At 41.2% G+C, this 288,358-nt stretch overlaps 9 protein-coding genes and 1 non-coding gene across 13 annotated transcripts; 2 read left to right on the top strand and 8 right to left on the bottom strand.

Annotated features, from left to right (window-relative positions):
• Positions 1–15,108: 15,108 nt before the first annotated feature.
• Positions 15,109–37,857, top strand: LOC146663236 (uncharacterized). The gene is made up of 3 exons (XM_085417362.1): positions 15,109–17,482; positions 37,352–37,394; positions 37,629–37,857. The coding sequence occupies exons 1-3, from the start codon at positions 15,109–15,111 to the stop codon at positions 37,855–37,857; spliced, it is 2,646 nt and encodes an 881-aa protein (XP_085273488.1).
• A 20,404-nt stretch (positions 37,858–58,261) lies between these two features.
• Positions 58,262–63,110, top strand: LOC146663235 (sterile alpha motif domain-containing protein 3-like). Its single transcript, XM_085417361.1, has 6 exons — positions 58,262–58,355; positions 58,702–58,720; positions 59,128–59,212; positions 59,303–59,467; positions 59,758–59,964; positions 60,197–63,110. Exons 1-6 carry the CDS (start codon positions 58,262–58,264, stop codon positions 60,497–60,499), a joined length of 873 nt encoding a protein of 290 aa, XP_085273487.1. The 3' UTR covers positions 60,500–63,110.
• Positions 63,111–92,130: 29,020 nt separating this feature from the next.
• snx29 (sorting nexin 29) lies at positions 92,131–240,010 on the bottom strand. The gene is made up of 21 exons (XM_085415884.1): positions 239,599–240,010; positions 238,514–238,578; positions 235,796–235,848; positions 234,177–234,301; positions 233,328–233,508; positions 233,151–233,221; positions 231,230–231,487; positions 229,329–229,725; positions 227,632–227,744; positions 227,162–227,261; positions 226,937–227,019; positions 222,037–222,100; positions 220,450–220,578; positions 208,600–208,685; positions 164,120–164,226; positions 143,311–143,427; positions 138,653–138,708; positions 138,292–138,373; positions 116,122–116,262; positions 102,539–102,678; positions 92,131–95,968 (listed from the first exon to the last, which is right to left on the bottom strand). The coding sequence occupies exons 1-21, from the start codon at positions 239,603–239,605 to the stop codon at positions 95,842–95,844; spliced, it is 2,502 nt and encodes an 833-aa protein (XP_085272010.1). The 5' UTR covers positions 239,606–240,010; the 3' UTR covers positions 92,131–95,841.
• Positions 240,011–245,053: 5,043 nt separating this feature from the next.
• On the bottom strand, positions 245,054–245,862 carry LOC146663233 (transmembrane protein 238-like). The gene has a single exon (XM_085415245.1). The coding sequence runs from the start codon at positions 245,684–245,686 to the stop codon at positions 245,192–245,194; it is 495 nt and encodes a 164-aa protein (XP_085271371.1). The 5' UTR covers positions 245,687–245,862; the 3' UTR covers positions 245,054–245,191.
• Positions 245,863–245,937: 75 nt separating this feature from the next.
• On the bottom strand, positions 245,938–246,443 carry LOC146663232 (phosphoinositide-interacting protein-like). The gene has a single exon (XM_085415246.1). It carries the CDS (start codon positions 246,259–246,261, stop codon positions 245,956–245,958), a length of 306 nt encoding a protein of 101 aa, XP_085271372.1. The 5' UTR covers positions 246,262–246,443; the 3' UTR covers positions 245,938–245,955.
• Positions 246,444–248,455: 2,012 nt separating this feature from the next.
• On the bottom strand, positions 248,456–254,518 carry rsl1d1 (ribosomal L1 domain containing 1). 3 transcript variants are annotated; one of them, XM_085415881.1, is made up of 10 exons: positions 254,500–254,518; positions 253,902–253,989; positions 253,529–253,668; positions 253,258–253,396; positions 252,720–252,868; positions 251,385–251,486; positions 250,955–251,048; positions 249,234–249,359; positions 248,961–249,134; positions 248,456–248,859 (listed from the first exon to the last, which is right to left on the bottom strand). In XM_085415881.1, the coding sequence occupies exons 2-10, from the start codon at positions 253,932–253,934 to the stop codon at positions 248,728–248,730; spliced, it is 1,089 nt and encodes a 362-aa protein (XP_085272007.1). In that variant the 5' UTR covers positions 253,935–253,989; positions 254,500–254,518; the 3' UTR covers positions 248,456–248,727. The 3 variants fall into 3 exon arrangements, with proteins under 3 accessions (XP_085272007.1, XP_085272009.1, XP_085272008.1); XM_085415883.1 differs by having other exon boundaries at positions 248,456–248,856; XM_085415882.1 differs by lacking the exon at positions 254,500–254,518 and having other exon boundaries at positions 253,902–254,008.
• Positions 251,168–251,295, bottom strand: LOC146663231 (small nucleolar RNA SNORA55). The gene has a single exon (XR_014913121.1). It is a non-coding gene; the product is annotated as a small nucleolar RNA SNORA55 (small nucleolar RNA).
• A 716-nt stretch (positions 254,519–255,234) lies between the features above and the next one.
• Positions 255,235–266,037, bottom strand: gspt1 (G1 to S phase transition 1). 2 transcript variants are annotated; one of them, XM_085415879.1, is made up of 14 exons: positions 265,622–266,036; positions 265,318–265,362; positions 263,727–263,999; positions 263,613–263,646; positions 263,329–263,406; positions 263,053–263,233; positions 262,780–262,934; positions 262,398–262,538; positions 259,547–259,640; positions 258,043–258,123; positions 257,724–257,897; positions 256,335–256,424; positions 256,071–256,239; positions 255,235–255,977 (listed from the first exon to the last, which is right to left on the bottom strand). In XM_085415879.1, exons 1-14 carry the CDS (start codon positions 265,815–265,817, stop codon positions 255,925–255,927), a joined length of 1,764 nt encoding a protein of 587 aa, XP_085272005.1. In that variant the 5' UTR covers positions 265,818–266,036; the 3' UTR covers positions 255,235–255,924. The 2 variants fall into 2 exon arrangements, with proteins under 2 accessions (XP_085272005.1, XP_085272006.1); XM_085415880.1 differs by lacking the exon at positions 265,318–265,362 and having other exon boundaries at positions 265,622–266,037.
• A 100-nt stretch (positions 266,038–266,137) lies between these two features.
• On the bottom strand, positions 266,138–271,506 carry dmc1 (DNA meiotic recombinase 1). Its single transcript, XM_085415244.1, has 13 exons — positions 270,901–271,506; positions 270,570–270,614; positions 270,330–270,476; positions 270,129–270,211; positions 268,521–268,573; positions 268,373–268,414; positions 268,224–268,296; positions 268,022–268,113; positions 267,875–267,948; positions 267,620–267,734; positions 266,824–266,884; positions 266,603–266,719; positions 266,138–266,429 (listed from the first exon to the last, which is right to left on the bottom strand). Exons 1-13 carry the CDS (start codon positions 270,955–270,957, stop codon positions 266,360–266,362), a joined length of 1,029 nt encoding a protein of 342 aa, XP_085271370.1. The 5' UTR covers positions 270,958–271,506; the 3' UTR covers positions 266,138–266,359.
• Positions 271,507–271,750: 244 nt separating this feature from the next.
• On the bottom strand, positions 271,751–274,049 carry tomm22 (translocase of outer mitochondrial membrane 22 homolog (yeast)). Its single transcript, XM_085415878.1, has 4 exons — positions 273,796–274,049; positions 273,354–273,472; positions 272,850–272,967; positions 271,751–272,742 (listed from the first exon to the last, which is right to left on the bottom strand). Exons 1-4 carry the CDS (start codon positions 273,883–273,885, stop codon positions 272,668–272,670), a joined length of 402 nt encoding a protein of 133 aa, XP_085272004.1. The 5' UTR covers positions 273,886–274,049; the 3' UTR covers positions 271,751–272,667.
• Between the last annotated feature and the right edge of the window lie 14,309 nt (positions 274,050–288,358).

Here is a 288,358-nt window from a genome sequence, read left to right as displayed (position 1 = left end):
TTTTTTTTTATCGGATTACGTCGTTGAAGTGAAATTTTTTAAGCCATGTTTCCGAAGTAAGAGCCGACGGATGGTCTGGATATACCAAATATAACGTCCCAGAACACTCCAGCTCACAGGTTAGTCTGCTCCAAGCATTCCCACAAAGGTCAGAGTTTTGTAGTAGTTAATATGTCATTTTTCATAACATAATTGGTGATATAGGTTACAAGCAAGTCTGGCGCTGAACAGAAATTGTCGCGCTATGCTCCTTTGTTTATTGTGCATAAATAGTGAATTGTCCTGACACAATATTGCGTTTCGCTTCTGTTATAACCATGGTACATTGACAAAAACATATACTTTTATTCACAGGATAAAACAGTTGTTTTGTATCACTAATTGTCCATTGCGATTACCAGTGTTGGGGAGTAACGGAATACATGTACCGCCGTTACGTATTTAGAATACAAAATATGAGTAACTGTATTCCGTTACAGTTACCGTTTAAAAAGGTGGTATTCAGAATACAGTTAATTTGTTGAAATAAATGGATTACACTGCGGTACTTTCCTGTTTCATATTGTCGCGGGTCAGGACTGTTTGGATTTTGTTTGACAGCTACGTTCTGTAGTTCCAGGCGGCAGCGTTACAGTTGCCATGGTTACAGCTCGCTCTCTCTCTCTTTCTGCGACTGTGTGTTTCCTGGGTGAGAGAGCGCCTTTTCGTTGTTGTTGTTGTGCTAAGCTAACAGGCAGAATGCTACAAGCATAGCTCTAAAGAATGTAGCATCATGGGCAGTGTAGTCCGTGTTGCAGGGAGAATGGACTGCCATACATAGGGTTGCCAACTCCCTGAAAAATAAATAAGGGACACCTCGTGGCCAGGGCCGGGCGACCCAGTTGTCTTCACCCTTCCCAGTGTGGTGAATTTTCTAGCTCTTTTTTTGTGTGTGAAATTATTTTTTTAACCATTTGACTTGAAGTTGATTTAAGTAGATGCATATTCTATTCTTTGTGATATGAACACATGTGAAACAAATGATCATTTAGCCATTTATTTTTAGCTCAAAATGACAACATTAACACAGTAAAACAGGTCTCTTTCTTAAACAGAAGCCTGTCATGCTTAACTTTTGAGAATATAAGTAAATCTTTCTTTAAAAGCACTCTGTCCTGCTTAACTTAAAATAATAGAAAACAATAGAAAGAAAAATATTCTTGTAACAGTGCACATTTAGTGCATTTAGTACAATTGGCTTCAGTTGAGGTATTATTTCAGCTTTTCTAATGCTAATCAGCTGCTCCTGTTTGTAAACCCGCTTGTTCCCATGATTACGCATCATAACTCATCATCATTATTCATCTATGTATTACTTTTATGTATTAGTCATCAATTTGTTGTAATCATCTATCCTTGCAGTTGTTTATTACACAAAATAAATTATATTATCACACTTCTGGCCACATAGCGCTGATATTCACTGCACATGCCCATATTAACTTTTTCCAGCCAGGTGTTTTCCTTTTTCCATTCTTCCCTTTCTCTGAGGGGAACAAACATTGCTGCTCTAATGCTGGGCTCACACTGTGCGATTTTTGGCCCATTTTGAGCCGATTTTTGAGTGATCGGACCGATTTTGGCCTTCATCGTGCGTCGTGTAGTATACGTGGGGTAACGAGAAGTGATTAACACCTCACGACCAGCTCCCGATCATCAATCGCTCGTGAGGGTGTCACCACAGGCGCTCACACTGCTCACGCGCAAACGTAAACGTTGGTGAAAAAGACGGCGCAGCACGGCAGTGCAGCGTGTGATCTGGACACAAGCGATGGAGGCACAACTTGTAGAACTTTGGAAAGCTCATCCGAGCCTTTTCGATGTGGCCTCACAAAATTATCACGACCACAACAACCGTGAAAACAGTTGGATTTACATGCTGCTCAATCACAGCTGCCTGATCAATGTTTTTCATTAGCAATTTAGCAAAGTTGATGGTAGTGGTGTGTCTGTGTGAGTGAAAGACAGAGAGAGCGAGCGACAGATTTTCTGTTATAACCTTCATGTTATGGAGGCACAGTGTGAGCACTCAGGTCGCATCAGAGCATCGGGCGGTATAGTGTGAGAGTACATCGTGACATACGAACTTCTAACCCCTGCGAGTCAATCGTGCAGTTTGAGCAGGAGCTGAATAACGTGACTGAAAAAAATCGCACAGTGTTTGCCCAGCTTTAGGTGTACTGTCATCCGAGACTTGCACCGCAGAGTCGGCGTTTGTTCCCCTGTTGGCCATGCTTCTTGTTGTGGTCATCTGTTGTCTTCTGGTATTTTCTCCGCAAGCGACCTTTCCTCGACCAATGAGATGAGCGGTAATCTGAATTGTCATACTCGAATTGTCATAAGTGTGCTGTCAGCTCATTGGTCACAAAGCAGGAGAGGGGCTGGGAATTATGTTTTCAAACAAAGCGTTAATTCCATAAACATTTATAGACTACTTTTGATTCTCACTGTATTACGGGACAAAGTGCGTCCCTTATTAGCTCAATACGGGACGTGTACTTTTGTTTCTAAATACGGGACGATTCCGTATTTTAAGGGACGGTTGGCAACCCTAGCCATACACGTTATGGGTCTGTGAGCGCCAGGAGGGAGAAAAAGGCGAGTGGAAAGGTACGAGCTGTCGTCGAGGAAAAACGGGAGCTGGAAGCATGTAAATATAATAATAACCACTTCAGCCAAGAAGAGTGCCTGACGAGCCCAGTTGTAAGTAAGCTATTAAGACTCGACTGTACACCGTGTTCGTGTTTTCCTCCGAAAACAATAAGTTCCGTTGGAGCAGCCTTTCAACGCCTCTCTCTGTCTCTCGCAAGAAAAACTGACCCACACAACAAAGTAAAGCTATTTTTCGGCTATGAGCCGACAGGGACCCCGCCGTATTAGTCAGAGGTCCCTTTACTACAGTTCGGAGTCGCGGACCTTCAGTAATAGTAATAAATCACACAGCAATAGTACATTCATGTTGTTGTAAAAAGCATGATAATATATTAAGTAATCCAAAGTATTCAGAATACGTTACTGTCATTGAGTAACGTAACGGAATACGTTACAGAATACATTTTGGGGCATGTATTCTGTATTCTGTAACGGAATACATTTTAAAAGTAACCTTCCCAACACTGGCGATTACAATATACAATATTATTGTCACTGCTACATTTCTGTAATGCTACTGTAACCGGTTTCTGCTTCATCCCGCTGCAACAGTTCGGCCCAAACAGACTCCTCGACTCTGCGTTGTGTAGTGTTTTTAAAAAGACGAGTCTCTGATCGATCGTTGCCACTTTATTTCCTGAATGGAAACAACGGTGTATTATCAGTGCACAGGCTCGCCATACACCACTCCGCACAGCACACTCTCGTATGGCTACGGCAGACTGGCAGCGATTACTGCAGCAATATTACAATTTCTAATATACAATAAAATAACAGCAACAACAAATGATGTACCTGAATGGAAACAACAGTGTATTATCAGTGCACAGGCTCGCCACACACCACTCCGCACAGCACACTACGGCAGAACATCTCATTAGCATTCCGCTTTAGCATACAGTTTCACACATTAATAAACAAATGAAAAGTACATAAAACTGGTGTTGGACATGTGTCCACTAAGCACTTATTACACTCGGTGCTCGTCAGCTAATCAAACATGTTTTATGTGTCTGTACTACTTAGCTATATTGTGTGCGGAACAATACAACTCACCTCTCGTATGGCAGACTGGCAGCGATTACTGCAGCCAGCCACACCGAGAGGGGGGCGCTGTTTCCCCATTACACTGATATTTGTGGCAAGTGGAATAATACCACATAAACACTGTTACACTACCAGAAATTATTTCCACTACTAATTAATTACCGTTGAGCTCAAAGGTTATATTAATAAACTGTTAATGAATGTGTATTTATGAAGACAATTTGTGAGACTGGTAAACTTATGATATGTACAATAGTCTTTCGTTCTACACGGTGCATTTCAAGGTCCTGCACCCATCCGTCGGTAAACTGTACCTGGGCTTGTTGCAGTGACCTGAAGTTACTAAACTTCATGAGTGTATGCACTCACTCCAAGAAGCGTATAATTATAAATCTGAGCGTGGTGAAAGTTGGGCAGCACGCTGACGTCTTTTGTCCACTCTTTCACTCCTTTGATTTTTTCCTCGTATCTTTTCTTTGTCTTTTCGTCGAGTCTGTCTTTGTACGGACCGGCATTGTTCTCCTTTTGTTTTGTACATTCCTTTTTTGTGCGGCAAAGAAAAAAAAAGAAGGTATTGGAACCGGAGAATGAACGTTTTGCGGTGCTGCAAATGTTTGCATTTGATGCGGTACTTGGATTGTTTTGCCACGAGTTCCCGGCATGCAATGCGCGAAAATCACGTGATTGTTGGGAGGGTGCATCCAGCCTCCTCGGCTGTAATTGGTCCAGCCCAGAGTCGATCATGACCAATTGGCCAATCCAACACCTTTCATTATATATACCCTTCCTAAAAAAAACAAAACAAAACAAAACAATAAAAACAAAAAATCGCCAGCGGCCCACCGGGCAAATGCCCGGTATGCCCGATGGCCAGTCCAGCTATGTAGTAATCTGATTACTTTGTTTTAAAGTAACGAGTAAAGATAGGGATTACTATTGCAAAAAAGTAATTCGATTACTGTTACTATCCCGTAAGCACGCTGCGTTACTGCGTTACTAAACTGTGATTTTGTTTGTGAAAGTGTCTCATGACACATGGGATATCCGTGGAAGCAACAGACGTGTGCAGATCAACAGTGGATAATATGGAGTGCGGGAAATTGCTTTGAGTTTGATTCCGTATAAAGTAACAAAAAATTAGCGTCCGCTGTTCACTCTGCGTGGGAAGAAAACTTCTTTCTACAGCGAAAAATTTAACTTCAAATCTGAGCAAGCACCTAGCAAGCCGCCACGGGAATGTGAGATTCACAGAGAAACCCCACCACTGCACCCCCGCCTGACATGACCGCTGCAGCACCGGGTAAACCTCCACCGGCCCCACTCCTGCTAAACAGGTGAAAATAGATTTAAGAGCGAGTAATCTGTAATTAGTAACTAATTACTTTTTTCAAGTAACTTGACCAACACTGGTAACACAAGCAAGAAAAACACAAGCATGCTGGTACGGGGCTCTAGACTGACTCAGTACCTGATGATCACACTGTGTGCTCCAACAAAAGCTAACTACCTTAGTAGGTCAACTGATGAGTTTACAGTGGGTGAAGATACATACACACACACACACAGTAGGGAGCAATGTATTACGCATCCCTATATCATCCTTCCAGAGTTTTTATCAATTGCGCTTTGGAAAGCAGAAAAAGAGCTCCATGGGAAGTCTTTGCACTTTCTGCCATGTTCACTTGTTGTGTGGGACCTAAATGAATTTGTTGGTTTTGGGAAAAGTAATATATGCCCGTCTTACAGCCCGTCTTAGGGACCCAGACATGACATGAAAAAAAGGCATCCACTTCTCCAAGTCCCAAGCAGCCATGGAAACAGTGTGTCTGTTATAGACCAATGCCACATTTATTATTCAGCAAAACGACAAACACAGGAGTATGAAATTCTCAGGGTGAGGATTAAGAGTAATGAGCCTGCAGGTTGAAAACTTCGAACTTAAACTTTATTTATCATTTTAATTTGTCACAGCATAAAAAGAGAAATAAGACCGGAGCAAAGGCAAGAACCATGAACGACCCAGCAGAAGTTATTTAGGGACAGAAACATTAATAAATGGAAAGAATAGAACAAAAATTAGTAAAATCTAGACTCATCAAAATAAACTGCATGTAAAGGATGGACATGGCTACCAATTCAATTCAATTCAATTTTATTTATATAGCGCCAAATCACAACATAAGTCGCCTCAAGGTGCTTCATAGATACAGAGAAAAACCCAACAATCATATGACCCCCTATGAGCAAGCACTTTGGCAACAGTGGGAAGGAAAAACTCCCTTTTAACAGGAAGAAACCTGTTAAAAGTCACACACTGACATCATTATGTTGGTTCTTTGGAGCCAGGAATGATCATATTTTTCACTTCTTAACCAGTGTTAACTTTAACTGCATCTAAAGAGTGTAGAAGTGCTTTGCACAGACAAATATAACAGCAAATGAGTACAAATGTGTAAAGTGGTTGGGTTCAGTGGTTCATATTAGCAGAAGGGAAGTCAATTAAAGCAACCGTTATCTTAATAAGGTTTAAAGTGTGACACAAACCCGAAATGGAGACAGTTGAGCTTCAAAGTAAAAGCTGCACCTTTTGAAACATGCTCACTACAGTTTCACTACAGGTCACGGACAGTTGGCAACTCAATATTTTACACCCAAGCACTGCAACCTGCTAGCAACTATAGTGAGATTTCTTTTGGTTTAGCATCCGCTTTGGTCAGGGAATGCATTTTTCCTCTACTGGTGGTTGCCGTAAGTTACTAAGGGGTTTGTAAGCCTGTGTGCCTGAGGCCGGAGAGATGCCAGCTATTCCAAAGATGGCAGTAATTGTCATTTTAATACTTACTTGTTTATTAATTGTTATATTTCAATAAAAATAGGCTAAAAGGGCTTGATTTGGCGAAAAAAAAAAGTTTAAACTGCTTGCTGGAGAGTGACTTTTTGAACACATTAGCTATATATTTCCCCTTATAATGCCTATATCATGGACTAACCAGGCAAAAACTCACTTGGTGTGTATAACATGCAGCCACTTTTGCCCTGCTGTAGCATTTATAAGTCTATAAGTAAACATATGTCCTTTTTCATGATATTGCTGTTTTCCTATTTTTTTTATTTTTAAGTTTATTTAATTAACTGTCATACAGATTTCTATAAACAGGACTGTTATGAACAGAATTGCCAGACGACCACCATTACCCCAGCCCTCCCAGCTCTTTTAAAATTAGCTTTAGAGCTATCACATTATGTGTTTTTGGTAGGTTCTCTGTTTGTGTGTCCAAATTGGAATAAAAAAACAAAATAGATGGCAACAACAGCCACGGCGGAATCATTCCCGACGATGAGATTACCGAAGGAGACGAGAACAAGCTGCCTCTGGAGGTCAAGTAGATTCCCAGGGGTAGAAGTGACTGGAACAGACAGATGTCCTTACGAGGATAGAGCTAACAGGAAAGAGACAGAGGGAGAAAGAGATAGTAATGCACCTGGACAACAGATGGTTCATCAGCAGGTCTCGCTTTGTCCTCACTGACAGGAAATGGATTGCTGAAGGCCAGACTGTTACCTAATTACTACAGGGCTACACGCACACAAACAGAAAACAAGCACTGAGAGACTTACAGTCACATAAACTCACACACATCTGCACACACACACACACACACACACACACACACACACACACACACACACACACACACACACACACACACACACACACAACTATATATGAGTCATACTATACACAAAGCAGCAAAAATACACACATGGCCACTCTCATGCTTTTATATGTGTTGTATATATTTGTTGTAATGGTTAATGTAGAATTTGATATGCAAGATTTAATTGTGCTAAAAAGTGAAAACACAGGAGAACAGATGGGAAAGAGACACACACAAAAAGAGGAAAGTGAAATTAAAGAGTAAGACTGTGCTTAAGATCAAGGGAAGAGAATAGAAGAGAAGATGCTCAACAAGCTGCCACACAGTTTCATCACTTATTAAAAAACACAAATAAACAGTAAACAGAAAACAAAAAACCCGACATGGAATCCATTATCCTTCATTTAGCGTTCAAATGAAACGTTCTCTGTTTGACCTTTCAAAGAACAAAAGAAAACCCACTAAAGTGGAGTTTAATGACACACAACAGGTATCCTTGGTTGAAAAGCTGTAGTAGTGACTTGACTCATTTTGCCCTTTCGGCAGTGAGTCTTTAAACCAAATCAGCCTTCATTTAGAGCGGAGGAAGGAGGTTCGATGACACACTGCTGCCTCCAGCTGAGTGTTTCGCTGTGTCGCTGCTTCCTTGGCCAGCAGTCTCTGTAATGTGGCAGCAGCTTTTCTCAGCTTACACTCCTGGATTGCATGGTGACGCAGCCCGTTATAGCGTGTCAGCAACATCTCTCACTGAGAAAGTCTAACACAGTTTTCCATCAAATACCAGAATGCACATGCAAAAACCACCAGTAAAAAGCTGCAGGCCTTTCAGCTTGCCCAGCTCCAGTCATTGTTAACTAGAGATGGAGACGCCCTCAAAATAGAGAGAGCTGCCGTCTCTTGTGAAATTAAAACAAGCGCTGCTTTAGGTGACAATAACCGACTGCGGCCACAAGATGAAAGTAATATAAAGGCTGGATGTGCACATCAAGTGACAGCAAGGAGCTTTATGACACTGAGGTGAAAGGAGAGATAGCTTTACTTATGTATGTTTTAATTTCTGTCTATTTTTAGATTTAATAAGGCAAGTACTGCTTGCGTATTACTTATCTTCTTTTAGGTTTTAAGATTTTGGTAAATGGACTTATTCTTATAATCACTTCTAAACCCTATTTGTGCTCTTATGGCACTTTACACAGCATGTCTCATACTACTTTTTATACAAGCACAGCTAAGTGCTTTCTATCTAACATTCACGAAATGTTGCATAAAGTGCAAAATATTCCTAAGCCTAACCTGCATGTCTCAGATTTTCCTCCAAGTATTGTGAGAATGGAGAATTTGTTTTTCCCGACGGGAGCAGGCAACATTCAAATGTACAAAAGCCTTAGCTATTTGGATAATGACAAATTTTGTACTTTTCCCTCTGTAGAGAATCACAGTATAATTAATTCAAGCTATTGAGCTCTGAATGAACTGCAGGTTGTCAACTTTAATTTAAGGGCTTAATGAAAGTTGTGCATTAAACATTTTTATACATATCCTTCCATTTTCACACGATGAAAAGTAATTGGAAAAATTACTGGCTAGCATTTTCATGATAAAGTGAGGACTTCAGTTCAATTCAATTTTATTTATACAGCACAAAGCTTTGAAGACCTAATTCAATTCAACTTGCATTTGATAGCTTTTTACTAAAATTGTCAATATGAGCAGTAAAGATATGCTGATGCAAGTGAAGGGGGCCATTATTAGGCTGATAAACTAAAATAAGCCCATTATTGAATCACTAATTTTGCACAGTCATAAAAAGAAGTAAAGTCTAGCTAAAGTAGACAATTCTTTTTTGGTTAGGAAAAAGTGCGTCCAGACCACGCTCAGGGAGGCAGACATCTCACTGTCAAAGTCAACAATGAAGACAAATGAAACTAACATGAGATTGTACCTGAATCGCGCGAAGATCGGAAGAAAAACAGAAATAGCTCATAATCTATAACAGTATGCCACATTATGGGTCAAACATGGCAGAGGTAGTGTTATGGTTTGGGCATGTATATGGCTGATAGCTGAATCAGGCCACTCGTGTTTACTGATTATGTAACAAGTGACAGAAGCAGCAAGATGAAATAGAAGCGACACTATACTACTATATATTATACGATGCTCAAATTCTGTCAAATGCTGCAAAACCGATCAGACAGTCCTTCACAGTGCAAATGAATAAGGACCCAAAGCAAGTCAAGAGTTTCTCAAATGAATAGAAATGGCACATTCTTCAATAGCCAAGGCAATCACGTGATCTTGATCAATAGAGCATGTTTTCCTATTACAAAATACAATGCAGAAAGACTGAAAAACAAGCTGCAACTGAAGATTCTGCAGTAAAGGCCTGGCAGATCATCAGGCAGATCATCAGTATTTAGTGATGTCCATGAGTTCTAGACTTCAGGCAGTTATTGACTGCAAAAGGATTTGTCCAATTAATTTGGAGCCTCTAAAATGTGGGGGGTTTTGTATAAAAATGTCTGTAATTCTTGAACAGTTAATGCAAAATGTTAGTGTCATTGTCTTTTATACCAAGAGATAGTGTTATAGAATTTAACTGTCAAATAAATCAAATAGTGTTTATTTGGTTTGCTGCTGATATACATACGAGAAGATGCAGTTAAACACAGAGTGCATACATATGATGAATAAATATAAAAGCCTGAAGCTTAAATATAAAAGATCACAGGAAGAGCACACCTGTCTGATAGTCATAGCTGTGACTGTGTGCATGTATTATATATATCATTTTTTTAAACAGACACAGACACAGACACACAGGCTACTTTTTATGCAATATTATTCATAGTTTTTAGTCATGGGGCTGGCACAGAGAACTGGAGAGTAAATACATCATTGGAACATACTGGGGACTTCACAGAACTGCAGCACAGGCCTGTCAATTTCCCATCTGTTTGCAAACTATGAATATTTAGACAAACACACACAAAAAGACTGAACTTCCTGCCATGGTTCAACCTCAGCAATGCTTTACATGCATTTTGTGAACAACCCCTCCCCTGAAAGTGCCACCAGGATGAAAGGTACAGCTAGGTTTATGTATTATGAGCTTAATTAATTCTGGTGTAGGAGAGGTGAGGTGTTAGCTAAATAGCTAATCCATTGATTGCTAGTTTTAGGGGGATCAGTTTAAATGATCAGGCACCAATAACATGAATTGCCCCTGAGAACAGAGAGGTGTATGGATTTGGGCATGATGGAATGTTATTACTACCCAGGAATGCATCTTCATTTTAAAGTAAGTGTAAAACGTTCCTTTTTGATAAAGCTAGTCGGAGGTTACCATGAACCATCTCTTAGTTATGCTCCTACATGCACAGACTGCTGTTGGACTTCCTGTGATACACTGTGCACTCCATCTCACCTCTTCACTCCTAACATGTAAAAACCAAATTCAAATTCAAATTCAAATTTTATTTGTCACGTACACAGTCATACACAGTACGATATGTAGTGAAATGCAGCACGTCATTATATTTTCATGTTCTCTCTTACTTACACTGTTTCGTGTCTCCCTATGCTCTCATTTGCTGCCCCCCCCCCAACTCTGCTTCTGCTGGAGGTTACTTCCTGTTAAACAGGTGTTTTTCCTTCCTACTGTTGTTTTCTCCAGAATACTGTAGGATCACCTACAGTTCACTCTATACTTTAAAGCACCTTGAGGCGACTGCACTGAACATACCTGGTAAACAAAAAACAAAAAACAAAAAACAACCTGGTAGCAGAAGAAAGCTGTGTTTCATCCTCTATGGCAGGTTTTACTGTAATAAGATGACACTTCATAAAAGCTTTGAATGAAACAGTCTAGTCACTGATCAATCAGTTAGGAATTTAAAACACTACTCTGCAGCACTAATGGAAGCCAAGAACTTGATAGGATGCATTACATTTGCTGAGATTAGTTCTAATGGCTGTTTTTAAAAAAAGAAAGAAATAAAAAGCTGAAGATAAAAAATTATTAGCACACAGCAGAAGTGATTATGGGATATTTGCACATGTAGAGGAGAAAAAAATTAAAGGGTAATTTTTAAAATATGCAGTGTTTTTGCACTTTTTCCCCTTAATGCATTTATCAGTGTTATGCTTTTTTTGCCGGATTAGTATAGTCAGACTAATAACCATAATACATTATTTTTAGTTAAAAAAAATAACAAAAAAATTATAATTGTAAATGAGTGCTTTTTCATAATGCCAGTTTGTCAAATGTGTGAGTGCCACTCAGCAGGTGTATTTTGCCTCCTTGGCATCCCTTTTACAGACGTACAACGGTCACATTAGGAGGCTGTGACATAGAAAGGTGAGGTCACTTGGACCTTTCCGTTTTACGCTTTTTCTCAGAGGTTGCTGGAGACATCTCGTTTTTCATTCTGACGGACAGAGTTGTTAGAAATTGTGTTGTGATGTCATTTTACTAGTCATTTTTTTATTTTAATGATAATGGTATGCGTGTAATGCCTTCCATCTTCAAAAACACACAATAACTAACAGAAAAGAGAATACATTTATAAGGAAAAGAGGAGAAAACAATGGTCGGTTTATAGTTGTGCGAAAACACTTCAAGCTGAGAAGTCATTCAAAGTCACTAAAAGTCTCCTACAGGGCAACTTTACAATCCTGCAAGCAAAGAGGAAATCCAGAAGTAGGAGCTCCTTCTGCATGAGGGAGCAGCTACACCTATGGCCCTGTGTAATGTGTAATTAAAAGAGACCCTAACCCTTATCTGGCCGACACTGCTGGCACTATTCTTAAAGGTATGGCATGCGATTTTTTTTTCTTTTAATGGTACAGCAGCTAAACCGTCATGTTATCTGTCATAATGCCACAGAAGTTTACATCCATTCTTCATGGGCATTAATGTCACTGTAATTTGGGACTTTAAATCGTTTCTTTGAACTGTTCTTTTTCCAAGTTGGAATGATTGCACAACAAAAGTCTTTAAGTGGAAATATTATCTGAATTTCAGGAGTGGGACCACACTTCATTCACGCCCCTTCTGGCCTCAGGATATATATGGTCCCTTCACCAATACCTGCTGTTCTCATTTTCACGCCCCACCCTTCTCCCTCCCCTTTTCCTTCTTTCTTCTCTTCTTCCTTTCCTTCACTTCTCGTTAGTACATGGGGATCTGCCCGGCCCGGGAGCCACTGCCAGTCCCCTTCCAGGCCTTCCCCAAACCGCAGCACCGGTACACGGTCCCTCATCCATCATTGCTCATCGTAACTGAGCCTGTGGTCCCAGCTGGTGAAAGACTTTAAAAAACACAAGTTTGAATTTATTTTGAGTTTTCTCTAATCCACACAGTCAACAAATATATATATGTTGGTCTCTTCCACAGTTTGCCTTTTTCCCCATCTCCATCCCCTCACCCCCAATCGGTCATTGCAGAGGGCTGCCACTCCCTGAGCCTGGTCGTGCAGGAGGTTTCTTCCTGTTAAAAGGGAGTTTTTCCTTTCCACTGTCACTATGTGCTTGCTCACATGGGTTTGCTGCATTTTGGCATTTTCTCTGTATTATTATAGCATCTTTACCTTACAGTATACAGCACCTTGAGGTGACTGTTGTTGTGGTGCTATATAAATATTATTGAATTGAACTGAATGTCAATAAATTCTGTATGATGAGGCATGCAGACCTTGAGCTGTGAAATCAGAGGCTTAAAAGTTGCAGAGAGAAGAGTAGTCAAATATCCAGCCAGAATTATGTCAGAAACTTGCCGATGGCTAACAAAAGAGTCTGGTTGCGCTGCAACAAGCTGAGGGCCATTTAAGCAAATATTAATGGGTGTGTGTGTGTGTGTATACTTTTGAAAGAAAATCCAAAGTAAATGCAAAGTTCTGCACCCAGTTCTTCGTTTTTAAAGTCATTAAAAATGTATGTTATATAATAATCCACTCTGGAAAAAGAACAACTCACAGAAATCTTTAAAAGCCCAAAATTACAAAGACATTTATCTCCATCATGAGTGTATGTACATTTTTGATCACAGCTGTATTTATGGACACAGGATTTTTCTATCAATATTGAAATAACTGTCAAAATACTCAGGTAAAGTGGTGAACAAGCTGGTGAATTGTCTTTAGGTGTTAGGTAATGGAGTAAATGTTTGGGGAAAATATGTTCCTTAATCAAATTTAACCCGGCACATTCAAAACTTATGAATTGTGAGTGAAAGACCCATCTCGCTATTGCTGTACCCAGCACTAAGACGCGTCTTAGACAAAACAAAGTTTAGAAAAATTGTGAAACTTTAAGTAGGCTGACATTTGAGCCCTTATACATCAGGTATTTAAATCATTTCTATAATTTGAGCTTATTTAAAGAGGATGTTGTTTTCTAACTTAGGAACAAAGCACATTACATATGCGAGTATACTTGTGATAAGTGAACTGGGCTGTGTAAAATCTTTCACATTTTTCATCATTGTACCCAGCCTGTCACAATAACAGTGAGGATAAGAACTAATCTGTCAAGATGATACCGAGAGACATCCTTTCAATAGTCCTGATATGAAGCAAAGACAACGGGGGAAAAAATCCATTGACACTCAGACAAAAGACTTGAAACAATTGTACACTGACACTCATAAACGTGATCAGCTGCCATTGCACTGATGCCAGATTTTGTCCTGGTAAATGTATAAAGTCCCATTGCCTGCCAGGCTGCCAAAACACAATCCCATTAGCATGACATCTCTAAAGTGCATTTTACTCATTGGCACAATACATCCTAAATGTCAAGTCTCCTGTTAGTGTTGTAATAAGCCTCTCAGTTGCCAACTGGCTGCTGCGCCTCGCAAGCGGCGCTCAGTTTCAGCACCAGCTGTGCAGCATTAGCATTTGCAGCAATATCTGTGTTCCACCAGCAGGAGTTTAGCAAGCAATTATGGGCCCATGAGGAGGAAGGTGACATGGAGCCACTTGTGTCATGGTCCTGGGCCATGTTGGCCCAGTGTTCTTAGTTTTCTTGTATGTTTGTATTTTGTTCCTTATTTAGGCCATGTTTTCTGAGTTGCCCTGTTGTGTTGTTCCCTAAGTGTTTTCCCTTCATGGCTTTTACCCCCTGTGTATCTGTGAGCCCTCGTCTCTCCTTATGTTTTATTCCATGTTTCCCCTGCCCATTATGTCCAAGTTCTCCCCGTGCTCTCTCTCCCCCCCCACTGTGTGCCCTGTGTATTTATGAGCCCTCGTCTCCCTTTGTGGTTGTTTCATGTTTCCCCAGCCCGTTATGTCTGTGTTTTCCCCGTGCTCTCTCTCCTCCTGTCTGAACCTCTGTGCACTTCCTGTTTACTTTGTGACTCTCACGCCCGTACATGTCATGTTCAGTTCACTCCGCCCTGTCTCGTTATGATTATCAGTGTCACCTGTGTTCCCCGTGTGTTCCCACTTTCCTCGTTAACCCTCTGTGTATTTCTGTCTGCGTCTCCCTCTGTTCGGCGTGACGTCGTCCCTCATGCTGTGTGTGGATCTCCCTGTGTCTCCCTGTGAGTTCTTAGTTTATGGTTTCCCAGTTTAGTCTAGTTTGTATGTTTGTTCTACCAGCAAATAAAGCTGTGTTTTGAGTTCACCTCCCCGAGTCTGTGAGTCCTGCATTTTGGGTCCAACTCCTGCCTGCCGCACAGCGATTTGTGACAGTACGACGTCACCACAACATGGACCCAGCAGACTTACCCGGGGAGAGCGATCTGATACGTGTCCAACGCCTAGTCGAGTGGATAACCCACACTTCCAATACAAGGGCAAAGATTGTGGGGATAAATGCTATCGAAGCAATCCTCAAAGGAAATTCTCATCTCCGCCAGGTCAGAGGATGTTTGGACTTATTGGCCAATTTGAATGAAGCCCGGGAGGCGGCGCGAACTCGGGAAATATCAGACTTGGCCCAGCAGCAACAGACAACAGCCACCCTGGAGCAGCCGCGTCAGTTTCACCGGCCGGATGTGGTTTTTCCCGGCCCTTTGGAGCCATCTGCGGGGAAGAAACGTCGATCACGCCGCGGGCGCGCCACCCCACAGCCGGACGTTCGGACTTTTACATCGCCGGCTGTGGTGAATAAGGACTCTTTTTCTGTGTCGAACCGTGGGACTATTCGTTCAGGGGTTGTGTTTTGTGCTACGGATGGTAATGTGAACAGTTTATTAGCTGCCCAGCCTCCTGAAGCTCTCTTAGCTGCCCAGCCTCCTGAAGCTCTCTTAGCTGCCCAGCCTCCTGAAGCTCTCTTAGCTGCCCAGCTACAAGCTGCGTCTCCTGTGTCCCCGCTAGCACAGTCATTAACTCCACCACAAGCTCCATTTTCACCTCTACCATCGCTTCAGTCATCAGTTCGGTCTGCCACTCAGTCGCCCTTAGCTCCATCATCCACACTACCACCTGTTTATCTTCCACCACAACCGTCACTACACCCAGCCATTCAGGCTGCTACTCAGTCAGTCATTCAACCCATAGCCCTGCCATTAAGGCACTCTGTAGCCGAGCCATTAGCCGCCCGACCCGCAGCCACTTCAGCCACTCCTCCACCCGTCACACCTCCACTACAACCATCACTGCAGTCTCTAGCGCAGTCTCCTGCAGCTCTGCTTTCCCCAGTGCAGTCTCCAGTGTCCCCAGTGCAGCCTCCTTTAGCACAGTCACCCACTCAACCACCAGCACCACAACCGTCACTACCTCTAGTTCATTCCCCTGTGAAGTCATTAACTCCACCACCTACTCCACTCTCACCACCACCGTTACTACAGACATCAGTTCAGTCCCCTGTGCAGTCGTTTACTTCTCCACCGTTAGCAGCTCAGGTCCCCGTGTGTCCAGCAGCTCAGGTCCCCGTGTGTCCAGCAGCTCAGGTCCCCGTGTGTCCAGCAGCTCAGGTCCCCGTGTGTCCAGCAGCTCAGCTCGCACCTGAACCTTTGGCCCAGTTCCCCGTAGCAGTGCAGTTTTCTAGCCAGCTTAACGTTGAGCCCGGGGTCCCAATTCTCTCTGGCTCTACATCGGCTCCTGCTGGAAGCTCGGATGAGCTCATCCAGCACTCCGCGGCTCCCGTGTCGCCATCTACCTCGTCCGCTGGGGGTTCCAGTGAGCCCAGCCAGCACCTCCTCGTCTCCGCTGGAGGGTCCGAGGGGCCCGTTCAGCCTCCTGTCTCCGCTGGAGGGTCCGAGGGGCCCGTTCAGCCGCCCGTCTCCGCTGGAGGGTCCGAGGGGCCCGTTCAGCCACCTGTCTCCGCTGGAGGGTCCGAGGGGCCCGTTCAGCCTCCCGTCTCCGCTGGAGGGTCCGAGGGGCCCGTTCAGCCGCCCGTCTCCGCTGGAGGGTCCGAGGGGCCCGTTCAGCCACCTGTCTCCGCTGGAGGGTCCGAGGGGCCCGTTCAGCCTCCTGTCTCCGCTGGAGGGTCCGAGGGGCCCGTCCAGCCTCACGCCTCGTCAGCTGGAGGGTCCGAGGGGCCCGTTCAGCCTCCTGTCTCCGCTGGAGGGTCCGAGGGGCCCGTTCAGCCTCCTGTCTCCGCTGGAGGGTCCGAGGGGCCCGTCCAGCCTCACGCCTCGTCAGCTGGAGGGTCCGAGGGGCCCGTTCAGCCTCCTGTCTCCGCTGGAGGGTCCGAGGGGCCCGTTCAGCCTCCTGTCTCCGCTGGAGGGTCCGAGGGGCCCGTTCAGCCTCACGCCGCATCAGCTGGAGGGCCCGAGGAGCCTGTCCAGCCGCCACCTGCGACCGCCTCGTCGTCGCCTGGTCCGGCTGCATCCGCCTGTGCTTTTGCTACGCCTGGTCCAGCCTCTGCCTGTGCTTCTGCTACGCCTGGGCCAGCCTCTGCCTGTGCTTCTGCTACGCCTGGGCCAGCCTCTGCCTGTGCTTCTGCTACGCCTGGTCCGGTCTCAGCCTCTGCTTCTGCTACGCCTGGTCCGGTCTCAGCCTCTGCTTCTGGTCCAGCTTTGGCTTCTGCTTCTGCTCCGCCTGGCCCAGCTTCGGCTTCAGCCTGTGCTCCCCCTGGTCCAGCCTCAGCCTCTGCAGCTCCGCCTGGTCCAGCCTCGGCCTCTGCAGCTCCGCCTGGTCCAGCCTCGGCCTCTGCAGCTCCGCCTGGTCCAGCCTCGGCCTCTGCAGCTCCGCCTGGTCCAGCCTCAGCCTCTGCAGCTCCGCCTGGTCCAGCCTCAGCCCCTGCAACCTCGTCTGGTCCGGCCTCCGAGTCTTCGTCCTCGTCTGGTCCAGCCTCCGAGTCTTCGTCCTCGTCTGGTCCAGCCTCAGCCTGTGCTTCGCCTGGTCCGGCCCCCGCATCGCCACCGTCTGGTCCTGCCTCGTCTGGTCCTGCCTCGTCTGGTCCTGCCTCGACTGGTCCTGTTTTCTGAGTTGCCCTGTTGTGTTGTTCCCTAAGTGTTTTCCCTTCATGGCTTTTACCCCCTGTGTGCCCCTCTGTGTATCTGTGAGCCCTCGTCTCTCCTTATGTTTTATTCCATGTTTCCCCTGCCCATTATGTCCAAGTTCTCCCCGTGCTCTCTCTCCCCCCCCTGTGTGCCCTGTGTATTTATGAGCCCTCGTCTCCCTTTGTGGTTGTTTCATGTTTCCCCAGCCCGTTATGTCTGTGTTTTCCCCGTGCTCTCTCTCCTCCTGTCTGAACCTCTGTGCACTTCCTGTTTACTTTGTGACTCTCACGCCCGTACATGTCATGTTCAGTTCACCCCGCCCTGTCTCGTTATGATTATCAGTGTCACCTGTGTTCCCCGTGTGTTCCCACTTTCCTCGTTAACCCTCTGTGTATTTCTGTCTGCGTCTCCCTCTGTTCGGCGTGACGTCGTCCCTCATGCTGTGTGTGGATCTCCCTGTGTCTCCCTGTGAGTTCTTAGTTTATGGTTTCCCAGTTTAGTCTAGTTTGTATGTTTGTTCTACCAGCAAATAAAGCTGTGTTTTGAGTTCACCTCCCCGAGTCTGTGAGTCCTGCATTTTGGGTCCAACTCCTGCCTGCCGCACAGCGATTCATGACAACTTGTCTCTCCAACATCGTGGTGGATTTTTATCCAAAAGTCAAACAAGTTCTTTGAGAGTCAGCCATCAGACCAAACAATTTCAGCCTCACTATTAATGTTAAACACTATCACAAGTAGTGTCCTACTTGTTTTAGTAAAAAAGTCTTTTAGTTTGTGTAACTTTTTTTAAACTATTACCAGGTTACCATGTTGCTAAAACTGCTTTAACATACCAAGGCATGAGCTCTGTAAGAACATCCCTTGTATTATCTGGCATCGACACACTAGCAACTGTAAGTTCTGTAAGCATTCCAGATCAGACTAGTTCCAGCACATGGCCCAAATAACTACTGACCCTGTCACTGATCAGTAATTTGTCTGTTCTTGGAGTACGGTAGGTGCTCACCAATTCTGACTGGGGGACTCTATAACCATTACTAAAATGGTGCAAAGTAGTCACGGCCAGGTCAGTGGGTCACTCAGATTGTTGCACATGCCTGTTTTTTTTCCACACTCAACATACTAACTTATATCTCTTACCATGTAATATACACTCACTTTTGTTAGGTGTATATCTGTCCATTAATCCAAGTATGTAATCTGACAGTCACGTAGGAGAAAGCTTTTAGGTGTGAACACATGGTCAAGACAATTTGGCCTGTCTGAGTACATCTGTAACTGCTGATCTACTTGGATTTTCCCATGCAACCATCTCTAGGGTTTACAGAGAATGGGCTGAAAAAGAGAAAATGCCCAGTGCCTCATCAATACTAGGGCCTAGACTGCTTTAAACTGTTAGGAAGGAAACAGTAATAAAACAACTACTTGTTATTTACAAGGTATGCAGAAGACCATCACTGAGCGTTGAACACTGAAGCTGATGGGCTACAACAGCAGAAGAGCACACTGTGTGCTTCTTCTGTCAGCCCAGAACAGAAAACTGAGGATACAGTTTTCACAGATTAACCAGAAATGGACAACAGAGGATTGAAAAACCATTGTCCAGTGTAATGAGTCTTAATTTCAGCTGCAGCATTTGTAAGATAGAATCAGAATTTGACACAATGCAAATGCATGGCTCTGTCTTGTATCAGCGCTGTGTAATGGTGTGGGGATATTATCTTGTCACACTTTGGTCCCTTGTTACCAGTTAAGGATCATTTAAACACCATAGCTTATATGAGTATAGTTTCCGACCATGTCCATCCCTTTATCTTCTGTTGGCTGCTTTCAGCACAAACTGGTTTCTTGAACATTACAGTGAGTTCACTGTACTCACATGGCCTTCACAGTCAGCAGATCTCAATCCAACAAAGCACCTTTGGGATTTGGTGGAATGTGAAAGTCGCAACCAAGCAATTCTGCAGCAACTGTGTGATACTATCATGTCAATATGGACCAAAATCTCTTAGTGGAAGCTGCAATCTGATGAATTTAAAAAGCTGTGAAGGTTAAATTTCATTTTGGAGAAGACGACAGACTTAACGAAGCAAAATCTGTGGAGCAGAGAGTCTGGTGAGCAAACATTACGTTTTTACTCCGCATGGAGTCTCATGACACACCACAGTTTAGGTCGCATGTGCCGAATGTTTTCTCTCAATTTGTTACAACCTGAGCCTGAATTCATTATTTACAATCCAAGACTGTTAAAAAGAAAGAATAGTAGCATCTTTCTAGTCATGCTCATCACCCCATTTGCTATTTTCAGTCCTCTACCAAAAACTGCTCTTACTGAAGGTCTTAGCTGGAGAGCCAGCATTTATTACAGGAGATGAAATGATATTAAAGCTAGGTCAGTTAGGTCAAACATCAGTTTCTGAAATGAAGAAGGCAATGAAGCTGGTGTTTGAGGTTCATGGTTAGATCACAGAGAGACAGGCCACCTGTCAAAACAGGACTTCCAAGAAGCCTTTAAATAAATACAAATAATTAAAATGCAACACAAAGTGTGGATTGGCTGTGCTTAAAGAAAGTATGGTTTTGATTTTTGTCAGCCATGATACCTCATATGTATCAAAAATGTAAAACAAAACTTTAAAGTTAACCCTTAACCCTTTAGTCTATTGAACCTTTTTAACATTTTTATTAAATTTGAATTTTTTTATAATTACTTAATAATTCAATTTTAGCTTTGAGTTTTAATTTGTATCATATTTGCTACATTTGTTTCCACATTTATTGCCTAAAAATGTATTTTGCCATTTTTTTTAGGGTCTTCAGGGCAGACTTTAAGATTTCTACATCAGCACAATAATGCAGAAGTCTCAAAAACTCACATAAACTGGTGTATCAAATATAATGCACTAGATATTAAGGGATTAATAACTTGTCACGGTGCTTTTGTTATTCCTTTAAGTTCCTGCAGTTTCTAAGAACATTTGTCTTCTACCGTTTTAGTTTGATGGAACAAACCTCGATGTTATCAAAGATGATAAAGGTCTTCTCTAATCATTACAGCCCAGTTAATGTTACATTTAAGGCTTTAAGTGCTGTAGCGAAGCAAAACACTGCAGCTTAACAACCACAAAAGCTCCGAGTTGGCCCTGATAAGCTGCATCAACATTTAAGCGATTTCCAACCGATGGATAGCCTCTTTCTGACCGTGGTCAGTACAAGCCGCCTGGAGTGGACCGGAAAGAGGTGCACTTCCAACAACAGCCTGGAGGAAAGCCAAGCGTTGCCACGGTGACAGAGCTGTGAAGAAAATCTCTTTGTATTGTTACCAAGGCAACAACTGTGGATAGGTGGGGAGGAAGAGAAGGATAGATGGTTGGCAAAAATAAAAAATCGTGGGGGGGAGTCAGGGAGGGAAGAGAGAGAAAGAAGGGAGGAAAGGGAGTCACTGGGCAGAAGAGGGAATGTAAAAATAACAGGAAGGAGGTGAAAGAAAAGGTGAAGCATGATGAGCTGTTGTCTGAGGGAAGAAGGCATGAGCTCACCCTTTATTGTTCCTCCATCTCTCCCTTGTTTGGGCAGGATGATTCTCGACTGCGTGGGAGAATTTACAGTTTGCTGTAACCTCATCCCAAACAAAGTTACTCAGCAGATTCTTTTGAGTCAGATGGATGCAGCAACGCTGCTTTGAGACGGAAGCTCAGATAGGACACAATGAGTCAATGGTTCCTTTACCTGGAGGCACATTTAGCACCTCTCCGCTATGGCTGCCTTTTCTCACTATTGCACGCCGCTTCTTCCTCCTTTCCATCTCCTCTTGCTCTCTTTGTCTCTCCGTTTTCCACACAGCAGAGAATTGAGTCCAAGATTTTTTACATTTCTTTTTGCTGCGACTTCAAAACATTTTATTGGAGTCATTTTGATAACTTTTGAACTGTGTTGCTCCAGGGTTTCACTAATTCCCACTGTGTTTGAATAGATTGCATAAATCTAGCAGGGGGGAAAATAACAGTGCTTCTTCTCAGCATTTCTCAATTCAGCATGCATGTGTGAATGGGTGTGAGGCACAAAATAAATTAATAAATGGAAAAAAAAAACAGTCTTTTAAGGGGCTCCATTGCAGCTTTAGCTGCACCATAATAAATATGATGAAGAATGTAATAATTTTACATTGTTGCGAGGCCAGAACAGTCCTCAGTCGACAGAAAGACTTGATAGGGAGAGGATGAATGACTTTATTCCGCTATGCTTCCAGATACATTTGAGTTATGTATGCAGATTTATGCAACCCTCCCTCTTTGAGGCTGCTCGTCACTCAAAGGTAACTGGAAATCGCCCCAATTCTGCACTTCGTATGCAGAGCCTCGCATTATAATGTGCATGAGGGAGCGATTAGAGGCAAATTGAATCAAATCAAACCCCCTGAAATTGCACAGAGATTGAAAAGATCCGAAAGGAAAGGTGTGCGTTATCCAAACAGCAACTTCTGCATCTCATCTTTACTGATGGACTGAATACAATCAGTGATTTGGCAGAATAGAGGACCTCTGCTTGTCGGCCCCTTTTATAAATCTGCTGGTACAAATTCAAACATCCATCGCTTTGTCCACACGAAACGTGTCCTTTTTCCCCCCCACAAAACAATCAGGCCACTGGAGTGACAGAAGCACAGCGGGAAAGCAGAGGAAAAGCTGCCTCGGCTCTATAATTGACATTCAAGGTAAGAAGTCGGAATATTCAAATGTGAGTAAGCTCTGTTATCTCACTTGGGAGTCGGCAGAGATTAGGGGATAGGTGAACGAGCGGCGCCCGGGAGGTATCACACTGCTTAAACTCCTCGTATGCAAACACACAAATTTGCACGAGTGCACTCATGCGTGCTCTATCACAAACATGCACACGCGCAACACCAGACTGGCAGTCCACCACACTCCTACAGAGACGTTTCTCTAACACACACACCTGCACTCAATCACAATAGAAACTTAAATGAACAGACACTTTATCTCTGTATTCTTATTACACATAGGCTGGTGAGTGAAGGCTATTAGCTCAGCAGAGTCTTTCCTGCTGTCTGTTTGGGCTCAACTACAAAAGAAGGATTGCTGTTTCAAATCGATACCGCTGTGGCTGGATGCTGGCTTTTATAAAGAGAAAAGTTTGTATTACCTCTCAGCTAATATCCCATTCTAACAGACTCTTCCTGCTCTCGCTCTTGTGTGTTGACTTACTTAAGTAAATACATAGTTATTATCCGCACAAATCAGACTCAAAGCTACTTTCAGCCGCTCCCTTCTTCCCAAGGGGTCGACACAGCGGGTAACCCCATGTGTTTGATTTGGTTACCGTATGTTTTTCCATCTTCATTTCCTCAAAAACAAGCATTCTTTTGCCAAAATGACCCTGCTGTGGAGAGCACAAACTGAAAGCGCCTCTCATCGCCCCTCTCAAACGCTCACGCACGTGCAGAGGCTGCTTGAGGCCCATCTTCTCTGCAGGCCATGAAACTGATCCGCAGGCCATCCCAGCTTTTGAGATGCTCACACAGTTCCACCGAGGCTTACTGGGAAGACAATGAAAGCACAAATAATCATGCAATCGTGCAACACACACACTCTCACACACTCACACACACACACACACACACACACACACACACACACACACACACACACACACACACACACACACACACAGTGTAAACACCTCAGACCTCCTACTACCAATGCACTACAGGAATATATGGTTTATTCCTTCACATTGTTTTTGCTTTTCAGCTGTTTGAATACAGGAAAAAATTTGCACAAATGAAAACACATATTATATATTAATGCAAAGGTGAGACAAGGAATGTAGCGCTACATGATGAAAGCATGCTAATTTGCATTCTGCTGGTTGTGTAGTTCTTCAGCGTATGCCAGGAGCCTTAATCGTGTGGTGCAGTATGTGTGCATAGCTGGTTTCTGCTTCAGCTTCTCCCCATAATATGCAAAAATAAGGCGTAAGGGAAAAGCTGTGTGAAGAAAATAAAGGTGTTATATAGTAAGTAATTTCAGCTTCTCAGTTAGGTTTACAAACACACACTGAAGGACTGATGAAAAGATTGGGTTCTCAAATTTTTATTAACTAAGTCCCAATTTGGGCCAGCAAATATAAAGTAAATGTGGTTTATCATTGTTTATAAAGTGTCTGTGCAGAGAATCATTATTTATTCTTTCATGAGTTCTGTGATGCTTGTCAGGGCCGGGGTAAGTTGGGTTACTCTTCGGTTTTGGTTTCTTTCAGTGAATCTAAGTTGCAGGTGGACGTGGATTCCTTATGGTCCTGTTCTTTTTGCACCTCCTGTGAATCAAAACGGGTAGCCGTCAGATCATCTTGACTTCTGTAGCAGTAACAGGGCTCATTGAGCTAGCAACCAATATTCCTGCTTCTTTGCTCCTTACCTTCTTTGTCCATCTGCCTTCCAGTTTTTACCTCTGTGTGCTTGGATTCCGTTCCGTCACCTGTTCGCTGCTCCCAGGTGATCTGCACTGCCTCAAAGGTTAATGGCTAAAGAGAAGAAATCACCTGGAAGACTTACCTGCACGACCACTCATTTAAAACCCGCTCTCCACCAGACATACCCCCTACTTTGCCTTTGCCTTCCTCGCTACCAAATAAACCGATCTGCTCCTTTCCATAAACACCATGTGATTCCACCTGGACTGCAGCAAATCCTCTCTCTCTCCTCCCTCTGCAGAGAACCTATTGTTGGTCCCATTACAGTGAACTCAAGCTCCTCTTTACAGTCGCCTTTGCACTATTATCTCCAACCATACCAAACATGACCCTCCTCTATTATAATATGACATTAACTGTGCACGATACTGAAGTGTTTTTGCAGGCAGTTTTTTTAAAACATGATGCCAATGTGTAAAACTTAAATGTTCAGTGTTGAAGTCTTGACAGTTTTCTTGTAGTCTGATTTCCTGCCCAAAAAAAGAACTTACACTGACACTAGGGGAAACAGCAGTTTGAGATGGTGGTGTGACCAAAATTATTGAAACAAATTTGCAATCTTGTTGTCTTTGAAATGGTTACATAGATGACAGAGACCAGATTTGCGATCACTCGCAGTGGTTGGTGTCTTCAAAGAGACTTTGGTGCATCAAGACAGCAATTACAGCAATCAGGTGGAGCTGGTTTGTGATATCACAGTGATTAACTGTGATAAACTGGTATAAAAGCAACTCTTTTGCCACCTAGATACAAGGAAATTCACACTGAACACAAACCCACATTACCTACTTACATTCAGGAACAACCAAAACCTGCAGGATGGCAATCAAACTGCAAAATTACAGAGGTGCTCGGCATGATTAAGCTTAATCATGTGTGTTGAGTGCCAAACCATAATCATAAAAACATAATATTCACATTTAATTTTAGTTTAGATGTGAATATTATGTATGAGCGAGTGGTGAGTTGTTGGTTTTTTTTTTAATGTTTTAATATACCCACCAAAATTGGATATGGTTAAATTATTTCTTATTCCAAGTTAAGCAACAGTTTAAGGAAGAAGTATTAACTTGGAGAGAGGTGCTACTGTAGTCTCTAAGCATCTGTCTTCAAGTACTTCTACTGAATTCAGTTGGGAGGCAAAATGAAGCAAACAAACCAAGCAACGAGGTATGAAGTGTCCGGAGTTTTGATTCTTGTTAAAAAGGTGAGAGGACTGAAGCACCCACGAGTTACCAATTAGAGTTTAAAAAAATTACTTCCTGCCACGACAGCAGTGACAACAACTTGTGCACCACAATAACAGGGAAAAAAGTAAAAACAGCAATAATAACATGAAACACACCGATGACATTCCACATCGAGTCTGACAGAAATATTTCTCAGGTCTGGCTCGCTGTGAAGAAGTCCGACTGTGACTTCATTGTTGGCCTGTTTTAATGAGGTTTGCTGGTATCGGGGTAGAAAATGCAGGTAGATCCAAAGATAATGAAGGCCCTGTAGTTAGCTTTAATTCAAATGAAACCTTAAATGAAAGGTCTGTGCTCGCGGTGCGGCGGGGAGGAGAGAAATTACAAATGACAAGAGTCACAACAAACAGGGTTAGATGACATTTTTGTGGAGCGGCTCATTTTGAAAACTGTGCTTCGAGCTATTTAACACAGTCTGCCTGCTTTTCATCACTGCCATCACAGCAAATTTTAATCTTGGAGCAAAGAATTCAAACAAATCCTCCTGAGTGTCTGGAGTTTAAAAGCACACCTTTCATCATTCTGCCCATGTTGCTATTGTGCGTTTGATTTGAGAGTGAAGGCCATTACACATTTTCCAGTTTTTCATATGCAAATACATTTGCCACAGTGTCTATCAGCTCTCTGAAATAGTGGTCAAAGTGAGCTTTGTGCAGACTGTAATCAGCTGACCTGTGCCGTTCCTGCTGCTGCTCTGAAGTTTACTGCTCTCTGTAGATTTAGAGTAGAGTAGAGCAGAGTTAGCATATCTCAGTTTGTTTTGCAGCACATTTCACAATATGAAAAAACATAACTCCACATCTTATGCAGAGCCAGTATCAGATATCAAATGTCACTGAGGAGTACCTACCGTCTCTTCTTTCTCTCCTTTCTTGTCTTTTTGTACATCTCTTTTTCCATCTCTGCGAAGAAGTTATCTCTCATTCCTTTCTCTCCCAGCTGGGCCTCCAGCTTGCAACAAACTGCACACAAATACTTTGTGCGTTTGCTGATATTTGTTGAGCTGATAGAAATGTTCCATTTGAAATAAGCTGCCGCTTAAAAAACGTTTTATGCTCGCCTCTCAACGTAGTGCGAGGTAAGTGCTGAAGTACCAACACAGACACGTGTAACACAGATCATTCTGGCTCACTTTTACCCCGGAGCGCACTGCTATAAATGATTTGTGTATTTTTGGGCCAAAGACCCAAAATACTGGGTCAACTCAAAATCTTCAGTTTATTTTGTATTCATGATTCTTTCCGTTGCATTATGAAGACATTTTAAGTTCAAATTTATACAGATTAGTTGGTTTAGTTCTTTTTATGTGTCTGAATTTATTTGGATTTCTGCTTCATGTCTTCTTGTCTTTGTCACATCTCTGCGTCTCCTCAGTCTGTCTCATTGCCATGTCTGTTTCTCCCCCGGACCCGGTGTCAAGCCCGTATGTCTTAGTCTGCATCTCAGTGTGTTTCCTGTTTTATTTTGACAGCCTCTCGTCCCTGTTCATTTTCACTTCCCCCACCTCATTATGTTTATTCATTCCAGCTGTGTTCCCAGGTGTTTCTACTTTCCCCAATCACCCTTGTGTATATTTATTCCCTCAGTTCCCCTTTATCAGGTTGTCTGTTCTTCTTGTCTCACGTCACAGGTGTTCATGTTCTATATCCATAGTGTTTGGTATTCAGTTTTCACTGTTTGGGTTCTACTTAGTTTAGTCTTAGTTTCCTTCTGCCTTTTATTTTTGTGCTCACTTCTGGGTCCTCACCACAAAATTAGATTAGATAGAACTTTATTAATCCCTCGGGTGGGTTCCTCTGGGAAATTCGATTTCCAAAAAAGCACAGCACCGACAGAAGTTACAGAGTTATACACACACACATATATATAAATACAGAGACAATATAAATAAAATATACGAAGGGGATAAATAGAATAAATAGGAATAAAAATAAAAATACAAGTGAAAAAATACACCACTACTATTCTGCAATGCACTTTGGTGTTATTACAGCATCTCGTGCACCTCCCAGTTTTTTGTAACTTGGATCATTTGCATGAGGATTCCGTTATTGTACAGAGAGTACTACATCACCTGGAAAAAACGAGGCGAAACATGATCACTTTGTTTCTGTTTGGACTTCGTCTATTCCCTTTCTAGTGCTGAAGAATTTATGAGTAGCCTGCAGCCAGTCAAGCACTCCGCACGCAGGATCACAAAAAGCCCAAAACAAAATGCCTCTGAATGAAACTGGATATCCTTACAGCAAACCAGATCAAGAAAACCTCTACTGTAGTTGTGAGTGATGACAAAATATCAGTATTGGTGTGTTCAATCTGCCCCACATTACATAAACAATTAAGATTTGTCTGAAACAGGCAAGCCTCATTAAATCCTTTTCAACATGGAGGGTGGCATCAGTGCATATGAAACACGAGCTCTCAGATTCATCTGATTCCAAGGCCGGAGGACGACTACAACATCCGAATATCTGCCTTCTGAAGCTTTAACAGCACATGTTTTAGGGAACAGTTTATTTAAACATTCAAGAGATACAGCACATCACAGGAGCTTTACTCCCCTTGCTCCCAGACTACACCAAGTTTCATGAAATTCTCTTCTTGGCAGAGGAACAATCAAAAATCCATGAAAATATACACGCCTCGGAAGAAGAACTAAGCTCAGCCAAAAGCTGATTTTTTATTTATTTTATTTTTTATCTTTTTTTGGATTTAATGAATTCCCATACAGCCAGGTTAAATATTTCAATGGAGCTAAGCATGACTGACCTCACTCTTTGCACTTAATGAGCGGTGTTCTTAACAAGCACCTTAACTCCAACCCGCTTAAATCTGCTTGTTATAAAAAAGCAGAACAATAATAATGGATTAAAATCATTAACATCTTGGTGCAAAGGCAGGATTAAAGTCAGCAAAGAGAGAACTAAGGAGATAGCTGGGAAGCGTGACTTGACAGACAGTGAGTGTCAACAGTTCATTACATAAACTGACACTAATTAGCAATGGGGAGCAGCTGTGTGGGCACAGCACAAAGTCAGGTGACAGGTGAGAGCAGCAAACCAATCAGTGGGGACTTGTGGACAGGTGGAGAAATTCCAGCGACAGGAGACAGGTAGAAAAAAATGACACACAGGAGTTGAGGGGGTGAGTATTAAACCATGACCACTGGGTCTGCATTTTATTCCACTCTGTTCTCGATAATCCAAAAAATGGAGATCCAATTTTTCCATAGAGCCTAAAAACTCGTCTTTTTTGCACTTATTTACTGCATATGTCTAGAATGCATTCCTATCTCTTCCCAACAAGCTTAAATTTGCAGGGAAGAGGCTGCTGTTTGGTGCAGGCTGAGCTCAAATAAGCGAATCCCAAACATGCTCTCGTTGACTCAACTCACTTATCTGCTTATGGATTTTATCAGCTATTAACTCGTTTTTATTCACTATGTCACAAAAACACACAGAGATAAACACAGACACACACACACACACACACACACTCGGGGTCCCTAACTGCTTGTCCGTCCTGTTCCGGGCACGGTGCCAGAGCTCGCAGATGGCATTAGTGGAAGATGAAGTGCCCGTCTCTGCAGCCAGTGAAATGTGAATGCCAGTTAGTACCCTAACTGCAATGTGATCAGCCTCACTGAGTGTCAAAGACTTGTTGACAGAAAACAAAAGGAGCTACAGGTATTCTGCAAATATTTCAACAGTGAATGTCAGACTTTGTATGGATTGTGCAGAGGACGTGAGGTGTGTCTCCTAGGTTTGTTGTTGTGACGATACTTTTTCAGCGGCGCTTTTTTTTTTTTTTTTTTTTTTTTTTTTTTTTACCCCTTTTCAGTTCACATGTAAATTTCTGGCAGGAGAGCCAGATACTTGCACAGGGTTTCAATGAATATTATTACACATACAGTTGAAATTAATTTGCCATATTTGCAAACATGTCTCGTTAAATCACTTCAGTGCTTCAAAAGGTTAAATTGCTGCATTTATTATCCATTTAATCCATTGCCTTACAGATACAGGACCAAAAGCATTTATATGGTACTCTCACTCCATACAACAGGTCACATATCACAACAGACCCTTTGACACCGGTCTAATCAATAACACTATTACTGCACACAGTTTAAGTCAGTCACAAGCAATGTTGGTCAAGTTACTTGAAAAAAGTAATTAGTTACTAATTATTGTTTACTTCTCCAAAAAGTTACTCCAAGTCCCGTTACTTTACTGATTGCTTATTTTCAAAAGTAATTAGTTACTTAATTACTTTTCAAAAACATGACACAACCTGAAAAAAGCAACAGACCTTTCAGCCCAGTTCTATCCGGTCGTTCAGTCTGACGTCACTAGCCGTGTCTGGGCCTAATCCCCGCTGCAGGTCCATATATCAAACGATCACTATGGCATTACTGAGAGTTGAAAAACTGTCTAAAGTCTTTCATCTTTAATAAAATGATCAGCGTTCTGCTCTACCAGGTGTAACAATTGAGTTTAACATCCAGGCATCCATGAAAACGGAATTTATGACATTTAACGGAGTTAGAAGTTAGCAGGAAGTTAGCTCGCTAGCTTCTATCTAAATACAATATAGCATGTCCTGACTGCAGGGTTTTGGAAACAAATTAAAATGTACAGCTCTGCTATCACTTCCAGCATAAATGAAGACAGAAAACTAAACAGCAGTGACGTTTGTAGGGTTACTGAAGTTTGGCTAGCTGGTATATAATGATGTGTTACGTGACCGCTAGCGACACAGCTATATTAGCATAATATAAACAAGCTAACTTTTTTTCCACTCGATAAAAGTTACCGTGAGTGTTCTCGGTGGTCAGGTACAAATGTAATCGCATGGCAGGATGCTGTAAAAGAACCAAACTTCAGCCAGGAGGACAACTGAGATAATCCATCCACAATACGAGGTTAGTCATTCATATACTGCTGCATGGGCTGGGCTGTAGTTACATCCTAAGGTTTTAAAAACTGAGCTTAAATAAATGATTAGCGGTAATAAAAGCCGAGGGAGGCCAACAGTGTTTTCGTGTTTACGCTCACTCTTTCAAATAGATGCAAGTAAAACACAGCAAAAAATAGATAAAATCAAAGATTAAGCGACACATAGTCCTGTCGCTCTTAAATCTATTGTCACCTGTTTAGCAGAAGTGGGGCAGGTGGAGGTTTGCCCGGTGCTGCAGTGGTCATGTCAGTGGAGGGATCCACTATGTTGGGGGTTCAGTGGCGGGGTTTCTCTGTGAATTGTGGCTTGTAAGTGGTTGCTCAGATTTGGAAAGTAACAGTAATCCAATTACTTTTTTGCAATAGTAATCCCTAACATTACTTGTTACTTAAAAAAAGTAATCAGATTCTCTGGTCATGAGAGAACATTAACTTTTAGGAATGGCTTTTAACCACCTTCATCGTGAGATGCAGTCAGCAGAAATCCTCCTCACTGTAATGAGTATTTATAATTTACTGAATTTCATGTCATTGACTGCACTGCAGTCATTTATCATCATGCATTACTTCACATCACTCGTGTGTGTGCGCGTGTGTGTATGAGTGCCATTACCTAGCCATCCATACGTCCGGTGTACTTTAAACTTGGGAGGTGCATCACAGGGGACCCAATTAAAAGGCACTGCTGAATTTGAGGTATTTCATATAAGGGCCTCATTATATGTCTGTGTGGGTTCTCAGTCATCCAGGTCACTGTAGATGAAAGCCACTGGACTTATTTTAGATTAGGTTAGTTTTAAAGATCTAAAAACAGATGGAGAGTTCCCGATATTTGATGTAGGTGTGAATGTTTTGTGTCTTACACGTGACCCTTTACTACTCACACTGAGTCAAAGACTATTAAGACACACTGGCGTTTTAGTGCTATGTTCCAAATATCTTGGATAACTTGGATATCACATCTGAGTTGGCATGATCCAGAGAAAGTGAGGAAAAACAGGATTTGTCTCTTGAACATTTGAGTTTTAAGCGCGGTAGAGCCATTCCGGTATCTGAGTCAAAATGGAGCAATCCCTGTTTTGGGTTTTTCTCATTGCTCTGTCCATGACGTCTTTAATGAGTCACAAATACACAACAGTACAGAGGCAGTACAGATTAAAGGTTTACACCGTGTCAGTAGTGTTTACGTTCAGTGCCGCCATTGTGGTTTGGTAACTCGGGCTCTTATAGTCCCTATAAACAGGTCTGACTCACAACAATAGTGTCTGCCTGCATCAGTAACACTGCACTAGCACATGACACGGAGCCAGAAAGTCCACAGAGGCAACAATTATTCAGTAATATCTGCACAGTAAGCAATCAATATGGCCATTATCTTTTCCTTCAATACAAATCCATTTGACCATTAAAACATGTTATCAGGCAGATGTGAGGCACCTATGTTTATCTTGCAGAAGTAACTATATCTTATCTTATTTACTGTTTCTAATGCCACAGGCTTATGCAGTGTCAGTGGTAAATTACTGAAGGGGGCTCGCAGAGATAAGAGTGCACCCAGCAAGAATAATGATGCTGCTCCAGCTAGCAAAGATGGCCTTCTCCAATTATTTTGAAGCTAATAATAACAACAGTGATAATAAGGCTGTGCATTAAAAAAAAAAAATCCAGACATAATAGTACACAGAAAATGCTTCCAATGAACTCTGGCACTGGGTGCACTGACAAAAATCATTAGTAGGATGTGTCTCTTATTTCATTTTTTTTTTTCAATGATATGCAATGGTCAAAACATTGGGTTGTCTGATACAGCACTTCATTTTTTTTTAAATTTCATTTCACTTTATGTGCTTGACGAATGCGAGGCCAGCATTAGGAACATGCACACTTGTGATTGTTGTACATTTTCACAGTCGTGTGAAAAGTGAGTCAAGGCAATTGGGAAATGACTGTGACTGCCAGGCACAACCACTAATCAGTGCAAGGCGGTCCTACTTGCAGATGAGAAGTGGGCTGTTTGTGGTTCTAGAGCAATGCGATTGGCTACTTCTCTTTTATTCCTTCTATCTCTGCTGGTTAATGCCTGATTATGCGTGACTGCGTGGGCGAATTTACAGTTTGCTGAAACCACGTCTCTCCCCCCCCCCAAAAAAAAGTTGCTCAGCAGAATAACGAATCGAAAACATAGACCAGCAGTGCATCTTTGAGGCAGAAGCTCAAAAAAATAAAAATACAGTCTGAGTGTGTGCTTTTCTCTCTCTCGCTCTGATTCAGCATATGTCTCCAGGTTGGCTGACAGATTATGTGAGATATTTATGATGAAGTGTACTTTTTTTTTTTCCCCCTCTGAGATGACTGTGTCTTCACACTGTCAGAGATCTTCTAATAAATCCACTCATTCTAGAAGGTCACTGATTGCTAATTACAATGGCCTCATACAAGAACTGATCCCTTCACATTACAGCAGAGCATGAGTCTTTTCCACTTCTGCTCCAAAACACACACACACACACATGTTGCTATGGCAACACACACTCACACCTGGATAGTTTCAGTTGTTCAGCAGCTTGGCAAAAACCTTCCGGATGGGAATGGAATAATACACTAATAAGGCAGGAAGGCCATGGAGCCATGTGGCCAACACACACAAATACACAGATTCCACTGGTCCAAACACCAGAAAAGCGAACTTCTGATTAGATTGGTGGTACCTATTTTTAACCTATTTCCCGATTCCTTCGTCTCAAAGTTGTAGGTGTTCAAGAGAAAAACCTGAACCTTGCGGATTTATTTAAAAAGAAATGTATAGTCTCTCTTTCTGTTCTCCTATATTTCTCTCCTATGTTGGAATTTTTATTGATCTCTCACAGCACTCTTAGGCTTTGAAGGTGATGGGTCACAAGAACGCTGGCAGATAAGACGGCTTTCACTTTTCGAGGAAATTGAGCTAAAATTACTTGTTTGAACTTTGTACCGAGTGCACTTCTTCTACTGCTCAGCTCTCCTGCCGACTCCACACAGTAATGGCTGAATACAGAGGTCACCCACCCAACATCAAATCTATCTGCCATAATGGTCTCTCAGGTAACCTCCTCACCACCTTCACATAAAGGACTTTGGTTAAACCAAAGAGCGGCAATCTATTTTCTAGAGCCTACTGGTTTAAAAGTACAGCAAGTAAATTTTTTAAGGTTATTTAACAGAAAAAAGGAATGTTATACTCATAAATATGCATTGATTAGTTTATATAACTTAGAATTAATCTATCAAGAATATACAAGAGCTGGCGCTGGTTTGCAGAAGCTAACATGTTGCCCTTAATCCAGAGGCATCGATGTTCCATCTAATCTCTAACACACAAAAGCATACATAAACATACTTCCCTATATTATCATAATCATCCACAGATTACAAGGTAGCAAAACAACAAGTTAATTGTTATAAGCTAACATTAAACCAGCTAATGTCAGACTGGAGTGTCCTAAAAATCACACTTTTGATAAACTGTTTGATTACATTGTCACAATGAATGACAGTTTATTCCCCAAGTGTTCAACAATGTAAGATCTATTTTAGAGAAAGTTTTACTAACATTGACAAACATCAGCTAACACGTTAACAGCAGCTAGCAAATTAACATTAGCTAACAGTGGCAAAAACAGCAGTGCTGCTTTCAAACAGAAAAACTCAAGATATCCTCAACAACTCCCATCAGCATTACTGTCATTGGACAGAAGTGAGCTTCACTGACTCATCAATGACTATCGGACTCCTTTTACAAAGTTATACATACTCCTCGACAGTAAATAGCTGTGCACACATATTGGCAGCTAGGTAAACAGTCGACTGACAGGCTAAACCTAGCCAACGATGTCTGTCCTACACCAGTGACCGTATCAAGTAGTGCTTTTGATATCGATCTGATACCAAGTAAATACAGTCATCAAATCAAGCCTGTCTTAAACCAGAGACAATGGTAAAGGCATGTCACCTGGGCTAAAAAAGAACCGGGTTGTTGCTCAGTGGTCCAAAGTCCACCTTTTAAATGAAGGTAGATTTTGCATTTCTGAAGGAAAACTGGAGAGGCACAGAATACAAGGTGTTTGAAGTCCAGTGTGAAGTTCCCACAGTCTGTGATTCTAGGTGCCACAGCCTCTGCTGGTGTTGGTGGTGGTGGTTGGGCCACTGTGTTTTATTACATCCAAAGTTGAAAAGGTTTTCAAGCACTTCGTGCTTTCTTCTGCTGGCAACCTTTATGGAGATGCAAATTTCCTTTACCAGCAGGATTTAGCACCACGGTGCTAATCCAAGTGAGAATCCATGGCTTATTGTCAAGAGGAAAATGTGAAACAACAAATACAGACAAGCTAAAAATCCAAGACCATTAAAGCAACCTGTGCTTCAATAACACATCAACAGTGCCAGAAGCTTATTATCTACATGCTACCCCACAGTGATGCTGTAATTTGTTGTAAACTTTTTAGAAGTCAGATATTGTAAATCATTTTTTCATTAGGAATTCTAGTAATTTGAAATGTGCACATGGCTGATTTTCATGAGCTGTAAGTCATAATCATCAGAATTAAAACAAAAACAGACTTGAAATATTTCACTTCAAACAGGATGAATACAAAATACATAAAAGATAAATGACCAGAATACAAAAGTTAACCTTCGTTATATTAAATTCCAAAACGGAAACTTTTTCACAATATTACAATCGTTTGAGATCCTCTGGTATAGTCCTTTTATAAACCTAACAAAAGCAAGCAGATATCAATGTATGAATTAATAATTTAACCCTAAAATAAACTTATTATCCACTCTGAAGCGTTAAGCGTAAATTCAGCTGTCCTGCACTGAAGAAGGGCACTGAAGTTTGGTGCATACTGCATTGCTTGGCAGATGGGAGCAGAGGGAACAGGATGGATGGCTGGATGACTCAACTCCCTGACGTCATCACTGCTTGGTAGATGTTCGATCGCTCGGCGGGTTCTCGGCGCATATATTCACATGCTGGAAGAATATCCCAAACTCTTACTAGACTAACTGGACTCACAATCGAAGCAGTTTTATGACTTTTCTTTAAGAACCAGTGGCAACATCTGGTTTAGAGGCTGGTTTTAAAATCTTTAACATGTACAAGCATCCAAGGTTTACATTCTGATTGGAAGCAATATTAAGACGTGTCCATGTGTAATCTAGTCCACTCGGAATGATGAATTTTTAATGGGATCTTGCTGTCAAAATAAAGGTAAAGCCAAAATATGCCTTTCTTTGTACAGGCAAAATTGTCAAGTCAGGTTAGTCGATTCTATTTTTGAAAAACTGGGTCTTCATAAGGGTTTCTATATTTTACACATATCTATCTGTTTTTAATTAAAGTTTTACTGGATTTCTCCTAGAGTGCATTCTGAAAAAAAGCAGGTAAACACCCTTGATGAGTCATTAGTCTGGCGCAAGGCCCACAGACAAACCAACACACTCATTCTTAGTGGTGATTAAATTTTTGACATTCACCTGAGTGCAGGGTTTGGGATATGCAGAGACTGATTAATGCAAGTACAGTGGAAGTTTCCAATAAAGCTTTGCTGTGTTTTTTGTTTCTTTTCATTCTTCAAATGCAGTTTAGTTTCACACGTATAGGCTAACCAAATCTGTCTACATGTGTTTGGATTCTCATGACTTCCCTCGTCAGCACAACTGCAACACAATCAACACTTAACACAGAATGCTATCAATATAACGGAGTCAGGCGCAGAATATTACTACACAAGCTTTCACACTTTTCATTCAAATGCCATAAGGACTGGATTTAGTGGAAGTAATTAGTGGCAATATTCCAGCGACGCACACACACACAAAAACATACAAACACGCACATGCACTGTCCTAGAAAAGTAAGTCTTTAAAAGCATTGTGTCTGTTCTTCAGTGACATATTAACTCTTTATTTTTCCAGAGGACGGATTTGTGAATTACAACCAATAATGCTTTGATCGATGGGAGAAAAAATAACGGCCCCATTTTCCATCCGACAGAAAAGCAGCAGCATATGTCAGTGTCATGGCATGTTTCGTAATTCCACGGCTCTGAAAATAGGGAGGAGAAAACATTTGTTTTGTGTTGTCTTAGAGGTGTGTGGAGTCACCGGTAGAAAATAAGTCTGGTGCAAGAAGTATCAATTTATTAAACAGGAATATGGAGCAAACCTTTGCTAGATATGCACACACACACACAATTTATTCGCACATTTCTGTAATATTGTATCTCCTCCAAGAGGTATTCTTTAATTATAATGTAACAGGATGCGTAAATATGAAAAAATAAAACCTTTTCATGTCTTATAAATCCTCTTGGCAAACGTATTCACTCACCCATCAGTTGTTTAATTTCATTGCTATTAAATATTCCACCATCAAATGTTAAACCAAAGCATTATAACAAAGTGGAAGTGATTGGGAATGACAGCAATTCAACCATGAAGTGATTGGCCGTGTAAAATTACAGAGCGGGGTCATACTCCCAACTTTGTAGGAACAGTTTGGGGATGGCCCCTTCCTGTTCCAGCATGACTGCACCAGTGCACAAAGCAAAGTCCATAAAGACATGGATGAGCAAGTTTGGTGTGGAAGTACCTGACTGGCCTGCACAGTGTCCTGACCTCAACTCAATAGTACACCTCTGGGATGAATTAGAGTGGAGACTGTGAGCCAGGCCTTTGGTCCAACAGCGGTGTCTGACCTCAAAAATGTGCAGTTTTCTAAACCGTGTGGAAAGCCTTCCCAAACAAGTTGAAGCTGTTATAGCTGCAAAGGATGTGCTGATGTGAAACTTTTTTCTTTTTCTTTTTTAACCTCTTAAGCCCCAACGCCCCCTGATACGGGGGGCAAAAGGCAGGAGATCAGGTAGGCTTGGGGCTTAAGAGGTTAATATATAATGTATGTATGCACCTATGACCTCAGCATCAACTGAAACTTTTGTTCCAGTAAATACAATACATAGATGGACAGTCAAAACATTTGCCTACTAGCTTTGTGGAGCGTTTCATCACATCTTCAACATGAGCTTGAATCTGCAAAGGGTCCATTCGTTGCCTGTGTCAAAGACATCTTGCCCCACTGTGGCCCTAAGGGCTGCAGACTCATGACACTGACATCACACATCATGAAGACCCTGGAGAAATACAACCAGGTCCATCTCATGGTCAAGCCACAGATGGACACCCTTGGAGCTGAGGACAACATTCGCTTCAGCACCATCAGACCAGCTGTCCTGGTTAATAAACTGAAAGCAATTAAGGTGGCTGTGTCACTAGTGACTTGGATAGTTAACTATCTGCCTAGCAGACGATACTGCGTGCGCCTGTAGCACTGCACATCGGATCAATATCACCACAGTCCTGCAAGGTGCCATCCTGTGTCCCCCTCTCCTTGCCCTGCACAGAGATCAGGCACCTTAAGGAGTTTTCTGATGACCCAGCTACACTGTTTGAGGAAGACCAGAACACCAGTGATCCCCCCCCCCCCCCCCCCCCCTTCGTTCCATCGATGCGGTCTGTATTAAAGTAGTGAATGACTACAAATACACTGACAACAATCTGCAATTCACTAAAAACAAAATGCCTTCAACAAGAGGTTAAAGCCATCTCTGTTATAGCTGCTGAGGTCTTTGAAAATATGCTCAGACATCAGCAGACTCAGGAAAAACAAAAACTACAAGGCCAATTGCATTGTGGGTGTGGAGCTTGACTCTCTTGAGTCTCTATCATGTGCTTGAGAGTTACAGCAGCACATTGAGTAATTCATTCCACCAACATGCACCATAGAAAACCACAGGAAATCACTCCTACTTGTGACACCTGGATTATTTTCACTGCCATTATCTTGTAGCTGTACATAATATTTGGGGTATTTATTTGAACATACTGCGATTTATGTTTTTCTATATTTCAGAATAAATACTCTGTAAAGAATGTAATTAGGATACTCTGTTTATGACTCTGATTCAAAGCAAAAACAATATTTATTTTATGACTTATTGCGATCAAAGGGCCAACTGTCTAATTTTGCTTCACCAGCAGCTGCTTCTCTTGCACTGGTTTTTAGAAAACAAGACCACCGTGGCCCCAAGTAAGGAACAGACAGTTAGCCTATTAGCTTGACTGCTCAGTAAGCCACAGTATGCTGGAGCACAGCTTCTGATATTGTAGCAAGGGCAGAGATGCCAGTGGAATATGAGGTGGCAGAAGATGAATATGGATGATACTCGAACAGCTGCACACAGTGGAAATGTTATTGGCATGTGCTGCTTAGTGTGCCAAAAAATGCTGTGAATAGAAACCACGATGTGGCTCATTGTGCCAGTTGGAACACTGACTGTGCGCAGGATGGAGATTTTTGTTGTTGTTGTTGTTGTTCTTAACCCTCCTTTTTAGTTAATATGTCTAATAAGACAGCTTCTCCTGACTGAGCCGACTGCGCTTGACTGACGTCTCCCTGAACCATATTCTAGTTTGCATATTACCAATCAAAATAGAACAAGTTGTACTTTTCAATATACTGAGCACCGTGACATCAAGTAATTTCGAGGGTACGATCGTGCACCTTCAACCGATGCAGAAGCTTAATTAGCCGGAATAACTGAAAACACTTGAGCGGGTGTGAAGGATCCACACAAGTGTTATTAAAGTTGGGAGCTCAACGGCGTGCGTACGAGAAGCTGTTTATGGAAACAAATGTTTTGGGGTCACAACTGAAGCTTCATGTATCCTCCCTCTGAAGTTCCTGACTTCTATCTGCAGGATTTTATTGGTCCGACATCATGATTGGCTGATTAAGTATTTTCATTAACATAGGCATGTGCACACATTTCTACATGCTAGTTTAAAAAGGACGATTGTTTAATCTTCTCTTAAATCAATTTGGAGATGTGTTGCATCTGGAAACATTATTCTTTTTACAGCTTAATTTATTTGCTGTCTAATATATATATATATATATATATTAGGGGTGCAACGATACACAAAATTCACGGTTCGGTTCGATACTTTGGTGTCACGGTTCGATATTTTTTCGATACAAGAAAATGTTCATGCATTTTTAATTTGTCATTTATTAAAATTATAAATATATATTTTAACTCAAAAGTACAGTTTTTAAATTTAACCCTAACCCTTGTGCGTGTTTTTTATTTTGACAGCAAATGCGCACCTGCGGACCACTTATGTGCAGCCCTGGTTATTTAGCTCATCATATCGCAGCCACAGAAATTCTTTTGTCCATGAAACCATAAAGCTGCACTTTCTTTTTGCCTTATAGTCTGATTTGTCATAACTTCTCCGTTTTGTGGTAAGCTTTTCTTTGGCTGTCACTTCTTCACCCTGACCTGTCTTATTTGGCTCAGCAGAACTGAAATGCTTTTACACACGCACTCACATAAGCTCAGCGATTCTCTGCGCGATCAACCTCTCACATGTTTAAGCTTGCTGCGGGAGATTTCACTTGTCATGTTTGCATAGTAAGCTAACGATTGATAAGACGATGTCAGAGGAATTGGTGCACAAATTATCATCACTCACAGATCAGTGCTGTCGCTCTCTATACACAGTTCGCACGATTGCAAAGTGAAAGCAAAAAACAAGCGCAAATTCAAACGCGACTTCAATATGTCACATATTGACAGTGGCTCACCGATGCCAATGACATAATTACCCAGCTACATTTCTGAAAGAATGCAAAAGCATTGACATATATTTTTCCTACAATAGCCCGACGGGCAGGGAAGAGATAGATTTTGGTAGCCCGACTGAAAAAATCGCTAGCCCCAGGACGTCAGGCTAGCGATATTGCAAGCCCTGTATCTGATTGAGGAATCACTCATCTTTGGAAAAGAGAGTTTATTACAGAGAAATGGCTCTTTCCAAAATAAAAGCTATACTATCCGCTTCTTCTGGGCTATATTCTCAGCAGCATAAGGGGAATCATGTGCTAACAGCTGTCTAAATGACTCGGCTAAAGTTAGTAGCATACTTGTTGTTTTTGTCTTTGCACTAGGATGATGTCGGCGTAAACGTGCAGTCATATTCGTTGTGTTCCCACTAGTGCTTTCAGGTTAATCTCGTTGAAATGACCTTAACGCCACAACACGGCAAATCTCCGTTAACGAGCTACCGCCGATCGCTCCGTGCATGGGGCTAGACGGCCAACACGTTAACGAGCTAACTGCGCTAACACACTAGTTCACACCAATGTAATTGAGCATTGCATGGCACATCCAACATACTGTTTTACTTTGGTCCATGACTCGCTTACCTTCAGGGTCATACGTCACATGAAAACCAAAATAATTCCAAACGCCAGATCTGAATGAGGTTCAATTTGCCTGTTGCAAGGAGAGCTTAACTTCTGTCTCGCTAGCTTGCCCTGCGCTCTTCCTTCTGACTATGCTGTCTGTGTTGAGCGCTCAGTGGATCTGCGCTGGACAGTGCAGCCTAGGCGGAGTAGTCGAACACAGATTCACTGAGCGCTCAACACAGACAGCATCGTCAGAAGGAAAATTGATAAAATAAATTACAAATGTTGTATTGTTCGATACATATGCGTACCGAACCGAAAGCACTGTATCGAACGGTTCAATATCGATACGAATATCGTTGCACCCCTAATATATATATATATATATATATATATATATATATATATATATAATTACTGTCTACTTATTAAAGTTTACTTTTTTGTTAATTCTTTTATCAGGACCTTGGCCCCTTGCGTATCCATGGTAGATCCGGTTACAGCGTTTGATGAAGTTTTCAAATAAATTTGAGCTCACATCAAAGAGATTCTGTAAATATTGGAAATTATTCCTTGACACCGAGCGCATGATTACTCCAACAAGTGGCTCTCATTCACTGTCACACACTATCAGAGGTGCTCCTGATCAGTTTTTCCACGTTGTAGCTCTTTGATGTGAAGTGAGAAAGGTGGTTTTCATAAACCAGTGCAGGGCGAACACACGGCTGAATGATGATGAGTCGCAATGTGACGAGGCTGACACGAGTGACTTCAAAGCCACCGGAGGGGAATCTACATTAACTTCCTTACAGCATTTCTGCATACGGCTGGCTGTGCACTGTGCAGGCGGGGCCGCGCAAGAATTGGCACGCGCACGGGCGACACATGCTCATACCCACGGAAAGCAAGAAACGGGCAAACAAACAGATACACAAGCGCACAAACACCCATCAATCTCCTTCCTTTCACCGCCGTGTCCCATCTCTCCAGCTTGGCTTTTCCCCGCTCCATTCTTGCTTTCACATACAAACACACAGCCACTCAGGTGAGGTAATTGAATGTGACAGCAAATCCTGAGAGGGTTGTTGGCAGGTTATCAGGTTAACCTGTGAAATATAACCCACCTGACACCAGCGGGATGGCTCTGACACCTACAGCAGAAATGGTTGAACCATTCCAGCAGAGACTCCAGGGTAAACACGGTGGGTTCCTTTTCTTCAGCAGATGTATTTTCACTTGGCCCGAGTTCACCGTAACCTCCGAGTAATAAAATTAACATAATCAAGTCCATCTTTGCCATAAAATGCTTAAAAATGGAATCCACACTAAGGCCAGCACACAGACCGGAGTACAGCACCAGGAAAATTACATTCAAGCTTTAAACAGAAAAACAGATATTTAGTTAAGACTTCAATAGCCAATAGTTCTGACACTGCATTCTGGCAAAAGCAGGCCCTTCTTCCTCTGCACCAACTGTTTACCTGCATGCAGCCAAAGCCTGCTCAAACATGACTGGTCAACAGAAGTCAGATTAGAAGCAAGATCCCAACAGATGCTAGAAAGCTTTGAGTACCATTAGTCTTGTGGCTTGCCTGGAGATACCTTTTGACACTCAGGCTCTCCATCAAAGGTCCACACTGTGTCACAACAGTTTCATAATCATCATCTCGTCAGGAGTAGGAGTGAATTAGGTTACTGGTATGCTCTGCGCCTGTTGCTCTATAGCTCTAATTAACAGGTCTTTAGTTGAGTACTCCCATGTCAAATGCTGCAGTCTATTAGAGGGCTTTGCCATGTAAGATAGGCTTACGTGGCAAAGTTGTATTCTCTCCACTCAAATCTTACACCAGATTAAAGGAAGCACATGCGTAGCCTGCTGGAGGTCATTTTGGAAGGCTCTGGCAGTCTTTTCCTGTTGCTCTTCACAAAAAGGAGCAGATACCGGTCCTGCTGCTGGGTTAATGCCCTTTCACGGCTCTGTCAGCTCTCCTTGTGCAATGGCCTGTCTCCCATGATCTCCTCCATGTTCTTGAGCCTGTGCTGGAAGACACAGTAAAACAAAGAGCATGTATTGGATGTGCCATCCTGGAAGAGCTGGACTACCCGTGCAACCAGAATGTTCTGCAAGTGCTGCTTCATGCTAATAACAGCAACTAGAATAGAAAAAATCTGAACTAGAGAAACATCAGTCACCTGGGATCAGGAGAGAACAATGGTGCGTGGCGACCACCTGCTAAACCGTTCCCTTTTTTAGGGGTTGTCTTGTTGTTGCCTCTCCAGTACATGTGCACATAAAAGATTTTCATACTAACCTCATTCAACAGGTGGATGCTTCTTTATGTTTTCCAGAGAAGTAAAAATTCAGCAAATTTATTTCTCCTTTTTTTTCCTGTGGTAAAATCTCTTGAGGAAGGCTTACGTCATTTATGTATCTTTCCAAGTTTGTTCCCGACATAATCAGAGACCCGTGAGTGGGAGCGATTCCAATCAATGATCAAGGCCGCATAATCAACTAGTTGCAGCAGAGCACATGTGTCTGGTGGCCACAAAATCAACCAAGATGTGGGAAAACATTAATCAAAATTCAGGAAGGAAGTGTAGGTCATGTGCGTGGAATAGCATGAGAAGTGTGAGAAGCGGCCTTGATTTTATTTGCATACACATATATCAAGGCCTTAGAGACTGAGGGTTCTGCACAGCATTCATGCTGTTCTATTACTGCATTCTTCTCAACAGATATTGCGTTGGGAATCTGCCGGAGCTCCTCTCCCACTTTGCTCCTTTAATCTCTTGCATGCTTTTAACTTCACCTTTCACATCTAAATGTGATTTTGAGTATGGTTCAATCACAAGTTATTAATAATCTCTGGCTCTCTTCCACAGCATGTTTTTTTTTGTCCCGTCTTCCTCCCCTCACTCCAAATAAGATGCGGCAGATGGCTGCTCCTCCCTGAGCCTGGTTCTGCCAGAGGTTTCTTCCTGTTAAAAAGGAGTTTTTCCTTCTCACTGTCGCCAAATCATCTGATTGTTGGGGTTTTCTCTGGTTTTTTTTTCTGTAATATTCTTGAGTCTTTTCTTGAAAATAATAAATCTCCTTGAGACTACTGTACATGTGATTTGATGCTACATAAATAAAACTGAATAGAATTGTTGTTTTTTTACTCTGAATTTTATCGGAATTTAGAATTTTGTCTAAATTTGTAATGTAAAGATTTGAAAATTTGATGGGATTTGATCTCACTGTAAAAAAAAATTTTTTAAATTTTATGTGTACTAGGTAATAAACTTGGTGTGTTTATTTATTTCTTTTCTTTTATTCTGAAACAGAAGAAATGCCGTTTCCTCCTCTAAGCACAATACTCCGGTCTCATGCATATTAAATCCTTTTTGTGATGTTCAGTGCACTTCGATAGTAAGCACATACAGATGTTGCAGACAATATTGCTCAACGTCAGCATTTAAATCCCTCTTGTATCTGCTGTATATCTCCTCCATTGGGGAGAGGATGTAGGTAGAAAGGGATTAGGGGCTTTATGCCTGAATTTACAGTGTCAGAAACATAAAGAAATGCTTTGTGAGAAGGGATGTGGTGAAATCTCAATTGTGATTCTTGCTTGGCAGCAGAACAATGTAACAGTTTACATAGAGTTGCAGTTGTCCTTAACTGATGCAGGAGTGTGGTGATGTCTCCTGCCATAGACAGCCATCGCGAGTCAGAGACCTGCCACAGTGTTATTGACAGCTCGAGATTCAAAAAACACCCATAACCAGTCAGTCAGCAATTGTCATTTCAACTTTTAAAATCTATGCGCAAGTCTGCTGCTGTTTAACTGATACCAACAAAGCTCACGCATGATGAAATGCAGCGCAATCGCCAGGAAGGTGGTGCGTTCTTGCTATCAGTCACTTCTTCGACACAATGAAAGCGTTTTAACTCTTAGGGCCACAAACATCAGTCAGTGGTCTTCAGTCGCTCACTGCGACTTTGATCTGCAACGATAAAGGTGACTTTGAGGCTATCTGCACGCAATCGTCGCTTGATAACACAACGATGACTGACAGTGTAATGACAGATGACGATCAGGAGAAGGAAAAGATGGAGGGTTGAAAGAGATAACTTTGCTGCTGATCAAAGCGCTACTCATGTGAGGGATAGAAAAGTAAGAAAACGGCCAACCCCCATAGCCCTACTTTTCTACCATTCAACCCACGTGCTGTTTTGTATTCACTGTTGGAGCCAAGTTTCCGTTCTGCCCCACATTCCCTTTGCCCGTATATCATGCAGGAGGATAAGTGAGTGTTTGATCGGGATTATATGATTATGCTGATGGTGCTCATTACAAAGACAGTGAATCCTGGACTCTGAGTTCAAGAGAGAAGTCTAAACATGTTCATTAAACCACACTAGGGATAGGGATATTGATCAGTCGCTTAGTCTGTACATTATTTCGGCCCTGACTGAAATATTTAAACAGAAACTGTATTCAGATTTTATTCATGTTCTCTACAAAGAGTCAATGTTAATCACATCTTAGTAAATGGCCTGCATTTGTATAGCGCTTTTCTAGTCCATAGGACCCCAAAGCACTTTACACTACATTCAGTCATTCACCCATTCACACACACATTCACACACTGGCAATGGCAAGCTACATTGTAGCCACAGCTGCCCTGGGGCGCACTGACAGAGGCGAGGCTGCCGGACACTGGCGCCACCAGGCCCTCTGACCACCACCAGTAGGCAAACATGGGGTTAGTATCTTGCCCAAGGATATTTGACATGCAGCCAGGATGCAGCCTGGGATCGAACCACCGACCTTCTGATTAGTGGCTGACCTGCTCTGCCACCTGAGCTACAGTCACACTAGAGTAAAGCTAGGACAGCAATCTCCCTACTACTAGGAAAAAGTAGTGGTTGACTGATAAATGTATAGAGCCATCCATCCATTTTCTTCGCCTTATCCGGGGCCAGGTCGCAGCGACAGCAGCCCAAGCAGAGAAGCCCAGACCTCCCTCTCCCCAGCTTATCCGGGGGAACACCAAGGCGTTCCCAGGCCAGCCAAGAGATATAATCTCTCCAGCGTGTCCTGGGTCTGCCCCGGGGCCTCCTCCCAGTGGGACATGCCTCACCCAGGAGGCACCCAGGGGACATCTTTGTCAGATGCCCGAACCACCTCATCTGGCTCCTTTCGATGTGGAGGAGCAGCGGCTCTACTCTGAGCCCCTCCCGAATGGCTGAACTTCTCACCCTATCTCTATGGGAGAGGCCAGCCACCCTTCGGAGGAAGCCAATTTCTGCCTCTTGTATTCGCGATCTCGTCTTTTGGTCACTACCCACAGCTCGTGACCATAGGTGAGGGTAGGGGCGTAGGTCGACCGGTAAATTGAGAGCTTCACTTTTACACTCAGCTCCCTCTTCACCACAACAGACCGGCACAGCGTCTGCATCACTGCTGCCACTGCACCAATCCGTCTGTCAATCTCCCGCTCCCTTCTCCCATCACTTGTGAACAAGACCCCGAGATACTTAAGCTCCTCCACTTGGGGCAGGGTCTCGTCCCTGACATGGAGTGGGCACTCCACCCTTTTCCAGCTGAGGACCATGGCCTCAGATTTGGAGGTGCTGACTCTCATTCCCACAGCTTCACACTAGGCTGCGAACCGTTCCAAGGCGAGTTGGAGGTCATCACCTGATGAAGCCAACAGAACCACATCATCTGCAAAAAGCAGAGATGAGATCCTGAGACCACCAAAGTGAAAGCCTTCTGCCACTTGGGTACGCCTAGAAATTCTGTCCATAAAATTTATGAACAGAATCGGCGACAAAGGGCAGCCCTGGCGGAGCCCATCACCCACCAGGAGCAAGCCAGACTTATTGCCGGCTATGCGGACCAAGCTCTTGCAACCGTTTAAGTTTAAGACTGAATGGCCCGTAGCAATGGGCCAGACACCCCATACTCCCAGAGCACTCCCTACAGGACCCCCCGAGGTACACGGTCGAATGCCTTCTCCAAGTCCACAAAACACATGTAGACTGGTTGGGCAAACTCCCATGCATATCCTCCTTGAGTATCCTCGAGAGGATAAAGAGCTGGTCCAGTGTTCCACGATCAGGACGAAAACTGTATAACCATATAAATGTATAGAATTTCTTTGAATTTGACAACTAATTGCAGTTAGTTGCAGACTAACTACCTGGTAGGTAGCAACCAATCACTCAGATTGATGAAGGTTTACAAACTGCTATCTAACTCATTAACGCAGACAGGTTGCCAACATATTGCAATCAGTACGAGTCAGTTGGTTGCCATATGGTTGTAGTGTTTATATTGCAGTTAAATCTCTGTCATGCAGCAACTACGTCACTATTTATGAGGAATTTATGGTTCATATCTATAAAGTTCTGGCAGGATTCAGAATACAAGAAGTTAATGTGAATTTCTGTGTACCGACATGGCAATAGATTAGCAGTTATGAAGATTTTCAACAGTTAATTGTCACTGTAGGAGCCTTAGATGCAGTTTGTGGAGTTTATATGATTAACATAATTTGGATTAATAATTCAAACTAAGTTATGGCTCACTTGCTTAGATATTGGAAGTAATACAGATTGACATATTAAGAATAATGGAATATGTTTGTAGCTTGATTTCTTATGCTTAAAACCTTTATTTTGATAGTCTGGTAGAGACAGGAAGTTAGGTGAGAGGAGAGTGGAGCCACAGTTCTTTAAGCTCTCAATCTCTCTGCATCCATTTGAACTGAACTTTGTAAGCCTTTGATAATTCTGGATTCAGTTACAAATGTGCAAAACAGGCATACTGTGAGTTAATATTTAAAAACTATATCAAGGACTCCTGTCAATTTTTGGATAAAGAAAAAAGGGGCTGGTGGAGCGACATTCACTGGAGAGCTACAGTCACAATGTCAAAACCAAATTTGGTTATTGTTCTTTAATCCTGCCCTGTCAGAGTTGTTGTGAGCTATGAGGTCATCATGGTGGTCCTGAACTTGGTACTGCAATATGAGCAAAGAAAGATACAATAGTACACAAAACACAACGGTTGTTGAATAAAACACAAGAGAATTAGGGGGGGAAAAGTCTCACGAAGCACATCTGAAGTGTTTTTTGGGAGATGTTAATATGACGGAAAAGCTGTGGAAGTGACATGTTAAGGATCACAATGCGATATACTTAAAAAAGCGGAGGATTTTTCCATGTTGTGAGGGAGGAAACAATGCAACGTATTGTATGTTGTGTGTGTGTGTGTGTGTGTGTGTGTGTGTGTGTGTGTGTGTGTGTGTGTGTGTGTGTGTGTGTGTATTAGAAACTGTGGAATCACCAAGGGAACGCACCATGAACACTAAGCAGTTTAAATCCATGAATATAGAGAAAATGATTGCACAATATGAGTCAGCTGAACCGGTTTATAGAACATGGCCAGATCAGCAGCTCAGTTTAAAGTTAAAGTAATTAATTTGTTTCTCTTCTGTTTTTTAGCATTGAATAAAGTATCTGGTGATCTATATGTTTTTTTATGCTTTGTTGATGCAAGCAGGTTATTTTTTATGTTATATATTCTAAGGCAAATACGCTCAAACGCCACCAAATTTGCACTTTGCCAACTTAACCCCATTCAATCGCAAACTAATTAACAGACAGACTCGGCCTTATTGCCATTATATTGACATATTGATGCACCAGGGTCACTTTGAAGATGGCAACTGACTGCGAGTGGTTGCACACCTGATCCCCCGTCTTCAAAGCAACCATTTCAAAGGCAAAAAGATAACAAGTTCATTGCACACAGTTGCAATTATTTTGCTCGTGTTGTAATCTGTTACCAAGTGTGACTGCAACATAGGTGATAGCGTACAGGCTGCCAGTCCTGCTTTTAACTTTGCACTAGTATTAGCATGATGTCAACCTTAGTAGACAGATTCAGCATTTGGTCACCACGTCAATACTCTCACCTAACAGTGGTTACACATAATATATTCTACATGTACCCCCCGTTATGGCCGCGATAGCCATGAGTTAGAGGAGTGGACCCAAAACAGATACAGGAGAGAAAACGAAGTATAACAAAAAGCGAGCCGTTTATTAAGGCTGATATCAACAAAAGAAAACAAGGCAAGGCAAACTGGGGAAAAACTGAACTAAAACCTAAACATGAAAACTATGATATGGACCGTTAGACTTGAAGTAGCACGACACAAGACAACACAAGCGACACGACACTGAACAGAGGGAGACAGAGTGGAAACACCTGGGGAAACACAGCAGACGCAAATGAACATGACAGGGGAAGCAAAAGTAAACACAGTGAACATGGAACACAAGACCTTCAAAATAAAACAGGAAACATGGAGAGACATACCCCGGGACGCACAAGCTTGACACAAGAAGGAGCAAGAGAGGGAGAGGGAAACTGAACGACAGGGGACATGAGAAAGAAGGAACGAGACATGACGGGCAGAGGAAACATACATGGATACACGCAGACATGAAATGCATGACAGATTGGGGAGACACGGAACACAAGGAGAGACACATGGGAACAGATAAGGGAAACTTACACAGAGAACAGACAAACACTCATGAGTAAAGAGACATGGATGATAGCATTGACTAGACTAAGCCCTAACTGAAAATAACACAAGAACTTAACTTTATTCCAATCTATCATAAGAAATCAAAAGTACAAAATAAACTCAAAATGCTGACACCCCCTTCCTAATGTAGTACCTTTGGGCATAAATTTAAGGCGCTGTATTGTGCCTTAAATTTATGTTTTTTAAATCAACTCAGGTGTACATTACTGCCTTGTATGTGTAGAATTTTGCTGTAATTTTTTCCAAAGAAGTCAGTTCAAGCATTTACAGTTTACTTAGTCTAATCTCTCAGCAAAATCAGTGGTGGGCAGGTATGCTTGAATAGGCAGCAATTTAAGTGTGTGTGTGCATGTGCGTGTGTGTGTTTGTTTGTTCCTTTGCAATTAATATTCTGGTTTCCAAATGCTGCTGTGAATCCTTTCATAATTGTGCATTTTTGTTAAATAAAAAGTGGTTATGACCTCTGAATTATAACCAAAAGCTCAGCTGGATCTGGTCTTGCTGATCAGGCTATACTTAAATCCCTCTTCACAAATGAATGTGAGCGTTGTGACACTATGATATTTCCTCCAGTTCCTCACAGGAGCTCGTGTCTGATAGTCATTGATGTGAGCTCCAAAGAACAGACTGCAAACTTTGTACTGGAATGAATTCTCTGAATTTATTTCGGGCTCCTTTTTCTGTGCATAAAGGAATTGGGTATTTGAGAGTGGATCACAGGTGTTTGAGAGATAGATATGGCTCTTTAACACAATTCCGTACTTCCGTACTTTGCGTACACATACATTAATGTGTAGCCAAGGGCAGCTGGCTCCATTCCTATTCAACAAGCTATTGGTGGCTTTGAAGAGCCATGTGGATTTTGCATATGCATATGTAAACATGCACTCACAATGCAATGCTGATTAAATTTTATCTGCATTAACAGTGGCTTACAGATACTGCGTGGAGCTCCAGAGTTTGTAGTTCTGTGTAAATATACTCACATCGCCTTCATTTATTTGAAACTGCAGGTCTATTGTTTGTCGTAGATACTGCAATTTGCCTAAAATCTGACAGACTTTGTTAGCTTTTGTGTTGTGTTTTTCTGCGCCCACATGGGATTTTGCATATCTGTGTCCTTTTTCTTTAGCACATTTGTGATTTTGGGATGTTTTGCTGTGAAGCTCCTTGCCTGCTAAGATGCACTGATTACATCTATATAATATAAGGCTACAATATACTATAAAATGGATCATTTTTATTATACTAAGTGTTATTTTATTCCTCTTTCAAGCAAGTAGTTTCATACAAAGCGTTCAGCTCCATAACTAATTATAAAGACATTATGTCGTCCTTCTACCCCTGGGGCTAGTGTACTGAATATGATCCTGATCAAAGTCCACCAAGTATCTTGTAGCTTGATTTTCCAGAAAAAAACAAGATTTCTGATAACATAGTATTCATGTGATTGTTGCAGAATTAGGTTTAGGTTTGAAAATTTCAACTTACTAACTCAAAATTTTGAGAAAATAAGTTAAAATTTTGAGTTAACGCTGCCAATCGCAAAGCTAAATGACACCATGTCTTTGTTATCCAGAAACAAATCGCACAGACACACTGAAAATCAGGTAGCAAAAGCAGCAGTGAGCTACCAATGTATAGTAAACATGAACAAACTGCATACAGTCGTTGTAAAATGAAAGTACATCCTCTTACATATCAGGACAGAATAAAACATTAGCTAGTCCATCCCATGTCTTAAAATTAAGTCAATACATTACAACCACAGATAAACAAATACATATTTATTAAATAAAAAATGAGCCCCACTGCAGAAGCATTGCTTCGGTTCATTGAGGTTTGCAAGTATTTATTCATGAACAGCTCTCCTAAAGTCTCTCTGGACTTTGACTCGGACATCTCAGCATCTGGATTCTTTTGTTTTTCAGCCACTCTGCTGTAGATCTCGTACTATGTTGAGATCACGGCCCTATTTTAATGACCCAGGTTTTAGCTGCCAGGCAGATACCCTCACAATTGACTCGAGAATAGTTTGGTACGCAGAGGAGTTCACAGTTGACTTGGTGACTGCAGGGTGCCTAAGTCTTGTGGCTGCAAAATAAGCCCAAATAATCACCCTTCCACCAACCAAATTGTTTTTCTTCTTGCGGTTTGCTCAGATGCAATGCTGCAAACCTAAGCTGTGCTGTTCTTATAAGAGTGAAGAAGCTTTCTCCTGGCAACGCTTCCAGACAAGCCATACAGGTCTGTTTCTAATTGTACGTTTAACATCCTAACTGAGGCCTGAGCTGGAGATCTGAATTCCAGGCATTTGTTTGCCTAAGTTAAAATTATTATTTAATTATGATTTATCATTTCCATATTGTTTCCCCCAACATTTTTTAAAATGTTTTTAAAATTTTGCTGAAGTTACATTACCATCGTTGTTCAACCAATTTTCCTAAAAGTTCAAGGTGGCAGTGTAATCGCTGCCTGAATTACTTTAATAAAACATTAAGCAACAGCTGGGATGTGCTGTGATAATAAAAAAGCACAGCTCTGCTTTGTATCCTATGCTAAAAATAGCTTAATGTATGTCAAATGTTGAATCTGCACACAAAGAAAAATGGCAGTCTATGTCAAAGTCTGAATTTCCACTTCCTAGCATACAACAAGATCAGAAAGAGTATAAAGCATAATACCAGAGTTCTGGCTGCATTTCAAAAAACTTCTATGAAGTGTTGGAACATGAAGCCTAAAGGCAGGGAGTTATCTCGTTGGGTGGAAATAAAGGAAGCACTTGTTCTGCTTTGCTCAGTGATGAGACCTGTCACAGTGATGTATTGCTCTATAAGGAGTGAATTGGTGATGCTGGAAAGGATAACTTTTGTGATGATGCATTGGATAAGGTTCAGGATAGAAAGCCAGAGCGTCTTAAATGATTCAAAGCGGCACTAAGCATAGCACTAGTCCAAGTCAGCTTTATCACAGTTATCATTAAAGTTAGGTGGGTGCTGTGTTGGTCTTCTAGGCGAGGCTGGACTAGGCCATTGGCTTTGAGGACCAAACTAGTTAATTTAAAGTGTGTTATAGACTTCTGCTGTTTCAGTAACACTGCCCCAAAAACCCGACTGTGCACAATAATATGCTACTTTAATAATAGAGTACCACTGTGCCTTTATATCGCATATAAAACGGTTGTTAAAGAAAGAAAGTTATTAAAGAAATACCAAACATTAAAAGAAAATTCAGTTTACAGCATTCAGGTTCCTTTTTGGCATTTTTCATCAAGAGTTTTGCGAGATGTGTAAGGCATGCTGAGAATTAATCCATATTATTTTGTTGAAAAGAGTTGGGAAATTCATCAGCAACCAAAGTCAAATTAATTATACAGACTAAGACTTTTGCAAAACAAAAAAGACGTATAACCTCTGAAAATATTCACTGGTAAATGAAACGGCAGCTGCTGTAATATGTAATCACACAGCGAAAACACACAAGGAGCTTCAAGTATAATCTAATTAGTATGGGCAGAAGATCTCAACACTTAATTAATCTGCGGTCAATTGCATATTGTATTACAAGTATTTGTTTTGATCAGCGTATAAATAATGAAAGGGACCAGATCATAAAGCCCCCAAACGTGTTGAAAATAATGTTCATTTTGTAGAGCCGCCAACGCTGATCTTTAAGGTATTGAAAAGCAATCACTTCACTGAAAGAGTGTGGAGATCTGTCATGCTTTATAAAGAAAAAAGGTATTATAACAGAAAAGTCATTATTCCAGTTTTTTTAATAGAAATTCAATTCAGTTCACTCATTTATATAGTGCCAAATCACAACAACAGCAGTCGCCTCAAGGCGCTTTACACTACAGACCCAACAATAATGCAGAGAGAGCCCCAACAATGGCATGTTCCCTGTGTGCAAGCACTGTAGGAAGAAAGAAACCTGCAAAACCAGGCTTGGGTTTGGATACAGAACAAGAAAGCTGTTAGAAAGTAGGATCAGATGACTGATAAGTTACCGAATGCTCAGGGAGATCGGGCATTTGCCTCTGCTACATTAAATGTATACCTATAAAAACTATATAAAAAAATAAAAAAAATCAGAGATTCTTTTGTGTTTGGCTCATTAAGCAAAGAGAAAGTGAAAAATTAGCATTATGAATAAGTTTATACATAATTCAATTTGCATTAGGACCTTCTGTGCACAGTGGATTGGAGCAGAGTCAATTTATTGCAGTCCTGCACCATCACTGATTATGCCATCATGGACCGAAACCTCTAACCAGCTATCATCTCCCAACAAGATACAGACACCCTCTGGATCCAAATTCTTATTCTGTTTGGGTGTTCCCTTGAGCAGTAGTCTAAAAAGGCCAGGAGTTATTTCCATTTTTATTGTGCTGCTTCAGTCCCCCGATGAATAAATCAAAGGCGTAGCTAATAGCCTTCTACAGATTCCTTATTAAATCTCTGCTTTAATGCGGATCATTAAGTACTCGCTTGCGTGCGAGGTGGCTCAAAATGCCACAAGTACTTTGTTTTCATTTGCTAAACAGTCATTTCAAACACCTTTCAAAGTCCTTCCTTTCTCTCTTTGACGTTTTTTGCCATGCCTTTACTTCATGGAGGCAGTCTTGGGGCCTTAATCGTGGTACTCTCCCTGATTAAAATCAGTGTACTAAGCCAATTAGCATGCCCACAGGTGGGCAATTAGGAAAGTGAATGTGCAGCACAGAGCTGAAGTGGGTCAGCCAAGGCTACAGGTTGGGGACACGTGCTCCTTTGATTGTGAACACTGCACCAACACCAGCCACAACGTCTGTGCAGCACTCATTAACAGCGGTGCTAAAAATGGCAATTGTTTTCTCTGCTACATGCTATCAAAGAAGCCTTACTTTTACGATTGTCCAGCCACTTTATCAGTCCCATCAGATTTGGCCGTTAACTTGACTACACGATGGCAACATCTGTATCACTGAAATGGATCCTAGCATTAAGTCCTTCACACACCACTGGGAGCACACAGACCTGGCTTGGAAACACTTCAGTTTAGTCCAGGAACAAAGGCCTGGATGGTTGGTCCGTTTGGCTGGCTGTAGAAGGCTGCTCTGATGTAGTACATCTCAAATGAGATGCTGGACTGTTGCATTGCGCAAACAGGAGAGAATAGGTCTGTGATTGGTGACAGAGATGGCAGTTGGAGGTCCTAAATTCTCTGTTTGAGTGTAATATGCTATCCTCTGCTTTGCTCCTCTTTACCCATTTGCTCTCCTTTCGTTCCACCCTGTCCTATCAGAATCATTTTCATTTTCAATCACACTAACACACACACAAACACACACCCTCTGTGCGTATGGGATGATTGTTATGGCACATCTGTTTGAGCAGTAGGGAGAGGACAGCAGTCAGGCTAATGCTTAATGCTATTCTATTGGTCCAGATACCCAGCTTGTGGCTTGGCTGAGAGAAAATAAACCCATCGCACAAACCCTTAACAGCCTCTTCCTCTTCTGCTGCTGCCGCCTTCTCCTCCAATACTGGAGGAGAAAAAAAAAGTTTGAATCCACAGCCTTAACTTCCCTTTTAAATAATTCAAGCACTGGACCACAAAAGTTTTTGGAGACAGAAGCTCCTGCCAAGATTTTCTCTTCAAAGTCTCCTGCCGGGAGTCGTTGCGCAGCCTCAGGTATGCACAAAGATGATTCTCAGGAGAAACAGGTTGGAGAAGGGAAGTAAAACTACAGCCACAAACAAGCATCTGCGCTATTCAAAGAAGTGCTCTCCAGAGGACATTAATGTAAACTTAAACTCACGTCCACGTGGTTCAGTATATTAACTTCAACCCGAATCGTCGCTTCTCAGGCGACCGCCAATTTGCTGCGTTTTGACGAGTGCTTCCTCTGATGTGTTCGGTATGATTTAATCAAGCAGAATCCAATTTCCATTCAGCTTCAAAGTGATTACTTTCTCTGCCAGTAAAGTTGGGAAAGAAAAGAAAAAGGTGATTTAAAAAAAATTTAGCTGTCGCATTAAGGGTGATTGTATCAGCATACCAAAGGAAACCGACGTTATCCTTTCACCAGCAACGCTTGGCACAGCAGACCTGACAGTGTTCATTTGTCTCTATAAAAATCACAGTAGCATGTTTAGATTAAGTCCTCACACATCACAGTTAATTTGAACAGCTGCCTCAGAGCCATATCAGCTCCATGACTGGACAAACAGCCCTCACTGCTGCAAATAACCGTCACCAGGATGACACTGGAAAATTGGCTGCGCTGTGGAACGGACCTCACACAGGCAGCCCACGGATGTTTGCACACAGTGGTGGTTCAAACCTCAGTGGGTTTTTAAATGCTCTCATAGAAAAAAAAAGAAATGACCCAAACTACAACAGATAACTGGCATATGTTCACCTTTTTTAAAGATGCAACAACATGCTCAAGCAGTGCTGCAATGCTTTAGTATCCCAATTTTTAATTTACACTGTTTGCTGTCCCATAAAGGCACAAATGGTAACCACCACAACCTACAATCTGTTCCCATAGAGAGACAGATGTAGGGAGTGGGTCAGATCTACCTCAGATCCATATTTTGCTCAGAAACTTACACATGACTGTGGCGACCATATTTTATATACAGTCATGTTAAAAAGACTGTTTTGCTGCAAAAAAACTCATGAATCCTTGGGTGTACTGTGCATAGAATCCTTTGCTTTGGTTTTCACCAGGCTGTAGAGTGGAGAAGCGGTCCCCAACCCCCGGGCCACGGACCAGTACACCAGTACCGTGAGTTGAGACTCGGGTGTGAAATTTATGGTTTTCGGGCCTTTAATCGTTAACTCTGTCTTTTCCTGTGTTGTAGTTGTGTGTCTTATTTTGAAAGAAATATTTTACGTGATACCATAGCGACCAGAGAGCATTAACGGGCAGAGAGGAGGATGTCACTCTCAATGTTGTTGACGCATTTCAGGAGGACGCTGCTAATAAAGTTACACAATTACAGAGTGAATTCGGGTTTATTATTATATTTACAAAATACCAGTTTTTGTCTTGGTCGTATCATTTATTTTGTTGTATTTATCCGCGACGCCTTAAAGGCCAGTCTGAGAAAATATTGTCGGACATTAAACTGGTCCGTGGGGCAGAAAAGGTTGGGGACCGCTGGGTTATGGGCTTGTTATTGCTTTATGAATTTAGTGTCTCGTGTCTGTTTGGTCTCTATGTTCATCTTTGATCTGTTTGGGTGTCTTTGTCTCAGTCTCAGTATTAGTTATGTTTCCTGTTTTATTGTTATAGCCTCTTGTCTCATGTGCATTATGTTGAGTTTGACTTCCCTTGTCTCATTAGTCATGATTTACTTCCTGTGTTTCCCATGTGTCTCATCTTCCCCCAATCACCCTCCTGTGTATATGTTGTCCCAGTCTTCCCTGTTGTTTTGGTCAGAGTGTACTCTTTAGTTCCCTGTCTTTGGTCTCTAGTGGTTCCTTCCCCAGGGTTAGTTTAGTGCCTATAGTGCAAATTTTTCATCAGCTGTAGAGTCTATATCTCTTCCAGTTTCTCCCAGATATTCAAACTGGATCAAAACCTTGAGTAAATCTATTGAAGGAGTGTGTCTCAAACTTAAAACACAGTGTTGTAAGTCACCCACCAGCATCCCACCTTTTTATTACTCCGCTTACTTCTCAGCAGTTTCCCTTTCAGACAAATATTTCATAGTTACAACTGGCTTTGGGAACTACTGACCAAGTTTTGACATTCATAAGAGGTGACCAGGGAGCAGGCATTTGGAGGAGCCTTAAATGAGATGACACCATTTTCAATCTAATCACAAATGCCCAACAGAGTATCTGCTTTCCGTGTCCACTAAGTACATCGCGGCTAATTCAATTCTGTCGATCATCACGGTTGACAGCCCCGTGCTTCTGCCTCGCACCACCACGGGTTGCACACAATCAATGAGGGGAAGGATGAAGGAGAAGCGGTCTTCACAGCCACCTGCTCAGAAGAGGATCCTCTATCATCATCTGTCTCCTACACTCTCAGAAATAGAGGTACGAGAGAAGAACATTTTTGTACCTATAGGTACATTTTTTTAAAATGTTCCCTTAAAAGTACAATACTGGTCTTTAAAAGTCCAGAAATGCCCCTTTAAAGGTTCAATTTGAAATAAAGTACAAATCTGTACCATTTTGACCTGTACTGCAGTGGCAGAATGTGGTAATGGGTCAGCATGGGAAAATCTGGATGGGCCTGGTTAATTGTAAAATTCATATGAGATGTGAGTGTGCTCATAAAAGCTACATGTTATAATCAAATCTGTTGGTCCTCTCCTCTGTACGTAAATTATCCTATGATGCAAAGAATATCTGTAACCTACCTTTGTGTAAGTTATGTTAAATTATATTTTAAAAAAAAACACACACACAATGACATGCAGGCACAACCAAATGATGTTAAAAAAAACTGGTCCATTTCCATTTTATTAAGTTCCAGTTATAATTTTTTAATGTTTTAAATCTTTCAAAAACGTGAAATCATTTTACTGTTATGTTTGGACTTTACTTTTTTGCTTTAACTACATCCTAGAATTGTTCATTAATTGTGAGGTTTTTATGGAATTTGCAACATCAAGTTAAACCGAGGTTCTTTGGAAGTTAAAATGTCAAGCAGATTTTTATGTTACGGTGACTACATTTTGTAAGTTACAAATATAGTTCGCCAAGACAGCATAACGGTTTCTAAACAACTGCGCATTAATACCACAATGTTGTATTTTCATGTGTCAAGTTCGCAACGCGCATTAATCCCAAAGGCCGAAAAGGCAGCAGTGATGAGTGCTCCGCCTCCGCGCTGATTAGCGTTGACACAGAAAATGACTCTCAGGGGGTTATCCACGGAGGAGCTCCTTAAAAGGTTGATGGAAGAAGGCATTGATGTGTCAGACGACGAGGCGCAAAGATTTAGAGGTAAGTCGGGTGTGATTTTGTGTTTTTATAAAAATTACAACGTGTAATTTTACAGTAGAGTTAGCAAAAGTCCGAAGAGCTAGATTTAACATGGGCGAAAGCTAGCAGTTAGCTAAGTTTTAAACAAAGAAAGGTACAAATGTGGACTATTTAGACTGTTGGTGGAATGTTCAACGTCTGTCTGCCCGCCGTATTCGAGTGTTTTATCAATAAATAGTGTCGAACCGTGTACAAAAATGTAAAAAAATCAATAATTTCTCAAAACATGCTAGTATGTAAATATAGCTATTAACAAAATCGTTTTCTAAGCAAAATTTATCCCATCTAACTTGTTTCCCGCTCAAAGGGATTTTAAACAATGGAAGGTACACATTTGTACCATTCCACCTACTTAGTGGGATTTTCGAATATGAGAGCTGTAAGCTCTGTGCAGGGAGTACACTTACTTACATTTTTATATTACCAGTTAATTTATATTAACAATTAATCAAGAGAATTAATTGTAACTTCCTTTTGGGGAATATAGACAGATTCACAATGATAGCTTATTGTTATTATTATGTTATTAAGTTTGGGAGAGATGTGGCTGTTTGTCCACGCCCATTTTTAAAAAATTAAAATCAACTTTAGCTACATTGATTTGACATTGGTCTACAACATACTATTTACGGTAATAACAATATGATTAGAAGAATTGAAGAACAGAAAAGCCCCCAGGAAAGGATAAGAGTAATCAGTGCACTGTGGGTTGTCTTTCTTATGTTTGAAACAGGTACCCAACCCACTCAGACTACATCCAGGTAATCAAAGCCCTGATTGTGAAGTATCCTTTAAGAGATGTACACGGAAATGGTTATGTGAGTACCTCTCCTTTTTTGTTTCTTTTATAGATTATATTAATATAAAGTAAGCATAATTAACTACTTATATACATTTGAAACAACTAGGACACCTGGCACAGCCAACTCAAGAGAAAGTTCAAAGCAGAACGGGCTCCCCTAATCAGCAACGAAGAAGTGAACCGGGTTAAAGAAAAGTTTGGACGCACGCAGAAACATCGGACCACAGAGGAATCCAGCAGCTCCTGTCTGAAGAGACTGAAGCCCTCTCTCGTAAGTCCTCACACCCTCAGCCTTTAAGAGCTAAGGTAACATATGTAGTCTTATTATGTTCACTGTAAAGCTAAAAGTAAACATTAATTGAAAGAAACATGTTAACAGATAACATTAACATAGAAAAAGGAACTTCACAGTTGATTTAACAAAAGTCAGCTCAACTTGCAATTCCTATTCAACATTTTTGCATTTTTTTCAAAGCATTTGGTGTACAAATTACCGCATTTCGAGTAACATTAACTTATCAGATTTTACTTATGATAATACTGATATCTGTTTTGACAAAGGATTCGTGCTTTGTGGGGGAAGATGCAGCCTCCGTTGATGCTCATATCAAGGTGCTAAATGATCAGCACAAGAAGCTACATCCTGACACAGCACTGGTGAAAGACCGCATGACAAAAACCTTTGCATGGAGACGTCGAGAGGTAGCTGAAGGAATGTGTACTGTGGACCTATTAAAGAGATATCCATTCCTGGGGACATCTGCAGGGGTAAGAATTGTTAAGATGATTGGGGAAACAGCTAATGATTTTTTGTCTCTAAATCTGATTATTATTTTCTGTACTAACTGATTAATCGATCTGTTCATTATCTTTAGAATTTTTGTTCACGGGTTAAAGCACTTTACATTTATCTCCAGTCTGTGTCTTTAAACATGTCAAAAATTTAAATCCTCAATGTAAAATGTCATTCTTTTGTCTATTCTGCTCTTTTCATTTCCAGTTGTGTTATGAGGTTGATTTAATGCATCCCTGCCAAGACAACATCTGTCGCCGCTTTAGCGAAAACTTCACTGCTGTTCTTCAAAATGTTCTTCAAATGACCAAGGATTTGCCACTGAAGAAGGTCTCGCTGGATGAGGCCTACATCTCAGCATTCTCCACCTTCTTCATGTTCAACATGACCTACCCTGCATACTTCAAGAAAACACTTGTCTTTCTTCAGAACTGCATTGTCAACATAGGAGACCAGGGAGACAAACCCCTGCCAGTAAGTGTCGCCAGGGTACTTAACCAACTCTATTAAATATGCCCCCACTCCACAAATGTTCAAAATGTTCAAAAAGGGCATTTACTCTGAGGAAGTTGATTATACATGTTGGGTTAGTACACGCACATGAGCCTCATTTCAGCATCACTTGTGGAATAAATGACTGCCAGGCAGCTTTTTCCAAGTATCACTCTTTTCGACGCCATGTGTATCGCAAACACAAACCCTCTGTTTTGAATAGCCTTGAGGTAGTTGAAGATGGATTTGAAAACCATGCACACAAAGAGGTTGAAGACCCACACACACACAGTTCAGACGAGACGCACACAGTTCAGCAGCCCACACCACCTAGTATGGACAGTTTGCTTGATAATTTAGGAGATCATTTATTTAGCTTTATTCTCAAATGTACTGAAAAAAATAACCTTCCACACTCTGTTCAGCAAGACATCGTTGATGATCTTAGTTTTCTTTTGTGTTTTTTTTAAAGAAAACTACGACTCGTTTATTCGTTATCATTTGGATAAACATGGTTTCCGCCTCAGTGATTGTCCAGAACTTGAGCAGGTTTTGTCTACTTCAGATTTTTTCCAGAAAGCATGTGATTCAATTCGTTCACCATTTATGATAAAAGAACACTGCAAATCAAAAATGAACATGACAGAACCTATCAGTTACACAGTAAGAGACCATTCTGGTGTGAAAATTGGTAGTTATTCGTATGTTCCAATCCTACAGGTATTAAACAAATACTGTCAGGTGGAGGATGTGTGGGAACAAATTGTTCTGGATAACCACAGAAATCAAGATGATGATGTTTTGACTGATTACAAAGATGGCATGTATTTTAAAGACCACTCATTTTTCAAAGACCATCCTCAAGCTCTAAGACTTCATTTTTATGAAGATGAATTTGAAATTGTGAACCCACTTGGTGCAAAACAAAATAAATACAAAATCTGTGCATTTTATTATACTATAGGAAACATAAGTGGAAAACATCGCTCAAAGTTGAGTCACATTCATTTAGCCTTACTGGTTCGCCATTCACATTTAAAAGAGTGTGGGCTTGAAACTATACTTCAGCCCTTGATAACTGACTTGAAGATGCTGTCCACAGAGGGTTTCACTATCTGTGTCGATGAAGTAGAGCACACAGTTCATGCTGCTCTTGCTACCATTTCATGCGACAACCTTTCTGCTCATATGATTGGGCGTTTCTCAATGTCTTTCAATACAGGCAGAATATGCCGATTTTGTATGGCCTCGCACTCGGAGATACAACAGCACTTTTGTGAGGACCATTTTGTTATTAGAACAACCAAAGTACATGAGTACCACATAAACTGTGTGGAAAACAACCCAGAGAGTGCTGCTTTGTACGGTGTGTATGGTAACTGTACATTTGATGCACTGCCTTATTTTGATGTGACCCAGTCTCTTCCCCCAGATGTAATGCACGACTTGCTGGAGGGGGTTATTCCTTTGGTAATGAACTTGGTTATTTGTAAAGCTCACAGGGAAAAGCACATCACCATATATGAAATCAATGATGAGCTGAAAAATGTGAAGTTTGGGAGGAATGACAAGCCGAACAGACCAGTGCCACTGACGGAAAAGATGCTTCGAAATTCTAACATAGTTGGATCAGCCAGTCAAAAATGGTGCCTTTTCAGGCTCTTGCCTTTTTTTAATGGCTCCCCATGTTCCACCTGGCACTCCATATTGGCATGTGTTCTTATTATGTTCAGAAATCGTAGATCGTGTAATGGCTACAAATGTGAGAAAAGATGAGCTTGCTCATTTAAACCTGCTTATTCAAGAATTTCTTGAAATGACTACAAAAGTCTTTGGAAATGTTTTAACACCCAAGTGTCACTACCTTATTCACTACCCAAGGCTGATTTTGATGTATGGTCCTCTTCGCCCTTTATGGTGTATGAGATATGAAAGCAAGCATCAATATTTCAAAAATATAGCGAGTAAATGCAAAAACTTTGTAAACATCACTGCAACTCTTAGCAATCGTCATCAAATGAAACAGTGCTGGGAGTTTTCTTCAGGTAGGTTGCTTGTTGACTTTGAACATTCACTCAGCACAAGTGTCAGTGTGCCATTTTCATCTCTGCCAGGTGACTTACAGAATGCTCTGGAAATGAACAAAAGTTTTACAGATGTGCATTTTCAGGATAAAGTGCTTCAGCGTGTGTCTGCTATATCTGTCAGCAGTGTCAAATATGAACTTGAGGATGTTTTTGTAGTTGGCCATGTACACACTGAAGCCATACCTATATTCTTTAAAATCAAGTATATTTTGAATGTTGATACTTGTTGGGTATTGTGTGGGAAACTGTTACTTCCTCGCACTTATGAATGTCATTTCCATGCTTACCAAGTGGCAGTTGACAATGACTGGATCCTGTTCAATCCAGGAAATGAATTAGATTTTCAAGCTCTAGACACCTATTTAGTTGATGATAGACTGTTTGTGTCCTTGAGGTATTCTGTGTGACGTGATTGCAAGAACATTTTCCACTTTGTCTATATATATGACATATATATATTCTGGCTTGATGAAGTAGAGCAAAACATTTGTGTGGACAGTTTTTTAAATACATGACATCTCTGTGATCCGTCAAAACATTGTGTTCAGGTGTTTAATGTCTTTATGTGATTGTTTACTTTTTTTTTAAATGATTTTTCTTAACATGTCCTATGGCAATGTATGAATGTAATCAAGGATGTATTCCTGTGGTTGTTTAAATGCTTTGATGTGATTCTATTATCGAAAATAAATAGTTAAATAACCAAATATTTTGGACTATTGGGGGTACATTTTTGTCTCTTTAGGTACGAAATAGGTTGTCGCTGGGGGGGTACCCTCATAGGTACCCTATTGTACCCTTTTCAAGGGAACATTTCTGTACTATAGTTTGAAGGTACATTTATGTCTTAGGAAAGTACATGATTGTACTTCAGATGGTACAACTTTATAAGGTACAAAAATGTACCAAGCCTAAAGGGTACAGAAATGTCCTTCAAAAAGGAACACCCCCAGCGACAAGCATTTGTACCCTTTTTGGTACACTTTGGTACCCCTATTTCTGAGAGTGTAGAAAATGTGTTTATACCACTAATTTGCTTTGGCAAATACATTAATGAGTAAACATTAGAGCTCCCTGCCTGAGGCACTGCTTTTCTCAAATTCTGGTAATATTCTTACACTCTGACACCAGAATAAGGCCACAGCAGGCAACTCTGATTACTCGTTGCTCGTAAACTCAGCGCAACATTAACATTCAATCAGAGTCCAAACTGGTTTACACTCCACCAAGACTTGATGGAAATACTTCATTAGATCTATTAAAGCCTTAGATATGTTTTTAGTTTGACAAAAAGAAAAAAACAGGTCATCTTTTGCTCCTTTATATTCTATATATAGCATATTTGTTACTGCCTTTCGGCATAGTAAACACTTTGTGTGAAATAATGCTAAAATTTCATCATAAACATACAAAGTACAGTTTAGCCTGGATGGTCCATTTAGTGACCGAATGCTTTCACAAGCAAGCAGCAGATAAAGTTAAATGTAAACTGTAAAGCAGAAACACTTAAAAAAATTCAAGTGGACCTGATTCAACATGAGCTTTTATCAACTTGTGCTGACTTCAGTCAGATTTCACTAAGATGGAGACACAAGTTCTGACAACTTGGATTTTTTGTTTAACCTTGTGAGGTCACAGGCGCTGTTGTGTTACAGAGTAGTGAAAGCATGCTAGTTGTTCACACAGCAAGTAAACTGGAAGTGCGTCTGGGGCGGTGTGTGGCTTGTGGCTCGGCTGCAGGGGAGGCTGAGACACACCGGAGCTCCATCGGCCAATTACGCCTCCCCGCTTGCCACGCGGACGGCCCCCTGATCCAACTCATTCCTGCCACTGGTCCATGGGCTGGGGACGCAGGTGGTCGTGGCCAATTTCCCCCTCCCCCCATGGGGGTGGGGGTGGAGGGGGGTTGGCTAGGTCAGACAGCTCCCCGACCTAGGTTGGGCGATGGGGTACGTGGTGGGGTGTGGCTCCATCAGCCAATTACGTCTCAAATAAAAACCAAATAAAAACATCAAGCGAACTGTGTGGTTGGTGCCATCATTCGTGTGTCACAACATAATAATATGGAGTTTTATTTTGTTTATTTTTGCTGTGATGCAGGTATGATCAAGGGATCAGGCCTGTCATAAAAAGGGTGCTCCCCTGGGATTTTGTTGTGTTTGTTATTTCTTTCTTCTAAAGAAATACGGCCCAATAATTGAGGTGTTAACATGTGTACTGAAAGCTAAAGTGTGTGTGTGTGTGCATATGCAAGTTAAAACTTGTGGACTGGTTCTTATATAGCGCTTTTCTACTCTTCTGAGCACTCAAAGCGCTTTACACAACTTGTGCATTCACCCATTCACACCCATTCGCACAAGCACATTTTTCCTAGGTGCTTTCTAACTGACATTCACACACATTCATACTCCGATGAATGCATCGGAGAACAATTTCGGGTTAGTATCTTGCCCAAGGATATTTGGCATGCAGACTAGGGGAAGCCAGGAATCGAACCACCAACCTTCCGATCAGTAGATGACCTGCTCTACCACCTGAGCTACAGCCACCCATTGGGGGCTCGTCCGGGATGACAAGGATTTCTGAGGTACACAGACGACTACGGAAGTTTCCCTTGTATATGCACTCAAGTTTTACCAGCAATCAGTTTGATGCTCAGGCAAATGCAAAAGCTCATGCACATCGCACCCCCGCCACAAGGTGGCGCACACGCATGATGCCGTTAACTGCAAGGCTTCCTCAAGGGAAACTTCCGTAGTCGTCTGTGTAACTCAGAAATCCTTGTCATGCAGCTTTGTGCAACTTCAAATTTGTTGGACTGACAAGCTTTTACTTGCTGCCAGTGACAAATATTTATTTATTGAACGTTTTACTGAGACTAACAAATACTAGTTGTCATTTTTACAGTGCAGACCTGATGACACAATAGTTTGAAAAGTAACAGATTGCCACAGTGCAATTCATCCTAAGAGAAACATTAAACTTTGAATTTCATTCATCTGGTAATTTTTCATTTTCCTCCTACTACATGCTCGTTCTGCTATGGCTGTTTATTACCCACTTGCTTCTTGGATCCATTAGTCTTTTTCTCTTCCACCATCTTTCCCAAATTCTGATCACCACTTACCCTGCTGCTTCTAATTCCTCCCACTTCTGTCTTCTCTCGGTTTCTTATCCCTCAGTCGTTTGCTCCCAGCCCTCCCAAAACAACCTCCAATCCCTCTGTGCTGCCTTCCATCTTCTCTCTCCCCTGCGTTTTCCCACACTGGCTGTTAGAAATGGCAGCAGGTTACATCAGACCTGAGCCAAGTTGTGCTGTTCCAGAATCTGCTATGCCTGGCCAACTGTTCTGCTCTGTTTGGCACACCTGACTGGGCTGGGATCTTTACAACAACCCCACCTTGAAATCCCCATCACGGTCAGTCTGCTTCTCCTCCTCCATCTCACAACAATTAAACTGCGAGCCAGTCACTGAGCCCATTCTCAACTGCCATTAGCCTAATTGTCGCACTGCCTGCCTTGTTTTTTACTTACCTGAATGCCAAATAGTAGGGTTCAGTCCAACACCCCCATTGCACTTGGCTAAGGGAAAACTCACTGCTGGGCCAATACATCTTACTTATTCTCTTAACAACTCTGATTTTCCATCAGGGCTTTAGCACAAAAAGTCCCATATCTCTCCGTCCATTAACTGATGATTCTCAGCTAAACTGGACAGAACAGCTTTAATGTGAGCACATTAAATGTGTAATGTGTAGCAATTACAGCACTCTGATTCTGCTAAATGTAATTTTTTCAAGAACATCCAGTTTTTGCTTGATGCATCTTTGACTTTACATTATTTGTCCACTGCTTTTATCATAAGGCCAGCATGAACGTCTGGACCAAGTTATGCAACAATCTGTCAAATAGTTGATAAGGCATATTTAAAATACATATATAAATAAACAGCTTCATTCCCACTAACATGAATTTCCTAGTCCTGAATTATTTGAGATGTTTTTGTTCCAAACAAAACATTGAAAATAGCTTAAAATATATAATTATTGCAATAATACTTGTCGACAGTAATATGGTAATAAGGTACCTGCAAACATTTTAGCACTTAAAGTAAGTGCAAATGATTTTTTGCTTTTTTTAGTAACCTTATGAATACTTTGTCTTCATGAAGTTAAAAACATTGGTATAGCCTACCTGTTCCGAGCATCTTGGAGAACTTGACACAGTTCCTCTGAGGATTTTACATTTTACGGTTAAATATTCCTTTTTGCTTTCTGTCATATCTCCCTTAGCATATGATGCTCTGGAATATTCTTTAAGAAAGTGAAATAATGCCATCTCAGCACCATCCATCCACATGTCAAGATAACATAAATCTAACTATTATGTTCATAGAGGCCAAGATGGTAAATGAGCCGGTTCTAATATAGCGCTATTCTACTCTATTCCAACACTCAAAGCACTTTATACAACACTCCTCATCCACCCAGTTACACACATTCGTACTGTTTTTTACAGTTAAGTGCTGTCTATCTAACATTCACACCCATTTACTGAAGTGTGTCTGATGGATGCATCTCAGACCAACTTCGGGTTCATTATCTTGCCCAAGGATACTTCGGCATGCAGAACCACTAACCCTCTCATTAGTAGATGACCTGCTCTACCTCCTGAGCCCCAGCCTCCCCATCAAGGGTCAATCCCCATAAAACTTTGAAACAGAGATAAACGTATGTGTATAAAAAAACATCTTCAACCCGTCAGTTCAAAGAGAACTAATGGCTAAACTTTTAATAAACAAAAAATGATATTTTCACTTCTATCTCTACATTTTGTGTTTACTTAGTCACTCTAACAAGTTGGCTATTCAGTTTTGTTTTGTTTGTTTTTTTAACTAGACTTCTACATTAAGCTGTAACCTGTAACCAAAACTTTAGCCTCCCAATTTAGTCAACTGTGAACTATAGATGCACCACGCTAAGCTAGCTTATGCTAGCATTAGCTGAAAACTTCCCTCCACTTTGTACTAGCAGCACAGCATTCTTTGCTTTAGCCATTTCAACCATTTTCTCAATGATTTGGAGACAGAGAGAAGACATGTAAGCACAGGAGGAACATGCTAACACCACACAGTAAAGCCCTAGCCTGCTAGTGGATGTAAACAGAATTTTCCTTAGGATTTCTTTTTTCATTGATCCCTTTTATTATTTTTCACTGATGTCAGGAAAAAGTTAATGATATACCATGAACCATAAACAGAGCATCTCCTGTCATTTCTTCATTCTGTCTGGTAAAATACTGTTTAAACTTTTTAAATTCTTTTTTAAATCTTGGTCTGCAGATTGAATTTGACACCACTCAGATCTTTACCAGGTGTTGTGTGATCGATAAGAACCTAAACATATAAAGTGCATATAACTTTTCCATAGTATTCTATCATATAGTGGCTGCAACAAAAATATTTGCCTAACACATTACTCTGTATGCTAAGATAATGCATTGTTATTCAGTATTGCGTTAGTCAATGGTATAATTACATAATCTATTTTAAAAAAAATCATGTAAATTACACCATTATATTTGACATTAAGCAGCAGTGTTGGTCAAGTTACTTGGAAAAAGTAATCAGTAACTAATTACTGATTACTTCCCCAAAAAAGTAATCCCATTACTTTACTGATTACTTATTTTCGAAAGTAATTAATTTCTTAGTTACTTTTTAAAAACACGATTTACAACCTGAATAGGTGATAAAGTGATAGATCTTTCAGCCCAATTCTACATTATCTGCATAATCCATCATACAAAATGTAATCAAATGGAAAAGTGTCTTTTTAAAACTTGTTTTTATTAGTTTTAATCCTTTAACTTTATGCATCAAGCAAACATTAAATTATATGCAACATTCACTGACTGGAAGAAATTAGTTTAACATTTAAATCTATTTTCTGCACATTCCAGCACATAAAATAAAATATTTTTTTGTGTTTACACTCAGTCTTTCAAATAGATGCAAGTGAAACACAGCAGAAAATAAATAAAATAAAAGACTCAGTGGTCCTGTTGCTCTATTTTCACCTGTAAAGCAGGAGTGGCGTAGGCGGAGGTTTGCCCTGGGTCAGGTGTGCCGCAGCGGTCACTGGAAGAATCCGCGAGTTTGTCTGTGAATTTCCCATTACGTGGTAGCGCACTGTCGGTACTTGCTCGGAAGTTTAGGGGTTTTTTCGCTGTAAAAAGAAGTTTTCTTCCCACGCAATGAACAGCGGACACTAATGTCTGTGAAGGTTCTCAGTCATCCAGGTCATCGTAGTCAAAGGAGCTTGCAAAGAAAAGCGTCTGGACTTCTTTAAGTTGCTTGAAGACGTTTCACCTCTCATCCGAGAAGCTTCTTCAGTTCTAAGGTCAAATGGTGGAGAGTCCCAGATATAAGCCTAGTGGGAGTGACCCCCCACAGAGGGACAAAAGGACCCCCTGATGATCCTCTAATCGCCTGAGCCAAGGTGGGAAACTGGGAACACACCCGAAACTCTGGCTGATTGGGACCCACGCCCAGTTTCCCACCTTGGCTCAGGCGATTAGAGGATCATCAGGGGGTCCTTTTGTCCCTCTGTGGGGGGTCACTCCCACTAGGCTTATATCTGGGACTCTCCACCATTTGACCTTAGAACTGAAGAAGCTTCTCGGATGAGAGGTGAAACGTCTTCAAGCAACTTAAAGAAGTCCAGACGCTTTTCTTTGCAAGCTCCTTTGACAGCGGACGCTAATGTTTTTGTCACTTTTTATGGAATCAAACTCAAAGTAAGGTCAGTACTTCCACGCTTTAAACACTGCACGCTCATACTCTCTCCGCACTCGATATATTATCCATTGTTGATCTGCACACAGCTGTTGCCACGAACGTCGCACTCGCTTATGTCATGAGACATTCTTAGCAACGCAGTAACGCAGCGTGCTTACGGGAAGTAACGGTAATCTAATTACTGTTTTTGCAATAATAATAATGGATTGGAATTATACAGCGCTTTTCTAGGCACCCAAAGCGCTTTACAATACCACTATTCATTCACTCTCACATTCATACACTGGTGGAGGCAAGCTACGGTTGTAGCCACAGCTGCCCTGGGGCAGACTGACAGAAGCGAGGCTGCCATATCGCGCCATCGGCCCCTCTGGCCAACACCAGTAGGCAAGTAGGGTAAAGTGTCTTGCCCAAGGACACAACGACCAGGACAGAGAGCCCAATGATCGAACCGGCGACCTTCCGGTTGCAGATGCGATTCCCAATCCCCTGAGCCACGGTCGCCCCAATAGTAATCCCTTACTTTAATCATTACTTGAAAAAAGTAATCGGATTACATCTCTGTTAAGCAGTGTGGTTTTACTTAGCACTCTATTACACATTTAACATTTGCAGCACATAATGAGAAACATTGTTAGCTGCAATTACAACATGATCATTAGCTACATTAGCTGTTACATTCTATCTGCTGCCGTAATGCACAAGGGATTAGTGTTTTTGCATTTTGTTTTTATGTGTGTGGCGATTCGACTTTAATGTCAGGACTCAAGGGCATCACAGGAAAGGAGAAGCATGGGAGGAGACAGTGGGAGGGCTGGCTTTGACAGGTGGAAGGATGACAACGCTATCTACCTGTATATGAGCCTCTCTACGCTTTGATACACGGCAGACGACTGATTTTCCAACAGACAGATGTTATCATCAACAGGAGATACAGGTGACAAATGACTGTCTGGGAGACGGGACGCGGGTGTGGGTGGAGGGGTAAGATGAAGTGGCACGTCTAGGATGTATAGGCAAGTGAAGCTGAGGTGAAGTGGGAGAAGTTTCAAGGAGAAGGGAGAAGGGTTATGCACATTAGCAGACAGTCCAATAAGTGGCTCAACACCTGGAGGAATACATGTGCACATTTGGTGACAGGTAACTTGAAATAGAGTCAAAAATGACAGAAGCCACAAAGGGAGGATGGGGAAGAGAGTCAGCGGGATATGCCATGCTCGGTAAACTGTGATAACTGGCTGGATGAGAGAGATGTTGTTAGGCAGAGCAGAGCTGCTGCTGTATTGATCAATGCAAATTAAAAAAAACAAAACAAAAAAGAAAATGACATGGGGAAGACAAGAAAATAACAGTACATTCACGAGGCAGAGCAGCCATTTGCAGCAGTTTCAGATGTCATTGATAGTCAGCCAGCGTCTCTCGTCTGCACATGCTGACTGGAGACGTGTGGTAATATTCCAGTTATCCTGAAAAGAAACCACAAACCTGCTGCACTCTTTTACCCTGCGCTGCTGTCCTCTGAAGCATGAGACGCAGCTCAGTGCTTGTGAGCATCACAAAATGCAACAAGTCGAGCTGGACACACACACACGCACACACGCAAAAGCCCTTGTTGCTATGGAAACAAGGCCCTCAAAAGGGGCAAAGAGTTTTGGAGGATGCAAAAAAAAATACCCACCGAGGTTCTGACTTGCAGGAAAACAGCAATGTTAGAAACGGGGAAAAAATGTTAGCACTTACGGCATCAGCCGGTTATGACAACGTTTGATTTATCTGTAAGGTTAGGACGGCTGCTCTGTGGCATTTTTTCCTCAGTGATTATTAGCTTTTCGGCTCTTTCAGCGCACTGAATATGGTTTGGAACGCAGCACGGCAGCAGCCCACTTTGTGTTTCGTTTTTCTCTTCTGGCATTTGACTCGACAAAAGACATTAAAATAGATGTCTTATCCTCCTATGTTCACGTCCTGTCACATAAGCACAGAGGGAGATGTGTTCGCACGAACGCGCACACCGAGGAGAGACATGTAACTTATTCCAGGATTTCAGACAGACCATTGTTATTTAGAGAGCTCCCACCATCAGCCACACCACCCACACGCACGCACGCACGCACACACACACTCCAGTCATACCCCTCCCACACTGCCGCCCATCATCCTACCTACATCACCACGCACAGAGACACACACAAAATCAATGCATCCTCCAAATATTTCACTCTTGGCAGCGTGGCCAATCCTTCAAAGCAGCATTTAGACATGAAATTCAGAAATTGGGACAAATTTTCAGTTAGTAGCTCTTTAAGAAATATCAACAAAAAACCCGACAACTTTACAATAACCAGGGGAAAATCCTCACACACAGACACACACCAGCCAGACTACCCCTGTTCACCCATCCGGCAGCCAAACAAATTAGCGAAGGAGGCTTGACCCCTGTTAAAAGAAAGGGCATTGCCAGGAAATTGGAATGCAAAACTTGATTAGAGACCCCGCGAGTGCCACGCACAGATGCATGTCACCGATATGCTACATCGCCCCACACGTGTTTAGGGCCCGTAATTAACACACACCACCGATGCTCGTCTGTGACAATGGACATGGGCCAGGGTGAGCAGATTAATTTTTACCCATCAGTACATGAATATGCAATTGTAATCAAAGCTCTCTAATTACTCTCTTTTGGTCCCGAAGCCTCCGGAAAGGACGGAAAGGCTGCGAAACTCAAGAGTTCAGTCCATGTCTGAAGAGCTGAAATGTTATTAATGTTCTGTTCAGCTGTGTAGGAAGCCAAACAAAAATCTGTTGCTGTTCCGCCCACAAAAATTATTCTCAATTCTACCTCCCCCCCAAAAAAACAACAAAATAAAAGTTCACAATCCTCGTTTACCAGAAAGTGCACAATCAAGCTCTCCATTTTTTTATGTAATGGTTTTGTCAAAATTTTTGTTAACTGCATCTTAACATATACCCTGTTTCCACATTTAGCCCTTTTTCAGGTCATTATGCCCTATTTTGTCAATCTGCAGTCTATTGTATCCATCCCCGCGTCTCTCCAGCCACGTCAGAGTACATAAATGCCAGCAAGCAATGAGGAAGCAGGAGTGTTTCTAAACCCGAACAGACAGATAGATTTGGGCTGCTTATTCAATCCATTCGTCTTTGGATTGGCATTAATGAAAGAGCTATTAGACTGAGAACACATTAGGCTCTGTGTGTGTGTGTGTGTGTGTGTGTGTGTGTGTGTGTGTGTGTGTGTGTGTGTGTGTGTGTGTGTGTGTGTGCACGCGCGCGCGCACGCACGCACGCAAGTCCACAAAGAGAGAGAACATGAGATGGTATCGGCCACTAAAGGCCAATAGTCTTTAAAAAAGGAGTATTAGTCCTTATTACTGTTGAGCTTTTCTTTCAGCAGTTCTCCAGGTGCTATTAGTGTAACGTATCACATTAATGCTTCCTTACACACTCGGTGTGACTCATCTTCGCAGATGGGCAAAGGATGTGAAGATGGGTCAGGTCTGTTTGCAGACCTGCGCTAATTACAGTCTTTAAATGTTGTAGTATGAGCTGTTTACTCCAGTAAAATGAGCCGGGCGAGGCCAGCTGTTTTCCTGTCACTTTAGATGAACCACGCTGCACTGCTGCTTCATTCCCCGTTGACATTTAAGAACAGATGAACCGAGCTTCCCTCTTAAGAAATAGGCTCCTCTATTACCTCCACCTGACACAGCGAGTCTGCCCGTCCCTGTCTCTGTCTGCTCCTCACACCACTGCAGTAGCAAACTCAATAAACAAACCACTTGTTCCTGTTCTAATCACTATCCATCTTCCTGAAAAAATAGAGTGTGACTTCAGTGATTGTCTCCAGCTGTTTTGGTGTCTTCTTTCCCCCCCAAAACCTAATTCACTTTAGACTTGATGATATGCTTGGTAAATTGGAGTCTGAATTAGGAATGGAAAGAGTGCCGGGTCAGGTAAAACGTATCAGTGATTGCAAAGAAACAAGCACTGTGTTATCTAAAACGGCTCCCATTAGGGCTCGAATGCAACATTCTCAACAACTTTTGTTCAGAATGTGATTGCGCAACAGGCAACCTGTCTCCAAACAATTGCAGTCCAACTTGGACTGATTGCATTCACCCTCAGACAGCCTGGTGAAGGTTTGAGTCTCTTTGCAATTGGGGACACGACTCAACTGGTTGCCAACTTGTTGCCATTTTGTTTCTATTCCTATGTCAAAGCAAGGTTGTTGAGCACTTGTGCCAGCTTAATTGCTATTCTTTAGCAACTATGTCACTCTTTGTGGAGGAATTTCTGAAGTTCTTATTTTTTATGCTTTTTGCTGATTTATCACAGTAAATCAGTCTCACAAAAAGAGTGGATGTATTTGCCAACTTGACCCCATTCAATCATAAACCGATAGCAGACTGTCTCACTACTATTTCTCACTGTTCTCATGCACTAAAGTCACTTTGACGACTTGGACTGACTGTGAGTGATTGCAGGCATGACCCCATCTTCAAAGTAACACTTTCAAAGGCAAGAAGACTGCAAGTTCATTGCACACTGTTGGCACAATTTTCGCCCTGCTGGAGTCTCTAACAACTGTTAGCCCTTGTTTGACTGTAGTATTAGAGATAGGGTGAAGACCTTAGTCATTCACGAGAGGCTTAGAGTAGAACCTCTACTCCTCCACGTTGAAAGGAACCTGTTATGGTCCTTTAGGGATTGAAGTTGGATGACTCTAAGGTGAGGTGCTCTGGGCATGTCCTTCTGGATAGAGGCTCTTTGGCAGACCCAGGACTCACCGGACACCCAAAGAAGAACTGGAGGAGGTGGTGAGGGTAGAGGGAGATTTGTGTATTTGTGTTTAAACCAGGGGTGGGCAACTCAAGGCCTCGAGGGCCGGTGTCCTGCAGGTTTTAGATGTGTCCTTGATCCAACACAGCATATTTAAATGGCTAAATGACCTCCTCAACATGTCTTGAAGTTCTTCAGAGACCTGGTATGAACTAATCATTTGATTCAGGTGTGTTGACCCAGGATGAGATCTAAAACCTGCAGGACGCCGGCCCTTGAGGCCTGGAGTTTTCCACCCCTGGTTTAAACTGCTGCCCCATGACCTGGACCTGGATAAAAAATAAAATAAAATGGATGGACAGTAGGAAGAATTCACTGTCACACTGGTTTTGTAATGAAGGTTACTCCAACATTAAGTCTTTCTTTTTGTGCTGGGCAGCTTTGGTTTCGAAGAAAACTGCTTACTACACCAACTGGACTTGGAAGTTAATGTCCTGGCTGCAAACAGATAACAGCAGGGACTGCTGACATCCTGTCTGTGAGGTGAGACCTTTACCAAACCAAAAGTATGGCTGAATAGAAAGTTTCAACCAGGCAAAAGCACACTGAGGATTGAAATGCCTGAATGCCTTTATAGGCAAATGCGTGTCCTCATAAAACTTCAACAACTCACCAGGCTGTCTGCTAACTGACTTTCTGTGGTATGTCATTGTCAGACTTAATGTGCAAAGCAGTGTCTCATGTCTTACAAAATTAGGCCTTAATGAGTATCTCCAGCCCCCGAAAAAGGTTGCAAAATCCTCCGAAAACTTTCTCCCCTCTAAAACTGCAGACACGCGGACGCCCTCGCTGACAGTACATGAGCATTTGATGAGCTCTATTGTCAAGGCGCTACATGATTTTACAGTGTCTCGCGCTTCCCTTTTGGCAAGCTCTCTTCACCCATCTATTACTGCATGTAACATCATGGACAAGCTGCTTTTCCTCCCCCTCCCTCCCTCCACTCCCCTTTTCTCCAAAAATGCCTCATCAAGGTCTGAGTCAATGTGAGCCTGTGAGAAATTAAATTCCCCTAATTAGGCCAGCAGATTTGCCTACTTTATCCTTCTGCCTCCCAAACCTCCCCTCATCGAGACAAATCTTTAATTAATCGCCGCATGCTGCTGTTGACTATACTTCAGAGGCCGGGCCTCAGTGAATAGTGAAGCTTCACTCTAGAAATAGGATTCTAAAAAAGGCTATTATAATCAGAGCTCTTCTAGTATATATGTGCATATTCTCTCAAGGGTTGTTCAGTGTTTACATCAAAGGAAAACTGATAGATGGCGTAACTGGTGATATATATATACATATATGTGTGTATGTGAATTTAGCAAAGGCTTGTGCATGTTATATAAACCGTGCCTCCCTGTTCGCGTCCCATCGGCCGTGATGGACTTTTGAGTATCTCTGGAAACACTGCATGTGGACAAGATGGCTTAATTGCAACAAGAGGGCATAAGATGGGGGGATTTCTGCAGATTTCTTCAGCTAATTAAGGATCAAAGTTGCTGGTCCAGACGACTTCAGAAGTTCAGATTGCTAACAACTATGTCATCAGTGCTTCATACTGCTGCTTCAGATCTGCAAATAGGAAAATAAAATCATTTTCTTAGAGGAAATCTGAGTAAGTGAGTGAGAATTTCTGCTAGTTCAGTTCATGAATACTTCTGCTGGTTTCTGTAGGGTTTTGCCTAAATGTGAGTCATGCAACATACAACAAGTAACCAGTGGTGAGAAGAAAATAGTCCAAAATAAGACACACACTGAAATCTCCTGGCTCAGAAACCTCCAAGTGCAGAAGTTGCCACTCTAACCATTATGACCAATATGGCCAATAAATTTGCCAAATAAGATCTTTGTGAGACCAGAACAGCAGTGTTTGATGCCAGGAGATGAAAATGCATTGTCAGCATCCAGAGTCGTGTTCACTTCATTAAAGACAACATTAGATTTCTAAAAATGTTTATATGTTTAACACACACAAGCAAGAGTGTAAATAGTTTTAATAGTTTTTGCGGGTTGGTTCACGGGTTGGTGGTTGCTCTTTTAATTGTATTGTAACGATGGTTAAATGTTATTTTACAGTGACAGGTTGGTTATCTCTGCACGCTGTTGTTATTTCTTTAAGATACATGTTTGTTTGTGCTGCAGGAAAAAGGGAGTTAATGTGTGCAGGAAGGGGAGGGGGGTCCTTGTTGTTGTGTGACTGTATGGGGCTGAAGTGAGGTGTTGTACGAGATCAAAACGTCTGGTTCTTGAGAACGTTACGGTATTAATAGCACTCTCTAATCCTGCCACGGTGTCTTGGGCACCAAAATAATTTCTTAGCGGTATCAGTTCTTGACTTCTTTTGTAGATTTTCTTTCAATGTTATTTCTAAACTTCTAAAACATGACCGATCAATCAAGCATAAAGAAAGTTAAACACAGGAACTGCTAAAACAAAACAATGCTAATGTGCAAACTTGCTGAACAAGAGTCTCGACTGAAATCCAGTCCAAGACGTGTCATTTTATTACTGCTTTCTGTAATCTGTACCTGGGAAATGTCAGAGCAGGTGTCAGAGTGCTCTAAATGTGCTGCTTTAAAAATAATTTTTTAAAAACCTTTAACTCCTGTAGAGAATTTAAGAAGATACTAGTCCCACTGATCAGCCAAAGAACCATGAAAAAACCTGTGTGACTTTGATTTACAAGCAAATACAACAAACCAATTCCTATCTTGTCTCTGTCCTGCGTAGCATTTGTTTATAGATGGTGACTATGTAGATATAGTAGGTGTAATGCATAAGAAAAACCAATATCCCATACCCCACCCCATACATCCTCACACACACAACCACATAGAGTCACCTGCTGTTTACCCGGGCACTGCTCCTGTCCCACTAAACCTCAGTTAGAGAGCAATAGAAAATTCATCTCAAACTCTCAGCTAGTCCAAAGCAATCAGTGAGATGGGATTCAGCTAGCTGCTGGCTTTACATATTCAATCTGTCTCTATCCTCTTTAGATAAACATGGCTTGCCAGGGTCTCCAGCTGCAGTCGCAATGTGGCTTCACTGTAATGAGTCGAGGACAGCTGACAGCGATGAGGAAACGGAGACCGTTTCGACTCGTGCACTGATAGAACCGTGTGTAGCTGTAGATGACTGCTGGACTACACGGGGGGAAATATGTAGGTATACATGCCTGAGCAACTGAAAAATCTGTGTACAGTCAAAGTATGTGAGTGTAATCCATCTTGGAGAGGGCCCATGCATACCCATTTATGTGGAAAAGAGGCACATTTCACCTTTAACCTCCAAACACAAACAGACAAACACAGAGAAGCCTGAAGTTTCGCTTGCAGCTGCCGCATCTCTCAGAGGTTAATGCATTTCCTATGAGTGCAGGGGAAAGACTAAGAAAACACATTGTGTAGATGCATCCTTGTAACAGAAACACACACACATGCGCGCTTCAGATGCATGGAAATTGATTTTCCCAGGGGCCGTCTGGGCGTTTCGTGCTGCTCGACCGTAGTGTTTCTGCAGCTAACTGTTCATTCACGTGTGTCGTGCAGGGATCACAGCAGCACTCTGAAGCCGGAGTCTTTGTGAAGTTCTCAAACAAAATGCGAAACAGTGCCGCTTCCCTCTCCCTGCTCATGTGAAAGTCAGTAGCTGTCCATAGTTATTACTGCAGCAACCAATCAGCATCCTTGGAGGTTTGCTGGACATCACAAATCTGATCTAGCATACCGTTAATAAACACAAACAGCACATCTGTTTGCCATAATCACGCTGATCCAAGTGTTTTTGAGGTCAAAGTCAGTCATTTGCTTGGATATAAACTGGGTTTTCTCATTTTGTCTTAATATCTTCAAACAGAGGGCGAAATTTAATGAACATCAGCGTTTCCATGGTGATGCGCAAAGGAATAAAAAAGCCCTGGTTGCCATGGGGTTTGAGGCGTATATTGAGTTAAAAGCTCCCTAAATACACTGTCAACACACTCAGCAGTCTCCCGGGACATAACAGGGAGGATCCCTCCCTCTCTTTCTCTCTCTCTCTCTCTCTCTCACACACACACACACACGCACACACACACACACACACACACACACACACACACACGCTGGCTGACTGACAGAGACACAGAGTGAAGACACTTAAATGCATGGGCACGTCAATCACCAGGGGGACAGACAACAGAACAAATATAATTATTGATTTCCATATAATTATCGGTTTGTTTTAAAGTTGCTCCTTACTTCTTCAGTTCACAGTTGCATGTTATGGTGAAGAGAAAAGTGGGGAAAAGTGTGCCTGTTCTGTAACCTTTATTTAATTGGACAGGAGAATAAATTGCTCCTAACAAATGGCGAACGAAGAGTTTAATTTGCTAAAACAAATGTGAAAAAATTCAAATAAAAATGTGGTTCTCTTTATCTTCTTTCTAAATGAAAGTATCTCTGTTTTTTTTCTATTCTGCGGCTGTTGTGTACTCTTTAACATGCAGGACAGGGAATGAGATATGAAAAAACAATTAAATCCTTCAGTTTATTTCATTTGTATAAATCTAATTCATTTTCATATATATATTTAATTGAACTTTTTATTTTATTTTCTGAGTCGCAGTAGAAACATTTCAATTTTAATTTTGACTATATCCTCTCAGCAGAACTCACTCTTCATGCTGCCAAATGCTTGCAGACATCACTTCTTGCCCTTTTTTAACTGTAAACTGTAGCTATACTGTCCTAACTTACACATTATAACATATGTATTTGTGGTGTTTCTGATTTCTTGCTCAGGAACATTCATACCAATGTCCAGCTGGAGGTCATTTTGTAGCTCATCCCTCTTTGTCAAAGGAGCTTGCAAAGAAAAGCGTCTGGACTTCTTTAAGTTACTTGAAGACGTTTCACCTCTCATCCGAGAAGCTTCTTCAGTTCTAAGGTCAAATGGTGGAGAGTCCCAGATATAAACCTAGTGGGAGTAACCCCCCACAGAGGGACAAAAGGACCCCCTGATGATCCTCTAATCACCTGAGCCAAGGTGTGAAACTCATTGTGCTCATTGTGAAACCTGGCCCCACCTTATCATGCGAATTCCTGAGGTCAGATGGCCCAGGATGTGAGTGGGTGTTAAGGCGTCTGGGGAGGGAACTCAAAACTGGATTATAGATGATCAAAGATGGTCGCTCACAGTGGACATAGACGGCTTCTTTCACTCCTCTTTCAAACCATCTGTCCTCTCTGTCCAAAATGTGAACATTGGCATCCTCGAAAGAGTGTCCTTTATCCTTAAGATGCAGATGGACAGCTGAGTCTTGTCCTGTGGAGGTGGCTCTTCTGTGTTTATCACAGAGGACCATCAGGGGGTCCTTTTGTCCCTCTGTGGGGGGTTACTCCCACTAGGTTTATATCTGGGACTCTCCACCATTTGACCTTAGAACTGAAGAAGCTTCTCGGATGAGAGGTGAAACGTCTTCAAGTAACTTAAAGAAGTCCAGACGCTTTTCTTTGCAAGCTCCTTTGACTACGATGACCTGGATGACTGAGAACCTTCACAAACTCATCCCTCTTTGCACAAAGGAGCAGATACTGGTCCTGCTGATGGGTCAAGGACCTTTTACGGCCCTGTCCAGCTGTCTTAGAGTAACTGCCTGGCTCCTGACATCTCCTCCATGTTCTTGAGGCAGTGCTGGGAGACACAGCAAACCTTCTGGCAATGATACGCGTTGATGTGCCCCCCTGGAGGAGCTGAACTACCTGTGCAACCTCTGTAGGGTCCAAGTATCACCTAATGCTTCCAGCAGTGACACTGACCTTAGCCAAAAGCAAAAACCTACTGAAAAAGCAGTTAGAAGAGACAAGAAGGTGCATGTGGAACCACCAAAAATGGGGAAAAAACATTATTATTTGTCTATTCACAAGAGAAGAAAAAACATGAGTATTTGACTTGTATTTGATAGCTTGATTTATTTCATCCCATTTTTCCAGTATTGTTAGTATTCCAGACTTTATCTGAGGATTTAACATTTTCTACCTACTTCTTAGGTAGATAGATGTAAGTTTGCTTAAGACGCTCCACCTGTGACTTTCTGAGCAAACACCTCACAGATATTTCATAAAGACCAGGTCAACGGTCCTCCATAATCCTCTTGATTTCTTATTCATTTGTCTTATATCGTTAACATGCTGGTCTGTGGCTCAGGTGGTAGAGCAGGCTGTCTAGTTAGTTGCAGGGTTTGCTGCCGGTGTCTGACCCTTCCTTTCTATAATCTAAGGTATCCTTGTGCAAGTATTAGTGGAAAGTTTAAATCCCTTGGGCAACTGTTCGGGTAAAATGAAAGTATTTATTGCCAGTAAGTGCCTGATATCTTTGTTTTCGTGATGTTTTCTGATGGGCGAAAAGAAAAAGGAGATATTCTTGTTTTTGCCTTGACCTTGTCTTTGAGAGGTACATTTGGGAACTGAAGCAAACCCGAAATAATTTCAGTAATGCACATTATTCCTGCAGTAAATATACTGCACAACACAGGGGACTATCCAGCCTATCCACTTTACCACGTTGCTCTTGTTGACACATCCGCCCACGGCCACTAAGCAACCCAAATATGAATTGTCTCCGACCAGCTGCTTCTTTATCTGCTCTCAAATCCCATGCACCATGTTGGAGCAGAGACGTCCTCTTCCCGCTGTAGGTGGAGCGGTGGCTGTCTTCCAGATCAGACAGAGAGATGACACCCTCTGCCCTGGGCCACATGTAATTACTCCCACAACAGAAATCACAAGTGGGCAGAACAGAGGCTGCCAGAGATTTGTCTTCTCGCTCCTGACTGGCCCACAGTTTTGTCTTTTTCCTGATATCGTCTCTCTAACTTTCTCTCCTATTTTTGTGTCACCCACGCACAAACGTTAATAATAAACAGTAACAACTTCACCTAAATGTCCACCGAGTCCAAAGCGTACACACAACCCGGACACAGTCAAGCGGATTGCCAGATACTAACAACAGCAGCACCGCTGGGAGTGCTGAAGGTTATGGTTCATGGAGAGATTTATGTCTAGGCAAACAGTCCCAGAGCAGAAGTGTGCTCTCTGGTGTCACCGCTGGAGCTACTGTACTTCCAGAAAAGCATCACTGTTTGTTTCTGGGAGTCAATACAGATCGCTTAAAAGTTGCTGAGATTTCTAACTTTCTCTATAATCTAGATTTGAATAAACCTTGTTTGAGACGCTCCCAATCCCCCCTCTGGATTTCCACTTGCATTTCAGCTGCTTAACAAAGGAGGATGAGAAATCACTGCCAGCGTGGGATTTTAAAAAAAAAAGTTTCTTGCAAACAGAAAGAAAAGAAAGTGCTCTGGGATATCTACTTTCACTGCTATAATGTGGATGTATTCATGGGTGCTAGATGTATAGTTGCCAGTCTGCATGGAGATGCCACCTGTTCTGCAAAAGCAGCCACAAACTCGCTAAAAATGGAAGCGAACAGCTAATCACCGGCCGTGAAAGACCTGTGAAAATGAGGCGAGCGGGCTGACCGACCCGTGATGGTGTAATTGTTGCACTTCTCCGAAATAGCAGCAGTCGCCACTGTTGCTGAGAAATGAAGATAATTAGCGCACAAACAACAGAAGGGAGGCGAACGGAGTTAGGTGTGCACATGAGCAAACAGTGGCATCTTCCTTTGCAGTAACACTCGCGCGCACATAGACACACTTACTTCCAGCAAAGCACCGACACTTAGAGGCATGTGAGGGAAGCCTTACGTAGGCGAGGAGGGAATCTACAGTACCGACAGTGTGATATTTCACAGTTTATCGTGTCGTCCTTCATGGCACTAAATCACAAGGATTCCACCTGTGACTCAGCAGTAAATAAAATTCTGCCATCAGAGGATAAATTGTCACTTTCTTGAGCTGAAGAAATTCTCAGTACATAACTCTAATATTAATAACACACTTAGCATTCATTGTGAGTTGATGGGGGGCTACATGGAGCAGATGCTGGCTGCTTTCAAGATGTTTCTAACCTTGAAGTGTATTGGCTACAACTGCTCCATACTTTTTTCATCTGACGGACTCCCACAACCCTGTTCGACAGACTCAAAAATCCCTTTCTACTCAAAACCTTTTATGTATGAAGCTGTTCAAATAAATTCTGATTTCTTCTCTGGACAAAAGCAGATTTGTTCTTGTACATTTGACATGTTTTCTGTGGTCTATTGTGAGTAAAATGTGGGTTTATGAGATTTCCAAATCATTGCATTTATTTTTATTTGGATTTTACACAACAACCCAACTTCTGGAATTGGGTTTGTACACACATGTTAGGTTAGCTGGTCTGAATCTGTTTCTGTTGTATTAGAGGAGGTCATCTTTCCATGAAGCCCCCGTGATGCTTGTAGCTGAATGAACGTCAAACCGACATCAATGATGTTTGTTCAAGGTATGTCTTTAGTGTTGCTTAGCCGTTGTTGTTAGAGCTTCAAGTAACAGAGGAGAGTTGGGTTTTTTACTACTTTTTCTACCAAAATGAAACAAAATAAAAATGTTTCTTGATGATAAGTTCACGAAAACTCCAACTACTTCAAGGGAAATAGAATTTGAAATAAATTACTTAAGTGTGTTTTGTTTTGTTTAGAGAGGCTGAGGTGTACAAAGAAAAAATGTTCTAAGGATGTCTGTTCATATCTGTGCAAAAAACTGGACAAATGTATTCCCTCATTCTTTCTTTGCAGTAATCTGATCTATTATCTGTTCCTCATTTTGTAAGAGACTACATGGAAACATCAACATCCGTCTGTGGTTCTGTTTTTGCTATTGTACCGCAGCGACGAGGGAGATGATGTAGGTGTTTCAACCGTATGTATGCATACACAGAGAACAGAATGATTTAAGATTTGATTGTACTTTGGGAACATTATGCTGGCCGTGTGTTTCACCTATGCGTCTCAGCACTGGACTTTTATAGGATGTGCCAGTCTGTGACTGAGTTGCTGTGGCTTTTGAATGCTTCCACTTTGCAGTAATACCATTTACAGTTGATCCTGGAAAATCAAAAAGCAAAGAAATTCCACAAATGGACTTGTTGCAGTTCAATGCCCAAATTCAGCGAGCTCCTTAGAGCGACTCATTCGTTCACAAATGTTTGTAAAGGCACAGCGAATGGCTAGGTACTTGAGTTTTAAATACCTGTGTCAGTGGAGTAAAAACATGACTTTACACTATAGGATTCAAAGATTAGGAGGTATCAGCTTTCGTCAGTGTAGTGTTTCTAGAGTGCCTCTTGATCAGTTCAGTTGTGTAGAAACCTATAAGTCCTTTAAAAACCTTCTAGAGTTAGAAGCAGTTGGTGAGAAACTGGGAAACCTTTTGATTTTCTAAAAAATCTACATTATTATCTTATTCCCTCCCCTAAAAACATTTGACTTTGAATTAATTGTATTTTGAAAGTAATCTTTGGGTTAACTTTGGGTTCCAAGCATGCAAAACTTGCCTTTTTACATCAGCCTTGAAAAGGCTAAAAAGGCGAGGACTTTCCTGAATGCTGTCAAACCATGTTATTTTTCACCACTGAAGGCCATCCTGTCACTTTCTATTCATATGCAGCGCTGTAACGGCAACACCATTATGAATTCATAAGAAGCACCTGCTTGGCAGTCAAATATATTCCTTTCTGTCACCTGTGTGTCTGTTTACTGGTTACAAGACCTCACAAGATGGGATCAACCTTCATGTTTCCCACTGTGGACAGCCTCATCGCTCTTGCTTTTCTCGCTCTCGCGCTCTCTCGTCACATGAGGGACCCTCTTGTCTCTGTGAAGAACAAATGAGGCTGACCTTGTCTGAAGCACATGAGATGGATCCAGTGTGGTGCATTTGCCAACTGCGACTTTGAATTCCATCTCCTCCATGTGCTCCATTTCTGTTTCTGAAGAGGATGGTAGGTGGCTAGCTTCACTCTGTCCACTCCTTTTAATCTTTGCCTCATTCATGGGATCTCTACTTTCTTCGGATTGTTCCACCTACTGTCCTCTTCTCAGTTCATTTCTTGTTTCCTCCTGGTCTTGATTGGGCCTTAACCTCTTCTCACTCTCTTCCACTGCTCACATCTTCTCCCCCCCTTCATCCTGTGAGCAACACATTTTCTCCTCTCTCTGTGTCCTTCCAACTTTGGCTCTTTTTTTTTGTCTGTGTGCAAAGAAAAGACATCTCAGAAGCAATGACAGGGGTCATAGTCCAGGGTCAGCAATTTCTGCATGGAGCTAACGACTGAAACTGTCAAGCAGCCAGAATCTTGGCTAAAGTAAGACAAAGAAGAAAGTAAGTGAAAGGAGGAATTTAAAGGTAAGAGAGAAAAAGTAAATGTAACTTATGTATACCTGTATGTGCAGTCATGCTGCAAAAAGGTGATTAAAGCCAGTCTTCTTCATCTTTTTCCTCCTCCACTAGTACATCCACCCCTTTCTTCCATTAAGGGCCATCAGTTCTAACTGTGAACACCACTTCCTGTGATTAAGTGTCCTATTAAAGCCCCATTTTAGTCCTACGCCTTTTTTTTGGCTCATTGTATGAAAGCAGATTTGAAATCATGTCTGAATGATACTCCAATATGAAGAAAAGCCCAAGTAATCACTGACTGACTTCACCTGACTCAGATGTATTTAGGACATTCACGTGTTCTAATGTAATTTTACCTGCTGGGCAGAGCTGATTGTTCCTGTGTGCGCCAGTATGTTTATTTGGAAATTAGTACCACGTAAGTGCTTCTAATTTTGCAACACTCTGCCCAAATCAAAGACTGTGCAAAAGGTGGTTTGGCCTCTGGATCTGAGAGGTTGTAAAAGTGCTTCAAACCTCCTTTCTGCCTGATAACCAGCAGCAGGCAACTCTTCTGAATGAAAATGGAAGTCTGATTGTGTCTATGACAGGATGAGGTGAATTCTTAATAAGAAAGGACACATTGTACTAGCTCAGAAGGACCAAAAGGCCCCAAAGACCACAGATAACAACTCAAGTGCATGACCACAGAATTATTTTTATGGTTAAGACATAATTTCACAACATCTAACCACGTCACAGTATTCAGGAGGCTGGTGCATCACTGTCAAGGTCAACAATTAAGAGACACATTCAAAGGTGCAATATGACACGGTGGACTGATATTGCCTGTATATTAACTCTACTCTATATTTGCTATAGGAAATGGGCACTAGTGTGGGAGTGGTTTTATGTGTCTCACAACTGCTGTAAGCCAGGTTGGGTTAACTGAAGACAGGTTTGCTTACATTCACAGTCTCGTCTACTTGTAGCCCTCACTGCAAACGCTGTATGTGGGACTGTTTCTGTCTCTCTCTGCAGGTATGTCATGTGGTTTTCATTAAAAATATTTATAATGAACAACTTGTTGCTCTGACGTATACAATGAAGATACATTTGAAGGAGAGCATCATCTCTTTGTGCAGGCCAGGGCGTATTATATGCTGCAGCCTAAAGGCAGATTTGGCTTACTGAGGCTGGGATGATTGCCAGCCTACTACTTACATGGTGGTGGCTGTTTGGTCTTGGGTCTTGGAGGACAACTGCTGTTTCCTGTCGAAGTTGTCAGCATGTGAAGTGTAACTAATTTGTGGAATAGCTGGCCGTGACCCTGGACTATGTGTTTTTTCCCCCTTTACAAGTGGGACACCGGGCTGTTATAGATTATATTTTAGAATCTTCTCGGTTGTGGTCTTTTGCCCACAGCTGAGGCTGTCGGTCAGACCTAGACTCTGTGTGTGTTACAGCAAACCACCAGCTACACTCAAGCACAACAAGGCCAGATCAGGCTTTTCTGTAAAACATGTCGAAGAGCCAGCGCTGCTCTGTAATTAAAAAAAGATTGAAACAGAGGAAAGCAAGATTAACTTGTACCAGAATGAAGAGAGAAGTATAGAGCAGGAGAGAAATGGCTCACAGTCAAATGCATATCATTGGTCAGAAGTGTTTATTAATGATATGATTGCAAGGGGTTTTCATTGGAGTATTAAAAACAAACCTTTATATTGTCTAAGGAGCTTAGAAAAAAAAGCATCTGGACTTCTTTAAGTTGCTTGAAGACGTTTCACCTCTCATCCAAGAAGCTTCTTCAGTTCAATGCAAAAGGGGTTTAACAAAAACCCCTTTAATTAATGCTGAAAGTCGGCACTTAAAAAAAAACAAACTGATTGCTAAAACTTAAAATTCACTGTGATGGCGTACAGAGGCAAAACTACAGAAACTTTGTCCAGTAGATTAGAGCCCTACTGTAGCTAAGTGAACATTTTCCTGACAAGTCTGGTGTTTTGCCAAGTTTCCAGTCATCTTCAATAAAATTAGACAACAAAGGGTATGCTTGAGGGCCCAGATCCTGTGTGATTGGCAAGTCCAGTATTTTTTTCACTTTAGGCGAGCATGAGCTCCGAGTCTGACCTGGATAGTTTATCTTACTTTTGATGAAATGTTTGGTAGATTTTTCTAGGGTCAAGCTGTTAACCTTTGTGGGTTCAATCATGCCTTTCCATGTTCACATGAGTTTTCTTTTGCAGTGACACTGACAGAACGCGTTTCTATCAGTGACCAAAGCACTGATAGAAAGCACATTTTTCTGCCTCACCAGGACCATGAGTGTGGCAGCCCACTGTAATCTTTGATGTAGTTTCAAACACACAGTTTATGTTGGCATAATTTAAAAAAAAAAACCTTTCATTACCGGCTTGAGTATACCACTTGACCTTAGCTATCCATAGCATGAAGTAGAAGACTAGAGAGGAGCTCAGATTTTATTTTTTGTACTTTACACCCAGCTGTGATCTGTGCACACACACTTTTTGCAGTAGCGGTATGAGGTTGTCTCCTTTAAAGCTTTCAAGAGCTGACCTTGAAGTCCACAAGTGTGAATATAACCTGTGTGGTGGCCAGTTATGAAATGACTGTGTCTGCCTCTCCAGTGGAGTCGCCGCCTGCCAGGTGTTTCTGTGCCCTCCACACAATAAATGCCAAGAATGACTCCAGCGTACGAATCCCTGCGAGAGTAAGGAATGAGGGGTCGTCTCTTTTTATTCTGAAAAATCAAACAGTGATGTTAGTAATATTTGTAAATGTATTTTAGGGTAAAAGTATACACATACAAATAATTAAATTAATTTGCATTTGTTTACTGAAGTGAGCTGTTATTTCTATGCAGCAGAGGTCAGTTATGCTGTTGAATGCAGCACATCATCAAATGCGGTTTGCTAGCTGTTATATGCTCTTAAAAGCTGTGGGAAGTTGGGCAAAAAAAGACAGGCAGGGGACAAAGACATGCATGTTAGGTTAATTAGTGACTGTAAATTGTAGGTGTAAATGTGAGTGTGAATGAAGTGTTGTCTGTTCGCCCTAAGATAAATTGGCAACCTGTGCAAGGTGTACCCCGCCTCTCACCCCGTTGATACCTGGGATTGCCTCCGACACAACCATAGCTCTGAATGGGATAAGTGAAAGGAAGTGGATTCATTGGTGCTTTTGGAAATCTGTTTTTTCCTATTTCCGTTGTGTTTTGTGTGCTTTTGCAGCGTTTTCCTTATTGCTGGTGTTTCCTTATGGTAAGTTGCAGTCCGTTTGGCCTCTCAGGGCCACCGTACATTCTCTTTCAAAGCGTCTGCAGAGACTAAATGCTAGCACCAAGCTAGTACTGTAGCAAAGAACCTAGGACCCTGAATGATGTTAAAGCTGAGTGCGTGCTGACCTGAGATAATTAGTCAGGCTTGTATTATTGCAGCTTCCATTTCCCACCATACTCGCCATGTACTCTATGATACAATGCAGTGTGTGTTTGGTGGTGGGTACAGCAGTGTAACAGCATTTTTGCCCTCCAGGGCTTCACACCAGTCGCATAACAAAACTATGAAGTAGTGCGAGACATTAAAATGTCCTCCATTGCTTAACATTGCAGTCTATTTAGAGAAATCAGCATTATTTCCACCTCTGAGTTGGAACAAGTTCTCAGACACCTTCAGAAGTCCTTGCCAGCGCTAGCAGCTGCATCGTTAGCGCAACGCAGGTCCCTCTCACCTCCCACTTCCTCCCCTGCTGCAGTTTAAGCACTTCGAGGTGTTCTGATCAAGCTTCTGGGCTGATTAAAAGAGTGCCATGGACTATTGTGGAAAGCCTGCGATAGCTTTGAGAGGCAGGTAAAGCACAGTTCAGGACCTGATTGCATTGTGAGGAGGAGGCAGGTTGCAGTTAAAGGAAAACTCAAATGAAGACAAAAACAAAGGAGGGCCTCGTGAGAGCTGTTGGTTTTCTGCAGTAGGAGCTGAATCCCAACCTGAAGCTGTGAAAATAAATGAGAAATTGTAAGACAATCCATGCTGCTTGTGTACTTTAAGCATTACCATGAAATTAACATACCATGCCGCATGCATATTTGATTCTTTTTTCTTATCTGGCCCCCAACATGATGAGAATCTGCACATCAGTTATGTAATTAACGCTGCTGCATGTTCCCTTCATACCGGAGACGTTTATAAACAGCTTAGGGATAAAGCACACAGTTTATTTCCCATGTTCCCAGAACTGATAGCATATTAATTAACATAATCCATTACAGCTTAACTTGGGATTTCATTTAGATAAGATACAACAGAAATGTATCCTCTGATCAGAGCCTTAAGTGATCGAACCCCCTGCTCCCTCCTTATAACTACAGGTTATGTGAACTTTGATGTAACAGGCAGGAGTCTGCACTCAATGCAGAATAAATTGAAAAAGATGAAAGGAGGGGGTGAAGAAAAGCCTGAAACAATCAATTTTCCAAGACACTATTTGAAGATTCAGCGACAGACGGCAGCAGGGAGAGTTGAGAGGAAAATCCTCCGAAGGGCTGGTTCACTCTGTCTCTCCTGCCTCATCGCCGAGTAGGTAATAAATAGAGGCGGCGAGTGACTGGCTGATTAAATACAATGTGCCAAGCAGGCTCAGTCTCTGAAGGAACAAGGTATGGCAATGGAGAGAGAAAGGATGAGATTGGAAGTGGTGGAGGGCTTGAAGAGACAGGAAGGGATGGGAAGCAGTGTGAGAAGGATAAAGGTAGTCTTAGGGTTTGAGAGGCTAGAGAAGAGCAGGATAAAATCAGCTGCCTATAGGTGGAAAATGGAAGAATGGAAGAAGACATGGAGAGTGAAGATGAGGTGGGGATTGGAGAGCACTGTTAGAAATGAACATCCTCTGAGAGAGGGTGAGGGGCTGAAGGAGGGCAGGATGAACCTGAAGAAAATCAACAATGAAGGAAAAAACGAGGCAGAAAAAGGTATTAAGGTAAAAGGTAAGAAAATAAAAAGACAAAGGTGAGAGAGGGAGCAGAGAGGAGAAGAAAAGACTCAGAGAGAAAGAAGAGAATGAGAGAGCAAAATTTGAGAAGGTGCTGTTCATTGGCAGTGCAGAGGAGGGGCATGGCCCACCTGCAGGGATACAGTGAACATTTAATTTAGCTTCTGCCAGCTGAAGAACAGCAAGACTGTGAACACACACACAAAAAAATGCTCACGCTCAGATGCAGGTCGTGCTTTCTGACAAATAATCAAAACCTCCAAACACTGAGAAACACAAACAGCCAAGCTGAATCACAGGCTGCAGGGAACTGAAAACAGTAATAATTGCCACTTATTAACTCGTGCTAATTGAAAGGGCTTATTCTGGTTTTGGCATAATAGAAAATTCTCTGCAATCCTAACAAGCACAGGTAGGGATAAATAAATACAGTGGAGAGGGATGCTAAGTAAAATGCAAAATAACTATGGTGAAGGGTAGAGTGGGGTAGAGGTGAGGCTGTTCCATGTCGTTATAAGTAACATGCAATCCGATGCCACGTGTGTCTTGTAAAGAGAGCAGTTCTGCTTATACAGTGATCTTGTTCAAAGCAGGGTCTCTGTCTCCTTGATTCTTCTCACAAATGTAATAGCTGTGTAATTACACGCTGTCCCGTAAAATGATCCCACGAGGATCTCTGTGTCTTCAAGGAAAGGCTGGAGAGGCAAAGAAAAAGTGGACGGGGGATGAAAAGGTGAAACATGGTACATTTCTTTATGAAATTTAAAAAAAAACCCAGGAAAAATGCTAAATTTGCAAATAAACATACTAAATATCTCCCAAAAAGACTTTTGGGAGAACAATGTCGTGCCATTCTCTCATTTCATGATGTAACAGATGTTTTCAACCAGTAAAAGGTCTGCACTGCAGGCAAGTTTGGAGTCTTTGACTATGAAGCCGCACTGATACACTGAAAAAGATGTCATCTGGATGGGAACATGTGTCATCCTAAAACATGTACATACCTTCCAGCACTGATTGTACCTTTCAAGATGTGCAGACTGCCAATTCCATAGATAATGATGCATCTCATCAGAGATGCAGGCTTTTGTTTTACGCGCTTATAACAAGCCGAATGACACGATCACGTCACAGATTTTTACTTTGAACCAAATCTAATTTAAAAAGAAGGAGATGGAGAAGTTGGCAGTGTTTATACATATGTGGCATTTTCATTGCATGACAGAGCTTTAACCTACGTTTGTGGCGAGCTGTGTTCACAGACTGATTTCTGAAACCGTTTCTGAGCCCATGCAGTGAATCATGCCTGATTTTAAGGCAGTGCTGCCTGAGGCCCCAAAGATCACAGGCGTCCAATACTGATTTTAAGCCTTGCTTTGGATTCTCTGACTCTTTTGATTATTTCGTGTACTATAGATGATGAGATATTCAAAGTCTGAGACAATCTGCGTGTCTAAGATGCTCTTTTTATACCCAACCATATAACTGACTAATATGACAGTTGAACTAATTCGTTGCACAATTTTTCTCCAGCTGTTTCCTTTTAGTACCACATACTTTCTAGCTTCTTTTTTCTGCCTGATCCTAACATCCCAAAGGGGTTCAGTCTGGTTAAGGTGAAGACTGTGCAGGCCAGTCAAGTTCTCCCGCACAGGACTTGCTCATCCGTGTCTTTATGGACCTTGCTTCGTGCACGGTGCACAGTCATGTTTGAACAGAAAGGGGCCATCCCCAAACTGTTCCCACAAAGTTTGGAGCATTAAATTGTCTTGGTATGGCATGACTCGAATGGCATCCTGGTACCATGCTGGAATTCATTGAGCTTCTAAGAGCGATCCATTCTTTCACAAGTGTTTGTTAAAGGTGTTTGCAAGCCTAGGTGCTTGATTTTCACATGTAGCTGTGAAAGTGAATACATTTGGTAATATAGTGTATATGTAAAACACAGGAACATCCCAATCGTTCAGGTTTGCACCACTTAGGTTTTTTTTAATCTCATAAAAGCCAAAGCCAAGCCCGGCAATTTTATTCCATTAAAACAATAGAAATGTTAGAGAACATGTCTCGTGCTCAACGCTCGGTGTTCTTGACTTACATGCAGCCAAATGAGTGTAATGTTTAAGCAGCCATCCACATCCTAAACGGGCTTTTAACCAATTTTCCGGTCAATGGACGACAAGCATTTTGTACACCCTTGCTGTTCTTTTTTTAAATTTTCCCTCTATTCCACTTGAGCAAAGCAAACCCAGAAACGGGGAACTGTGTTTCCCAAAAGCTCAGAGAATGCTTAGTGAGGCAGTGAAGGTTAAGTATTCATTAAACCAAGAGGAAAACAGATGCAGCGAAAATCAAATCCATGTATGCATACGGTTCACAGAGAGAATGTGATGGGAGGACTGATGAGTTCATCTCGCAATATAAACACATCTACGCTTTACTACACACCTAATCTGTATTTAAATTGCACGCACACACCATCTGCATGCGTGCATAAATGCACTCTGACATGACTTCGCATTCTGAGCTTATTATGCAACAAATGTAGTGGCCGATTTGCTTTCATCCGTGAACGCGAGCGACAATGTTAACAATGACAGTAAGTGACACAGAAGTGTTGGTAGCGTAGATGCGATACTCTTTATTGTTCAGTCCCTCTTTGCTGTGACAGTGATGGATAAGGTCAGGCCGCTGACAAAAGGCAAGGACAGAAAAGTACATAAGAACAAACGAGGCATACTACAAAGAGAACAGTTTGGCTGCAACTCAATAAGCCAATTTCACTTTCTTTGCTTGTCATCACTCTTGTTACCAGCCTCAAGGTGCAGCAAGCAATTACGGGGGAAGGAGATGGACTCATTTGAAAGAATACTGATGTACTGAAAACTCTACCCAAAAAGAAGGGAAGCTCCACCACTGAGCATTTTAAGACTACCTGAAATACGTAAAGAAGTGTGTGATGTGCAGCAGTGGTCACAGAGTTTCAGTTTTAAAATAAGCTCTGTGGAGTATTGAGTGCTTTTTCTCCAAAATAAAAGAATTGCAAAGCTTTTTTTTATGTTTTAAATATACTGCATTGTTTACATCAACAGGAGATCGGGAGCCTTGGTCAAAATAGAAACAGCGTGTATATGGATGCTTCATAGTGCTATAAAAACCCCAAAGCGTATCAATCAGCTGCTTTAAGGGTTTCTTAAGTCTTAAATCACAAAAGCTTTTTGTTATTAGCGGGAGCTGCACAAATCTGATAAATTAGCTCCTTGTTTCTGTCTTTTAGGTTATATTAGCCACTAACAGCTAAATGCACCCTAAACTTCAACTGCAGCTGTGTGAGCTGTTTGATTAATGTGGACACCATCCAGTCTAAAGCTCAGTGATGGCGGCTTTCTGATTGATGCTGCATACAGTTGCTGTACAGGACACTACCACATATATCGTATGAATATTTGTGCTGAAAAGTTAAATGATTCCCACCTTCACTGTAAAACTGATGAATGAACAGCTGCTTTTTTATTACTACAATGAACACACGACATGTTTGCTAGCAGTACAGATTACACACAATCATGATCTGTGGGCTTATTTTCTATAAGGCAGTTCTGCACCTGCAGTGTTTTATTGTATCACAGTCATATAAAAGGAATGATAACTATCTCAGGGATTAAAAACCTGTATGTATTGATGAAAGTCGTGTGACAGTTTCCTGCCACGACTGGAGTGTTTAGCAGCGGCTCGATACTAGTGAGGGTCGTTTTTTGTGTGTTTTAGAATATCAACTTAATTAAAAACACACGAGGCTTATTCTGTTAACCTCCCATCAACAATAGTCAGGAGTGTTTACCACTTTTGCGAGCCGCCCCCTTTGATACAAGTTTCCCAAAGCCCTTCTAACACAATCACTCATTTGAACGTAGTCCGACTACTCTTGCGTAATCTATGCATATGCATGAGCTCCTGCTTTACACCACACTTGATGCTTGGCAGCACTTTGCTTGCACTCTAACAAGCAGCTTTTCTTCAAGTGTTTAGTCATTTTTAAAACATTCATTTGCAACATAACACCGCATGAAAATCTTGCTAAGACACATTAGCAAAACAATCATTAAATATTGAATTGCAGTTCAGTCAGTCGACCTTTGATAATCACCCATATTTATGTAATGAATAGGAGGGTAAACCTCCAAAACACAGCTATTTCACAATCGTGTTTCCCCCCTCCCAAAAACAAACCAGTTTAAAATATAATTAAAAACAGAGTGCAATGATATGCAAATAATTTAAAGACCCATATTTATTTGAAAATGGATGCAAGGACAACATATCCAATGTTATAACTGGTCATTTTTCTAGATATTTTTGAAAATGTGTCTGTTTTAAATATGATGTCTCTTGTCCCAAAGACACAATGTTTTCCACTAACTTGCATCATTTTAGAACTGAGGACACCAGCTGCTGTAGTTCTAAAAGTGAAATATTTTATTAATCTTACTTTTTAAAAAAATAAGATTTCTAATGTTTCACAGTTTAGAGCCTCCTTTGTCATATCTTTTATTTTAGTTTAGTAATAGGTCTGCACTGCAGGTTGGTCAGATTAACAGCCGTGCTGTTGTGACAAAATGCATTGTCTTGGAGAAATAATGGGTCAGCATTAATGGTGCTTTATAAATGTGCAAGATGTGCCTCAGTGCTTCCTGTGTACCATTTTCAATATCATGAAATCATTTGCAGATGATCGCGTTCTGTTTATTAGCATTTTACAGAAAAGTCAACTTTTTCGGTAAAAGAGTTATTTGGTAAATTTTAGTGGTATTTTGTTATTTTACCATTTTCTAATCTTAAAATATGTACGACACGAATTGATATTACACAAGGACAAATGTACTGGCCCATCTCATTACATCTATAGGAGCTGCTCTATCATGGGAACCGATGCCATGAAGCTCCTGGTGCACAGTTTCTAAGCTGATGTTAACACCTGCAGATATTGAGTCACTTTTATGCACTGTGTGCCTCAGCACTCGGCAACACTGCTTTGTTACTACACATAGTCTGCAACTTTGTGGCTCGAGTTGCCGTTCTCCTAATGCTTCCTCTTCTAAGTGATACCTCTCACAGTTGGTTGCGTTTGTAAAATTTGCAAAGGTGGAGCACACTGCTAGGTTCTTGATTTTATAGACCTGTGGCAATGGGACTGAAAACCCCTGAATTCGAAAATAAAGAGGTGTGGGCCAATATTTATGTCAATATTATGTTTGCATTTACTCATAAAATGTGGCTGCTTTTATTCTAAGTCACAATCATGGTTATCCCAAACCTTATAACCGTGCATCAAACTAAGATCACTGGTTATGTGATCATGTATTTTTGAGAGGACATACGAATTTACACTCATTTACAGCAATTCATTCATTTAGCAAGGGGCTATTCAAAAACTATGAAGGAAAGGAAAAAGGAAAGACTTTTTTTTTTTCATTTTTAAGAAAAACTGACTCCCCAGACTTTTTCACAGTCTCTTAGATATTTTAGTTTACCAGTGGTGTTTAAACCAAATCCTTTACCGTGATTATTAAATTGGATTTCTAACTTCTTTTGATAATTACTGCACCCATGGTAACATTAAGTTATGTTACACATATCACAGATTTTCTATAAAAGTCATATAATATATCAGAAGCAGGAAGAAGGAATGCCCGTTGCCTGGTGGTCCACGCCACTGATGGTGAATCAGTGTTGTCCATAAATGTAATGGCACTAAAATGCTGAGACATAAGCAGAGAAAAAAAATCATTTCCAACCAAAGACTTTAATCCCCCCCTTTGACCTCCTTCACATGCAAACCCGTTCCCTACCAACCCAGAGCAGGAATGCAGCTACAAATACTGTAGGCACTGTGACCATGAAATACTTTCACTACAAAACTTAAGAAAAACAACATGTCCCCATCATCCCAGTGTGTTTGAGAAAATAGAGAGGATTCCAAGCTAGTCCATGTGCAGCTTATAGAGTCTTACAAAGAGTCTTGGCAGAGAGTCTTTCAGTCTCTCAGTGAGGTAAAAGACACTATTTGATTGGGTCCATCAATAGGCAGTTTCAGGGGAGCAATTCATCCCTTACTTAGCCAGGCAACACAAAGAAATCTTTCGATATTCTCCTGGAATTGCCTGCAGTGAAGGTTTAGGTGACCCAGGCGTTTTATCTGTAACGCCTTTAGTGTCCTTCAGATGCTCCAAATGTCCTTTCACACATTTGAGCCTGTGGTTCACAGTCCAGAGGCACTGCAACATCGTCCCCAGATCTGAGTTCGAAGGCCCTCGGGTTAAAGGTCACCACTCTGAGGTTCAGGTCTGGCTTCCTGGGTGTTCCTGCGGCCCAGTCTGGGAAAACGTGACGAAGTTTTCGACCGTGGCGTCTTGGCTCCGCCATCGTTGGCTTGGGGTGTGTCTCTAGATAAGAGAGAACAGCAGGAAGGAGAAGAAAGACACGTGGAGTTTAAACGAACATCTGCTGAAGTTTATTACCAAGTTTATTATTCAAACACACCACTGATGCTGCGTCTGGTGGAATAAATGCATCATTTCCCTTCTGCCACAGAACCTCTCCCCTTTGAAAACCAGCTAATAGATACATTTCCATTTTGCTTCTCTAATTGACTGTTTGTTTCCCTTTAGTTACTATTACTACATCTGCCAAGATTCTCTCTTGGATGGCTCATTTGCAGTTTACAAAGGATTCATTATTCAAAATTTGGAGCAATTTTTGAAACATGAGGTCATTGCTTTTAGACAGAGGGTGACAAGAACAGACTTCTCATTTCTAATTAGTGTGGTTTTTTTCTGTGACTAACTGATTAATTCAGGAATACCTGTAAGTACCACTACATGGACTATACACATGATAGTCACATGGGAATAAAATTAAAGAATTGTTTTTCCAATTCAATGCAATTGTATTTATATTGCGCCAAATCACATCAGTCGCCTCAAGACATTTTGTATTGTAAGGTAAAGACAGTGAAATAATAGCAAGAAAACCCCAACAACTAGCCCCGCCCCCCATAAGCAAACACTTGGCGACAGTGGGAAGAACAAACTCCCTTTTAACAGGAAGCCAGCTTTTGTGTTGTAAAGCCACAGAGTCCTGTCATTAGTTGTGTAATTATAAGAAACGTGAGATCGAGTTCTAAAAGCCTCTTTTTCTTGGCTTACATATTTGCTTGGATTCCTAATCAAATCCTAAAACAAGACAAAATCCTTTAAACTGGATTACATAAACTTTTATAATATAAATTTATATAAACTTCTGCTACAGTGTGAAAAATGTTGCAGTATGTAAAGAAATCCATGGCTTGAGCTTTTGCAATGATTGTATAATCACTGTTAGTTTCACCCTTTTTTAATTTCAACCTGATGACATTGAACGAGAGCCACTTGTCTAACAAAGGAAATCAAAGGCAGGAGACCGAACACATCGAGTCGAATGCTTTCTCTGTGCACCTGTGTTCTCCTGCTCAGATTTGATTCCTTTCAGAAACAACCAGCAGCGACTGCAGCAAATTAATCATTATTTCTCAAATACAGCATATAAGCCAGTCACCTCTCACTGCTGCTGGTGACAAAACTGTGACCATTAAGTGTAAATAAAAAATGGACACAGTCAAAAAAAGTCAGCCATATTTTTTTGACACCTTTAGAAGCTAAAATTCAGCATCTCGGCTGCTTCACAACAAGCAAAAGGTGGATCAGACTGAGAAATCAGGGACACTGTATGCTCATATATACTTGGTCAATTGCAAAGTGGCCTCAACCTAAAGTAGACCCTTGTTTATTGTCAGTTTTGGCCTAAATGGGACCACTATTTATACAATATTTTTGATTAAATACCACATGACACTAACTTTAGGGCTTGAACTCATATCAGAAGAGTGTTTACTGATGTCTTTTTTGCAGTATCCTGCTGCACTTGGTTTCACCTTTGTTACCTGAATGCGCCATCTTTCTCATACACTCTGTGGCAGTGACTCTGTAATAGAAGCAGTGGGTTCAACTGTTCAAGTAGCAATAAGGAAGAGAGCATCTCCTTCTTGATGTCCAATTGGCCCAAATTAATGATGCGCCACAGCTGCTGGAGGTATGATTAAGATTAGCGGGGACATCTGAGCTATTCAATGTCAGGGACTTTCATTTCCACTCGAACAATACGGGCTAAAAATAAACACACTTGTGGCATGGTGAATGGGTGGAAGGCAGCAGGGGCAAAAAAGCTTCATGGTGGCGGATCCCAAAAACTCTGTCATGTTAAAACAGATGTATACATAGAAGGAACAGTCACAGCACAGCCCTGCAAGCATACGTTTGCATTCAAAAATGCAGTATATAAATGCATGGCTCACAAGTGTCTGTGTCATAATCATCAAGATCAGAGAGCTTTGGGCTACAGCGAACTGCCTCAGATCAATTAATATATGGTGAATATTTTTTCCCCCCTCTGGCATAACGTACATTTAGCAGTGGCTCAAGTACCACTTATTCCCAGACCTCCACTGCACCAGGCAGACTCAATCAAACACAGTCACACTATTTGAATTTGACAACGATTGGGAAAAAAACTGATATGATGGGGAGTTTTATCAGCAAAAATCATACTAAATTGAGTGCAGCATGCAGAGTTGAAACTGCAAGCCACCTCATTTATTCATAGCAAACTGTGTAAAATAGCAAAATGTGTCAAATTAATTAGGCCTATAGATTTTTTTTCCTGCCTCTCAGCATGTGTTTGTCCTCCATTTGGACACGATATTGATTTGTGCAGGATAATAACTTTCCCAGGCACTGTTGGAATATTAAAAACTTGAATGAAGAGAAATCTAATTAGAGTAAACAGGAGCACAAATACAAGCACGCAACTAAATGACTGCCTAACCCAAAGGTAGGTTATAATAAACAGTACAGTTTGAATAATTATCAATTCTCGGCCATACACACGCAAACAATGCACCACCGCAGTAAAAGGTTGTATACTTATTCTGAAACTGCCTGAAACTCCTCAGCAGTGAGATAAAGGTCTACAAAACTCTTTTTCCCCCCTGATGCAGCAGGTCAGTAAGGCGAGAGCCCAGATTGAGTACCGTGTTCTGAGTAAACTGCAAAAGTGGTGAGGTTGAGCTGCATACTAAGTGGTGGCGAATCTAGGAAGAGGTGTTACCTCGTCACTGTTCCAGACAAGTGAGGAAAATTGCAGCATGCAAGACCGGAGAGAGTGTGGAGAGAGACGAAGATCTGCGGCCAGATAAGTGTTGGCCACCAAACAAAGTGTGTGCCTTATTTCTTAAAAAAACACAACAACAAAAAACACACTGCTGTAACTGAAATGGTAAATGAACTGCTTTTCTATGGTGCTTTTCAAGTCACAAAGCATTTTACACTACAATCAATGATTCACACACACACACACAAGAAAAAAAAAAAAAAAATCACAGCTAGGTCTGCCCATGTTCGCCTCATCATCAACAATGAAGGACAGAATCACCGACCTTCTGACTGCTGAACTAGGTGTCTATCACAGTGAAGCTGGTCATTGTTAATAAAACAAGGGTACATCCACGCTAGCAACTTTATAATCCTGCTATCAATTAAGCAAACGTACAGGACATTTATTGGCTCTTCTGAAGTAAGTTTTCATTTGAAAAATGATCTTAAAAACCAAATCAATCAGTAAAAACTCCCATAAAATTGTGCACTTGAAAAATAGACTAAACTGTTTATAAAGCATCTTCTGTTTGCTTTTCTAAACCTTAACTTTAGCATTTTTGCTACCACCATGTTGGTTCATTGGAGCCAGAAGTCTCCAAACTTGAATAAGGTGCCTAAATGCCAAGTTATCAACTGATGCTAGAAAATTCTGTTAAAATGCTCCAAAAAAGCTAAAGAAGTCACTTGAATTAGCTTAGCTTAGAGCAGTGTTTCCCAACCACTGTGCAGCGACATATAGGTGTGCCATGAGAAATGATCAGGTGTGCCGTGGAAGATTATCTGGTTCCACCTGATTGGTACTCTCAGCGATTGGCTGAGTAATGGGCAGAACAATTACATTCTCTTCCACTAGAAGGCAGTACAGCTACCTGCTCTAATTAAGTGAGTTGCCAACTGCCAGTAAAACAAAAGAAGAGGCAGGGCATAATAGCGATAGCTAAATATTTAAAAAGAAAAAATCTGACCTGTGTCCTGGAGACAAACCGAGCTAATTCTGCTATACCTGGTGCACAGGGGAAAATGATCAATATGCTTTTTGTGATATTTTTGTTTGGTGGTGTGCCGTGTGATTTTTCTAATGTGAAAAATGTACCGCGGCTCCCTTAGGTTGGGAAACGCTGGTTTAGACCTATCAGCTACAGCTAGTCAATCAAAGTGGCCACTGGACTCACTTTAAGCATCAACTAAATCCTAAATGGGTGAGTTAGAAACTAAACCCATTTTCTGGTTTTATTTAGTGAAGACAATCTTTTTAATGGGTTAGATTTATGCATTTTAACATGGGAATCTCTGGAAACGGACTCACTTCTCCTTTTTTTTCCCAATTTCTTCCTACACTTCAACTCCTCATAAACAAAGTTTCAAGTAATATCAAAAAGCACAAAGCGTTTACTTTTAGAGCCTGCCTCATGTAACCACTCGAGGAACACTGCATGTTAATTTAAGTGTGTTGTGCAGTGAAAAAAACAAACAAAAAAACACTGAAGATCACAGAAGATACAGCATACTGACATCAGATAGGATTTAGTTACACAAACTCTTTGTACTCTTTGTTTCGCATTAGAGACGTTTGAGCCTCTGGAAATAAAGACACCGTCCACTGTCACTTTAAAATCTCATCCTGTAACAGACTGCTGTGATCAAATAGATAAGCGTCAGTGCTTATGTCAAAATAATGCTAAGTAACGGGAACACTTCCAGCTCTCCGACACTTCGGACAAACCACAGGAGGAATAGTAGTGTTATAGCTGTTTAATGACTCAGCGATGGTAAACTTATTTTTGAAGTTTGTGACAAACAACCACGAATTTTCAGGTGTTGACGTCACTGCTTCAGCAGCAAAAAGCTGTCATATCAATTCTGGCTTTGATTGATGCATCTCTCTCATAGCGATCTTTGAGCCACTGAATTTTGTGTCTTTTTTCAATGCACTGCAAGATTTGTTATCTTGCATTTGTGGATCTTCAGTCTTAGTGTTTGCCATTGTATCTGCCAAATCAGCAACCATACCTGCTGGCATCTTGTAACCCCAGACAAATATTGGCTGTGCACAGTTAACAGAGGGGGCGGGGAAACAGCTATTAACAAAGTGAGCTGAAAAACTCATGTGCACAAATGCACTGAGTATCTGAAACTGTGAAGTAAACAATCGAGAGCTACTTTTGAGGTGAAGGTCACAGTTTATGTTAATGTTTCTCTCTGACACTGTGGTCAGATAATAGAGTGATGCATGGTTTCTTTAAAGGCCGAGCGCTACTCAACCTTGCGCCTCCTCCACCTCCAACCCCTCCCTCTTCCTCCATCAACAGGTTCATGACCACATTATTCAGGTGCTCATTCCTCACCACAGAGGTTAGACATCATGAAAACACCAAAGGCAACATTATCAAGGGCTGTTGAGATGCACGGCCCCTTACAAACCCACAGGAGTCGGTATTATTGTGGTACAGTATGCTGATCTGAGTTGATGAAGTGTCATCTACGATTTCACTGAGTCGTGTGTAAAGACTTCAGCGTCACTACAAATTACAACAAGAAGACAACAGCTATTCAGCAACTGACATATTTAGAGGCTCTCTGCTACATGCTACACGTCTGCTTGCACACCGACTACAAAGCTTAGTTGTGCGATGGTGTCACTACGGTTACACTACAAACCAGAGTTTTTTTACTTGTAGTTTTAATTGAAAACCAGCACAAATGAGCTTGTCAGCACGTTTGTTTTCCCTTTCTGCTCTAACACTTTGTTGTCTAAAAACCACACACAGAAAATATAAAATCTCAAGGACATGCTTTAAATGGGTACACACTGAGATGTACATCAGACACCAAATGACAAGGAAGGACTGCAGAAAGACTGCAGAGTTATACCACACACACAGACACACACAGACTCACTCCTGAGGTGAAAACAATATCATCCACGCTGGAAAAAATGTAGTCGTTTCATTTTGAAAGATGACGCCGATGTCTCGGGAGAAGAAACAGCATTCCACTCGGATGGCGCGACAGGTCAGACATGCTGGCTGATCGCAGTAAGTGGAAACTGATGTGAATATTGACAGGAAACGACTGGAACATCTCATTTTGAAATGTAGCCTGGGCGGTAGGTGGGCATCTGAGGCATCATACATTTTCACACTTGCTAGTCTGAGAGTGTGTGTGTGTGTGTGTGAGAGAGAGAGAAAGAGGGAGAACATACTGTGTATTTTCCATGTGTGAATATGAGTGTTAAAGTCAGGGAAAGTTTGTTTTCCAGAGACTTCCAGGATTCTGTCTGCTCGCTTGTATCCTGTGCAAACTCTTCACACAACACTAGTGACAGTTAACGCTTCCTACAAAATGTTGTATATTACAATGATATAATAAACAGAGACAAATGCCAGGAAGCTGTTATTTTTTTCTTTTTAGATGTTGTGTATGCAAACAGTGGTTAAACAAAACCTTTAAATAGGTAACCATGGGGACTATATTTGAGCTTCCTGTAGACAAAAAGCTAACACCTGCATTTGATGATAGATGTTATATAAAGGAAACTAGAAAATGATTTACATTACTCCCACTCAAATTAGTTGAGAGTTTCTTAGAAATTTCTGGCAAGATTTCTCTCGGAAGTTTCTATAAGATGACGCCAACCTTTAACAGACACGATCTGAACATGTGCTAGAAGCTGTTACCTGAATCTGTTGCACCTACGCACACAACTGCATGTCATATATTTAAGCTAATATTCTGTTTTTCAGGAGCTTATGTGTGACCACTTACTGACAGAAAGGCAGCAGCGACAGCAGCGTCTCTTTGGTGGGGCTGGCTGTGAACTCTGGCAGCGTCTGGATCAGTTTGTTCATCACCGTGCGAAGGTAGCCCTGCAGCTGCTTCCTTCTTTCCTCCACAAACTTGGCATCCTGAGACAGATGAAGAAGAGTTAGTCTGAAATAGACACTGAGGTTAAAGCTGCACCTGAATACATACATCATGGACTGCGTGTGACAGGATAATATTTCCTCATAGCACCGAAACCACACATGACTCTGCCTTAGAATTCATTTTCTTTTGGACTTCTGACCTGCTGATTTGGGTTCACTTTAACTGCTATTATCAGTATAGCACAATCCCACTGCAAATACAGCAAATTTTATTGGAGGATTTAGCCAAGTGCCAATGAAGGTGGACGTTTTCAATGTTAGGTTTACTGCTGTTCAGCTAATAGTTAGCAAGTGCTTGAAGACTAGCTGGCATCTGACATGAAAACTACATGTGACTGTGGAAACCTGCTAACAACCACAGAAACTCCTCTTCGTGACCAATTTCATCTAGTGACTCGCAGCAATCACTTGCTATCCAGTGGTTGCTCGTGGCCAGTGATTGGTCTTTAGGCTCGTGAAAACTGAGGCGTAAAGTAATTTAAAAAATAAATAAAGGAAAAAAAGCGCGTGTACGCCATTAGAAGAAATCAACGTCAACATTTGGAAAGGTCAAAGAGGACCTTTTTGTAGAAACAATTGCAAATACTGTATACATTTACACATTTACATTTTTCTTTCTTAACTGTATTGGTGACAGGAAGTATGTACATTTTTGCACATGTGTAAAATGACATAGATCATGTTGTGACAAGCTGACCGGGACCGTGGAAAGGTAAGGAGTTGCAAATTGTGACTTAAAGACATGTAACTGACGTGCCAGATTCAGATCCTTTGCAGGTATCCTCTGTGATGAATGGCTTTCAGTTTTTCTAGCATCCATACAAACCAAAAGCACCCTGCTGACTCTCTGCCAGCGGCCAGGCTGTCCAATCCTTTCCAATCTGCTCTGACAAGAAATATTGCATAATCCAAAAAATAAAAAGCATTTTTTAGGATTACCACATTTATTATTTGTGTTGATTTTGTCGTTTCATTTCTGATGTTGATAAAGTGCAGTGTTCTGAGCATTCAGACCCGCTTCCACTGTGCGACTCTGAAGGCAGAGGCACAGAGCCACATGGCCAATGTGAGCATGGCTAATCGGCATCCAGCAAGGCTCAGAACAAAGCCTGGGCAATGCTCCGTGTTACTCTCTGGTGTTTGGGACTGGAACAAACAGCCATTGAAGGAGGCCAATATTTCCCTTTTTTTTCCCCAACTACTGCTTCTCTTTTGATCTCAAATCCCAAAACGCATGTGATTTAATTGTTATGGCTTGAAATGCACATGTGGTTCTTTTGAACAAGAAGAATGAATACCAAGGCTGAATATGCAACCATGGGAAAACAACGCTTTATTTTAAGAAGATACAGCATGTGATAACACATCCAAAGAACAACTCACAATTAAAGTGAGAGCACAGGAGTGATACGGTCTTTCTTTTTTAAAAACATCTGGAATGCTTGGTGAGTTTTCTCAAAACTCATTTTCCAAGGAGCAGCCACATTCACACTTCATTCCTATCAATGCTTAAGAAATAACTATGGCAAATGCTTATAAATAAAGACAAAGCAAACACCAGGAGTCTTCCAGCAGTTTTTTTAAGATAGGAAACCGTCTGTATACCTGCGACACGATGCCTTACAGACAAATTGTGACTCAAGATTTGTTCCTTTCACGGGAACAAATCCACACCTCACTGACAACTATATCACTTCTAGTTTGTTAAACAGTGGCACTGATGCTGATAGGACAGCGCAGAGCAGACAGAAAAGTGGGAGACGGTGAGAGAAAGACTCGTAGGTAAGTATTCATGTGCTGTTCCCAACTAAAAATGAACCCGCCTAAAATCTCACATTTGAGTTGCAAGTCCTACATTTCAAAATTGATTAATTTAGATGGATAGTAAAAGGAAAAGAATTCATTTATTTTCCCATCCCAAAGTCAAATTAAATCAGTTTAACCCACAATACACACTTTCAGTCGGATCTTACACGCGGCGCACGGCAGTGCTCCGATTACATCAAGTAGCACAGGACGTGGAAGCTAAAACACTGAATCCTCACCGGTTTTGCCAAAATGTTATCATACATTAATTTGAATTCTTCCTATTAAATATGAGAATATATTATATGATTTAATACTGAAAAACTGAACAAACTCAGTTTGGATTTTGTGTTTGAACATGAGAGGCACTCTCAAACCTTTAAAATGTACTTTAATTATTTTTAGATTATTCTTTTATCCTATCCTTCATGTACTTTATTTGAAATTGTTCAATAATGCAATGACTGGATTTTTCAATTATTGCTATTGTGAACTACAGAAAAATGAACTGAGCTGAGCCCAGTTATCTCTTGTTTGCGTGTGCAACCTCGGAAAAGCTCATTTTAATAATAATAATAATAATAATAATAATAATAATAATAATAATAATAATGGATTGCATTTATATAGTGCTTTTCAGGACCCCTCAAAGCGCTTACAATTCTACTATTCATTCACACACACATTCACACACTGGTGGAGGCAGCTACAGTTGTAGCCACAGCTGCCCTGGGGCAGACTGACAGAAGCGAGGCTGCCATATCGCGCCATCGGCCCCTCTGGACATCACCAGTAGGCGTTAGGTGAAGTGTCTCGCCCAAAGACACAACGACCGAGACTGTCCGAGCCGGGGCTCGAACCGGCAACCTTCCGGTTACAAGACGAACTGCCAACTCTTTGAGCCACGATCGCCCTTAAATGGGGACCACTGAAACTCACCTCTCTGTCAGCATAAAGAAGTTCACCTACATATTTAATCCCTCAGATTTTTCTACTCACAAAGAAATCCTGTTGTAGCACAGAAAGAAATTGATCAGCAGCTCCTTGGGCTTAATTTCTCAGAAATAATAAATGAGTAAAATTACAGGAAAAGTTCTGGCAGCGTTTTTGCTATGTCACAGAAAATGTCCTTTTTTTCCTGTAGTCCCATAGAAAAAACAAAAAACAAAAACAGGAACAGAAACTTTCCTGTCATTTGATTGTTTATCTATTTCGTTGTTGGCTTGGTGTTGTATGATTGACCATGAGGGATCAAAAGTTGCAAAAAATTACAATACAATAAAAAAATTTACAATTAAAAAATACAGTAGGAACTATAAAGTCCTTCAAAGCCATGAAGTGGACCAAATTACGGTGTTTGCCAGGATGATTCTGGCCCTTGGGCCTCGTGTTTGACAGTCCTGTGGTAAAATATGTTTAGAATGAAGATGTTAAAGGTTGGATAACAACAACTAGTTATTATTATTTCAATCATTAATCATTACTAAAATCTCTACATTTCTACCAGTAGTCTTTTTAGCCTTGAGTCACAGCAGAATGGCAACAGTAATAATAACCAAGCTAAGCTGAACTTTGAATAGTACACTATTATTGCATATTTCATACAGGCAGCAAATACTAAAGGACCTCTTTAGGTCTAGCACTGCTCGGCTTAAAACAATTTAAAGAAAATCATCAGCACTTTTCTCTGTGCTGAGTTAGTAACTGTATAAATCACTGCAATAAACACTGTAAATGTGGTGACAAGAAACATCCTCTGTGGGAGGATATGAGCTGCGTTCGGTGCAGCATTTTCAAATTTTTCCTGTCTGAACCTACAAAAGTTAGGTAGATGATATGCAGGGCAACAGCTAGAGAGAACTTTAAAAAAAAGTTCATTGTAGCCCCAAATAGAGGATAAGTATGTAAGTTCAGCAGAGTGGGAGTGGATAACTAAACTCAGCTGCATGCTGGGTAAAGCAGACGGGGGTAAGAGCGGGTAAATCTGATGTGTCAGATTAGGCTGTGCATGCCAGCACGGGTTTCATGCTATGTCGACACAACAAGGGACACCCTGCCTGCTTTCACGGATGTCAGAGCAGTAATAACACTAATGGACATCATGACAGACTCATCCTCTTGTGGAAAAACAGAAGTTTAAAGAGAGGCCAGGTGCTGTGTCTTGTTTGCAGAGATGAACAAGAGGGCAGAGCAGAAACTACTGTGGCATACTGATGCTGGTACAAGGCAGATGCTGTCCTCTTAAATCTGTCCTCTTACCTCCTGCTATCATAACACTGCTCTTTACTTGCTCCCCCACACTACTACACTCGTGTGATATCACAAGGACATATAAACATAAAGGTGATGTTTTATGAGCATCTCAGTTCTAAGCTTTATACTGTGTGTCACACAGACTGTTCAATCAAGATGGAAAAAAGAAGAAGCAGCAAGACCGACTGTTTAGTAAAGTCAAAACTAAGATTTTGCATTTTTGTATGTTATAGAACATCTGTTCACTAGATATTATGAAGCACGTTGGATTGGTACATCTAGAATAAAAGACTGATTAGAAGCAAGTCGTGCATCTTGGCATTGCCTTCATTTTAAATTCCTTATTTACATAAAAGGGGAGACAGCAACAATTTTCATTTCTATGGTCCGAAGGACTCGCATTCATGAAATCAAAAGACAGATCTGATTTTTAAAAATGATTTTACATTTTGATGTCGCCCAAAATGAGATTCTTCAAAGCCCACAAGTTATAGTACAACTGCTACAACACAAACACTGCAAAACATTACAGCTTCATTAACTGCTCAGTGCAGAGCGCCGACACATCGACATCTGTGGCTCGTTCCACCACAGCACTAAACTAATGCCATGCTAATTCACATGAATAAGTTAACCAAGTGAAACAATAACTACACCTTCATATATCATTTCTGTGATAAAGAGCAGAGATGCCTTGTAAACTTCAACTGTGTATAAGTCAGTGTGACACTACGGCTGGCCCATATATTTCCTGTTTGGGCTGTTAGCTGGTTCTTTGAGGGCAAAACCAGGACAACCCTCATCTTCTTACTCCTGTAGTTAGCCACATATTACAAAGCAAACTTTTCCCATCCGACTGCTCCCGCCACTGATGATGTAGCTGATATAAGAACTGACAAAGACTTAGAGTGAGTGATCAGCGATCTTAAAACATTTAGTTAGATTAGCTAAAGTGTAAGTGCAGTAACGACCCTGTTTCTGTCCTTTTCATGGTCAACATTAAACCCTTGTTTCTTCTCTGCTGTGGTAGTTAACTCAAGCAATGTCCATTAATAAGTCTCTAAAGTCATTTGTTGCAGGAGAAATTGGGGTTGTGTCAGAAAATGCAATGCAAATGCAAATTCCCACTACTGAGCCATAACGACTCAACAACATGGTCTTAAAGTGCAATCTAGATACATGACATTATAATAGCAGCACTAGCTAACATTTAACTGTCACTTTCCCTAGATGTAATCCTTGTTGTTTATTTGATTCTTAGTGTTATTTATGGTTTATTTTGATTTTCATTCATTGCTGAGCCTTTAGCTCTTCTCAACTCGTAGATCTAGTTCATGTTTTACATTTGTGGAGTCCCTTCTGTGGTTCCACCTTCTGTTACGTTCATGCATGTTCTATGGATCCTTGTTCCAGTGTGGTTGTTATTCGTCTGCTGCTTTGCTTTGCTAGGCCTTCCACTCTTGTGTTTTGCATTTACTTCTACTGCCTCATTGACTTCACCTGCAGGATTATACACCCCTGATTAGCCTTCTGTGTATTGTCCGTCTCTGCTTTTCTTTGTCATCTGTAATCCTACCCTGTCTGTTTCCCTCTGTCTTATCAAGTGGATGTTGTTGCCCTGCAATTCAGTTTACTGGATCTTTTGTTATTGGAATTCTGCATTCTGCATCCTCTCACTGGACATCTACGCCGATCTGCCCCGATCGGGGATTATGAAATGGTCGTGTAATGACAGACGGAAAAGCTGAATATATAGCACACATATGTACACACAGCACAGCTAAATGTCACCTCCCAGAGAGACAGATAAGCAGGAGACAGGAGCTGCCAATGGAACAGAAGTGTAAAGTAGTCACATATGCGTCAGGGTCTCCACAAGTACTCTGTAAATTTGCTGCCAGCTTTTCGGTATTCAAGTCTGGAGGAGGGAAGGAAAAAAACTCTAAATAGATAGTCGGAACGACGGAATGTTGCCTGGCAACAGAAAAACTCATTTAGAAGTGAAAAGTAACTACACCCTACGGTATCAAACATTCTTACCCCCCTGAGATAAAATCAATGCCTTTGACCAAGACTTCGATCCTGCTTGAGAATCTCGAATTACTGTGTTTACAATGAAATAAATTCCTGCTGTGGTTTTTTCCCCCCTTTTAAAGAGAGAAAGGGCAGATTTAAGGACTTTATATGATAGAAGCCTCAGGCAATGCCGTTTTTTTCTCCCAGCAATTCGCATAGTTATTAGAAGCAACATTTAAACACAGTGCTTTGAAAGCATCTGGCACTTGGTGTCTATCAGGTATTTCCTGGAAAAGAAGGTTTTTCAGCACTACCTACTCAGGTGAAACAAAAAAAATTATCATAATGAGCTACCCTTAGTCATCACATTAAAGAAGAACATCAACCTGGGCTCTGATTTAGCCTGCAGTCCACTTGAATTAAGAGAAAGGACAGCAGTGGTACATGCTGGCAACAAAACAAGGTCAAAATGTTCCACAAAGTCAGCCCACACTGGACCACAGTGGGGCTGAAGAGGCTTCTCTCTTGATGCCTTGTTTAAACACTCTCAAAACTACGGGTCCGGATCATGAATAAAACATCGCATGTAATTCAAGAATGCCCATGCAAGACCTTCACAACGTCTCCTTTGTCATAATTAAAAGCATATAACATGCATATTGCATAATATGCGAGCACAACATACTAAGACTTGTTAATAATTCACTGTGTAGTTTCTGATTAATTAATCAGGCCGGCCTCGGCACTCTACTCACTTTTTGTCACCGTATGCATAGATGGGCCAACCGCCACCAAGGGCCATGCTACTTTCAGGAAACCTAAACAAACGTTGAATGATTGTGATCACTGTTCACACCCTTGAATTCACATCAGACTGTTTTAGCATTTTGTGCATTTTAATGTATCACACTGCTATAAATGAGTAAAGCTCATGACCTGGCTAATATCTGCTGCAGATTTGAGGTATGATCACCAAACCCAGCGTGACCCATAACTTCACAGCTGTATCTTAAAGATGTAGTTTTTATACATAAGCAAGGAGCTGAATACATTTGGCATCAACAGAGGTCATGGACAATATAAAGAGACCGCTTGCATGGTTTTAGTTGCAGGAGGAACACAGGATACTTAAAAATCACTTAAACCATTTGATGCCAGAGAAACACCACATCTCCCACCTACCCCATGCTGTAGGTGATTCAGTGCCATTAATCAGCAGCACACATGAAATCTGTGTACTCTGGTTCAAAGTTTCAGCTCTGTTGCACTTCTAATCATGCACAACAGTGGCTTCAGAGTACACTCCTTCACCTTTGAGTACACCTGTTTTTACTGCAACAAGGTAAGAATTAAAATCAGTGAATATAATCAAAAATTAAGCTTTTAAGGAGCTCTTAAGTTACACTTTAGAGATACTCTTAAAGCTTTTAATTGCCTTTCTAATAACCAGTGTAGTGCTGTGTGCATATCTTGACAGACTGTAGGATTAAAAGTGACTACCCACCTCTACTGCTCTCTTAGTACTTTGATAATGCTCAATGACCACAGGGGAACTATCCTACTATTAATGCCAGGGTACGTTTGAAACAAGCTACCCTGACAATTATCAGACCTGTTTTCTGACCTCATCTGCAGGAAAAGTTTTCATAGCTCTTCAAAGGGTGCAAACTTTAGGATAACTTTTCCTCAAAGGCATTCATGGGCTCGTGCTCATTTACGCTTCCAGAAATAACAGGCAAAGCATGTTGGTTTACTCGTTTCAGAAAATTCCCAAAACTGTGAAGGTGCTGAACCTCAGAAGTAAATCAGTTTACAGTTTATATCCTATAAAAGTACATATTTTGAACCTTCCTATGGAAAATATTTGTGAATTCCCTGCTGTAGAGAAACTATTTCACCCCTGGACTGTTTGAGCCCTGAAAAACAAACCAAAAAGAAAAAAAGATTTGGGGGTCTGATAATAATGTCTCTTTGATGTCATCACTCTGCCTCCTCTGTGCCTCAACATTAGCAGAAGGGAGGAGGAAGCTGACAGACATGAACAGGGAACACTTAGGCTGTAAGCGTGGGCTGGTCCCTGACAAATCAGCTGTTTAAAGGCTGTCATAAGCAGAGAGCGTGCATGTGTGTTACATCTTCTGTTTTACTTAGTTAAACAGCTGGACAGTCTCACCTAAAGCATATGCAGATGCAAGAGTGGGCGGTGGGGGTGTCGCATTAGCTCAATAACAGGACTGAAGAGACACAGAATGAAAACAAAGACTGATCAGGTCCAAACTAGCACTGACTTTGGGTGTTGACACTAAAGGTGAAGATACCATGAACAATATTAAAATCTCTAATGTTTGCCATAATCAACGATCTCTTGAAGACACCAAAAAACCTACTGCATTAGGTTTGCCTACTTTAACAGACTTTGAGTCAGAGTTATGCAACTTAAATGTAACAAGACTCCAGGATGTAATTACAGTCTTTATTTTGTTTATTCCTGGCCTCATCAATCCTGCGTTTCCTTGGGACCTTGTTAGAACAAAGACGCAAAGGTAGGACTTACATGTAAAAGCTTTAGAGTAATTAATTTAGTGAAGTAAGAGGCATTCATCAAGTAACCTTCTGTTATTCACTGTACAGTGAATCTTTAAAGTGATTATGTCAGAGAGTAATGACCCACCTGCAGCCTGACATTGGACAGGAAAAAGCCAGTGATCACATTTAAATGAGACAAAAAAAAAAAACAAAAAACCACATGATTTATGTGAGGCAGATGAAATTACATAAGTGGTCCAATCAGGGTGCTAGTTTAACTGCCCAAAAAGCCAGGCACATACTTGCACATGCAGGGTTAGCTGTTACATGATAGAAGTATGTATCAAAAACTCGTCCATAAGTTTCCCTGCAAACATAAATCCATAGCGTAGCTGATGTTCTTTGACAACTTCAGAAACGTGTCTCTCTGAAATGTCAGTCACGTGTGTGCATTTATGTGCGCTCTTGTTAACAGGCATGAAACAGAGAGTAGGAGCCATGTAATACAGTTAGTAAGGGGTGTGTATTCACCCAGTTCCTCTGTTACCTGATATTCACTGACAGCCGCTGTGTTTCATCCCTAACACAGCGAACCACAGCAGAGCGCATATTCACGGTGCAGATAAAGCGCTTTTGAAGGTCTTTCTCCTTCTCTCTCCCTTGCAACACACCAAGTACCCTATTCCTAACATTAACATTTCTCCATCATTAGCTGGATATAATGGTGTGAGGCTCTGTGTGTGTATGTATCAAAGTCCGCTTTGGATTTGCAAAGTGTGTCTGTGATGGTGGAACCCTTGAATGAGACTAAAAGCACAACAGACAATAGGAAAAACAGATGGACTGGCAGCGTTTGTGAATGCGCGTTTCAATCAAGTCCTGGCATTGTAAACAGACAGGAGACAAATTAAAGGACAAACTACAATACGCTGTCTTAGAGTAAGGTGCCTCCACGCGCATCCAAAACAGCTTTAATACACCTTGACATTAATTTTTCAGGCCTCTGGGGCTTGTCTGGAGGGCAAAGCATCTGTCTGCTAAATGCAAGGTGGTCTATTCAGTGCCCTATGGATAGGAGCACTGTTATGCTAGAATATATCATTCCCATCAGAATAGAAATGTTTCATTAGAGTATTAAAGTTCTAAACGTGAACTATAAAGGCCAAAATGCCCCCATCAGCATAAAGGACCAAGGATCTCCTCACTGTAGGAATGAAGTTCAGGTTTTTTTCTTCCATGCATGTGGCTTAGGACATTTAATCCCTCCATAGCCAATTGTTCTGGGAAAACAACTGTTTTTTAATAAAGTAAAACTACATATTCTGATAGCATTGAGTTAGGGTAATCACCAATAATGACACATGACTCAGAGGGGTAAATTATTATATGTCATCCCCAAGAAATGACACTGCAAAACATTTACATAATCTTTACATTTCAGCTAGATTTACAGCTTCCTTTAAGCCAGATGCTCTGACCACAGGACAGACAGCTACTTCACCTCACACCATATTAGGAGATTAAGCCCAATGTTTCTGCTAGCTAGCTGGATACTGATACATTTTATATGTACACATATTAAGCTCTTATCTATTAATTTGTTCTTTTTTTCATTAACCATAAATAAATACGGTTTAAATGCTGATTAATGCTACACATGTACCTATGAGGGGGTTAGACATAAGGCACATGACTTTTTATAGTAAGTCATGTGCCTTATGACAACTCCATGTAGAAAACTGTGCTACAGCTAAGCAAGCACATGATTGTACAGTCACACCAATCTCTGTTCAATATATGATTCATTTTATGATATATTTAACTTCAACTAGAACAAAATGTATCCAGAAGAAACATCTTTTTTCAGCTTACAGTATATTTTCTTATTTCAATTTGGAACTATTCAATCCAGGGTGTGAGTTTGAGTAAACGCGCTGATATACTCCATTCCTGTTTTCAAAAGCAGCCCTGCTCTGTACTTCACCTGAGGTCATCACTGATACAAAAACTACAAAGTACTCCCAGGGAGCCAGAAACAAACGCTCACTGGACTGAAATAACAGGGAAACTCAACACGGCAGGCCTGCTGCTTACTGATACAACCAGGTACACAGGAACAAATACACAATAAATACACAACTAAATGCCATATACAAACTACATGCACTTACTTTCGCACACATACGCACACATTTTGTTGTTTCTCTGCTTTGCTTGTACACAGAGACACAAACACTAACAACCACTTAATATTTATCATATTTTGAAGCGGTTCATCCCTCCGCCTGCTGCTGCATTTGATTTTAGTCAAGACCAAAGACTTTGAACTCTGTTTCCTCTCCCAACCTTTGTGCCTGGAACACCGGATTTTAGCATAAATGGTCAAATCAAATGAAATTTACAGACATAACAGAGGTCAAACAAAATGTAACTAATATGAAACAACTACATTTAATGCAAGCAAAAGGTCAAAGACTTTCAGATTTTGAATAAAAACAGAATATTATATATGCAAATCATTTAAACTGCATATCTGATTCAAAATAATCCAACGGCAACATAGAAAATGCTGGATTTGTGACTAAATAAAGGCTCATTTTAAATCAACAATGCCAGAAAACACTTTTTTTTTTTTAAAAAACTGGGCTGGGCACATGGTAATACGGGAATGAAGCCGTCTTGCATTCGTTGTTTTGCTTCATAATACACTTCTTTTAATGGGTAAGAAGTCTGGACTGCAGCCAGGCCAGTTTAGCACCTGCACTCTTTCACTGCTGTTGGAACACATTTAGAAACTAGGTTTGGCATTTCCTAAAAAACTCTGCCTAGATATGCAGTATATGTTGCTCCAAAAACTTCGGTGTTCATAAAATCTTCACACATATGAGAGTTACCGCACCGAGTCCAGTAACACCCTCCCTGGCGTTTGTGTGCCGATACCAACTGAGCCATTTCCTCTTTAGCCTAAAGGACTATGCTTTCACAATTTCTAGAAGTATTTTAACATTAGCGCGGTAACAGAGTGAGAAAGATCTGCTCTGACACAACTTTTTGGTTGCTGGTGTCAAATTCAAAATAATAAAATGGGGATAAAATCCAAGCATTGGAGTTCTGTAGTGTGTGAACCACTAATTCGTCTCTATGTCGATTCACAGTTGTTGAAAGAGAAACAAAAGCATTTCTACTCATGTGCTGCTTCCAATTAAATATAGGTAATAAACAATATGTAAGTCATTGCATTCTGTTTTTCTTGACATCTACCATCCGAACTTTTTTGGAAGCATGTGTTTCTCTTCGAGAAGAAAGTGGTGTCCCTGCTTTAAAACGTGCTCAGAGTGTAACAAAGCCTGGACTACTTTTTCTGTCATGATGGGCGACTTTCAGGAGATGGTAAAAACCAATAATTCACACAGACTGCACTGTAATGGGCTTTCAAAGAGCTTTCCAGAACACAATGACACCAACTGTCAAGGCCTTTGATAGACACGTGCACTTCCACATGATACCACATCACAATGTGAGACAGACACACACACACTGATGGCCTCCTGCTTCTTCTTACATATGCAGTGCCTGCAAACACAGCGTTCGGTCCGCTTTCTATCCATGAAAGTGCGCCGTCTTTGAAGGTGGGAAGTCACACCGCATCGTTTTGGCTGTGGCAGCACTAAATCCAACCAGCCACAGAATTGAGGTCAGAGCCAAATTATCCCCCAAAGGTTGTAGGCAGACAGTGGAGAACAGGATGAAGAAGAGTAAGGGAATGGTGCGATGAGGAGAAAGGTGGGGGCTCTCCAACCAGACAGAAGGGACACAAGCTTTGAGAACCCAGGCAAGCAGATGAAACCGGTAAAAGAGGAGGAGTGATAAACTGATGTGGTTGTTAAGGTTGCCTTTTTCCCCTCTACAGAGCTTACCATCTTAAAAGGCTCCAATCAGTTTTTACAGTCTGATATAAAATTTTATGAACATTATGCAAGGAAAGACCTCTTTTATGGGGTTTAATGCACAATATATTGAAATATATTTCAGTAGGAGTGCTTCCTATAATCAAATGAATTCGTTTGGGATTTTATTTGGATTCTCTGAAACAAAAAATACACATTTGTTTAAGAGGCCAAGAACACACTGCCTGTATTTCTTAACAGCAGCCGATCCACATCATACTGTATCATACTGCACTGACCACATCACACTTGTCTGTCACCTTTTCATATGACAGACAAACACAGTTTTCTGGATTTATAGTAAATATGCACTTTAATTGTTTATGATAAACAGCTGTTATTATTTGTACAGTTTTTATTGTCTTCTTCATTTTGGTTTAAGAATATTTTGGAGGGAGAAATGTCATGCTTCTGATATTTTTATATGCTTACACTTTAGCTCAGTTCAATTCACAAATTTTGAAGATTCATATTGACAGACATGTTTAGAGTTCAGTTTTTCTGGTTTGTTTTTTTTGCTTGCGATTCATTTGTTGCACGTTTCTCTGTGATTCTGCTGTGATGTGTTTCTGTAACAGGTTGTGTTGGGTTCTTCTGCGGCTCTGCTGTAATTGATTTTTTTGGTTGTTGCTTGGTATTATTTGTGTGTCTGTTTGCAGGATTATTGAAAAAGTTATGGACAGATGTGAACAACAGTTTTATCAGAGGCAACTTAGCAATGATTAACAATGTGAAACTGGACATTTCAGCTACCAAACAGCTTAGCAGGGACACACAATTCATCATTGCTGAAGTGGGTAAGTGAGAGACAGAGCGAGGGTTGAGGTGGCTGACAGTGAGACAAAGACACACATTAGATTTACTATCAGCTCACCTTGTTCCCTATGGCTTTCTTGGGTGGGAAGTTGAAGGTGTCCACCTGAGGAAACTGTGATCTCAGATGATTGTGGAGCTCCCTGAATTCGGTGTAACGCCTGTACACATTCCACTCATTGTCCAGGATGCGGATATACACCTGAAGACATGCAGACACATCACCATGGTTGTCATCAGTATCAACACAAAGATAAGTTAGATTAGCATGTCCTGATTTTCAAAAGTTCGATATACAGTTTAGGACCTCCATCTATAATTAAATCTAATTTCAGTTACAACACTATAATATGTAACCTAATTTCGATATTCTTGAAAATGTCAAACACACCAACGACCCGCTGTTATGCAACAGCCATTCTGCAGTTCACATATTGGTCATCAGGCTCTTGACGGTGCTTTACAATAACCCTTGTAAATGTGTATTTTCACTTACATATTGCAGCACATAACAGAAAGAGTCTATAGACGTAGCTGTGCAGTCACCATTTCTATGCGCCATTAGCTGCTTTATTCAGACTCACGAGAGATAGAGGGAGCAGAAAGAAAAGAAAAGATGAGCCTATTACAAGAAAGAGGGGGAGTCGGCTTCCATTTTCACAGCAGAAAACGACTGCACAGAGACAAAAGAGAGAGCAGAACAGCTTTTGAAAATTCAATTTTAAAGTGGCCTACCACAAAAAATACAGCTTTGATTCAAGTATATGAAAACAGAAACTGATTTAAAAATCCACCAAATGAACTTCAGCATAGCCCCCCCACTGCCAAGCAAATCAACAAACGCCCAAACTGTGGTTCAATAATGAACCGCGTCCCTTCAAACCCACATAATACTGAATGTGTCCATAATGGAAATCACGCTTTTATGTATAAAAGCTGTGATAGAGTACGTTAAAATGATAATGAACACTGAGGCAACCTTAAAAATGGAGAAACCCCGAGTAGAAACATCCACGCTGCAATGCTGTGCAAAAGTCTTGAGCCACCTCACATTTTCAAGTATTCTTCATATTTTCCTAGGAAAACTGGAAATGGGTTCAGTTTGTCATTGAAACGTGGAAAAACATACACAGAAGTAACAGCTTATCATGCAAAAACAGAGTTTGAATAATTTGAACACATTTATTTCTTTAACTAGTCTTCAGGAAGAGTTCTCCAGACTTCTTGGAGGACATTCAAAGCTACTTTGGATGTTGGCTGCCTTGTGTTCTGTTCTGTTGCGATGACTGTAGAAATGGAAACAAATTGTATCGTTGCAAGATGCTGCTAGTAACAAAAGACTAAAGATATCATTTAAAACTGTTTGTCTGTCACGTCTAGACAACACTGAATTATCCTTTGAGTTAGGTGCTATTTTTATGCTTAAATGATTTATAGGTCAGTGTTAAGTGGCTTAACTCTGAAAGACCTTCAGAAAATCTGGAGAACTACTGTTCATGACCACCACAGACTCCTTCAGAGCAGATATAAAGAAACGAAAACATTTTACAGAGTACTATACATTGATGGTTATCTTTAATGTAAACTTTGTATTTACATAACTCAGCTTACTAACTCTAGGTCTGTGATTAGCAGACTGATTTACAGCTACAGGAAATCTTTCTACATTTTGTTCATGTCGGCCTCAAAGGTGGTTTGACAGACAAAGGAGGGAGCAGATAATGACAGAATTTTTTTACTTTGAGGCAACATTTGCTTTACACCACTGAACTTTTGTCAGCATGGATGCTACCGTGCAGTCTAGACTACATAACAAACATAAGAAAATGTGGCACTTTTGACAGCCATTAAGAGCAAACCAGCAGCTGAAGCTCTCCAGAATGTTTCATGGTGAATATCTCAGCAACAGTAATAGGCAGGTCTAGACAGGGTTAAAGTTATAAAGGTAAACTTTAACTAAAACCGCATGATTGTTTAAAAATAGCATTTAATTCATTACAAAAGATATAAATGATAAATATCACACTATGACTCCATCTCCTTCACTTTGTTAATTGATTTCATCTACAGCACAATCACTGACTAGTGTGATAATATGCTTACAAAAAATATGAATTTAATACATTGTATCCCCAATAAAAACTAGTTGGTCAAGGTTCTGTTTAAGCAGCTTGTTGTGTGGAGAGCAGCCGTGCACAAGCAACGACCTAAATCTGGTAAGTGACAGTGGTTCATGACAAGATGGAAGAAGACAAGGCCACTAATGGACCGAAGACCTGTCATCTCAGCACTTCACATCTGACCTACAGAAGCACATTTAAGTTTCCACCAACTTCACTTTTGCAAGTTCAGAGAAGCACTGCCCCGATACAGTACGGTCTAATTGTGTGTGTGCGTTGATCAAAGTGGATGATGGAGACTCAGCTGACAAAACTGGGGCATGATGACGTCCTTATTCAAGACACGTTAAAGCTGCTTTGACGTTGTACAGGTCTTCTTTTTGTTTACGGTAGATATTCTGACAGCTGATGGGAAAAACACAGGTGTAATTAATCGCACATCAACAACAACAGCTACTCTGCATTAGATGAGCTAGTTTCTAGTACCTGCTCACTGTCACTACTTTTGCTGACATAATGTGTTCAAGTATAGAAGTTCAAGTACGCATTGATTCTAACACATACATGTTGGAAAATGAGTGAAGAATACAAACGACTTAAACTGTGCTTTGAGCACACCCAACATATCGGGTGTCCTAGCCCAGCTTTCTCAGCATGACCGCTTTCCTTACACAATAACCTCATAAATATTAGAGGTGGGGAACTAATACAACTAACAGGGCTGAGCATGTAACCCATATCATGCGAGATGATTGCAGGCCCTACTTTCTCTCCCACTTTTCCTGTCCACTTTCAAACTGTGAAATATAAGAGAATCTTCTAGCCACATGCAATATTTTAGTTTCACATGCTTAATTGGCTTGCAGTTTTCTCCTCCTAGAACTGGTGTGAAAGTCTAATGAGGTTTTAGGTCATATTTTTGCAGAAATAGAGACATTCTCAAACTTTTTCACCAACTGTATTGTCACGTCTGAACCACAACAGCTGCATTAGCAACAATAAGACGACAGAATCTGTGCAGTTTCTCAGCCATCACATGGCTCCTTACATATGGCTGTGTGAAGCTTAATCCACTTTACAGCGTCTCATTGGCATACTTATTTATGGCAACGCATTAGCCTTTGCACACAGCTACCAGCTCCTTTCCCTTGACAGGTCACAAATCTCTCTCATTATCTCCAACAAAGATCTTGGCACCATCTAAATTGTATCCCTAATGTTTGAGCACTGGTGGTTTGATATCTCCAATAAAACCAGTTTTCAAACAGTGACGTGGCCTTTAATGATGATTCAGATAGACCTTGTGGAAGAGAGTTGATGGGTTTGCGCTGTTCCTGAAAGCTTAACTGTGATGGACGCAGTCCTATTGTCAGTATTTGAATGGCTTAAAAGAATATCTGAGAAAACTTAATAATACGCTTAATAAAAATACGCCCTCAGCGGGTCAACACAAAAAGGAAAGAAAAAGCATTTGGCTGCAAAAGCATAAGAAAGACTTTTTTGTTAGTACTAAAATCCATTCGGTGTGCTGAATATACCAACAAAATTAACTCAGTTACCTCAGTATTAAACTCCCAGCTTTGAGCTTCTGCCTTGAGAAACAGGCTAAAAAGTGCGAGCATTATTCATAATTCTTAACACAACCATAACTTCACATCTTTGCGTACTCTCACTGGTGCAGGTAGAGAAAGTTCCCTGTTTATGCCTGGAATTCCCACTTTTTGGGAACTATATGCACTTGAAACACATTTTTCTCTGGACAGATGCTAATTTTTTAGAAATTATTATTCGTACACAAATATATTAGCATTTTTTTTTCAAGTTTGCTGCCATTATCCTGTGTACTTTAAGGTTGTGTTTAATTCACATAAATAACTTGTGTTACTTATTTATCTAATTTTCAAATCAAGAGCAGTTCGTCTACAGAAAGTGTGAACACTGCTGATGGTTAACGGTGTTCTCACAGCTGTTTAGACTCTTTTTAACATTCACCACAAGCGTGGTCACTGCTAAACAACTTTCACTATGCTTATATAGTGAATCTCGCTGTGCACTGTATTTTTCCAGAACATTTGTATGTCAAAAGGCTGCCATGTGCTTCCATTTATTCATTAGCATCCCCTTTAACAGACACCTCAGTGACTGAAAGCTGGTCTGAGGTCCCCATAAGTCCACATATCCACAAAAACGTATTCAAAGTTTCTTACAACGTAAATTATCTAGAACATCCAAACAGCACACAGTGACAGAACCATTTCCGCAGTTTATCCAGAGTAGCTGACAGCCGAACATCTTCCTGTGAAAACGAGCCCTTGTATACTATGAAAACCCTTCGGAAACAAAGATCTGAAACAAAGTCTGTGAACAGATAATTGCAGCTATTTCTTTCCTTGACATTTAACTGGATCTTTAGCCTGAGGGTATTCCAACAAGCAGGTTGAAATGGGAGTAACTGTGAGCACAGCTAAGAAATGCAGAAAGTGCGGATGATAATTGATGTATTTCTCCATCTTATATCTTCCAGCACCACAGGAGACCCACAGAGAAAGCCCTGTTGCTCAATTTCCAGTTTTAACAATATGCAACTACAGGGCACAGAGACAAGATGGCTAATTATGGCTTTCATTCAATGTCTGACATCATGAATATCACTGTTTTTTGGAGGCAGCTTAAGCGGCTCACACTTAAGCTCTGAAAGATGGACATAGCCACCCTGACATCACTCGTAGGATAAGTCTCAAAGTGAAGCCTTGAGCTGGTGGTTGTGGTCATCTTGGTGTACTAAGACCAGATGTGATGGGCTAAGGACAGGTGGATCTGACAGTAGAGGTGACATGTACAAAATGAACATGCTATCATTACTTACTCATTAACTCAACACTAGTACTTGAGGTCATACACCCAACTAAGACAGCGTTTGCTAAGGTCGTACATCAAAGGTGCCAAACTTTTAAAGTCTGTTTTTCCAATAAAACACTTTAAAAAGAGGTTTAAGGCATTTCTGCATCCTTTTCACATTTCAGACCCAGAACCTCCATCGATCTGTAATAACGTGGCCTCTGCAAACATACAATTTACAATAGCTTTGAGCAAAAACAGATGTAACAAAGACGTTGAAAAAAACAAACAAACAAAAGTGCTTTAATTAAAAAACAAGTACCTGCAAGCTACACGGTTACTGTATGAATTAATGATAAATTTACAAAATAAACAACTAAAGAGGAAACAAATCTTTTGAAGCCTCAGAAAGACACAACAGACACCTGACTGTCATGAAATATTTGTGGATGTATGTTTGTTGAGAAGGGGAGAATAAGAGGTTTGCTCAAACCAAAGGAAAAGCAGCAGAGTTTCATATTATCACCAGTCTCTTGCAGGCCTAACCAGCTGCCCAATTAGGCAGAAAATAGAATCCATTTGGAGGCTTTAGAAGGGAGAAGAGCAGCGAAGGACCATGGAGAAAAGAGGAGTAATGTGCCCTTCCCCCATCTAGGTTAGCAATATAATCTGGTCTCTTCGGCCCAGACTGAAAGTCCAGACTATTGGGTGGACTGGCATTCATGGTCCCCAGAGGATGGCTTGTAATGTTTTTCTTGATTCCTTAACCCAGAGGTATCAAAGATAAGCCTCGGGGGTCATACTCAGCCAGACAAAGACTCCAACCCCGTCCACACTGCTCTTCTTCATGTTTTCCAACATAAGGTCAAAGCAGGCTGTATCTGGCCCACGATGTAAAATGATTTTGACATCCTGCCCTAATCTTTCCAGCTGAAATAATTATGAGGTTCGCACATCTTTGGTTTTGTGCAAAATATCTCAATAATGTACTCTATTGACTACTAAACAAAAGGATGTTTGTATCACCTTCATAAGTTAAAATGACAAGATGAACTCAAAGCACCACCTCCCAAAGGTAGCTGGTAAAATTTGGTCTATCAACAGAGGCCAATGAAAGTTTCTACGAATGGAGACGGGTCTCTCCACTATATGAACGCATAAACTTGCAGAAAGTTCATATTTCTATTATGTTTGCCACATCCTTTTCCAGGACGGTTGGTCACTGTGATTAGTTTCTTTCAATTTTTTAAAAGACACGTAATTATAAAGTAAGCACAACTAACTGTTCTTGAGCCAGTTTTAATTCAGTTAAAATTTGAAAACAGGTTAATCGGAAATGAAAACTCATAAGTAATGACAATTTAAACAGCCATAATTCAAAAAACAAAGAGATCATATAATAAGACAGAACCATTTATGAATCTGTGTTACTTGTTTATCTAAAAAAGGATCAAAGAAGAAGCAAAAACAAACAGAAGGTAGTGAATGGCTGATTATTGTCTTTGAATGCAGCAAAGGCGTTTGTTTTGGAGCGCTGGCATCCTGCAGAATTAGACGCTGAAATAACAAATCAGATGAGGAAGAGATAAGGAGGAGGTGAAGGGGAGGTAGATGAATGTTGGTGAAAGATTAGAGAGGAGGAGGAGGAGGAGGAACTAAAGATGTTCAGGACAAGGGGCAACTACATTTAGACAACTACGAAAACAAAAATCAAGAAACAAGGAAACAGACGCAGGACCAGGGAAAAAAATGGTGACGATTAAGAGAGGACGGAGGTGTGTGGATGGAAAATAAACTATGCATCTCTTTGATGAGTGTGTTTGCTTTTAACCTGTTTAGACCAGATGTGACATGTTTGTATTAAACGATCCGATCACACAATCAAATGGGGAAATTAAGGTTTGACTGAATGATTGATGAATGACCCGGAAAGCAATGGGTGGTGAGAAAATTAATAAGAGATTTTATTTACCTGGTTTTTTAAAACTAGTTTTGTTGATTTGGGTTTCATTTAAACATGGCCATTTCATTGATGGAAAAAATGCATGAATTACTGCCAAACAAGCCAACGCTCTCCTCACCTTTAGCACCCAGTTGTTCTGGGTGCAAATCAATCCAGAATGCTTAACGTGAGTCAGGAAACACTGCAGAGGATGCTACAGTGTAGAAAGCTGCTATCTCAAAGACCAACAGCCTGCTGTGTACACTTTATATTCATTTGCATGGATTAACTGATGAAGCAAAGCACCTTTGCTGCCTCAGTGAGAAAAGTCAACAGGAGATAACTTGAAAAACTGGAAGGAGCTCGTATATATTTGCAACTGACATAAAGATTGAGGGGAAACAAGTTTTCATACAATATTGAAAATATTCCTAGAATTCTTATTTGCGGTGCACACATCAATAAGCCACTATTGTGTTGCTCCCATTAGCTGGTAATATGTGACAAAGCCAGTGTTTCATGTAGGATTCTTCTCATTAAAATATAATAACTGAAACTAAAGGCGCCTGCACAGGGAAGGCTTTTCCACCGATTTTACCAAGTACCTGAGCTTCTCTTGCATCTCTGTTTGAAGCAACTCTGGAAAAGGAAAAAGGGGGTTTATATTAAACAGTTCTGTTTTCTATTTATCTGTCACATCACTCGACAAATCAAAGACACAAACACATTTCCATCTGCTACAGAGCATATTGATGCTTTAGGAAAACTAAATTACCTAAGCTAAAACTTGTTGGATTGCAGCATCTGCAACCTAATCAAACTGCATGTGGAGCCCACGCAAACACGAGGAGAACATACAAAGTCCATACAGAACTAGTCAGATGGTGGAGTTGAACTCAGGACTTTCTTGTAGTGAGGCAAGAGTGCCAACCACTATTCCACAGTGCTTTTGATGACTAAAATATAAAAGTTGCCGTCTTTTTTTCTACTGACAGTTGCTCCAAACACTTTACAAAGCATCTTAGTTTCCTTAACATCAAATGCAAAATTTCTGTTGCATTTTCATGAGAAACAGGGAGCACAGAAGCTAGTTGTACAGTTCCCTGATCAAATGTTTGCATTTAACCTTACTGCACAAGCAGATTAGTTGGGATTGAATCACTTCCAACTCATCCTGCCACGAGTCTCGTTTATATTCGCTGACCAAAGTCGCCGTACATTACATCAGTTTTTGTGCTCGTACATTCGTTTTTATTTAGTTATCGTCGTGTTTCTGTCAGGAAACAAAGGTTGTTGACAAAAAGTATGACGAAACTTACACTGATGGCACAAAGCAGCTTAAAAAGTTGTAGACTTTTAACTCAGAATAGCCATCTCAAGCAACACATGAAAGCAGGGAGAGTGAATCAAACGAGGTAAAGCTGTGGGTCCTAAAACAAAGAGAACGAGTTCAAAGGTTTATAAAGCCTTCATAAAGCACAGAGCTGACAAGGGCAATGACCGGCGACCATTCTCTCTATTTATCATCAGGAACAACCCCTTTCACAAGTGGTCCTGTGATCTATTATTCATATAGAAAATTGGATCGTAGCAGCTTGAAAACAGCATGAGCCAAGATTTAAGGAGGCCTAATCATCTGTGACAAAAGCAGTAACCTCAGAGCTGAAAAATAAAGGCACAACACAAGAACCAAAAACTGCAGTTTCCAGTATCCAAAAAAAGTCAACCCTGATTAAACTCTTCAAACGGATATCTGCATGAGGAAGGGCACACAGTCTGTGTTCTTTGGTACTTTCTTCTGATCTGGGTTAAAAAACAAACAGTAAATATGCTATAATGTGTAATTAGGTGCTAATGGAGCTTTGCTTCCATTCTGGTTTCCACCTGGAGACCACATGTAGTATTGAGTTTTATTAACTCATTCACTGCCAGCCATTTTCAAATCAGGTAACTCCCCACTGCCAGGGTTTTTGAGCATTTTTACTCATTTTTGAAGAGCCACAGAAAACTGTGTGTTATGATCATATAAACGCTGAACCTACCAAAATGAAGAACAGACTCTCTTCTTTCATCCAAAAAAAAAAAAAAAGCTTGTTTCTACCATTTTCCATTCTTTAGTAATCAGCTGTAGAAGAGAGGTGGGTTCCACCAAAAATGCCTGTTTTGACCAAAAAAAGGGAGAAAACGAGCTTTTTGTGAAAAATACATTTCAAGCAGAAAAGTGCCTTTGACACTAATATTTCTTGCTTTGTGACACCTCTAACATATAAAATAGTTTTTCACTTCTATAAAACAGAAATAACACTGAGAAAGGTTATGTTTTATCAAAACTATTTATTTACAAATATATGAAAAAATAAAATTCACTGACAAGCTGCCCGAGGTTGTATTCTGGCCCCTCCCATTGAAAAACGTAATTGACGTCTATAGACGTCAATGGCAGTGAATGAGTTAATAACTCAGGATTATCAGGACAAAAGCTGCGACCAAAAACTAGCAGAGAAAAAAGCATAAGTGTAACATATACAAAGACAACATAAGCAGGACTTATATGAATACAGTTTTTACATGTTGAGATGATATCAGTCCACTAATTAGAGCAGATTAAATCCATCGCTGAATATGAGCAAGGTCTAATTCTGTGCTCTCGCTGGTATTACCTTTCATCCTGGAAGTGGAAAATAAACCTCCTGGTTTTGTGTTACAGTGGGTGGACAGCTACATTAATTGACTTCAACAGTAAATTGCATCATAGCACAAACTTTTGCCTAGTAACATATGCAAGACAGAGTCGAATCATCTCATCTTTCATTTGTATGTATACTCTGTATTCTTCTTCTTAATCTATACAGTCTGACATGTCCTGTACTTATGGATGCGCCTTGCTAGCCAAGCTAAAACTGCACAAACAAAACTGAAACAAAACATTCAAAATGAAATCAAAACGGATGACACGAAAAGCAAGTAATAACACATGACAATGCCTCAGTGTGGTCTGTAATAAGGTGGTAAAACTCTTGCTATCATCATAAACGTAACCTAAGACTCGTAAGGCCTATAGGAATTATTCCACCGTGTTTTCCAGTCCGAATTGATCTATTCCTAACACAGAACAGCCATCGACACGTCAGACATGGAGCTTTTTAATCACCAGAGCAATCAGCTAAAGTTCTTTCTCGAAAACCGGCAGGTGGTAACCAGATATGAGCACTCAACAGTTGTTGGAAAAAACTGTTGGAAACTACCCAGGAGAAACTGAGTGACGCCACAGCAGGAGGAAAATGGGACATGCCGCAGCTATTATCGCCATCTTTTTATCACAATTGCTTCCCTTACGCTGTTCTCTTCATCTCCCACTTCCTTCACCTGTCAGCGCTCTCCCTCCCACTCTTCGTATTTGTGTGTCCCACACCACCACCACCACTCCTCACTCACACACATACACATACACTCGCATGAACAAATGAGTCACTGACAGTTTGTGAGAAAGGGTTTTCAGCATAGTAAGGAAGTCAGAGATCAAGTGATTGAAGGATAGGCCACGCAGTGGATGATGCAGTGCAAATTAGAGCTGAATGAGACAAAAAAAGAGGGGAGGGGAAAGAGGAGTATCAGGAAAATGGAGCCAAGAGGAAGCGGCAGACAACTGGAGACACAAATAAATGTGTAAATATAAATTGAGGTTATCAGGGGAGAAGAAAGCAGGGAGATGAGGCAGTCTGACAAATTATGTTCCAGCTCAGAGATCTAATCAGATATCTGGAGGCTAAAGCAGAGATTACCACATTCCCTTCTGACTCCTTCCACCAAACGACGTCACCATCCAAATCCTTCCATCAGTCCAACCTCCCCATCACCCTCAGGGAGAAAGTTCCCAGCCCCCCACATCCCATTTCCACCTGCAAAGACACACTTTGAAGTGTTTATTGGCGGGTAGGTCACTGATCAAGTGCCGCAGCAGGGCTTAGCCCATACTGCTGGGTGCCTTTCAAGAGCTCAGTGTTGCTTTGCTATGTTTATAAGGGTTAAATCCAGAAACAGGTGCTGTGCAAGCCAAACAGTAAGAGGTGTATGATAAGATAAAATAAAATAAAATAAAAATTCAGCCTATTCTGAACTGCCTTCATAAAGCAGTGTGTGGATTGATCTTTGCAAATAAAAGTGCAACAATATCTTTGTGAGATACAATATCTTTTGTTTGGACAGTTTTAGCAAGGAGGAAACTCCATCCTATAGTTTCTCCTGCAAATGACGCTACCCACAGGCACAGCTAGAGGTAAATCTCCTTCATGGGGGCTTGCAGTTATGATAAATAACGTTTAGTGCAGATAAAACTGAATCGAATAAAACTGCAAGTTGAGAAAATTAATCATCCTAATTCGTTACACCAGAAACCTTTTGCCTTTCCCATCTAAAGATATTTGTACAGGCTCTAGTTGAGGCGAACTGGTAATTCCAGTTTTACTCTTTTCCTATGCATTATGCAGGTGTTGCATTTTCTGTTCTCCCCCTCAAGTCAGAAGGTCACAGCCTCATCCCTACTCCTGCCAATGCCCGTGTCCTTCCACAGAAATGCATTTTATTTAAGTACTATTGAATGAGACACTGAAGCTCAACCTCCCCACTGTGAAATGCTCTGGATAAGAGCACTAACTTAAGTGCCTAAAATGGAAATGTAATGTAAATTACACTGATGCTGAAATTGATGAGGTGCCTGTGCTGCAGTGTACAGCAGCAAAAGCAGCCTCTGCGTCTTCCCGAGGGTGTTTAATCTATGACTGATGGATGTAAGACGAAGACAACGATTGTAATTATCATCATCATCTTTGTAAAACATTCATCATTACCATCATCAACATAACCGTTATCTCGCTCTTTCACCAACCAGCCATTATCATAACCATAATCACTCACGTGCACATCCATACAGAGTCCAATACGTGTGTGTGTGTGACAATACACACACACAAAAAAATCCTGCAAGCTCATGATCAGCGATATTCATGTGTCTTTAAATGCAACACCAACAAACATGCACAGCTATCTGCACATGCTCAAAGATCACATTTAATACATATGGATGTACTATCTCATCTGCACAGGGAAAGCAGTCCAGCAATGCAGATTAAGCCTCCGGCTAATCAGAGCTGCTCACGTGGAGCAGGTCTGGATGTAGGGCATGCCGGCTCAGTAGCCATGAGTCTTCCTAGCTATATCCAGTGGATAACACAGAAATTAAAGGTGTTAACACAGTTCCCAGTTTGCATGTCTCTGGGGGATAGCAGTCCATTGAAGGCAGCTGTGCACACATCTGAAAGAGTTTCAAGGACGTATCAAAGATTCACAGATGCGCTGATTTATATAGTTTATATACATTAAAGTCTTTGAGAGAAGCAAGTTAAACAAGGTTTATGTAACTGCTATTTCTGTAATTGAGACTCTGCTTGAACAGGCTTGAAGATGAGCATACACAAAGTAGATAATAACAAATATAATTAATGAACTTTAATGAACTGCAGTAAAATTAATGGACTTAATGATAATTACATATTACTTTTAGAGATGCATCCCTTGTAATCAGATTAACAGTCGATGTGGTCAGTTAACTAACAACCGTAATCTGTAATTTATCACCATCAACAGTATTTTCTGGGATCATTTTTAAGCATTTTCTGGCCTTTGTTACAGTTTAAAGTGGACTTGAAAGCTGAGAGAGAGCAGGGGGAAGACACAGGGCTGGAGCAGATGGCAGCATGGAAACGGTATCATCACTTTAACTTAGCTTTGAGTGCACTACAAAGCTATGGAACGCCAGGACTGCCATAATGAATTAATTAAATACACCATTAAATAATTAATTAAATGTGGCAATAATTAATTAAAATTGGAATTAATTAATTAAATAAATAGTTATGACACATGTAATTAATTAATTATTGACACATTTAATTAATTATTTATGTATTTCACATTTTAATTAATTATTGACACATGTAATTAATTAATTATTGACACATTTAATTAATTATTTATGTATTTCACATTTTAATTAATTATTGACACATTTAATTAATTATTGACACATTTAATTAATTATTTAATGATATATTTATTTATTTCATTTTGGCAGTCATGGCGCCTGGCTCTCGTCATGAAATAATTTTATCTGTCAGCCTCACCCATCAAACTCAGGGGGCGGGGTTAACGCTGCCCATGCAGCTTCTCTAACATTTGATTGGTTGCCGTGCAAAGTAAGTCAAAACAGGTCGATCCTAGAAAATCGATTGCTTGTGTAGACTTGGGGCAGCCAGTTATCCCAGAATGCAGATCAAATCACAAGCAGCAATGGTGGTGGTGTAGTTTTAAAATACCCCGTTTTTCTGTCACCAGCTACACTTTTAACAGTGTTTTAGCCGCGAATGTCGCGACGTATGTCTGGTCAGGTTGTCAACATAGAACATGTTTGCAAAAGTGCTCAGATGTTTTCAGAGATTTCACTAGCTCTGCTAACAGTTAGCATGCAGAGCACCGAGGGGGTTACGTTAACCGGTTTGTTTACATATTCCACTCTCCGTGTTCCACATGTTGCATTCGCAGATTCTCATTTTCACCGAACGATCGTCTCTTTCCGCCTGGTCTTGTGTCTCTGTGCTTCTGTAACATAAAGAACGAGCTGACATTTTTCTCACGAAACCAGCGATCAGCTCAACAGACCCTCAGTTTACCTGCATGCATCCTCCTCCTCATCTGTCAGCTGTTTAACACCTGCTGCTAATTCAAGAAACACGCCTACGTTACCTGGTGATAGTCACAGTTTAACTGGGCAGCCGGTGCTCGATATAACGCAATGTCAGCGCATTTTTCTGCACAAGATAAGTAAATATAGTATTTTCCCCGAGCGCAGAGCTGCTGGAGCTCGTTTCCTTACAGAGCACTTTATAGGCGAACAGCTTTATCAGCGGCTGATGTCCAATCACCAGCACACAGCTTTCAAACCTCAGCTGAGTTTTAACTCTCAGTGGTTAAACGCTGGACTTCATTCACTCAGGTTCTGTCTGTCGGGTCACGTTTACTTCGCTGTTTTATTTACAACTGAGCAAATCGGTTTGGCTGAGGTTAAAGTTACGTTTCATAACTGCATAGTTTCACAGACGTTTAACGGTTCACTGGCACATGTGTTAGACTGAACTATCATCTAAATATCATCTGTTTTTTAATAGTTATTCAACTGTATTCTAAGCACCAGCTGTCTGTTAGAATGTGATTTTTTCTCTCTCTCTGTTGGCAGAGGTATAAAAATGCGCAGGAAAATCTGACATGCATGGCGAACTTCACCGACGATATTTAGGGAGGAATAAACACACATCAAACATAAATGAACCATTTGTCTGTCTCCATAATTGAGAGAATTTTCTCTTCTTATGTCAACACTCTCTCTCTTTTTTTTTTCTTTTTTTTTTGCTTTTTCGGTCATGTTATGTTTACCTGTCAAAGGCTTGTTACAAACTATGAAACACATTGTGCAGACTTCTGGATGTTAGAAGAAAACTAATACTGCTCATGAATGAGACTAAAGGCAGGAAGGTGTCCTTTAAAACTAAACATGTTAATAGGACCTCCCTGTTTATATCATAGTTTATGATATAGCACGTGTATTTCAGTAATAGCCTGCTGAGGCCACTATACGTGCTGGCCTCATATCAAATGTGAAGGCAGACTGAGTCTATGTTTGACGTTTTTTATATCTAATCTTCCTTTTCAAACATTTAAACAGCAGCGAGTCTGCAGCTGAGGGAATACAAATTCAAATTGTCGGAACAGGTTTGCTCGTTTCTTGGATTCATTTGGTGATTTATTAAATGTATAACTGTTATTCTAATCTGCTGCTGAGTCTCTTACACTTTTCTTTATGCTGTATATTTTCACGTCTCTGGAATAGTTGGCAGTTAGATAGTCAGCTGGGAAACTTTGTGTTAACTCATGGAGCTGAGGATATCGTGGATATGCTGACCTCGCTGTGTGGTGTACAGAGCGAGGTCAGCATGATTAATATTCACAATAAAAATATTAGCCGAACATCATGAAGTCTGTATATGTTTCATAGTGTCGAACAACCTTTGTACAGTTAAAGCCAGCAGTTACTACATGACGGAAACACCAACGTTATCTCTTTTATGCGTTTATACACAGGTCACGCTGATTACTGAACAAAAACCCAAAGATCAGATGTTAAACAGATTTATTTGCTCTCTCTCCTCCTTAAACATGTTTTTAATGTTAGTTATAATTCAGAATTGGCGACTGAAACACGTAGGACACATAAGAACATCAGGAAATAAAACATCGATAAATATAACCTCAGTAAAAGAAGTCAGCGGGGGTTACTACAGCTGTGTACCGGGGTCTGCGCTTTGTCGGTGGGATTGCTTGCGAGGCGAGCGGGTCTATCCCACGCTTTGCCGTGAGACTGGGCAGACATCTCCGAAATCATCGAAACACTTTTGCAAAGAGGCTGTATCTTGACAAACCGACCAGACACATGAAGATTAAACCACTACATTCTCGGCTAAAAAAATATTAAAACGGTATTTGGTAACACACAAACAGGGTTTTTCAAAGCTCAGTTCTGTTAGCTTCCACATGCCGGTTGTTGTGTGCTAGAAACAATGGCCACCAGGCCAAAGCAATGGTTTTGACTCGATCAGCGTTAACCCCGCCCCCTGAGTTTGATGGGTGAGGCTGACAGATAAAATTATTTCATGATGAGAGCCAGGCGTCAGGACTGCCAAAATGAAATAAATAAATATATCATTAAATAATTAATTAAATGTGTCAATAATTAATGAAATGTGTCAATAATTAATTAAAATGTGAAATACATAAATAATTAATTAAATGTGTCAATAATTAATTAATTAAATGTGTCAATAATTAATGAAATGTGTCAATAATTAATTAAAATGTGAAATACATAAATAATTAATTAAATGTGTCAATAATTAATTAATTACATGTGTCATAACTATTTATTTAATTAATTAATTCCAATTTTAATTAATTATTGCCACATTTAATTAATTATTTAATGGTGTATTTAATTAATTCATTATGGCAGTCCTGGCGTTCCATACAAAGCAGGTAAGGTTATATTTACTTACCGATGTTTTGAGTGTCTAGCATTGTTGTGTCTGCATTATCGTTGCTGTTTATCTGCTGACATTTGAGATCTGTTTTATTAGTTCCAGTTGCCATAAATGGCAAAGCAAGCTTTGTAGCTCAAGCAGTTTTAACTAGCTATGGTCTGTTTAAAAACTTCTCAGGAAAAGAAGCCTGTAAATTTAACTGCAAAACAGCTTTTCAACCCAGGAGAGTGGAGCAGCAATGACCAGTGGACCCAATCCGAGCCTCCCTGTTACCCAACTAATAGGAAAAAAAAAGAAAAAGAAAAAAAGAGCAACACTATTTCTCATTTCTTATGGTGTGTACAGTCTACACCTCATCTCCATCACACCCTCTTCTTATTATCTTGAGCTCAAGAAATACACAAGACCTCTGAAGCAGGCAGAACCTTCTGCTGAATAAAATTACCTCTGATGGCTTAGAGTGTATACACGCGCACACACACACACACACACACACGCACACACACACACACTCGCACAGCCTCGCTGCTTGCAAAAAATATATTTCATTCATAATTTAATGCCGTTTTGTGGAAAAAGAGCAACAGTGTGAGGGACAGACGAAAGAAGAGAACAGTAGATGTTTCCAGTCAGATTAGCATAACTGAGTTTTCAGCACTGCAATTATAGGTGCAGCATTTGGCTGATCAAAGAGACGTGCTCCTCTTGTATGTGCAGATACTGTATATCTATTGAATCTATATGCAAAACGGCTAACACGGACTGGAGACACCAGCTCTCAACTCCAGCATTTTCCATTGGACTCACTTCAAACTACAGGATGTTACATTTGTTCTTGATGCCTGGATTGTGTTTGAGTTTATGGATGGACGCACAGATGTAGGCATCTGTGCATCTACTTTGCAGTTTTGTCAGTTTGCTGTCCCCCCTGTTCATGTTATCTTTGTCTCATCTGGGAAGTTGTATGAGTTTAAAATTATGATGCATTAGTATTAAATTGCTGTGGAGGTGGAAAGATCCCAAGCATTTTGTCCTGGACTTTGTCAGCAGCACTAGAATCAATGAATAGAAAATTAATAGGTGAAAGAGGATTAAACCAGTAAAGGAGAAAAATAGTAATTGGAGGAAAAGTAAAACAGCAAGACTGATGAAAATAAAAAGAACAACAGATAGATAATAAAGCAAAGGAGAGGAAAGCAGAAAGAGCAATTTTTAAAAAGAGATTTGGAAAGGAAGATGATGAGGGGCTATATTCAAAAACTTTGAAGTGAATGGTGCATTTGTTGGACTATTTCCAGCTAAAACCCCAAGAAAAAAAAACAACTTAAGAATCTTCTTGCCTTTGGAGTTACAAAAGTGGTGTTTAAAAAGCTCCTTTTATGCAACTTTTCTCCTTCTTTTGATGTAAACTGAGGTGTAACTTCCCATTTTCAGCATTTTGGTTGGAAAGGTCCCAGACTAGCTTTCGCAATTATATGTCACAGCCCATGCAAATTTACTGAAGTTATTGCTTTACTGAAAAAAAGTCAGCTCATGATGATAATACCCGTTTCTGCTTTGTTAGCAGATAAAACTTTATCATAGGTAAATGCTGCTGTGATACAAAGAGCATATCTTTCATCTACACCACAGGTATGACGCCTCATAATCAACAAACTGAAAGCTCCCATCAGACAGCAGCACAGCAGTAAGCTTCTCAGCAGGACTACTTTAGAGTGTCTGACAAGAAATAACATAAAATACTTTTGAGCTAAATGGCACAAGGCTTTTATCTTTTATTGTATGTGAGCAAAAAATGAGCTATGGCGCCTAACCTAAGGCTAGAAGCTTCCCAGCTTCACTCTTGTCACACTTTGCCATGAAAATGATGTGTTAAAAACTTTATTGCAAAAAGAGGCATAGTATGGCACAGTCGTAGTGTGCAGCACGTTGCATCATCTGATACCTCACAGATTGCACAACAGACTGCAAGAGAACAAATATGATTGTCAGAATGTCCCAATGCAATGCATGCGATGAATTTGTTATTTCTCTATAGCCCCTGCTCTCATACCCTGACCCATCATGACACATCTTTATTACATCCTATTAGATTAATTTGTGGAACTGCATTGAAAACAACAACACTTATTTTATCTGGCCTAAGTAATATCTCCAAAAGGCACAGTAACTTTTTTTGAATTGAAAGATCAATAGGGTGTTATGTCCCTGAACATTTCTTGGTCAGGACCCGTAACTAGGCAACCAGTGAAGAATCCACAAAGTTAGTGCTTTCAGCAATGACAAAGGTGCGCCATTAGTTTTGCAGGTATTTGGTCGCCTGGGTCCACACGTTTTAATCCGTCTACTCTGATGTATCTGGCATTGTTAAATGTAACAGCAGTCTCTCCATTACAAAAAAAAAAGAAAAGAAAAAAACAGTCCAATGAAAGCCGCAGACAAAAAGTGGCGGACCAATTTACCAAACCACTGACACCGCCATCTCCAGAGGCAAATACCTTACATTTAGTTCTAAGATGTCTTTCCCAGAGTGTTTGTTTCTTCTACTTTTCGCTGACAGCCTTGTTGCAAGCACAAGGATCCCATAACACACAAGCAGCCAGCACAGACACTTCTTTGGAGGAGAGTTCCTCATCAGCCTCTGACTGATGCTCTTTTCACAACACAATGCTGGTCCAGGATACACAGGTAATGAAAAGCACAGACGTTCACGCGCACACAGAAATCACCGCTTGTGCTCGCTGCCGGTGTGCAAACCATGCGTTCTCTCATTCTCTTTTAATAGCCTCTATTGTTGGGATTGTGTGGGAGCGAGTCAGTGATTTGCCACGGCCGGTATAATTCTCTCATTATGAGTTCAGAAGGGGAAAGTAAAGGGACGGAATGATGGAAGAATAAAGGCCCAGAGGCGCACAAAGAGCAGAACCCAACTTATAATGGAGCAAATCCATCAGTCTCTCTCTTCATCTCTGTCTGTCTGTCCAATGGCCGTACCACACTTCAGATGGAAGTCATTTTAGAAATCTTGGAGGGGGGAAAAAGGGGCTCTGAGGACATGCAAAGACGAAAATGGAGTACAAGTAGGCTTACCCCTGTCATAATGGTATGCAATCTGGCAGGGGGAGTGAGACAGATATGCAGGCTGAAAAGGAGGACAGTGAGAATGAAGCAAGGAGGCAGACGCGCTATGAGATGCGATGGTTAGATCAGCGCTTCCACCTCTCTGGATGGGTTTAGCAGCAGTATAGAGCTCCTAGCGAGCTTATTTTCACCACAAGGTTGCCGTGACCTAACTCGGGCTCAGGCTTCTGAAATCCCATTCACTCTCCAAGCCTTACAAAAGCCAGCTTTGGCTATGGCTCATTGCTCGCATCATTGGTTCAATTTTGCAAGCATATGAGTGTGTGCGCGAGTGCAACAATGAAGGAAAAAAAGACCCAAAAAAATCTTTGCACTCGCTTGAGGGTAATTTAAAGAGACCCCTGCCATTTCCTCATGATACCCTCAGGTCTTTAAGACTGTTGGCTCAGTGTTCAATCACCACAACAGCCTCACCTTAACAACAATGACTCCAGTAACCTTGGCCATCCATTAACCTGTCTAAGAACAAAAGCCGTTTCCACAGGGAGCCATTAGACGAATATAGCTCTGTGAATGGAAGTATCCAATACACCAGATGGGTTGTGCTTTAAACCAGCTCCAGGGCTGGACAGTAGTCTCTCAGAGACCATTTTTCAGATGGAGAAATTAGGCTAAATTAGCACAACACATGGAAAATGCTCAGCTTCAATACTGGAGTCCATCCATAAATCCGCAACTGCAGGTGGATGCTAATAATTGCCTGCAGCGCTGTACATGCCTGTGTGCGGTTCACCTACTTTTAACCAACCATTACATCGCATTCAGTTGAAAGCGTGGGATTCCCACAGGCAAAAAAAAATATCTTTAGACTCTCGTAAAGACTACGACTTTTTTTATTGTTTGTTGAACAATATATCCAGAAACGAGAGGCTCAAACTGGGTGTAGTGCTTAACAGTCTGTAATTATTTCTGGCAAAAAAAAACAACAACCTGCCTTTATGGGAGCACAATTACAAAGCAGTCACCCGAATATAAAAGTTACCAACTGCATTGAACGACTCACTTCACCCAACACTGCACAGCAGTTTGAATGTGGGCCACTTTCCACTGAGCATTTTACTAGCAGCAAATGATAATTCTAAATTATTGCCATCATGTGTTTGGTGGTACATTTATTACTGTGCATGCATAATGCAGAATAAAGGCCCTGCCCCGTGCGGCGTGAAGCTGCGAGCGGGTAGGAGAGAAATTAAAACAATGCGTCTCATTTGCCTTTGTCGCGCATCAGTCCTGCTGAGAGGACGGAGACAGTCTGGCTCAAAAAGATGTCACACAGCTAAAAGTTTGAGTCCTGAATTGGGAATTTACATCTATTATGTATAAGTTGAGCCAAGCTGAGATGGTAGCCAGTCACTCCTGCCTATCCGTTACAGCTAAGGATGTGTCACCTGTCTCTTCCTGTCCCATATGGTTTTCACTGACTAACATTACAGCTGTACCTCCTGGCTACAGAGCAGATAATACCAGTGTGTACACACATGCACTTTTCTGTCTGACAGGTGTATTTGTGCAGCGTGAAGAAGGTGTCCACTGTAGCAGCACTTGTGTGTGTGTGTGCGCATCAGTTTTTGTCTCATCTCCAATAGTGCAGGTTTGTGTAAACACCTGAGCAGGCAGGTGTGTGTGTGTGTGTGTGAGTTTGTCTGTCTGATGAAGCTCAACCATGGGACTTAATGTCTGAGTATGTGTGTGTTTCTGTCTCACATGGGGGAAGCAGGGGACAGCCACGGCGAGAGAGCTGAGGTGTAACACCTTGTTAATGTGACAGACACAGTAAAACAGCCACAGAGGGAATGAGGTGCCGTTGTCTACTTTGCTCGATAACTTGACAGATACAAGAAGCAGCAGCAGTTCGGTTTGTTAAGCTGCTCTCGAGTCCAGTTCCCAACACACCTTACTTAGATAAGTACCTGGCACAGAGCTCTGGAAACACTATTTTAGTTAAGTGGAGTTGCTTTATTATTATCGGTGTAAACGCTTAAAGTTCTGACCAAACTTGATTGCAAACTCAGAAATGGCAGGCTTGAGTGGGAAGCGCAGTGAGCATTCTGGAACTTATTTAGGTCTGCAACAGTTCTGGCAGGGCACCAATCGATGACGAGGGACACACAGCCATCTTGGAGCACAGACTGCCCCCCAAAAAAGCGACAGCTAGCCTTTTATTTCTTGGCGTTTCTAGACAAACCTTTTCTAAGCTTAAAGAGCAACTCACAGGTTGAATTTGTCACAGGATTTATACTCGTATGTATGATTGCAGAAGCTCAGTAACTTTATGTTCCTGAAGATGGAGTTCAGATGTGATGATGATGAAGCCAGGACCATGTTAGATTGATATCCGGTACAGACGCCCACCATGTACCAACATTAGAAATGATCCCAGATTCATCGGATAATTAGTTTCAACAAAAATGTGAACTATGCGATTTTTTTCCTGATGTATGCCAGCTTCTACCTTAGTCATCTCCCCCTCTTTCTGATGAGGCACAGTATTGATTTATGTGGTCAACGAATCCCAGCTGAAGCATTCGTTTCTGTTATGGACTGTTAGAGTTGTTACAGTTTTGTATTTTCTGACTAGTTTTTATTTTTATTTCCTTTTTACTTTTTGTTTCCGCGGTGGATTTACTCGTTTCTGTTCAGTTTTTATTAATTTCAGTGTATTTTTTTCTAGTACTCTTGTATGGCAGGCACAAACCAATGAAAACAGATTTTTAGGTATTAAAAAACTTTCAAACAAAACAATTTGAATAAAAACAGATGATGAGCTATTAATGCTCACGTGAGCGAATGTGTAATTATTTCAGAGCTTTCTCATTTTGTTCCTTCGCTCTGTGCCTCCATGAACTTTTAACTTCTTGTTCTGTCCATTACTTCCTTCCACCGTTTCTATTCCAATTAAAACGTTATTTTTGTCTTATAACTACAGCAGTCTGTACATCAGACATCAAAGTCAATGTTTAAATCGGTATATTTTGATGAAATGACTCGTTTTGCCTGGTAAACACAACGCGTGGCTCAGACAGAGATATTAATGTGGCTGTGTGTACCTGATAGACGTGGTAGGCGTTGGCAGCTCTGCCTTGCAGGAACACAGAGGGGATCCATACGTTGATGAGAGCGCGATGAGCCCTGAGTGACACAAACAACAAACAGTTCTCACCGCCGTCTTCATTATCATCATCATTATCCCGAGCAGCGGCAACATTAACAGTATGTCAGCACTGTGTTTGGACAGCTACCATTGTTTGCAGTTCACTCTGGTAAAACACCTGAAAATCTAATTTAGTTGTAAACTCAGAGGAAACAGTGCAAAGGGAGAAAAAGGGGTGAGAGACATCAAACTATGAGAGGATAGAAAGGGGTGAGAGAAAGATGCGTTGGACGGGGGATATAGAGAAATGTTCTTACGTCTCAAAATCTGACAGGCTAGGGTCATCTGACGTCTGGCTTAAATCACCTGGAACCTGGAAAAAAAGTGAATGAGAGGAAGAACGCTAAAGAGCAGGGAACAAACAAAAGGAGGACTTTCATTTCAAATACAGGACAAACTCCTGCACAAATATGTTATCAGATACGCACAAAAAAACACTGAATCCATCTACCAGTGATCCCTACACCAGTGTGTTCCCTGTGTATGTATTCATCAAGCATGCATGCCTCCAGGTTGGTGAAGTAACCACATTAAACGTGCTACATGTTGGCCTTGTGGATGAGAAAGAGTATGTGTGTACATGGCCGTGGGAAAGAAAGGAGACAGCAACTGCCCCTGCCCAACAATATGTATCAACATGCGAAACGAATAACCAAGATATACACAGCATACCCATGCATCCATACACGCAGGATGTTCCTGCAATTCATACATACAGTGTGTAATTACTATGTAATCAATCTTAAACTTCTAATACTATTCAATTTACTGCTATTGTGCAATGTCCAAACACTCAGACAAATTACATTTTGATGCTTTGGCAATTTTGTCTCTTGACACTTTCATGCCAATAAAAGCCTCAAGAAATGAAGTCAATCGAATTGAGAAAGAGAGTGAGTGTACTTGTGTTACTCATGTTGTGTGTGTGTGTGTGTGTGTGTGTGTGTGTGTGTGTGTGTGTGTGTGTGTGTGGGGTGGGGGGGGGGGGGGGGTGTGTCTAAATCTGTTTAGAAAATCATGCTATTCAGATTTCCCAGAGAGCCTATCTAAACCTGAGCAAAAACACTGTCACCACAGACAGTGCAATTGGGCCGCCAGCCTCCAGGCTTTCATCAAACACACACACACACACACACACGCACGCACGCACAGAGAGAAGGTAATAGATGAGCAAGACCAAGAAAGGGATCAGTGAGGCAGCGACCCTGGTTTGGCTGTCTGCAGCAGCTCTGAGTTGTAGCAAGCACGGAGCACTTAGGAAACAGAGATGGACATGCACAAAACACACACACGCCCACAGGAGTCCAGTACAGCAGGGCTGAAGCTCAGGGATAAGAGCTCCTATCTGCTACCTGGGGCTCCCTTCACTGAAGCTATACCAACTCAAACTGTGGGCAGGCTGTGTGTGTGCACGTCTAGACAGCTTTAGGCTCTCCAGAGCATGACCAGACGTTGGTAATCTGTGCGTTTTTCTTGTTAGTGTAGAAAGTAGTGAGAAAAAGTAGCTCTGTCTGTGTACTGTCTAACAAGAACAATGGATACTTAGATGGCGGCGCGCACAGACGCAGCGGCCCGGAGCTCCTACACTTTTGCACTTTTGGTGGTACTGTGTATTATTTCACACAGTCTGGGGTTACTTCAATACAACAGAGATGATCTACTACAACTAAGCCGTGGAGATCTTCAACTAACATCCGAGTATCTCATCCCCCCGGAGATCGTTAAGCAACCCCCGGGGCTACCCGCAACAGCAAGCCGCAGGAGGAGACGTTGCGATCGGAGGCAGAAGAGAGGCAAGCGGGGAGGCCTGTGGGCACGGCTAAAGACTAGTCCGTTTAAACCACCACTCCCGATCATATTCCTCTCCAACGCCCGTTCAATCCGTTACAAACTGGATGAAATACGACTGCAGATCGCCACTCGACGGACTTTTAATAACTGTTCGTGCATGATTTTCACTGAAACCTGGCTGGACAGCGCCATTCCCGATGCGGCTATCGATCTAGCAGGCCGCACCGCCTATCGAGCCGACAGGTCTGCGGACTCGGGTAAGAAGACTGGCGGGGGGCTGTGCATCTATATTAACAACCTTTGGTGCACGAACGTCACGGTAACGGAAAGACTGTGCAGTACAGAGGTAGAACTGTTGGTGTTAAAGTGCCGTCCATTCTATCTCCCTCGGGAATTTTCTGCCGTTTACATCTGCGCTGTTTACATTCCACCAGATGCTAATGCTAAGCTAGCGTTAGCACAATTGAGCAGCAGCATCAATAACAGCCTGGTAGCACACCCGGACAGTGTCTTTATTGCGGCTGGGGATTTTAACCACGCGGACCTGAAATCTGTACTTCACAATTTCCACCGTAATGTGAAGTGTGCTACCAGAGGAGATAGAACGTTGGACCAGGTGTACACCAACATGGCGAATGCGTACAGAGCCCAGGCTTATCCCCACCTGGGTCTGTCAGACCATCTCTCCCTTCTGCTACACCCAATATACACACAAAAGATCAAGAGCACTGGGATTACAACCAAAACCGTGAGAACATGGCCGCAGGATGCTATTCCGATGCTTCAGGACTGTTTCCACTGCACAGACTGGGATGTATTCAAGGTGCAGGACACTGACAATCGTGTCGCATTGGACAGTTACACCTCCACTGTCTTGGACTACATCTGTTTCTGTGTGGACAATGTAACAACTTGGAAACGATTCTGTGTGTTCCCTAATAATCCACCCTGGATGACACACGGAGTTCAACAACTTATTCGAACAAGGAACAACGCTTTCAAATCCGGGGACCAGGAGGCATACAGTGCTGCCAGGGCCAACCTGAGAAGAGGCATCAAGACTGCCAACCGACCCTGCTCCGGTCCTGAGCACCCATGAGCTGAGGCGTGTGTTCCGGAGCATTAACACCAGGAAGGCGGCCGGGCCGGATGGAGTGCTGGGCCGGGTGCTAAAAGACTGTGCTGCGGACCTGGCGGACGTCTTCACCTCTATATATAACACCTCGTTGTCCTGTTCACTGGTACCATCCTGTTTCAAAGCAGCAACCATCGTTCCCATCCCAAAACAGTCAAATGTCACATGTCTGAACGATTTCAGACCTGTGGCACTCACCCCCATTCCCGCCAAATGCCTGGAGAGACTGGTCATTAAACACATCAGAGCTGCTTTTCCACCATCCCTGGACTCGCACCAGTTTGCATACAGGGAGAACCGGTCAACCGAGGATGCGATCGCCACAGTGCTGCACACATTACTGAAGCACTTGGAACACAGGAACACCTATGCACGGCTCCTCTTTGTAGACTACAGCTCGGCTTTTAATACCATCCGGCCATACAAACTCCGTCCCAAACTCCACCAACTGGGACTTAACTCCTCTCTGTGCAACTGGATTGTGGACTTCCTCACTAACCGTAGACAGAGTGTCAGAGTGGGTAAGAACACCTCTTCCACCCTTGTGGTCAACACCGGTGCCCCTCAGGGGTGTGTTCTGAGCCCTCTGCTATACACTCTCTTCACCCATGACTGTATTTCCTCCTGCGCGTCCAATCTCATTGTTAAGTTTGCAGATGACACCACAGTGCTCGGACTTATATCCAACAATGATGAGACAAACTATAGGACAGAGGTGCAACAACTAGAGTCATGGTGCCACGACAATAACTTGGTCTTAAACACCAAAAAGACCAAGGAGATCATTGTAGATTTCCGGAAGAGGGGTCATAACAACCATCTGCCTCTCTTCATTGGCAGTGAGGCGGTGGAGAGGGTGAGCAGTTTTAAATTCTTGGGGGTAACTGTGACCGAGGACCTGTCCTGGGGCAACCATATCACCTCAGTTGTACGGAAGGCCCAACAGCGCCTCTACTACCTGAGGAGACTGCGGAGCGCACACATTCCCAGATCTCTGATGTTGAACTTCTACAACTGTGCCATCAGCAGCGTTCTGACGTATGGATTTCTAGTGTGGTTCCCCAGCTGCACCAAGGCCGATCAGCAAGCACTCCAGCGGGTGGTGAAAGAAGCTGGCAGAATTATTGGAACAAGTCTGCCAGAGATCAGTAATATCTTCCCCACTCGCTGTCTGAGGAGGGTGCACAGTATCCTGCGGGACCAACATCACCCTGCGCGCCACCTTGTCCATCTGCTGCCCTCAGGGAGAAGGTACAGGTCTATACAGGCCAGAACATCCAGACTGGCCAACAGCCTGTATCCACAGGCTGTGAGGCTCCTGAACTCTCTGCCCCCCTCTCACGGACAATAACCATATCCAACTTCTTAATAGCAATGAACTGGTCTGCATTGGTGCATCATATCTTTATTCTCTTCCCCCTCCTGCCCCCCCCCCCCCTCTTTCTTAAATAGATAACTATCATATCTGATATCATATCTCACAGTACAATAATATTGAATGGGTTGCATTGTTGTATTTTGTCATGTTTCTCAGGTCTTTGTCTGAATTTCTACGAACATTATTGCTAAGGATTGTCTTATTGCATTGGAGTCACACTGGGTTAAATATGTACACTTGGGTTTTAAGGGGTATTTATTATTTTCTTCTTTTTTTTGGGTTGTATGGAAGCCCCAAACGCAATTTCATTGTTCTTGACAATGACAATAAATAAATAAATACTAAATACTAATTAACATCGATAGCCGTCAAGATCAGGAGAAAGTCTCCCGGAGAAAATCAAATCTCACCAACAGAAAATAAGAAAGAAGATAACTATTATTGACGCCGCCGACTGTTGGGGAAAATGAACCGAGGGATGGACAAACAAACAGGACCAAGTAGAAATGAAAATCAAACAGAATCAGTGGGCAAGTCAAAGAAGAGAAAAGGAGAAAACCCGCAGAGAAATCAGACGAGACAGGATGCGTCTGTTGCTGTGTGCCACTCACCGGTCCTCTCAGGTCAATGAGCTCCTGTCTCATCTGGATTATGAGGTGGTCTTTGGCCATGAGCAAACGGTACAGGCGCTCATTAAACTCTATCAATTCACCATGCATCTCAGCCACCTAAAACACACACACACACACACACACACACACACACAGGAAGAAAACTTGAATTAATCAAACCGTGGACCACTCTTCTGCAGGACACAATTATGTACAGTGTAAAATCATTTAAACATCATTGTAGGGGTCAGAAAACAAAAAATTAATTGTCAGTTTATATGAAAATCACACAAAAGGCAAACACACTCCAGTTAAGACATAATGGATAAGGACAGCAGGACAATTTCCAACAGAGATAGGAATGATGGAGGGAGAGGAGGTGAAATTAGTTCCCATCCTATGTGTTCTCCTTCCTCCCTGCTATTCAAATGTCATGAGCTCTAACTAACCTTGACACAATGTTATTCCGTGTGTGTGCGTGCGTGTGTTCATGCAAATACAGCCAAGCTATCCAGTGTGTCTGTGTGTGTGTTCCCCAGCCTGTCTGCCTAACCAGGCTGGACGCTGTGGACAGGTCTCTGTCAGGAGACTGACAGCTGTGACACACACTGTGCTGTATGGAGGACACCTGCTGTCACAGCCACTTGGAAAGAGCGCCGTTGCCGGCTGACAGGTGAGCTGAGCATCAGTGTTGCTCCAGTGCTGACCTTCATACATTAACTTTATCCCATCGCATTTAGAAGCCACACACTGCCATAAAGAAGAGGGGAGATTTCTCGAGTAATAAAGACAAGAGTGTTGACGACGATATTAAATCTGTGGTTCCCTGAATATTTTACAAAATAGCTTTATGCCAAAGTCGGTTTGTGTTCTCGTACCAGGCAAGGTATATGAAAACTGCAATATTACCAAAGGAAAACAGTGAAAAGAGCAACAGGAAAGGCTCATTTCAAACAAAGGTGACAGTGAAAGTAGCCAGAAAATGTTTTTAACCAAGAAAAATGAAATATTGCAGCTTTATTTATAGAGTATGTGTGGCACTGAAAAACATTTACACAGTAGTTCTGATGCTGGTTGGCTGCGGTCTTTGCTGGCTGTGAGGACAACAACTCTGTTTCTCATTTAAGTTTTTCTTCAACTAGGTGAAATCGACTGAGGTTTAGGGGTGGGTTTTAATAATCGATTCATCGATTAAAATCGATTCTGGCTTGGAGAACGTGATATCGATTCATTAAAATCCTGAATCGATTTTTTTATATAAATTTATTTTGCCCGAAAATTTCAGAATCTCAGGTGAAACGTCACAAAATTTTGACAACCACCAAACATTTAAAACAGTAAATGAGAGCAGGAACACGGCTTCTGCACAAAGACGTAAACACAAAGCGCGCATCAGACTTCGTGAGATGTCGCCTTTCTCACCCGACGGCACGGACACGCTTGGGGCTGAAAGCCGACAGCTCGCTGATTCCGATGTTTCGGCGGGTCCGCGCTTTGTGTTTACGCCCTTTTTGCGCTGATTCTAAAGCTGTTAGTTTTATCTCTCTCCAAACAATATTGACCGAACCAGCAGCAAAAGAAGATCCAAACTAAGCTTCACATAAACATCGTCATGAATTCACTCTGACTTTTGCTGTTTTGCTGCCACCACAATAAAAATCACACTTCATGCACAGCTCGCTCTCTCTCTCAGTGTACTTCAAGAACAGTTTCCCGTCTATCCCCAAAATCTGTTTTCTGCATCATTCGCTTGCTTGTTACGCGCAAGTCTACCGCTGTTTACAGCGCTGTCGGACGATGTGTTTTTTTAACTTTTACTTACTTCCGAAAAGAAAACCTAATTTCTGCCGTTCAATAGGCTTTTGAACAAATTTAAACTTTTTAAAATTAAACAAAATGCAAAATGCTGTGTCTCTAATAAAACCGCTGTAACTTCAGAGGTAATGTTCATAAGTTGATTAATGGTTTTCTTTCGTTTTTGATGTACTGCAGAATATTTTTATAAAATCCCAGACCAGGAAAATCACCTTCATGTTTTTCTGTGTTTTATCTTCAGCTACTTTGACACAAAGGCATCTGCTGTGATGCTCACACCTTTGATAAAGTCTGGAACGTGTCAGCTTCCTTTTCATAGAGACAAAAATATGTAAATATACTGATCTGAGTTATAATATTTCTGACCGTCTGAGGCAAAATTTCCCAGATTCAAATCGAATTGAATCGAATCGTGGATCGAATCGATTCAGGACCTTGTGAATCGGAATCGAATCGATTTTAGAAATCAGTGACGATACCCAGCCCTACTGAGGTTGCAGCCCACTTTTACAAGCGTCTGCCATTTAAACTTGAGTTTGTCACTTTATCGGTTTGTAACAATGATTGAAATTAAAGGGGCAGTATTATGATTTCTCTTCCTCAATACAATACAGTAGATGTACTGTTACGGCACATCTTTCGTGCTCTATAAGGTCATGAGAGTGGATATCACCAATTTGGTCTGAGAAACTGAGCATGAGCTCACAAGCCCAACCTACTTGCTGTTTAAACCTTGCATTTGTAAGAGAGAACCAATTAGGAGACAGCTGGCTTACAATCAGTGAAAAAAAAAAAGCTTGTTTTACCAGTGACTACCACTGCCAGAGACAACAGTGCTGTCTGTCAGGGAACAACTGACGCGTTCTATAGGTAATTTGTCAACATTTATTGAATGTTTCAAAATTGTATCAAATTTACTTTTCAGTTGCCATGACAACCACAAGACAACAGCAAAGACAGCAAAGCTGCAGTGGAGCAGAGACGAGTTTTGCCACAAGAACAAATAACGAATCTCCTTGAAATCTGACTGCATTCAACTGGACAAAAGAATGAAATACAAATAAATAAATGAAAAAGAAGAAGATCACGCAGAATAAGCTAGTCTTAAGTATTCAATAGTGATAATGGGTTTTTCCTTGATTGCAAAAGACTTTACAGGTTTTGTCTTAATTGTCATTTGCTGTATTCATCTCAGTAAGGCCGCGGAGCACAAATCACACTGAGTCATGATGCCTGCCGTGTATTTGGTATAAACCGTGAGCAGGAAAAGATCATTTTGCCAACGTAGGTGGAGATGTTAAAATGCTCTTTTAGGTGATACTGCTGTTCACTTCTGTCACAACTTTGTTATTTTCAGGCAAACAAATAAAGTCATGTGTTAGACTACTATTAGATTGAGAAAGACAACTACACAAAGTAGACACGATTCATTTTGTGTTATATGCACAATCTCAGCACATTTGTAGACTTCAAATGTAAAAAGGGAAACATGAACAACAAATGCACACGTCCAGGAAAAAATGAAGCCACTCCATGGTTTATTTTGATAAGTTATCGTGTTGACGTCGCCAAAGTTTGTGTTTCAGTTTTGCTATTACTTAGCACTCATTAGCATCATGTGGTGTGTGTGCCAGTGTAGTCTATAGATGTAGCTTGCTAGCGTTAGCTCATAAATTTGTATTCTCACTTCTCATCCAAACATGGCCACTCGTGCCCGAAAAAAGGACTAAACTGGTGAAACTCTGATTTTCTCAAGCTTTGTGCCAGGGCTTGTTTTTGTTTTCAGGTATTCCACGTTGAATAATTTTGGTCTGGCATTACAAATGTATGTATAATTTCAGAGATATTATCAGTACTGCAGATTTCATCCAGGGTGATGCAACAAATAAGTACTGTATGCAACTCTACAGTCACAACGACTGTTATCTACATAGTCGTAAAAGTATATTATATATATCTTTTTTATTTACCTGTGAAAAACAGACTGTTAGGGGGGCTGGGTCGTCGACCCAGTGGTTTTGTGTTTTTGGTCCTTTGATTGGATTAATTATATCTAATGGTTTGTAGGGTTGTTCTGAGTTTAGGTTCTCTGTGTGGTTTATGTTAGAGTTTTAGTCTTTTGGCTTCTGTCTGTATTCCTTAGTTGCTGTATCCCCTTCTCAAGTCTGCATCTCTGTGTTATGTTTCCTGTTTTACTTTGAAGTCCGTATCTCGGGTTAATGTATCAGGTTTTGCTTCCCTTGCCTCGTTAGCCCTGATTTGCCCCAGCTGTGTTTCCCGTCTGTCTCTCATTCACTGATTGCTCCCTCTGTTTTTAAGCCCTGTGTTTTCCTCTGTCCGTGTCGCGATCTACCCTCATTCTGTACTGTGTGTTCTGTTTGCCAGCCTGGTTAGTTTTTTGTATTTTTTCAGTTTAGTTTTTGGTCTGGTTCACCATTAAAGCTGTTTTCAAGTGCACCTTTTTCGTATCCAAGAGTCTGCACTTTGGGTCCACCATTCCAGTCCTGCCTGCATACAGCCACACATGACACAGACTCATTTTTCTTCAGAATTCTGTTTGAGCTCGGTTGATACTCTGCCTTGACGCTTTTTGTTTAAGCAGGTATAGCAGGTATACCAGTGCTCTCAGTCAATATAAAAATGTCTCTAAATACCCGAGGCAGTATAAATCACTGGATCAGACAGTGCTGCAAAGCAATAAAAACAGCTGATGCTAATCTTTAAACATAAAACATAACTGACAGTGGCTCAAAAATTAATCCCCCAACCCTTAAAGTTTCCATCTCTCTCCCGAGCCCAGACATTTGTGATGAGACGAGATGAAGATGCGACATGATTTGTACGAATGAGAAACACAAACGCACACTTTGAACTTCAATTTGATTTGGTAAGCCCAGGTCAGACAGGGAAGAGTAAGGGACCCCGCACATGTATGCTTAACACCTTTGACTGCCATGCAAGCCATTCATCACCTCTATTTATTTAGCTGCCATGACTCTTAAATAGGACATTATAAAGGAGGGAATTAATTTTAAGCGTGAGGAAACCCAATTAATTCTCAGTGAGAGTGTGCTAATAAGTTTTTCTCTGGCTGTAGATGTGTGCGTGTGTACAGTAGTGTATGTAGTATAGAGTATCCAAGTGTGCATGTGAAAATGTGAATTGCAATTTTACACGCCAAACACGGGTCTGCATTAAGCAGTAGCTACGTGCTAGCATTGCCAATTTGTTTCACCAGGCAAGGTCATCTCCTCTGTGTTATTAACGCTTCATTAAAATGCACAACTAAGTTTCAGCGTTCATTCACTCATATCTGGACCTCACATGCAATGGGCATTACTCAGTGGGCATTATCACATTCTTTAGCTGACCTTTCTCTAGACAAGGCCACCCAAAGCCTCACTTCAGTGTTGCATCAGCCAATAAATATCTACTGGGTAGCAGCTAATTAGTGGCTTTTGAAATTTCATCAGAAAAAAGACAAAAAAATCTGTACTTCATTATGGAGATTCCAGAAGTTAGCTTTAGAGTTCAATTTGATGCCGTAAATGGTTTAAAAGGAAAGTATATACATACGGTGTGGTAACATGCCAAACAGTAATAAGCAAACTAGGGATATGATGCAATTTAACCCTTGCAGAGAGTGTACTGCTAGACAATACACAAAGAACAGCAATAAAACCACTGTTGCATATGTCGCCCCTACTCTTCCTTGGCTGACCCGGGCTTAAAAAAATCAGGTTAAAACAATGTCCTTCTGGCAAACCTCAGACATGGATTCATGTGGATGTTAGACAACCAACTAAACACTGCTGCAGACACAAGAGGACAGGACAATGCGCCTCACCACAGTACAACAACATGACATGACAAAGAGCCCTCCAGCGTTTCCAGTGTTACCCAGTGTGAGTGAGAATCCATAGAATCCAACCCAAAATACCCCAGGACAGCATCAGAGGTCTCTTGCGTCAAAGCTATTGTGGGTGGCACCTCCAGAGTTAGGAAGGTGGCAGGGATCTGTGTGTATGACATGTATGTCCTCTTTCTCCACCTTTATTTTCCTCCTAGTACCTTCTTAGTCTCAAGGCTGATGGACTAGCTGACAATTTCCATCAAGCAGCTTCAAACTCTAAAACCTTCAGTGTGGAACCATAAAACACAAGGAAAAGCCCTGACAACTCAAAAAGTCTGAAAAATGGAAGCCTGACAGGCAGCTGTTGTAGAGCTTTGTACAACTTAAAGTCATGGCTCAGGTAGGGATATCCAGAGGATATCCTATAATCAAAACTGAGAACCAAAAGTGACCAGAATGAGCTGCAATGGCCTGCCTGAGGAGGTAGGACATGTGATAACTGCACTCCCTTGCTCCGAACTAGGATGACTTAAAGGTGCTTAGGTTTGATGAATAGGCCACAATTCTGAATATTGTGCATGATAACAATATCAGACATATACTTGCTGACAGTTTCAAGCTATTGCACTGTTGGTTATGGCAATACCTTGGGAGCCGAGGACACACACAAAGCATTTTAATGACAAGCTGTGAACGTGAAACATTACTTTACAAGGTGGTTTTAATAAGCCATGAAGCCGAAGTTTAATTGCTCATTTTGCAGAATTTCATTTGCAAGCAATTAGATTTACTAATGTAGGAATAAACACATTCATGGCTCGTTGCATTTCCTGGAAGCTGTGCTAATCAGATTAAAAATGATCTAGCAAAAACTCTGAAGGACAATATGCCTTCTCTAATTATAATCTTGCAGTATAACAGTATACAGTACCATACTTTTACGCATTTGTAAAAATAAGTGGAAATTAAACTGCAACTCACGCTGTGATTTTTCTGGGCTGAACGAGTCTATTATTTTAATTTTCTACAAAACTGATATAATTTGTACCGTTAGCAGCACTTAAGTGGGATTAACAGCTGGAACCTTTAAATAAAACAAACGAAAAATCTGATTCAACTGATTCTCTTCCTCTACCATTAATAATGACAAATATACTAAAGCTCCGTGATTAAAACAAATACCTTTGTTGGTTATTGTGTATGTAAGAAAGACAAATTGCTTTCTTTTATTCCAACTTTGCGACTCTGCGAAGTTGAAGTGTACGGCTTAAAAGCAAATACAAGGCAACATTTATTTTTAATCGCACTGCGTGAGCCTTCACCAACCTAACTAATCACATCAAATATTTGAATAAATTAATCAGTCATGTTTTATGTAAGGATGTCATAAAAATAGCCAACAGCTTCAAAAAACGAAAACAATCTCATCTTAGCTTCAAATGCCTCATCCGATGCAGATATATCCAAAATACCGTAATGACTGACTGTGACTGAAAACTGGACTACAGAAGAGCAGAAGTCTCTCTATCAGGCATGCAGGGCTGGTTTAGTAAGATGCACTGCCTCACTTCAGCAAAACTGCCACCCAAGTGATGTCGACCCCATACAGTAAAGACTCCCCGCTCGAGTGCTCAAAGGCCCGCTCGCACAAGGACAAAAATCTCATGGAGGAGGATAACGCCTTATTCTTCTCTGCTTCTCTCCACTCCCATCTCTACAGAATCTCTCCGTGCGCCTCTCCCTCTCCTCTCCTCCCGTTTATGATCTGATCTGTGCCAAGCTGAGCTGGCCTGAATAAAAAATGCCATCGTGAGCTGAAACCCCCAAAAGAAGAAAACAGACGGGGGGAGCAGTGGTACAGCTGACCCAAAACCTCATAACCTTAATTACACATACTATAAATGGGGTGGAGCAAAATTAGATGGAGAGGAGGAAAAGCTCATCAGGACAAGAGGAAACAAAAGGGAAAGCTGATATCAGGGTTTGGAGGTCACAGGCTGTGGTACGGTGGCAATATTTATGCGTAACACTGAGTAAAACAGGCATAGTGGGTGTAGGGTAATGTGTGGCTACATACTGACTAACAACTCACTACCACATGAGTGTGCGTTGTCCCTCAGTTTGAGTCATATCAAGCCCTCTATTAAGCTATGAGGTACCAGCTGTTCAGCTTTTACAGCAAGTACATTTTGTTTAACGTCGCCAAAATCGTCATCCGAATTAACATTATAGTGATTACAGGGATGTCAATGGGCAAAAAGTCAAACTCTAGCCTTCACCAGTGGGTGATGTTGAGGTTTTATTTGCATACCATTTATGGATTCAATAAGTAAAATTGTTTTAGGAGTTGCTGTCTGATACCGACCTAGAAACCATCATCAGAGGACTGTCTATGGACGCCAGCAGCGTGTGCTGTGATGGAGTACACCCAGACTTCTCCTTTCTTTTTAATACTTGATTTTAAGTGGGTTTCTGCTGAAGTGGAGGCCTGTTAATTGGAGTGACAACTTGACATGAATACTCTGATCACAGAAGACAGAGAAGCAGGTGCAGCAGCACAAACTGAACCTGTTGTCTATGAACACAACACCCTTTTTTCATGTTACACTTATCCACTTTTTGAAGTTCGCACATTAGTATGTGCTCAGTTCGAAGCCAAGCCCGAGTGTTTCCTCTTAAATAACAGAAAGCACTTTCATAAACGATAATGTTCATACTATTTTGCTTTTCCGGGAGATTGGAAGGTAGTGAGCAGCTGGAGACACAAAGAAAGGGGATGAGCATGAGTCAAAGTGGCACCGGTGTCCCTGTTATTTAGCAACTACACTGCATCAATACAAGCAAACAAACAATGCAAAAATCATACGTGGTTAAAGATATTATGAATCAGTAACAGACATTGTTTTTGTTCATTTGTGTCCTTCCCAGTGCGTCTGAATCATTTTAAAAATAGGACTTTGACTGTGAGATTACATAAACTGTTCATCAGATAGGAAACCTAATAAAAGGCATCAAAGGTTCATTTAAATGTTAAACCTGGGTGAGACCTTAACCATAACAGGGCCGGTACTGGGCTTCTTTGTACATCTAATAAATGCAGCTTGGGTCTCTATGTGCATCTCTGAGTCACTTCAGCACAGCTGCTCCTTAAGAGGAAGAGACACAGCTGAGAAATGAGGGAGGGGGGGCAAGAAAGAGTGTGAGAGAGGACAAATATAGACATCACAAGCTGTGCTGTCCACTCTGAACTGAGGTGGAAAAAAACAACAACATACAAATAGAGATGGAGAGATGCGTTAAGAAGTGTGAGCTCATGAGAGCGGAAGATGGGCCGATAGAAAAGCTAGAAATAGAAGTTTATGGGGAAAAAAAAAAGAAGCTAAATCTGTCTTGTGGTACAGACGTGGGTTTTTGTCACTGCGGCATCACACGGCGAGCTGCCTGTGCACTTGGATCACACATTTTTTTGATTATGCAGTATTATTACTTTGAGACGCTACAGTGATGACAATGTTAAAATACAGTCTGTCAGCTTTAATTTTAGGGGTGTTTTCATCACATGCGGATGAGCATTCAGGAAATGAAAGCCCTGTCTTGGTAAATGTTCTCGTGGCCTACACATGCCAGAAGTATTTGGGTGGATTAAGATTAGGTTTACATTGGAAAAGTTGTCACTTTCACCATCAAAACTTAACATTTTAATATACACTGACAGGAATTTGTCGGGATGAAGATTGTGGATTAAAAGAACACTCAGCTGGTAGTTATAGATTATTGCAACACATAATAAATGTTTTCTCTTTTTTGTGGACTTCTGTTCTTCCATGAATCTGAAGGGCTGATCTGTGTTTGCTGTGTGGTGTAAAACCAGCAGAATGAGACATATATTATGTACGGTGTGGTGAAAAAGTATTTTCTCCATTTAATAGGTTTTTTTTTTTGCATATTTGTCAAATTTCAATATAAAGATAATCCAGGTTAAAGCCAAGCGTTTCATATTTGATACAAGCTTTGTGAGTTTTTGAGACTTTTACATCATCATCCTCATCAGTATGATTAAATCATGGCATAATGTGCTGATTTTAGAGATGTTTTAGCCTATTTCACTGTTTAAGAACACACCTCTCACGTGTCAGGTGATAGTTGTAACTTTCAGGCAACAAAATAAATGTTGTGAACCACTGAAATGATCCAGTTGTTTTAAAAAACTGCAAAGAAGTTCAGTGATAAATCTGCCAGTGTCTTTAATATAAACAGCATCGTGTGAAGATCAGCAGGCAAAATGATGGAAACTTGGAGGAACCTGTCCTTGGTGAAAAGATAATAAGACTGGCTAAATAAATTCTGTTAATCATTTTAGAGTCTTACTCAACCGGCTTTTCAAATCTTACTCTGGTGCTGCAGAGCTTCTGTACAGTAGCAACGCTCAGGACTCCAGGATTCATCAGCCGAGTTCGATAGTAACAGAGACGAGCTGCGTAGCATTAATATACTTTGGCATATTGAAGCCCCGCATCAGGTACGCTGTGTTTTAATGCTGGTCTGGTGTTCGACTGCGTTACAGGTCTTGAATGATTCATCTGAAGATGAATAAAAATGCCCACAAATAGTAACTGAAATCATTAGTGCATTAAGGTTATGCAATCGAAGACATGAGAGAGCTTACCAGTCCAATCTGAACAAAGAAATCCATAATTCCTATAAAAGAGAGAATTTAATGCTCTGAAAGGCTTTTGTGCTCAGAGCCTGTCTGAACACTTCAAAGCAGATTCACCTGCATTATTTGAGAAAGAATAATATGCATTATGCAATATCTGGGCTACTCAAGGGTCACATTCACTTGCATTACACAGCAAAGACAAGGAGAATTATAGAAGCATGCTGGTTCATATTTTTCTGGTTATTAATATCGCTCTTGTGAGTCAGTAGCTTGTAATTGTTGCACTTGTTCTTGATGTTGTTTATGGTTAATTAATGAGCTTGTGGATCAAAGGGAGAATCCCTGATCCCACTGGAAGTTTCGACCTATATGTCTTTTCTACCCTGCAACAGCAATCTCATTCTACTTATCAATGCAGTACAGCAGATAGAAAATACTCAACACACTGCGTACTGAAACAAGATGAAAAATATCTGTAGTGTAAGACGTGACAGATCACTACTGAACAATCTGGCTAATGATGACAGAGGATTAGCCTAGTTAGATTACAGCACTACTGTATGATGTACCAAGCTCTCAAAATGAGGACAAAACTTGGCTGTTTAAATTAAAAATGAGCAATTTTCAAACTACTTTCAAACTCAAAAGAAATATTAAATGTTTCCAAAGACTAATTACTACATAATTATTAATCTCACCTTCCAGTTTGATTAATGGTTATCAAAATTAAAATGCCTGTTTTGGATTTTTATCAAATACATTTTGTTAACAAAACAAATAATTTTATGGTTTTTTAAAACATAAGTAGTTAAATCTCTGTCTATAACGTGCAATTATATGCCTAAATATGGGATATTTAAATGAAATGAAAAAAGAAATCTCTACATATCTGATCTGCTTCAGCAGCACTTGTTGGATTTAATTAAACTGACATTTGAAAAGTGCCCTTGTGTGCATTTTTTAAAATTTAATCTGGGTAAAGACTTCTTATCACTAGCGTACAAATTCAGTGGTTATGGCTAACAAGGTGTTTTATGAAGTCACAGTGACCTTGACCTTTGACCGAAAGATTCTCATCAGTTCTCCGATTTCAAGATTTTAAGAAATTACCAAAAGTTGTTCTTGAAACATTAAACGTATGGATGCAGTAATAATGCTTTTGCCTTATGAATGAAACTGCAGGACACTATGTACATATTGCAGAGTTAGATGTGGCTGTTCTCATGAAAAGGATCATCACTGGGCTGGGTTGTCAGGTGACAGGTGGGAACGTTATAAAAAGAGCATCTTCATATGATAAAAAGAGACGCAGCAGTCTGTTGTTGCCCACCGGTTCCACTTTTTTAAATGAGACTTCAGCCTATTCGTAGGCGACATTAAGAGGTTCTTAAAAAGATCCAAATTGGTTTTCAGAAACACAAAGAACTGATTTTACTCAAAGGAGTATTTGAACATCTCCTACTGGCTTAGAGGTTTCCAGGTATAAATCTGAATTGCCTAAAGAGAAGTAGCCTTTAAACTCTCCCTTTTTAAAATCATAACTAAGGAAGAGTTTTTCTTTAAAAATCTTTTCCTTTATTTATTTATTTTTTTAATAGGAGGACATTTTGTGCAAAATGTTCAATAAAAACATCCTGAATGGCTGAGTTAAGTTAACTTTAAGTGAACTAAAGTACTGCGCAAAAGCCCCAAGTCTCTCTTCATTTCTTTATAGTTTGCTTTAAGAAAATGGGAAATGGTTGCAGTGATTTATTGAAATGTGCAAAAATATTAAAACCTAGTATGAAAGGCAAAGATTCAGAGAGGTTTTTGGAATTCTAACAAACTTGAGTCAGTATGTGGTACGACCACATGTATTTTTCAACACAGCCTGAACTCTTAGGCATCTTTCTGGTCATTTCAGTAAGGATCGGCTGCAAGAATAGTTTTCCAGGCTTCTTCCCTGTCAAGATAATTCCCACACTGTTCCAGTAATGTTAAGGTTGGGCTCTGGAGGAAGCCAATCCATGACTGATAGCATGTTTTTCTACCCAGGTATGCTTGGACTGCATTGGGAGATAGTATTGCATAGGATCAAAAATTTTTTAAATAGTGGCGATTTTCTCTGCAGTTTTGCAATTTTGACAGATTGGCCAACACCCCTGGCTGAAGTTGGAGTCCCAAACCATTTTATTCTAAATTTACAGCCACTGGTTCTTTGGGAATCACCCCATTGCTGCCTGCAAAAATACTATTTTATGCCTGTCAAACTGTTACCTCTGGTATTATTTGCTTATTCATCTAAAGGTATGATTGCACTGTTTGCTCAAGGCCATTTAAAGAGATTACATGAAACTCTGCTTCTTTGGAAGCAAAATACAAGGACATGAAAGCTGGCTCGAGACTTTTGCAAAGTGCTCTGTCGGATCAGCTTCACAATTGATAAAAAAATATAATTAAAAATGAACAGTCACATCCTGGTGAGTGTGCATGACTGGAAGCCTGATAAGTTCATAGAGGTGTTTCTGTACTGTACACCTTCAGCCTGCCACCAACAGCCTGCGTGCGCTGATAAGACGATGTGTTACATCATCGCCTGCCCACCTTTTCCTTATCGCCCAACACTCACAGATCGGTGTCATGCAGTTTGGGTGTTTCTCAGAAACCTCGGTGGAAATCTTTACTGCATTATGCAAAGCATTTTTGTTGTTGTTGTTTTTTTATTATTCACAGACAAAGAGAAGTACAATGCCATAAAGATGCAAATTAAAATGGTTATGTCTTTATTCCCTGGAGTTGTTGCACTTGCTCCCCCCTCGTTTTCATCTCTCTGCATCTGTCTGTCTTTCATGTCCTTTTTGTTTATTTCACTCAGAAACAGATCCACTGGGATACGGTGATGTGCTTGCACACTGATAGCTTTTTTTAAACCAGCTTTGATCAGACATTCATGAAGATTTATGATAGGGATTCACGCAGTTGGCGAATGCAAGCGCACACGAACACGCCAGCATCACCCTCTGATTGACACGGCAAAGAATGAAAGGAAATAAGAGAAGAATGAGAGAAAACAGATTGTGGCACCAAAAACAAAGGCTTCTTACTCACTGAGACCGTTTGGTTATAGGTTGAATGAGTAAAACCAAAAACATTTTAAACAGATGATTTAAAGAGATGATTTCAAAACTGAGATGGGAAAAGCACACGCACAGCTAGCTGTTAGTCAAAGAGCAGACAGGCAAACGCAACCATACCAAAGAATTTCCAGATTTTTGACCTACATTACATAATTATTTAAGACACTTTTCTTGTTTATATTCATATTCATCATGCAAGACCATATAAAATGTGAAAAATTAGTACATGGAAACTTACCATTTAACCATGGCAACCAAGAACATAGAGTGGCATCCCATTATTGATAACACAAACCGTGATCATCTTCTGTCCCTACACAACTGTCTCTAGTTTAACACCTGGCTCATGGACCAGCAACAGCACAAGTAAGAATGACCAACAGACCAGCTGTCCCACAAACTGTGTATATCGTGTATATTTGTGTTTGGGTGGTTAAAAAAAAACAACTACAACTCCCTATTCAATGTGTGTGCTGACATATAATGGCACACACCACAGTTGAGGTCATTTCCTGACAGATGTTGCCCCTCAGGCACCTCAGGATGTTACAGCAGGACTCTGCGTTGAGTGTCCAACACAGTGCATTAACATTCCTGACGGTGGTCTGGGCCTGAACGCAACACCTTCAAATTACTGCAGAAACTTTTGCCTATTTCACAGATAAATCCTGTTCGGTCTATAAAAGCTGGAAACTCAGCTCTCATCGCTGGTGATGATCCTCAAAGCAAAAGCTGGTCACTGAGATACAGAAACTGATGTTTGCAAGGTGCATATTCTAAATCTAAGAATGCGTCTTGCAGGGATCAATCTCAAACTAGCAGCCACGCTGGGAGGAAGTTCAGAGGTGTTCAAGGAAACTACCTTAAGGAGAGATCTGCAAAGTTTACATCTGGTAAGATTTTTGTTTCCTGTGGGCATCATCGTGGATCTTTTTGATCATACTAATAGAATCAGTAACAACAGAGTATATCAGGCTGCTGTCGGTGTATTTCTCTTCACAGCCTTTTAGACTCTTGTAGCTCATTGTTTGATTTAATGGTCCACAAACTGTCAGTATGTTCATTTGTAGCCCCAGAAGGCAGGCGCTTTCAGAGGAAGTCTGATAAACCCACTGTATACTACCTGCTTAGGCTTTACAAGCAGAGTTGGTAGAAACTAAAATTCAGAAACAAAAGTCCAAATGAATGCCAGTATGGCTCCATATCTGTGTAAATTACTTAATGATCCATTGAAACTGCCATAATAAGGCTCTAAGGTGATTATGTTCTTCTGTCTAATCTGCATCTGCATTATCAGAACACCAGCTAATGCAGCTTTAAAAACATTTAATAAAAGTGGTTTTATTGTAATGATAAACTGAACTAAAGTGAGCTCACTGAAACTATAACAAATGGATTTTTGTAGCAGCAGTAAGAAATACTTCTTCTTTGGAGTCATCAGCAACCAGCCAATCATATTTGCTGCCTTGAATGGTGCAATCAGTAGCTTCAGTGGAATGGCCATATGAGGCTTCATTGCCCTTCATGCCTTTACAAGACATCACAAGCTTGGTTCTGGTAAAAGATGCCAAGCCCAAAACCAAACTCACAGGCCATCATTACCTGCATGTCAGGAAAAAGCTACCCTGTTGAGCAACCACTAAATTACTTTCATTTGTTGAGGTTTGCCTTGTGCACAGCTTCAAAGGCAACATGAAAAGGAAACGAGCATCGAGTTCTGAGTGCAAAGTTAAAGTCAATACAAGGCATTTGCATCATTAAATTAAAACTCAAATAGGTCAGAAACACGGGCGTGTTTCACAGGTTAATGAAGGTTGAGCCCCCATCCAGTATTTATTTGTCTCAGTGAGGCCTTTATGTATCAAACAAGGCTTGATGTGACATTTTCAAAAATCAATAACTTGGCTGCTCAGATTTTGTCTCAGTCACCGAGCGGAGACAGTGGAATCAGGAGTGTTGACAGCTGCTCGTGTAAATCACAAAATGTCAAATTCTTATATCAGGAGAAGCTGCGCTGCAGTTTCAGCTCGTGTGAGCGGTGCATTTATCACACTGCTAAAAGATGGACTGAGCTGTCAGGACTGAAAAGTATGGTCAATATGGAAGTGCCTTTACTCTATTTTTTTTATTAAAACAGATTATTTTAATAAAAGTAAATTCAATTATTTTTATTGCTCACCAGCCATGAGCCCAGTTGTTGCTTTTTGTATCGTTTGAGTTTATTGGGAAAACGACCCTCATCTCCATTTGTCTGTGAATACAGCAAACAACTTCCTGATGAGTTTATGGGCTCAGTCTCCATTTTGAAGTTTATTGAATATAACATTAAGTGCGTTTTGTAATTTCTGGCCATGCTAGGAGGCAGAAAAGTGGATTATTCAGGATAGCCTCATTGCCTCTTTTGGAATTGCTGAAGTGTGTGTTTTTGCAATCAGATCCACACCTCACTCATCACATTCGGCTTCAAAATGCAAAGACACAGCTTAACAAACCAGCGTTTTGTTAAGCTGTGTATACACTAAATCTAAGTTACGGTGAGATTAGGGTTGCAAAGGCCCAGGCACCTTTTGAGATTTCCTGCGGCCAGTCACTCTATTCATCTGTATTTGTTCTCCCAGAACAAACACTGTAGACTGCAAACTCCACCTTGAATTTATTAGAGGATTTCTTCTCAGCTATAGCATGCTAGCATGGTTAGCACTAAAAGTAAGCTGATACCATGTCACGTGCAATGCACACAGAGTTTGGATTTTTTATGTGTGTGTTTGCTTCAACTGTCGTTCCTGTGTGATTAATGCTGTGCCTGACAATCAATTAGTCGCAACTAGGGATGGGTACCGGTATTCTGACATAAACGGTAGTAACCAGACCGAAAAGCAGCGCACATTTCGGTGCTTTTTTTCCCTGAGATGTCATACACTTTGGATTCTAGCCAATCTGTCTGTGAAGGTTCTCAGTCATCCAGGTCATCGTAGTCAAAGGAGCTTGCAAAGAAAAGCGTCTGGACTTCTTTAAGTTACTTGAAGACGTTTCACCTCTCATCCGAGAAGCTTCTTCAGGATCATCAGGGGGTCCTTTTGTCCCTCTGTGGGGGGATACTCCCACTAGGTTTATATCTGGGACTCTTATAGCATTTTGTTAAAAGCCGAGAAATGCACCGTATTTGATAGCTTGCTGCGAGACCTCACATCGAGCACATCTACTGCGGGTGTGGTGCCTGTTATTGGACCCGGAGTTAGCAACATCCCCCAAAAACCCGACCGGGAGAGTCCTGGCCCCTAGCCCTGCCAGTGTAGCAGAAATGATGACGGACGATGGCTGCAGCAGCCGTTCTTCTCTGCGTGAGTAGCTTAATGTTGTCCCTGTGTAATTTACATTGAGTAGGCTAACCACGTTATTACATTAATGCACGTAAGGTGAACTAGCAAACATCATCATAGCTACATGCTGCTGTCTTCTTGTTTGATGGCAGATACTCCCTTCACCCTGGCCAAAAAGGCTAAAACGACCAAAGAAAAAGTGGAAAACAGCTAAACATGAGAGGTTTTTGGACAAAGTTTGTGTTGTTTCCATTGATTAAGCACTGCTTCCAGCCAAGAGTGATGCCATAAATCCCCTATAGCTGCAGAAAAGGCTAACATTGTTACCTTTTTACAAAAAAAAACAGCTAAACATAAGAGGTTTTTGGACAAAGTGTGTGTTCTCCATTCTTTAAGCACCGGTTCGGGCACCGGTTCGAGCACCGTTTAAGCACCGGCACCGTTTCAAAAGTACCGGTTTGGTACTGGTATCGGATAAAACCTAAACGATACCCTTCCCTAGTCGCCACATGAAGCCCAGACAGGATGCTCGTGTCCTGTGACAATTCCAATAATCACTCTGCATGTTGCTGTCTTCATTGTGCACAGAAAAGGCAGAATGTTGGCGCAAGATTGGACCGGCTCTGCCATCTTACTCCACCTAGCTTAACCCAAACCAGCAATCACAGCACTCCAGTGATTGCTGGACTTTTCTTGTTGGCAATATGTTGAATAAGAATAACTTAACTATTATGTCATGGCTCAAGTTTCTTATTTAAATAAAAATTTATAAAAAAAATTGTGCCATTTTTCTTCTTTTCAAAGACACTGAACTGGGACCAGTTCAGCCCACACATCACAACTCTGCTATTTCCGTTCATGAAAACACACACACACACACACACACACACACACACACACACACACACACACACACACACACACACACACACACAGAGTTTTCCATTAAAAGCCATTTTTCTGCTTTGCCCGTCTCTATTTCACACTAATATCCCACTGCACTGAATATTATGGTAAGTCCTATTAAGGGAGACAGCTGACAGCACTGGTGATGAACAATAATAAGAACATTCTGTATCTCCTGTTAGCTGCAAGTCTTTCTTGTTCCATTTTCCTCTGTGGTTTGCTGTTATCTAAAGAGCAAGCACTAGCCTCACCAGAGCAGTCACACTCACATTTTACAAGATCCCTACTCTGCAACTTATTACCAAACAGGGACGAGGAAAATACCTGCATCCTGCACGACAGGATAATTTATACCAAGTTGGATGAAGGACAGAGTCTGCAGGGTGATTGTGCTCCACACTGTCCTCCGGTCTTGCTGTAAAGGCCCAAATGACACTGACAGCTCGGTAAACGAACAAATAAATAAGTAAACATCATTAAAAATGCACCATACATGCATGTGCATAAATAAGTGAGGACACAGTTTGGGGAAACACAGACTGAATTATTTCTTATTAAAAAAATATAAAACCTCAGATGAATTATTCATGCAGACACCCTCACACATGTCACTACCTATTAGAATACACTCTTACTGGGAGTGTTGTCATATTGGTCAATCTAACAGTAAACTGGACACAGCTCTCATCATTACTCAGACAGCAGGCAGAGTTATGCCTTATGTCCTATTATTATAGAGCTTCCTGAGATCCTCAATTGATGTTTTTGTAAAGAACCTGCTCGGGGAAAAGCTCTGTTGGCACTGTTATGGGTTTTAAATCAATGCAAATGCAGAAAGTCCAATTTCTCTACTTTATTTAGTTGGAGTAGCCTGGGGACATTTTTCCCCAAAACTAAAAGCTCTGAATGCAGGTATTAACGCAAATCATGACCTCATTTACTTTGATAATATATACAGTAAGTGAACACTTTGTATTGTGAAGTAGAAGCTGTGACTTCCCCCGTTCGTTTAAAGCAAACAGAAGCTTTCTGAAACTCGGGCACCGGCAGATGATCCTGAGAGTGAAATGCAGACGGGAACGTCGTGTTTATCCTTCCGAGTAAAATAAACAAAATAAAACTCAGAGTGAAAAATCAACTTCTTTGAATTGAGGCGCAACAAGGTTTAAGTGGTTGGAATTTCAAAAGCTTCATTTCAAAGACAGACACAGCCACAGTCACAGCACATTACAGTTTCTGTACTACAGCGTGGCAGTCACGGTCATTTTTTTGAAGATGGGTGGAACTGGTTACCTAATCCTACAAATACAAGACTGAACAAACAGCGTAGCCCAAGGCATGTGTGTGGGAAAACCCTAAAACCTTCCCCACTTTATCAACTACTTTAGTCTAAACAGGACCATCATCATTTACTAAATTCAATAATATACTGTAGGGAAGTCAGAAGTGAAGTTTATGTAGAAGCACATTTAAGTGCAAACTGTTCGACAAACAAAAGAATATGAAATAAGATAACAACAAAACTGATCAACCTCAGTCTGTATGTCTGGGTGGTGGCAGTTAGTAATACTGGGTTACCACCTGTAGAAGTTCTTTGATGACCCTGCAGTGGTTGGCTGCACTAAGGGTGGGCAGGAGTTGAAGTACAGAAAGCTGGTCACTGCAATGAATGGCAGAATGGACTGGAGGACCAACAGCAATGCTCCGCACAAGAAGGGGATGAGTAAACTCTACTTTCTAAGGAAGCTCAGATCCTTTAATGTGTGCAGCAAGATGCTGGAGATCTTCTACTAGTCTGTGGTTGTAACTCCCATCTACTTTGCTGCTTTCTGCTGGGGGGAGCAGCATCAGTGCCAGAGATGCCATCGTTTAAGTCACTGAGGGCCAGCACGTAACTGAAGATTTAATGTACATATTATTTATTACTACTCTTTTGAAAATTCTCAAAAGTCTTATTTTTATTTTACTTCTCTATATGTAAATTTTTGGACTCTCTCACAGTATAACGCCCTCATTATGTGCTTTAACAAGAAAGAAAGAACCCACCTTCTGACAAAAATGGGGTGAAACATAAATCCAACAGCAGTAAACAGAAATCAGTATTCAGTCTGCTTTAAAAGCCAAATAATGCTCATACGAGTTTCAGAAATGAGTAATTTTGGAAAGCTCCTGATGTGAAGGTGCAGTTTGGTCCACTGCAAAGGCCTGATCTCCTTTATGTTTTAATCAGGACCTTGGGACAGCTAGGAGCATCTGCTCAGCAGACCTCATTGATCTAGTTTGAGTGAGCAAAGTTAAAAGATCAGAGACGTAAACAAGTGCCAACCCATGTAATGGCTTAAAAACAAACAAAATCTTCAAATCAATTCTAAAACTCAGCAGGAGGCAGATCTAAGGAAGCCAACACGAGTGATATCTGGTCTTGCTCGCATGAGCCAGTTTAACAGCTGAGCAGCTGCAGTCGGCCAAGCAGTGACAGACTGAATAAAGACGCAACAGTCGAGACAAACTGAGGCCATGGATGCCCTCTGAAGCAGAGCAAAGAAGCTCGTTTTAACAACAGCATGGATCCGTTTATCAAACGCAAAAAGTGCCGTGCAGACCACTCCCAGGTTCCTCACACAGAGTTTTATAGATCCTTAAAGGCCTGAAGCAGTAGAAAAAAATGAACATGTGAAACTAGTGGTCGAGCAAAAGCTTAGCAGAAAACGTTAACTGAGGTCACAAATCGAGTGATTATTTTCTCATAGACCTCAATAAATCTGACTACTTTTCACAACCACAGGAGTCGCCCCTTGCTAACGATGAGATAAACACAAATTGAAATGGCAGTTTAGCTACAATTAATCTTATCCGTATTTATTAATGTGGTAGAAAACACAGGGAACCGCTCTGGAACTAAACCCAGAGATACAATTTGTTATTTTATCTCTCCTGTTAGCACAATAATTGTCTTGAAGTGTGAAAATTGAGAGCAATGCAATGTCTCAAACATGAGGAACTAACATTTACAGTATGTCGCTCATGTGATGAACTGGAGGGAACCTGGAAACTTCCTGGATTTTATTATAAACAAGCTTTAAAAACATTTGACGCTGATCCTTCTCTCTGTAGCAGTATGAATGAGGACAACACTCACCTCGATGAGTTTGCGTTCATAGCTAGCAGCCAGCTCCTCAATGTCGCCCATGAACTTATTCTGTGGAATTGGAGTCTGCTCTTCGCTTGACCGCAACACGGACAGGGCTGCAGCAGACAGAGAAAGAGAGAGAAGGAGCATTGACAAAGATGAAAAGATACTGAGACATGTCCAAAGGACACGCTGTGGTGAAAAACTCTTATTACAGAGTCATCTTCTGTGGTGAGCTTTGACACTGGCAGCTGTTCCATGTCTTGTTTTGAACAACGCAACCATGCAAACACAATGAATCTCAATTTGGAATGCGATATGAGTATAACAATATAGTCTGCTTGAAAGACAACAACACGTCCACAGAGTATGCACTCTCTTAGAGTATGCATATATACTTCCTTTCATGTGCACTTAAAACCACATTTTTCTTTCTCAGAAATCTTCTTACTGTTCTGTCAAAATGATAAACTCCCCTTCTCTCACCATTGCCTGTTCTACTCCGACTTCCTCTTCAGATAGAGTTTATTGTTTCTTTGCACTACTGTAGCTTGCTAACTTGCTAAAGTCATCCCAGCAGAGCCTGAAGCGGCGCTTCTGAGCCTATTAACGTCAACTAATCCAGTTCCCTCAGCAAAGAACGGCAGAACACACTAAAGTCAGAGCACTGAATCTTTTTCCTTCTTTTTTCCAGAAGGTGGGTGTAAGATGGATTGTTTTTTCACCTCAGCAAAAGCAAATGAACAGTGTTATTTCACTGCCACCACACATAACAAACACAGAGACTAATAGACTGAGGCTAGAAGGAGGGAGAGACAGGGAGAGAGACATGAGCCAAGACAAATAAAAGAGGTTGAAAATAAATTACACAGGAACATATTCAGCATGTCCAAAGGCCCGACAGAGCTCAAATAAACTCGTGGCAATGGCTCTTTAGGGGGAGGTTTTAGAAAATCTACAGCTAGACTGTAATTATAGAGAGAACCTCCAGCAAGTGTCTGAACGTCTAGACAGAGTGAGACAGGTATTGATGAAGGAGCTTCCTGTGGTTCCAAACAAAGGTACCGTAGGGAGAACAGCTGCTGAGAATCACAGGCAGGTACAAGTTCACAAATAAGAGGAGTAAAGTTATCCAAGTGGACTGCTGGTACGCACACATAGCTGTTCACATACTGTAAACATGTGCATGTTATTCTCTGGAGCAATAGTTCTCCAGGTTTTTTAAAGGTATTTCTTTGTTTTCCTTTGGACATTGGCTGCTTTTTTCATTGATTTCCAGTCCAGTCCTTGTACCTGACCATTTTTACAGAAATGCCTTTCACAAAATAAGCTTGTAGCTAAAAAAGCTTAAACACTAGAGCCTATGAACACAAAAAAGTACCATCAGCTGAGTGACAATGATCCCAAACACACTTGCAATGCAATAAAAGCAAATAAAAACCTGGATAGAAAAACACACAATGGAACGCTATCCTTCATGGATCAGCATGAATTATTTTCTCGCTGAAACTGAACTGACCTGTCTTCCCCATGTGATGTTTGTGTAATGTATGTATGGTATGTATGGCAGCCTTAACCCAATTTTGGGATGAATAAAGTATCATCAATCAATCAAAAACTGTTCACTTGTATACCATGCTTCTATGTATGTTGCCAAAAGTTTCAATAAATCACTGCAGCTCTCTGCCAAGTGCAGTGATTACTTTGCCCAGCAATGTCTGGCAGAAATCACCATTTGTAATAATGTACCACTTTAACAAACAAGTCATCTGCAAAAAAGAAATCAAGGAATTGTGAGGTGGCCTTTAACGAGGAGAAACAGGAATAAGGATGGGAAAATATCTTCTCCATATTTTCATTAAACGTTTCCAACAGCAGTTTACACCCAAAATTAGTACATACAAGTGAACATATACAACAAACAAACAATTATGTGCAAGTAAATATCAGCAAAAAATAGAGTCAGGAAACCCTGAGCTGGGACCATTCTCATTGTAGAGTCACCGCATAAAAACCAGTGAACAACTTTTATAACAAAAAGCAACCTGTGACATTTTTAATGAGGTTTGTGAGTCCACTTAAAGAGTCACTCAGAGCTTCAAACCGGTGGTGTCTAGCCTCCTGCTGCTGTCTCGTAACAGCTCCAGTTTTAGATAAAACATTCATGGCTGCAGAGCTGCACATTTTAAATTATCAAGGTAAATTTTATAAAAGGCCAAAGTGTTTAATTAACTTATTTTCTGAGTAACATTTAAAAAGCCTAAAGGGATTCAAAGGAAAGCATAAGCACCCCACGGACTTGACAAAATCTTCATATTTCTCTTATATAAAGATGTATGTACGCATGCAACAACAGAAACACCTCAGGAGGCTGACAGAAGCACATCATCACAGCTCCAACAAAGCGGCAGCGGCAAAGCAATCCCCCAGCTTATCTCTGGCCCGCCAACAGCACTGTACTGTATACAACAGTCAGCAGCCTAATAGCCTAGAAAGCTACAGTACACCGATATACACGGAGATAGAGAGAATGAAAATGTATAAATACTATAAAAAATACTGAAAGACATATTTCCCCAGAGAGGAATCCAAGATGCGCGCGCACACACACACACACACACACACACAAAATCAAGCATAAAGAGGCAAACACACACACACAGAAAAATGCACATACATAGAGGACTGCTGACGGTGGAGCTTGCCATACCAATTTAACTCAGCTCTGAAGGGGTTTTTCCCCTTAAGTTGGATTTCTGTTACCTGTCACACTGATACGCTCTTAATAATGAAAATACAAGGAGTGTGTGGGCAGACGACAGAGGAGAGATAGTGAGAGGGGATTAGGAGGGAGGGCACACACAGATGTTCCTGACTCTAGGAAATTGAGCAGACAGCTGGTTTGGAATAACAAAACTAACTGAGCAACCGACCAAGCAGCTGTGTGTGTGTGTGTGTGTGTGTGTGTGTGCGTGCGTGCGTGCGTGCGTGCGTGCGTGCGTCCTGAAGAAAACCTCCAAAATATTGAGCTCTATGTGAGCAGATGCTTCAGCAGAACGAGCATTAGACATCGTCATAAGACTGTTTACTGGTGTTTGTGAGTGCCCTGTCCCACTCCCAGGAGTGTGAGTCTCCAGAGACATCTCTGAAATGATCACAGCGTGTGAGATAATTAGTCACTTAAGTGACGAGGTCCACTGAGACACACACATTGGGGAAAGACGGTGGAGTAAAGTTTTGGGTTTGGTTGTTAGGAGTGTTTTTGTGTTTTCAGTTACAAAGCAAGTTCATGTTTATAGGGAAGTCCATGTCATTTAGTCCATTGAGTTACTTTGCCTAAAATAAATGATTTAGTAATAAATGCATGAGAGGCTAAAATAATTCTGACCTTGCAGTACAAGGTAATGTGGAACATATATAATCTTTACTCTGACCCTGCACATATGAATGTTCTTACAGACAGACTTCCCGGTTAGTTGTGTCTTATGTTCACAGGACACAGATGGATGCGTGTATTTTCATAAAGCTTCCAATTAAGGTTCCAATTCAAGCAAAACAAAAGTACTCATTGCTGAATGACTCAATAACATCATGCCAAGTATTCTATTAGATGTGCAGTTTTGTATTTGTAAGTTCTTTTTGCTAATTCTTCAATCCTTGATAAGTAGGGCTAACACAAGTTAACCCCCTTTGTTAACTTTCCCTATCACGCACAAGGCCACAAGTCCAGACACGCCTGAGGCCACGTCCACACTAATACGTTTCGTTTGAAAACGCATCTTTTTCTCTCCGTTTTGGCTTTACGTCCACACTGAGACGACGTTTTCGGTCAAGGAAAACAGAGTGTTTTGAAAATGCTCTCCAAAGCATATACATTTGAAAACGCTGTTTTCGCGTCGCAGTGTGGCCAGCGAACCAAGCCTTTTCGAAAACGATGACACATTTAAGTCATGTGATGCAGTCATGTGACCAATTAACCTAAGATAGAGGGCATTATACAGCAGTTGTTTTGCTTGCTCTCAATTTTGACAGCCCTATTAAAGATTAATATCAGTCTGTACATGCTCCACATAGCTTTTCTTCTAATTCTTTAATTCTCACTCGCTTTTGCAACTTTGTACTTTAGTGTTAGTCGCAGCAACAACTCCACCTCATTGTGAGTCCGTTTAAAAAACTCGGTGCTTTTCTTCAACATTTTGCCGCCACGTTTCAAAGAGTTAGTAAATAAACGGCAGACAGAAATGAGGCAGGTCGAATCGTCTTCCGCTTCATGCATGCGCAGTACAGGAACATAAGCATTTTTGGTCGTTTCAGCGTGTACGTACAACTCTGTGAAAACGACTGAAAACGATAGTGTGGACGAGGAGCGTTTTCAGAAGAAAACGCCGTTTTCAAAATATCCTGGCTAGTGTGGACGTAGCCTGAGAGCAAGAGCCACACAGCTGTATGAAGCAAATGAAACTATATACAATCTCCCAGTGAAACACAGACGAGCAGAAATATTTCCTCTCTCCTTCAGCCTGATGTCGCCACAAGCTCAAACTATGCATAAGAAGAGTTGCCAGATAAACTCCATCTGGCCTTGAAGCACTTCAAAAGCAGGTTCATATGTACTGCGTATGAAATACAGAAAGCTCCCATAAAGAATGACCTAAACCTTCTGTGAAATCAAGGAAATCCTGAAATATCCTTTCTAAAGTGGGAGCTTTGACTGGTGATAATAACATCAGTGCCAGCAGTCGAGAAAGCGGGGCAGAGCCTGACACACTTGACTAATGCTGCTCCGTCCATTAGCAGTAAGGAGACGTGGCTCTGCATCCACGACCCTGAGCACGCAGCAGACTGAAGAACAAACAAATGTCCATCCTGCTACAGATGAGCTGCTGAATAAAACATGCGAAGTGCTCCCACTACAACAGGACTTATGTGCAATCAAGTGAAGCGCTCCTTGTAATGCCGTAACGGCACAAACCTGCGGCACTCACACCACTGTGAAATTGGGGCTCTTCTGAATCTTCCATTTCTTATCTCTGTATGAAATCGCTCCATCCCTCCCAGCTCCCGTTTCCCATCCTTTGTTCTTACTGTTTTTGTGCCATTAACTTTCTTTCATCTCTTTGCACTTAAAAAAAATATGCGCGTCCTTGTTTTGCTTGAGTCTTCTCCTCTATTAAGAATTGATTTGGTTTCTCTTTTTCTCGTCTTTGCCGCGTCCTTCTTCCCAACTTTCTGCTCTTTCGTGCTGCCTTCATTCATCTCCTCTCACCTGCTTCTTCTTTTAAATCTTACTCATCATTCTTCCTTCACCTTAATGTCTGGCATCCTCTTTTGTGCAGGTAACTTTTAATCATACATATGCACGAAAACTATAATTTAAAAATGCACACACACACACACACACACACACACACACACACACACACACACACACACACACACACACACACACACACACACACTTGGACATCAACAGAAACATAAGAAAGAAAGATCAAAAGATGAGCTGATAAAAAGGGGGGAAAAAAAACATGTTTTTTTTTCTCTACTAATGACAACATGCCTTTCTCCAACTCACACAAACACACACAGCTGAGTTAATCACACAGCCAGGCCATGTATTGTGGATGGGCTGGCTGGGGAGCAGGCAGGCGGCTGACTGCGTTAATTAATGAGTGCTAATCAAAAGCAATCTTCTTTCATTTTCTAATCGTTCATACTTCATTTCTCCCGTTCTCCTCCTTCCTTTGTGTATCAGCACTAAGAAAGAAAAGACAGAGGGGAAAGATCAGAGCCGCCTTGCTCCCGTTACACGGGACAAATAGCACAAGATTTTCATTCACCCAAACGAGAGGCAGAAGGTGTGGAAATCACTATTCTCCTCGCTCTGATGGGTCCAATCAGGGGAGCTCTGTGCCAGCCTGGCTCAGTCAGGGGTTCGCTGATCATGAGTGGAGAACCGACGACATCCTGATCACACATGCGCCCCACAAGAGCACACGCTAGCTTTCTCTCTCTTACTTGTCTTTAGCCTTCCTGAGTTGTCTGAAGTGGCATAAAAGGAGCCGCTCCAATTATAATGAGCAGAAAGAAAGCGAAGGAGGAAAGGGTTTTTGTTTTCTTTAGTATGAGCTTTGTAAAGGACTTCACTTCAACAAAGACAAATGAGAAACGTGAACAAACGACTAAATGTTGTGCGCTTAAACTGACAATCAGATTATCCTCTGAGTAAGCTATCAAACACAAAGGTTCAGGATTTTAATTTAAACGTTAAACAGCAACAACGTGCGCCATTCTCCTGGTTTAACCCAGAAAAAGTTGTTCATAAAAACACTGAAATCTGCAGCACAACTTTGAAAATATCTGTCTGCTTGCATTTATTCCTTTGCTTTCAATGGTAGTATTTGAGTTTGTTTTTTTTCCCTCCAGGAAGAGTCCAGAATTGCTCCAATCATAGCAAACCACCATCTATCACACCAAACTGCACTTTCCAGCCTTGCACGACACAAAAGGAGAGAAACAGTTCAAAGTCCTTTTCTTTTACCCTTGCGATATCTTTTGATTCGCAAACAACACGTCAACTTCTCTCACAGCCGTTTTAACAGAAATCTAAAATCATTCTTCTTCCTAAAATGGAACAGAGAAAGTTACTTGTTGTCCGCAAGCCGACCTGACCTCCAAACAATGCCTTTTTTTCTTGGTCTAGTTTCAAACAATCAGCTGGACGCTGTCAGATAGAACTTTAAAGCGTAAAATCAGATGCGGTGAAACGGACAAAAACATTTACAGCGAGGAGAAGAAATGTCACATGCCTGGTGGTGTAATGGCAACAACAGTATGGTCGTGACTCATGCAGAACATTTGCAACGGTGACGGCATGCAGGGGAGTTTTTGGTCACGATATTGTGGGACAATCACACATTGAAACACCGGTTTGATACACCTTTGCATTTGGATATTTATTAAAGTTTTAAAAGGTAAAGGTTTCAATATTCTTATATTTAATAATATAATATCACCCTGATCACTTGCATTTACAGCTTTAGTGAGAAGCTGTTTTAAGTAAAAAGCTCACCAGTTCTGTTTTGTTTGTTTTTTTAAAAAAAGAAGAGAAAAGGAGCCGTTTGTTGGACAAAAGTGGCCAGAGGCATTAAGATGTGAGGCTTCAACAACAAGAAATAAAGTGAAAAGTAAGTGAAAAGTAAGACACAAACAGTAGACGTGACATTCGCCTTTTATTATCGTGTGGAGAATTCAGAAAGCTATATGTAACATTATTATTTTGAAAGTGACTTAGCTGGCTGAAATAGCTTGTAACACCTGTTAAAATAAGGTTTTAAAGGCTAACTAGATGCCGGGTGCTAAAATCGTCCTCTGACATGTGCATTTTTTAAGCGAATCAACATCAGCTTGTTAATGTTTTTAGTCCTGAACAGCAGCTAATGGAGCAGACTATTTTTTCCCAGTGGGCGTAGTTTTCAGAGAATGATACATGTGCTCTGTCATGGCGGCACATTTAGCAGCAAGAGCCTCGGGCAAAGGGTTGGTCGACACAAAATAATGACGGGGCTGGTAAATTGTAATGTCCCTCTGTGGCTGCGGGAAATGTAATGTGAGAACGAACATGTTTCAACATAAACATGGAGATGATATGAAATCGTGGATATCAACAGAATTGGTAGACAAGGAACTAACTTTTTGTTAGTCTTTCTGGTTTCCACTTGTACTCAGTGTTCTGACTACTATTAACCAATCACGGAGCAGGATTTAGTCTACTTATCTGCAACTAGCTAAAAATGCCAGTATGTTTTACTATCAATCTGATTTGGTATTTATGTTGAGTATTGAGGTTTAGCAGTCATGTGATCATTAAAAGCATTAAATCATTTTGTCCGTCATTTTGGAGTAAAGTGAATGAGGTTCCATAGACCTGGAGACCTGTCAGTGGGTGTTGTCCTTGATTTGTTAGGAAAAGCCTCCTTGCGACTGGTTTGGTCTTTATCAGATTTCTGCAGCTGCATGAAATTTGCATGGACAACAGCTATTTGTTTGCAAACAACTAAAAACTCTCAGCGATAGTGAAACTGTGAGAAATGCAATACAAATCCTACAAGACGGCTGCAACTTTCACTTGATCAGTTTCTGGATTGCATCACATTTTTAGAAGTTTTACTACTTGGCTAATAGTTAGCGAGTGTTTGAAAGTCAGAGTCTTGTGTGCAAATCGCAGGTGAGTGCAGGAATCTAGGGACCAAAGCAATCACAGGCAGGTTTTTGGTGCAGCTTCCTGTTTGCAGCCAATTTCACCCAGCAACAACCAGGATTCTCCAGGAACCACTCAAAAACCAGTTGGGGAACACACATTTGTCACTAACGAACAGTGATTGTGTTGCACCCAACATGGCGGACAACTTTCAAGAGACTTCAAGTATGTGCACCTGAAATCGCACGAAAAACCTGTCTCCCCCCCTCAAGAAGATGAGGGGAGAAAAAAAAAAAAAACACTCAAATGCAGGCAAACATTTTTTTAATAGTAGTATTACTACAGTTTTGTGACAATAGCAAGAAATGTTAAATATTAAGAATCGTATGCAGTGAATATTGTGCAGGATTGTGTAGAATGAGAATAAGAACAAAGGTTTTTCAGTATGAGACTCCTCACAGTGCAGAAGATACAGAAGCCTGTGAATTTCTCCTCAGGAATCAGAAAACATGTTTTGTTTTATGTACTCTACAAATTGCCTTTTCTGAAATGACCCAATTTAGCTGCCAGGATCAATAAAGTTCATCTGACACTCTTAAAAGGACTCAGGCGATTAAATCTGATTATGTTAGCGCAGGTAATAATGAGAGTTTCAATCTGCAATCAAACTGTGCCATGTCTGCTACAACACTGATCAAATCAGCACTGATTGTTTGGACAAGCGCATAATCCGAGTAAGCCTGTCAGAGTGACCCGAACACGTTGCCACGCCGTATTCTCGTTTTTTGACGAGATTATTGCTTTTTCCAAGCGAGGCATTACATCTCTGAACGTGTGTTTTGAGCACGTATTTTCAGCACTGTCCTGATAAACAGCACATTTGTAAACAACCTGCTGCCTCAAATGTTCCCTTTATTCTGTGTTTTATTGTCAGCGCGGCATGTTCTTTGGTTGTAATTACTTGTATTACCGTCAAGTCTCCATTTGCTCTTCTCTTGTCTTTGGTTCTCTGCTTCTGAATGACCCAGTTTCACCGCTTAGATTATTAAAGTTTCATTTTATCATCTGCTCTAATCTGAGGTACTCCGCCTTTGTTTCAGCTCGACACCTCTCCGCATTACGTGAGCATCCACTGAGGTTTGCGAGCACGACGCTGTGCGAGCAGTGTGAGGTACAAATAATAAGATGGGACACCACTCGTGTAGGAGAGAGGAGAGGGATGATCAATATTTGGATAATGTGCAGCGGAAGGATTGAATAAATATTCATAAGAAGTGTGAAAGCATATAAATGGCTTAATCATAGAATCTCGTAGTCTGAATCAAAACAAAAATGGCATTGCAGTGTGCACATGTCACGGTGATGAAGTTATGAATGCATAAACCATCACAAGAAAATGTTTCACACACAAACACACAGAGAAGAGGCTTACAGGCAAAACACACACACAGAACCCACTGCTCCCTTCTCCATGAAAAATCTCATTTTACAAAATTAAACCTGAGTTAGAGACTTCCTCACCCGGTGCATATTTTGTACCTGAAAATCACCACAGGGAAAACTCGAGTTGAGTCAACATCCTGTCCACAGAACAAACAAATAAGCCAATTTCTTACGGTGGTCAAACTTTTACAACCCAGAAATGTGTTTTCCTCACTACTGATGGTTCGCTTGCCGTAAACTCAGACATGCAGAGGAGGGGGATCATCTTAATAACTATTTACTGCCCCAAAACAAACCAAGCTCCACAGCAACTAACTGAAACTTCCCTCCACATTCAAGTTCAACTTTAGTTATTCATAGGATCACTTGAGATAAAAAGACTCGGAAGGACAGAATCACTGCTGTGGGGGGCGGGTAATTGAATTTGGGCTTCTTAAGTCTGCACCTTCAGCACAGCATGCCAAGGTCTATTCTACAAATGGGTAGCTGTTAGTACAGCAGTTTCAAAAGAGTGACTATCCCTTCTTATCCTGGAACAGTTAAGCACAGGTTGCGTTTGAAATTCACATTATCTCGACGGAGCACAATCTGAGTGAATCTTTGATCTGACAGCGCGTCACTTGTTTTGTAGCCCATTCCTCCATCTCCTGTCAGTGTATGTTAACTGTATGTTACTGTACACTGAAGGCTGGAAGAAAAATCTGTGTGAACAGGTGACTGAGCCTGCTAATGCGTGTTTTCAGATGAGACAAGAAGAAAACCTAATTATTCCTATGATCAAAGCAATTATTAGGAGAAAGAAGGGGGGAAAAAACTCTGACCCAAAAACGTCTCAGCTGGAAAGCATCACAGCTCAATCTGCCGCGGCCTATTAAAAGAGTTATTAAGCATTCGCGGGGCGCTTACAGACACTCATGCATGACAAAATTTGCACATTTACAGAACCAATTCCGTGCAAAAATGTGAGCCAGCTCGCGTAAAATAATACTGACACACACAGTTATCACCCTTTTACTTACAGACTGACAAACAAAGGGACCTGCCAAAGACCTGGAGAAGAAGGCTGAAACAAAATATTTTTATTGAAATGTTTAACACCAGTTTAATTGCCATTTAGCATCCTGAACATTTGGCTAAAAGCTCTGCTATAGTTGGGTTGTTTTCTGTGTAAACAGAGGAGCCAATTTCTTATCTGATGGCTTCCCAACCTCCATGAAACTGAGCAAAATAAAAAATGACAAGCTGCTGTAGAATAAGCAGTTTGAACACATGCACTGCAGCCCTGAAACTCTTCGGTTACCTGAATTTAAAAAACACAGAATTCAATCTGCCGGCTCCGTGGTGGAAGCTCTGCGTGATGCCTGAATTTGGAGATTTGCACAGGTGAGAATGTGAGAACAGCAAAGATGATGTTTATTTGGATTAGAGGTCGGTGTTCTAAGCTATCAGCCAACTTGGTTAGAAAGCTGCATGCATGAACTGTATGCGCGCATAATAGTGTCGCAAACTTGCTAAATAAGATGCAAATACAAAAAAAAGTCTGTGCAGCACAGCTGAAGCACAGACTTTACAAATGTCCATTTGGTAGAAGTAGGAATATCATTTATTAGATCATTTCAGAAATGCTCCAAATAAACAATGTCACAGTTTAGTTGAACATAACATCAAATACGGAGACTGAATTATTTTGTTGTCATTGTAACATGTGTCTGTGGGGACCGAATGGCTTTTGGAACCAGCCATAAGTGACCACTAGAGGAGCTGCAGTTCTTTGATGCTGGATTCATAGATATTTCTCACTATATATGAATGTATGATTACTACCAAGATATCAGAGCATCTACTATTTATCTGTATATAAACATATCCATTTACTGTACGAGTAGATTAATGCCTAGTGACCGCTGTGACAACTACAAATAGCCAGCCAACCTTCAAAATGTGTATCAACATTTGAGGTCTGCACAGACAAAAACCACCTACTATCTTGTCTATTCCCATGACAACATGGCTTTCTTGTTTCCAGTCAAGTCTGCTTTCTTATAGCAGCAGAGTGCACGGTGTGAGACATACTTATATACAGTGGGGCAAAAAAGTATTTAGTCAGCCACTGATTGTGCAAGTTCCCCCACTTAAAATGATGACAGAGGTCAGTAATTTGCACCAGAGGTACACGTCAACTGTGAGAGACAGAATGTGAAAAAAAAATCCATGAATCCACATGGTAGGATTTGTAAAGAATTTATTCGTAAATCAGGGTGGAAAATAAGTATTTGGTCAATAACAAAAATACAACTCAATACTTTGTAACATAACCTTTGTTGGCAATAACAGAGGTCAAACGTTTACTATAGGTCTTTACCAGGTTTGCACACACAGTAGCTGGTATTTTGGCCCATTCCTCCATGCAGATCTTCTCGAGAGCAGTGATGTTTTGGGGCTGTCGCCGAGCAACACGGACTTTCAACTCCCGCCACAGATTTTCTATGGGGTTGAGGTCTGGAGACTGGCTAGGCCACTCCAGGACTTTCAAATGCTTCTTACGGAGCCACTCCTTTGTTGCCCGGGCGGTGTGTTTTGGATCATTGTCATGTTGGAAGACCCAGCCTCATTTCATCTTCAAAGTTCTCACTGATGGAAGGAGGTTTTGGCTCAAAATCTCACAATACATGGCCCCATTCATTCTGTCCTTAACACGGATCAGTCGTCCTGTCCCCTTGGCAGAAAAACAGCCCCATAGCATGATGTTTCCACCCCCATGCTTCACAGTAGGTATGGTGTTCTTGGGATGCAACTCAGTATTCTTCTTCCTCCAAACACGACGAGTTGAGTTTATACCAAAAAGTTCTACTTTGGTTTCATCTGACCACATGACATTCTCCCAATCCTCTGCTGTATCATCCATGTGCTCTCTGGCAAACTTCAGACGGGCCTGGACATGCACTGGCTTCAGCAGCGGAACACGTCTGGCACTGCGGGATTTGATTCCCTGCCGTTGTAGTGTGTTACTGATGGTGACCTTTGTTACTTTGGTCCCAGCTCTCTGCAGGTCATTCACCAGGTCCCCCCGTGTGGTTCTGGGATCTTTGCTCACCGTTCTCATGATCATTTTGACCCCACGGGATGAGATCTTGCGTGGAGCCCCAGATCGAGGGAGATGATCAGTGGTCTTGTATGTCTTCCATTTTCTGATGATTGCTCCCACAGTTGATTTTTTCACACCAAGCTGCTTGCCTATTGTAGATTCACTCTTCCCAGTCTGGTGCAGGTCTACAATACTTTTCCTGGTGTCCTTCGAAAGCTCTTTGGTCTTGGCCATGGCGGAGTTTGGAGTCTGACTGTTTGAGGCTGTGGACAGGTGTCTTTTATACAGATGATGAGTTCAAATAGGTGCCATTCATACAGGTAACGAGTGGGGGACAGAAAAGCTTCTTACAGAAGACGTTACAGGTCTGTGAGAGCCAGAGATTTTCCTTGTTTGAGGTGACCAAATACTTATTTTCCACCCTAATTTACGAATAAATTCTTTACAAATCCTACCATGTGAATTCATGGATTTTTTTTTCACATTCTGTCTCTCACAGTTGAAGTGTACCTCTGGTGCAAATTACTGACCTCTGTCATCATTTTAAGTGGGGGAACTTGCACAATCAGTGGCTGACTAAATACTTTTTTGCCCCACTGTATATACAAATAGCATAAAATCAGCCTCAAGATGTCCTGATATAATGGTTCTTCATTCTCTCTTCAAGTCAGAGAGCTCTCTTACATCCTAACAACATACAACCAAAACATCTCATGAGTAAGTACCTTTAATCTGTTTGGCAGGAAGACTGGCTTTTCACCGTTTTCCATGGAAATGTGTACTTTTACTGAATAACAAACAGACTGGGCTTTAGAGAGAGACCGGCACTCTTCAGGTTAAATATTTTCACACGGCGAACTTAACAGATACCTCATTTGAAATTTCAAGGATTAGAATCAGCACAGCCCATGTCTGTCAATCTGGTCTTCCCTTTGTTTCAACAGGAGACATAAGGCAAACCCAGATGTCTCACAAACAAAGAAAGTTTGTCGGAGAAAGCCCGGTGAAGCTTACTTTTATGATTAAACAGCGTGCTTTGTTCTTCAGCGTAACTCTAAGCCTGCTTATGATGTGTGACCGGACACAGATGGATAAAAAAAATGAAAACCAGAACTTAATACGACTTTTAAGAGTGAAAGAGGGATCAAAGTATAACTATACTAAATGGTGAAAGAATCTAAAAGATGAGATCAGACTTGAGAGCAAGGGGTCAGAAGGCCAGTTCCCATAACAACCAACTGATGTCATACATACCGATTGCATATAATAGACGGATGTAGCTACCCTCATGTCACCCTGTGATTTGTAGTTATAAAGTATCAAATTTGGAATTCACACATGAAGAAGAAGCTTTAGCCACACCCCTAGCAGCGATACCTCGTTAGCTTGGTAAGAAAGGTGCATCTGTTATTTACCTCAATATTAAGTGAAAATATCACCTGAGGAGAATAAAAGCTTTTAAATCACAGGGTAGCCCTACTTTATTAACTGTTTTACTTTGAACGAGGCAATAATTTAGAAAAAAGATCCGCGAGAAGTGGTGAAAGTAACAATTAAGACTATAAATCTTTAGTGAGGTCATAAATCAAATGAGCAGTAGGGCCATGTTCTTAACACACAACACTTCCTCCAGAATTACTGAATGACTGACTCACAGCTGAATTCTATTAAAGCTACTTTACACTCAATCATGAAAAAGGGGAGGGGGGGGGGATTCACTGGTGAATGAAAACTTGACATTTACTGGATGCTGTTGGTCCGAAGGAATTTATATTGTTAAAAAATAAACATGACACTAAATGTATCAAGCGCACAAAGTGCTGAGGTTGCATTTTCTGTGAAGCAGAGGAAAACCTGGATTAAAGGCACGTTTCTGATATAAGATTCTTCATAAGTAGCAGAAATTGGATTTGCTTTTTTAAAATAACATCTTTGTCTCCACTGCACGAGATGAAAAGGTGTAATTAGAGGTTTGCCTCTGTGTGACATCACAGCTACTTTCCTGAAAACGTCAGCAGCCGCACAGCAGGCCATTTCCTTCTCATCACTTAAAGTAAAGTAGAGGCAGCCAGCAGCACTTTCTCCGTCTCCAAGTATCTCTCTCACCTCTCCCACCATGCAGCTCAGCAGCTTTGCTAATTGACTGCCATTTTAGAAAGTCAATCTAATTGCTTTTTGGTTATCGTGCTAATAGTCTCTGTGCTGCTAAAGAGCACCTGAGCTTTCTAACATTCGACTTAATCACACAGACCATTCCTTTGCTCTTGGAGCCGCCCACTGACCAACTATCGTTTAACACCAGTGATTAATGAACTGTTAAAGGGGTCAAATTATGATATTATGTAACCTCACAGCAGCTAAACCTCAAAACCACAATTGGACGGTAGGTACTGGAAGCATATGAGATACTAGCAAGATACTTGGTGTATAAACGCTCACTTGGAAAACTTAGGGCTAATTGCTTTGAACTGGCTCAGCATGGTGGTGTGCTAACCACCACACCACCATAAATTGACCATAGATGTGGATGTGAATGGTTGTCTGTCTCTCTGTGTTATCCTTGCCACAGACTGACAACATGGCCTATGCCCATGCATGGATGGATGCATGGATGCATGCATGCATGGATGGATGCATGCATGGATGGATGCATGCATGGATGGATGGCTGGATGGATGGATGGATGGGAAATGGGCTACCATGTATTCAAGGTGGCCTTGGTCTGATGAATAAATAAATAAAGCATTACTGAGTAACACAAAAACCTCACTGTGAAGCCTCATAAAAATAAATAAATAAAGAGTTTTCTCTCAATCAGCCTTCGGTGGTGAAATAAAGACTGTAATAGTTGTCGGACTGAAAGGAAGAAAGAGTCAGAGAAGTCTGCTCGGTGCGATCTGTTTGCTTTGACAACAGTGAGAATGATTCTCTACTTGTCTCAGATTAATTACAGAGAAAGCAAACAGTGTCGACGGTGAAAAGAAAACATCCATTTAAAGTGCAATGGCAAAATAAATGCACTAAACATAGCTAAAGTAGCACTGTCACTAAAGTAGCATTGCCAAACATTTAGCCCTGACATCCTGGTGTGTAAAGGACCAGCGTCCCATGTACTTAAAATAAAATGTAAAAAATGACAGAAAACCAGAGAAACAAAGAAGCCCATGTTGCCATCCTGTCTGCCATGGATCACTGCCCAAACATGCACTGAGGTTTCAGAGACCTGAAGAAAGCCAGAAATAATGAATGATTTAGCACAGTATGATTTTCAGACTCTGCCCATACACTAAGCTGTGATAGATATACTAGTTTTGCTAGCAGCTGTACTCAATGTAATGCTCTCAAAAGGATGCTAATATGTTTATAATCACCATGTTTAACAGGTGTTGGCTGTTGGTGTCACTATTTACAGAATACAGGACTCTTTTACCATTTCAGTTTGGCTTGTTAACATGCTAATCTCTGTAAACTTGCACTAAATTCAAAGTGTAGCTGAGGCTTATGGGTGTTAGTCATAATCGAAGTTTCACATAATCAAGTATGTGAAACAACGAAAGGTTGACTTAATGATCGTGCTTGATGAAAAGGGTAACATCATCCTGAAGAAAAAATTTATGTATATTTGATGTATAAATGTATAACTTTTCCAACAGTCACCATCAAAAAAACATTTTTGAACCCATCAGAGGAAAAGCCTGTGGTTCATGAAGGAGATTAAAAGTTATCCTTTGGGATGCCTGGGAAAAAAATTCTGCTGCACTTCCTCCAGTTATTGCTGAGATATTTCAATCTCAACTCGCTGACCATCAAACTGTCATTTCAATCCTCATAAAATAAAAAAGTAATAATATCATGAGGATGTTTGAGGTCCTCTTTTCTCAGTCTTCCAGCATATAGACACAGTTAAGTATTGCACTGCTTGTTCTGCAGGGCTAAACATTAATGTTTTTGTTTGAACATGCAGCCGCTTTAACAATAACAACATACTGTGATAATATCTGAGCAATCTGTGATTCCCACTCCTACAACAGTGCACGGCACAACACAGCAAAGAGAAACCTTAAATCTGTGGAGGTCAGCAACAACAACACTGCATTACGTATTTCTATACAGAAAAAACTGTGCTCCTCAAAGCTGTTTTAGCATCACTTCAAAACTACTTTATTTATTAATCATTTCACTTCAAAACTATGTCTTTTATTTCAAGCAACAAAAAAGTGGAAATAAAATCCTCCTCCGTGACGAAATAAAGTCAAGTTCCCCAAAAGTGAAAGCAATGAGCATGTAATACAGAATCCACCGTAGAAGCCAAAGGAGGCTGCCAGTTATCTCAGTGATTGCCTCGTTTGTTGAAAGTAGTTATTTTAATGTCTCAAAATTAATATGTTAATGATCTGTTGATGTGCATGCGCTGCATGAAGTACTCTTAATGAGGATTTGGCTCAGGTGTCTTGGGAGGGTTTATTAAAAAAATGAGAAGCCTCGATATTCTTCTAGGTGTTTCAGATGAGCCAAGTGAGAGGAGACCCTGTGCTCTGGTTTTGCATGCTGGAAGGGGGGGGGACCAATATGGCAGAATGAGCATTAAAAATTGATGTTTCCATCTGGAAGCAGAGGAGAGGGAGGAATTTTGTCCTTCTTTCAACAGTTGATAGGAACAATCCTTACATTTAGCATTAAATGAAATGTGCTCTGTCTCTAACACTGAATTATAAAGACGGAGATAAAGGACAGAGAAAGAAAGAGTGGAAAAGTAAGGGCTGCTAACGTATTAGCAAGTGTAATTTAGACATTTCCTATTTTAGAGCTGAAGGAAAGCCGAGGGGACGGTGACAGAGCGAGGCTACTCAGACATACGTGACACACAGAGAGACAGAGACGAGAAAAAGACAGAAAAGAGAGCCGTGAATGAAAGACAACGAGGAAAGGAGGCAGAGAAGACAATATTACACACAGAGGTCATCTTGATCGAGAGAGGTCTTTGATTCGGAAGCCACCTGTGGGCTGTTACGACCTGCTTGAAACTAGCACATACAGACGCACACACTGAGGTACAAACTAATCTGCCCCAACAAAATGAGTCTAGCCTACAACTTAAGCCATCTTATCTAAACGCATACAGATTCATTTAAGTCCCCAAAAACGTGATAAAATGGGGCAAAATACTCAGACTCATTACAAAACGCATAAAAAAGGCTCACCTGTGCGAGCAAGAGAGACAAGTCCTGAAGTCTAGAGCAGGCAACAACTGATTTGATTACACTGTCAAATATTCATTTACGCTCCAGACAGAACTGGTGACAAACAGCAACACCAGTAGCATTCAAGCACACGTTCTCCAGTTACACAGCAGTCAGAAAAACAAATGCCAGCTGTTACTCAACAGAGCTCAGAAAAACCCACCAACACTCAGTCCAAGATGACTGTACCTCAGGTGACCGAGAGAACTCGCAGTGATATTCTCGCATGGCTTCTGTGGATTAGTCTAGCAATCTTTAGCAGGTTAGACAGTTTTATAACTGAGACTGGACACCATGTTGGCCAGTACCACCAAATAACAAAAAAAAAAACCCAAAAAACTGGAACACCTGGCTCAAACTTTGTGGTTACCTACATGTAATCATGTTCTGGTGCTGTGGGATTGGCACAATTTCCCATAATTGCTTTTCCAAATAATTTCTTCTCAGCAAAATCTTTAACAGCTTCTGCAAGTTAAGTGGATCGATACAGTCTCCTATTATTTTGAGCAACAAACACAAATCTTAATCTGAAACTTTTTGTAATGTGTGTTTAAATTTAATACACTGAGTGGTTCATGATAAAAATAAAACGAATCAATCCTCATATTTTTTTTCTGAATATCAGCTGTAGTCACAGCAGTCGCAGACACAGCCTGCTAGCAGAGATAAGACATTGACGTATCTGTGTTAAAACATTGAAAATGCACATCTTACTCCTCCTGGTGCTCATCCATTATGAATGAGGAGTGTGACATAGGCGGCAGCTCCATATGAGCTTCAGGAAAAAAGAGCCATGAAGAGGAAAGAAAGAGGTTGTGGAGCAAAGAGGTGGTACATTCACACCAGACAGGCAGGGGAGCGTGCGAGCATGTGTCGATAGTGCTCGGTAATGCAAATCCGCTCTCCTAGTGCGAAATCAACAGGTTCTGATCACTTTGCGTTTTAACAAAAGCAGCATTAAAAAAAAGGCAAAGACCAAGTTTCGCAGAGTTTTTCTTTGTCCTTACTTCCATAGCTCTTAACTAGTATCATTAGTCAAAGCTGTCTGCAAATCAGTGATGTAGTCTGGTGTTACACTCGCTCTTGGAGCGAGGTCAGGCTGCCGCGGAGTGGAGCAAGATGTCTTTCCAAACTATTTAACAGTGTACATCTCATTTCCTTGCAGGCCATTACAGTAAATCTACATTACAGAGTGCTGTCAGTGGTCGTCTGCCTCTTCTCATGCTATTACAGAAAGGCAGCCACACTAAGAGCGTGCTACAGACTCATGGACACACTGCCATCTATGGGTAAAGGTTTTAGCCCTGCAGAGATCTAATGCATAAACAGCACAAAACTGTACTCACATAAAGTGGAGTCTTGTGTTTTACCCTCATAAGAACCACCAATACGCACAGCTTAGTCTCGCTACTGGCGACAGTACCTGTGGCTGTCTGTGTCAACACAGACGCACGGCAGACATAACTGTGTTGGTTTTTTTGTTTTTGTTTTGTTTTGTTTGTTTGTTTGTTTTGAGGGGGGGGGGGGGGGGGGGGGGGGGCTTAAAAGACAAAATGATGAAATTTAGCCAAATTGGATATTATTTCAATAAAAAAGTGATAAACACTGCCACTACTACCACTCTCATATCTGCTGCTGTAAGTAAACAAATTTGCTGTGAGCCAAATCACTCACAGCACATCCAAAATGACCCCAAAGTTCATTTAGTTTTTTTAGTAGTGCTGAATTTTTAGGCCTACCAAAATAACTCCAGTAAGGCTGTAGTGAGGCAGTTTGTGATCACTGTCCATGGTGCTGAATCCAGAGCTGACCAGGGTGCTGCTTAAGATTAATGCTGTTAAACTTCCCACAGTAAATATTGAAGCTTTTACTGATACCTTAGTGCTGCTCTGTTGGTTTCCTTCACTTAGCTTTTTAGTTATTTTTCTGCCAAGGCCTGAGCAAAGGTGGAGGTACTTATTGTCTGTTTTATTATTTTTCTGCAGGATTACACAAAAAAAAACTCCTAAGTAAATTTCATAAAAACCTGATGGAGAGGAATAAAAAAGGAAAGATTTCATTATATATTTGGTGTGGATCCAGATCATTTTTGATTTTTTTTAAAAGTGCATAATAGGCCAAAGGCTTTAACGGCAGATCTGCCGAGTGCCCTAGTTTTATAAGTTAATTTCCTCTTGATTACATTTGGGCCGTAGAACGTGTCTTCTGGCCAACGTGATACATAAAATTAGAACTTGTTACAGAGAGTCTCTCTCTGTGCAGGATGAAGTCACAGTGTGAAGCCCTGTGAATGCCGGAAAAAATGTCAAGCACGCTCCTGGTCGCACTCCTAACCAGATGCATCCTCCTTCAAGCTTACAAAGTGACTCAAAAAACTATAGTTTGGTCTCTGGGTCATACCTGCAGACTTCACAGTAGTGAGGATCGCTGACATGAAAGTCAGATTAGCTTGACACAGATGCTGGTGTATGCTCTCTGCTTAAAACCTAGATCCAGGAGGAAATCATCGCATGTCAAACATTTGAATCCAATCTTGTATACCCCCCCCCACAAAAATTAGAAAACAATCACACCAGCCTGCTTTAGAGGAAACTGTAGCCTTAGCTATAGTCTTTACAGTAATCACTGCATCGACTATAAATAGATGAAGCATTTATAGTTGATCGAGTAAGCCACAGATATAAAATTACCATCGTTTGCATTGAACACATTTAAAAGAAGTTCAAGAACTTCAACTTCCCAAGTTCCTAAACAAACATGAACAAATGCATACCTTATTTAATCAATACGAGAGCCAATTACACAGGAGATGAGGGTGCCATTACACACTGTAGTTCAGACACAGCTAATCACTTGAGGTGACAGCAGGTTTTAATCAGCGCCACCTGCTTCTCACTTATTGCTCTTGAAAACAACAGTGCCATGGTGGATTTTGTTTTTGTAAACTCTTCAACTTCCCCGTGTGTGTGTGTGTGTGTGTGTGTGTGTGTGTGTGTGTGTGTGTGTGTGTGTGTGTGTGTGTGTGTGTGCGCGCACGCGCGTGTCTCTATGTGCCAAGCTCCTGACTCATTTATAACCACAGATCAGATCAGATCAGTGTGCTGTAACTAATAAGTTCTGACACCTAAACTTGTCAAAGTTTATTAGATGGCCTTTAATCACCAACTTATCTGCAGACATCTGAGCTTTTTTTGTTTGTCGAGCCTAATAAGCAGCGGTAGCCCTGCAGGAAACAGGAGGGGGAAAAACAAAGCCTGAGAGCTGCTGAAACAGTGAAGTGACCCCCGCCGCTGCGACGATGCGAGTCATCCACGTTACGCTGAAGATTCCGACAACACAAACGCAAACCGCATCACCTGTCTTGTCCCCGCCGTATGCAAAACACACACAGACGACTCCACACGCAGTCATTAAGAAGTGAACTTCCAGGAAGTAGTCTTCAACTTGTGTGATGTAAACCGCTTCCTCCAAAACATCCTGACACTCCTTTCCATATTCATATTTACACAATGAGGAAAAGCTTAAAGGGGGGGAAAAAACCTTTAGAAGCCTTTTCCACATGCAGGGGATGAAAGGGACGCAGAGAGCAGCAAAAACTCTCTGAAGTGTACTTTTGTGTTTGCTCTTTTTTTTCCTCTCTCCATTATTCTCTCTGGGATGACTGCTCAGCCACGGCAGCAGCTCCAAACACAGGTGATATTAGCTCTCTATAGCCGCTTTCAATGGGCGGTCGAAGGTTTGGAAGTCGATCAAAAACATACAGTGGTGTGAAAAAGTGTTTGCCCACTTCCTAATTTCCTATTTTTCGCATGTTTGTCAGACTTAAATGTGTCAGATCATCAAACAAATTTAAATATTAGACAAAGATACATGAAGCTGTTTATTATTAATGGGGGAAAAAAGCAATTGCCGAACTGTGGTGTATCACATCTTTGTAAAGCTGAGTTCATTTTGTCTCTAGCCACACCGAGGCCTGATTACTGCCACACCTGCTCCCGATCAAGAAATCACTTAAATAGCACCTGCCTTACAAAGTGGAGTGACCCAAAAGATCCTCAAAAACCAGACATCATGCTGCAATCCAAGGAAATTCAGGAACAAATGAAAAGGTTACAAAAGGTTACAAAGCCATTTCTAAAGCTGTGGGACTCCAGCAAAACACAGTGAGTGCTATTTTCCACAAATGGTGAAAACATGGAACAGTGGTGAACCTTCCCAGGAGTGGTCAGTTAACCAAAATTACCCCAAGACCACAGTGACGACACAAAAGACCCAGATTTCCGAGACGAAAACCACTGCTGAGCGAAAGGAACATAGAGGCTTGTCTCAGTTTTGCAAGAAAACATCTTGATGATCACTCACAGCACATCCAAAATGACCCCAAAGTTCATTTAGTTTTTTTAGTAGTGCTGAATTTTTAGGCCTACCAAAATAACTCCAGTAAGGCTGTAGTGAGGCAGTTTGTGATCACTGTCCATGGTGCTGAATCCAGAGCTGACCAGGGTGCTGCTTAAGATTAATGCTGTTAAACTTCCCACAGTAAATATTGAAGCTTTTACTGATACCTTAGTGCTGCTCTGTTGGTTTCCTTCACTTAGCTTTTTAGTTATTTTTCTGCCAAGGCCTGAGCAAAGGTGGAGGTACTTATTGTCTGTTTTATTATTTTTCTGCAGGATTACACAAAAAAAAACTCCTAAGTAAATTTCATAAAAACCTGATGGAGAGGAATAAAAAAGGAAAGATTTCATTATATATTTGGTGTGGATCCAGATCATTTTTGATTTTTTTTAAAATGTGTCAGATCATCAAACAAATTTAAATATTAGACAAAGATACATGAAGCTGTTTATTATTAATGGGGGGAAAAAAAGCAATTGCCGAACTGTGGTGTATCACATCTTTGTAAAGCTGAGTTCATTTTGTCTCTAGCCACACCGAGGCCTGATTACTGCCACACCTGCTCCCGATCAAGAAATCACTTAAATAGCACCTGCCTTACAAAGTGGAGTGACCCAAAAGATCCTCAAAAACCAGACATCATGCTGCAATCCAAGGAAATTCAGGAACAAATGAAAAGGTTACAAAAGGTTACAAAGCCATTTCTAAAGCTGTGGGACTCCAGCAAAACACAGTGAGTGCTATTTTCCACAAATGGTGAAAACATGGAACAGTGGTGAACCTTCCCAGGAGTGGTCAGTTAACCAAAATTACCCCAAGACCACAGTGACGACACAAAAGACCCAGATTTCCGAGACGAAAACCACTGCTGAGCGAAAGGAACATAGAGGCTTGTCTCAGTTTTGCAAGAAAACATCTTGATGATCCCCAAGACGTTTGGGAACTTTTTGGAAGGTGTGAGTTTTATTACATGTGGTGTAAAAGTAAAACAGCATTTAAGAAAAGGAACATCATACCAACAGTAAAATATGATGGTGGTAGTGTGTGGTATGGGGCTGATTTTCAGCGCTTGGAAGACTTACAGTGGGGCAAAAAAGTATTTAGTCAGCCACCGATTGTGCAAGTTCCCCCACTTAAAATGATGACAGAGGTCAGTAATTTGCACCAGAGGTACACTTCAACTGTGAGAGACAGAATGTGAAAAAAAAATCCATGAATCCACATGGTAGGATTTGTAAAGAATTTATTCGTAAATCAGGGTGGAAAATAAGTATTTGGTCAATAACAAAAATACAACTCAATACTTTGTAACATAACCTTTGTTGGCAATAACACAGGTCAAACGTTTACTATAGGTCTTTACCAGGTTTGCACACACAGTAGCTGGTATTTTGGCCCATTCCTCCATGCAGATCTTCTCGAGAGCAGTGATGTTTTGGGGCTGTCGCTGAGCAACACGGACTTTCAACTCCCGCCACAGATTTTCTATGGGGTTGAGGTCTGGAGACTGGCTAGGCCACTCCAGGACTTTCAAATGCTTCTTACGGAGCCACTCCTTTGTTGCCCGGGCGGTGTGTTTTGGATCATTGTCATGTTGGAAGACCCAGCCTCGTTTCATCTTCAAAGTTCTCACTGATGGAAGGAGGTTTTGGCTCAAAATCTCACGATACATGGCCCCATTCATTCTGTCCTTAACACGGATCAGTCGTCCTGTCCCCTTGGCAGAAAAACAGCCCCATAGCATGATGTTTCCACCCCCATGCTTCACAGTAGGTATGGTGTTCTTGGGATGCAACTCAGTATTCTTCTTCCTCCAAACACGACGAGTTGAGTTTATACCAAAAAGTTCTACTTTGGTTTCATCTGACCACATGACATTCTCCCAATCCTCTGCTGTATCATCCATGTGCTCTCTGGCAAACTTCAGACGGGCCTGGACATGCACTGGCTTCAGCAGCGGAACACGTCTGGCACTGCGGGATTTGATTCCCTGCCGTTGTAGTGTGTTACTGATGGTGACCTTTGTTACTTTGGTCCCAGCTCTCTGCAGGTCATTCACCAGGTCCCCCCGTGTGGTTCTGGGATCTTTGCTCACCGTTCTCATGATCATTTTGACCCCACGGGATGAGATCTTGCGTGGAGCCCCAGATCGAGGGAGATTATCAGTGGTCTTGTATGTCTTCCATTTTCTGATGATTGCTCCCACAGTTGATTTTTTCACACCAAGCTGCTTGCCTATTGTAGATTCACTCTTCCCAGTCTGGTGCAGGTCTACAATACTTTTCCTGGTGTCCTTCGAAAGCTCTTTGGTCTTGGCCATGGCGGAGTTTGGAGTCTGACTGTTTGAGGCTGTGGACAGGTGTCTTTTATACAGATGATGAGTTCAAACAGGTGCCATTCATACAGGTAACGAGTGGGGGACAGAAAAGCTTCTTACAGAAGACGTTACAGGTCTGTGAGAGCCAGAGATTTTCCATGTTTGAGGTGAACAAATACTTATTTTCCACCCTGATTTACAAATAAATTCTTTACAAATCCTACCATGTGAATTCATGGATTTTTTTTTCACATTCTGTCTCTCACAGTTGAAGTGTACCTCTGGTGCAAATTACTGACCTCTGTCATCATTTTAGGTGGGGGAACTTGCACAATCGGTGGCTGACTAAATACTTTTTTGCCCCACTGTAGTGTCATAAATGGAACCATGAGTTCTGCTGTCTACCAAAACATCCTGAAGGAGAATGTCCGGCCATCAGTTCATGACCTCAAACTAAAGCGCTCTTTGGTTCTGGAGCAGGACAATGATCCAAAACACACCAGCAAGTCCACCTCTGAATGTGTTAAGAAAAATAAAACGAAGACTTTGGAGTGGCCTAGTCAAAGTCCTGGCCTGATTCCAATAGATGTGCTTTGGAATGACTTTAAAAAGATGGTTCATGCTCGAAAACCATCCAATAGGGATGAATTACAGCAATTGCAAAAAGATGAGTGGGCCAAATTTCTCCACAGCGCTGTAAAAGACTCACTGGCAGTTATGGCAAACACTTGATTTCAGTTGTTGCTGCCAAGGATGGCCCAACCAGTTATTAGGTTTAGGGGCCAATCACTTTTTCACACAGGCCCAAGTACGTTTGTATTGTTTTCCCCTTAATAATAAACACCTTCATTTAAAAACTGCATTTATGTGTTTACTTGTGTCACCTTTGTCTAATATTAAAATTTGTTTAATGCTTTGAAACATTTAAGTGTGACAAAAGTTGGAAAAAAAAAAAAAAAGGAAATCAAGAAAGGGGCAAACACTTTCACACCACTATATATACTCAGCCTCTTATTTCTATCTCTACATCTGCTCTGCATTTGTGTGAATTGCTAATGCAACAAGACGAGCAGCTAGATGAGAATAAAAGTGAGAGTAAAGATAAAAGACGGTGAAATGGCAAAGGAAAGAAAATAGGAGGTACCAAATGTAAAAGAGAGGAAACAAGAGTGAGTGAAGAAAGCTGCCACGCACGAGGCTCCGTGCCAGTATTAAATATTTCAATCACAGATTGAGCTGCTATGAAAATGCTTTTGATCCAGACTCCAAAGGACTTTTACAAAACAAGCATTTCTTTGAGTTGGCTGCAGCACAGTGGGATTCACCAAGGGAGCAAGTCCAAAAAAATCTGTGTTCGAGCAAGAAAAAAAACCTTTCACATTACGTGGATCCTCTCTAAGCGAGTTATCTTGATTATGATGTTGAAACCATTTCCCCCCTTTAGCATTACACTGTGCAAGCCCGCAGATATTAAAGCACAAAAGGTTAAAGCATGGAATGTCTGACTTTTTCTTTGTGAGGGGAAACTTAAGGGTTGTTTAACAAAAATAAAAATATATTTAAAAAAAACCTTTTCCAGCCTAAACTACGCTAAACTAACTGGAGGCTGGCTGCAGCTTCATATCGAGAATATATAAATAATGCCGATCTTATAGTTTGACTCAAGGCAGGAAAACAAAAACTTTTTTCTCAGTGTCTCCCCTCTGAATCTGGCAGCTTGACTTTGCAGTGTTTTTGGGGATGTGATTACCTTTTCGTTCATTTGTGAAGATTTACAGTCTGGAAGTCAGATTTCTTTTTTTTTTTGAGTTGGTTAATTTGTTCGCTTTCAGGGCAGACTCATAAAGATGTTGGTGAAGTGATCTCTACAAAAAAAATGAGGAAAGTAACTCCAGTTAATTTTTTTTTCAGAGGTGACAGGGACGAAGGTCCTGATCCCCTGAGGTCCAGTCCACAGCTGATGAATCTGGCTACAGCAGAGCGTCAAGTCTCTGATGGAAAAGGAGGTTGGGCTAGAGCTTAATGTAGAGAAGTACTGGCTACTGGTATGCAGCCTGGACTTGTCCCACTAAGGCGGGCAGGGATGGGTATACTTGAATCCCGCGGTTCAGTCCCTGTTTGTTAGGGTTTTCCCTGAAAAAAAGAGAGGGTTATTTCTCTGCACTTTTGGGTGGGGCAGCAGATCCTTTTTATATGATAAATGGCAGTTCAGTGAATCAGTCTTTCTTGAAGTTGCCCTACTGGGGACTCCATTCTCCTGCTGGGCCACTTCAATGCTCGTCCCAATCTTTTGTGTGGAAAGACGCCAGTCACACGAATACAAGGGCGAACAAGACCGAGATGGACTGTCAATGCAAGAACGGTACTTTGATGCTAAAAGAGGCTAAACCATTAACAAAGGTCCAACAAGAGCCAACAAGAAAAAACAACAACCCAAAAGTCAGAAAAGTGAAAAAGAAAACACAGACCAAGAGAGAGATAATAAAGGAACAGGCAAACGGAATCAAGACAATAACGAGTGTGAGAAAAGTAACACAGAAGGCAAGAGAAAGCACAAAAAGTCACAAGAAGAACCTGCAAAAAAAAGCAGTAAACTGTAAAAAGGGACCAAGAATAAACTCAAAGAGACCGAGAGATCAGACAGGATGAACATGGAAAAGGAAGATACCTGAGAAAGATGAGAGCAAAAACGCAGCTATAAACCGGATCAACACAAAGACAATGACAACAGGCACACATGGATTGAGCAGTCATCTATTTTTTAACAGTTGGAGGGTGTTTACTGCAATTCTGAGGGCAGGATTAGTGAAGAGCTATGTGCAGAGGCTGAAGCATCCTGCCTATTACACTGCAGTGTCTTGTTGTCTTTCTCTACACGTTTTAAATACAAAAGAGGCAGAGTGTGGGTGCAGAGAATTTAGAGTCATTAAAAGGCTCTTTTTATGAGTAAAGTAACATATACTTGTTTTTTACCTAGCAAAGAGTGACTGAGCGCTCCAGAGACCATTTCAATATCTATGCTCATTGCTTCCATTTCATTATTTATATCCTTCTGGGATATCGTTTGATCACTGCAATCTCCAAGCATATCTGAGATGCAATTATAACACTGAAAAAAGGGCCTGTTTGCATTTGTATGCATGTGAAAGCTGCCACAGATGATGAAAGATGTGACTGCTGAGCATGATGCGAAAGCAAAAATTGCAATTTAATTTTGAATACTTAAACCCAAAGATATATGGACCTCATTGTCATGCTAAAAACAAACTGAGGATTAAGTTAATCTTAACTCCCCCCATCTCTAAAGCCGTTGATCTAAACTAATATCACAATCAGGCACACGCCAAGACAGAAATTATATTTATCTCCATCTCATTCACAAGCCTCGACAAACAACAGTGTAGTCTATTCAGATCCATGAACTGATGAATCACATACTGCATGCTGGCTGCCCAGAATCAAAGCAAGGCTGTTCACTTTATAAAAAAAAAAAAAAAAAGACTTTTGATGAACTTCATTTTCTTCCTCCATCCCAGTTTTTGTGATGCATCTTTATGGATTTGGTTTTTTTTTTAAAAACAAGAAAATTTTAACATTTGATTTATTAGGTTTGTGCTGTTTTCAGATTGCACTTGGGATTTTTCCATTCATCCATTCGCTTATGCAAAGTGGGGTCAGGAGAGGGGTCGGCCTATCCTAGCTGTTATAGGGAAAGGGGGGGGGGGATAGTCTAACACAGGGCTAACACGGAGACAGCTATCCAAAGCTCACATTCACAACTGCTTTTTTTTTTTTTTTTAAAGAACGGCCAGCTAGCCTAACCCATGCAAACTCCTAACCAGGTCAAAGTTCCGGTGCATTTGGACCCCAGACCTTACCCCTGTGAGGTATCCACTAACCACTGTATCCCCGTGCCTAAGATGTAGAGATTTAATAATTGGGGGGGGGGGGTATTCATTCCTCAGCTGATAAATTAAAATGCAGAAGCTAAGTTGCCCTGATTTTCTGCTCTGAGTTGCTGCAGAATATGCTGCTCAGCCCACAAACCATTTCACCTTCATCAGTATTCTGCCTCTGATGTGGTACAGCTTGCTTGAAAGACAGGTAAAGCCTGTGTCTTCCCCCAGAGGAAGAAAGAGAGGCACAGCTAAGGACTTTAGAGACCTCTCCTTATGCTCTGCAAAGGTATTTGGCCAACACAAAAGAGACTAGTGGAGTGAAGATGAGAAGGCTGTTAGTATGTGGTTAGTATGAAAAACCCTCTGCAGCATCCCTCATCTCCTGAGTTGTTCCACTCTCTGCCTCTGCTCATCCTTCTGTCTTCTGTCTACTATCATCAGGAAACGCGTCATGTCAATACTGCTTTCATGCTGCTGCAAAAGACTGAATTCAATATTATTTCTAAGCACATTTGATTCGTTTACGAACTGTGCTCTGCAAGCTTAAATTCTTTTTCAGCTGCAAACTTCTACAAACTTGTAAGTTCAGGTGTAAGATGTATTGGAATAGTTTTAAATCGACTGCAGACTGAAATGACTTTTCATAGTAGAGCACTCAGGATTTTACAACTAGAAATCACTGCAATGCTTGGCAAAACACAAATTAATTGCATTTATTTCAATTGGATCTGCATCCAGAGTGGGAATGTCAGGAAAGTCCTAGGTTTGCAGAAGGAAATAATGAATGTTAGCTAAAAACTATAGGTGTTCTGCAATACTGTGTTTGTTCAGCAATACATTTTTGTTACTTCTTAGCAGAACAGGAAATATGTGACAGCATAAGTGAAGTAGGTTGCTGGATTCATGGACTCATCAGACAAGTCCCCCCAAAAGGCAGAAGACGGACAGGACGAGGCAAGATAGTATTACTTGAGTGGGTGAAAAACAGGCTGCTTAAAGTACCAAAAGAAAAACTTCTCAACAAATATGAGTTGATCTAAAACCAAAGCTGGCACATAAGAAGCAGGATTAAGTTGTTTATAGAGCCGGGCTGTTATCACATTGCACATTAACAAGCCGAACGCACAGACACCAGACAAACATGCACTCTCACACACAGAGGCACACGTACAGAGGGGAGTTCAGAGGAACAGCCACACGACTGGTGATTTGCTGCGAAGGGAGGGGGTGAAGTGCTCTGAGGCGGCGATAAAGAGATAGAGATTTGCTGGTTTGCTGGTGGCACTTATTCAGCAGAGAGTTGCTGCGGCTTCTCAAAGGCTCCATGGGGTTTCGAATGAAAAGGCTCCAAACAAGCGTGGATAGTTATCTGTGTAAGACTCTAAATATTCATATCCAAATCCCAGCAGTGCTCCAAAAAATAAAAATAAAACTCATAATCAAGCCGAGACATATCACTCAAAACAGATTACTCCCACATGTTTGGAGACTCGATTTGAAACTAGACAAGAAGAATGCTTCTTTTGTTCTGTGCAGCATACTTGGGTTCCTTGAAAGGCACTCCAAGCTAAATTATTATTACTATTATTTTCACAGAGATGCTGGTGAGCAGCACTGCAACTTGTTTTCCTCTGTAGCTGTTATTTTGGTGCACTTTCGCAGCATTTACTCCACGACTCCACACTTACCGACTACACCTGCTCTGTTGTCTGAAATTTGTGGTGGCACTGTAGCGCTGACCTTTGCAGCATCTTGTAATATCACTTATCAAAGAATAACTGCTCATCCCTCTGTACTCACTGGGAAGATGTAAGGCAGTGGATAAAGCCAGGAGGATTATAAAGACATTAGTTTTCAATCTTGACATTCTTTTCCTTGTGCCCACCAATTAATTCTAATTATGTTCTATGTCACTGTGCAATTATCCCACAGCGACTCTGCAGTGAACGCTGTTCTCCAATAAAATCTACCACGGAAAACTGGAGCTGTCATATAAACAAAAGTACTGAAATCTTCTGTTTGTAGCACAGAAAAATTACAGAGAACTCAATAAGAGATTACAGGATTCTGACCCATTTATCTGACTAAGCTTTGATAGAGAAAAAGGAAAACTCTTGTAAAAGTATTCCAAGCATCTTCCATGGATGTTCCACAGGCTTCCATAAATTCTCCGCCTAGCGAGCAAGGACATTAGCCTGCTGAATCATACCCATATACACCGTGCATGCCGTAATTCCCACTAACTGGACTGGTTGATTTCATGCACACATGAATGAGTTTTAATTAAAAGCAAAAATCATATTTTTAAATGTTCCTCATTAGTAGTATTTAGTTCACATAATGGGTTGGATTCATAACTCATTTGATGAATCAGTGTTTATAACTTTGCTTTCTGTAGAGATAACATGGTCTCTGATTTTTAGGGTCAGTCTGTTTTAAGTAATTTGCAAGTAAAGCACTGATCTGAGTCTATGCTTTTCATTTTAATTATCATATAGATTTAGAGAGGATATAAACTAAAAATAGGTTGTAAATTAAAAGAGTTTAAATGATCCAAACATTTGGACCACTGTGGGTTAATAAAAACAAAACAAAACTTAAAACCTGCTGAACTTTACCCTCGACTATCATGATTTGTGTCTCATTAAATACATCTGGCAGTAGTTCAAACACAAATGCGATCGACTCTAAATTATAAACCTAAATATAGAATTTTTGCAGCTTTACTCCATCCATGTGAGGCTGGAAGCATTTATTAAACACAATATTAAATATTGTACGACTTAGACATCTGATTAATTGCTGAAACTGTCTGTGTGTGCGCGCACTGCCGAGAAAAGCCACACACTAACTTTTTCGTTATGAATGATCTTGTGGACAAAATGCAAACTTATCACTCATGCTAACAATTTACTTGGTTGGCATATAAATTTAATAGTCTGTGAAGACTGCAACTCTAATTTAAAACCAAAGCACATCTGTTTTATCTAAACGTGAGCATCATTTTCATAAACAAATCATCAGAAAACTGATGAATATGTCTTGTTGATTAAATATGAAGAAACAACATGACCTGCGTTTCTTATTTATTATTGTGACTAAACATTTTATTCTCATAACTATGAATGATCTTACTGTGTTCTGGGCAGACTCATCTGTAATAAAGACGTCTGTGACCTTAAAAAACAAAAAAAACCAAAAAAACAATCCTTACTTAAAAATTGGCCTTGAAGGAAAGAAGCTGATGTACAACGTCACAGAGCAAAAGCCATATATTTAATATGTAAGGCAATTGTTCTGACAGCTCTGTAATTAAACTGATCATAAGATAAGATGTACTGTAATCAATCAAACTGACTGCTTTTTAATCTGATTAATAAACTCCAGTTATTAATCAGAGCACGAGAACCTGTAGTTAAAGCAGAGGCAAATGTGTATCTGAGGTTGTTTAGCTGCTCTTGAAATTCTCCACCCAGTGCCATTAACTGTGGAAATACAACAAAAAGACAGAAGAAAAAATAACTTAATAAGGAGCACAGGGAGTGCACGTTCTCTATCAAGGTTACCTACTGCAAACTTCAAACAAATTTATCTAAATACTACAATGTCTGGTACAGTTCATTTATGGTTCACAACAGTTCTACATTTTTCTGATGCTGCATAGGGCTGTTCAATATAACGATATATATTGGATGACGATATAAAAACATCTATCGTTTCATTTTACGCTATCGTTTGTTTCGTGGTGTCGCAAAATAAACTGTTTACGGCAATATTTTTTTCATCGTTTTGATGGTCACTGTAGTGGCTATATTGATTTCTTAAAGTTCTCTCTTTCTCTTATATTTAATATAACCACACTACGGTCGGACAAGCGCCTGTTTTTATGCGTTGTGGTTAGCAACAACGACGGTAACACCATCGCATGTCCGCTTGTTTATGTTCCACACAAACCTTTCACAATAAAGCTCAAGATCCTGTTGAGACTTTTCAAAATAAACTGAATCACGTGAAAGAGCAGATTATTTACGGATGAGAAGTAAAAAAGAGCCGCCAGGTGCTAAAAAATAAATAAATCTTAGACTCAAACGTTAGAACAGGCTTTTCCCCGCAGCGCGGCGTGTAATAAATACTCACAAAGAAACAGCGGCCGTTACAACTTATGTCTAAAAATGTATAGTTTCATGCATCTGTTAAAACACTCGATCTGCATACTATTACTATGCTACTAGCAGCAGGTGCCTTTTAAACTTAACCTGCAGAGTGTTTAATTCAATTATTTGCCACAGACGGAGCAGTTTTAATAACAGGAAATGTAAAAACTGAAATGTTCAAAATGCTCATGGACATGAAGGACAAAAATAAAAAGAGAAAGGACACAAGTGACAGATGCTCCAACAATTTCATTATCAGCTCCATGTGTGGGAAACCACGTAGGCTGGCTGTCGCAGGGCACTGATGAACTGAGCCAATGTTGTTATTGCTACTAAAGTATGCTTGTAAGCCTCCACCTCCTACCCAGAGTGCACTGCAGCAACTGTGGGAGGTGTGAAATCGGCGGAACTGCCGCTGGTATCCGACATACAGCTGTAGTAATTAAAAACCACCCCCTTTAAACAAGTCCACAGTCACTCAACCTCAAACTCTCCGTCTGTCATTCAAAACACAAACACGCGCTTAACTTCAAAACTTTCCTCCTGTGCTTTGTGATGCACAAACCTGATTGTCACGCTACATCACAGCACCGTCAGACACTGGCGAGGCAAAAACATGCGAGTAAAACAGCAGCGGACATAACAAATGGGATACATGTCTGTACCCAACATCTGCTCGCAGCTGCCCAGACTGTTTCGCTCCTGACACCAGGCAGCATGTTAAAGTAAGTCGGCACTGGGTTATTGTCAGCACGGGCAGTCACACGGTAAATGAGTGGCTAATAGAGCACCAGGTCATGCACGGGCTGAAAGGCACGCAGGCGGACGAGCTCGTAACAGATGTAATCTGTTACGAGCAGATGAGTTTGCCAGTGCATCGTTGCAGGAAAGGAGACTCCTTGCAGCTTCACATACAAGTAAGCCGATGTGGTTGAAAGATAGCAAGATACATGATGAGAGACCATGAGGTAAGAGAGGCGATGAATCTCCAGATGTCTCGCTTAAAGCCTTCCAACTCCCTCTGACTCGTCTCTATTCACACCCCATACCCACTCTCTCTCTCTCTCAACTTAATCCAGTCTCAGAGACGGCGCCTCACTCCATTACAAAGCTTCGAGAGGATTGAACCAAATATCAGAACTGTCCTCCTTAAATTGAGTTGCTCTCAAATTTTCCACACAATGCCTCAGTTGCCTGAAAGACTGAAAATCCCTCAGTAAGCTCATTCCCGATCCTTTCTGAAGGTGATTTGATAGTTGAAACAAGTACAAAATCTCAGCTTCCATGTAGATTTACAGAATAGAGCTATTTTGGGTAACATTTAAAGACTCTCTGAGAGCAGCAAATGTGCAATATTTATGAAACAATCTCAGTGCGCAGTGTTATTGGGATTTTAAATAAAGCTCATAAGAACTTAAAGTTCTTTATTTTACATGTATGTGGGGTGCTTTATGTGATGCAGGAAAACAGTGATCTCTGAAAGTTGAAATGTATGTTTTTCTTTTTAAATTTTCAAACTCAGGTACCGCTGAGAAATGTTCTTACTCTTCCTCTGGGCTGGGAATTTTCTTTTTTAATTCAATTAAAAATATGGCTTTCAGTGACTGTTAAAACAATATAAGATAATCAAGACAAACGTATTCTTGTTCTTCAGTCATTTTTGTAACGACGCTCTCATTTTGTTTTGTGCTTCAAGGTCTGGGGATCGCTTGGCTCTGCAGCAGTGTCTGCAGCCTCTCCTTAGCTGCTCAGTTTTTCTCCACCAGAGATGATGGTGGTCAACAAAATCAACAAAATTTATGAAAAGAAACAAAAGCTCTAACAGATTTTTTAGCGGAAAAAATGGACGATCAGTCGAATAAAATAACTGTCATCTCCTCGGTCGTATGATTTTTGCCATAACCGAGCAGCTGTCAATCAAAAACACTGACAAGCAGTGAGCAGGTCATCTTCTTTAAGGCGCTGCTCTTTTCTTGGGTTGTTGAACCTTGGTGGTTATCACTGACCATTTTGTTTACCCACTTATTCTTAATGTTCCTGTATTTATATTTAGTTCTGTGACTCCTCAAACATGCCGCGTGCTCTTGCTGTCCATGTGCAGCATCTTGGTGTGAATGCATGTGTGTAGAAACTGTACTGAACACTGAGCAGCACTTAGCTGTTGTAGGTCAGCTACTAATCGGAAGGCTGGTGGTTTAATCTCTGGCTGCTGCAGTCAAATATAACCCCAAGTTGCTCTCCAATGTATCCATCAGTATAAGTGTGTTTAAATGCTAGAAAGCACTTAAAAGCATGATTCTTGTATGAATCGGTGTGAATGAGGCAAGCTGTATAAGGCACTTTGAGTGCTTAGAATGAGTAGAAAAGCACTATATGAGAACCCAACAATTTAGTAATGTAACACAACAGTACAACAATCAAAAAATGACTATTAGAGCTAGCAATGAAAGTACCTGAGTACATATTTTCATTCCTCACCTGAGTCTGAGTTAAGTGTAAAAACATTTTTTTCCCCACTAAAAGCTAGAAGGCTGTGGTTTCATGCATTTTTTTAAAAGAATTTGGGAACTGCTCAGAACAGCCGAATAACATTTAACTGGTGTGTGAAAATCATGTTTATCTATTTGTTTTGTGACATTTTAACAGCTTGCAGCGAACACAACCAAACACAGAAATGTTTGGGTTATCAAATCTTGCAACAAAATGGCAAACGCTCCAACAAACGCTTCGATTTGGTTGCCTGAAAGCCAAAAAACGTCTCCGATGGGAATCCACACCCCGCTGGAGTGCTTTCCCACTTCAGCAGCGCCCTTCCATATTTATCTTTGGGAAAGGCGGATGATGACACCCAGCAGGCTCTGGCACTCCGCGAGATGATTAAAATGTTCATTAACACCGATCCGTCCAGGTGATGAAATCTGTCACACACCCCTGCTGCGCCCACATGGAATCGCCTGCGAGATATGACGCTGCCGACGCATAAATCTATACGCGCGCGCACAAAGGTGCCGCACTCACTCCGACGTTGACCACCTGGCCCCACCTGTGACAAACAATACGCAATGTCACCTCTCTCGTGCCAGGTAAATAAGCAGTGTGTTAAATCCATTGTCATATACACACATACAAACAGACCACCCTCTGCTGAAAGTCCCTCACACCTCTGAGACAGTAAACATGCCCAAGCTGTTGGATGAAGACCTAAAAGGCTAAACAATGCGAGCTGCTGCCTGGCTTCTCTTCTGATGATCTGAAGCTCCGGCTGTACGTGTGGGCACAATTAAGTTCAATTCACATAGAGAATGACTCATCATTTGCGCTTTTTACGGTGGGCCTACAGGGACGCAAATAACTTTATAACATAAACCACACCAGTTACAACAGTTTCATATCCACCTACAGCCGCTAATGCACAGTTTAATTTAGTCTCCTCACACTAACGTCCGTATACACCACGTCTCACCTACACTCACACGGGGGGATATGATACTCGAAAAGACAATTAGCACAAATACGAGAGTATATTATGTAAATGTGCACACATATGCACAAAAAACACATAGCTAAACACAAATTTTCAAATTATGACTCCCCTCTTGTCACTGTGACCTGCTTTCCACACATTAACCCCCCCAAACACACTCAGCAGCTTATTTGTTAACAACTAATCAAAGTCCACCTCCATATTAACACACACACACACAAATCAAAAAGTTTGTACTGGCACGGCTTCACACTTTTATGCATACAGAAGGCAGGTTTATGCAGACAAACAAAAGCACAGGGCACACACACACACGGCTGACAGCTCTCAGCAAGATGACCGACCTCCCCGGGGCCCTACAAGGGCAAAGTGTAGCACACACAGGGCCAGCGAATGCAGATCTATGTGTGTAATGAATAAGTTACACACTCCTATTAGGCCAGGCAGCAGTGACAAATGCCTCTCATTCACTCATTAGGCTGCTGGCTGTCAGAGGAAGGAGAAGGGAGCAAGGCACAGCAAGGGAAGCTTATTGGGTTTTAAATGGCCATGTAATCCATTTCCTTATTGGAGATGAATAAGCTGCTGTCCACGGTGGGTTTATTTATGGGCGAATTAAACACGTACGCAGAGACAGGCAAAACGTAGAATGAATCAAAGTGCCGGGATGCCATCCGTGTAAAATTCGTGGACGGAAAACACAGCTGACATGCAAAAGTGAGAAAAAAAAAGAAGTCAAAAATGAGGAGGTGTAGGGGATTGGACAGAACGGGCTGTAGAAAAGTAGGAATCATTATATTGCAGTTGCAGAGGTGGGCTGGAGGATTGTAGGAGTCACGCTGTAAATATTTTTGAATCATGAAGGGACTCATTGTGCTTTACTTTTGTTTCTGTCATGTGTATACGATTATATGTATTTTATTGTATTCTATATATTCTTATGTCAAACTTTGTCATGAATAAAAAGCGTGTTCTCCCATCTGGTCTCTACTTTTTAAATTTTCATTTATTGTCTGCTATACCTGCAAATAGATCGGCAAGTCGGTGCTCTGGGAATCCATCCTACCCGTTGTTTCTATGCATGCGCACAACACAAAATTAACTGGCGAACCCTCCTACCTTTGAGAATATGGGCTACAAACATACTCTGACGGGTAAAATTAAGTGCCAAACCGTCCTACCTTTGAGAATATGAGCTAGAAACATACTCTGATGGGCAAAGTTAAGCGGCAAACCGTCATACCTACTTAAATTTGTGCTGGAATTTCTCTGTGACAGCAGAAATGTGCATAAACTACTTACGGTGGGACGTTTTGCCAAAGTAGGATGGTTTGTCAGGGTTCAATAATCTTGAAGACACACCTCTTGCACCAAGCTTCACCTACCAACTGTTAAGACTAGCCAGCCAATCAGAAAAGAGCTGGCTTAAAGAGAGCTAAAGAAGGTAACCCCTTCACGTTTATAAGTCCCAATATGTCCGGCATAAACCTAACATAGCAGTTCCATGATTTCTACCAGGAAATCCTGAAGAAGAATATCTGGATATCGGTTCATGTCCTAAAGCTTAAGCACACTTGAGTTATGCAGAAAGACAATGAGATAAGCAGACAAGTATGATGCTTCAGCGCGACCTTAGAATGGCTCAAAAACCCTCCAGTGTGGCTGAATTTTAAAAAAAATCTTCAAAGAAGAGTGGGTCAAAATTCCAGTTCTTGCTGCCAAAGGTGGTACAGCCAGTTATTAGGTTTAACTGGCAATTATTTTTCCCACATAGAGCCAGGTAGGCTTGAATAGCTTTTTTTCCTTAATAAATGAAATCAGCCAGTTTCACCGGCCCACAGGGGACCATCAGTTATCTTAGTGGTGCTGAAACTCCCAGAATCCCCACATCTGCCCAGATTCATTTACTGCCCCCCTCGGAGAGGCCGTTCCCTCAGGTAAAGGAGTCAGTCAAACATCAGCGAGTCGACCAGCCATAAAACCTCCACCTGGGACAATGAAACAATATCGCACGTCAAGTGAGAAAGCATCCATGTTCCGGGAAATGTAAAGTTTTAGTAATTCAGTCAAGCCCCTGATTTCATCATGTGACTTCACACCACAGCAATCCATCACAGTGCCAGCATTAACTCACTATTTTTCACCCGCTCACTACAGTTAAGAACAGACTGCCACCACCAGAGCTTTCTTTTTGAAGTCACCTGTATAGTTGGAGAGAAGAGCCACATGCTTTAATAAAGACTAGCTTGACAATAGTTTATGAGATATGTCAGTGTGCATTACAGTATTTTTGGCATTTTGTTGTGCGTTTGCCACAATGACAATAAAATGATTCTGATCCTGATATGTTCCACGACGCAGGTCACTGCACTGCTTGGTGCCTGTAGCACAGAAATTCAGAACAAATGTACTCAAAACCAAACTAGATATGCTCGAGTCAAATCAGTTCTGAGTAACCTAGATGCATCACATTCCCCAAGTAAGGCCACAAACAAATAGATTGTAATTGGGTCAGTTTAATGGGGTTGTGTAGCGCCCCACTGTATTGGTCTGGGTATTAGATTACCCTCAGAGGATCCGAATATACTTTCCCTTAGCTTAAAGTGTGTATGGCATCATAACCGTCGCCAGCGGCATCTCTCCGTTTGGTTGGCTTCACTTTCAAGCAGGTCCTTTTATCCCTGACTCTATTCAGATCCAATCTGACTAATCCCTTTCCCTTTCATTTTGGATCTCTATATTCACGCAGGTCAGATTCAGATACGTTACAGTGATTCAAGAGGGTGACGCTAAAACTGAAAGAATGAATTTGGGGTTTTTGCATATCTTACAAATGTCTTAAAGCCAAAGCAAAAACTAGCTTTCAATCTCACTACTGTAAATATATTATTTGAAAATCACTGAGAGATTTAGATTCTCCGCTGAGAATCTAAATCTCTCATTGATGCTTGTCAGGGAAAGGGTTTTTTCCCCCCTCTTTTCCCTCACCTGCGTAACGCCCGCGAGAAATAGATTTAGACCTCAAATGTTCGTTCACTAGGAGAACTTCCAGGAATGAATGGTAGTGATTGGTCATTAGACTGTATTTTTATACATTTATAGAGCTGTTACGGAAACACAACCTCTTTGACACATGTTAGAGAGGTTCAGCATCACTACAAATGGTGATGAACCCGATAATGTTAGTAGTAAACCATGTTCTTGACACTAAAAAAATCCAGGGATAAACCAGAAGTGAACCTCATCAAGCCCCAAATCCTGCAAGTAACGTCCACAGAATGACAAAAACTAACCAAAGGAAAACTTCCACCTAGAGCTGGGCGATATGAGATTTATTCATATCACGATATGTTTTTTTCATTTCAGGCGATAACGATATCTATCACGATATAAGCCAAATAACTATATTTGTAAGATTTAAATGTGCCGTTGCTCACAAGTAAAATGTGAAATAATCAGCAGCTTGTTTTTATTTAAATATTTATTTCCCATAATAAGTTCAACAGGGTAGATGTACTTAAGGAACATGAGACTTTTTCAGATAAATAAAGGCAAATATTGCAAACTACAAAAGAAAGGCAGCCGCTAAAGCGTTTAAGTTTCAAAATAGAACAAACGAAACAGACTAAATTGTCAATTCCACTTAGAAACAAAATATTAATTCTAAAAATAAATCTTAGTTTGTTTTACAGAAGAACAGACAAAACTGACTAACTTTTGTCAATATCAAATAAACTGAGAACTAAAAGGAAATTCTCAATCTCTCCTTGTTGTATAGCTGAGCTTTTCAAACAGTTTTAACAGTTACTTTAGTCTGACAAAAGCCGAATGACGAATTAGCGCTTCCAGTCAGAGACTGAGGCTACGTCCACACGTACACGGGTATTGTTGAAAACGGAGATTTTCCGTTTTAAAAAATAATCCCGTCCACACATAAAGGGAGAAATGAAGGAAAACGCTGCTATGAACATGCCAAAGCAGCAGGTGGCGCTAGATTCCTAACCGTGCAGAAATGTTGGCCAATCAGAAGTCTAGAAGCCTCGGTGGGAAAAAGTAAACAAAGCTGGGGCATAGAAGCAGAACCGAGTCGTATGTGTGGAGGGACAGTAACTGTGTGTATATGTAAGCATTTAAACACTGCAGAGAGTAGAATTAACAGTAACACTATTGTAGAAATTCATTTCACCGAAACAATAACGTGGCGCACAGTGTGACGCATGCACCAGTTTATTGTATTTCCAGACTTGCTTTCGGCACAATTTACAGTGCAGCTACTCTGTTTTTTGTCAGACTTGAAATAGCCGAAATACCTTCACACTACGGAACTTCTATGGCTCTTCCGTTCGACAATCTCTCCGGCATTGGAACCATCATCTGTTTTCTCTTCGGTCACGCTCGGTTGATTTTTCTAGTCGGCACACTCATTTCCTCCATTACGCGCTGGCTCCATTACCCGCTGGCTGCTTCCCAAACAAACACACGTGCGGCTTGGCACTTGTGCTGTACGTAACAAGTCACGCAACGTGACGCTGCGAGGTCTATCGCGATAGCTTAATTTCTCTATCGAGTAAAAGTTATATCGCGATACATATCGTTATATCGCCCAGCTCTACTTCCACCACAAAACACTGAAGCAAAGGGAAAAACAAGGAGAAAGGTCAGACTATCCTTACAAAAAAGTGGGAATGAAATGAAAGCAGGAAGTAAACCCAACATAACATAAGTCAGTGATGAATTAAAACAGGAGCTTTTTCTCTTGTGCACAAGTATGTCTAGTATATCTACCACTTATGCAACATATGCATATATTCAAACAGCATTCATGCATGTGAAATGATTTGCAATCAACACTCTGTAATAAAATCGCACTGCCCCTTCATATCCAAGTATAAGTGGTGTGGGGATATCCCCCCAAACAAACAGGGACACACAGCATCACACATGGAAACAACAATTATCGCTTCTCTGAAACAGAAGGAAAGGAAAACCATCTTTTGTGGGATGTCAGTGGGTCTGACAGCGCCTGAGGAGCATTTGAGAGATCAAGTCTGCTTCGCTATCATTAGACAGGAGGGGTTTCAAAAACGCAGCACACTGATCAGGGGGAAACATGCTGACAGCTCATAAAAAAGGGGGTGCTTGTGTATCAATTGAAACCCCCCCAGCAGCCGTGATTTTCTGCTCCCCTTAAACTCCTCGCACGTTATTTTGCCTCCTTCATTCCCAACACACAACGGCAGGCTCTGGTAGTCGACATCAAAGCACGATGGAACGAGGCGCATCATTAGCAGGAGAAGACAGAGGCAAGGGAGGATGAAATCATTTAGACGCCGCTGCGGAGGGGGAATTACTATGCCTGTCGGGACGACGGTGGTGTGAATGGAGCGAGCGGGAGTGTGGATGGGTGGAGAGGAGAGAGAAATGGTACAAACGACAAGAAACTGAAAAGTCAACACGAGCAGGTAAGGTAATGAGTGGCGGCAAAACAAGAAGAGTGCAAAAGAAACAAGAGGAAGCCACAAAGTGAGGAGGAAATTTTTGATTGAGAAACTGCAGCGGGTGAGGGCTATTTCCTGATAACGCACACGCGTGAGAAAATCACCATTGCTCTTTCCAATCATCTCTCATCGTACGGTTCCTCCCCGCCATGGTCTCCAGTGTCAGCCGCTCAGGCGGCCGTGTTTCACAGGCTGAACACAGTAATTGCAGGAACCAGAAAGATGAAATGTGAACTGTTGTGATGTTTTAAACATGACTCTGTTGTAGGCCGAACTCGCACAGGTCTGTGCCTGCTTAACAACCGCAGACTCTCAGTGATCATCAGTTCAATTCTTCTGAATAGAAGCATCTTTTTGGTAATTAATATAAAACGAGTTTTTAAAAACCATCAGATTTTTTTTTTTATTATTGCAATTGAGATTAAAACTGCATGACAAGAAAAACTAAATGCAGTTTCATGCAGGGGTCATTCCATCCAAAACCAGCCAATATTTAGAACATTAGATGAAAAACTTATGGTGCAAAGCCTGAACACGAGTGCTGTGAAATTTTAGCTTCATATTTCAAATAGTTTTCAAGATCCATTTCTTTTAAGTGATTTATCGACCGACTTTCAGGCATTTTATTCACACACTGAAATCTGAGGCAATGTTTGAACATGAATATCTCAAAGACTATCAGAGATAAAAGCCTGAAAATTTTCGCTGCTGTTTCGTACCTTAAAAATGAAACGGGCTCTGTAATTTGGAACAGACAAATCAAAAATGTATCTGCCTGAGTACTCATAACTTAAAATAAAACTAAAAGGCCAGCATGCCCACAAAGTCCCATATTTGAGTACAAGCTAACTAAAAACAGGCAACTAGTGACAATTTCTACATGATAAATAGCAGAATTATACACTACAGTAAACAAAAGCATGTAGAACACTATCGTGGGATTAGTCACAAAAATGAAAAGATGCCATTTTTATTTAAATGTCATGCTGGATTGAACAAATATGACAAGTTGAAACACACAAAAAATATCAGTGTATCCCATTCGCTTCCACTTCCTTTATCAGGGTCGCGGGGGGCTGGAGCCTATTCCAGATGTCATATGGCGAGAGGCGGTGCACACCCTGAGCAAGTCACCAGTCCATCACAGGGCTAACACATAGACTCAGACAACCATTCGTACTCACATTCACTCCTGCATTCACACCTATGGGCAATTTTCCAATTAACCTACCCCCACTAAGTGCATGTCTTTGGACTGTGAGCGGACCGGAGAGAATATAACTTAGAAAATAATGTTGTTAAACATGTTCATATATTTTATTTTAGAGACCTGAGTCAAATATTTTAGAATATTTACTGCTCCAATTTGCACAAAAATTGTATAGTCCAAAGTTTAAATATGCAATATACAATGATTGCCTCAGTCTGTGTTTATTTTGTGACTGGATGGCGAGCGGGTGCTGGTGGTTCCTTGCTAATGCGAAGTCAAATTGGTTTCAAAGAGGTATACGGTGCAGCGCCAAAAACCTCTTTGCAATTTCTTTGGCTGCTAGCAGGTTTCCATGGTCGCCCATAGTTTGCATGGAGGAGTTTGCAAACCTGCAATGAAACTCTGACACAAACAAAAGGACAAAGTTCACCTTCAAAGTAAAAGCTGCCCCTTTGAAATGTGTTGCTTTCGGTGGAAGGCCACACGTTTTAGTCTGAAGGCCACCCTTTTTTTTCCAGTTTCAAGTGTCTACAGTTCACAGAATAAAAGGCAGATTCAACATATTCATGAATCAAACAGTTTATTATTGCTAAGGACAGACGACCTTTAACTAGTTAATAACCTCCAGTTTTAAAAGTCATATGATAGCCTCAATGTTAATTAAATATAATGCAAAGTTAAGCCTTTTTATGTTTTATTCAAGGTGCTGAGGCACACTATGGCTGATTTATCACCCATGATTACATCATTGCTCACACACAAACTTTGACCTTTCCGTGTATCGTTGGGCCTAACTGTCCATCTGGTCATTGGACTTTATAGTGCGGATGCTGACATGTTTTATCACTGATATAAATAATTAAAAAGACCCACATTTTAATACAAATTGAATTTTCCTCAAAATAAAGATAATATTCATCTAGGCTCAGGTTTCGTGTTGGTGATAGTGTAGCGTAGACGCTGTAGTGCATTATTAGAAGGGTTACTGTTAAGAAAAACATCATAAAACATGAATTTAATAGGGAAAAGATGCACCGAACAAAAGCACAAAAACCTCAATGAACCCTCTGGGTTTTAAAGATAACCACTCCCCATTTTGTCCCATAGATTGCAATTGACCTAATATATGGCCCTCTGTTATCTGCAGTGTTCATTTTATTTGCATTTGACACAACAGAGGCTTATCTTGCTAGTTTTCACACAAAGCCTCGCTAACATCCCTCTGCAACACAAAAACAAAGTCAGAGATATCGAATCTTTTCAAAAACTAAAACTCTGGATAAATGAAAGTGAGCAGGACTGAGAGGGAAACCAGCTCTCTCTGTCTGACAGGGTCTCGTACTGTAAAAATAGAGGGTAGTCATCAGAGCCCCTGAGAAAAGCACCAGAACTGATCTGGCATATGAAAGAAAACCGATGACCTTATTTTTCGCTGTTTGCATCCATGTGCGCTGCTGTTTGAGAGCAAAATAGGTGGACTGGGACGCTGATACGAAATCTAATTTCAGCTCATAATGATGCACGGAGAGAGCGCGCACACGTGTGTGTGTTTGCATTTTACCGTCATTGCCTTGGCTTCCTTCTCTCTTCAGCATCTGTACCGCCCCCACATATTTCTTCAGCTGGACCTTCAGGACCTCATTCTCCCTGCACAAACAGACACACAAAGCTTAAACAGAAGAAAACAGAGGGCTAAAACAAGAAGGTTATAGCTACAACGCATTGTATGCAGGTCGTTTTCAATGCCAAATATCCTTAGTGTCATTAAGTAAGGACACTTAAAGATAATGTACTGATTAATGGAGAGCTAGGATGGCAATATAAGTGCAAAAATATACTGCGTATGACCGGAAGGTTCTCTGACAAAGTTTCTAGAAATTGTTTTTTCCTCCGTTTCGAGCTGGGCCCTTTAGTTCCCATTAAGGGAAACATTAATGATACAGCGTATAGTGATATTTTAGATAATGTGCGCTTCCAATAGTGTGACAATAATTTGGTGGGAAATGTCCCTTAGCGTTTCAATATGAGCTCTTCCTCACAATGCAAATGTACATGAATTTAATAAACTTCTAATGTTCTCATTCAAATATCTGATGGATCGTCTTGGCTTTAGCTCCAGTCTGACTCTGCATGGCGTGATTTGAATGCAATCATATGGAAATCTTTTCACTCATGCAGAAATGATCATTCTGGAGCAAATTAAAAAATTATCAGACTAATTACTGCAAAGGTACTTGATGTAAAAGAGAAAAGAGATCGTGTGTCTCGAGCTCATGAATCTCAGTTCTGAATTTTTTGTTTCTTCTTCTAGGTTTACTCTCTATCCAGACAAAGCAATACAGTTAGGTGCTTTACTATCTCCCAAATGAGGAAGAAGTCAGGCTGGCCTTGAGGCCTCTCTACAGACTGAAATAGAAGATGCCTGAGAAGAAAACATGAGGCCAAATACAGGGTCAGATCAGTGCACTGTAGTAAAGCTAGGCATGGCCTTTTCAAACCTCCCCAAAACAGTGAGACCCCAACAAATAAAGAGACCTACTTTTCCCACCCTTCACAATTGTTATAACTTACAATTCCCTCAAACAACTGCACTGCAAGCTTTGTGCCATCTTTTAGAAACGCAGTTACTTGTAAATTTGGCGAGAATCCACTGTTACCTGGAGAAAAGAAACCACTTCAGCTGTTTCTAAATTACAGGCACATGTAATCATACTGCTTGACTATCCCACACAGATTCAGCACCAGTTGGATAAACCGGAACACTACTTATAGGTATATCAGGGCCTCTGATAGTTCGGAGATGCATCTTAAGAGCCCTTGAAAATGTAAACGCACATGTTGTACTGTGACCGAGGACACAGGCACAAAGACGCGGTGACAAAGAAAGGGACTGAGAGACAGACGCAGTCTCCTTACAAGCCGTAGCCGGCTGAGCATCGTCGACTTTGGGGAAGAAATCAATCAGAACTGGAAGTGCGGCTTTATGCCCTTGGCAGTTACATCTAACAGTCTTTGTCTTGCACCGCCGTCGCGCCCCCACACCGCCACCCAAACCCTCATTCTCCACGGGTGATGTTTGGTGCCCTGCTTATCAGCCCTCATTCACAACCAACAAAAGAGGGACCACCGGGGAAACTTCCTGAAATCCACATGACGAGCTCTCAGTGGAGCCGTCCACACGGTTATCAGAACAACCCGCAGCCCAGATGCTTTTTCAGCCTGATTTAATTATAGCTAATACACACCGCCTGCTTTACAGAGTGTGTGTGTGTGTGTGTGTGTGTGTAGCGGGTCGGACAGATACGCAGATATTCAGAACAGAGGAATCATTTTACTGATAAAAGGCCTTGTGTCTGCAGGATTTGACATAATGTGAGACACGTGAAGCTCAGGTTAAAGTGTTCTTCTATTACGAACTCGATGAATTTGGCTCTTTTACTTGCCGTCTGTCACGATGGCGTGTTAGAAATTGTTTTTTCACCCTTGTACGCGCACACAGCCTCTGCTCACTTGGTGGTTTCATCCTCCTAATCAATAGTCTCATTTTAAGACCACACAAAATGTGTAAGGAGGTGGGGCTCTAAAAGCCTTAGCAGCTCTATTATCTTCATCTCTACCAAGCATCTTTGTCCTCAGATTCTGTTAACATTCACAACAGTGCACTGCATTCCCAGAAGCCAACGTTGCCAGATTAAACTGTCATCAAGACCTTCAGTGGGTGCCTTTAAAGTCACCTACTCATCGTAAAAGTAGTTTAGTGTTCTGTTTTATTAAGAAACCCGGCTCCATGTAAGAGATAATGTTATCTCTATAATAAGATATCTGCACATCCGCAGGCCAGGGGTGGAAGCTTTCCGGCTTGTCATCTATTGATCAATCATGCTGCAGGCTTTGATTGCATGTAGGTGAACAGTCTGAGTTTACAGGAAAAGAGAAATTAAATTTGCTCAAACTTTTTTGTTTGTTTTTTTATAAATAATAACCCACGAATGGAGCAGGAAGTCATGGTCCTTAAAAATTAGCTGTGGCCTTCAGAAGCAGTTAAGTATACAAGCTAATGGACTGCAGATGAGATTGCAGTATTGACTTACAAAAAGACATGGCCACTTTATAAAACCCCTAATCACAGAGCTTGCCAAACAACGAGAAATTCATAATAGAGTTTAACCAGTGTCACTATCTGGAAGCGACAAGAAAACGGTTCTTTTCTTTGTTCTTTTTTAAATGTTTACTCAGGAAACCCTAAGTTAAGTTTATCGACATAGAAGTGGTGAATAAGTGAAGAAAAGCCCCACATCACTGGGGCCCATTTACTACTTATGTCACTGTAATTTTATTCAATTACATTTGAAAAACTATAAATCATATACGGTGGCTCTGAGAGGTCAAATGCACTGCAAGTTAAAGAAATCACCAGAACAGATAATGAGAAGTGACAGAAACCAAAACGTGAAGGACTCCACTGGGACACTTTAAAGAAGCAGACGATTCGTCGGTGCTGTGCAGGTAATGTTGATTTTAACCGCATGATTCATATTATACTACAGATACAAGTTTGCTATTAGCATGTGTTCCACAGCTGATCCGTCATGTTGTTGTCTCCCCCAAAACACTTCTTATTTAAAAAACACACTTTTTGTGAGTTTTTGCAACATTTTTTGTACCATTTCCATTTTGTTTAATTTTGTATTTTGCGCTTTTAAAGCTTTTTGTTTTTGTTTTGTTTTTTTTAAGTTGCAGTGCGTTTGACCTCTCAGGGCCACCGTAATAACACCCATCTAATAGACTACAGAAAACTAAATAACTGTATAAATATTAATATTTTTTTTCCAATAGGTGTTTTATAATTAGATGCCAGTTTGCATGTTTTCTAACAAAGAATTTATCCAGGTTTTTCTTTTTTGTTGTTGTTGCCAAAAATACCACAAGAGAAAAAAAAGTTTTAGCTTCTCGGTCATGTAAAATGTAATCAGACAGGCACCAAACAGCAGACAGACAAAGCCCATCGGACTCAGCAGTGAAGAATTTAGCAGGTAAAAAATTAGCTCTTACCCAGAGGAGTCGATGACGACAACAGAGCACAAAGCGTGAGTGTTTAGCAGGAGCCTCGTTACTGTTATTAAATACACCTGTGCTTTTCTGCCAGGTATGTAATACAGGTGTAGTAACAAAGGTTAATCAGGCTGCTTGCTCTCTTGCTTTCTTATGACTACATTAAATGTTGCTCTTATGGGCGATCGTGGCTCAAGAGTTGGGAGTTCGCCTTGTAATCTGAAGGTTGCCGGTTCGAGCCCCGGCTTGGACAGTCTCGGTCGTTGTGTCCTTGGGCGAGACACTTCACCCGTTGCCTACTGGTGGTGGTCAGAGGGCCCGGTGGCACCAGTGTTCGGCAGCCTCGCCTCTGTCAGTGCGCCCCAGGGTGGCTGTGGCTACAATGTAGCTGCCATCACCAGTGTGTGAACATGTGGATGACTGGATGTGTAAAGTGCTTTGGGGTCCTTAGGGACTAGTAAAGCGCTATACAAATACAGGCCATTTACCATTTATTACTCGTTGCATTATTATTATTGGTGTTATATAAAACATAATACTGGGGAATTATTTTCCCAAAGAAAAAAATCCAAACTGACTAAGTATTGATTTCAAGCCTTGACTATCTTCAGCAGGTGCCGTCGCTGCCTGTCATCTACTGTGAGCCTTTTCAAATCTCCACCGTCATTCTGCTTTTTTTATACCATTTAAATTATTATGCACTCACAATCGTTTCAACAGTTGTTATTGCAAGCTGTCAATAGAAAATAATAACCAGATGCCTGTCAGCTATTCAAGAATAAAATAAATAAAAAGAAACACACACACACACACACACACACACACACAGTTTTGTTTGTTCTCGAACAGCCGTTCCGAAAAATCATTCGGCAAGATTTGTCTGCTCTGAATAAACGATTCTTTAAACAAACAATACATTTTGCTGAATTATTGATCACTCTGATACAAGTAAAACACTTTGTGCCCGTGTGATGTGCTTGCTTTTGGAAAACAATGCCTGGGCCGGGAAAAACAAACAATCTTTCAACGGGATAAAATGTCACCTTGGTAAATACACTGCATCTGTCAACCTCAGCTGTGCTCTCCGCTGACAAGGAATTGTTGGTAATCAAGTGCATCAAGCTTGGAATTATTTGGCTCAGGTTTTGGGGACTGATTCGAATTGCTGATTAATTAAACTTGAGCGAACTTTGCAAAGTACACTGAACAATGTGTACAACTCCCTCCATTAAGAGCTGAGCATGTCTTTAGCACGGTAACATATAAGATAATATAAGTGGCCTGGTGGGGAATTTAGGGGAACGTACCCAAGCACTCGATAACACAGCAGCTGTCAGCGTGAGGATGATTCTGACCAAAGCCCCAATAACTGAACTGTTTTCAACTGAGTATTTTCAAATCCAATTTCAGGGCAGAGGGATAAAACACAGCCTGGAGGTGTGATAAACACCCTAGGTGTCCAGTATTGTGTCTGCAGTGGAGCAGCTTCCCTCAGGTCGTACCACAGCTCAGCCTCCCACATGCAATAAAAAATAATCCACCTGCTTAACACACAGCTCCTCTGTTTTTGCAAATACTTTTACATTTTTACTGGTTTATTTCAGGTTGTTTCTAAGTGTTGCGCCCCCTCAGCTTGATCCTTCCATGCAGGGCAGCAACCACACACTGTATTTTAAATACCCACTAAGACTGAACTCGTTGACTTTTGGTTTGCAGGAACTTCCTCAATGCCTTCAGTGAGTCTATCAAAACAAACTCAGTTCAGATATGTTCAGAACCACAGGACGAGAATTAAATAATGGATACGGAACAAAATTAAACCACAAAGCCAGAAGGGAGGAACGCCGCACAATTTCTCAATTCCGAAACTGAGAGCGATCCATTAAATTATCTGGTGCTTCTACTGGTGAGCAGGACGTGTAAACGTGACACATTCAAACTCATCTAAAACTCGAAGTGGGTTGTCTGCCTTGAGGGATGCTAAAGTTTTAAATTAGCGTGTTGAAAGTTAAGGACTCGGCATCTCTGTTAAATAAACTGCATCCTTCATCCAGCAGATATGGGACCAGCCACACACTGCTTTCTCATTAGGGGCAAACGTCTGCTCTAGAAACATTTAGTGTAAACGTCTGCTTAGAGGATAAGCCTATTAACTACACTGGGCAGTAAAACTGTTGAAGTCATCTCATCTTCCTCAGTGCGAGATAAGTAAGAAGGATAAACCGTGTGCGTGCAAAAGATTTAGAAAAAAGCAGGATTGTTTTGTGCGTGAAGGAAACAGCGGGGGAAAAGAAAAGCTACGTGGCTTAGAAACATTTAGAAAAGTATTTTATGTGCAAGTGAATGGGAGTGGGGAAAGAGCAAAAAACAGTGTGTGCTTAAGAGATAAAGAAATTATGAATATTTTGTTTAAAAGAAAGCAAAGAATGTGAAGTCTGAGAATGGGTTTTATATAATGGAAACACTGTAAGACACTGTTAGAAAGCCAGTAAAAAAAGGAGGGGGGGGGGCTCTTATCTTCTCTTAGAGTACAAGCAAAAAAACTATCTGAAAAGGAAAGCTTAAACTCAGACTACATACAGTAATTACTTAAACTGAATAGATGCCCTGAAGTGATTTTTTTCGTATTACATTTCCACATCCCTCCGTTTATTATCCCATGGTCTAAAGCCATCTTAATGTGCAATAAACACAGCATAAATTGGCTCTTCTTCAGGTACAGTCTGGCTCTGTTTGGAAGTAGTGAATGAGAGGTTCAAAGACGCCTTCAGAGATCAGCAGCTCAGTCGCTAGGTAATGCTCCCGAGTGCAATTTACTGCACTGCCATCTTTAAAAACATAAATAAAAAGCCCTTAAAGCATACATTCTCTCTCCTGACACACTTCTAGAGGCACATATATGCATTAAACATATAGATAAATCCACGCAGAGGCACAGCATGGCTGTGGGGTGGAGGACTGGGTTGTTAAAACTTCCGTTTGGGCAGAATGACATAACTGACTAAACACCTCCAACAAATAAACCGGGCAAACATCACAGCCGCTTGCTCTGCCACTTTATTTTATTTTATTTATTTATTTTTTTAGAAAAGCCGTACCAGACTGCTTGGAGAAAGGCGGCTCTGCCAGCTAAGAAAAAGGCATCTGCTCTCGTTTCTTTTGCATGCGAGTGTGTGCGCGCACGTATGTGTCCGCCTGTCCAACCACCCCCTCTCCCTGTGACGAGGAACTGCTAGCTGGCCCGAGCCCACTCGACTGGCCACCTTCCCGTCTTCCTGCTGCGAGAGGCCTGCTTTCCGCTCTGCCAACTGTCGCATGAAGAGGGGGGCAAGAAATAGTTGAGGGGAAAGATTTTCTGTGTGTCTGTCTCACTATTCTCTGAGGAATGAGCTTGAGGGTTAGACATTTAGAGCAAGGTCAATTGGTGTGGGACATTGCTATTTAGCAACAGCTTTCTGCTGACTTAATGCCTTGTGTCATTAGAAATGAAGAAATTAATATTAATCACAGTATTAATTAATAATATTCCAATATGCATTGCCATTAGGGAGTCATCATATTGATAACAAATTCATTTTACGGTGTAATAATGACGAGGATCATCTTAAGTGACAACAAAAACAAGGAGGCATCCAGATGGTAAGAGGAAAGGGCAACCAGTTTCAAAGTGCAGATCCTCCAGACTTTTTTGTTTGTTTGTTTTTGCCACAGTAGCTACTGAAGATAAAAGTCTGAAGCTTTTACTTTCGTTCTTATCAAGAAGATAATTCAGGACCTGTAATTTGGGACAGATACATTAAAAAATGCTTGAGTATTGGCTAGTTAAAAATGTCAAGTAAAAGCTCAAGCACTATTGCAAAATCCCACATTTGAGTACAAATTAGCAAAAAACTTTTTACACTCTTTTGAAATATAACTATATGAAATTTAGCACTCGTCACTAGTTGTCTTTTGATGTATGAAGTTTCTTTTTTATTAAGGTGTACTCAAATATAACTAGTCAATGCACAGAGATTTTTTAATGTATCCATCCCAAATTACAGGTCCTGATTCATTTTGATCATAAGAAAGAGCAGTGAAAATTTCAGGCTTTTACCTTTAATGGTTTTTGAGACACTGATGTTCAAATATTGCCTCAGATTTTAATGTGCTGACAGTAGGTCGATGGACCATATTTCTAAAAAGAATGTGTCCTGAAAAATATTTGATATATGAAGCTGAAATTTCACAGCACTCGTTATATAAATTCAACTTTTGGACCATAAAATTGTCACAAATAAGAGAAGGTTGAGCATAAGGCCCATGTTGATTTCATATGGAAGGACCCAATTATAAGAATCAGTCTAAACTCACTGGACGGTCACACCAAAAACTACGACTTTTATCTATTAGCTCCAATTTATATGAAGCAAAACATTTAAGATTTGACTTGCTACATGTGCAATATTCCTTCATAGGAAATCCAACAGGTGATGGAAATACAAAGAATGCAAATTCTTGGTGTGCGTACAGGACCACAAGAGAGGACTATTACATATGCGCTTGGGTTGTGGGTAGGGCTGCTCAATTAATCGAATTTTAATCACGATTACGATCTGGGCTTTCAACGATCATTAAAAATGACTGAGCCGATTATTAGCCCCTCCCTCATTTATCCGCGACACCTTAAAGGCCGGTCCGTGAAAATATTGTCGGGCATAAACCGGTCCGTGGCGCAAAAAAGGTTGGAGACCGCTGATTAAGAGGACCCGAGGGAAGCTCGGAAAGCTAAGCAGAAGTTATTTGGAGAGGAGAGTGACTGCTGTTGGTTGAAAAGAGAGGTAAAAAAAAAAAAACTTCAGTGGTGTTGCACACTATTTTATATTATTTTTTTAAAGTCATTGTTAACCCTTTAAATCCGGTCAGAGCAGCACGCTCCGTTTTGTGTAACTATTTTTAAATCCCTGTAGAACCTGAACCACGTAAGCTAGCGCAATAATTTGTTTTGCATATGAAACCGGAGGAGTTGTACTTACATCTGATGCCATCAGCTTGTCCTCGGTCACGGTTTCCTTCCACATAAAGCTTTGCAAAAATTGCATAAAAAGCGCTTGCAGGAACAAAAACGTAATATTCCAGAAACACGCTTTGCCGATCCGATCAGCTGTTCGTAACACTTCCCACATTGAAAAAGTCATCAGCCCGAACTGTTGCATGTCCGCCATTTCCTGGCCGAAACCGGAAGTGACGTCATTTTCGCGGAAATGTAGTTTTTTACTTGTAGGCCTTAAAAGCCTACACTGGTCATGTTTGACTTTTCTGAATAGTTGCTGGGATGCTTAGAGCTCGAATTGCACTGCTGGAAATAGTTTATTTTGATGCACATGCTGTTTTCTTTGCAAATTTGCATCATAGGATTGTTTTTTTTGTTTTTCCTGCAGTATATAAAAATTGGTGTATCTCCAAGATAAAACTATGAAGACACTCAAAATAAATTTCCTGTTGTTGTAAACTATTTTTTGCAACTTTTTTGTATTTAAAGTTTTGAGGGATAAACCTCTTAAATTTCTCCAAGTAGAAATATATGTAAAAAAAAACCAAAAACGATTTTCAATTTTTTTTTGTAATTTATTGCACTTTTTTGCAATTAATGTAGTTACTATGGACTTAATGCATACATATTATTAAAATATGGGCTATAACAGTTATTTAGCAACTTGAAATGCTCCCACAAATGGCACTACAACATGTAAAAAAATAATATAAGCTCTGGCGGACTTGGTTCTATAGTAGGTCTTAAAGGGTTAAATAAATATCGTCAAATAATCGAGATCTCAATTTCAGTGAAAATAATCGTGATTACCATTTTTGCCATAATCGAGCAGCCCTAGTTGTGGGTTGCAATGTCACAATGTGTGAGTATGGGTCTTACACTCTCGTGTTATATGTGGATGGATCTGTGAGTAAGTCGGTAAAGTGGGCAGCTGCTCGTTTTAGCCCACTCCCCTCTGCCTGAGTCTACGTCAGCCGGAATCTATGTATGGAGGCTTGCTCATCCTCCGCCACCCCCATGTACGACCAGGCTCACACACACGCAGGCATCCATACACGCTTTGTGTGTATATAAGACACTTCCTTTAGTATGGGTATCACTCTACTATGTAAGAAGGATCGTTCAGAAGATTTCTAAAATAAGATGACTTCCTCAAACAGCAGGACCATCTGGTGGTAAAGATAAAAAGTTAACCTGCACAGTGCCAGAGGCAGCAAAGTGATTCCTCTCAAATTAATCTCAGATTAAACAATGTCTCGATTAATTAAACGGGAGTAAAGCACTTCCATCGGGTCAACAAGAAAAGCAGTCGTTCTTATGAGTGTTAAGATGTTACCATTTCAGTGTCAAAACTGACTCAATTCACCATTAACGCAGTAATGATGAAGAATTGTGGGGCACATAGCAACAGTTGCCAGTAGCCGCTTTCACAGAATGATGCCGACAGCTCCAAGCCCTCATTCAGCGGCTAGCTGCTCCTTCAACGGTATTTATAGCCGCTATTGATCGAGACAGATTTGGCTGAGAAGGAAAAGCAGCACTTGAGATTTAGCAGCAGACTACAGAAACGGATTTATGTGTCTGAGTGCGATTGATTGTGTGAAAATGCAAACTGTAGGTCACAGTCCTCTCTTGTTCTCACTGCCTCTCTACCTCGTGTCATTTCCACCCCATTAAAGTGCTCCATATGAACATCATCACATATTAAACGGCTCAGTCAGCTGCTGCCCTGTCCGCTCCCAACAACAAACCCATCAGATTCAGTCTCCACACACTTAACTTGAGTCACCCAATCAATCCCAGCTAGTGGATTGATTTACTGTGGGAGGCTACAATCTTGCTTGCTGGGGCTTTCTGTTTCGACTGCTGCAGGATGACTAGTCATCTATTTAAAGGGCTCAGGGCTTGACTGAGGACTCTGGGCACATGCCAAGGTGATAGAGGCCACTTTCAGTGAACCGTAGATGGCCAATTATTGGGATAACACTGACTGTATCTGCGATTTAGGAAAATATTTAAATGTCATGCAGCTCCTGAGGGATACACATGGCCCTGAAGCCTCATCAGAAATGATCTCAGTGGAAGGGTGGCTGTCAAGAAGCCATTCTTAAGGAGGGGAAACCAGGAGAAAAAGGCTGAGGTATGAAAAATTACACAAGAACTGGACTCAAAATATTCTTTTATGGACTCAAAATGTATGAAGGAGAGGTACAACAGTGTCTACAGCCATCTGTAAAGCATAGTGGAGGCTCTGTCATGGTTTGGGGACGCGTTTCAGCCAGTGGTGTTGGGGATTTTGTTAAAAGTGACAGAATTATGAATGCAGAAAAATGCAGTCAGATTTTGAGCCACCATGCAATGCCATCTGTCATCTGTGACGCGTGCCATTAGAAATTGTTTTATTTTTCAGCGTGACACTGATTCCAAACACACTGCCAACGGAGTGAAAGCATACCTGGATAGAAAAACAAACACTGGAACATTATCAGTCAACATTACTGAAGCAGTGTGGGATCGTCCTGACAGAGAACAGAACAAAAGCCAACATCAAAGAGCTTTGAATGTCCTTCAAGAAACCTGGAGAACAATTCCACAAGACTACCTAAAGAAATGACAAGAAAGCTGCCTGACAGAGTTCAGACTGTGTTAAAGCACAAAAGGTGGTCCTAACAAGTATTGACTTTCAAACTCATTAGAATTGTGCAAACTGTTTTTCCCCTCTTCCATACATGTGCGCACACTTTTCAATCCATGACTGCACCTATTTCTCATTTTCCCCGCAAAATATATTGACTCAAGAATATATAAATTTAAAACTACTGTATGGGTAAATATGTGCCAGAAAATCATAAATGTTACAATTTCTTGCTAGAGGTGAAACCAGAAGATCATTTGACATCATATTCTGCCACTATTTTGTGTGCCCAAAGGGTTATAGTGTGGAAGCTTCGAATGGGACTTCATTTGTTATATCAGAGGTGCCATTAACAATTTTCTGACTGAAAGTCAACAAATTGAATAACCTGTGGTCCAAAGTGTCAATAAGAGTAAAAAATGAGTTTTCTGACCAGTAGACAAAAACAAATAAATCGTCTGTTTACGTCAGCGTGCAAATGCTTTGGCGCACACAATAATCTAAATTTACTGTCACCTGAAATCAAAAGCAGTATTTTTAAATCTGCACTCTTTGCTCTCATTCATTTGTTAAGAGTGCATTAACTTGTTAAACGTTAATAGAATAAGTCCCCTGCTACGTGCAGTTTCAATCATCCACTGTGCAGGCAGATGTTACGTATTAACGTATGGTCCGCAGTCATCACGTGTTACCTGGCCAGCGCCTGGACCTTCGCTGAGTGCCTCTCTTCCAGTTCTGCCAGCTTCTTCTTCAGCAGATCGGTTTCCTGCCTCAGGCCTGCTGAGTGCTCCATCTCCCCATCCAGCAGACTGCGAAGAGACCTAAAGAAAAAAACAATTTAAAAAGCAGCTGCCATGCATGTTTATGCATAAATAACACAGGCTTCTATCACTATCACATTCAGGTAGCATCCCATACACAGGCTTAATCCTCTAAATGTTAAAATACTGGGGATGTTATTTTCATAAACAGATTAGATAAACTGACGATACTTGCTTTAATTGCGGCACTAACTGACAGACTGATTTACATTTAGCTCTGATATAAAATATTTAATCAGCACTTAATCTGTGCCTGTGTCGTTAATTTAATACCCTAAATTTAAATCATTTAGTATGAAATTCTAACCTCTGCTTGGCAGGAGATTCACTTTAATTATATAGAGAGATCCTCGCCTCTCATCTTCTTAAGGAAACCCTTCATAATATTCAGGCTAGTAAATCCTTCTTTGTCATCGGGTTGTGTATCACCTGCTTTCATATGCGCTGTTGTGCAGCTTTTTTTTCAAAAAGAAAACTTCTTAAAATCGACTTTAATCATCAGACCTTTTTAGACACTTGTGGTATTTGTATTTTAATGGTCTTTTCTTAACTGCTGACTCGGGTTTTTCTGCTCTTTTAGTTATTTTAGATTTGTTGTGGCGTACCTCAGGGGTCCATGTTGGGTCCTACTCAGTTTTCATTATATATGCTGCCTTTGGGATCGATCTTCAGGAAGTACAAAATTCACTTCCATTGTTACGCTGACACCATCCAGATTTATTTTCCTGTCTACGAGATGTTAGAGACGGGTTAACACAGCTTTTATCACCTGCGTCAGATTCCCAAAGCAAAATCCCATCTTCCTCCAAAAGGCCTTAAAAATCCATATTTATGCTTTCATCAGCTCTAGATTGGACTACTGCAATAGCTTGTATCTGTTTGTTGCTCGCAGGCAGTCAAAATGCTGCTCGTTTAACAGATTTTGCATCACTCCAGTTTCATCAGGTCTATAAAGGCTCCCTGTCCATTTTTTATATTAGAAAATGTGAGATCCTTTTACTTACTTTTTATTTTTAAATGGCAACCAACTATTTAACCAGGCAGTGCAACTTAAACAACTCCAAATTCTCATAGTACAGCCATGGTTCCCATTAAAGCAGTTTAGTCTATTTTATTGTATTTTTGGTTTTTATGTTTTATTTCACTGTATCGTTTTTAATTTATTGATCAGTTGTTTCATCTTGTTTTCTTTAACTAACTTGTAAAGTACTTCAGTCAACCTTTTTGCTTTCAAATCTATAAGAGAAATAAATATGTATTGTATTTTTGAGCTTATCAATAGGACTATTGACCTTTGACTTTCAGCATGCTTAACTTCTTTTTTAGCATCTATTAAATCGCTGCAAGTCACAGTCTCTGGAGGCTAATAAGAGAAGTTCTTCCAGCCTAAGTACGTGTGTGTGATGGAGCATTTGAAAGTTTGCAAGCAGCAGGTAAGAGGAGTGAATCCCAACGTACGTGTTTTGTTCTTCCAGTTCGTCCTTCCTGTTCATCATGGCTACAATGGCCTGACGCAGCTCCACTGCAGAAGAGACACTGCGGTGAGATTTCTGCATAGAAACTGCTTCCAATGCATCACAGACACACAAAGACTACACACAGTAATATGCATAAACTCATATCATACAGCTTTCAAATGTAGAAATAACAGCATCCCACACGCCGCACTTGCTGTATTAATGTGAGATTTTTGTTCTGTCACAAAGATGAACTGCTTTGATAAAATCAGGTTTAACTTTTTTTTTTTTTTATTCAGCTGACAGGAGTTATACAGAATGAGATCCATCGGACTCACAGAGAGCAGCACTTTTATTGCCACAATAAAACATACTTTTGTGGTAGCTACTAAAAACTTTGACGAAAGAAACAAAGCCAAGAAAATCTAAGAGTGAATCCAGGTTTAGATTTGGGTTCATGTAAACTCTGCTCTGCCGTGCTAGTAAACAAAAACACAATTACCTCACAAATATCTAATAATTACAATCATCTGAACATAATTTGCTTTTATTTTACTGAGCAGGCATTCCCTCTTTTGTACTCGATTCTCACAAGGGAATAAGGGATTACAGTACCAAGGTTATACTAGGTTTTCTACCTTCTGAACTTCTCTCCGACTGTGTTGATCAGTAATACAGACCTTTATTAGCCAACAGTAGCCTGACTGCTGTTACCGAGAAATCCTCAGACCTGAAAATGCAGCAGGCCTCGGGTTCCCTGGTGTAGGAAAGTGCTCGGCCATCGATGCCACTGACTGGACCTAACATACCCCACAATGCATCCAACTAGGAACCTCTGGGATATTATGTGTCATGCATCCAAAGCCACAACATAGCACCACAGTCTGTCCAAGAGCTCACTGATGCTCGGATCCATGTCTGGGAGGGGATCCCCCGGGACAACATCCACAGGAGTGTGCCCAGATGTTATGATGAGTGCGTACAGGCATACGGTCTACTTAGCCACAGGATCACCTGATGACTTCATCCAGCCCTCACACTGTTGGTGGTTTCGCTTTGACTGACTGTTAAAATCAGTAAAGATTTTAAGCTTCAATATTTAGTTCATCAAGATGTGTGATTTAAGTGTTCCATTATTTATGTATTTGTTTTCGAGCAGTGTATTAACACAAATCCATGGGATCAAATTTAGATTGTTTATATCTTCATAGTGGCAGGAAGGCAATAATAACAGAATGGTGGCTGTCAAGTGCCAGGAGCAAAACTGTGCGACTAAAACTCGGGAACAACTCAAGAAAAGATTGAAACGAATCACTGAAAATCAGAGTTTGAGTGCACAGCAAAATATCTGAAACTGGGCAGGACCACTCGAAATTTTGGATACTGTCGCTCTAAAGTTTGGCTAAAACAAAAAAAGAGAGCAAGCTGAAGCAGTAAAAAATTCTTGACCTTATGAATTATATATGTCTATGGAGTTACATCAAAAAAGACAAATCAAATAGCTCTGAGGAAAACAGTTTTTTTTCTTCCAATTTCTGACATTTCATAGACCGGAAAATCAATTCACAGAAAAAATAACCGACAGATTAATCCCTAATAAATATAACGGTGACATTTGTGTCATATGTGTGGCAGCAACTTCAGTTTAAAGGTCTCCGGGTCTTTTTCTTCCAGCTTAAAGCGTCAGTCAGTGGAACTGTATCAGTCGCAGCCAAAGTCTGCCAGCAGTCTGCTGCCGGGTGATGTTAATCTCCATCCTGATGTTGAGGACAGATTTGGGCCAAGCTGCGCAGTTGCACGGTGACTCATCTCCATAGTTACGCTCGGAGGTGAGCGTTGAGGTTTCAAAGTGCCTAACTAGGCTGTTACCAGGACTTCCATAAATATTAACCGTGAGACACAGAGCTAATCCATCCTGCATTTTGCATGTCCTGAATTACACACATGCAAAGACCTTAGCTTTGTTTTCATGGCTAATGTAGGGTGTCGATATAGCCACAGACATGAGCAGGTCTCTCATCTAACCCCGGGATAAGTGCCTGTTTGGAGGAGGACGAGGAAAAAGGAAAGGCGAAGAAGAAAAGCGATGACAAGCACAACAGTGAGGAGAAAGGGGAAAAAACTCTATTATCTCCACAGCTCCATTCTCCACATCAGCAGGCCAGAAATAAACGTGACCTTTAGTCCAACCACGCGTTCACAGCGGCTGCCACGGACGAGCCATTAGGGACTTCAGTAGAGCCAGACGCCCCTCTGTCCGCACAAGAGGACGTGAACAAATTACAGCACAAGTCTGTGTGCAGCAAGACAGACGCACGCACCTCTGTGCTCAGGCTCTGCGTGGAAGAGCCATCTTTCCAGGAAAACAAGACGGCGTGCACTTCCGCCAGCACGTGCACGCCCCGGCTCAATCGTTCCAATAACAGATGCATTAGGCGAGAGCTACGCCTTGTAATAAGGGAGTCTTGTGAATTACAAACTCCATACTCTCCAATCAGTGGACCGCTTGGCCTCATGAGCTGTCAGACCCAGAAGGAAATCACTGAGGCCGAGCTCACACTGCACCCCTCATCCTTCTTTTTTCTCCTAACACAGTTTTTCCTTCAGGTTCTCCAGCACGCCTTTAAATAAATCCAGCACCTTCTGAATTTATCAAAAATGTACTCACTAAACAGGCAAACAACATCATGGGCTGTTTTTACTGCCCTTCAGTGTGCTCTAATAACATAGTACAAATGTATAACACAATCTAAACCTAATCAGTTCGAGTAATTTAGTATTTTGCATGCATCACTCTGGTGTTTTCACAGGCTCACCGTTACTCTTGTTGACAAGTCCACTCAATTCCACGTATGAAATGGTGGCACGTCTCTATGGAAAGTTTAACCTGCAGTTTAGATCAATACAAAGTGGATTTTACCTAAAGGCAAAACCCAGAGTGAAACGCTATAAAATCAAGGTTTAATCAGACATGTTCTGTGTATTTTTCCTTCTCCTTTCAGACGATTCTGCACAAATCTCAGAGGGAACTGTTGTTTTGGCGGCTTAGGTGCAAAAGCAACAGAGCCAGGGAGAGCAAAGTGAATAGGAGTTTTTCAGCTGAGAAGAAGCTCTGATCTTTTACTGAAAATATAAAAACTGAATCAAGTCAAAAACGGTATCTCTGCCTCTGTCCACTGGTTTCCTCCTTGTGTGATGTGACTCAGTCTGGAGAGAAGCTCTTTTGCTCTTTAAGGTCTGATACCTAAATGTGACGTTAGAGTTTCAGGCAGGATTTGTCTTTGAAGGAAGAAGAAGCTATTGAAATCTGCTATTCTACATCTTTTAAAGGCCTTGTGTAACCATGAAAACCATCCTCTCTGCTCTTTGCCTCTATGAGAGAAATTTCAGATCACCAGCTCTCTCTCCTTCTCTCTCTTTGACCCTCTGGCCTCCTCTTACTGAGGACTAATAGACTAGACGACCACTCAGTCCCGGTGCTTAAGAGCAGTTCCCCCTCACCTTCCCTCCTCTGGCTTTCTCCGTCTTTCTCTCTCTCTCACACACACACACTAAATCCCAAAATCTCAAACAGCATCCATCTGGGCGTCTAAGGGTCTAAGCTCTGATTAGCTCCGGGGCACTGAGCAGAACACCAAGCAGACTCCAGGCAAGAGGAAAAAAAGTCTGTGTGTTCAGTGAGCTGGTCGCACACACCAAAATGTCCATCATGTGATTTCATTTTAGTTTTCTGTGTTTTTGTTTTTTGTTTTCTTACAGATCAGAAATTTGATGTGAACTACAGGCATTCTCACAATCTGATTTTTGCCATGCTCCCAAGCAAACAGCGAGTCCATAGAGTACACACAGTAACATGTCAAAACACTGGAACAACAGCGCCACCTGGTGGATGATTTGACATTATCAAAACACAATGAACAGTCTCTGGACGAAGGGCTTAACTCACTGCAATTAGATCAGTTTATCCGCCAAGAAAAATGACAACAAGGTTTGAAAACACTAATCAGGAAGTTCAATTTCATTTGCTCCGGGTTCCACAGCTGTGGAGAAATTTCCCAAGAAAGACATGTCAGGACTTTCAAAGGATTCATTACGGTCACAAACTTCTGGGCCTACAGCTTGAAATCTGATCATCTTCTGGGTAAAGCCTCTTGAGGAACAGATAATTTGACAAGTGAGTTTCCTGCAGTCAAATCTAATGTAAGGCGTTTGTATGTTTCATTCAATTTAGGAGAGGTTTGTGGCGTTTTGGGCCACTCGTTATTCAGCTGCGCAAACTCAAATTTCTCACACACACATTTTGCTGATAAAAGCAAGTTTAAATGTATGTTTTGAGGTTAGACAAAGTGTGTGTGTGTGTGTGTAATGCACATATCACCTTTTGGGCTGAAGAGAGTCTCATGCATGTTGTTTTTCTTGCATGCATCAGTGCACAATTTTACAAATTCTACAATCATGCATGCAAGAAAATAAAAATATTAATTGAAAACATTTTTCTTTATCTGAAGTTTTGCTAGCTAAATGAGTATTTTGTTGTGTATCCAGCAGGTGCTTCTTAGCAATTTGTAATTAACTCTTCTGTTCCTCTTAAGGCGTTTTTTACTCGTACTCCCAAGAAACTAATTGAGGGTCACGAATAAATGCGCGAGTAACAACATGTTTTTGTTTGGCAACCAACCCACAGCTCCGCACCAAAAGAGATCAAATCCATCTTGTTCGTGGGCATGTTTGAACCTTTCTTGTCAGAGTGACTGAATAAAATATGCTGCTCAGCTGTCGTGAATACCATGCGTCAAACGCCGCAATGATTCATATCACTGAACAGTTTTGGGAACATTAAGAAGAGAGAGGAGGCGAGAAATAGTAAGAGACAGACATACGGATAAAGAAAGCACACTCACCCACTGTCATGGACTCGGGCAAAGCAGATGTTGACAGCGCGCTGGAGAGCGGAGCAGGCTGCGTTGTTGGACTGGACTCCATACTGAAAGAATTCGAAAGAGGAATCACATCTTGGAATTGCTTCTTATTTTATTTTGCACATTAAGCTGCAGCACAACGTCACATTGAGGAGGCCTGGAAGTGAAGAATGTTTCACAGCACTTCTGCCTGAAACGACAGCTTACTTGAACGTGAGCTGAGATCTGCTGCTGCTCTCGCAGTTTCCCACTGATCCTGCCGACTCACACTGAACAGGAAATGCGGCCGTGTCTTCCACGGAGCTCACTGAAACAAAGTGAAAGTAAAGCTGGAAGCCAAAAGAGAAAGTCCCTGCGTTTCATTCGATGAAATAAATCCTTCACGGAAAGCCGCTCTGATCAGCAGTAAAAACACAGCATGCCTACTGCAAGAGAAATAAGGACCATTTCCCTTTATGGCCTTTCAGGTCCCCCATCAAAGACTGCCAGAGGCACTGATGTGTGAATGTTATGTTTGCCTAGATTGCATGAAATTGTGTACTCCTGATTGATCCTCGTGATATCATTTTGGGACAAGAAATTTCATGAGTTCCCACAGAACTACAATCAATCTTTGGCTATTTGTGTGAATTGTGCATTTCCACTGTGACGTGAGCCACTAACCGCTGCTGCAGTACCTGACTGAGGATCGGCAGGGTTCACAGGAATGAGGATGTCTGCGCTGCTGTGTCCAGCCATGACTTGTATAGGGCTCCACGTGGACACGCTGGACAGGCTGCCCACCACCACCCTAAAACAGCACAATTTCACTCTTGGTCAGTTTGCTGCTTGAGGAATCAGTGAATAAATTGACCTACAGGTCAGTTTATTGTGGTGTGTTCAAAGTCTGACACACCTGTAACAGACACACCTGTTAACACAGCATAATAATGATAATCAGCCAATCACACAGCATAAACCAAGTGCATGTAAGCATACAGACATGGCCAAAATGAGAGGTTGAAATTAAACCAAGCTTTTTCTGGGGCAGAAGATAATTTAAGTGACTTTGAATGTGGCAGGGTTGTTGGTGCCAAATGATGGTTTGACTAACTCAGAGACTGCTGATCTGCTGGGACTTTCCCACACAACCATCTCTAGAATCTAAAGAGAACGGTCCAAAAAAGAGGAAATAATCATCCAGTGGCATTTCTCTACAACAGTAACCACTCTGTCCAGCCTACAGATGGACTACAAAAGCAGCAATAACTGCACCAGCTGCCACTACTGTCAGTTAAAAACAGGAAACTGAGGCTACAATTAACACAGGCTTGCCAAAACTGGACAATATGAGACTGGAAAAGTTGCCTGGTCTGTTGAGTCTCGATTAACTGCTCAATGTTTGCATGTGCGAGTCAGAATTTGACATAAAACCATGGGGTATCAAGGGTTCAGAGTGATGATGGTGGTGGTATAATTTAATTTAATAACTCTCTACCCGAGTATTGTTTCTGACCATGTCCATCTCTGTTCGACCACAGTGCACCATCTTCTGATGCTCAACTCAAGCAGGATAACGCACCACCTCAAATCATCTCAAACCCATTAGCTGAACATGACAGTGAGCTCAGTGTACTCCACATGTGCAGCCGACAGTGTGATGTTGTCAAGTCAATATGGACCAAAATCTCTGAGGAATGTTTCCAGCACCTTGCTGAATCTCTGCCATGAAGATTGAAGACAGTTCAAGTTGAAAAAGGGATCCAGCTCAGGACCAGCAAGGTGTGCCTAATAAAGTGGCTGGGGAATGTGTATCTATTTGAAAACTACAAATTAGAACTTTCTGCTGTTCATGTACGTCTCCGCCACCCTGGGAAGGCGCGGCTCACAGTTTGAAAACCTTTGGTATAAATAAATTCTATATCTTTTTGTGGTATTATACATGCATACATTTTATACATACATTTAAAATTGAGTGCTAAAAGTATAAAAATGCAATCTAACTGAAGTAATTTTCTTCTGGTCTGTAGATGGCAAGTTTTGTAGAAAACAATTACAGAAAAAGGGCACCGATCTCTCTTTCCAGAAGTCATGATCATGACCCGAACTATTTTTATTTTCTACCAAAACTAAACAACCCGCAGCCGGATCACCGTGCAGGAGCAGCGATGCATCTAGCTGTGACGAAAGGCTTATGCTCATGACAGTGTGACAGTCAACAGTCCTTCAGCTCAAATGTAATGTTAGCGAGCTGCACGCAGAAAGAAGAAATCTCCTGCATTCAAACTGCTCACATGCTGCTTTTTGCTGAATTTCTCAAATATATTTTTTCTGCTGTGAGCACCAGAGTCTAAAGTACAACTACTACTAGTCTACTTCGGTTCTTTTCACTTACTGATCACTCGGTATCCTCTCTTCCTCTTGGGTTTGTGCTCTAGGCTTATATATCTCCTCCTCTTCCTCCTCGTTGTCTACACTCTTGGTGTCAGGCAGCGGAGGCGCCGTTATGGGAGGTGTGCGGCAGGGATGCGGGGACCCCACCCAGTTGACTATGCCCGGCTCAGACATGCCATTCTGGGCAAGCGACTCAGAGAAGACCGGCTCCAAAGGGTCAATCCCTTCCTCCACACTGCTCTGAGCAGGAGCGGTGTGACTTTTCCTCATCCCGCCAATCTTCTGGGAGTCGTCTTCCCCGTCCTCCTCATCCTCAGCTCCTCCATCCAGATCATCATCAAAGGAAATGATGTTGGTGATCTTCTTTTTCTTCCGCCGCTCCTTCCTCAGCCCTGAGTCTGGGTGGAAAAATATATTTCTTTTTACAAAGGAGTGAACAAAAACTTATATATTTTTAAGGTTTATACTTTCATCTTACAAACAGCTGTAATGCTTAAAAGATTAAAACGCTAACTTAGACTTAGATAACCTGCATACTGACATTTTTATCATGTGTAATAACTGAGACACAGGACACATAACAGTCATTTTATTCATCTTATATAGAGAAAGCAGTAAAAGCTAAAAAATCAGCACTAAAATATCTATGGATTACAAGCTGTAGCTACTGTGATGCCGCTCACTGATCAGTGAAGTCCCATTTGATGCCTCAAACTGAGTATTTTGGCCAGAGGTCGAAGACTGCATGAAAAATTTAAGGTCATCACCTATTCAATAATGGTTGAAACACTTGACCGAGACGAAAAATGTTTACCGATGTCATAGACTGAACGAGAAGTCGGCTTGTTTTCTCATAGACCTCTATATAATCTCTTTGCAACCAGAGCGCATCTATCTTTTATATACAGTCTATGTTATCAACGTAGCACACTGCGATTACCAGCTGCTTTTGCAGATTTTGCATTCATGATTTAAGTGTAAGGTGAAAGAACTGTTTACAGTTTAGTTTAAGTGCTTTTAACTGGTATTTGTGCAATGCAAAACTCAAAAATTGGACTGAGAGGAGAGAGGGAGAGGACTGGCAACAGAATTGGGAGCAGTCCTGTTTGCAAATTACAGAACATGTGCACTTCTATCCATCCTCAACTGTGCATAATGAGGAAAAAAAAAACAATTATGTGTATTATCTGCCGATTCTGCCTCTGCTGACAAAAGTGATGAATTTCCTGGCGCCGTGTCTTCATACTTGAGACCAACACTGGCTTTGGTTTTTCCTCCTCGTTTGGAAAGTAGCTGATATGCTAGACTCATGATGACTGTTAAGCAATTATCGTCATTTCGAAGGCTTTTGTGAGGAACAGATGAATGACGATAAAAGAAAGTCTGTCTCCTTCCTCTCAGAGCCAAAGAGGCTGGCTGTGCATTAGCAAGTCTTCTAGCGGTGAATAATCTGAATAGGCTTTCCCACTCAGAGGAGCCGGCGCAGCAGCTTAGAATTTCATTTACATTCATTTCAGCAGAAAGTTTCAGCAGCGCACAGTTAAAAGTCTAAAGGCGCTTTAGTCCCGTTGAGGAGAACATATGGAGAGAAAATGGTGTGAGTTTCCCCCCGACGGGACAGACTGGGGCAGACTTCTAAATGAGGTCAGACTTCACGGTGGGATTCTTCTCTGCTGCAGATGCCTCGAGCTGCATCCTTGTTTAAGCATCCATTATGGAAGCACAAACTGAGCCATATGTTGCTTTTTGCTGGTTTTGTGACACTTACAAAAACACATATACTGCAATACTAAAACAAAGCAAATAAACAGAAAGTGTTTGGATCAATCAAGTGCAAAACTAAAAAAAAAAATCACCAGTTTCTTGCATATAACAGCAAGTCAAACACTGCTGTTGCCCTACCAGCAGAGGTGCTGCGTGGCACCACAGGGAGTGGGTCGGAGGCCCCATCCACTTTAGGGGTGAAGCCAGGCACCACAGCTGTGGCTGTGCCGATCTCTCGCAGCAGGCTGCTAACCCCCTGAGTGGACTCTTTCCACAGGCTGCCGATGCCCTGCGTGGACTCCTTGAGGAGGTGCGACACTGAGGACCCTCCGCGTGTTACGGCGCCGTTCAGGTCGCTGTTGTCAATGTTGATGGCAAACAGAATGGAGTTCAAACCTGAGCACAGCAGATGGAGAGAGAAGGAAGTGAAATGTACTTTAGTTCCACTAGAACACATGAAGCTTTTGAACTTTCTTTGTGCTTGCTAAGTATTTCTGGGTGCACACACCAAATCTGCCCGAGATGTAAAAAAAAAAAAAAAAAAAAAGAAGAAGAAGAAGAAGAAAAAGAAATAATGCTCTGGCACAAGATCAGTGGTTTACATTCTAAATAATTTTATGGTTTGTTTTCATCCGAGTTGTGCTCATCAATAGTTCAACAGCACCAGTGCGCCCATTAACATAAATGGGGTCGGAGCTTAAACTGTCAGCAAAAACCCACTCATGCTTAACAAGTAAAGTGCAAAGTCAGTCAGTTTCCTGTGTTTTACAGCGGCTCCGTTTGTGTGAAGTCATTTCAGAGAGACTGAGTGTGGTTAGTAACACACGAGAACACAACATTTAAAGACTAAAAATGCAGCCATAAGTTGGCTGAATTTAAATCTTCCAGTGTGTAAATTCTAATAATGGGGCAACAAATATAGCCCAGCAAAAGGACCATATTTTAAAAGGGAATTTTAAACCTCGGGCTTAGTTGTATGAGAGGGGCCACAGAAGAAGCTGAAAAACGAAACCAGTGTGGAAATGCAGCAAACTGCACGTCCTAGAGTGGAGTTTTATTTTATGAGTCTCCAACAATCTGAATGCCGGATGGGAGCTGACATGGACATCCGTAGCTCCCTGGCTGCCTGTTAGGCATTATCTGAGTCGCTGAGCTGACCTTTTTAACCTTGTTTATCAGACATAATATGCCCTGCTGTGTGGCTAATTACACCAACAGGCCATCCAACAAGTTGGTGCTTTGTTTTAAGCTGTGGTGAAATGTATGCAGATGTGTTTGGGCTATGCAGGCATACAGTCTGTGGATGCATTCAAGCTACCTAGAGCCTTCTGTCTGCAACTAAATAGCTTTAGCCAAAATGCTAATATTCAGGTGGCAGTAAAGAGGCTACTGTCTGATGTCAGAGTGGCTACATCCAGCTTTAACAGTTTGAGTTGCTTCCACTTATGTTACTTAAGCTTAACTTATAACCAACTCATAAAGCACTGTGCAAAAGTCTTGCACCACTCCTCATTTCTTTATATTTTGCTTGAAAAAATAATTTTTACAATTATCATGAGCATGAAAATGAAAACTTGGTATGATCACCTTTATTGTTAAATGGAGCAAACTAATACTGAGCAGAACAGTACAGCTTATTGGTCTTCTGGAATAGTTCTCCAGGCTTCTTAAAGGACATTCAAAGCTCTTCTTTGGATGTTGGCTGCCTTTTGTTCTGTTCTCTGTCAAGAGATGTTTAGGCCCGGGCTCTGGGGAGGCCAATCCATGGCTGATAGTGTCCTGTTATGCGTTTTTCTATCCGGGTATGCTTTATATGTACTGGAGGTGTGTTTGAAATCATGTTCATGCTGAAAAATGAAGCTGTTACCAATCAGATGCTTGTGAAATGATGACGTATGGCTGATCAAAAATCCGATTACAAGAACTTCCTGGGTGACTCGAGACTTTTGCACAGTGCTGAAAGTCTGTATTAAAGTTTGAACCCTATACTCTCCTGCTGTGTCAGCAAGCTGTTTAGTGTGTTTACCACCAATAATTTAATGCCAAAACACAAGCTCACCTGCAGCCATGGTGGGAAGCATACTAGCTCTCTCTTCATCAAGCACAAAAGCCCAGTCTTCATAGTAAGATCTAGAAAACACAAAAGATCTATAAACAAGCGAAAAAGAAAGAAAAAATCCCACCTAGCTGAGAAAATGTGTGCGGAGCATAACTGACGAGGGGGCTTGTCACTAACCCGAGACGGAGGCGGTCAGCCAGCAACGTGTGCAGGTAGCGCTCCAGCGAGTGCTCATTGAGGGCGCAGCGCAGCCAGGCACGACCTCGGCCGAGCTCTGAGGAGATCTGGCGCAGGGAGTAAAACCGCTGGAGCTCGTGGCGGTTCAGGTGCTCCTTCACGTAGAACCAGAAAGTCAACTCTAGCGAGCGGGACAAAAGGAAAGAGGAAGAATAAGCTCCACCTCCATTGTGAAAAACAACTGCTCTGGAGTTAAGTAAGAGTTCAAAAGGGCAGAAAAGAAGCTGCAAAAGACTCTCTCAGCACATCCCCCCTCTCATTAACAGAAGAGGGGACCCTTCACGCACCACTCACACAGCTCCATCCCGACCGTCTCCATCCTTTGTTCTCTCCTCAGAACTCAAACTAGGTCTGTTTTAATGTTGTGTTTTCTGAGGTGTGGTAATTAATAGGGATGAGCGTTATGCTGCTGGTTTGCATACAATCACCATGTGACCTCAGAGAAAATTGAAACTCTGGCTATTATTGTATTTCTAGCATTGTCAGAGGCCCTAGCTTCATTAGTAAGCTCTAAATCCTCAGGTTCAGGCACAATCCTGTCTTCTAACTGCCTGTGAAATACAGAAAAGCATTGCATATGGTAATAGATATACATGACAGAAGTCACGCATTTGTCCTCAATAGCAACACTGTCTTAATATTCCACAGAATAAGCTGTGTGGTTGTAGTTTTTAAGGATACCTTCCGCAAGTCTGCTTATCCAAGGTCACAGAGGGCTAAAGTGAAGTTTCTGCTCCACTTTTCAACTCTAAACCCACAATTTCACAGCCGTACGGGAACCTGGCGTACCTGTTTCAGTCTTGCTGCTGAAGCCTGCGGCCTGTTTGAGAGCGGCAGCTGTGAGGGCCAGACCTCTGCTCTTCCTCAGACCGTGCTGCAGCACCGCTTCAAACTGTGCGCACAGACAGATCACCCTGCAGAGACAAAGACAGGTTAGGATAACATGAAGACAAGCGGGTGGGGGTGTCGCCTAATAGTCAGAACAGCCCAGTTCACCCTGCTGTGCTTTTTATGCTGCACTGGAAATGTTGCTTTGGCTGTACATTCAGATGAAACTACAACTAATCCATGTTAATGTTAATGTTCAATTAACTGAGTGCATCACATATCAAATGATTCTCCTAATGCAGATAGTCTGAAAGGCCTGAGGTTAAACCCAGCTTCACTTTATGGGATTTGGCCTCACATTTGAATCTCATAAATCTACTATAGATATAAGATTTCTCTCATACAAGACTGCAGTAGCTCTCACACGCCTTCTCTGGATGACCTCCAGGCTCTGTTTGTGTATCCCTTTTCTACTGAGCTCTCCAAGACCCTAATGTGGCAGCTTTACCTGAGGTTATCTCTGCAGCTTCAACTCTCCGCCCTTTTAGCTCCTGAACTTTCTGAGCTTTAGTGTCCGAGAATGAGAGAAAGCGACATTCCCTTGTGTCCCATGTTTGCGCTACGCACCTATACTGAATGTACTCCGACTATGTGTTTTTCTGTTTTGTTAGTTCTGCCAGAGGCAAAGTTCTCTGTAAGCAGAGGCCCTCTCGCTGGATTGTGGAGGCCATCTGCCGAGCAGGGGCACGGTAACATCACAGTTTTACATTTAAAGCGCCGTTTGTGCTGCAACCAGCTGGTCACTGCCACACACTTTTTCCAGCTCTACTATTATGATGTGATGACGGGGAGGGGGGTCCTTTTCTGCTGGGTATACCATGCATCACGGTACTGGTCGCCAACTTTAAGATGAACTGAGGAGAGGTGGAAAACTATACTGTGGACCATACAGTAAAAACAAATTCCTTTTGGAAGTCGTGGCTACAGCATCCTCTGACCTAGAGAGGAGACAGGTCATTCATCCTACTACTAGCACGCAGTTTTAAAAACAGGTGCATTAGTGCCACTAACCAGTCTTTTATAAATGCTCTTCATCTACAAGGCGGACATAATATTGAATCTTAAAAACCAGTACTCAGAGCTGAAAATGAGATCTGAGCAGCACAGAACATGAATCAATAGTATTCTCTCTCAGCGTGAAGCTCTAATGAAACAAAGTTGGTACATCATTTTTCTTACATAGCCACCATTAACATCACAAAGGAGAACATTCTCACTGCTCGGATATGATGGAAAGTCTGCTAAAGCTCTCAGACCGAAAACAACAACAACAAAAAACAACAATTATTTTCCATCTAAAAAAATGATTTTGCTGTTTAGAAAGTAACCCTCAAAGCTGGGCGTACAGCCAGATCGCTGCACTGAAAAAGCTGGAGGTAGCGCGAGCACATACTGGAGCCTAAAGCACTACATCATCTATGACCTGGAGCTCCACACGTAAAACAAAGCACCTTTTAGAATGATAAATAACCATCGTGATAAAGCAAAAGAATTTCTGGGTAACAGGCAGCTCCTCTTACCTGCTGTCTGAGTCTGTGGCGATCTCCTTTCTTCCTCCAAAGCGGATTTGGCACTGGGAAGATATGAGGAAATTGCTTTTTTTTTCTTCATGTATGTCTGCTAAGTTAAAAAAGTCTAACAGCACTTTTCAAAGCCTTAAATTGCAGATCGGGTCCTCCTTTAGTCCTCTACGGACACTACAGAGGGTATCTGTGCTACATCTCCTGGCCTGTGGTTACAAGGTTACAGACAAAATAAAGGAATTACAGAAAATGATTTAAAGGTCAAACTGTGTTTCTGATCTGACCTTCAAGAATTAACTGTAGGGGCTTGGCTGGTGCTGCAAACCTGAGAAGGAAGCTTGTCTGACTGGCAGCACTGGTCTCAGTTTTGATATTTACATTTGACACAGTGTCAGAGTCCAGCCCAGCTCCGATACCGTACATGCAGTTTCATCTTCCCTCAAAGCATCAAGCCAAACCCGATCCAGTAGAATAAGAGTTAAGGGGTTTTTTTCTCCTCGGACGTTAAAAAGTATCCCGTGTCAAAATGAGTTGAAACACTCTGTAAGGTATAGATAAAAATCGAAAAACACTCCGCACCCATTTCGGAATTGAGAGCAGCAGCTGCTGTGTAGACAGTGAAACAGTATATTTCATTTCCATATATTTGCTTAATGTGGGACTTCAGCTGCTAAACGGACATGTTTTAAATGCAACCACACTGTGCAGCCCTGCTGTTATGAGACAGGGAGGACGTGATCTGGCACTGTCAGTCAAACAGGTACGGCCTTCTCTGGCAAAGACCTCGCCCGGACGGCACCATATGTGGCACCAAATAAAATAAGGAATAACTATGAACAGGGTGGAGAAGCTTCCTACATCTTCACTTATGAAAGACACCGATCATTTTAGTCACACTAGAGTAAAAACAGAACAAAAATAGAGCACATTTGTGAGAGTTTTTCAGTCTTTTATTGGTCCTGTGCCAGCTTTTTGAAACTGATTCCTGGCATTTAATACAAAACGTGTACTAGGGCTGTTCGATATAACGATATATATCGGATGATGATATAAAAACATCTATCGTTTCATTTTGCGCTATCGTTTGTTTCCTGGTGTTGCAAAATAAACTGTTTACGGCAATATATTTTTCATTGTTTTGATGGTCACTGTAGTGGCTATATTAACTTCTTAAAGTTCTCTCTTTCTCTTATATTTAATATAACCACACTACAGACGGACAAGCGCCTGTTTTTATGCGTTGTCGTTAGCAACAAGGATGGTAACATCGGTGTCCGCTTGTTTATGTTCCACATAAACCTTTCACAATAAAGCTCAAGATCCTGTTGAGACTTTTCAAAATAAACGGAATCACGTGAAAGAGCAGCTTATTTACGGATGAGAATTAAAAAAGAGCCGCCAGGTGCTAAAAAATAAACCTTAGACTCAAACGTTAGAACAGGCTTTTTCCCCGCAGCACGCCGTGTAATAAATACTCACAAAGAAAACAGCGGCCTTTACAACTTATGTCTAAAAATGTATCGTTTCATGCATCTGTTAAAACACTCGACTCCAGCTACATGACGCGCAGCTGGAAACACTTCCCGCAAGACGAGCTGCAGAATTTACAGAAAATGTTACATTTTTGTGATTTATATCGTTATCAGGACGATAAAATTCCTATATCGGGATATGAGATTTTGGTCATATCGCACAGCCCTAACGTGTACCGTAGTTTTCGGGTCATAAGCCACTACTTTTTCCCCACACTGTGAACACTGCGGCTTATACTGACGTGCAGCTAATGCATTTTGTTTTTTCCATGCAGCCAAAAACATTTTGCCTGGTAACAGTAGACCAATAAAATTGATAAGTAGTATATATACGGTATATATTTTTACCGGTTGTTAAGAGATGTTGTAATGTTGTTTGTGCACTGTTCCGTAAAAAAACCATAAGCAACGTAATTTGTGTGTTACTGATACGTATGTATACTTAAAGGTAGCGCTGTTCGAGGAAAAAAAGCATTTGCAGTATGTATTTTTGTATGTTAGCATAACGTTTATGTTACCTTACGGATTAAATTAAACATTAAAAAGCCTCACGTGTAATATTTCTGTGTAAATATCTCATATTACAAGTGAAACGCATACAGCTTAAAATCGGGTGCGGCCTGTACAAGTACAAAATTGATTTTCTTTCTAAAATTAGAGCATGCAGCTTTTTATCAGGTGCGCTCTGTAGTCCGGGAATTACGGTATATATTTTTTCATGTTTTTCAACTACTTTCAATTAAGCATCCTAGGTTTGACTCTGTCTTTATTCATATTTTACAAACAACCGCAGCTTTTTTGGAATGGGGTTTGTATTCATGGTCATTGTGTTCTTTTAGGTAGGACTCTACCCATGTTTTTAACTTTGTTCTACAGAATATTGGGTTACAGAGGCCGTCAACAGAACTCGGTTTTACTTCCTCCATTGTGTTTATAGAAAGGGAGATAGAAGGAACTGTAACAAATTCAGTCACCACAAAAATGTTGACCGGGAATTTAAAAAAAAGCCTGTTCCAAAGAAAAGATCACTCACAACTAGTCACACATTTAATGTGAGCTGATTTCCTGACCATAAAAGCAGAGGCTTAAAATTATTAAACCTCGCTCAGTCTATGTGGACTGCAGCACTGATGATAATTTCTCGTCTCCAGCATAAAGAACGTCCAGATAACCGGTAGCTCACCTGCTTCACAGCATCCAGCAGCCTCTCCAGGAGGTTCTGCCTCTTTGTATCAGTCTGCTGGGTGCCTGCGGAGGGTAACACAAACAAAAACAAGAGGAATGAGGAAAATGACGTTGCCACAGATTAAATTTCCCATCATTTATCGTTACTCCATTCATTATTCATGACAATGAAGAAGGAAATGAAGTTGTGTGGCAAGTAATGGCTGCTCGGAATCAACATAAATAATCAAAACTGACTGCGAAGTTCTGCGTTTAAGGACTGCTGAGCTCCAACTGCGACAGGAAGCGCCTATGGACGTTAATATTACAGGGTACTGTGAGGATTCTTTAACCTCTAGAAGCACTGTGGAACAATGTTTTATATTAACATTTTATGGGCTGAGTGAATTATCCAGAAAAAAATAGCAGACGAATCAACATTAGTAATCATTAACCCTGCAGCCCAGACAGCATATTCACAATGGCAATGATGATGCTCCTTGTCTCAAAGGTTTTAAGTCATCGAAGAGCTGCCAACCCACTGGAGCAGCTCCCCGGTCATGTGTTTCCTCTGGAGCACCTGTGAGTTTGCAAAGGGACTTAAGTTACTTTCATCCACCAGCTTGTTTACCTGTGAATTTAGGCCAGGAGCTTGTTAAACACACACCTCTTACCGTAAGCTTCAAGGCTTTCCAGAGACTTCAAGCATACTTCCCTCATATAAAAACTATTAGGTGCTTTCCAGCTTTCAGTCACAGTTGGCCTAAGCATTATGGGGTTTCCAGTTGTTTACACACTGGAAACATTTGCAAAAATAAGACCGTTTTAACACTTTCATTCCTGAGAAACCCCACTTACATTGTGCGGAACTGCTTCGTTTTCCTGGAGCATTCTTGACCTCGATCTATCGTTTCAACAAAGCTAGCAAAAAGGGGGGAAAGCCATGTGTCGAACAATATCAGACATTATGGAAACCAACTAAAAGGCCCCCAAATGAAACTTAGAAAGTCTCGCCAAGTTTCTGAGCAATCTCCTGCAGGCGTGATTTGACATGTTGTGATTTTATGGGTAAGAAACAGAAAGCAGTGAAACAGCAAATCTTACCGTTCATCCTTATAAACAGACTCCAGTAGCATCCAAGCTAAACACTTCCCCACTGATACCATTCATCCCTTGCTGTCGCCTTTAATCACAAGAGGCTAGCGATGCACCGGGACCATGCTGTCTCTTTGGCCGAGCCGGACCCACCCAAGGGCGGCGTGAGGACTGATGCTTAGTCGGTGAACAGCGAGGCCTGCCGGTAAGCTGCAGAGCTGTGAGTCTACCACTCTGACATGTAGGAGTTGCACACAGCCAAATACACGGGTAAAGTGCGACAAGCACGAACCGGAGTGTGTTTTCTAACCAGCTACAGGACGGGTCTAAGGTGTGTTGGGCCGTTTCGGACAGAAACTGACTGTTTTCGGTTTGCTGCCTGCGACACTGCGAAAAAGGGAAACGGAGGACTGACATAGCAGCGCCAGGGTCACATGACAAAACACACAGTCGTCATATGACGGCTAAGCGGAAGTGGGAGTTGTAGTCTTTTGTAATATAACTCTAGCGTTTGAAACAGAAGTAAAAAGCATTAAATATTTTATCTGAAATCAAAAGTGTAGAAAACGTTTTACACCAGCCCTGCCACAAGGGTGCACAAGCTGGTTTTCCCCCAGAGATGTCCCTAATTCAATTCAGTTTTAATTATATAGCCCCAAATCACAACAATGGTTGTAGGGTAAAGACCCCATAATAATACAGAGAAAATCCCAACAGTCATATGTATCCCCTATGAGCAAGCACCTGGCGACAGTGGGAAGGAAAAACTCCCTTTTAACAGGATGTTAACATGCAGCAGAAGCAAGTTCAGGTTTGGGTGGGGTCCGTGTTAACAATGGCTGCTTCAGGTGCTGTTGGCCAACAAGGTGCCTGCAGAAACTAGTCCACCGCAGGATCATAAGGTCACATGAAAAAGGAAAAGTTTTCAGAGGGTAGTTTTCAAGCTAAAGCTCAGCCAAAATCAGTTCGTGCAAGAAAGCAATGATCTCAAACACAGCAGCAAATCTACAACAGAACGGCTGGAAAACTAAATAATGAATGTGCTCCAATGACCCAGTTATTTCAGTCCAGACCTCAGCACCCCTGAAATGCTGTGGTGCCACCTTAAGAGTGCCGTGCATTAATGAAAACTCCTCCAGTGTGACAGCCTCATAAAGCAATACAGAAAACAGTTGCTTCATGTAATCGCTGATAAAACTGGTTCTACAAGTTATCGAATCATTGGGCGCACATAAAACTTTCTTTTTCACATGACTGTAAAATAGATCTCTTACGACAAGAATAACCAACTAAAGCTTTAAAATAAGTGGTATGGAGTCCAAAGAACAATATCTATACCCGTAATGCAGTGGGGTATAAGCAAAAGAAAATGGTTTATTGTACTTGGTTAAATTGTGTGCAAAAAGGGTGCCATGATTAAATTGTGTTCATCCAACAACAGATTTTTTTGAGTGTACTAACAGCAGTAGGAGAAAACACGAAAACATAGAAATACTTGAATAAAGTAAGAGTACATTAATAATGCACTTTAATAAAGTACATTCGATCACCACATCCTGTGGTGCTCTACTTTGCAAGGTTAACAGTAACCTTGTTTCTAGTTTAAACTGCTGCATTTGTATCAGCTGACATCAACTAAGCACATACTGTAAATACCCAGGTGTTTGTAGAATGAATAAACAGTTAAACTGCTATGTAAACTGGCATCTAAAAAGTATCAAGCAAAACTGATGATTGAATATGAGACTTAACTGAGGACAGCACTGGGGAGAGATGAAAATTCCACATAGCCACTTATTGCAGGCCATGCAGTGTCAGGTGGAGCAAATGCTGTATGCAGTCTTGTGAACACGAGTCATGTGAAAGAATTTACAGATTTTATGTATGCACGGCTAAAAAGTCTGAAGGACCTGATGTAATGATCAACTTCAGCTGTCATAAAAAAACTACTCTTGCATGTTTGACATTCAGCCTGCAACAAAAGTTCACAATGATAGACTTTCATGGTTCTATGACTCAGAAGACTCCATAACTGCATTTATCTTTGACTGTGCCTATTATATGTTTTATAGCAAATCAGGGTATGTGTTTAGGCAGGTGGACAGAGAGTCTGGGACAATAACATGGCAAAACGAGCACCAACATACTAATTTATGGTATTACTACTTGTGTATGATTAACATGATATCAGTATTATTATTATTATTTGATTTAACATGGGTGGTTCAGAGTTTAGCACCCTGAAATTCATACTTTGAACAGAGTTTATGAGCTCACAGCTGGTCCTGGACCAAAAGATAACTGGGAGTCGAAACACTGGGAGGTGATCGCTGTAGGTTTTTTGGATAAAGGAGGAGGTGTTGGTGGCATTTAACAGCTCTCCATCCCAGTCATTTACTCTGGGCTTTGTTTTTTATCCAAGAAGAGGTAAATCTTCAGTCATGTCTGAAGTAGATCTTCGAGCTAACAAAACTCAAGTAGAATCGCTTACAAAATAAGATATTGGCAATGTAAAAAGTTACTGGAAACCTACGCTCATGTCCAACTCAGTATTTTTTTTTCACAGTTAAAAGAAAAAAACATCTTCTTTGTCTTATACTGAGCCTTAGTGCAGCTTTTCACACCATCCTCTAAAAGAAGCTGTTTTAGCTCCCTCCCTTTAAGTCTTCTTTCTTCTGATTGGCTCGTCCAAATAAAAAAAAGTTCTAAACAGCAGGTTTGTCCTCACAGCCATTACTCAAATGACCATATTAAAGATGTTTTTAGCCAGTAGTAGAAAGAAAAGAAAGAAACACACCTGATATCGAGCATTCAGAGCACCTTTTCTTTTGCTCATAGTGATAACTTGTCCGTATGCTCAGCAACCTTTTTCAAACTTTGGGTATGTTTAATGTAAGCATCTGCAGACGTTTACAAAATTGTTGGTACCCTTCGGTAAATGAAAGAAAAACTCACAATGGTCACAGAAATAACTTTAATCTGACTAAAGTAATAATAAATAAAAATTCTATAAATCTTAACCAGTAAAAGTCAGACATTGCTTTTCAACCATGCTTCAACTGAATTATTTAAAAAAATAAATGCATGAAACAGGCCTGGACACAAATGATGGTACCCCTAGAAAAGAATGAAAATAATGTGTCCAGTAATCAGCATCACAGGTGTCTAAAATCTTGTAATCAGTCAGTGGGCCTATATATAGGACTCCAGATAGTCACTGTGTTGTTTGGTGACATGGTGTGTACCACACTTAACGTGGACCAGAGGAAGCAAAGGAAAGAGTTGTCTCAGGTGATTAGAAAGAAAATCATAAAATCAAAATCATAAATCATCCAAGCAGCTAGATGTTCCTGTGACTACAGTTGCACATGTCATTCAGAAATTTAAGATCTGCAGGAGGAAAATTGATGACAGATCAAAGAGACGGATAATCCGAATGGTAACAAAAGAGCCCAGAAAGACTTCTAAAGAGATCAAAGCTGAACTTCATGCTCAACGAACATCAGTGTTAGTTCACACCATCTGTTGTTGTTTGAGCCAAAGTAGGCTACATGGGAGACGACCGAGGAGGACACCATTGTTGAAAACAAATCATAAAAAAGCCAGACTGGAATATGCCAAACTACAGTTGACAAGCCACAGAGCTTCTGGGAGAATGTCCTGTGGACAGATGAGACAAAAATTGAACTTTTTGCCAAGGCACATCAGCTCTATATTCACTGACGGAAAAATGAAGCATATCAAGAAAAGAACACTGTCCCAAATGTGAAACATGGAGGAGGCTCGGTTATGTTCTGGGGCTGCTTTGCAGCACAGGGTGTCTTGAATCTGTGCGGGGTACAATGAAATCTCAAGATTATCAAAGGATTCTAGAGAGAAATTTGCTGGCCAGTGTCAGAAAGCTTGGTCTCAGTTGCAGGTCATGGGTCTTACAACAGGACAATGACCCAAAACAAGCAGCTAAAAACACCCAAGAATGGCTAAGAGGAAAACATTGGACTATTTTAAAGTGGCCTTCTATGATCCCTGACCTCAATCCTGTTGCGCATCTTTGGAAGGAGCTGAAACATGCAGTCTGGAAAAGGTGCCCTTCAAACCTAAACAACTGGAGCAGTTTGCTCATGAGGAGTGGGCCAAAATACCTGCTGAGAGTTGCAGAAGTCTCACTGACAGTTACAGGATTCGTTTGGTTGCAGTGATTGGCTCAAAAGGTTGTGCAACAAAATATATAAAAGTTGTGGGTAACATCATTTTTGTCCAGGCCTGTTTCATGCATTTATTTTTTTTTTAAATAATTCAGTTGAAGCATGGTTGAAAAAGCAATGTCTGACTTTCACTGGTTAAGATTTATAGAATTTTTATTTATTATTACTTTTGTCAGATTAAAGTTATTTCTGTGACCATTGTGAGTTTTTCTTTCATTGACCGAAGGGTACCAACAATTTTGTCCACGTCTGTACTACTGTAACTGTAACATACGAAAAAAAATGTGGAAAGTCATAATAAGTCGTCTTATATTTGTAACAAAACCTTCTTTGACAGAAGGTCAGACCTGCACAATGTTAAAGAATTTGTGTACCTTCATAACTGCAAGGCTTCAGTTGAACCACACTCTGGGCTGAATCGCTTTCTTAGGGTCATCCCGTCACATGGTTTATTGATTTATTGTCTGTGCCTCTATAAAAGGTCTAAGTTCTTAGTTTGAAGCCAATCTGTGATAGATTTTATTTACCATGTAGGGCCATTGATTGTTGCAACACATATAAGCACACAGGGGGACCTGAAACCAGACAGCTGGTAGCAAATAGCTGAATGATCTAAACTTAGCTTGACTTATCACTTTCATGACACATAAACAAGCATGGAACTTTCCTGTGTCATCAAAACTACAATGTGTTTATTTTGGGTGACGACATTGAAGCTTTTTTAACATAAAATATTAATTTGAGTAAATGTTATAAATTTAACGTGTTACAAAAACCATAAAAACCACACATCATTCCTCTGATCGTGTTTAGCACACTTCTACTGCCGTTCTTTTACAATAAAAGGCTGTCCGTAACACATTTATCAATATACCTTTTCATTTTCTATTTACAGTCAAAATCTGTGACGCGAATAATATCAGAAATAGTGATAAGTGAGGAGGCTGTTGTCTCTTAATCGGTGTCATGTAAAAACACTGTTATAGTGTGCAAAGTTTGCATCTTATCAGCAAGGTACAATCATGTGGGCAGGGATAGCTCAGTAGGTAAAGTGGTCGCCCCATGATCGGAAGGTCGGCGGTTCGAATCCACTTAACGGCTACCCTGAGGTACCCCTGAGCAAGGTACCGTCCCTACACACTGCTCCCCGGGCGCCTGCTTAGTGGGCTGCCCACTGCTTCACAGAGTGAATGGGTCAAATGCAGAGAAAAACAAGTAATTTCCCCATGGGGATCAATAAAGTATCCATTATTATTATGTGGCTCTTGTCAGGGCAGCACTTCATTGTTACCTAATCATTAGTTGTGCATGTTGGTAGAGCAAACACAAAATCCTTTTCAACAAAAGGCAAATATAATGATCGCAGTCCGTGTCTCTGTGTTCTGCCGTGGAGCAGCTCACACTGACAGTGTCTCTCTCACAAATTCGTTTGAAGTAGAAGCCAGGGTGCCGTCGTAGATTGTAGAGAGCGACACATCTGCACCGGCGTTTACAACTCCGTTGTCGGCCGGGGGGCCCTGTCTAACCAGCCTGCCGCTCTTTCTGAAGGAGTTCCTGATCCCGCTGGCGAGGCGATCAGACAAGCGCCTCACCGCCCGGCTCAGTCCACGGTTCTTCTGCTTCGTCAAGCCCATGTCGTCCTCCAGCTCCTCCGGCGGCACGTCGATGTTCCCCGTGTACCAGAACACCCACCAGATCAGGCTGAGGAAGAGGATAATGGCCCCGCCGTAGACAAACAGATCGTGGATAACCAGTCCTCCAAACACCCCAATCATTATAATCAAGACACCGAGTATGTCGTGGGCCACTGCGAACCAAAATGAGCACTTGCAGCGGCCAACTCCTCCGTACCTCTTCTCCATGATGGGCTCCACCTGTACAGGTGTTGACATGATAACTTATCCAAAGAGTTTATCCAGACGTGGAAGAAAATCCAAAGCGACAAACTTTAGCAGCCGGTGTAAAAGCAAAGACAATCAAGTCTGATCCTCGCTGAGAGAAACATAAAACAACCTGCTGTGACACGGTCAAAGTACAGTGTACTCAGGCCATTATCAGCAAGAGCCACACCAGCTTGACTGTACTGGATGTGTCAGAGCACTATAAAGAGCATTTAATAGCATTTTATCTTTGACATCATCAAGTCTTTTCCATCTTCTGCTCAAGCCCCCTGGCTGATCCGTTTCCGCCTTTCCTTCTCTTTCAGAATGGGGACCCACACCAGCCCCATCGCCACAAACATCAGCCCTAAAGACAGGCAGGCCGAGGCTACAGAGCGGGACGCTTCAGTCACCCCTGAGTACTGGAGCAGTAAAAGTACTGCGCCTGCTACAGACATCAGAGATCCCATCACAATCACGATGATAGGTTTGTGGAGGTAAGCACGGCCCGGGCCTTCAGCAGCTGCTGGCTGTGTGTCTGGGTACAACCGCTGGCTCCCAAAGTCACCCGAAAAAGAAGTTTCCATAGTTGAAACAAAGCCTTGTACCTTTGATGTACAGAGAAGGGAGATGATAGCAAGTGGACCTCAACAGGACACCGATTGTCTTCTTTAAATCAGTCCCGAGCCGTTCTGTTCATTCTCTCAGTCCATGCAGACATCTGTCAAGAATGCAGCACCTCCCAAAAGTCACATGAAAGAGTTGTATCATCTGCACGATGACCAAGTGTGTGACTGCCTGATGCATCTCTTAATCTGCTGCTCAGTAACCCGTGAACACGCTGTAATTCCAGATGGGCCACCACACCCACACAGCTGAGTGAGGACAGACAGTCGCAGCCCACCTGATGACAACAATGTCATCACCTCTCATTAGCTTGCTGTCAGGACGATCTTGTTACAGTACACTTCCAAAACAAAGGCTGTCTATTCGAAAGCAGGGAAAAAACAACCCAAAACTGCTTATTGTCACAAGAATCAGATGGTGTGTAGAATGTTATGCATGCTTGCAGTTTCTGACATTATTATGTTGCAAAGAAATGCAGAGTTTCATATATTGGATATACTCCACCCTCTCTCTCTCTCACACACACACAACGCACTATTACTTGCTGACAGCTGCTGCACAGGCTAGGTATTATAGGTATTATTCCCATTAACAATGGGGATGTCATCTGATACAGCTGGATGGCTTTGCAAGCACAGAGCCATATCCAGCACAAGCAAACAAGGCTAATACATGTTAGAGCAAACAACTGTTCATACATATAGATAGATAGATAGTCTGTCTAAATCCTCAACCATGTAAGCCACATGATTATTCCTTGCTGATGTACGAGCTAATCCTCCTTGATGTAAGGTGGATGGTGTTCCGGTCTCCTCTGAGACCTGAGTGAGCTCCTTGGACAGTCTGTGTAATTTGTGGCATAGATGCACTGATAAATCATGTCCCAGAGGTTCCCAAACAGAGTGCAGTTTAGCAGTGTAGTTGCCTATTCACAATTATTTTGCTGCCATTTGACCAACAAGTGCAGCTGTAAATAACAGGAGTAGCTGAAAATACTCATCTTTCCAGGCCTAAAAAAGCAGCATCTCATTATCTTCTCTAAATTGTTCACAGGATTACACATCAGGCTTCATCCACTGCTCGATTACTTTATGCATCTTTCCAAATATTAGAGAAATTGAAAAAAAATCCACCTTTCAGAACTAATGAATGTCATAATAAAGAACTGATTCATTTACAATAAGCAAGGCTGTGCCTGCACGTGATAGCAAAAACATTCTGAATATGAGGTTGGCAAACAGTTAAATTCAAGTGTTTTATTCACATTGCTGCCTTATTATAGCTTTTAAATGGAGACTCGGGTTTGATAGGTTGAGCAACAATGTTTTTTTATAGTGGAGGAATTAATCCATTTTTGTGTGCACACTCCTCTACTTTCAGGAAGTCATTGTAATTGGGCAAATTAGCATCACTGTACATAAAATCTTCATTTTAACTTGTCACGAATCCTTTGAGGGCATTGAATCTGCTGACATCACGGAGCAGCGGGGTTTCTCGTTTGTGAGGTTACTGCCATTAGCGTCACGTTCAACAAGTAAAATGCACCAATAGATTGACTCACCTGCTGCACAATATTCCCCCCACAATTTTCAAAAACTCACCGAGTGCCTTTTTCAGCACATTTTGGATCGTTGTCAAAATTATACACTCATCAACATTTCCCACCAGCCAAACTACTCAAACACTGTTACTAGTGAAGTGTCTGTAATTGAACACTTGAATCTTAGCAGAAAATGGCTGTAAGCCTTCAACAACAAACTTTTAACATCTCCAATTGAAGCTGAATTTTATAATCCCATATTAATCATATAAATATAATTTGAATGCATTTCCATTTGTCAGTGGCAACAAGTAATCATATTAACCAACTACAGCCCTTAACCCTGTAATACCATGTGTATTGTATTTGAGCTTGTGTAATGTTTTCACCCACAAAACGTAAAAGAATTGCACATTTTTTTTTGCAATAAATTGCATAAAAACCATTAGGTGCATTGACAACAGTACACATGAAAACTAATGCACCACCACTTTAGCCCTGCATCAGGCGGTGACTGGTCCAGGACGTACCCCGCCTCCGCCCTATTGTAGCTGGGATAGGCTCCAGCCTCTGCTGCAACTCCTCCAGTTTCAAACACATTTAATGACAAAATATTTCAGCGTTCAGGTTTTATTACAACAGCACGTAACCCCAACACTGTATATGAAAACTGGGAGAGAATCTTTCACACGTTAGCTGCTTGATTAGGTCGAGTCCAAGGCACTGACACTGTATGATGACTCAGCACAAGATGGGCTTGAATCAAACACATGAGTAGTTTTGTCTCTGTCATCAAACAGTGACATTACATTCACAGAATACAACAAAACTAGAGGGAAAAAGAAGAACAGAGAAAAAAAAAATAATTCAATGTCCACGTTAACGATCATTTCACTTTAGGTACTTTTCTTTTTACTTTGGAGTCGGTCTTCTTGATCAGTTTGCTCTGAGCTTTTGTTCCTTTCTTCAGCGCTGCGGGTTTGGGGGCTTTCTCCAGCTTCTTCTTTTTGGACGCCTTCTACAAAAAACAGAGGAAACGTTAACGATGCCAAAGAAAAACAAAACCTGAATCATCTGCTGAGGTTCCCTTCAACTCAAACAGCTGTGAAAAGTACTGACCTCCAGTTTAGGCTTTTTGACAGGGGTTTCTATGGGAACCAGCTGTGGGATTTCTTCCTCCTCTTCAGCTGCTGCTTTATTTTTCTTCACCTTCTTCACCTTCCTCTTGCCCTCTGCAGTAGCATCTGCTTGCTCTTTGTCCTCCGTCTTATTTTTCTTTGTGGATGCAGATTCCTGAAATGCACACAAACTTGTTACTTTTCCGAATGTTTCAACAAATGCAGCTTATACAAAAAAAATAATAATACATTTTGAGTGCTAACTTGTACTCACCTTGTCTTTAGGCGTCTGAGCTTGTTTAGACTCCAGGACAGAGAGATGGCCCAAGTCTGAGGTGTAGACAGGCAGAGCCACCGACGTTTGACTCTTAATGTGGATGAGTTTAATCACTGGTCCTTTCTGTAAAACAGCGATCAAATCAGACACGGCAAGAAAAACTTGCATCGATACATAAAAGAACGCTGTGCAACTTTTTGAATTCCAAACTGAAATTGCAAACTCTAAATAGTGTTGGACGATATACTCGATGTATCGTAAGTTTGTCCACGTACCATGGTTAAAATAGCTTTATCGTAACCATCGAGTATAGGTTGCCATGGAAATATTAAGCTGTCTGCACATAATTCACTGAGTTTTTTTTCTCCCACAAGCTGCGAATGCATCATTAATCCCCCCTCCCAACCGGAAAGTTTTCTACCCGGCACACTGCACTGAGCATGCGCGTTTATACACCATCAGAAAGGAGAAATATGGCGACGGCAGGCGATTCAGACTTGGATTTCACGAGGAGGACGTTAAACAAAATGCGGTAATTTGCAAATCATGCCGTTAAACTATTGCTGGAAAAGGTCGAAGAACCACAAAGTTATTCCACCAGCTGAAAAGTGATCCACTGCAAAATGAAAAATGTTTTAAACTCCACGTGTGAACGTCTCCCCGCACACCAAAGAAAACTTTAAATAAACCAGCTGTGACCCGACCTACGACTGCGATCGGCGAGAGAAAAACAGCACGGTAAGTTTAATTCCATGTTATTTTTTATCAAACATAAAGTTATTTTGGTCTGAATCTGTGAGATCTCTACACGTGCCGTTTGCTTGGTTACGTAAAGTCAAGTGAGTTTGTAGCTTCCTTGTTTGTGTTTAGGCACATTTCACGACATTGCGTAACTGCGTTTTTAATAGTTTGCCGTTTTCGCTGTTCGATGGTTGTTGAAATGGTTTATTTGAGCTTTTAGCTGAGATTCGGATGTTTCTGTGGATCCACACACGCTGACTTCACTTAGGCTTAAACTGCAGCTCACTCCCTTTGTCCCCGGTGCTGGGGACACTGAGGCTCAGGACATATTGTGATATTTTATCGCGTATTGCAACATAGCCACAAAATAATCGGAATATTAGATTTTCCTCACATTGCCCAACCCTAACGCTGATCAGTGCCCATTTTGCTGCACAAAAATTGTGCCGTTTGATACCGAGAGGTGCGTTTTCTTCCATACACGAAACAATCAATTAACAACTGACTGCACGAAAGACCCGATCCCACTGAACGCATCATCCATCACGTTTAATCACAGGCAAAATAAAAACTGCTGAAGCCAATGAAACAAATCAGCTGTTATCTACATGCTATTATGACACGTACGACTCAAAACTCTTCATTTCTGCACCGAGACGCTGGATTTTTGTTTTTCTCACCAGTAGACTGGTGCTGGAACCAGTTGTGGGGACTTCCCTCCCACGCTAAAGAGGCAGAGCCTAACTGGGGATTTATGTTGCCATCACTTTGATGCAACTACAAAGCCTTCTAAAACTACTGCGGCTTCAAACTACTGTGATTTGCACATTTCTACACAGCTACTTTTCCTATCAGTGAGAGAATAACAATTACCATCTCAATATCAGGAATATTATTGAGAGCTGGCATAGATCAGCTCAGTCGGGGTGTGATAAGTCTAAAATCTAACAACCAAATGTAAAACAAAAAGTTCTCACCATGCGCAGTTTGGTGACCACTGTTTGCACGGCAGCCTCGATGTTTTCCGTCACCTCGTCTGCAGTCATGCCCGAGTGGGCAACACGTGCCATACTGCAACACAGGCAGAGTGCACGAAAACACAGTGTTACCAAACACACAGATCACAGCAGCAGTATATGAAGCACCAATGTGACTGTTTCTTATTTTTTAACCGAGTAAGATGCTAAACATTGTGTATCAAAGTTGTAGAGACAGGCTCCACAGAAAGAGGAGGTCCATCTGGATTTACTTTGAGTTTCTATAGCACCAGTCTGACCCGTATCGATTACAGAGAATCGACAAGGTTGTACTGAGGTGCAGTTAAGATCATCTGCTACCGAAGAGTTTTTAATAAAGGGGAATTTCTGCACAAAAAGCTGAAACCAGGGACACGTGAATAAATCTCACCAGCAGCAGCCCTTGTTGGTAACCTTCAGGCTGGTCCCCTGGATGACTCTCTCGATGTCTCTGGCCAGATGCTTGCTCTGCAGGTTCACGCACAGCGGCTCTCTGGAAAAGAAAGCAAAAGGGTAAGAATAGAACCGTCGCAGCTACACGACACCTTAAAGTCATTTGCAGCAAAGTATCCAAAACAGAGAAACGTTCAGAGAACACAAGTGGGGGTGAAAAATTGTGGGAATAAGGGGCTTTGCTTTCAATAATGTTTCAAATGACATTAAGCTCTTATCTTCTTTGGATACCTGGGTTTGCTCTTTTCTCCTCTGCTGCTGAATTTTTTTTAATGTGATAGTTTGTATTGCTTTGGCATGTTCTCCCTCCACGCTTCTTAGTGGCTTCTGTGGCTCAATGCTATATTTTCAAATCCAATTTCTTGCATTCATCCTCATACAGAAGCACGAGCAGCTGCATTGCCAAGGGCTCGGAGAATCACCTGCAGTGAGTTTCTGAGGAAGCCGACGCGAAAAGAGAGGCAAGTAACATGATTGGTCAATCTGTTTGTATTGGGGCACTTTTACACTGGTCTATCATCTCGAAATGAGAAAAGACATATGGAGGGCGTTTCTGTCTGTTGGCTGATTTGGAATTAGAGTTTAATGTTACAGTGTTCGCACAGACGCAAGTTTATCTCCCATCTTCCACTGTCTTTTTCCTCCCCAATAGGTGTTTGTTGCTCCAAGACTCGACTGCATGCCAGGATGGCACAGCAAAGAGTGGAGGTGAGCCCACGACTTGCCACGGCCGGCCGTGGCGTTTGGGTACGATGCCACGACTGGCCAGTCTGCCAGAATGTTTGGGTGCGATGCCGCGACTTGCTACGACCTGCCGCGGCGTTTGGGAGTGATGCTGCAGCTTACCACGACTTGCTGCGGTGTTTGGGTGCAATGGTGCGACTGGCTACGACCTGCCGCGGCGTTTGGGAGTGATGTCGCGTTCAGGGGTGAGACTGGGACTTGCCACTGCATTTGAGAGGGATGCTGCAATCTGCCACAGTGTTTGGGAGTGATGCCGTAACTTGCCACGACCTGCCACTGCGTTTGACAGTGATGCCGCAAATTGCCAAGGTCTGCCGTGGCGTTTGGGGGTTATACTGCAATCTGCCACAGTGTTTGGGGGTGAGGCCGCGGTTTGCCAGTCTGCTGCTGCGTTTGGGGGTGATGTCATGACCTGGCATAAACCCATGAAGTAAAAAACCTTGTATATATAGTATAGTTTACAGTCAAACCGTAGTTCTTATTTTTCTAACACACACACTAAACAGGACAAACTGAAAAGCGCTCTCACTTTTTACTTTTGTAGAAATGTTTCCCGAGGTGCGATGGCAGCAGTCGGCGGATGCGGTCATCAGAAATGAACAGGTCAAAGTTTCCCAGCAGGCGGCGCTTGGCTTCGTATGGTTTGTACTCCGTCTTCAGGACCTTATACGGTATGATCTGCCACAGGCAAACACATCCCTGAATGTTTCTTACCACTGACAAGACGGTTTAAAGCAGAAAAATGTACACTCAGGATAGCAAAAAAAACAAAAAACCTTGCCCATGTCTACTTAGGAAAAATTCCCAAAAAGGTGGCAGTTAAGCCCTTCTTCCTTTATACCTACTCTGAGCAGCTTAAGTGGACTTGACTCCTCTTTGCCAGATTTCAATGAGGGTGGGAACATGATCATGGTTAGGATTAGGGTTGTGGGACTATAGTTATGGTTATTGTGTTAGGTGAGTGGTGTGATGTGATGGCTTTTCCATATGCTACTATGACCTCACACCAATATGATTGGTTGCTTGCAATGCTGAACCTGGACCAACATCAGTTTAGAACAGCGTACCTCTGATATGCCTTTGACACCTCTCTCCTGCAGAAGCTTCTTATAAAACCTCTGGGTCTGCTCTGAGGTCATGTTGGGCTCATCTCTGGTGAAGAGGCAAATCTCTTCTGTGTCTGACCGCTGGCCATGGGGCAAGGGACTGCGGATAACAAAAAGAAAACAAAAGAAACACAATGACTCTGGGGGAATGCCATTATCAACGAATTACTTTAAATTTGGAAAACATTTGCTGCGACGGAGGAACTAAAATTCAGTCGCCTGGGCTGCTCACATGCGTATGGTCTGCGCTTCTTTGGGTATCTTCCACAGGGTGAAGAGCAGGCTGATATGCTGAGTCTCATCCAGAAACGGGGCTTCACCACTAGCTTTGTTTTTTAGGAAGGCCTGCAGGGCCTGGACGGCCTTCTTTACCTGTCAGACACATTAAGTTAAGACACCACAATATAAATGAGGCAGCTTAATACCTGAGCTAAAAGTTAGCATTTGCTAACGCCAAACGTGTTAGCATGTTGAAGAAGCTAGTTGGAACCAGCTGGCTCATTAGATACGTGGTAACAAACTTTATTAACAAGCAGCGTAACCCAAACATTCTAAAAACGACTAATTCAAACAAATCTGAAATCACAAATCAATCAAACTTTTACCTGCGATCGGTCCAGTAAAGCTTTCTCTGCCATTCTTCACACGTGGACCCCCGCAAAAAACACCAGGGCGCATGCGTTGAGCGTCATGCTATGACGTAAAATATATGTGTACATAAAATCAATATCGGATTCCACCAACAAAAAGGCTCTCAAAACAATACATATATGTGGATTTTGGGGTGTATTTATATAATCATTATTATTTTTACCCCTGGTTATTTGTATTCATGTTCTATTCTTTTGTATATTTCATCTGTTTATATGTTTTATACTCATTGTTTGTTCAATAAAGTTCCTGTAAAAAACAAAACAAAAAACAAACATCTCACCTATGGAGACAGCTCAGGATGGACTAATCCTGTCTATCCTAATGAAAATCCTAGTCTGTGAAATGCTTCTAAAATATCTGCTGCCCTATTGGCCTTATCTATCTTGAAAAATAAAGTTTTAATGTCAGTGTGAATTTTACATCCAAAAATAAAGGATATATAAAAGTAGCTTTGCCAAAAAAATTTTTTCTCTCTGGCTTAAAATGGAACTGATATCATTCACGGGAAATATGTTCAACAAGTATTTCACAGCTCAGGCCAGCAAATACCGGAAATCCCTTTTTTGCACATCGGTCTTTCTGCTTCCGGATCTGTGACTCGTCACATGACTCTTCTTCCGGCTGAAACGAAGTGCCACCAACTCCAATCAGAGCCATAACAGATGATGACGCTAACGATAAAATGGTGATTCAAAAACTGTAAGGAAAATTATAATATAAATAAAAGCATAAAATATAACAGTAAAATGCAGCACTGTGGCAAATAAGAGATTAGTGCAGAGCAAATCGTTAATCACGTGATTTAGCCAGGTTTTTTTTAAAAAGTCACTTTCCTCACTTGCAAAACTCTGACGTTAAGCTCAACATAGCTCGTTAAGACATTAATCTGGCTTCGTAATATACCTCAGATCTCACTACCACCTGATAAACTTTCCCTTTCTGTTGCTGCTACCATTACTTCACTCTTCTCCACCCTGATATCTTTTTCTCACCTTGAACCCGTCCACCTCCCTGCCCTCACACCTGTCCTGCATCTCTGCCACTTCAGACTTCCTTAATCTACCCTCAAACACTCTGCATAGAACATTTACATATTAAAAACCTAAATTAAAAGTGCATCAAACAGATTTGTAAGGTCATGGGTCTTTTACTGTTAGACATTTGTTATTTGGTTAAATAAGGAACAAATCTAAAAGAAATGTGGTGTATGAGTGCAGTCGTTTAACCTGACAATACATCCCTGCTGTAAACCTGTGGTACAAATCAGACAAATACACCTTTCAGTTACAGCTTGATCTTTTATTTTCCATTTCGATTATGTAACAGCTGTGTGGGTCTGTCCGTGTGAGTGTGTTTATCCTTGGTTCATCAGAGTAGTATGTGAGCTCAGTCCAATTAAACCATCTCATGTGGAGAGAGACCAAACTAAAGACTCTGGCACAGCAATCCTTAAAATCAAATAAAAATGTCCTCTCTGGACTCTAAATCCTGCTCTTGAGATGGGAGAAGCACTTAGCAAATGATAATTATAGACTAACTCTGCTCTTTTTGCAGGATATGAAATCATTCTGGACTTTATTTGTTTTTGTTGTTTTTTTTCCTTCCCCAAACTCAACAACACTGCATCCATCTCCATTCAAAAAACAAATGGCGCGGCCAGCAGACCGTACGGTCAGGCCTGGGAGTACAGAAAGGGGCGGGGCATGTAGCTACATTAGTGGCATAGCTGAGCTCTCAATATGAGAAAGCTGACACACTGGACTTGGTCTCTCATTTCATATGGTTCATCATAAAAACTGATTCAGTCATGTTTTCTTCATTTGACATGATTTTATTCTTCCCTCCTTTTTTGTCGTTGTTCGTCTCTTCAGCATAGTTGTGTGTAAAGAGAGAGTAGCTGTTTGGGTCGGCTCTAGCAGCATTTCTCCTCTGGGAACGAGTGGAAGAACTCCATGCATGCTGCCATTGTTGCATTTAGTCCTTTTCTGGCACCAGCTTCAGCACTTTGCCAATGGCGATTGTTTTGCCTAATAGTATCAAGAGAATTGAGGGACAAAAGGGCGATTCAAAGATGCCTGAAAACAAATCCAGCTAACTTCAAGCCTGCACGGTGTCCTTACCTTCGTCTCTCAGTGTGAATCGCCCCATCTGAGGGAAGTCTTTGAAGGTCTCTAAGCAGATGACTCCTGCTGCCCGGAGCCTGGCGATACAAACCTGGTCCTGCTTCACAAAGCGTGGTCGTGTTTTGCTTTTCTCTCCCGTCTTCTTGTCCACCAGACAGATTAAGGCCTGTGGTGAGAATTGCGCAAGTTTAGCACGAGTAATCAAATAATTAAAGAATGAAATAACCAAATAACTAATATGTAAGCCCAACAGTAACTTACTGTAATTTGCACTTCTTCGATGCAGGTGTGGATGTGAAGGACTGCATTGTAACCAGGACAAATGATGGATTTGTGCTCGATGATGACGATCTAAAAAAAAACCAAAAGAACATTTCAGAGGACTTGAAAACCAGATTGTGTCTTTAGATACTTTGCTGTTAGTAGCCTGTTACAAAAGCACATCATTTGTTTTAATTTCTTGAATATAAGAAAAATAAAGAGTAAAAAACTGAAAAAAAGGCAGTCAACATCCAAAGAGCAGCGTTGATGTCCTTCAAGAAGCCTAGAGAACTATTCCTGAAGATTACTTTAAGAAATTATAAGAAAATTTGCCTTCTTCTGACTCTTTTTTTTTGCCTTATATGCTGTATTTTCCATGTGTGTTTGGAGATGTTTCAATACATACAGTACAGGAAAAGCTGACAAAAGATTCTGCCCGAGAATCCCAGCTGTGCATGAAAACAGCCAAGGAATGACACAATCAACAACAAGCAGGCTTCGCAGTATTCCCAGTGTTTGTTATCTTAACTTCAACCGAGCCACGGGGGGGTCCCAAGCCCGGATGAAATGCATCTTTGATCTTTTCCAGATCAAAAATGCAGATAATCAACAACTAAAAGTGAGACCCGAGTCTCACTAGAGACTACTAAATGGGAAAATCATTTTTTGCATGTTAACAATCTCTTGAAGCTTTGAAATTTTAGGAAACATTTGGTAAAAAAATGAATGTTTTGGACTACAGGTGGGTTTTTGCATGCTGCGTCACATATTCTCTTATAATACCAGAAAAGATCCTTTGAACCTTGTGACCCCTTAATATAAAGAGGTGTGTATACTACGATGTTTAAATGGATGTCTTGCCTAAGCTTATTTTCAGACCTGAAGGTAAGCATTTCACAAAGAAAAGTACAGATTATCAACACATAAGTAACTATTTGTCTGGCAAAAGTCTTACTTTATAAGCCTGTGTCTGCTCAACTTGTCCAAAGCAAGCTCCATCAGACAACTCTGCAATTAACACAGGCTTGAAAAATGTGTCTCCAAAGCTCTTATGGAGAAATGCCTCATCTTTGATAATTACTTCTGCTGGTCTGTGTAGACCTGCTGTGAACACATGATCATCAACCAGAGTGGCGACTGCTTTCTAACATAGCCAACCTGCAAAAGGATGCATTTAGTTTTGTTTTTAATATGAGACACAGCAGAGACACGGGAGCGGATTCATTACAGGAGCCTGTGGTGAGGAGTTTATTTGCTGGCATTAAATTAAATAAATGGCATCACCTGTGGTTACCTCACCCCCTTTCATCCCCCCAACTTCTCCCCACAGTTAACGACTGTCAAAGTCAGGAGTTAGAAGCCAGCATGCAGTAATTATCCAGTCTTTACCTGCGCATCAAAGGTGCGCCCAGAGTGGCAGAGGTTGTCGGGGCTGCAGAGGATAAAACCAGGAAGGATCTCTTCCTCCTCTATGCCCTTCAGCCGCAACTTCAGGTTCTCCCCAGGACTTGCGTCGTCCGTCTCCACATCGTCACTCAGCAGGCTCAAAACCTCCACCGTGTGCTGCAACACACACATGCATACAGCTACACGTGAAGTGAGGAAAGACTATTTCTGCATTGATGCAGAAATATATATGACTGGCAATGAAAATGAAACTGAGTATTTGTGGTTACAGGATCCTCTTTCAATCAAGAAGAGGACTCACCCTGTTTGGCATCATGACCAGCTGCTGGGCTTTACTAATGGATCCAGATTCCAGCTTTCCAAGGATAACAGTACCCATATCCTACAAACAAGGAAACCCACAGTTAGAGGCAATATTCAAGTAAATGCACTATACTTTGCTAACCGCTAATACACCCATGTGTCCAAATAACATCTGCCATATAGATAATTTTACACTGGTGGAATGTCATATCAAATATGGTCAAAGTTTCTTTGCTGTTTGCAAATAATCCCTGTGAGCACAGAAGCTTCGCCCCCCTTCTGTCCAAATCTCCTGTTTACGAGGAGCAGCCAATCACAGGAAAGTTGGCTTAAAGGGAAGGTGGGTGAACTGAAGGAATGCACCATAGCTCAGAACAAGATTATAATAAGGATTATCTTGAACTTTGAATCATGCAAAGCTACTCTAGTAGAGTCCAAAAATAAAAATATACAGTTCAAATATATAAGTTCACTTTAAACAGTCAGTAAATCCATTCTGACTGTGGTGGGTGTGGCTCAGGAGGTAGAGTGGAAGGTCAGAGGACTGTTTCTCCAGCGACTCAAGTCTGCATGTCAGACTATGGTTGGGGAAAGATACTGGGCCAGAGTTACCCCCGACACATGTGTGAGTGCAGGAATGTTAAACAAACCCTTAGGTACAAACAAAAGTGCTATATAAATGTGTAAGTGCCAGTCCATATCCCATTTACTTTAGTCTTAAATACTGCATTTCCTCATACTTTCAATAAGCACATAGTTCTAATGCAAGCCTTAGAAAAACATGGACTCTTGGAAGAAGCAGCTTGCTGTATAAGATATGATACTTTTCTTTTGGCAGTAAAAAAATGAAATAATGATCATGACTGTGAGCTTTCAGACACCACCAAAATAATGCACAGTGTTTTCTCCACAGCTGAAAGGTTGCTGTATCAAAGTCCTGGCAGTCTCGGTGACCATTAGTATGCAGCATCCAGTTGACTGAACCATAATCCCATTACTTCAGGAGAACATCAATTGAGGCTACTTAGTCATATAACTGCTACATAAGGCTCTTATGCAATCGCTGGGAGAGAAAGACAACAGGATAAAGACAGATGATGACATATGAAGAAAGGAAGAAGAGCCGATGGTCAATTTTTGTTTCAAAATAATTCAATTCCAACAACGCTTACAGTGTGTGATGAACTGCTTCCAACATCTAAACCAAGCTGAGCGCCAAGGAGCTCAATTATCTCAAAGAGGAATGGCTGTGCGGAGGCCACAGTGTGTGTGTGTGTGGCTCATTGTGTGACTGTCTGTGTGTTCTGGGAAAAAAACTCAAGAGGAAGCAAAATGACAAACTGACAAGAGAGCGAAAAAGGATTTTGGCAAAGTGAGCACGAACCAAAAGAAATTTTACACCCACTCATCCTCTGAGAGCGGAGCTGTGCAGAACACAAGCTGCCAATGGTTTTGGTTTTCTTCTTACAGGAAATGAGGATCAAAAGCTTCCAGTTGCTCACCTTGTATTTGTCTACGATAGGTAGTCTGACAGGCCCGTCGCTTGATCTGGTGAAGTTTGGCAAACTGTCCAGGTGGGCAATAAATGGCAAACCCCTGTTAGAAAAAGAAATAAGCAAAACAAAAGTAAACAGTAAAGGTTTTTATTGTAGTCAGCATTTGCTTCACACAAATCAATGCACAAAAAAAACAAACAACACTACAGAAAACAGAACAAATCTGTGCAGTCTTATTTCTCTATGACTTATGAGTTCTGTAAAGCAAAAAGTCAAAGAAACACCGCACACACCGGCTTCCTTCATTATAAATGCTATTATAAATACCTCCATCTTTTCATTATTACCCATCATTTATGCATACTGTTACAATTACAGATAGTCAAACACAGCCAAAGCTAGCATATAAATGTGACTTTAATGCTCCGGCTTCAGACCTTTTTTTCCACTTTTTTCCGATTTGCATATTATGAAGTGTGCATGTAGAAAGCAACACATTTGAAATGTTCCCCAATTTATCGCAGTTAACTGCCACGTTATCAAAAACACATTGCATCCAATTGCCAACTTGACCGCCCATTCAATGGCAAACTGATAGCAGACGTTTTATCGCCGTCTTGAAGCGCCAGTCTCTTTAAAGATGGCAGCTGAACACAGGTGGTTGCAAACCTGGTCCCTGTCTTTGAAGCAACCATTTCAAAGGCAACAACATCCCAGATTCACTGCACACTTTTGTAATAATGTTGTTTATGCTGCAGTGCCCAACCTCTGTAGAGGGCCAAATGGAGAAGAAATTTAAATGGAGAGGTTATGAAGCGCTAACGCAGCGTGCTTCAAAGAGTTCATTAACTAAGTGGCTGCCTCAAGGCCTAGGGTAAAATACATAAGTCTGATTTTAAACTACTTTGACAGATTACAACAGAGAACTGTGGAGTTTGAACTCAGCATAATAGATCACCTCCTTTAATTCAAACAAATTGTCTTTTTGGCCTCAGAATTTTGATCCTCTGATTCTCCCAAAGTCACCAGAGGCTGAAGGAGTGTGAGCTGAACACTACATATTGATTCTTTCTTCACACATAATTATCAACTTATGCAGCAAAGCAACTATCCTATCACCCCAGCTAAGCTTTAACATGGCCATTATGATCACTGTGTACTTCAGAATCACTGTTATTATTGTTATTTATAGATTATTATACTGTAAGAGATGATTAAGGCAGTGACCAGTTGGATGACGGGGACTAATTAGTATATTTATGTGCTTAAAGTCAGTAAGGTTGACACAGTGTTGTGGTTTTTTTGGTACTGACCCTTCTCTCTGGTGAGGTCTCACTTTATCTTATAAAGGTTCAAGCCTGGTGATGCCGTTCAGAGCACAATGACCTAACTGTGTTCTGTTTGTCTTGTGTTCTCGCGCTGTGAAGGCTTTCAAGGGCAGCCTGTCTGCTTGTTGACAGTGCAGGACGTCACCATGTGTCTTTACATCCAGAGGGGTATAATGAAAACTCTCTACTCTACACAGTAATATAATAATATAACCTGAAGTGTTGACAGAACACCTAGTGCCCCTCTAGTTGTTGCTCATCATAATCATTCATATGGTCAGCACCATAATTACAAAGAATCAAAGAATCCTCCTCACTCGACAGCTCATTTATTCATTTTTTTAATTCACTCACATATTTAAATTACCGTATTTCCCGGACTACAAAGCGCACCTGAATATTAGCCGCACAAGCTAAAATCAGGGGAAAATCCTGTTTTGTACATACATTAGCCGCACCTGACTAAAAGCCGCAGGTGTTTCAATGTTGACTTATCATATGTAAGAGAATATGCACAAAGCGAATTGTCAGGAAAGAGATGGCTGTTTGGAGACACATCTCTTTTATTAATATTTTGAAAAACAAGTTATGGGTACATATTTGCACAACTTTTTAGGTATATGTACAAGTAGCGGTAATTACAAGTACGAAACATGTGCTGTGCTTCAAAAACGAGTAACAAATGTAGTACATAACAATAACCTACAGCACACCAGAAAAATAGATTCAGACTACCTTTTAGGCTCAGGTGGATGGATGGATGTTTTCACACTTTTCCACGCTGTCAGATTCCACCGGTGGAGTTGAGCATAACTTGCTTGCCGCACACCATCCACGACTCCCGCTGAACGTGTAGCGCTACTTTGAAGTTTGTTTTTCGAGCTACTTGTACGGCACTATGTTGTCTGGCGGATGGACACGTGACCAACACACCACTCTTGAACCCCGATACTGTGTGTCTGATCACATGCCCTTCCGCCAGGCAACGTAGTGCCGTACAACAGCGGAACAAACAAAACAAATCGTCTTACGATATGACAAAAATCAGGGACAATCCATAGAAAAGCCGCACCTGACTAAAAGCCGCAGGGTTCAAAGCTTGTGTAAAAAGTAGCGGCTTATAGCCCGACAATTACGGTAGTACCCTTAACTTTATTTTTTCTTAAAAAGCCACGTGTTTAAATATTCATTCTTTCTTTCTTCCCCTTTTATCACTCCAAACATAACATTTATTCACAGGCTTTGTGTCAGCTACTAATCTGCATATCTGTGTAATCTATCCCTTTGTTGTCTTTCTCTTTGATTTGTCTTCCTGCAAAGCACTTAGCGTGCATTTTAAATAAACTCTCGCACGCAAATAATAGGCCGAGCCGGGCACTCATCATTTTGTACTCGTCATAGAGCAGGAAATACAGACTGCAAGAACTATATTTGAATTCGCTGAAATATAAATAAGCGTGACATACTCAGAAAGAGCTCACGCGTTCAACGCCTGATGACTTCAGGGGCCATTCAGAGAGCTGACTTACGTGTACCAGGGGCATTCGGATACAGGGTCCTTGAGGTTGGCACCTGTGAGTCCAGAGCAAGGCATAAAGTGGATGTCCTTCTTAGGGTTGAAGCCCACCTTCTTTAGAAATGGCACCAGCTTCTCCTTACACTCCTCATACCTGCGAGAAGAAAACAAAAAAATTATTAAAATATTTCTTAACATTGTGTTTGACATAAATATCACACTGGAATCATTAATGAACAAATAAAACAAATAAAATCAGTCACTTAACCACAACTGGTGATGCTTTAAATGCCAAAATTAATACTAACACTTTCCTGGAGATACTGCATGTTTTTCTTTTTTAAATAAAGTCCGAAATAAACATTAAAATTCCCAAATTATCCATTTTAAATCACCTTTCTAGGCTCCAGTTGACAGTGGGGTCATCCATCTTGTTGATGAGGACAATGAGATGTTTAACTCCTGCCGTTTTAGCCAGCATGGCATGCTCCCGCGTCTGCCCACCCTTTTCGAATCCCGTCTCAAACTCGCCCTTTCTTGCCGAAATCACCTGGCAAAAACCAATAAGGCAAGAGAGAAATATTTAGAGAGCGCCTTTTATATTAAATCAACCCGTGAAAGAACCGGGTGATATGTTTCTGAGGTTCAGGGATAAAGATCTGTCTCACCAGGACTGCTAGGTCAGCTTGTGACGCCCCACCGATCATGTTGGGGACAAAGCTCTTGTGTCCGGGGGCATCGAGGATGGTGAAGTGTTTTTTCTCCGTCTCGAAGTAAGCTCTTCCAACCTCGACCGTCTTCCCTTTGTCTCTCTCCTCCTGATTTGTATCCAGAGCCCACGACAGGTACCTGCAACAACCGCGCTCGTGCATTCATTTATGTTTTACAAAAAGGTGCGTACGGCACAAAGAAGGTAAATGCCGTCAAAACACGACGCCCCTCACCATGTCTCCCTGTTTTTTTCTTTCGCTTCTCTTTCATATTTCTCCAGGGTTCGTTTGTCCACCATTCCAGTTAAGTACCTTTCAATGAGGGCACAAAGGGAGGAAACGTTAACAAAACGTGCAGCCCAGCGCACGTCCGAGACAGCCACAGGCTTCGGCTGTTGTAACAGATGATTCAACTCTGTGTTTTTATTCTCCTGTATCGCTAGTTGAGCTAAAAACAACTCCATAAAGAAACGAATCAAAAACAACACAAAACATTTAAAAATAAATGGATCACTCACATGATCTGTCCTCCGATCGTCGATTTCCCGGCATCTGGCAAGTACAACCAATTTTTTAGTGAACATAACTTTGCATAAACAGCCTTAGATGAAACACAACCGAATGCAACGCACCAACATGACCAATGAAGACCACGTTAACGTGTTCTTTCTTAGGAGCGTCTGGTGGCGCCGGAGCCACTTTGGGCAGGGGCATCTCCTCCTCTTCCTCCTCCATCATCTCCTCGTCCTCTTTCCCTGCTGCGCCTCCCTCCTCCGCGCAGGTCTCCCCAGACCCCAGATCCTCCTGTCCGCCACCTCCTTCGTCTCCCCCGGGCTCCTCCTTCTGCTCCCACGTCTCTTCCTCTGTGGGCATGTCTGCCTCTGTGCTTCCATTCTCCACTGGAGCTGGAAGCACACATTTTGCACATTTCTAGTTATCTAACTCCGCTGTAATAACCGGCATCGCACCGACAACTTGGGGGCTGCTTTTCATTTGCTGGGAGGAACTTTAAAGACGCTGTATGATAGGAATAAAATCAAAAGTGACAACTGACTTATTGCAGATCCTGGGCTTCAGTCAAGCTGATGTACATCTTGCCAGATCTTTTAGCAAACTTAAATCTTTTCAAGCACATTTGCACAAAGATTTCAATCAAACAACTTCAAAGACAGGCCTCACCTCCATTTATCTACATCTCCTGCATAGTCTATTGCTTTAATTCAGCATGCTTTGTAATATGTGCTGCAGGACTTTCTAAATAACCTAAAAAGCACCCTATTGCTACATATCCGTGGTCTGCCCACTTTATAAAGACAAAATCAATGCAATGTTCTGCAACGCAAGCGCGTCAAAAATAAATAAATCAGGAGCAAGAGGACGCTGAAAATGTGCTGTGCCTTGCAGAAGAAGAAGCATCTTCCCTTGGCAACACACAAATAAGCCTCCAGTTTCCGTCACTATGAAATTATGCGGCCCAGCAGTTGAGTACAATGTCTATTTTCTTCTCCACGCCCTTCATTTATAATCAGCTGACTTTGTAGGCTGTCTCGTCAAGCTGTACTTATATTTTGAGACATGTTCGGGGACATCTGAAGGAACAAATGTTGCAGCAACCATCTCCATGAATGTGTCTGCAGGCAATGGGACTAAGGGAGGTGACTGCAGAGCTCGCTCACTTATCTGTCCTTATGTACACTACACGGTCATCTGGTTTTGTGTCCCTGCCTCAGCCACTCTTTGAAAAGCAAAAATGAGTTCCCCATAACTCAAGCAGAGGTGTATGACATCCGGGCAAAAGGCCAAATATGAGGGAAATAAAGCCTCACCAGAACAAAGTTAATATGTTCCTGGTGTAACCAAACACAGTGCACTGACACAGAGCAGGCCGGGGCCTTGGACGGGCAGCTCTTGACACATACGAATCACGGCATGTGCCAGTAGGAGATCTATTTTGGGCAGGAGCGAGTGAGGTTGCACCACATTCTACCTAGGCCCATGCACGTGGGTTTCTACCAATGACAGAAAACCAAATATGGCTCAGTAACTACTTACAAGTAGTGAGCATCCAAGCTTTAAAAACTGCATGAGGTCTGGTGTGATACTTATAACGTGGATGTTAAATCTTGCACACCTGAGCCTGTATCTACCCCCTGAAGCCTGAGCTAGAGCTGTAACTTAACCAAGTGAACATGCAGTGCACTGGAGTACACTGTGGATGCGTACCGACTGTTTCTGACACCTCCATACTGGCAGCTGGATCAGGGGTACCTTAAAGATAAGAAAACAAAAAATACTTTCGTAACTACTCATTAGAAAAGATTGCCCGCGGCTCACATATTCGTTACTACTACGTCATGAATCAGCTATTGCACCACAGCCGCACTTGTGCCGACTTGTTGATGAGTTAGAGGGTATGCTGTGCTGTTCAGCACAGCGAGTTACACACAGGAAGGCTAACTTAGCTGGACTAGCAAGCAAGCTAGCAAGTTAAGCTAACTTCCAGCCAGCTGTCTGGAATTTAACCTACCATCTGAAGCCGGCATTTCCACAGCGCTGGCTTGAAGGAAGCTTGGTACAAACACCGGGGCGTTAACGTTGGGGACAAACGGCTTGGCGTTGACGTTAAGGGCGGCGAAGGCGGTTGGGAGTCCCGCCGCGGCAGCAGGGGCCTCGGCATCCTCTTCCAGCTCCCACGAATCCGGGGCTGTGTCTCTCGTGTCCATCGCTGCTTTTTCCAGAGTTGACAGGCTTCCCACCACCGGGCAAGGCGAATGATTTTTGTGGTTCCGTTTATACGGGTTTAGTTGCTGGTGTGTTTTAGACTCTTAGCAGCACGCTCGGTGAAGTTCCCATTGCTTTGTTAAGCCTTGCCTTGACAAGCATATGGATCCCGTAGCTGACGAGAAGTGGTGCACGGCAGCTGCACGTCCCTCGCACACCGCCAGAGGGCAGCACCGGACACCTGCAAACCCGCTAAGTCTACAGTCAGTCTTGCAGCCCCCCCCCCAATGAAACCCAAGTATGAAACATCAGAAAGGGGATTTTTATTCTTTATTAATTTCATAACAATCTCTCAAACAGAAACAACACCACCACCAAATAGTACAATACTATATGTCAGACTTTAATCTTTAACAAATTACACAAGGTTAATGAAGCTATTAATAAATAAATAAATAATATAACTAACAAGTTGACGGGTTAGCAAGGAACAGTGTTAACATGCAAGTCTCATCTTTTCCTTTTATTATACTTCAATTATACTTCAATCTTTGGCATCAGTAACTCCTCCAGCAGAGATGGCAAAGGTTGCCTCATTCTCAGGCATATCAGGACTGGAAGCAAACACGAAGAGACAGATGAGTGTAGAACATTTATCTAAGACTTTTCACGCTTTGCTCACGTTCACATCTTTGTCACTACAGTGTCATATCATGTCTTATACTTGATCCAAGTCATTAATAATTAAACTGATCACTATGAAAATTGCCCTTGAACTGCTAAATACCTGTCAAATATCTTGGCGATTCTCATCTCCCCACGCCCCTTCCTCAAGCTGATGCGTGTGGTGGAAGCGTGGGCCAGGATGTGCCCACCAATTGGCTTCTTGGGATCAGCTTGAAACCTGAAATGGGTGAGAAACTTAAGAACATCTCAGCAGTGTTTCACACGGCGTTTTTATCAGAAAACCTCCTATTTGTAAGCATGAGGGAATCTGCGCTATCTTACGTCATTCCGGCTCCAGGATCAGCTGTCATTTGGTTGGTAATAAACACAGCTACGTTGTACTCTGACGAAAACATAGATCAGAGTCAGTGAAGTTTGAACGCAAGCATCGGTTTAAGAATCGCAATCACCCACAGAGATAGTTGAAGGTTTGTAAATAGTTGCTGTCTCATGAATGCAAACAGACTGCAATCAGTCTGAATGAGGCATTGTCAATGAACACAGACTCAGCTGGTTGTATTCTAGTTACATTCTTATAGACCAAGAAAGCTGCTGAGCTCAAAAGTGAAAGATCAATGTAATATTCTCTTAAGCAGCTCATGAGTTGTTAAGCGTGCATCATGGGGTGCCTGGTGACTCCCACCTCTAGGACCTAGCTTCCAGGTTGGAAAAACGAAGCCAAAGTGGAAGTGCTTTAAACCTACAGTCTATATAAGGTCACCAGATGGTGAGAGTTGTAGGTGCAAAAAAACTTCTGGTTCTCATCTGTCAAAATGGAAGATTTTTTGTGGCTAAGGAGTTACAAATCACAAGTCATTGGCCCAATTAGCGCACTGTTTCACAGTCAGTTCACAGTCAGTGGAAACACTCATCTCAAAGCTTTAAAAACATTCTGTCTCCATGTTGATGATTGTTTATCTGACATTCCTTATACATAAAGGTTACTATATGAGGAAAATGATCAGGGTGCTATTTCCAGTCAACCACCAGCAACTTCTGTTTCCAACAGTTCGTGTAAAAGATAAGGTGTTAATGGCATAAATATTTACACACAAAAACCGAGAATCCTGATTCAGACCTTCAGAGATTTTCTGCAGCCTTGAAAGCATCTGGGCCAGTTTCTGCTGCCGCTCAGCGAGCTCCCCTCTGCCAGAGAAGTCCACTCTGAACAGAGCCATGATGGAGTCGATAATCTACCAACGACGAGCACACAAGCAGAGTGAAAGGCCAGAGAAACAGGGAAACCCGGTTTCTAGGTGTTGTTCTCCACCTTGATTAGATTTACAGAGTTGATGACTAAAACCAATATCAGAAGAAAAGTTCTCTTGCTTACCAACAGCTTGAACACGCCTCCTTCTTCATGAAATTTGGCTGCTACAAAGTCCAACAGCTCCATCTGGTGTTCACCTGCAGAGTTTTCAGTTCTTTATAAAATGCTCTAAAAAAGTCAGTCTAAATCAACTGTAATGCATGTTCGTACTAGTGTAGGCTCGGGCGTAAAGCACGTTGTCCAGCACGGCATCATGGTCCACGTTAAACCTGTCAGCGATGTCTCTCAGTCTGTCCGGGCGACTCAAATCAGACAAGTACAAGTCAAGGAAAATAGGAGGCAGATTACCATCAGCGTTACATGGCAGCGTTTCAGCTGGTATATATTTGTGCCGTGCTCATTCCAAGGATACAAGGTGTTCTCCGTGTCAATGAAGATTACTTTTCCGCCCGAGTATCCATCCTCGCCCGGCAACTGAGCAGTGACTGAATGACAAAGAACGCGTTTTAAACTACTCTGTATCAGGAAGCTAAAAACCAACAAAAAAGATTCTTTACTCACCACAGAGCGTGTGAGACAGCTGGGTTTTTCCTGTGCGAAACTCTAGAAGAAGACATACTGAGAGTAAATTCATGAATTTGAAATGTATTCATGAATTTAGATGAGAAAACATCAGAGAGGAACGCATTACAGGGGGGCGTCTGCTCACCTCCAAAGGCCTCTGTGATCGCCATACTCTCTACACCTCCACCCAGCAATTTACTGCAGAGACACAGTTCACATACATGTAAAATCATCGGTTTAATCAATACTAACGCTGCTGTTGATAAATCTCAAAAACCTCCTATATCCTCCATGTTACTGCCAATTTATCTATTAATATGCTAAAGCTATGAAGCAAAGAAGAAAGTCTAGTGTGATTACTGCGTGCACAAAGTTCAGTGAAAAATAACCCTGAGATTCACAACTGTGTGTATTTTATTGAACTACAAGCATTCTGAGCCAGTAGACGACCGCTCGCTACCTGTTATCTGCGTGAACTGCGGGGAAGTTGAAAAAAACAAACAAACAAAACTGGATAATTTATGACTGAAGGAACTGAAACAGTGCCTGAGGAGGAAGCCAGAAAGTGCACAGCTTTTAAAAAGAGTCAGCTGAGAAGGGACAATGGTTAATAACAAAAGGGAGGTTTCGGGTTAAACAAATAAACAAAGTGATGAACTTTATCTCCCCTGAGACAAGAAGTCTTCTAGGGTAAGAAAAGGAAAAGTTTCGACATAAAAAATTATACAAAACAAACAGAACAACCTAACGGAAGAAAATGTGCAGTCTGAATGTGTGCTCTGAACACAGACCACACAAAAGGAAGAAGAGTGAGGATCTGAGGAGTGTCTGATCTGTCAGCTCAACAATGTCAATGACTTTTTTGTTTAAATAGCACAACTGATTATACTTAAACTCAGTCTGATGAACACAGGAGACAAAAACATAAAAACCTATGTAGGTTTTAAGGCAGTGAAAACAAAATAAAAGCTCAATTACAACAAAAGCTCAATTAAACTTTACAAAGAACACACATGCACCGCTAATTAATGTAACAAAAACATTTTGAGGGGTTTTTTTTAATGTCGGCACAGATGCATATGACCTCTGGTCAGCAGGCAGCTTGTTCCAAAGAACAGGACCACAGTAACCAAAGCAACCTCAGCACAGTGAGAGGTTTGACCGGGTTATAAACAATTAGTAAGTCAAAGACACATTGGAGGGGTCAAGCAACAGAGAGGCTTATGAACTAGCACTGAAAGCCAATGAAGTGACTTCAATAGTGGGGTCACATTTTCACATCTATAAGAACTGATTCGTCCTACTGATAACCTGGAGACTCCTGCAAATTGAGCGTTACAATAATTCAACCTGCTTGTTTGCTAACCTAAAAGCATGGATCAATTTCTCACCAATCTTAAGTTTTAATATTTTCTGAATATGATTATCAAATCTAAGATCATTCTCCAAAATAATTTCAAGGTTCCTGACTTGAGAAAGGGATGATAAATATGAGCAAATTTTCTGTCTCTGACTTTTTGGACTAATACCAAAAACAAAGACGTTTGTTTACATTTTTTGTGACCTTCTAGCCTTCATCCAAGTGGCGAGAATTTATGCATAAAGATAGTTTGAGGGAGTTCTTAATTAAGGTATGGACGAATTCAGGTGAGAAACTACTGATGAATGCTGGACTTGCGTGTAAAATGAAAATAGGGTACACAAGGTTTTGTCCACTGTTTGTGAATGAGGCCCAATATGAGGAAAACTTAACTCAAACTCTTGGCTCCCAGTTGTGACGTGGAACACCTGCTTCCTCCTTGCGCTGTATTCAAAAGCCGTCTGGAAACCGACATTCTACAACATAAAGAGAATCAACTATAACACAAATCGTCTTTTCAGTCACGTTTTGATCCCACTACAGACATAAACAGGACAGAGCAGATATTTAAGGATTCAAAACGCAGTGTCTTACCAGCAATTTTCCAGCAGCTTCCTTGATTTTTTCCACTTTTGCTTCTGACAGGCCCTTGATGTTACACAGAGCTTTGCGGGTAGTCATCTGGATCCCCTTAACAGTGCAGATGCCCACTGACTTCAGCTTTTTGATGTCTGCCATGTTCTGTGATCACATGGCAGGAGGGTCAGATTGATGCTCACACACTCAAATTGCTTTTTGTTAGATGAGTGATTTTGAGCTCAGCTGTTTACTCACTATCCCATGTTTCTGCAGGAGATCAATGTCTTGGAAGAAAGACTCCTGTGAGGTTCAGAGGAAAAATCTATATGAGCTAACTGATCAAGAGTAAATATAACATTAAAAAGCCTGCAGATTATAGCTTTTCATAATGTTTTAATCTACTCTTCTGTATTATCTTTATACAATATTTGTAACCAAAATATAATATAGCTTAAACTTTAAGTTATTTAAACATTGTTTTTTTTTTTATCTTAAGGCAAATCTTCATTTAACATATTTTTTTCCTCTTTAAAGAGGGACACTATAGTATTAACACGCACTGAATAAAATAATACTCAAATCTTACCTCATCATCCTGGAAACTAGAATCATCTTCAACAACTTGATCCTCTGCAACTTTCATTTTAATGCAGAATGAGGTCAGAATTAAAGATGAAAGGTATTTTGATTACTCAGCTAAGATATTTAGCCAGTCTAAAATCAAGCTAACTCTTTGCTAACCATACACCGCTCTTTCAAGGCAAACAAACAAACAAAGAAAAACAGGTTAAACTACAAAACAAGACTGTCAGATTATCGTATGATTATTAGCTATCGGACGCCAACTACAGTACGCTCATGGATGAAAAACAAATATAGTGTCTAAAGTTTAAAAGATAGCTTTTTTGTGTTCATGACAAAACTGGCCTTTTGTCACCGGCGGGAATTTCTGACTCTTCAGGTGCAAGCGGAAATTTCTATTTTGACCAGTTAAATGAACGTGACCAAACAATAGTTAGTATTAATGTTGCGTTTAAGTGTTCCCAATTACATCATCGGACGTTAAGGCTTTAAACAAATATCCCCATAAAATATCTGAAGGAGTTATGTCTCTCGAAATCTTTGGAACACATTCCTATCTTAATCCTTTGGAAACAACACGTGAATGCAGCATTGTCCTAAATACTACTTTCTAAACTTCTGAATTTCTAATCATTTGTATACAATAAAAACATTTTTCTATGACAATGGAACTTTTTATCTGAAGACAAGTTACTGATTGTCAGAATCAGTATTGTTAGATGGTTCTTACAAGCTAAAATATCTCATGTAAATAATAACCAATATCAAGACTTTATGATCAAAATGTGGTGAAATAAATACAGACTCTATGATGATTACAAAAATAAATGAATGACGATAATTTCAACGATACCTCTTGTTGATTATTTAATACATTTGACAAACACCTCAAAATATTTGATCTTACACACAAAAACAAGGTGAAAGTAGACACAAGGCTTTCTATTTGATTTGGTGTTTTAATTGTGGCAGTAATGTTGAACACAAAACAAAATCATGGGGTTGCTCAGTGGAGATTATAAAATACTGTCATATGAATGACAACAGAGGAAAACTAAATTACATTCAATTAAGACTGGACACATCAGCGTCATTTAACCAGGAGGACACGATAAAACCAATAACTGTGGAAAGTTCAAAGCGAGAGGCATTACACTCTGACATACTATACACATATAGTACACTGGTGATCTGAGACAAAGACGGAACCACAGCACGTGGTCAATGTAGACACCAATCTTATAATTTAATAAAACTTGTCACATATGATCAGATATTCTAACTTCATTCTTCACATGCAAGGGGAACCAATAAGCATATGAAGATGAACTGAACTACCAATGAGAGTACCATTCTTCTGACTACAAACACCGAGCTATACCACCGCTAACCTCCACACTTCTCTTTTCACTGTATCCAACTTCAACTGATATCCCCTATGAAGAAATTATTTATGCTGATATAAGTATTTAAAAAAAAAAAAAGGAAAAAAAAGAACCCAAAAAAGAAAAATAACAGAAGCTGTGCTTCTGGAAATCAGTCTCTGCATGATCCTGGGAGTAAGGAGAGACAGCGAGAGGGAAGTGTTGGACACACATCACATCCTCCTCCACAATATTGCTGGAGTGAGCTGAACGCTGCTGACATACAGCCTCTGCCTTTTTTTCTTTAAACTTCAGGTCTTCGCTCTTCTCTCTTGTCTCTCCTTCCGAGTGACTCTGCTGCCTCTCCAACAGCAGATCTCAGGCTCCTGTCGGCCCTTCCTGCCCCCTCACATCTTGCCGGGTGCAGGAGGCATCATGCCCGGCATCCCACCGGACATTCCAGTGTTAGGTCCCAACAGGATCTAAAGGGGGAAGAATCGATTATTCAGGCTGCACACTGAAATTTCCCAGTAAATGCTTTTCCCCTGAACAACTACCAATTAACGCTCAAGTGCCCCATAACACTCACCTGTCTCTGCTGTTGTAGCTGCTGCTGCTCCAGCTGTAGTCTTTCTGTCTCAAACACAACAGGCAGCACCAGGATCATGAAGGAGGTAGTGCCGACCCAGAGCGCAGAGCGGGAAAAACTGTAACAGAACACCAACCTGATTAGTACCTGCAGTTTAAAATGTGTTATACGGTACCCTTTAGTTACTCTAATACTCCTTTTAGTTAGACTCTAATATGCAAAGACTGGAATAATATTAGTTCACCCCCAGACCCTGTAAGCTGTAGAAAATCCATGGATGGATATTGCATTTTGCTATATGTAAATCTGTGATTTGGTGTTTTTCCATTCTTTATAATGTTGTAGCATTTACCCAATGCATACTTGAACCAACAGATTTAAGTTAAGAGTTGACTTAATTGGCACGAGCAAAGAATTTGTACCTGTTATATCCTTTACTGTGGCCTCTTAACAAACACATTCGTGCAATTACTAATGAAAAGCAACAGACGGGGAGAGACATACCTGTAGAACTTTTTAATCAATGAGACTGAGCAGTGTGCAGACACCTCTGCAGCTGTGCGCATCGTTTCAGGAAACATCTCAGTCAGGCCCCACAATCTCTCCATCAGCGTCTCATCCAGCTTATGGACGACCACAAAAAGCAAACATTTGAGCCGTGCATTAGAAAATAAAGAAGCATCTCTAATGAGTAAGAACATACAGGAAAATTAGCTAACATCTAAGTGGGAACATGAAATACATTCGTGTACAGTGAAACTGGTTTTTAGCTTGCAGCATTGTTAGACAGACCGTATACCTCAGGTAGGTAGCTAGCTAGTTAGCTTTGGTGTTGCCCTATTTAGGCAGGGGAACTAACACAGCAAACAAAACAGTGCAACACACTGCTAAAGTCCCATTTTCATTCAATCTTTTTTCAAGAGCCCATGAATAATAAGGGAATTACATCTTCATCTTCGTCGTCGTCAATCTCGTCCTCTGGGGGCCGTACAGACACCGAACTCGTAGCGGGGGACAGTTCCTCGACTCCGGCCATTTTTTCCTTCCTGTTAAATCCGCGACTAAATCAGAACAATGAGAGTCACTGCGGCCAGAACAATGTGTTTCTGAGGTTTTACCTGCTGCTAAAGGTAAAGCTCGGAAGTGTGCTGACTGTCTGAGGTCACAGTAGGAAAACGTGAGACTCAGGGTCGGATGACGACAGGAGGTCAGGGGTCAATTTGTACGTGAAGAGAAACGTAGTGCGCCCCTTGCTGTATGGACTGTCTAATGGCAAGCTCGGGAGTATTACTGCCACTTGCAGGATCAGCCGCTTAGGTTAACTCTGTGAGGTCTAAGTCAAGTCTTTGGTAATCAGGGGACAATAAAAATAATTATTCTATGTGACTCGCATCAAAAATTAAAAATTTCCAACAATAAATATTTCTTTCATTTCTCCAAAGCACAGGGTTAAGGTGTTGGCTATGGGTGGGGTTATCGATCAATGATGGCAAAGACCTCATTAGGTTATCCTTGTGTTCAGGGGTTAAAGTGAGATTTGGTAACCCTAAGGTCCAATGGAGCGACTCATTTGTGAATACAGTGTGACAAATGCAGCGCATATGCACATCAGACTGTGTGATCAACCTCATCCTCAGTGCGCCAGAGAGGAGGAGATGCTGCTAATGGGGATAATCCCACTTTCCACATCAAAATATTCACAATCATATTTTGAGAGTTTAAAAAACACTGCATTGTTGTCTTAGTGAGCAATGCTGTGATAAGCAATTCTTCTGTGTGTTCTAAACATTTGTGTCATGGTGCTGGGTCTGTGACTCAGTGTTTTGTGTTTTTTAGATGAAGTTATATTCTTTGATTTGTTGTTTTTCATGGTTTATGTTTTCTTTATTGTTTTCTGCTTGTGTTATATTTATAATTCCTAGTGTTTAATTTTCTGTCACTGTGCTTTCCCTGTGTTCCATGGTTAGTTACTCATGTCTCCATGTTTCAGGTTCCCTAGTCAGTCATGTCACTGTGTCAAGTCTGCGTCTTTGTGTATGTCTCTTGTTTCCTGTTTTACTTTGACAGTCTTGTGTCCCATGCTCAGTGTTTTCAGTTTTGTTTCCTCCCTGTCTTGTTTTATCAGATTAGTCCCAACTGTGTTTCCTTGCTGTTTCCCATTCCCCTTTTACTCTCTTGTGTATTTAATAGAATAGAATAGAATAGAATTCAACTTTATTGTCATTGCACATGCACAGGTACAGGGCAACGAAATGCAGTTTGCATCCATCCAGAAGTGCTTTAGTGATATAGATATATTACAATATATATTAGCAATAATATAGATATGTGAGTATATTACAGAAATGGGTCTATTATGGTATGTTATAATGTACACGGTATGAAGTATGTTGTGAATATTCTATAACTATAAGTATGTACAGGCTGTAGTGAGTACAAGCTATGTACAGGATATGAACAGGATATAAATATGAAAAACTATACAGAATATGAAATAAATAACTTTACAGAAATCTGAGATATACAGCTATACAGAAATGGGAACTATGCAAGTTGTAAACAGTTGTAGGATTAAAGATTATCGAATGTACAGAATGATTATTTACACAGAGCTATAGAGTAGTGCAGTTAAGATAAGTGAGGGTGTAGATAGTTTCTACAGAGGCTATATAAAGTGCTAGTGGTTGTGAGTGGTGGTTCAGTCCATGTTATTATTGTGTTTGAGGGTACAGTTGTCCATTGTGGGTGTGTGTATGTTCAGTCCATGAGTTTAACGTGGGTCAGATGTCAGGAGGCAGAGTTCAGGAGTCTGACAGCTGTGGGGAAGAAGCTGTTCCGGTACCTGGTGGTCTTAGTCCGGAGGCTCCTGTAGCGCCTCCCAGAGGGCAGGAGGGTGAAGAGTCCATGTGATGGGTGACTGGGGTCTTTGATGATTTTCCCAGCCCTTTTCAGACACCGCTTCCTGTAGATGTCTTTTATGGCAGGAAGTGGTGCTCCGGCGATGCGCTGGGCAGTTTTCACGACCCTCTGCAACGCCTTCCGGTCCGAGGCAGAGCAGTTCCCGTACCAGACTGTTATACAGTTGGTCAGGATGCTCTCGATGGTGCAGCGATAGAAGTTCACCAGGATGTCTGAGGACAGGTGGTTCTTCCTCAGAGTCCTCAAGAAGAAGAGGCGCTGGTGAGCCTTCTTGACCAGCTTGGAGCAGTTGGTCGTCCAGGTGAGATCCTCGGAGATGTGGACTCCCAGGAACTTGAAGCTGCTCACACGCTCCACAGCCGTCCCCTTAATGTGGATGGGTGGATGTGGGTCAGCATTCCTCCTGTAGTCCACGATGAGCTCCTTGGTCTTCTCGGTGTTAAGCAGCAGGTTGTTTCTGTCGCACCACTCAGCCAGACGATCCACCTCCTCCCTGTAGGCGGCCTCATCGTTGTCACTGATAAGCCCTGTGTTTTCCTCTGTCCGTTGTTGCGTTGTTACCTTATAAAATGTTTTTATAGCTCAGTAAAGCTGCCTTTTTGTGGTTATTCCTCCGTGTTTGTGAGTCCTGCATTTGGTCCTTCATCCTGTAGCTGCCGCAGCCACACGATAGAACGACGCAGCCATCACACGAACCTAGCAAACAGCCTGAGATGGGGACCTCCTCCGCACCGCGCAACCACCTGCAGGAATGAGCTGCGGGAACCACCAGTGGAACCGCCTGCTCCTGCCATGCTGCCACCTACTCAACTACACCAACGTCTGTGGAACCGCCTGCTCAATCGCCTGCTCAACCGCATGCAGCTGCCGCGGCGCCACCTGCTCTACCATCTGTGGCTGCCGCGCCACTGCTTGCCCAACCGCGCCGCTGCCTGCTGGAACTGCATCTGAATGGCCTGCTCAACCACCTGCAGATGCCGCGCCACCACCTGCTCAACAGCCTGCGGCTGCCACACCACTGCTTGCCCAACCGTGCTGCCGCCGGCAGAAACTGTCTGTGGAACCGTCTGTGCAACCGCCTGCTGAGCTCCCTGTGGCTGCTGCACCGCCACCTGCTCAACCACCTGTGGCTGCCGCGAAAACCTCCTGCTCAACCACTCGCAGTTGACATGCCGCCACCTGCTCAGCCACCTGCCCCTGCTGCGCCGCCACCTGCTCAACTGCCTGAAGGTGCCGCACCACTGCTTGCCCAACCGTGCCGCCTCCAGCAGGAACTGCCTGTGGAACCATCTTTGCGACTGCCTGCAGGCGGCCTGCGGCTGCAGCACCGCCACCTGCTTGATTGCCAGCGGCTGCCACATCACTTCCTGCTCAACCGTTCACAGTTGCCGTGCCGCCACCTGCTCAGCCCCTGCTCCTGCCACACCGCCACCTGCTCAACCACACCACCGCCTTTGGAACCGCCTGCTCCTGCCGTGCTGCCACCTACTTAACCGCACCACCTTCTGTGGAACCGCTTGCTCAACCGCTTGTAGCTGCCATGGTGCCACCTACTCAACCGCCTGTGGCTGCCGTGCCACTGCTTGCTCAACCACGCCACCTGCTTCACCGCCGCCTCCCACGCAGTCAGTCTCCTGAACTGTTTTGGCACTGGAGCCAGGCGGGTGACCACCAGAACTGTTCCCCCCCCCCCTATTGTGGACTGTTGTGGCCTCCTGTTTTGATGTCTCTTGTTTCCTGTTTTACTTGGTTTTGGTTTTCTCAAGTTTATTTTATAGAATGTTTTTACAACACAATAAAGCTGCCTTTTTGTGTTGATCACTCTGTGTCTGTGAGTCCTGCATTTGGGTCCTTCATCCTTCCTGTCACCGTCCCCTGTACCCCTGATATATACGTGAGGATGTTAAATTACATACATAAACAATCCAGCACTACAGGGTTGAAATAATGAGCTGGATTTGGATATTTTGGATAATAATGAGACACATTTTATTTAATTTTTCAGACATTTTAGAGTCATAGTAAAAAGAAAGGACACCCTATTTTAGTGCTAAGGTTTGTATCAGGTATCATAGCAGATCTTCAAATTAGGTAACTACAACCTCAAAAAACAATAATCATCAGATTACACTGTCATTATTTATTTAACAACAACTGAGCCAAAATGGAGAAGCATTGTATGAAAAACTAAGTACAGTGGTCCTTCATTTATTGCGGGAGTTACGTTCCAAAAATAACCTGCGATAGGTGAAATCTGCAAAGTAGCCAACTTTAGTTTTTATAATTATTATAGAGATTTTAAGGCTGCAAAACCCTTCACTACACACATTTTTCTCAGACAGGCATGGATATTTTAACACTTTTCTCTCTTGTTTAAACATTCTCAAAGTTCAAACCTTCGTAGAAAAATAAGTCCAGTATTACAGAATGAAACCAAAGGCACCCGTGGTTGCCTTTGGTTTCATTCATTCTCGGTGCAAAACATTTTGTCGACATTGTTGTGTTACAAACATACAGTACCGCACTTCAGAGTCACGCTGTTAGCGATCGAAGATTTATCTAAATTCCGCTCTCTCAGATCTTTATCTGCCACTCATCTTGTTGTTCCTTCTGCTTGCCTTACCACTTTAGGGCAGAGAGCTTTCAGTCGCTCCGCTACTCGGCTTTGGAACTCACTCCCTTAAGAAATATAAGCTGTGTCCCAAAACGTCGGCTGCATCCTTCGGAGGACCCGGCCTTCGCGGTCTACGTGGGCCGGGTTTAATCTGAGTAGCGAAAGACAGCGGGAGTCTGAAAACGATGAAGCCGGGAGTCCGCTGCTCTCGCCGGCTCGAGTGACCATTGAACCCCCCGGCTAGCTATCAAGCGGGCGGGTAACAGACGTCTCCGAAAACATCGGCGCACCTTTGCAAATATGTGATGTCTTGATAAACCAAGCAGATATTTGAAGTTTACACACCTTCTCGCCTGAAAATATGTTAAAAGTTTATTTTGTGACCCAGAAAGATTAATAAGAGTAATTTTAAAACTTAGTAGCGGCCGCCATTGTTGGAAACTGAAATTGGCTGGGCCACGCTATGAATTCTGGGATATGGTGGGCCACGAAGGACACACCCGACCCATCCTTCAAATTCGAGGAAGGTCAAAAAACAATATGGGCTTTGTAGATAATTGAGAAACTTTCTAGAGGAAACCTGGTCTTGTTAGGAGAGACGGCATCCATCCCACTTTGGATGGAGCAGCTCTTATTTCTAGAAATCTGGCTAAATTTATTAAACTCCCCAAAATATGACTATCCAAATTTGGGACCAGGAGGCAGAGTTGCAGTCTTACACACCTCGCTGCAGCTTCTCTCCTCCTGTTATCCCCCCAAAACCCCATCCCCTTAGAGACTGTTTCAGCTCCCAAACAGACGAAAAACAAACTAAAAACCAGCAAAAAAAATGACTTAAACACTTTAAAAACTTTTTAAAAAAATCACAAAGAACGAACAATACAGTATCCTCAACAGCACCAAAGAGTAAAACAGTGAAATGTGATTATTAAATATTAGGTCTCTCTCTTCCAAGTCACTGTTAGTACATGACTTAATAATTGATCAACAAATCAATTTACTCTGCCTTACAGAAACCTGGTTACAGCAGGGCGATTATGTTAGTTTAAATGAATCAGCACACCCAAGTCATTCTAACTATCAGAAACCTTGAAGCACAGGCCGGGGGGGGCAGGGGCAGCAATTTTCCACACCAGCCTATTAATCAACCAAAGACCCAGACAGACTTTTAATCCCTTTGAAAGCCTGATGCTTAGCCTTGTCCACCCCAGCTGTAAAACTCAGAAACCAGTCTTACTTGTTATCATCTATCGTCCACCTGGGCCTTACACAGAGTTTCTCTCTGATTTCTCAGACTTTTTATCGGATGTAGTGCTCATCTCAGATAAAAAAAATTTTGTGGGTGATTTTACCATCCATGTAGATGCTAAAAATGACAGCCTCAACATGGCATTTAGTCTGTTATTAGACTCAATTGGCTTCTCTCAAAATGTAAAAGAACCAACCCACCACTTTAATCACACTCTAGATCTTGTTTTAACATATGGCATAGAAACTGAACATTTAACAGTGTTTCCCTCTCCTGTCTGATCATTTCTTGATAACATTTAAATTTAAAATAATTGATTACACAGCAGTGGGGAGTAGACTTCATCACAGTACATGTCTTTCTGAAAGCGCTGTAACTATGTTTAAGAATGTAATCCACTCACTGTTATCAAACACGTAGCCTAAACCAGATAACTTGTAAGCTGGAGAGGAAATGACGTGTCATAAATTTAGAAGATCATTTAGCCTGGAGAAATAGTTTGTTGCCTTTTAAGAAAGCCCTCCAGAAAGCTAGAACATCTTACTATTCATCACTGATAGAATAAAATAAGAACAACCCCAGGTTTCTCTTCAGCACTGTAGCCAGGCTGACAAAAAGTCAGAGCTCTGTTGAGCCAAACATTCCTTTAACGTTGTCTAGTAATGACTTCATGAACTTCTTCACAAATAAAATTCTCATCATTAGAGTAAAAAAAAAAATACTCATAATCATCTCACAGTGTGACATTGTCTACAGCTTCTTTCAGTACCGTTGATATTCTTTTTCTCAAACGGATCTTTCTGAGTTAACTTCAATAATTACTTCCTCCAAACCATCAACGTGTCTTTTAGACCCCATTCCTACAAAACTGCTCAAAGAACTCCTACCATTAATTAATGCTTCATTCTTAAAAATGATCAACCTATGTCTAATAATCGGCTATGTACCAAAGGCCTTCAAGCTCGCACTATTTAAACTGTTACTTAAAAAGCCATCTCTAGACCTAGCTATCTTAGCTATTTAAAGGCCAATCTCTAACCTTCCTTTCATATCAAAAATACAACTTCACCTACTTCCAAGGTGCAAAAATTCTTGTCAAACAGCTAACAGATCATCTGCAGAGGAATGGTTTATTTGAAGAGTTTCAGTCAGGTTTCAGAGCTCATCACAGCACAGAAACAGCTTTAGTGAAGGTTACAAATGATCTTCTTATGGCCTCTGACAGTGGACTCATCTCTGTGCTTGTCCTGCTAGACCTCAGTGCAGCGTTCGATACTGTTGACCATAATATTCTGTTGGAGCGATGAGAGCATGCTGTAGGTATTACAGGTACTGCGCTGCAGTGGTTTGTATCACATCTATCCAACAGACTCATGTTTGTTCATGTAAATGGAGAGTCTTCACACACTGAGGTTAATTATGGAGTTCCACAGGGTTCAGTGCTAAGACCAATTCTGTTTACATTATAAATGCTTCTGTTAGGCAGTATCAAGTCAAATCAAGTGGCTTTTAATGTAATTTCAACCATGTACAGCCGGATTTCCAAACCTCCCCCTCTTGTTAGTCCTCCACCTGCAAAGATTGTCTTGTTTGTCCCTTTCTGGATCACTGGGATTTTATCATTGAAACACTTCTCCTTTACTTGCAGTGCGCCGAGACTCCCGATTGCATTTCCTGGTGCCCGTGCCCGCCTTTCCTGCCTCAAGCCAAAATCCCCTAGAGAATTAACGTTTCTCTTGTTAGAAGTGTTTTTGTGGTAAGTCCTAGTTGTAGGTTCTCATTTAAATCATAGACCCAAGATAGCTAAATTCATAGTTCACAGTTCGAATTTCTCGTTTCCTTTTGGATTCTCAGTTGATAGTTCAGGGTCTTGACCTTTTGCAATTTGCTTAAAGCCTTTGTCTGTACTGGACCACAGAGGCAGAGCATCATTCAATCCTGCCAGCTGCCTATCTTGGTAGCATTTCAAGGATGACAGACTCCACTTTCTCTGCAGCAAGACAGCTCATAACGTTTTAACAGTCTCTCCCTGTCCTCATGCTCCTATATCATCTGCTATAATCAAGAGCCATACACTATCATTGCATCTACACTGCAGCTCAAAAGTTTGAAATTAAATAGAAATGTCTGATTTTCTAAAAACACTGAAATTCATGTTCCAATTTTTTATTAATTCATTAATCAGAAATGTCAAGAAATATGAATGTTTAAAAGTGACATTGATCACAGTTGATGAATGAGGTTCAGTGGAATATCTACATAGGTATACAGAGGCCCAGTTTCAGCAATAATACTGTAAATGTTGGCTGAAGGAGGACCCAAACGCAAGACTTTCTGGTTGGAGAAAGTGCATTTATTTACAATGAAAACGTATCAAACAGTGCCAAAAATCCACAGCATGTCCCAATCCAGGTGCCATGATTCGTGAAGTGTTTTGTCTTAGTCATTGCTTCTGTACTATAGTGCGCTGCTCCCTTCACACCTTTCTACAAACAACCGGGAAACAATGCCACAATGAGTACAGTCCCCGCCACCGGCCGGCAAAAACACCTTCACCATTTCAGCAAGAGAATGATTGAAAACATGATAATACGAGCCAGAGAACTAACTGAAGTTCTGGTGTAAAGAACCAGCGCCGACTGCCGCTCCACTGCTCTCTTAAGTAGGACTCCGTGACTATGCAGATCAGCAACAGGTGAGTGACGATCCTCAGGTATGTCTGGCTCAAAGGAGGGAGACTCTCCAGGCTTGATGTGGCATGAAAATCTTATTCTTTGTCTGTCTGTCTGTCTCTCTCTCTCTCTCTCTCACACACACACACACACACACACACACACGAAAGTGTGGGGACAAAGAGCAGATCACACCAATGAACAGTCATACTGTAAGCGATCTGGAAAGACCAAAACATTAATAATATTCAATGCGCCAAAAATGAGCCCTGGGTCTCCTGACAGGTATCAGCTGTGTTTCAGTGGTACATTGTGTTAACTACTGTCAGTTTCTCATGTGAAATCCTGAACTTGTCAGTCAAGACATAAGCATAGACCAAAATCATTGTGCAGATTCAAAACACAGCACAATCTGCAACATTCATGTCAGATCATCCCATTTTCACTTTGTAACCTGATTAAACCAAGTTTGAGCTTTTCTATAACAACAGTGGCACACCCAGATGTTCAACACCTTCAACTGTTTTTTTCACTTTTATGTATAGAATAATTTTCATTTCCTATAATCATATTTCATCAAACCAAATCTTAAAAAAGTTTTTTCTTTCGTTCACTTTCAGACTGATTGAACCCATAAAGTTGAATTTCCAGACCCCAACTAACCAAATTTAGTGTTTTTTAAGCTGCAGAGTAGTTTTCAGCTCTGCTTGTCAGTAAGATGATTCGAATCATATATTAACCATCTGACCTGATACATTTGCATTAAGTACCACCATGTGACCTGTAAATACAGGAGTCATTGTTACTGAAAAGTGGGCCCCTGTATTACTGTGTAGAGATTTTCGAAAACAACATAACTGATTTATGTAAAAAACAACATCTGTGCAAACATTACTGTTAAACCTCATGTAATATTACATGTAAACCAACGGAAATTTGTCTTTTAAACAAGGACTTTTCAAACTGTTGAGCAGTAGTGTGTATTGTATGCATGTATCTGTCTGTATCTGATCAGGATTTTCTCCTCACTTCCAATCCAAGGTTACATTTTTAAACTGTGTCCTTCTTTAAAAAGTGACTTCAAGTGTTTCAAGGCTGATGGGAAACTCTCCCTAACAAGTCCACTTTATTGCGTGCTCATTTATTCTCTCCTATAAGTGGCTCATAGGTACTAGTTCACTTTCTGCATGCTTCCTAATCTGTCACGCTTATCAGTGGCTCATGGTTGCTTAAAGCCTTTGTCTGTACTGGACCACAGAGGCAGAACATCATTCAATCCTGCCAGCTGCCTATCTTGGTAGCATTTCAAGGATGACAGACTCCACTTTCTCTGCAGCAAGACAGCTCATAACGTTTCACAGTCTCTCCCTGTCCTCATGCTCCTATATCATCTGCTATAATCAAGAGCCATACACTATCATTGCATCTACACTGCAGCTCAAAAGCTTGAAGTGCACCAGAAACATCAGATTTTCTAAAAACACTGAAATTCATGTTCATATTTTTGTTAAATTAATCAGAAATGTCAAGAAATATGAATGTTTAAAAGTGACATTGATCACAGTTGATGAATGAGGTTCAGTGGAATATCTACATAGGTATACAGAGGCCCAGTTTCAGCAATAATACCTGCTGTGTTTCAGTGATACATTGTGTTAACTACTGTCAGTTTCTCATGTGAAATCCTGAACTTGTCAGTCAAGACATAAGCATAGACCAAAATCATTGTGCAGATTCAAAACACAGCACAATCTGCAACATTCATGTCAGATCATCCCATTTTCACTTTGTAACCTGATTAAACCAAGTTTGAGCTTTTCTATAACAACAGTGGCACACCCAGATGTTCAACACCTTCAACTGTTTTTTTCACTTTTATGTATAGAATAAATTTCATTTCCTATAATCATATTTCATCAAACCAGTTCTTAGAAAAAAAAAGTTTTTTCTTTCGTTCACTTTCAGACTGATTGAACCCATAAAGTTGAATTTCCAGACCCCAACTAACCAAATTTAGTGTTTTTTAAGCTGCAGAGTAGTTTTCAGCTCTGCTTGTCAGTAAGATGATTCGAATCATATATTAACCATCTGACCTGATACATTTGCATTAAGTACCACCATGTGACCTGTAAATACAGGAGTCATTGTTACTGAAAAGTGGGCCCCTGTATTACTGTGTAGAGATTTTCTAAAACAACATAACTGATTTATGTAAAAAACAACATCTGTGCAAACATTACTGTTAAACCTCATGTAATATTACATGTAAACCAACGGAAATTTGTCTTTTAAACAAGGACTTTTCAAACTGTTGAGCAGTAGTGTGTATTGTATGCATGTATCTGTCTGTATCTGATCAGGATTTTCTCCTAACTTCCAATCCAAGGTTACATTTTTAAACTGTGTCCTTCTTTAAAAAGTGACTTCAAGTGTTTCAAGGCTGATGGGAAACTCTCCCTAACAAGTCCACTTTATTGCGTGCTCATTTATTCTCTCCTATAAGTGGCTCATAGGTACTAGTCCACTTTCTGCATGCTTCCTAATCTGTCACGCTTATCAGTGGCTCATGGTTGCTTAAAGCCTATGTCTGTACTGGACCACAGAGGCAGAACATCATTCAATCCTGCCAGCTGCCTATCTTGGTAGCATTTCAAGGATGACAGACTCCACTTTCTCTGCAGCAAGACAGCTCATAACGTTTTCACAGTCTCTCCCTGTCCTCATACTCCTATATCATCTGCTATAATCAAGAGCCATACACTATCATTGCATCTACACTGCAGCTCAAAAGCTTGAAGTGCATTAGAAACATCTGATTTTCTAAAAACACTGAAATTCATGTTCATATTTTTGTTAAATTAATCAGAAATGTCAAGAAATATGAATGTTTAAAAGTGACATTGATCACAGTTGATGAATGAGGTTCAGTGGAATATCTACATAGGTATACAGAGGCCCAGTTTCAGCAATAATACCTGCTGTGTTTCAGTGGTACATTGTGTTAACTACTGTCAGTTTCTCATGTGAAATCCTGAACTTGTCAGTCAAGACATAAGCATAGACCAAAATCATTGTGCAGATTCAAAACACAGCACAATCTGCAACATTCATGTCAGATCATCCCATTTTCACTTTGTAACCTGATTAAACCAAGTTTGAGCTTTTCTATAACAACAGTGGCACACCCAGATGTTCAACACCTTCAACTGTTTTTTTCACTTTTATGTATAGAATAATTTTAATTTCCTATAATCATATTTCATCAAACCAAATCTTAAAAACATTTTTTCTTTCGTTCACTTTCAGACTGATTGAACCCATAAAGTTGAATTTCCAGACCCCAACTAACCAAATTTAGTGTTTTTTAAGCTGCAGAGTAGTTTTCAGCTCTGCTTGTCAGTAAGATGATTCGAATCATATATTAACCATCTGACCTGATACATTTGCATTAAGTGCCACCATGTGACCTGTAAATACAGGAGTCATTGTTACTGAAAAGTGGGCCCCTGTATTACTGTGTAGAGATTTTCTAAAACAACATAACTGATTTATGTAAAAAACAACATCTGTGCAAACATTACTGTTAAACCTCATGTAATATTACATGTAAACCAACGGAAATTTGTCTTTTAAACAAGGACTTTTCAAACTGTTGAGCAGTAGTGTGTATTGTATGCATGTATCTGTCTGTATCTGATCAGGATTTTCTCCTCACTTCCAATCCAAGGTTACATTTTTAAACTGTGTCCTTCTTTAAAAAGTGACTTCAAGTGTTTCAAGGCTGATGGGAAACTCTCCCTAACAAGTCCACTTTATTGCGTGCTCATTTATTCTCTCCTATAAGTGGCTCATAGGTACTAGTCCACTTTCTGCATGCTTCCTAATCTGTCACGCTTATCAGTGGCTCATGGTTGCTTAAAGCCTATGTCTGTACTGGACCACAGAGGCAGAACATCATTCAATCCTGCCAGCTCCCTATCTTGGTAGCATTTCAAGGATGACAGACTCCACTTTCTCTGCAGCAAGACAGCTCATAACATTTTAACAGTCTCTCCCTGTCCTCATACTCCTATATCATCTGCTATAATCAAGAGCCATACACTATCATTGCATCTACACTGCAGCTCAAAAGTTTGAAGTGCATTAGAAACATCAGATTTTCTAAAAACACTGAAATTCATGTTCATATTTTTGTTAAATTAATCAGAAATGTCAAGAAATATGAATGTTTAAAAGTGACATTGATCACAGTTGATGAATGAGGTTCAGTGGAATATCTACATAGGTATACAGAGGCCCAGTTTCAGCAATAATACCTGCTGTGTTTCAGTGGTACATTGTGTTAACTACTGTCAGTTTCTCATGTGAAATCCTGAACTTGTCAGTCAAGACATAAGCATAGACCAAAATCATTGTGCAGATTCAAAACACAGCACAATCTGCAACATTCATGTCAGATCATCCCATTTTCACTTTGTAACCTGATTAAACCAAGTTTGAGCTTTTCTATAACAACAGTGGCACACCCAGATGTTCAACACCTTCAACTGTTTTTTCACTTTTATGTATGGAATAAATTTCATTTCCTATAATCATATTTCATCAAACCAAATCTTAAAAAAGTTTTTTCTTTCGTTCACTTTCAGACTGATTGAACCCATAAAGTTGAATTTCCAGACCCCAACTAACCAAATTTAGTGTTTTTTAAGCTGCAGAGTAGTTTTCAGCTCTGCTTGTCAGTAAGATGATTCGAATCATATATTAACCATCTGACCTGATACATTTGCATTAAGTACCACCATGTGACCTGTAAATACAGGAGTCATTGTTACTGAAAAGTGGGCCCCTGTATTACTGTGTAGAGATTTTCTAAAACAACATAACTGATTTATGTAAAAAACAACATCTGTGCAAACATTACTGTTAAACCTCATGTAATATTACATGTAAACCAACGGAAATTTGTCTTTTAAACAAGGACTTTTCAAACTGTTGAGCAGTAGTGTGTATTGTATGCATGTATCTGTCTGTATCTGATCAGGATTTTCTCCTCACTTCCAATCCAAGGTTACATTTTTAAACTGTGTCCTTCTTTAAAAAGTGACTTCAAGTGTTTCAAGGCTGATGGGAAACTCTCCCTAACAAGTCCACTTTATTGCGTGCTCATTTATTCTCTCCTATAAGTGGCTCATAGGTACTAGTCCACTTTCTGCATGCTTCCTAATCTGTCACGCTTATCAGTGGCTCATGGTTGCTTAAAGCCTTTGTCTGTACTGGACCACAGAGGCAGAACATCATTCAATCCTGCCAGCTGCCTATCTTGGTAGCATTTCAAGGATGACAGACTCCACTTTCTCTGCAGCAAGACAGCTCATAACGTTTTCACAGTCTCTCCCTGTCCTCATGCTCCTATATCATCTGCTATAATCAAGAGCCATACACTATCATTGCATCTACACTGCAGCTCAAAAGCTTGAAGTGCATTAGAAACATCTGATTTTCTAAAAACACTGAAATTCATGTTCATATTTTTGTTAAATTAATCAGAAATGTCAAGAAATATGAATGTTTAAAAGTGACATTGATCACAGTTGATGAATGAGGTTCAGTGGAATATCTACATAGGTATACAGAGGCCCAGTTTCAGCAATAATACCTGCTGTGTTTCAGTGGTACATTGTGTTAACTACTGTCAGTTTCTCATGTGAAATCCTGAACTTGTCAGTCAAGACATAAGCATAGACCAAAATCATTGTGCAGATTCAAAACACAGCAGAATCTGCAACATTCATGTCAGATCATCCCATTTTCACTTTGTAACCTGATTAAACCAAGTTTGAGCTTTTCTATAACAACAGTGGCACACCCAGATGTTCAACACCTTCAACTGTTTTTTTCACTTTTATGTATAGAATAAATTTCATTTCCTATAATCATATTTCATCAAACCAGTTCTTAGAAAAAAAAAGTTTTTTCTTTCGTTCACTTTCAGACTGATTGAACCCATAAAGTTGAATTTCCAGACCCCAACTAACCAAATTTAGTGTTTTTTAAG

This window comes from Rhamphochromis longiceps, linkage group LG8 (genome assembly GCF_057381845.1).
Source record: "Rhamphochromis longiceps isolate RC_006_pf linkage group LG8, R_longiceps_female_GT1.1, whole genome shotgun sequence".
Taxonomy (NCBI): domain Eukaryota; kingdom Metazoa; phylum Chordata; class Actinopteri; order Cichliformes; family Cichlidae; genus Rhamphochromis; species Rhamphochromis longiceps.
This window is presented reverse-complemented; position numbering and strand designations above follow the sequence as displayed.

Bases quoted from the DNA above. Each gene is read 5' to 3' on its own strand.
- LOC146663236 (XM_085417362.1), top strand. From the start codon at position 15,109: ATGGACCCAGCAGACTTACCCGGGGAGAGCGATCTGATACGTGTCCAA. The intron at 17,483-37,351 runs GTCCAGCCTCGG...TAACCTCTTAAG, and splicing joins GGCCTCTGCAGCTCCGCCTG to CCCCAACGCCCCCTGATACG. The intron at 37,395-37,628 runs GTAGGCTTGGGG...TAAGGGCTGCAG, and splicing joins GGCAAAAGGCAGGAGATCAG to ACTCATGACACTGACATCAC.
- LOC146663235 (XM_085417361.1), top strand. From the start codon at position 58,262: ATGACTCTCAGGGGGTTATCCACGGAGGAGCTCCTTAAAAGGTTGATG. The intron at 59,213-59,302 runs GTGAGTACCTCT...TGAAACAACTAG, and splicing joins ATGTACACGGAAATGGTTAT to GACACCTGGCACAGCCAACT. The intron at 59,468-59,757 runs GTAAGTCCTCAC...GTTTTGACAAAG, and splicing joins AGAGACTGAAGCCCTCTCTC to GATTCGTGCTTTGTGGGGGA.
- snx29 (XM_085415884.1), bottom strand. The intron at 116,263-138,291 runs GTACACACAGCC...GCATGTCTTCAG, and splicing joins ACGCCTACCACGTCTATCAG to GTGTATATCCGCATCCTGGA. The intron at 102,679-116,121 runs GTGAGCTGATAG...CATCTGTCTCAG, and splicing joins AGAAAGCCATAGGGAACAAG to GATGCCAAGTTTGTGGAGGA.
- LOC146663233 (XM_085415245.1), bottom strand. From the start codon at position 245,686: ATGTCAACACCTGTACAGGTGGAGCCCATCATGGAGAAGAGGTACGGA.
- LOC146663232 (XM_085415246.1), bottom strand. From the start codon at position 246,261: ATGGAAACTTCTTTTTCGGGTGACTTTGGGAGCCAGCGGTTGTACCCA.
- rsl1d1 (XM_085415881.1), bottom strand. From the start codon at position 253,934: ATGGCAGAGAAAGCTTTACTGGACCGATCGCAG. The intron at 253,669-253,901 runs GTAAAAGTTTGA...TGTGTCTGACAG, and splicing joins CTTTACTGGACCGATCGCAG to GTAAAGAAGGCCGTCCAGGC. The intron at 248,860-248,960 runs GTCAGTACTTTT...TGTTTTTTGTAG, and splicing joins TCAAAAAGCCTAAACTGGAG to AAGGCGTCCAAAAAGAAGAA.
- gspt1 (XM_085415879.1), bottom strand. From the start codon at position 265,817: ATGGACACGAGAGACACAGCCCCGGATTCGTGGGAGCTGGAAGAGGAT. The intron at 265,363-265,621 runs GTAGGTTAAATT...CTTATCTTTAAG, and splicing joins GGAAATGCCGGCTTCAGATG to GTACCCCTGATCCAGCTGCC. The intron at 262,539-262,779 runs GTGATTTAAAAT...TTCTTCTCGCAG, and splicing joins GTCAACTGGAGCCTAGAAAG to GTATGAGGAGTGTAAGGAGA.
- dmc1 (XM_085415244.1), bottom strand. From the start codon at position 270,957: ATGAAAGTTGCAGAGGATCAAGTTGTTGAAGATGATTCTAGTTTCCAG. The intron at 268,415-268,520 runs GTGAGCAGACGC...GTCTTCTTCTAG, and splicing joins GATCACAGAGGCCTTTGGAG to AGTTTCGCACAGGAAAAACC. The intron at 267,735-267,874 runs GTAAGCAAGAGA...CGTCGTTGGTAG, and splicing joins GAGGCGTGTTCAAGCTGTTG to ATTATCGACTCCATCATGGC.
- tomm22 (XM_085415878.1), bottom strand. From the start codon at position 273,885: ATGGCCGGAGTCGAGGAACTGTCCCCCGCTACGAGTTCGGTGTCTGTA. The intron at 272,968-273,353 runs GTATGTCTCTCC...GTTCTGTTACAG, and splicing joins TTGATTAAAAAGTTCTACAG to TTTTTCCCGCTCTGCGCTCT. The intron at 272,743-272,849 runs GTGAGTGTTATG...TTCCCCCTTTAG, and splicing joins AGCTACAACAGCAGAGACAG to ATCCTGTTGGGACCTAACAC.